The sequence below is a fragment of the Microplitis demolitor genome, chromosome 8 (genome assembly GCF_026212275.2).
Source record: "Microplitis demolitor isolate Queensland-Clemson2020A chromosome 8, iyMicDemo2.1a, whole genome shotgun sequence".
NCBI classification, from domain to species: Eukaryota; Metazoa; Arthropoda; class Insecta; order Hymenoptera; family Braconidae; genus Microplitis; species Microplitis demolitor.
The window spans coordinates 19042941-19306620 of record NC_068552.1 but is presented as its reverse complement, the minus strand read 5'-3'; the positions used below and the strand labels follow the sequence as shown (position 1 = coordinate 19306620).

The following is a 263680-nucleotide window of genomic DNA, read 5'->3' as shown; positions in this document are numbered from 1 at the left end:
TTCAAAATAATCACCGATCATTAATTATCAGAGTAATTTTATACTTAAACTGAAATATTCATACTCAATAAAAAGAAAAATAATGAAAAACTGATCTATTATAATCTTCTTTAATCAAAACCCTCAATAATAAACTGCACGTAAAATTTGAAAATAAAATTTTTTTAAGGTGTTGCGATCAGGCTTTCCTTAAAATAATAAAAATAAAAAAGTCCCAAAGAACAACAGTTACTCCGCAACTAAGATACGTAGGAACAGCTGTGGTCAACTTACCGTCAAGTTGAGTGTAACATTTGACTCGAACTATTGGCTACACGACGACAACTTTTCCAGAAAGTTGCCGACAATCTTTGCTCGCAATATGAAGGCAACTTGACAGAGAAAGTTTCCATCAAGTTGTTGGCAACTCCTAACTTGCCTAACTTATTGCATTCAACTGGATGACAAGTTGTCAACGAACTGCAGGAATTTGACGTCAAGTTTCAGCTGCAAGTTAACGTCAAGTTACGGACGAAATAGCAAGCTGGGGTGCTGTTGGAGCAAGTGGTCAAGCTTTTAACCTGAATCTTTACCTTTACCTACATCTACATTACCATAAAAAGACAACCTCTAAAAGGCATCGCAGGTAAACAGTATTTCTTAGGTAAGCTATGATACCGTCGTTCATTAGTTTATCGACTACCTTTTTCATTTGTCGATAAAGTGATAAGTAAAATAACTTTTTTTAACAATCAGTAATTTTTCCCATATGTCAAAAGTAGATATTCGTGTATATTCAGGCAAATTTAAATATATGTCGCATCTATAAATATATATATATAGTTACATGATTTAAAAATAAAAAATTAATTTTAGCGCAATTTACATTTAGTACACAATAAAAAATTTTCCGTAATTGTGTAAATTAAATCCAACGCCGGTATGTTGCAATAACAAAAATTTGCGCAAACCTTTTTCTGGCACCAGTTTTTTCATGATCGTGAATTTTTTTACTGTGTAATAACACAATAACACTGTCTATGCAATTTGAAAAACATAAAACATAACAAAAATTATTTTTTGTCCTTTTAAATTTACTAAAATTTTTATTCCGACCAGAAACCCAATACTTGGGCGATAAAAAACGACGATCTATAATAAATAATAGATCTAAACATTAGAAAAGTCTATATTAACTGATAATTAAAAATAATCTTTCAATCAAGAAAAAAAATATATAAATTAACAAGGACGAGGATCTAGCAATACCGATAGTATCATATGCACGTTGACATTTAATACTCATAATAACTAAACGCAGATGTAAGTATTCTTTTCCACCTGATCCTAAATATAAAAATACAAAAACTAAATTTCCACCTCGCCTAGCAAGAACAAAAAAAAAAGGACTGGTGGAAAATTCCGACATCAGCAGTCTAGATCTTTGATTTCGGTAACGATAAATACTATATTTTCTCCAGAGGGTTTTCGAGGTCGCGTGCCACCGCTCGGAGCTTCCGCTTGAACGCGCGCGCTCTTATACTCTCATACTTAATATTATTATTATTATTATTATTATTATTATTATTATTTTATATGTAGGAAGAGTTCCGTTGTACCGGCGTCTCGTCATTAAGACGAATGCACCAATATTATTACTGTATGCGGTGAGTTCTATTGTAAAAGCATCTGTCGTTATTTTACAGAGACAAGTAAAGAGACTAGACAGCCAGTGAAAGCCACGCAAAGCTTCGATAGGAATTTTATTTATATGCAAACCGGAAAATAAAAATTTTTTTAGCTATAGATCAACCCTCTTTTCTCCCACTTCCTTCTCCTCCTTCTCCTCTGTCTTATCAACTGTAAATAATTTTTCCAATCCACAATTTAGTTTAATTTTTTGTATTTTTTAAATAAAAACGAGTTGAAAAATTCAATCGAAAATTTCATCGAATTTCTGATTTGCTATAAAAAAAAAAAAAAAAAAACTCCAATGAAACGATATTTGATAACTTAAGATTCGCAAAAAGAAAATAAAAAGATAAAGAATTATGTGACTAGATTAATAACAAAAGAAATTGAAAATAAATCATCATATGGTTTAACCTGTACACGGACCTCAACGACTCTTCAATGAGGTGAGAATCCTCGGAGCATGTACTTGAGTTTCATCAGCTGGCACCCGGTCTACCTTTTCTTTCTTAAACTTTTTTTTTTTTATTTTTCGACTGTCTCATCAGCCCTTCGGAGTTAAGTCTCCCCCCACATTAAATATACCTCGGTCCTTGGACTCGGCTCGATTCCTCTCTTTTTTTCCCGAAAAAAAAAAAAACTTTTTCCGACTCACGGCTCCCCACGCGTCAGACACGTGTGCAGGTATGCGAGACCAATCAGCTAAGCAATGAAGTCTAATGTAATGTACAAGAGAGCGAGAGAGTGAGGGAGGCGAGGATCAAAGTGCCACTTGCGATTGACGAGAAGGGTAACGAGGGAAGGGATAGATAGGGGAGTAAGAGAATGTGCTTATATATGTATATATGTATATCTTTTTTTAAAAGTTAACTTTACGTATAGTCCTCTCCCTCATGGCTACTCCAGAAAACTCGAGCAGGAGCACCAGGTGCACGCGTTATCTAGGGATGAGCACGGAATGAGGTGGGACCATATGTTGATGCATTGGAGAACGCCCTGGCACGCGCCACACTCAAACTCGAACCTTCGCATCGTGAGGACGAGCTCTCAAGTTATTTCGATTTTATAACAAACTAAATTTTTATATTAAAAAATTTAAACCTCTCAGGTAAAATAAAAAAAGTTCGACTATTTCATTACAATAAAAGTAACGTTAAGTCCAAAGTCCACAGTGATGATAATACAATCGATAATTATAATTTTACAATATATTTTTTTACTTTGACAGTCGAAAAAATATTTAAAAAAGTTAAGTGATTGATGCCCATGTGATGTGCATTGTCTGAGTTTAAAACCCGCCGAAGGACATTTTCTTCGCGCGGGTAATCTGTTATTCTCGTCTGCTCAGTATTAAATAAAGTGTACAATTTATATGAATTTAATAAAGGAAACTATACTTTTAAAATTATATTTACAATGGCTTTGCTGTCAAACCAAGGAATGTACCATCAATCAACCGACATGATTAACAATTATCAAACACCAACGAGATCCTACGATCCACTCTATCCATCACCATACAACTCACCAGATTACGACAATTTGCCAGCCAACTACAGAGATCATTATACCGCGAATGTTAATAATCTTACGCCTAGAAGAGATTTAGAAAATATCGAGTTTCCAAGTGATCAATGCCATGAGTATGCTAAAACTCCCGAAGGATATGAAAGAGAACCTTACGGTGTGCTTACACCTTTAACTCCACAAAAGTAAGTCATAGGTTTATGATAAATAATTATTATTATTATTATTAATTTGATAATCTCATATAAGATGAATAAAAAAATTATATATTTATGTATATGTATATTTATTTATGGTTACAGATTTGTATCTCATGGCTCTCTTGAACACGTGACATCACCACGTTCAACATTATATGAAGACAACTCAATGGAGTGTCAGGTACCTGTTTATTGCTATGAGACACCACCGCAAGAACCCAGATACCTCATTGACAATGACACGTGTCAACAGAGCAGTGCAGACTCAAGGAAAAATTATTGGGAACCTGTTGCAATCCAAGTATGTATCGGTTTTTTTTTTGTCAGATAGAAAAGTAAAACTTAAACTGACGTTAATTGAACTTTGATTGGTTGCATTGCTGATTAAATTTATTTAAAATTTTTTAAAGAGCCAAGATTCGCCGACTTCAAGCCCAAGAAGAGGAAGAAGAAGATCTCGCAACGTCCCACCCTCACCTAGTGTCGTAAAGCGCCGAAGATTGGCAGCAAATGCACGAGAAAGACGTCGCATGAATGGCCTCAATGACGCATTTGATAAATTGCGCGAAGTGGTACCGAGTTTTGGCGCGGACCATAAATTGAGCAAATATGAAACTCTTCAGATGGCCCAGAGCTACATTGTCGCTCTCTGCGAATTATTAGAACAGCACGATGGTAAAGTTTGAAAGTTTCTTAGCGAAATTTATATTTTTATAAAGACAAATATGTTTAGTTTTATACTTGTATTATTAATTGAATTTATGGGGGACAAGTTTATTTTTATATAAAAAAAAATACACTAGTTAATTAATTGTAAATTAGCATGTTAATGACTCGTCGATTTTTAATTTAATTTAATTATTTATCTGTATATTTATTAGTTTTATTTATTTGTTAATTGCTGAAACAGCTAAAAATCCAAAGAGTGTGCAAAAATAATAATATTACTTGGCACTTGATAGATTTTATTAAATTTTTCCAAAGTGCCTACTGTATATTGTATTTTTAATTATAATTTATTTATTTAATTAGCTAATTTTAAATTATTTAGTTTCAATTATTAAATTTATTTTGGAAATATGTAATTAATTTAATTTATGTTCATTGTATGCACTATTTTTTTTTGCATGTGTCCACAAAAAAAAAAAATTTCTCGGCGCAAGAAATATTTCGTATTTTGAATTGATGAAAAAAATTTTATCAAGACTAGAAAAAATTTCTTGTGCCAAGAAATTTTTTTTCTGAGTATTTATTAATTTTGAATGTCAGTTGTATTTATTTTTAAATAGTTTGTGTTTTTAATTTATTTTCTAGTCAAATGCCATCATGTTTATTTCAATGACTTTATAATTTAAAAAAAAAATATTAATAATAATTAGTAATTAAGTATAATTATATTGTAATAAAGTAAGAATAATAAATATAATAATTATAATAAAATGTTAAATGTACGACAGAGTTAAAATTCTTTGTCGAAAGAAATTGTAAATTGACAGTTATGTATTTTATTAAAGACATTATTGTACTAATTTTAAATAAACTTTTCATTTTCCTAAAGAAATCTTTTGTACTAAAATTAAATACCAGCAACGCATGTAATTACACATAACAAGTAAACGAAATGATATTTTCTTATCCTCACATTATTGTTGCCGTTATTTTCCTCCCCCATTTGTAATGAAATAATAAATAAGTTACTTTCGTACTTCCTTTCATCCGCAACCTACTTCCTTTTTTTCTCCATCAGCCGTATGTAAAACTATCATCAGTAACAATAAACACTGCATATTCTAAGAGGAGACTAACCACAAAATCCGGAATAAATTTAGCTCGTTTTCATAAATAAAATTCATCGACTAATTTACAGCTTTAAAAAAAGTATCGAAAGTTGAATTGAATTCATTGAAAAGTTGTTATAGTGAGTGAAGTATATGAAGTTGTGTATTGAGTGGTATACATCAAAAACAACAGAAATGAAGACCGGTTGTCGAACAACGTCGACAGTGATCAGACAACATTCCGACCTGCCGGAACGTACAGGACAAAGATGTCGATGAGGTCCATGACACTGGCAAACGATCATGACAAAACGACAATTTTAAATCATCATCGATGATGATAATAATAATGATGATTATGATGATGAAAGATGTACAGGAATTCATGTACTCAAATTTTTTGCTACCACACATTTCAAATATAACAAAAGGCAGCAATAAAATTTTTATGAACCTACCGATCTTGGAAGATCAAGTTTTATATCCATAAACGGATTAATAACATATCTCTGACGTATCTCTTGGGAGCAATTCAAATAATTGAGCTTGAAAACTGTCGACTCTACGACACCAACACAATAGTGGTAACGATTCTATTGTGTTAGGGGAAATCATCCGACAACAAACTGATCGGTCTATTTAAATCGAGGATACAAGTTTAGTAACATGGATGGCGAGGATCAGAATGATCCAGGACGAATAAGTGTCTGGTACAGGGAAAAAAAATACTAGCGAAAGGATACAGAACACAAATAAGACAATGGGACGGAATTGGAGGCCGAAAATTATCAAAACTGACCTGGTCGCTGGGGATCGAGGGCCCATCATGGCTATGAATCTCGTAGTAATAAGTCAAAAACCTATACTGGCCTACTCGGAGATTCTGTTAAATCGATTCTGAAGATAATTGACGCTGACCACGACGTCCGCCCCCGAGCCAAGAAAACAAATTGGAAGTTTTTCTGTGGAAAACACAGAGCAGTTCGCTGGGATGGACCTTTGTCATATTTTTTTTTATTTTATATTTTAAAATATTTTATGTTTATAAAATGTTATTGTTTCGGTTTTTGAAAAGATCAAGAGACCTTAGTAAGCAGCAGGGTGACCAGATTAAATATTTGACCAAGATATTTATATCACGCTTATTTTTTAGGCAGAACGAGCAAAGTATTAAAATGTCTTCAGGTGATGCTTATAAAATTAGTTGAACCGTGATGCAGGTATACGGAAAAAGGAGTATCTTCGCTGTCCTTATGGTGTCAAAGGTGTTTTGGTACTCCTGTAACACGTGCAGCCACGGCAATGTGCGTTAGCGTTACCGATTTACTCACCATCTGACATTTTAAAAACACGTCATATATACCAGCTCGCATTATATATGTATGAATGATCTTTGCCGTTTGCCCAATACCCCATTCGATCTTTATTTTTTTTTTAAAAACTATCATCATCATCATCATTGCCATCGAAATCTAGGGATCCCGAGTCCATTAAAATGCTTTTTATAGAAAAAAATAACTCAGTTATTTGTAAATTCAAACAAAAGACTTGTTAATATTTTTCATAATTTGAAATTCGTCTCAAACACCCGGTCGTTATTATAAAATGAAAAAAAAAATACGGATGTAAGTTAAAAATTCACGGGTGTGAAAAAAAAAAGTATTAAAAAATACTAAAAAGTCACTTTCAATTTAACGCTTTTCATGTTCAAATAATCGTTGTGTTTTCTAAAAACCTGAACAAATTAAGACTATAGATACCTAGTATCTTTTATTGTGTGTACGTTTTCGATAAAATTTTAAGTATCTTTTTTAAAAAATAGTTACGGATTATGTTTTTTATTTAACGATTATTTTCTTACCTTTTTAATCTTCTCTCAAACGTGTCGGCCTTTCTCCATCCGGAAGCAAAGATCATCATTAGTCGGTATCTAACGACAAGTTTCAACCAGCTTTCGTCGGCTTTTGTTTAGACAACACGTCCTAATTATGGTACCTGGGTAAGTTGAGTTTGAAAGAATGAAAAACTGATAATTTCAGCTGAAAAAAAAAAAATTATAAATAAAAACGGTTACTTTTTTTTTTTTTCATACATAAATGGTTTTTGGATTTGGAATAATCGGTTATTCGTTCTCAATATCTCTTTATTATGTGACTGGGTGGATAAAAAAATAGAATAAATAAATGAATTAATAAAAATAAAAGATCCCGGACATCATGGAGACCGGTTCGATAAATCAAAGTCTGCTTTGACGGTAAACTCCCGGCCTCCCTTGATGTTATAATTTCCAATCCTTTTCTCTATACATTTATATATGGTTTTTTCAATCATTTCCGTTAAAACTTATCCTAAATTATCTTCAATACTGTCTAAATTAGTTTATTCAGATTTAATATATATTTTCATATATTGCTATTGATAGTTTATATAAATTATCCATAAGGTATAAAAAAATGAAAATTCATGAATACGAAGAGTTATAATTTTTTGAAAAAAAAAAAAAAAAAAAAGAAGTATTATGTGTGAAGGTGGCACGCGCCTCCAAAATATGGCGAACAGGTGAACGGAATAACCCCCATTGGAGTTTTGCGGTGTAAGATATATGTATATATATATACATATATGTCTTATACTGTATTACACCTTACGCCTAACTCGCTACTACTTATATATATATATATTATCTTATATTGTCCAAAAGAAGAATATCATGAACTGCAGGAAAAAGAAAAGTACATGTTACAGCGCGTGTTTCGTGAATCGCGAAACGTCCCAACACAGATGACGGTAAGCATAAGTTTTTGGCCCTTTCAATCCACCATTTATTTACAAAAATAAAAAATGTATAATGAAATAAAAATAACAAAAAAAAAATACTATCAAATAAGACTATATATATATAATTCATTGATGTAAAAAAAAATTTTTATGAAATAAATAACATTATTTCCTGCACAAGATTATTACGTTATAAAATATATAGCCAGTCGTGAAATTTTTTGAACAAGTCTTCAGCAAATATTAAAAGAAGAATAAAGTTAAGAAAAATTTATATACAAAATCTCAATAACAAGATTCTTATAAATTATTTTTTAATTGATTTCAAGTCCCTGCAAGTAAATTAAATGTTTAACAAAAAAAGTCCAGCCACATGGATAAAAAAAGTTTAATGCGTAATAAAATTAAAAAATATAAAAAATACGGAAGCGTATTCATCAGACAAATGCGCTGGTAATTATGATAATATGTGATGCAATTTCAGTACTTGCGAATTGCAGCATGGCGAGTTTAAAAAAGTTAAAAATGGATGGTGTAGCTTTTGTAATATTAAAATATACAATTGCAGTTCGTGTTTTTGAAATGACTACATCGTACCCGGCATTGAGCTCGCCACGCTCCACGGGGCTATATAACCGAAGCAACAGATGACACACCGCACAGTCAGTCCAGACTCAATATCTTTTTTCTCTGTCTGATGATCCCCACACACTCACAGTGGCACGAACAACCATCCCGATCCTTTATTAAGGGGCGTAGCGGCTCGTGCCATGTGGCATGATAGGATCCAAAAAGTCACCGCGATCCTACTCTATGGTTCTATACGTAGGGGAGACCGGGGCAAGACGGCCCACCTAAGCCAATTATTATTCTTCGTGGCTTTTAACCATCAAGTCGATTCACTCTCGTCCAGCTTTAACTCAATTTACCAAAATTTTGGTGAAGCTTCTGAAAAAAAATTTTCTTTTGGGGCAAGATGGACCCCTCCGAAAAAAATGAAAAAATTTTTTTTTTTTAAATTGTAAAAAAATTTCCCGAGTTATAAATGTTTATATTTTTCTCTTTAACAACTATATTTACTTGTATATTACCCGAAATAACCTTTTTTGATATAATACGAGTAATTTGTTCACATCTGTAAAAAAAAATTGTTTTAATTTTTTTCCAAACGATTGTTACTGTCTCTCCTGTCATGGACTGTATTGGAATCAAAAGAATCATGGATTCAATGTCAAAAATGTAAAGAATGAGCTCATGATTCCTGTGCAGGAGTTGACGAATATTTTTCCGATATGTACATTTGTGAATATTGTGAAGATTAATTTATAATACACTTAAATTAAATTCAATATCCAAAAAAGTATTTTTGTTACATTTTAATAGTTAATGTTGATAATTTTATAAATATATTATTCATAATGTTACATATAATAATTATAATTATTCTGTTGGATTCTATAACAAATTATATGAATAAATTAAAAGTTATTTAATAAAAAATAACTTAATTGATTAATAATTATTCTTCCATTGAATAAAAAATTGATTATTGGTATTTTTAACTTTTTCAAATGCTCTATTTTACTCCAAATCCATAGAATTAACCAAAAAATGATATTTATATTAAATTAATCATGACTAGGTTATAATAATATGAAATAAATTTTTTTTAGAATTTTTGAGTGGTTCATTTTGCCCCTAGTTTGACGTAAAGGGCTAAAAATGAGTAAATAATTTGAATTTGTAATAATTAGAAGAAAACAAAAAAAATAAAATTTAGTTAATTTTTGAGTGGGGCCCTCTTGCCCCGGTCTCCCCTACACACATATATACATATATATATACTAAACCTAAATCTATCCCATATCCATACCCACCTATCAGTCCACCCCCGTCCCCATATTGTTACTCTGTCACGTCATCTAGATACACTTAATTTACTATTGGACAGTAACTAAAAACTACTTGTCATTCGCGGGAAAACATCAAACATCTAAAAGCTTTTGTCTTTGAAAATAAATTAATTTAATTTAATTATACTTTAAAATTTATAATTACAAGTGAGTTGAAAAATTTTTAAATTTTAAATAAAAACTTTTTTTTTTTTAATTGAGCAATAAATAAAGTAAAAATAAATATATTAGATAATAGGTTTTTCCTTCAGACATAAATCGACAGGCATCGATAATGCCGAAGAATAAAATAAGGAGTGTCCTTTTTTTTAACAATCGAGATCTTTTTCAATTGCACCCAACAACAAAGATCCATTAGCTCGAGTTTTAAATTTATGGGCTAGAGTTTTTGTCGAATTTCGACATGTATTCTCTAATAGACTACATGTAATATATATCAGCGTATATTTTAGTTTGTTTATGTACAGAAAACCTCAGCGTAAATATAATATAACCTCTTACTTTTATCTAAATAATTTAAAAGATAAAAAAACAACTGACGCCACGGTAACTTTCTCAAATATCACCGCAAAGTTAAAGAGTTTGGTTGTTACGTATTTGAGTCAACATCATTATCGTACTTTATACTATACATGATCAGCGGGTAATTGTGCAATGATTTAAAAATTCTTTGCCACCCTATTTTGCGGCGTCTCGATCTCCTCGAGCGTCGAGTTTTAAAAACCGCAGGCTTACACTTGAATAAGCCATCAGTAAGTGAATTACTTAGTAAAGTATAAAGATGATGGTCGGGTTGGGAGGAAATGCAGAACTGATAAGTGAGATAAAAAAAAAATAAACAAAGGCTTGAGGATAAATTTTATTGAAATGACATTTGTAAAGTTATTTAAAGATGGTCATTGGGTTTAAATTGTTCGCGTGGCGGTCGCGTGGCCGGAGATACGGGAAGTGCCTGCCTGCCGGTTGGGTTCGTTTAATATCCTCGGGATTGAGAGAGACGGTAGCATCGCCAGAGAGTGAGTTTAAATGGGATAGAAATACGAAAGAACAGAGAAACGTGGGTAATGCTGTGTGGTGTATAGAGAGGTATTACAGCCGTGTCATGTGCAAGACAACGTTGGACCCAAGGGAGCGAAACGGCACGCGACACACAATTACCCTTCTCTCATCAGTACATATACTGCTTTTATACACTGCCACCCTTTATAAATAACCCCCCGTTTTACTCCCATGTCCTTGATACTTTATGCCAAATGACGATACAGTTTATTCAGACAATGAAATATTATTCTGTATTATATTTTATTGTTCTTTAACAACCTTTTCATATATATTTCCTTTGTACTATTTAACATAAATACTATATCATACATATATTTTATTCCACTCAAATATATTTAACAAACAAATTTTTTTTCTAGTTTTTAAATTTTACAACTTTTTTTTATTTTACACTTATTAATGTCACCAATAACTTAATCGTTTATTTGAGAAACCCCATAAGTCAAGAAAACAATATTTTTTAGGAAAAACAAAAAACAATTTTCTGGAAAAACTTGCCAGTGAAATAATAAATACATAATTAAAGAAAATAATGTTTGCGTTTCTGAAAAATATTCAAAAAAGAAAAATTCAATTTTTTAATTAAAACTACTTAAAAAAAATTATTTAAAGTTGATTGACTTATGGGGTTTCTCAACCAAACGGAAGAAAAAGTTATAAAATCATTGTTTTTTTAATTTTTCCACTCAAATAATTTATTAGATTGATAAAATGAAGTACATAATATGTATTTAAACTCTGAAACTCAGAAATTACAAAAAATAATAATTAATTTAAGTATTTTAATTATTCATATTATTGTTTTTTTTCAAAAAAAAAAGCGCGAAATTTAAATAAAAAAGAAAAAAATTATTTCTTTAAAACTAAAACTGCATATGTTTATTTGAAAAACCCCATAAGTCATTGATTTATGGGGTTTCTCAATGAAATAAAATTTCTGTCACCCCATTAATTGTTTTTTAAACACTGATTTGATGGATATTTTCATTAATTTCTATGGGGGGACATCCAAGAAACCCAAAAATGCAAAAAACCTAATTTCGAAAAAACATGACTTACGGGGTTTCTCAAATAAACGATTAAACTTTATTTAAAATGAAAATTAATATTCAATTAAAGTTGCATCTATACAGTCTCGTTCATCATTAAATCCTCTACAAAATTTTTTTTCTGTAGCTCTATAAAAATTACCTCTATATCTTTTTTACTGACGAGTGGAGCATCCATTGGTCCAAATATCGATAAAGACCCATTTAAAAATTTGTCTTTATAAAAAAAATGAAAAAATCGTTCATAATTATCTGTAGTAAATAATATAATTGAAAATAGAAGACAAAGAAATGATTAATTAATGGCATACTTCGGCAAGTGCCATTGAAAACTCGAAAGCGTCAATGATATATACAGTACTTGATAATAACGGTGAACAAATAGAAAGGTACATCGCGCAACGTGACTTGTCTGTTTTAATACCATTATATTTATGTATAATAGTATATATATTTATAAACAAACACATTTATCTGCATAATATGCATATTGTATTAAACATACTGGCAGAAAACAAGTCGAGTGCTACTTATCCTAATGACGAAGGATAATCGATTAACGGGCGGTCAATTGAACAAAAAAATAATTAAAGTATGATTATTAATTACAATTTCCTTGTAAATAATTAACTGTTTTCCATTCCGACTAACAAAGTACGTCGTTATGCCGGAATATTTATGGAACTTGGGGGGTCGATGAAGGTTTAATAAGTGGGTTCACCGAAAAATAAATAAAAAATAGGCATATCTATTCTCGTCCCGACAATTAGCTCTGTCATTATTGACTTTTTTTACATTAAAATTTTTCACGGTCGTAAAGTCTGAACAACGAAATACTGTAATCGTAATAAAAATTTATATTATTTTAAAAAACATAAATATGTACATATGTATTTACTTTTTTAACCTGGATATATATTTACATTATTCGGACGGTTGGCCGTTAAACCCAGCAGCCCTTACATTATTCCTGCATGTGTTTAAATAATAAGTGTTGTAGGTAAGTATTGTACTATCTTCAGTTTAAAATCTCCCGCGAAATTGGGACCCCAACTCCTTGGTCGAATTCCTTCCCCATTCTTGATATTATTTTAGCGGGAGTCCTTCCACGCGTAACGATCCCTGCTACTCTTCGCCGTTACTACCAATCACTTCTTAACGATTTTCAGCTGCGCTTACAAAACATAGAGTTTTGTTTTATCCACATTCTTCAAAGTCACAAATCTTTCGTTACAATATTTCATTTGTAATATTTACGCCCATCATTTAATCTTAATATATCCGAACAAAATTAATTTTAAATAATAATACCCGTAAAAACAACTCTCAATCAAATTTTTAACGTGATTTTTAAATTTTTATAGTTTCAAAAATAAATTCGCTAATCAACAATTTGATTTTATTTAAAAATTTTTTTTTAACAATCAATTATTTTTTCAAAATTTTAAATTTAGAAATTTATTCATTTTTTGTAATCATAAATTTGATAAAACGTAAATTTATCGTAATTAATTTAAAAATTTATTTTTCTTACAAAATTCTTATGATTTTTATTTGAACTTATTGTTGAGAATTGAAATAAAATGAAAAAAAAATTAAAAATGATATTTTTGGATTTTAAAAAAAAAATAATCAAATTAATATAAAAAGTCTTGAGTATTTCTTAAGAGTTGTATATAAAACAAAATGTTTTCTACGAATAAATAAAATTCCGGCTACAAAACAAAATTAGTTGCATTTATACTTAAATAAAATCCAATAAAAAGAAGCTGCGTGAGATATATATACATATATATATATAAATATATATGTAGTGAACTGAAGAACGCAGTGGCATTTCGAGAACGTGGAGTCGTTGGATTTAATGGTGTTTATGGGAGTATTTTCTGTGTCGGTATGGTATACTCATTTTATTTTTCACCATAGACACTTATTTAAAGTATCATAAAGTATAATCCTCAATCCAATGCCGCCGTAATTTTATTTCAATGTGAAACTAGCCGAGCATGCCTAATAACTCGTAAATTGATTTTAGCTCTCGATCTCGATCCCCTATGAAAAATAATTGAGTCACGGGGGGCGCCATACAATTTCCGTAATTCGATATACAAATCAATAAATATAATCCACTACGCTTCAGATATTCATCGATCAATCAATCACTAAAACCACGAAATATAAAATTACACAATTACAATTAATTATCACAGTAAATAATTAAATAAAAATATTATTTCCAACGTACGTTGTACTGATCGTTGCAGTACTCCCCTATAAATTTTTAATCAGGACAATTAATCGTCGGCTGTCTTCACACGTTGGTGGGTCCACCTTGCGATAAATAATTATAATGTTATGTACGTGTTACTTTGCCACGAGTCTTAATACTGTGTTCTACTGTATTAGAGCACGAGATAAACTCAATTATCTGGAATTTAAATTCCCCTTTGAATTAAATCAACTGATAATATACCACTGTCTCATCATCATCATCATCATCATCATCATAGATATTTTTTTTTGTCTGTCTTATATATCCATAATTTTATGTATTTATGTATATGTATTATTTTTATATATAAGTAGGGACAAAAGGGATTGCCACGTGCCCTCATATCTCGGATCGGAGGTGAACCAACTGAATATCACGAATTTAATGACCGTAACGAACTTGTCTTATTAATTCATTCAGACGACTTTAACTTTTTTTTTTTAATTTAAACTTTTAATTTTATGTATTTTTTCTACTAGCGACAGTCCTCATATTTTTAATAATAAATTTATCATTATCAATATCGAGATTTTTATAATAATCATTAATATTAAAAAATTAAATTATATGTAATTTTAAAAAAAAATTATTTTTAATATTTAATTATAAAAAATTTGTCATCAATTTGTTAATTTTTAAAAATGTAAGTAAAAAAAAATTTTGACATAATTTTGAAAAACGCCATATTTAGTTTATTGTGATGTAACGAAATAAAAAATTTTTATTGTGATGGTCGTTAAGCTACAGAGCCATTCGACTACTTATTTCATCCCTCGGCCGGTTTATCTCTGAAAGTTATAGAAGTGTATATATAGTATCCGCACGAGCTCTTTTCTTTTCCGTTCGACGCGAAGGATGACGAGGCAGGTGCACACAAATGCGGCGGCACTTCCTAGCCAGCAGAAGCACCAGCAGTAGAAATAACAACAACGTCAAGGAGAATAAGTCAATGAGTCGGTGTGAGAGCTTGTGTGTATGAGTGTACGTTGGGGAACATGTGGTAGCCCGTTATCTTACTAGTGTATATAGTAATGTTAAGTATATATAGATAACTTAAACGTTGCTTGTATTATTTAGCGATTACTGCTTTCTCTTGCGCGAAACTTACGGCTTTACATCATAAGGATCTGCATTTAAGTTGAAGGTCCATGATCTACGTCAACTTTTTATTCCGTTCAATAATTGCAACAGTCATACTCCATGTGTGTGTTGTAGTCTACAGTAGTATTTAATAGGCAAAAAATACTGAAAGTAGGCTTTAATTATATGACCTGATTAGACTAATATTGTAAGCTATACAAAATTAATTTTTTTTTTTTTTAAATAAAACTTTTATTGAAAAAATATTAGTTATTATGTCAAAAAGTTTTATTTGTAAGCTTTTAAAATTTTTATTGGCAATAAAATTTATTAGTAAAATAAATAATTTTAATAATTATCATAAATAAAATTTAATTAAAATCTAAGCTTAATGACAGACGAAATAAATCTCAATCCTGGATAAATACCCTATTAAACCAATTAAACAAATTATCTTGAAGGTAATTTTCAGCATATATCTGAAAAATGTATGTACTCAAGGCATAATGAGTTTCAGGATTATGATGCGGGCATCGAACGCGGAACGAGCACATATATATATATATATATACATATATAAATTTAATAATAAACCGAGAACGGTAGTTTGTATGACGATGGCCAGGGATAAAGTTTTAAATTAATCAACACGTTGTAAAGTAATTGGCCATATTGTGTTGGGCAGAAAATTCAAGCTAAGACTGAAGACTAAAGACTAGAGGCTTAAGACACTCGATAAGATTTAATACCAGTGGAATAATAAAAATATCGAGACTGAACGACCCGATAGAGACTACGTCTTACACAAATCAGTTGCCAACATTTTAACGGCCTAGTCAATAATAATCCTGATGTTTTATCAGTGAAAAAAAATTCAATTAAAGTAATAGATTGATAGTAATGATGTGCGAAGCTAGGGCCAGCAGAGGCAAATCTAGCGAGGAGGTTTCTCACGTTTATTATTAATCCAGAAGAATAATCACTTGTAGACTATGCGCATCAAGTGGTAAGTATACGTATAAATATAAATACATAATATAAGGTGGATATATGAGGTTGAATAAGATCGTTGGCGCGAACCCACTGGACCAAGATGTAATTCCTCATGGTATGGTGGAGTCGAGAATACTCAACTAACGATTTGCTAGCCTCTGAGCTTCGTCATGCTTGCAAACTATCCTCGACTTAAACTCTCATAGAATCCCAATGTATCCTATTTTATTTTTCATTCTTCTCTTTTCACCTTTTCATATATATATGCATAGATACATGTATATGTATATATTATTTTCTCATCTCTTGTATATTCTTAACGTAAAAGTTGCATTATAGTTGGTGAGTGACTTCAAAATAGCACGTTACCTACTGATGGAGGGTATAACCAGGCTTAGTTGTGTACTAACAGTGACGCTTTGATGTATACTCTTCAGAGGAAAAACACGTCATGACTTTGAACAGTATTGTATATCATTGGTCTTTAAATTTAATAGGCATCAGTACCGATGCTGCATGCTAATGATTATTCTTCGATCTTTGTTGAAGTTTAGAAAAAAAAAAATATATATATATATACAGGTATATACATATAAACGACTGATGGAGCTATTTTATGATAAAAAATTGTTGTGAATAAGAAATAGGCAGAAAATTTGATGGGACGTTATAAATAACGCGAGGAATTTTTTATTGAGATAAAAGATTGAGCTTGAAGTATAATAAGGCAGGACCGAGAATAGACGGATGGGAAATGACGTTCATGGCAAGGAAGCGACATAAATCATGATTGTTCATTATATTAATGAATTTATCATTATTATTGGGATCGAAGTTATTAATAAAAGATGTAAAAAAATTATAGTGAGGAAAAATTAGGAGTTTCTACTGAAAATTTCGGAATAGCTTCGGATGGCCAACTTTCCCTAGTTAGAAAATAAGTAAATATTTTTAGAACAAAGAAAGATTTTTTGAAAATGGAGTCCGAGTTAGGGCTGGCTTTTCTTAGATTTGATGTGGAATGTTATTTTTCGAGGTCAATTTTTCATTTTAAAAACAGATCAAAAATTTAAACAATCCTCAAATGAGCTGGTAACACGCCTACTTAACTGGTGTCTGCAAGGCGAGAAAAACAGGCCGAGAATATTAGCAATAACCACCTTTTCCAGTTGTTTTGAATAGCATTCGCGGCAAAACAAGGCCGGCTTAGATGTGTCTTCACAGGTATAACCTGTAATTAGAGCACCTTAGGTGTGATTCTAATGGCTCAAAGTTTCCTCGTAACCTTCATAAATCCTTGTTGAATTACCGGAGATTTATATCTGAAGCAAACTGAACCCCCTACAGATTTTTACAAATCTACTTTCCTCGACCAGTAAATAAATGTACGAATGTATTGTTTTCTTTTTTTTTTTTTTTTTTTTTTTTGTATGCATTTAAAAAAATTATTGTGTGTATGCACATGGAAAAAAGGGAGCGAAGAATAAGAGATTGAAATTACCCGATCGATAAAAAATAATTTTCAAGTAATTCAGATTTTATGGACCGTCAAAGCATCAGTCAAACTCGCGGCTATTATGCTGTAAATCATGAGTGATTGTCTGATGAAGTGTAATACTGTGCGCCGCTGGCGTAGGCAGGTAATAATCAATTTGCGCTCTTGTAGATAACACGCAATAAATTGATTATCACCTATCATCACATCACGGCAACAGCATCACCAGCCGCGTCGTTCCTCGTTGCAATCAACCGTAACCTATCGCTCTGTCTTACTCCCACCTACGTACACTTATAACATGTTATAGCTTTGAATTTATAAATAAACTCTCTATATATGTAATTATTATTCTTACGATATAATATGATGATAAAAGTACAGAGTCATTCTCATGTCGTTGACTCATATCCTATTTTACAACTTGCTAACTTGTCATCTAATACTTTAACTGGATTTTTAAATTATTTAATTTAAGTAATTATGGAAATTAAATTAATTAATTTTTTAAAATTAAAGAAATTACAATAAAAAAAAATATTGTTGCTTAAAAAAAGTTTTTTTTTTTTTACTAAAATTTTCAGTCGACCCATTTTACCCTATTGCTAATGTCAAAAATTAAAAAATTACTTAATTGAAATTTTTGATAAAAAAAATTAAAAAAATTTATTTTTTTAAAAATAAAATAAAATTTTTAATAAAAAAAAAAATTTTGTATTGTGGTTTTTATCAAAGACAAAAAAAAACAAGAGAAAAATTTATGTGGGCGTATTTAAAGTCATTTTTCTATTTCAGCGTCTCGTTTGTGAATTTAAAGAAAAAAAAGTGCCGCTGGTGAACGGCAAGCCGATGAGCCACGCGGTTCATTTGTTGCGTAAATTAGTGAAGGATAATGAGGTCTGGCGACTGACGCCCCTCGTGTCTCTGCCTGGCTCAGTCCCTCTGTCCCTCAGTATCCTCGGCGTCAGAACGTGCCAACAAATAAAACATTAACAGCCGAAAAATAATAAAAAAATACGGAGAAATGGACGAGGAGGAAATATTTCGGTTTCCCTTTTCATGGATTTTATATTTTTTATACGCCTGTAAGTTAATATTTGCAAGTGAAAAAAGGAGTCACACCCCCAGACATAATCGAAAAAACAAACGTCTGATGACTGGACGCATCATGCTGTCATCAAGAGCTTTTAAATTTTTCTATTCTAGATAAATAAATAAATATATATTTGTTTACTTTTTAAATTAGACAGTGACATCAATCCCTTATGCAGCCGGAGGGTTGAAATATTTTAAAAATCAAACAAATCGTCAAACTTTTTTTATACATCACACCTTTTGAAGTGGCATCATCCAAGTAGACAATAGAGAGGAATTTTTATTTTATTTTTTTTTAAAAAGGAAACATTAAAAATCGTCTTAACAAAACGAAAATTACAAGGTAAGATAAAAAAATTTAAAGCTCAAAATTAAGAGTTTTAAAAATATTCTTAATTGATAATAATAAAAATCTGAGGGAATAACAAAAAAAATAAATTGACAGTTAAAGAGTAAAGTGAATAAAGACGAAAACAAAAGGATGGTATCGTAAAATTCGAAGGACCTCGTAAACCAGTCAAATTTGTCGACGCTTTCCGGCCCCAGAGCGTTTAAAATGTCGTAAAGTACGCGTGGGGTACCACAGAGAAGAGGAAAGAAAGAGAAAACAAAACATGGAGGACTCTTGAGTCGAGTGTGTCAGAAATAAATAAAAGAAAAGACGAAAAGAGAAATAGCCGTGAAAGGAGTCTCCTCGTAACTCGAGTTCTCTGGTTTGCAGCTCGTAAACTAGCAGCGCGGGTCAAGCCGCCGTTTAAAAGGAGAAACCAAAATAAAGATAAAAAAAAAGTATCAAGAAGAAGGAAGATAAAAATTATAAATGATAAATAAAAATTATAGGAGCCAATTTGGACAAAGCTACCGGTGATTTAAGTTATAGAGATCGATATATCTAAAAAAATTACAATCGATTCTGTGACAAGTATCTGTCATCAGTTTAAACAATAATACATTGTTGAGCATCAAGTCCGGCCGATTATTAAGATCTGGATGACGGAGAGAATCCGTGGATCCTCACTTCTTGCTCGTTCCGATTCATCTTTAACATCTAGATAAATCACCATCAGTAAAAACCGAATCCTTAAATTTTTTAATCGACATAAAGTAGTCAGTAGTCAGATTAATTTAAAACGTGACAGCTCAATCTACAAGGAATAAAATAAAGATTATGAGAGACGCGTTTAAAAAATTGATGGCAAAAAGTCTGGATGAAAATTTTTAGCTTCCATAAATAATGTGGGAATCACAATATAATTAATCGTCTGCTTAAAATATCACAATAGTGCTCTAATTAAAATCCGTCTAGCTTTCGACAATTCCATATAATATTTCTTAAGCCCCCAGCAAATTGGCGCTAGAATAGACTAAGAATAGACTAAGATTTAAAAAGTAAGGAACAAACGATAATAATAAAAATAATAAAAGACATAAAGAAAAAATAAAATTAAAAAATATGAAACGAGACGATAGGCGTGTCTGCTGTGCGGCTCACACAAAGAGTTGCCCACTCGACACGCTGCCGAGTAGTGGGGAGTTGGGTCTGATGTTCTCTGCAGCGGACTCCAATACAACCCCCACCAGGACTCAGGCCCAATTCCCCCACTTATGCTCGGTAAGAAAACCCGGCAGCGTGGTCCAGCCACGAGATCTTCGCTCGACTCAAGACATCGTCAGTTTACGCAACGACTCGATCGACTTAAGAGATCGGGACGAGCTCACCCTCACAATCACTCAGTGTCATCATCAGTGGCCCGTAACAGAACGTTATTTTTTCCACGTGTTGTACACTGATTTCGTGTGTGAATTTTTTTTAACTAAAAGCTTTCAAGCCGTTATAAACTTTAATAAACAATCAATCAATTAATTAATTAATTTAAAAATTAATTACTTGTCTTAAAACATGACGAGCTACGCGTGTTTCCAACAGTATGATCTTCTCGACTCAGAAGGTTACGGATCAGCAAGTAGTCCAGAATCAAATCCAAGGTCATACCGCCAACCGCAAGCTGTACCAGAGTCTTATCCACAACCCCCTCGCTCACGTGGCAGCAGTTGTGACAGCATAAGCTCTATTGACAGCCACAATCACCAAGAGTACCGCGACCTAAATTCATCAATGAACGGCAGTGTATTCCCCGGTCTCGGTGGTAGTTTTAATTTCACCGAATTCTACGAGGGCTACAACCGCGAAGCCGCCAAGTGTGAACAAAATTACGATCCATTCAAAGCCATCAGCTCCAAAGACCACAAGTCAAACTACCGTACTGAATTTATAAACGACGATTCCTATGATTTGGGTTATTTAGAAACCGAAAAATCCTTCAAATCTCACACTCCACATCAACAAAAACCCCCAGTCAATATACAAAATGACTTTTTCATAAAAAACAACGTATACAACAATCAGGATAACCAAAATATTAAAACTGACGTGTTTACTCACAGAGCCGACGTACTCTACGCCGAAAATTACCAATTAGCCACGACGAAAAATGAATTTGAAGCCAACAGAAATAATAAGTGTCATCAAATTTCCACGAGGTTTCGTCGCGACAGTGAAGCGTCAATAAGTCCCTCGCCTTATCCAGCCCAAAAAATAAAGGAAACCCTCCAGAAAATAAAAAACACAACGCCGGGAATCGAAGTGATGAGAAAGAGACGTCTTGCTGCCAATGCAAGAGAACGAAGACGGATGAACAGTTTGAACGACGCTTTCGATAAACTCCGGGATGTCGTGCCCAGTTTGGGAAATGACAGAAAACTAAGCAAATTCGAAACACTACAAATGGCGCAGACTTACATTTCCGCACTCTACGAACTACTCCAGCGTGACTGATATCATCATCGCTTTCAACAACTGTTTCATTTTACATATTTGGAATACAGCATTTATTGTGATGTCTATTGTTAATTTAAACAGACTGAGGTATATCATTTTGTAAATATATAAATATAAGTATAAATGACATTCATAATTATTTGTAAATAGATCACTTCAATTAAACACTTACTATTAAATGCTTTAAGTTATTAATTAGGAACTCAAAAAATTTAGCTAATTTTGTAAATATATATATTATATTTAGTATTAAGTAGGTCGTAATGATAGTTTTTGTAAGCAAGTAATTTGTTATTTTTTATTAAAACTTGTATATGTAATGTATGAAAGTATGAATTTATTGGCATTGTGTATTTTATATATATATATATTGATGCAGTATATATTATAATATACAGTATGCTAAAATGGGTTTGACTTATTAAATGTTCTGCACGCGAGATGCGAGATACCTTCCCGTCACCTTCGTATCGCCGACGCCATTATCATAATCATCAGTGTACAAGTACTTAGCAGTCAATCACAATTAAATACAATTTTGTGGCTGGTGCAAAGGACCATAAGCCGATGAATATATGCGAGTCGATGGTGACGGGGAAGATGTAAAAAGAGAGCAAATTGAAATCTTCTAGCCTGTAGACTGTAAACCACTGACGGAATGATAGATGGTATACGTACGACCATCAACGGACAATGACCACCCTACATGACGACCTCCACGATTAAATATATATATATATATATATTTTTTTTTTTATATTCATCTTGTATACGCTTTTTAAAAAGACGTGACGATATTTATTTTATGATAATTAATGTGGAAATTTATTAATAAAAAAAAATTTTTTTTCTATTATTTGAATATTTTGAAAAATTTTATAAAGAAATCAATAAAAAAATTACATTTATACTAATTTTATCTTTTATTTATTTTTAAATACCTACTTTTTTAGTTTATAATTTAATTTAATTTAATTTATCAAGAGTTTAAGTAAATTAATTTTAAATACACAATTTAAATATTAATTTATATATATTTTTTTTTATAGTGATAATGATATATAATTTAAAAATTTCTCTATTTGATTAAGATAAATGATTGTGTATTTAAAAAAAAAAAAAATTAAAAACCATAATTGTGCTGCAATTTAAATGGAAAAGAGTAAAATAAGTAGACAGGGGAATTAAAAGGCATAAAAAATAAATGAATGAAAGGAGAGTGTATTAATGCACGAATACGAGTACGTGTATATGAGAGATATCGGGGTAAGTAATTTCGTAGCAAGAAGTAACAAATGGCAAGAGAGGGACTTCTTGTGTGGGCATATGTGTGTACGAATAAGAGAAAGAGGATGAGTGAGCCCAAGTCCAAGTGGTGCTACTCGCACTAATCATTCGTACACTGATGATGGTAACGTCTTCATTTGCGCGGTCTGCTCAGTTCCTCTGCTGCCAGGACAAACCGGACAGCCGGCAGCGTTTTGTCGTATCAACGCCATTCGTCTTCGCTCACACCTTGACGAAAGCGTAACGCGCGGCTTACGACTCTGCGCCGCGGGGATTCCTTCTTATTCCCATCCTGGACCAACTTCACTTCTCCGCGAATACGAACCTCCAGCTATTTTTGTTTTTTTCTTTCAACAATCCTCTTTGATGTTAATAAACAAAAAATTTTAAATTCTCAAGTCTTCATTACTCCATTGCAAATATTATTTTGCAAATATTTTTATAAATTTCTAATTTTTTTTTTTTTTTATTTAACTATATTTATTTTTATAAAATATTTTTAGAGCTCGGTACTTTTTAGAATGGTATTAAAAAAAAATAAAAAATTTGAATCAAATTTTTTGTTTTTTATTTTTTTATAATAAAATTCCCAGAGCATCACGAGATCGTTATTATATGCAGATATGACGTTGACGGATACTTAAAGTATCAGGATCAGAAATTATTGAAATCGCCCTCGATTTTACTCCTTCTTATTTAAATAAATTTTTGTTATGGGTTTTATATCTATGATAAACGCCGGATCTAAAAATTTGACTACGAAAATAATAGAGGGGGATGGAGAGTCGTTCCACTGACGGAGGAACTGTCTGGAGCAGAAAAAAGCCATACAGAATTATTATTGGCAAGAGTATTAAAAACCAACGGCAAAGGCATTGTCGAAGAATTTGACCCGAGGCTAATGCCAAATGACGCGACGAGTCCTTAACCCTTCGCGTCCAGGGCCCGCGGGTAACTTGAAACCTTCTTGGAAGCTAAACGTTTTATTCAAGACTAAAAATCTCAGCAATTTTCACTCAATATTTACTTCTCTCTAAAAAAATTATCTACCATTAGTTAAAAATTTTTCAATCGTCAAAATTTACTAGCATAATAATGTCATTAAATAATTATTTATTAATTGATGAACAACCATCTCCTCAAAGCCAAAAAAAATCCAACAAATCCATTCGGTGCTCAAAGTAAAAAAATTTATTTTCTTTTAATTTTTTTCCTCCAGCGAAAATAAATAAATAAAATTTCCGAACCAATAATTAAAGAAAATACTTTTTGAAAAATAAAAGCGCAATAACACGCGATAAACTGGCGGTATTCGGCGAGCAAATTCACATATCCAATTATGTGTCCTTAGAGGATCGTGTGAGCGCAGTAATTGGTATCTTACACTTGCAAAGGGTAAATCGATCGCGATGTGTTTTCTCGAGGACCATCATCTCATCTACATGCGTATTTATATGCATATATGCACACACATGCGCACATACTCAGTAACCAAGTAACCAAGTAAGTAAGTGAGTAAGTAAGTAAGTAAGTAAGTAAGTAAAGTAAGGGAAAAGAAGAGACATTGGAGTCCGGAGTACCTTATATACTCAGCGAGCTAAGTTGATAGAATGCCGGATAGCGGCTGGTACAAAGCGACCTTCGGCCGCGCATATAACCGACATATCCCGTGCTATGCGTCCTCCCGGCCCTGGACAAATTGATACCAGGCAACGCACTCGCTCCTTCTGTCTCTTTTACGTCGAAGCTCGCGGTACACAGGTTACATTACGTTACGTGAATACAACAACAACAACAACAGCAACTACTACATACTACTGTGTATGTTAACTTCTATTCAATTGCCTCTACTGGGGATATCCTCTTGCATTTGTGCTTAAGCAGTATATATGCGCGTAATTGTCTCTCCCAACTCCCTTTAGTCCTACCACCACACAATAACAACGATAACAATAACAATAATAATAATAATAATAATAATAAAATTCAGAGTCCCGGTAACTTGTCTTTTATCATTTTTAAAGGTCACTCACGGCAAATAACGATCTCTAAAAATTTAACAACACCCAGAGAATGTTTAATGACTGCTGGTATAGTTGCGGAAGTCATGTAGTCATAAAATTATATATATATATTTTAAAATATTAAATTACAATCGGCGTTACACATATTTAACTCGTCAAGCATTTTTAAAAATTTTTTATTTTATATTTTTTAGTGACTGGAAAAAATATTAAAATTAACCAAAACAAATGTTATTTTAATATTTAAATTTAAATTCACCCATGGTGTTCTAACGGACACGATTTGATTCGTTTAATTTTTCATTAAATTATTATATTTAATTATATATATATAGACATGTATTTGTTATTGTTATTGTTATTAATGTTTTTAATATGAAATAGAAATTTAGTCACAGTGAGAAAATAATTTCCGGAAATGCTACTGTGAGGTAAATAGCTCTACAACAACAACAAGTGTATGTTATGTGATTCACAGTAAAGTCTTTAAATATATTTTTAAAACGGACATAATCCTTAAAGATCCCCGGAGTTGCCGGGACGGCGCTCTTCTCCTCTACAAAGATTGTGTGACTTGAAATGAGGAAATTAAGGCGCTAGAGTATAAAAATAAAAGTTGCTGTTGCTGTTGCGACTGTATAGTATAAGGTAATTCGCACTCGCTACGGGCAATCGTAATAATTACGAGACGAATTACGGTAATTGCTATAATACAACAACTTTGCTATTGTAAGAACCGCGGATCACTTTGTCGTCGGCATCGATTATCACTCATGTAGATATATATATTACATTATTTATATATTTTACACTGTAGTTAAAATAAAATAAAGCGAAATGAAAAAAGGCATTGAATGAGCATGATGAGATATTGGATGTACCGGAGGATATTTATATATATTCATTCTCCGCGGATAGTTTATAATGATGATCATGTTTAATGATGTCAATATTACTACCGGCATATTTAATTATCTTATTATTTATATGACGTTTCATTTGCACTCTAACTTGTCCTGTTATATATAAATATATTTTTTTATAATTATAATTATTTGTTATTACGTTGCGAAGAGAAGTGTAAGTTGGATATTTTATAATTTTTGTGCTCTACTTTAAATATGAAAGAGTGGGTAGTATAATTTTATTTAAAGAGAAGAAATAAATGCACGGCGGCGAAAAATAAAAAAAACTGAGCTTCTTTTTTCATGATACCGGAAACACCAAATGAATGGGATGTCACAATATTTAATATCCGTGTCGTACGAGTAGAAAAATTTTCAATTTGTCAAGATGGGAAAAAAAAGTAAATAATACTTAAATATATATAACGTAGACTACTATGATTTCGGACGTCTGGAGAAAATAAAATTTTACTTTAAATGAGAAAAAATTAGAGGCGGTGAAAAATAAAGAATGATTTTTTTTATTTTTCGAAGAAGAGACGGAAGTCAAAACGGAACAGAATGTGTCATTAAAAATTTTTTCTCAGTATTTATGTTGTCAAAATATTGTCATTAACTTTTTTTCTTGTTAACTATTTGGGTCAAAATATTGTTTAGTAAATTTTATAAAGGAAATTATATTTTGAATTTTTTTAAGTCTTGTAAATGGTTTAGATAAAACTTATAAAATTATAAAACGAAGATTCATCGTAATTAGCAAAATAAGTTGGTTTTAAGACCTAAACCAATAGTTTTATAATAACGAACGTGAAGCGTCAAAAATAAAATCCTGCTTAGAAAATTGACGTTAATAACTTTGATTTTTTTCCCAGGTATCCTTATTAATATAGTGTGAAAAATTACTATACTTTACACCAAAAATAATAGTAAAAATAAAATAAATAACTACCGCTCGTAACGCCAATTATAAAACAAAACCCTTAAAAAATTCCAATTAAAAAATCCTTCAATTTTTTTTTAGACTCAACTCAGAAATTATGAAAAATTATTTCCATTAATATTTAAGTTAAAAAAAAAAAATTATATAACCGACTGCGGCTTGCATCTATTGTCTATTATAAACAAGATAGCTGAGATTCCTCGTAAATTGGACGAGATTTAACGGTGCAGTAAAGCACGTGAATAGTTTTATATGTAAGAACGTAACGACATTCATTTGACAGATTCACGTCACCTTATTTACACCGTCCACAGTCGTGTGTCGTGTCCGGCACGTGTACATAACTTGAGAGCACTCGCAGTCTATAACATACACCTGATTTATCGAACGTGACGAGTTCTGTTTGACAATTTTGCATTGTCACTGTACCCAAGGAGATTCGTCTCACAGCAATGTAATAATACGACTTGAGGATGAGATAAACCGTACACTGGAATTCCAGGACTAAATGCGGAAGTTGTATTAAGAATAAAAAAAATTTCATTTTTATTTTTTTAGAAAAATTAAAAAATTTTTTTTTATAAATTTATTCATCAAATATTAATTGATAATTTTTTATCAATTGATTAATTAATGATATAAATATTCAGATGAATTGAAAGTTTGAGAGAAAGTAATCTAGATCCAGATGCGTATTTTATGCCCGGGCTTCAATTATCCCCACGATGAAATCGATAGATATATTATTTATCTCGGATCGGAGAATCAATCGAATCAATCGGATTGTGTGTTAAAGACTAGCGGCTATTTCTATCCCTAATCTAAATATGTAATATCGGATTTAAATCCTGATAAGCCATGGTAATAACAGATATGTTTATTGCCAGGAGGTATTACTTAAATTATTATTAGAATAATCTAATCGGAGTTGTGGGAATTATTTACGCGAATGTATGAGATGTATGTTGTAATTAATAATAAACGAATTACTACATCTGTCAGAAGCCCAAGGCTTCATATTTAGTATTTAGACGATACTATAACTGCTGCTCCATATAAAACGAAATAATAAAAAAATATTACACTGGTAATTTTAACTTTTTGTCTCGAAAATTTATTTAAAATAAAATTATTTCCTAAAAAAATCAATATAATTTTGAATTGAATTTATATACAGAAATATTTTATAATTCTAACTTCCTGTTTTTTAAATTTTTTTTAGCCCCCAGAGGATAGAAAATTATTTGAAATAAAAAAACTCATTTCGACGTAAAAAAAAAAAATTTTCTGACGTATGAGAATTTTGCGTTGACAGAAAACTTATAAATAGTTTAAATTTCCATGGATAATTTAATTTATATAGAAGCGTATAAAGATGTTTTTATAAAAAAAAAAATAGAAAATAAATTTTTTTTTCTTTTACAACTGCGCAGAGCAAGATAAATGAGAAGCGGCATCAGATCCCTAATGCAACTGGGAGTAGACTACTCCCGAGGGGTTGCAACAACACCCGATTAGGCCAGTGAATTATGGCAAGTCGAAGACTGGACGCATATGAAGAGAAACGATAGATAAGAGCTAAGAGAGATGACTATGTACCGGTTAACGTTGTTTGCATCCCATCCGATCCAGGATGCAAGGAGCAGTGGCAGATCAACAATCCAAGATTCAAAGTTCCCCAGGCGTATCGACAACATCTTCAGTTAATTTTTTTCTCTAAATAATAATTTTTTTTTTGCTTCATTAAAAATAAATTTTGAAAATGCAACCGATTGTTGATATTTTTGTTGCACTTAAAAATATTCTGTAAAGAGTACAAGCAAAAATTTATCGCCTAAGGTGGATTACAGTCGCGTACTCATTTCACTAACGAACTCGGCGATTTATTACGTACGAAATGGTGTAAGTGGAACGATACTCCATCGAATTAAACCCGGCAGGCACCAGTTCATTTTTTTCTTACAATATATTTTTATTTATCTCATTAATCATTACTCATTGTTAACAAAAAATAGTTAATACATTTTTTTCGACCGAAAGATTTTTATAAAAAGTTCAATTGATAATTGAATTAAATAGACTTGCGATACGTTTGCTCTTGGACATGGTCGTGGGTCGTTGTCGTGCTCACGGGACCCTCGTGGCAAAACTGTACAGTATATTTATATTAAAGCCTGTTGGCTTTATATGTAGTTACACATACATATACATATACATGTACATATGTATGCGTATATATATTTACAGAATATGATATGCAAGTGTATAGAACAAGAGAAGGAGAGGTGGCGAGCTGGAAACTGTAAGTAGGTAGGGGTCGAGATCGCGGGGCGTAACCAAGGAATCGAACAAGTCAATAACTCGTCCTGATCTTCCCCCGCAATGATAAATCGCCTGATTGGACAATGAATGTGGGTGCATCGCTCTACACATGGACGTTAAATTCACCACATACTAAGTATGGATGTACATAAAATAAAGACAACTGCACAGTAATAATGTACGCGCGATTAACGACCAAGAAGCTAAACACACGTGGGCGCGTGGCAATGTCTTTATAAACTCTATTTAGGTACTTGTATTTGTTATTATTTAATACTTAACACAGCTTAAATAAATAAATAAACAGTAAAGTTAAAAGTGAAATAAAAAAAATTCATTTTTTTTAACAACCCCAATTTTAAAAATTTTTTTAATTTCGTACCGGTAGTTACAGGTTTTTCCTGTAATTTTCTCTAATAGGCACTCGAGCTCAGAGGCGGATAACTGGAAAGACGTACCGTGCCTAATCACGTTAAATTTGCACGGTAGCTAGTTCAAACTCTGCCGAAACTAAAATTATAAAAATATAATTATTGGGGATTAGTTAAACCGTATCCTTAATAAGGATTTAAAAATTTTTTCTCTAAATTTTTGTCTAAAATAATAACTTTTAATTTTATGTCAATACAGTAGTTAGCATTTGAGGATCGTATTTGTTTTAAAAAAAATTATTTGTAAGTGAAAATAATTATTTTTTTAGTATTTCGAAAATGAGGCGTGAAAAAAATTAGTTTAAATTATTTTATAGGTAAAATGTATGTAAATAAATAGAACGATATTTCGGAGGTTAAAAATAAAGGAATTGGTGAATATGAAGGAGTGCGAGGAATAAATAAAAATTTGAGATGAGTAAAAATTAAAAGGCAACGCCACCCCGTAGCGTCTGTTATTTAGTTCCCCCTGATAGCTACACACGACATACAGCAAACAACCGGTGATTCTTTTCCACCGTTTATACATATAGTGTATAGATATTATAGATATGGGAGATAGATATATATTACATATATTACATATGGATAGACGAGATAGGAGTGTGTGGATTACACAGAGAAGATGAGAATAAGAAGAGAATAGTCTGGACGCGTCCCGTTCGTCGGCCTCTGGCTTTCTCTTTATCTCTCGTGAGGCACGAGACAATAATCTCGGGTGGTAGTAGCCCTCAGGGGTTCCACCGGGTCTCTTTTCTGTATATTATGTGTGCGGGCGCGCGCTTCTAATCCACCAGCAATTTGCAACACCGCATCCATGACTGTGTATAGAAAATAGGATAAAAAAAAAAATAATAATACAAAAATTGAAAAAACTACGAGTTGTATTCAAATCTCTATGCAACTATAGTGTTTTTGAATCGCGTGGCAAGTCGGGGCTTTTTGGCCCAGAGCTCTAGTAGAAACTGAGACGAGGGCAGACGCCGGTGGACATGCAAATATATTTTTGTCTGTCTATGCTTATTTATTATTATTATAACAATAACTATTCAAATTGCTGTATATTTTTCGGGCGAAAATATTTAACGCTAATTTATAAGTTTAAAAAAAAATATACAAAAAATATAAACCCAAACAAACACAATAATTATTTTTAAATTTGAAAACAAGAGTATAGAAAAATATATAAAAATTTTATTTTTGTTTCTAATCATTCAATTCGCTCTTTATGATTCGATATCTAAAAAAATATGACATCAGACACAGATAAAGACACAAAAAAATAAGTGAATAATTTTTAAAATTTTCTTCAACAATTACTTGTATGATATTTAAAATAGCAAATACTTTTTGGATAATCATAATAATAGACAAATTTATGTCTGCATTTAACTGCAGAAATTTTTTAAAAAAAAGGTCAAAAACCGTGTTTTTAAAAAATCCCTAAGGCTAAAATAGTTTACCGGCACACCAACACTAAGAATTTGCGGAGCGATTTTCTAATGCTAGAGTGCGCTCGTCGCACGAAACCTTGTAGCACAAATTCGTTGACTTGGGGCGAGGACCAACACGACTACTGATTGTCTGTACTATGGTCATCGATAATGGAGAAAGGAGCGAGTTAAACGAGTTAAAAGTTTGCTACACGAGATGCATTTTCGAGGAACCGACTACACTAGCCCTCAAGGACAATAAGCCGTTTTTACATTGAGTATGTCATTCTCCATTCCTTCCTCAAACTACAAATATATATATACTTGCTATGGGGGTTTTGTAGTAGAAACAACGGTTTTAATCAACTACCGCGAAAGATTAGGCAGTTAAAAGAATATATAATCGTATAACGACTTAATAGATGCATTACCTCGACAGCAAAGCCTCAGGATACCTTACGAGTGTTAGATAATTTAATATTTCAAAAAGTATTGAAAGCGTTGATTTCAATCGTCGAAATATTTATTCGTAATTTCAATATCGACACCTGGTTTAAAAAGTTAAACACTGTGGCAAAATATAAATTTAATACAAAAGTACAAATATAATTTTCCCACGAGAAAATAAAAACCTGAAAAAATAAAATGGGAATAAAATATAAGCAGACGAACTCGAGACTTGTTGAGAGTCAAAAGAGATAACAATCGAGCGTTTAAACTCCGGTGGATCTACAGTCCGAGAGCGTGTGCACGTGGACTATCTAATCTCGCAATTAACCTAGCACAAGTCTTTCACATTATACACTATTTTTAATCTCTTTTTCCTCTATGACCCTCATATAACATCCAATCCCAGACAATAGTCTCCCAGTCGGCTTTCCTACAAACACAATCCTTAATATTTAATATTATTCATAAGATTTAAAATTTAAAAATCTTATTACTGTACACCTAAGATCCGCAGGACTCGTTAATCATTTTCATTGGAATGAAAAGCTCCGGCATGAAGGCGACAGCGATGATTTCACCTTGGCAATGATCCAGGAAACGCACTATGTAACCAGCATGCAAGTACCCAGAGTCACTGGACAAAGATCTTTAATGTGCACTCTGTTGGATCCACATCCACATATATATGCATACACATACATTTATATATAATCTCCAGACGTTTCTATTCTCCTTTGTGTGCATATACATGCATAAATATATATTTGATTCGTTTGTGCCAGTTCCGGAGGCCGTTATTGTGTGAAATGTGAAAGAGACAAACGTTATGGACTTCTTTTTACTATTAACGTTACTTACATCCACGTATATTTATAAACTTGTTCATGTGTGTATTGTCCTTACAATTATATACTGGACCAATCGCGATTCTTACGCACACATTTGTATGTAGAACTAGCAGGATAACATAAAGAATAGACGTGGATTTATTGCAGAGTCTTATGAAACAAGAATCGACGACAATTTGTCCGATAATTTTTATTGACGTCATTTTATTTTACATTTTATTTCCCAAGCAAACAAAGTGGAACTCGGAACTCCGGGGTTCCTTTTAACTTTTATTCCACAGACATGTAAATGAATAATGATGAGTTATAATTGGGGCGGTATTAAATTCACCGGAAGTAAATGTATTTTTTTTTTTTTTTTTACTTTATTTTTATGAAGAAAAGACAAATATTTAATAAGACTCTTTCACTTATTGTACAATTCATTGAAAAAATTATTTTTTCTTTGTATATATAGGGATATATGTAGATTCGGGTGCTTTGTAGAAGTTTTAATAATTTAAAAAATATAATATTAAAAAAAATGACAATTGCTATATTATTTTTTAAATTATTAAAACTCCTATAGCTCAGAAACTATGGACTTTAGCGACTTGACTCTCAGGACTTTTTTTGAAGGGAATAAAATTTCCTATAAAATTTCCGTTTACATTTTTGGTGTGCATTCATTGGTTTACGTTCTGCAAGCCAATAGAGGTCAATTTGATACGAAAAATGACATCCTCAGCGGACATCAGTGAAACAGCTGGAATTACAGCTAAGTTACTATGGGCACTTTTGAAGAACACCAAATGCCCTACAATTTGCGACCAAAACCTCGTCGATATCATAAAACGCAGCTGAGTATTATAAACTTAAACAAAAAGTAATTTAATTTACGTGTATTTTAAATGGGAAATCTTGGAAATCAAATGGAAAGTACTTAGGATTGTAATTAAGAGCTCAAACTTGGCAGGAGTTTTTGTTTTAGCATAACAAACAATATTTTGCTTGATGAACAACAAAAAAATACTTTCGCCGGAAACGAAGCACTCTAATGTAGATATATGTATGTATGTAAGATATGGATGCGGAGGTAATTTATGAAACTGGCCAATGAGAAACTTTGATGGTATAAAACCGGAAGGATATTACATAAGCGGATATACATACAGTGAAGATGTTATTGTTTATCCGTCGGCCATTCAAGTGTGCACCTGAAGACCGCATTGAGAAGTTTTTGCGATCGGATGTGTGCGGAGTCAATGTAGAATGGAAAGGATGTTGAAAATTACAAGGCTAGTTGTGCGTATACTGTATTTCATATATATCTATATATATATATATATATATGTATATTTTGTTTATATGTATGTCATAATATATTTTTTTCATTTTCTTTAGAAATGTATACTATGTATCTTACGGTATAATGAAATAAAAATTTAAAATGAGTTCAAAGTTACTGAAAGAATGTATAACGAGAATATTGTTCTTGACATTACAATGTACTACAAGGTAGGAGGGATTTTTCAATGTTGGTAGAAATTCGTGACAGGATTAATATACAGGGGGTGCTTGGCGGTGACTGACAGCTGGCATATTGTTAATTTCTTTCGGCAGAAACTTTTCTGAATGAGTTGGATTTTCGATTTTTTATATTATTTCATAAAAAATTGTACAATAATAAAATTTTAGGGTTGGAGGCAATCTACAATTCGTCCATTACATCTTGAGAAACTTTGAACTACATTTCAGCGAAGAGATATTTTGTTAACTTTCCCCAGATCGCCCTCGAAAATAATATGTTGTATGAAAATGTGTCACAATAAATAAATATATAAATCATACAAATATATATGTGGTATTTGCCAAAGATATCAGAAATGTGCTTATATTATATGTAATAAATATAAAATTAGTTTTTGAAAATACCGGAAGTCCTGATTTTCTATAGATTTTTTCTAGACCTTGTAAGGCTACGAGTCCTGTTTTTTCTATAGATTTATATGCATCTTCTTGTAAGAGGAACTACTGAAATTTACCTGCCTCGATTTTTTGCTACACTGTGAAAAATTTCCAACAAATTTTACTATGGGTGCATTGTAACCCCGGACCATAAGAAAACTGGCACATAATTTACAAGTGTCCCATAATAAACGTATGCGCATAGGTCCCAATCGTGTTTTCTGCGCATACGTTTACTATGGGACACTTGTAAATTTTTTTCCAGTTTTCTTATAGTCCGGTGTTACAATGCACCCATAGTAAAATTTGTTGGAAATTTTTCACAGTGTACGGGTCATTTTTTATACTCCTAAAGAACAGTCTAAATTTTGTCTATCTTCTTATTTATGTGATCTCAATCAGAAATCTGCAATCACCCTCTGACATACCTTGAAATTTGTTTAACGTCAACTTGTAAATTTCTAAACCACCAAAATTGGTACAACCAAAATTTCTAGCTGCAAATCTATTCATAAACCTACAAACCAACCTATGAAATTTAAGCTTAAATTCAACTTTTCTATACGGAGCTTGACCCTACAGTAAATACAGATTAAAATCAAGTATAGTATACTATAACACCAGTTATAAATTTAAAATTCAATTTGATAAACTGAAAATTGAGATTATTTGTAAGTTTAAAAAACTTTTAAATGAAGTACTTGTAAACAAAAATGTAATCGTCGTTTAAATTCCTTTTTTTATGTAAAATAATTGCTTAACTTAACTCCAGATGGCAACACAAAATTTCGTGATGACGTTAAAACACTTTTGATTTTTTATTCTCACTTTTTATAAAAGTAAATTAAAATTACAATAGCCCGGTTTTGGAAGATACAAAATGTATGCATGCTTACATCAGTAATTATAATACCGACACAAATTATTCACTCCACAAAATTACTAAACACGCGATCCATACGTAGATATTTATTTTCGCGTATTAAGTATGAACGCAAAAATATATGAAGTTCGTCGACCGCAAGTAATTTGTATAATTTATAATTTACCGTTTTTAAAGTAATATACTGAACATTTTTATTAATCTACATTTGCTTCTTCATTTTCATATCCGGTTTTAGTTTAAGCAATTATTAACACTTTTAAACTCAATATTTTTCGTACTTTGTAAGAATTTCCACCATTCGGAAGATAATTTCTTGTAATTCTCGCTTACCTTCCGCGTTTTTACAACTCCAACAAAAAATTTAAAAAAAAATATTAACCAGCTAATAAAGGACCAAAAGTACGAGCAACCCTTCATGTATTTTTTTAATTTGTGTGTGTCAAAAAATATATATAATCATTAGCATATGACAGAACCTACTTCATACCTCATGTTGTTAAGAAAAAAAATTTTAAAAACAGACAAGTACCGTTAAAATTAGACTAATTATTTCATTTAATCTCTTCCATTTACATCTAACACTTTACAAAAAATATTAAGTTTTTTTAATCATAATAAATAATACTCGGTACACACATTAAACGCAACAAAAAAAAATAATAATAATAAATAAAAAGCCTAAAATTCTCCAGTCTTAAAAACACGAGCAAGATTTTATTGAACATGGATCTCAAAATGATATATATGGACCACGCCTTCTCATTTTCATTTAACCACATATACATGGGACGTACATACTGAGTAATTAGCAATTGCCTTTAACAATTACGATTAGCCTTACACACTTAATTGCTCAAAAGATTTAGGAGTCATTGAGATATATAGATTAACCTGTACTGGTTATTCAACTAAAATAAATCTATACATTTTATTTTATTATCATATTTTTTCTCTCCACAAATACATGTCGCAATAAAAATTTTAATTTCTATTTAAATTCAATTTATAATAAAAAATGTATATTTTTATATTTAGAATAAAAAATCTATTAGTTTTTAAATTACAGTTAATATGTAATTTTTATACACAGAAAATCTTCTTAGGTGGTCTGAGTTATCGAGAAAAATCATTAGTTTTTTTTCGAATCAACTAATGAAAAATACTTGATAACTTAAACATATAAAATTTATGCGAACAAAAATTATTAAAATTTTAAGAATTATATTTTTCATAACTTTTAATTTTAATTACTATAATTTGATATATTATAGCACAATATATTAAATTATAATTCGTCAGTATAATTATTATTAAAAGCATAAAGTACAGAAATGGTTGTGTGCTCGTTTACTCCCATCATCAGCACGTCGGTATATATATATTATATATAAATATATGAGTGTGTGCATTTGTATGTGTGTATTTGAGCGTACGGTCATCAAGTTTCCAGTGCTCGTATAATCACGCATTGATTGGCTATAAGGAAATGACATATGTATCTATATGTCATAGATTTCGATACTGCCTTTTAAAATTTATTATTTATTCAAATTTTTTCAGTTAAAATTATTTTGTAAAACATTAAATTCTGCATTTTAGGACTTGCGTAGATCTAATTATTTGTATATTTAAATCTGGGCAGATTTACGAAAGAAAAAGCTAACAAAATAAAATTTTTAAACTAGTAATTCAAAATTTTGATTAAAAAAAAAATAAGATTCTGAAAAAATTTATTGATATCAATAAAAAAAAGTTTTATGTGCACATTGATAATTACTTTAATTAACATCATGTAGTATATAAAATTTTTACGGGTTTTAATCAGCAGTAAAAAAATTAAGCATGTTCATTTTACCCCGATCTCTTCTATACGCAGAAATACATCACTATTGGTTTTTATTTTACGAAAATTCTAATTTTGTAAAGTATAAAAAAAAATATGTATGAAAGGAAAATGATTTTATAAAATATAAAACAACTTTTAATTTTTTCGAATTAGGTGGTCTGGAGTGTAGAAATAAAATAATGAAGTTTATAAAATAAAGTATATTATAGAGAAAATAAAAAAATATTTGAAAGACATATGAACAATGGTAGCCACCACGGTAGCCACGGGAAACATGGAATTTATATAAAAGCGGCAAGTAAAAAACGATTGATCGCGCGCGGTGGGCCATCGAGAACTTTTCCTAGCAGTGGGAGGTGGCCCGATTTATTTTCTATCCTACACCCAATAACCTTTTCCTTTATTACCTTTCTCTCTACATTATCTTCCCTTTGCTCTATTAATTTTTATTCCTCAAAAAGAAAATTGAAAGTAATAACTCGATCCAAAGCTGTTATTGCTTACCTGACCCCTTAAAAAAAAAAAATCTACCCTCACTCTATTGGATGTCATTGTGAATTTTCATCCTTACGAATATCAGGGACCAAATTCAAAGTGTGACAAATCGGAATGACTTGAGGGATATTGTTTGAAAGAAATAAAATAAAAAAGCATATATATAATAATATACATTAAAAAAAAAATATTTGAGTATATTAAAAAAAATCTATAATATTTATCACCATAAGAAAAATGATATATCGACGAATTTCAAAAGATCACGCCTATATTTTTTTATTTCACCGGATTTCCGTGTGTATTATAAGAAAAAAAATTATATATATCTCTCAAGGCCGCAGGTTTTCAAATAATTTTCGTTACATCCCATAATTATCTACCTACATCAATAGTTTATTATTTTCTGTATCCAAAATTGTATAATAATAAAAAAAATTTTTATATAAATCACGTAAAATTTTACTTGAAGATATTCTATTTACCTAAACCTCTTAATTAAATTTTTTTTCTTAATTATATTTAAATTGCCATAAACAGATAAATTTGTAAAAACAAATAAAGAAGTCTACAGAAGAAAAATAATGAATTTTAAGTATTAGTGAGGTAGCTAAAGGTACAATAGATAAAATAATAATAATAATAATAAAATGAAAATAAATATTTAAAAAGTTTATGGGGAATGACATAAAAATAATGAAGATAGGGACAATATATCTTAGATGTGGATGCTAAGCAAGGATAAAAATAACTAAAAAGATATACGACGTTGTTACAAGGATTGGAACTAATTACCACCCAGAAGCGACTTAGGTATCCCTACTGTAGAGCTTCATGGCTGGGTAATAGTGAATCAACGGTAGGGTTGACCTCCTATAGCTGGTGCTCGTAGTAAAAGCCCCGACCTCACCTCATCGCCGACTCGTCTCGGCTCCCGCCGATTTATTCGCTTGTAACGAGCCACGGCGGAAAAAGATAAGGATTAAAAATAAAATAAATAAGAGATGCTGCGAGCATAGAGAGAATAAACACCGTATAGACCGTTGTGATGTGAAGAATCAACGTGCAGACTACAGTGGAGTGACGATATATAAGTGAAGTAAAGAGTTGGAAGTAAAAAAAGACAAGTAAGTTCGTAACTTGACTCAAGGCGATTATATTCCTGGTCGTCGTCCTCATCATCATCACCATCACCATCATCATCATCATTACTATCATTATCATCTTTCATCGACTCTCGCCACGATGCTAATTGTGAAAGATGTCATTTATAGTCCCAACTTTTATTTTATTTTCTAATACCAGGAATCTCGGGTCAATAAATATTATCCTGATATTTTTACTGTCATTTTACTAATTACTGATATTTATAGCCTAAAAAATTTTTAATTATTTAAAGAATAACGGTTATTTATGTTTATGTTATTATGAATAAAGTAAAATTGTTATAAATGTATACTGCAGTAGCGGAGAAAAGTTACCGTGAGCGATCAAATACATGAGGTCAATAATGTTAACCATGCCTCGCCCATTGTTAAACCAATGTAAAGATACCAGGTACAAATCGCGAGCTGGTCCCGCACTGATAATCAACCACGAAATTAATGACGTAATTATGTGGATTAAATGATTACAGTTTAAAGTTTAACTTAAAAGTTTTTTTAATTATAATAAGAATGTTTAGGCGAGACCGGAGCAAAACCCCCCTCTCTTGAGCCGTTTATTATTTGTTGTGACTCGAACATTGGGTAAAAGATATTTCGATTTATCGCGAATAAATTCAAATAACTTTGTCCGAATTTTAAATTTTACTAAAAAAAGCCGATTTAAAATATATATATGTATATTTATATTAAGTGAAGATTGAATTAAATAGAAATAGAATCACATAAAAGATGCATCTATAAGAAGAGATAGCAGCGATAAAGTAGTAGAGAAAGGGCGCAATGTTGGGTCGTATATGAAAACAGGCAGCGGTATGTTGGTTGTCCGCGAATACGTGCCAGGAGTAGTTTCCTTGATGTTTGGTTGTCGCTGTGTGTTGCGTATGGTAGTATATACAAACATATATGTTTAAATATATATATTATATACATACATATATATGTACATCTTTCTTTCTCGGCCAGGTTTTTCAAGGTACCGCGCAAGTCGACGGGGCGAGTCTGGTGGGGAAGGAGGGATGCCTGATTGCGCGGGATTCCCGCTTTGAAGTGGCACCGCCGATGTTTCTGAGCATCTCGACTCGTTACCACTCCACGGAAAGATCGAGACTTGGTTGCCGCCACCTATCAGTACAGCGGAGCTACCACAGTGCGTACATACTGAATACATACACCACACATTTATATATATTTGAACGTATATATATATATATATATATAGTTAGTGTGTGATGGTGTGTACATATATAACATGTCGCCGCGAGACTCACGGGAGCCTCCTCTGAAAGGATAATGCCAAAAGGCTGTTTGTCGCTGGATCGCAACGCACGTCAGTCTTTTTAAAAATATTTTTTGACTTCATGGAATATTTGCTTATGCACTTTGTCCTCGCAGACACGATTGAATTCTAATTGATCCTTTTATTTTATTATTTTTAAATCCAACCATAATTCCCATTAGTTAAATTTTATTTATGGATTATGTTTGTTCCTTTTTAATTCCATTGATGAGTAGAGTGTCAATGTTGTGACTGTTAGAGGTTTTATTCAACCTATTGGAATGAGTTTAATTAGGCAGGACGTTGGTTGACAGCCACTTTTCAATTTCTCACCCCGCGACTTGTCCACGCAATAAGTGCCGTGAGATCTGAAAGATGCTGCTCTGAATGTCTGAGCATCTTTCATCTGGCAAAAAACACTTTATCACCTGCGTACGTCGACTCTCGTCAATTTTTAACTCTATTATTTACTTGTCAATAAAAAAATAACAGGTGTCGCTAAAAAATACACAACCAAGTAAATAAATAAAAATAAAACATCGCATTGTTTGTTGTTGTAATTAAATTTGAGTTCAATTTTTTTTTAAACGCCCAAAAATTATAACATGTTAATGCACCCTATTCAATCACTTTGACAACGACATTCTCCAAAAAATAAATATTTTAAAATTATAATTACATGAAAAATATATGTATACTAAAATTATACAACAAAGACAATTGAATCACTTGCATATATAAATACAAATACCCTCCGAAAATATATGAGCCTCATAAAAAATATTTTTAAAGAATTCTAATACGGAACAGATATTTCAGATAAAACAAAAAAAAAAACACCTGAATCAATTACTTTTCTATTTTTCATCGCAAAAAAAAAAAAAAAAAAAAAAAATTATATTTATTTTTTATAGGAGTTTTATTATGATTGCGACGGTTTAAAAACCCATAACGACCAGGATGATTATTGTTTATTTGTGAATAAAGTATCATTAATACCAAAACAAACTTGTTATTTTCTCAAGTGTCTAAACCCCAAGAATGTAAGTCTGAAATAATTACAGTTGTGATCGGTGCACACAGCGTCTTCCATAAATGTATCGATCCTTAGTCGTGGTGGTTGTTGTTGTCATTGTCGCGGTCTTATTTTAACCTAAAGCCTACACACAACAGTGTTATTGCTCGCTCCTTGTTTCACACGGTGCTCGGTGAGACCAACTACGTCTTTGGTAGTGAACTCGATTACATCTCCCGCACTTCTTCTACTTCTTCTTCTTCCTCTTCTTCTTCTTTGTCTTCTTCACCTCCTATAGGTACTCGATGCTCTTTATATTATCACTCAGTCGCTCTCTTTAAGATTACTTTCTTATGCCGCAGCAACGGCACCTCTTTTGCAGCCGAGATAAACTACGTGATGCTTCGACAACAATTTAAAATCGAGTTTGCGCCAAAGGAAACTTTATTGACGCACGTCCGTCACCATAACTCTATACACATATTTTATTATATATATATATATGTATATATATGGCTAAAAATATTTAAACAAATCTATGGCTAAAAGTCACTCGAGGAAGAAAAACTTAAATATAATTAAATAAAAAAATGAAAAAATTTTTTCATTTAAATTCCAGCATTAACTTTGTGAAAAGAATGTCGTAGACAGAATAACGACAAAATTAATGGAGTGACTGAAAATAAGTTAAGTTAAAGTCACTGTTTTATGTTAAGAATTTTCGAGTGTTGACCGCGGCTACGAATTATCCAGGGTCGAATATCCCGCGCGCGCCAAGTAACGGCCGAAAGAGTTAAGAGAAGCATGGGCTAAAATTATAAGAGCGTATGTGAGAGAGAATGAAAGGACTCAGGTAAGTGAGAAAGAGCGAGAGAAAAGAGCAACGGGCAATTACATCGAAGAACAATTACAGGTTGGCACGTCCACCTCTCAGTCCAATCGTCGGCTTTTTCTGGCCCAAGATTCCTCAGGTTAAAGAAATAAAGAAACTTTTTAAGTATCGTTCGCTCTCTCTCACTCTCGGGTGTCGGTATTAAATAAATAACTACCGCCAATTGAACTTTAAACAACCTGGACTTGTCTCCCGTCAATATTCATTTCCAATAAACCTCTTTAAAAAAAAAGTATTTTTATTTTCATTACAATTAATTTTTTTTAAATCACTGGAGTAATGACATTTTTTTATAACAATCACTTTAAATTTTTATTTTCAAAAATTTAATTAAAAACCGTAATTTTTAATTCAAAATTAAATAACAAAATAATTACTAAAATGAAATACAATAAAGTAAAAAATTATGTAGCAAGATGATTATAGTTCTAGTAAAAAAAAAAAATAAATGACGAATATTCATTTCCTACTTGAAATTACGATATTTACTTTGCAGTTTCTCAATAGTCACGCCTAAGATATGATAATATTGAAACGAAAGATTAAATAAAGTGGCTTTACTCGTATAAATTTAAATTAACAAAATTATTGAAATGTACACAGAGAAATAAATCTCGTTTACAAAGCCGGACCATGTTGGCCACCTTACAAAAATTAAAATAAACCCGACAAAAATTGCTATGACTATAGTAAAATTTCCAATGCTCAGTAATTTGTGATATAATCAATGTCTATTTAACTATGGCCATAGTAAATTTTCTAAATTTCCATCAGGTGGCCAACATGATCCGGCTTTACTATGACACCATAGCATTTCAAATGAGAATAATTTCTCCGTGTAGAAAACTGTTGAAACAAAGGATTTTGATAAATTTATAGCAAGAATAAATAAAACAAGAATTAGTACCCGATCGCTCATGTATTTGTATATCTACACTATGGAAAATTCCCATTAAATTTACTACGGGTGCATTGTAACCCCGGACCATAAGAAAACTGATACAAAATTTACAAGTGTCCCATAGTAAACGTATGCGCATAGATCCCAATTGTGTCGTCTGCGCATACTATGGGATACTTGTAAATTTTGTACCAGTTTTCTTATGGTCCGGGGTTACAATACACCCATAGTAAAATTTGTTGGAAATTTTTCACAGAGTATATTTGCTAAATTTAACTAAACATATATGGAGTGATCGAGTGCTAGTTCGCTGATCGGGTACTGGGCCTTTTACCTTATATATATATATATATATATATACAGTAATAATAAGGTGAAAGTGTAAAGAAATTATATTGGTGTCGGTATTGTTTATTAAGGTAAGCAACAAATCAACCCAACACCTGTAAATACTTGTAATTTGGTAAATACTCGATAACAACTTAATTTTATGGTCCTGAGTGGGCCCGATCAAACAAAGTTTAACCATCATATTCGATTGAGTTAATAAGCGTGTGCTAAAAAACAAGTTGAAAAAAAGGGGTGTAGAACCGACAACACTTTTGGAGGTGCGAAATAACAACAAGAAAGGCCACGGCCCCGATCAAGAAACTGAGCAACCCACGAGCTCGCTGAGCCTCAACTCACATCAACTCTCTTCCTATCCGGTCTTTTTGCCAAACACGATAATAATATTGCAGTTTAAATTTTAAAACTCGACTTCTCAACTCCTCGAGTACTATACACATCCCACCATATGTGGTCTATATGCTTACACACAAATATCTACCCGACATGTACCAATTTGTAATTTATATATTTTTTAACGCCATTATACATTAGATATCAAAAGTTAATAAGTCTTAAAATACAAATAATAATTTTTCTTGATGATACACATTTGTATCAGAAAAATAAAAATACGTATTAAAAAATCCTATAAATCTCAAACTAAAAATTAACTGATAAAACTTTTATTATAGGTTGCAGTTGTGAAGTCTAGGGTTTGTCTAAATTAAAAAAGAAGATTTCTAAAACAAAATTATTTTCCTTTATAAAAATATACTCAGTTTACACAACACTATATGTTCTACTTCTACTTTTACTTTATTCTACTTTTCTATTATTTTAGATTGGAAGAGCCTCAAAATAAAGGAGGGATGATAATCAGGCAGAATAAAAAAATTAACTGATTGAAGAATGCAAGATGACTCGTTGTAATTAATATGAATAATTATTTACCGACAATTAAAATCTAAAATTTTCTACAACAAAAATGTGAAGTCGAGATTTAATTTCCAAGATGTGTATCTTTTGTCATAAAATAATAATATTTGTAAAAAATGGTTTTTAAACGAGTGATGGTTTTTAGTGAATAAATAAATAGACTAAAAAATATATCAAAGCGACGACAATAACTATTAACCCGCGGGCAAATACTTTTCTTTCATATATTCTCTCGAGACCTATCACGCTATTGCAATTTTTCGGCTTTACAATCCACACAATAATAGTGTTCGAAATCGTCACGTCAACAAGTCATTGTCTTCTTCAATAACGAATTTCTCCCGAAAAAAAAAAAAATGATGCTAAACATCAATTGAATTTTTAAAAAAATTGGCCATAAAAATTTCTAATTTCAAATAAACTCCACTGACAGATCGATACCAAATAATCCACTGATGACAAATAAAAAATTCTAATAAAAATTACTCAAATAAAAGTTGAAATATATTATTAATAGAACAACCAAAGATGAATAATCAATATTATTAAATAATAATTTGATTTTCATCTGAACCAGATGTTAAACTATATATTTAATCTAACAAATTCATGGTTAACCGTCTGCAGTTTAATATCTGAAAAAATAATAAAATGAAGACAGTCTTTTTCTAAAGTATCGAAGACAAGACACTATTTTTTTATTTTTTCATGTTACTATCCTTTCTCTAGACCTCACCAATCAAGCTCTTTCAAAAAATTATCATACACGATATTCATTGTGCTCCGTCATAAACGCAGAAGCAAGCCGACGAAAATTGGTCGATTGAAAGCTTAAAGAAAAAATAACAAACAAACGACTTAGGAGACGAAAAAAAAAAAAAATTATCACTATACAAGTACAACAAGATAGATACAATATAAAATTAGCAGGAACGGCGCCCAGTGCCTAATTTCTGAGGTTTTAACCTACTGGGCGCCGAGCTAATGTTATTTAGAGCCCAGATATCCAGCGAAGAAGTTAAGGGTGAGAAAAAAATAAATAGCAAACTTGAATAGCTTTCGCCATTCTATTCAATTTCTTAATACTTATGTTGATGCTTTCACAACAAATAAAACCTACCACCATTACCATTATATCATAGCACCATCATCATAGCCACCACAACCACGAGACCAACCGGCCGGGCCTTCTAAACAAACCCTGCACCCGTTCTTCTTCTTCTTCTTCTTCTTCTGGTGATTCTTTTCTAATTACTAAATCGTCGCGATCCCAATTCACTGGTTAGTCTGATACTCCAGACGGTCAATCGGCAAATAAAAAATTTAAAAAGCAATAGTAGACCTTTGGTATAAAACCGGCCGCCGCACGTGGTGTGTACGTATGTCGTGTGAGACACATAAATAAACCACTAGAAATATATATAACATACAACAACTCGTCTACTAAAAACTACAGCTCTTAGCAGAGTGCGTGTGTTGTTTGTTAGGATCATTAGATAAAAATAATTATTAACTCAATTCAATATTTCTTCACCTCGGGCTATCACCAGAACCATCAAATTGAAATAGGGCGCCATCGCGGCTGCTTTCAACGGACATTTTTTTTTATACTAATTCTTTTCAATAGAATATAGAGCAATGCCGGGAATTTAATGCCTGTATACTGTAGTATATTCCTCTCGCCGGTATAATCCTAAACTAAAATTAAACGAGAGTAAATAAAAAACATATGACTATACAAGGGATTGAATAAAGTGCGAGTTAAATTATAGGGTTTCCGTAATAATTGTGCGGTGTTCAATGATAATCACGTATCACGTATTTTATGCAGCACGAAAGGCTCTAGATTTATACAATAGCTATGTAATGATTTTACCATTTGGTTATTTAATTTTAAACCCTAGACTCGAGAGTAATAATAAATCTAATTAAAATAATTAATAATAAATAAATAAATAAATACATAAATAAATTGTTGGAAAACATCGTGAGTATACTTTAAATACAATCTCAATGACGAGATAAACGCGCAATGATCGAGTATATTAAATCGTCAGACGACGAGAATCGTATATTCGATTGCACACAAGAGACAAACCGATGAATTATTTAGACTGAGTGGAGTCGAGGCAAGAAGAAGAGGAACCGAGTTGCGGAACAACTTCAAGACGGAGATGGAGATACAAATAAATATATGATATAAAATAAAAAAAAGGGCAAAATGAGATATAAAACGCGACGGGTGTATTATAAAAGTTGTATCTGTATTAAGACCCGTCGGGTTTTCGACTTCATTTCTCTCTGGATAAGGAAATGGAGACGTCGTCGACGTCGTTCGGCGAGTCTCTTATTGAGAGACACGACAAAAACTCAAGAACATTATAATCAACTTGACTCATTGAATAAACTAAATGTCATATTCTGCAGAACAAGTACGAGTATACTATTAGTTTTCCGAGATCAAGTCGCCGCAAAGCCGCTTTGATAATTTAATAAGCTTAATAGTAATTAAGTTAACTAATTGAAGTTGGATGTTCCGAGTGAGGAAGCAGTAATTTCAATTAGTTGTTTAATTATAAGAATGTATTTATCATAGTTGTCAAACAGTAGGATGGAGAGAAAGAGAAAGAGAAAGAGAATGAGAGTAGAGTGATGATACGGTGGGAATCGTAATAAAGGAGTCGAGAGAGCAGTACAAGTTGATTCTTCGGTATATAACTTGATGTATGATCAAGGTAGAAATGCCTGTCCGCGTGCGAGTGCGTCCCGATAAATCTCTCGGGTTTTTTCGTGGCTGAGGCGCCCCGAGGCCAGGTTGCACTGAAGCATCAACCATGAAGCATCAGCAGAGCCACCGATATACAGCCACCAGGACGATGGGAAAGGACCAAGTAGATAAAGATGAAAATGGAGATCGAGATGCAATGCTGGATGCTCAAAGATTTAAAGAATGAGGTGAAGGTGGATCATACTGAGAAAAGGAAACCTACGGCAGGGGGCAGGAGTTGTTACGCTTATAAATATAACGTTTTCATAAATATTAATGGGTTCGAACCAATTGCGTGCTCATACAGTATCCAGCTCTCCGGCAGTCGCCGGTACAAAGGATCAGATAAAATATATATTTATAATGTAATAAGAAAGTTGCTGACTGTGAGGATGAGGAATTTTCATCCGGATTCAATGAAACTTGATAAAGACATATCCATTACTACCCAACTATATAAAATACATTTGACTTAATATTTTACTCACCCGTTCACCAGCATCACCAACATCGCCACTAGATAGTAGACTCGCTTGTAAAACTTTCAAACGGAGAATAAGTCACGGTTGTCTACCGTAAAGAAATTCTCGAGAAATCACGTCTGTCACAGGAACACCCAGGAGCTTGTAACCTGCAAGAAAATGTCCAGACATTGAGAAACATATAAATATATATATACCTCATCATCAAACTACTACTATTCCAGTACACTAGTATACCGTATAGTTATTTACTGTAACAATCGAGACTACCCACAAGTTGATCGTTAGCTAGGAATGATCATACTCAACTCACCATTTGCATTTAACGTTTTCTACATCCCTTTAATTTTAAACTCGTATCGGTTTTCTGCATGCAAAGCAATCCTCAGACTTGGAAATTCAAAAAATCTCCGTCCATGGACTTTACCCCAGCAGTGGTTGGAAGTAAAAATAAAAATGAATCTCCAAGCTGAAACAGACAATCGTAGTTTTGAATCAATATCATCAGTAGCGTTTGCTGTTATCATCTAGATCTTGATCAGTGCGATTATGCTCTCACTTACTCTCGTTTATTGAGTTAAGCTGAGGGACTCTTTCTTGTTCTTCCGCTACTCACTTACTCACTCGCAATATATCTCTCACCACTTTATTTATCCTTCGCGGGGAAATAAATAAAAGTCAATTTTTTTAGCCGAACCGGTTCGGATAAGCGACGGCGTTCCCTCAAACGTGACCGTAAGCGCCTGGACGCGCGCGCGATCAGAATTATTTAGCGGTTTATTAAACTAATTTAATAGCCAACGAAAAGGTTTCCAAGTGGGTAGAGAACGAGAACACGGCCGCGGACGAAGACGCGGATGAGGATGAGGATGAGGTGGTGGAATGGCAGAGATTGAGGTATTGATGAAAAAGTAAACTAAGGCAAATGTCTTGGCGACAGCGTGAGCCGAATGGCCCATCGTTGATTCGTATTAACTTGTTTACGTTGAGTGGAGTCCAGTGGTGGAGTGGAGATCCCCCGATATCATTGAGGACGATTACGATGCGAGCGATCGCTCCAAACGGGAATGTTTTCTTCTAAGGGGACTTCAGGATGCGGCCCTTTATTGGATTTAGTCCCCTAATGATTTCGTCAAGTCCACTGAGAACCTGCCAACATTCCACGACCCAGACTTTCTGCATTCGAATTTGGCGCTACCGCGGGACCATCCAAGACTATTCTTTTTACTCACATATATTTATTTATTTTTATTTTTTTTACTTTTACCATAATTTCAAAACCCTCACCCCTCACTAAAAATTGCCAACCCGAACTCACTTATTACTGATCCATATTTTATTGTAATTGTCACTTTAATACCGCATTTAAATATTTAAAGACACGTAACTTATAATTAACACTTATTTTCACGCTTAAAAAATAATTAATTATAATTCACTGATATAATCACAACTCTCCCGCTTACTCCCGTTAGACTGTTCCGCCATCTTTAAATTTTGAACTTAAACCTCGCAACTAATCGACTCGGCGATATTCCACTTGGTATCGATTTATAGTAAAGTCAAAATTCAAACAATTCGATACTTGATGCCTATCGATAAGATAACTTTCGATAATGCCTACAGCCAACATGGCCGCCACTCACGGAAATAATAAATTTTTTTTTTTTAAATAAAAATAATTAATTTATAACTACAATTCGATAAAAAAGTATTTGAATCAATAAAAATTAAAAAAAAAAAATTGTTTAAATAATATTAGAACAACATCACTATAGTACTAAGCGCGCGTAAATTTAAAATTCAAATAATAAAAACTCAATAAAATTGATATTTAAAATAAATCTAAGTATTAAACTATTAATTTAATAATTAAATAATTAAATTACACTGATGTAATGAGTAATTAATAATAATAAATAAATAATTAAAAACCGAACGCAGCCAACCTGGAGTTGCAACTGCCAGTAACTAAAAAACTACAAAAATCCGCCACCAGAGTTCTCTCTCGTCTCGCTCGAAGTCAGAACCAATCATCGGCTTTCCCCGTAGTCCTTTGATCGTCATTCGTTCTCCCCACTCTAAAAACTTTCTTTATCTATTATTCCACCAGCTCTCTCTAAACCCCAGGGCTCAGCAATCTCGTCGCTCTATCTACCAGTGCCCTCTCCTAAAAAAACTAAATTCGCTCCTCGTTACCTCCGTCTCACGTCAAGATTCGCGAGTGACCGAAGTAACTCTCGCTCTATTATACGCTCGGGTGTCGCGTGTGAATTTTTTTAACAAACTAATATAAACCAGAGCTCATATTTACTGTCACACAAGACATTACTCAATACCCAGCATCATTTATGTCAACCTGTCTCGCTATTTATCAAACATCTGACACATAACCAGTGCAACTGCAACCACAACTACACAATAACATTGAGAGATAAAATACAAGAAAAATAATACATATAAATATATATACATATATACTTAACATAAATATAACAATGTTACAAGTGTGTATGTTAAAAATAATCCATCATAAGGCAGTCGCCTGATTCCCAAGTTATTTTATTTCAGAGTTGCTTGGAATGGACGGACTCCGATTTAAATTAAACCTCAACAATACCTCGATAATTAAAAATCAACACTCACACAAAAATCTAAATCACCAACACAATAATTACACATTTATGTGTGCATGTGTCACTATTGTTGATGATGCACGCTTGAACTTTGGGCGGGCAACGACGTTGTTACCTTCATGGACAACTGAGAACGAGGTGAGTGTACGACCAACGATGCTTCAATATTTTTATTATTTTTTTCCTTATCTATTTCTATATATTTACATCCAACGTTAACACACCTACCCGATAATTTTTACACGATCCAATACACAATCTCTCCTCTTGACACCGACAAAACAGCTACAAATACACCCATAAAAAAAAACAACATGACGTACATGACATTTGTAAAAAATAGTTTGAATTCCAAGTTATTTTTTTCACGTCTGCATCTACGATAGTAAAGTTACCGGACATCTGACAATTTTTATAACTTTAAATAATAAATTTAAATATTTGAAAAAAAAGACAATTCAAAATTCAGTAGATAAATTTTTTAAAAATTTTATTATTTTAATTATTTAATTTTTTTATATGTAATTTAAAAATTGTATGCTGAAAACAAACCTTTTTTATTTACCATAAACTTTCTCGCTTAAATAATAAATCCATACATAAATTTAATATCTCATACTTCCGTGTTTTTTACATTAATTTATATAACTCAAATATTTAAAAATAATTATGGCTGAGTTTAGTCATAATTAAATAGTTTATAGAACACATAATAATTTCCTTTGTGTATCATGCCCCGGTGACTATTATATTATTTTCTCTTGCACTATGTTGTATAGTGCGTTATATTATGGTATATTACATATATATATATATGTACATCGACATGTATGTGAGATATAAACTGTCAATGTATGCATACATTACTTGTAATCTCAATGAATCATCAGTTTAAAAGATAGCCCTGGAGCTCCAGAGGTGATAACTATTTGTGATACGTAATACTCTTGTGCTAATATAATTTATACAGATATATATTATACATATTTTTATTTAAATAACTTCATTCATTAGTAGATAAGATCTGTTCATTACTCACTTGTAAAAATATAAATATAATTATTGCCAATAGTAATAAATAAATAATTATATAATTAGTCACTGATTACTTAAAATTTAAACATCAATTAATTTTACAATATAATTTTTACATTGACAAACTGTTGAATGGTAATGGTTATCAGCAGTGAACTGATACTGATAATTTTGACAGTTTTTATGTTTGGGTGTACATATGTGTGGATAAATTGTTTGTTTACTTTGAGCAGATTAATTGTATGCATCGATGCACAACTGCAATCGGGTAAATTAACTCGCCGAGAAGAGGGTGATGGCTAGTTTGACTGTCGCAACGTCAAGTAAAAATAATTCTCGCGGTAGTTCACCTAACAGAGGAAATTTACTAACTCATCATCGACAATCATCCGCTAACCTGGAGCACGTGCCAAAGATATGTAACACTGCAGTGTAAGCTTATTACTAAAAAAAAATAACAAATATTATTTTAAAGCTTTTTAGTCTAAGGTCAATTTAAAGTAAACAATAACATGTAATTTATTATTTATTAAAATGATAAATTCATAGGGGGAACAGTTAATTAAAATTTTGAATTTTATTTTTACAAAAAATTTGACATTTCGTATAAAACTGAATTTAGGCTCATAATAATTTTTTGATTATTTTTCAAGCGATAAATTATAAAAAAAAAAAAATACTTTAAGAAATTGCACTTATAGTTTTTTTTATTTTCTACATGCGCATTTTTTTTTTAATGATTTGTTAAAAAAAAAAAAAAAAACGAAAATTGTTAATTGTCTCTAAATTTCTGGATTATTATTTCCTCCCTTTATTGAGACCTTCAGCATTTTTTCAAATTAAATATTTGTTACAATCTCTCAGTGAACATAAATTAATAGGGAGAGTCCATCTTGCAATAAATTTATCATTTTATTAATTGATCTGAACATGATTATAAATTACATATATTATTATTTATTATATAAAAGATAAAAATTAATAATCCGATAATGATGACCCAGAGCTTTAAATACTTTGAACTAAATATTTATTCAAGTGAGCATGGGGGTATTTTACTGCCATATTTAAATTTATCTATTTATCATTTATTGTATTAAATATTATTATTATTATTAATTTTTTTTTAAAATTAAAATCAGTGGCCAAACTGGAGAAGGTAGTACCGGAAGCGCAGGAAGCAGTATTTGTGGAACGGCGGTTATGAAAAGTAGTTCAAGACAAAGATCCCCAGGTGCAATGGCACGTTCTGGTGATAATTTTGAGGAGTCAAGTCAATCGAATCCGTCCAACGTGGAGTCCGAGGATTTTGTGTCAAATGTCCACCCGCCAACAGATGACGAAGGAGTAAGTTCTGTTTATTTTATTAAATTAAATCATTGCGATCTACAGATATGGCGAGATAGACATAGATTAATAAATAATAGATTGAATACATTAACTAGTGCAAGTAATTACTATTTATCTGTGACGTTTAAAAACTCAAACGTAATGACGTTCGTGAGACCGTGAATTGCTGACCGGGATCGGCGTTGTCTGATGTGTGTAACTGCTTGTACATGCAGGGTCACAGGTCACAGCAATGGACAATTTAATTTGCATAGTTATTTATTAAGTATGACTGACAATAAAAGTCTACATGTGAACAAGTTTTTAATTCTTTAAGTTTTTTTTTTTTAATCACGTCAATTATTTATGAATATTTTTTTTTTTAAATAAATTTAATACTTTTTTCAGGAAACATTTCATACTACAACTCAATCATTCTTATCTAATGGATCGTCAGAATTAATATCCGAAGACGTCGACTCCAGTGGAGCTCGCGTCCGTCAGGCAATAGAACAAACTCAAAATAAAATAACGAAAACTCGCGAACTCATTCGTACGGAGCAAAAAACCCGCGATGGTGAGTTTTGTCATGTTTTTTTTTTTTATAATATAATAATAAATACTCATATATATATTTCTATAAATATTTGTGTGACGGTAACAGCGAAATAAAATATACAAACGTGAGAAAAAATTTCTGAGTAAATAATAACCGGTGTTTGTTGATAAAATAAATTTATGACTCGGTAATTTATTGCTCGCGTGTTTCAGAGAACGTCAACGAGTATCTTAAACTCGCGGCAAATGCGGATAAGCAGCAGTTAGCGAGAATAAAGACGGTGTTCGAGAAGAAGAATCAAAAGTCAGCACACAATATTGCACAGTTGCAAAAAAAGTTGGATAGTTATACGAAAAAACTGAGAAATTATGAGATGAATGGCGCCCCAACGAGTCATCGGCAACCGCGAGAAGTTCTTCGAGACATGGGTCAAGGATTAAAGTAATCGTTTGATTTTATTATTATTATTATTAATTTACTTTTACTTTTTTTTTTTCGAAATAATTAATTATAGACGTAGGAATCGCGGATTGCTGGTCTATTAATAGTTATCGTGGTATAGAATTGAATGAAATGAATTTAAATGGAATGTATAAATAACTTGCAATGTTAAGGCCGTAAATGTATACTATCTATAGCGCTAAAAATTTATCCGTCTAATTTAAGCTTGTCTTCCAGAAACGTAGGCGGTAACATTAGGGACGGAATAAGCGGATTTTCGGGGTGAGTTAAAATACAAAAATAGATCTATCTATCACTTTCACTTACGCGGTTTAAAATAAAATACAAATAAATCATCTTACTTTCCATTAGCATCCAAAATATTCCCCTGTATATATTTTTTTACTTATCCATTTATTTATTACTCAATAATAAAAAAATAAAATTACAGAAGTGTCATGTCCAAGCCCAGAGAATTTGCGCATCTTATAAAAAATAAATTTGGCAGTGCCGACAATATAAATACTCTATCACGTAAGTTAACTCAACGAAAATATAATTGCACAATTATTTTTCACTTGAATATCCACACATTTCATGACACCGCAATCTGTTTGATAAAATCCACGATCTGCATTTTTAACCATCTGAAAAAATAATTATTTGTTGTAAATAATTAAATTTAAATACTAATGATTAATTTATCTGTCAATAATTGTAAAATATTTTGTTTTGTTTGGCTGCCACGACAGTTGACAGTAGTAAGTAATAGACAATTAACATGCGTGTTACGCTTTGTTGAACAATGATAGAATACTTAAAAATATATTATTATTATTATTGTTGTTATATTAAACTAGCATCATTCTTGTTAATGTATTGCTCAAGTCGCTACTGCTGATTCTATATTTATCCTTCCATATTTTACATTCACTTTGAGCACATTGTATATACGTGTTATTATTTGGCCTCTTAACATTTCTCAGCCTTAAAGATCTGCTTCCTCAATTAATCCGAGCTTTACAAACATTAACTCAAATTCCGCTTATACACTAGATGTGCTTATGAAATTACCTATTTTATTATTTTTTATCTGTACCTTGTACTCATTCTACTGCTGCAGTATGCAATCTACAATCTGCAATTTACAAATCTCTTTTCACAATTAAGTGAGTCATGTCGCTTAATCATTGCTGGTACTTCTTGCGCCCACAACTAGTTATCCAATACTAACGAATTTACATTTTTTTTTTTTACCAAATAAAAATAATCGTGTCGTTTTAAATTTATTTTATTTGTGTATGTTCGTGTTATTAATTTATTTATTGCTGTCTTTAATTTTCGGGTGTGCGATTAATATTTGAGTTGAATCGAATCTGATTATTTTAAAGGCATTCTCAGACAGTGCCCGTACTGTTTAAAAATTTTTTTTGGGTAAAATTCTACCAAATTCATTTAGCTTCTAATTGATGACAACTGTTGATAATTTTTTTTAATTCCATACCTCGGAGAAATTGTCCTTTTTCCAATTAATGCTTTTATTTTTAGTTAATTGATAAAATTTTGACAGGAGTCATTGAAAATTTTTAAAAAATAGAAACTCTGTCCGATAATGGCCTTAATTATTTGAAATTTTAAATTACTTGCATTTTAGTTAGAATTTAAAATTTAAAATTTTTACATGTAAAATATTTTTATCAATAATTTGAATTAAATTTCAATAATCGTACTTACAAATTAGCACACCCTGAAAATTAAATTGAATGATTTAATTGTATGTTTAGTTAAAAAAATTTTATAGACTAGATATTTAGATATTTAGATATTTAAAAAAAATAATCATAACAGTTACAATTACAATTACAATAAAATCGAAACAAAACATCATAATTCAAAAAACAAACATAAAAACCCGAGTTTTATTGTTTGCGGCACGATAATATTTAAAAATATAAATTGGTATTGGATAACAGAGTCGTCTAATGCACAGCATTGTCTATTCTATCCAGATGGATCTACTTTTTATGTAAACGATCCACCACGTGCAGGTACCGGCGACAATGGCAGTGTCGAGGAGGAAAAAACTCATCACGGTTCAGCGACATTACCCGGTGGTTGTAGTTTAGGTTCAACCCACAGTGCCGCGCCCGTTAAATTTCCCTCGGAAGAGGGTTCCGAGTGCTCGAGCGTCACCAGCGAAAGTGGCCCCGGCAGCCGAGGTCAAACACACGCTTGTCACAGCAACAATGCCGCCTTCAGTTTGAAATCTATTTTCGCAGAGCTGCAGGAGCACCGGGAAAACTTTGAACGTATGAGAGAAAAACTGGACACGCTTAAGGTAATTTATTTACTTATTTATTTTTGATACCAGTCATGTATTATTTTACTATTTTAAATATCAGACACTTCAACAAGAAGTCACATTTTTATCAAACGCATTGCAAGAAGAACGTTTCCGGTGTGAACGGCTCGAAGAACAGATGAACGATTTGACAGAATTGCATCAAAACGAAGTTGAAAATTTAAAGCAAACGATAACAGACATGGAGGAAAAAGTACAGTATCAAAGTGAAGATCGGTTGAGAGACATTCACGAGATGCTGGAAAGCTGTCAGACTAAAATATGGAAAATGGAACACCAGCAGCAACAACATCAGCAATACGTAACACTTGAGGGTCTTGACAATAGTAACGCGCGAGCGTTGGTTGTTAAATTAATCAACGTTGTATTAACTGTTTTGCAAGTTATTTTATTACTTGTAGCCACAGGCGCGGGAATAATGATGCCTTTCTTGAGAACGAGGTACTTTTGTAGACATTATTGACGTCCTTATTAGCAAACTCCCTGACTTATTATTCTTTACTTGTGTCAGTGATAAATATTCTGGTATCGAAAACTCATAAACTTGACATGAAAAATTTTTTTTTTTTTTTTTCATTTTAATTCAATTTGATGATCTATAGGTTGTCGGTACCGCGACAATACGTATAAATTTTTTAACCTAAAAAATATATAAATATAGTAATAAAATTTTTTTCTTTCAGTATAAAAAATATCTGAGTTTGCAATGCGTTCATATAAAAATTTTAATTACAGAAATTAGCATTGGTACTAAAAATTAAGGGAGACTTTAAAAACGAACCAAATTTTTTTCCATAGTTAAAAAAATTTGATTCTAAACAAAAATACTTGAATATTTTACTAAATAAAAAAAGAATTAATTTAGAGTTAGAAAGTTTGCTACTGGACGTCGATGTATAATAAATTTATTTGTACTTTCTTTTGTAATATCGTAGCCGCTTTAATCTCCAGCCTCTCCTTCAAATTTACGTCACAAATATAAATAATCCTTTAGACTTTATACAAACATGTAGACTAACAATTAATTATGCACGCTTAGTTATACAATACAATTGTCTTTATCTTTTGTTAATTCATATCACCAATCATCGGGGACTGGAGACCAAAAAAAAAAGAAAATGAAAAGAATGCACATGGGGTTTCACAAGCTCATCCTTTTTGTTTTTTGTTTCACACGTTTGTTTCAGCTGTACTAAGCCTCATTGTTTCATGTGCAGGGTGCGCATATTGACGACGACGTTGGTCGTGCTGGGCATTGTTTTTGTCCTCAAGCAGTGGCCCGAAGTCCACGACGTAGGAAGTCATCTAATGCGACATCTCAAACAAACACTTGCTGTCAAGTAGCATTGTAAGTTTATTTATTTATAAATATATATTTATAAACTGCTATTGATTATTCACCCCTTGCATAAATTTACAAGTTTACTAACTTCCAGGAATTTAGTTTCTCAGTAAACCATATACATACAGGATCAATAAATTTATTTTCATGATACCAGCATTGAAACTTTAAGTTTCAGTGTTTCTACAGTCGGTCATAAGAAGATACTTTCAGTACAATGTTGCGAATGAATACTAACAAGCGCGTAAATTGGGAACGCCTTCAGTTAGCAGGCAGAAACAAACTTGTTTTGTCAGCCAAAGGCTTTTTTTTACCTGACCTGTACCTGAAAGTTTAAATTTTTACCTGTTTATAGTTTCTGCTCAAGTATAAATTGCAAATGACAATTTACGCTTACGTTAATAGTTAATCACACCATTGGTCGTAAATTAACTTGTATCTGACTAGCTGCTGACACTGAAACTTCAGGTTTCAATGCAGGTCATAAAAAATCTAGTGTGTAACTCAGGATGAAACACGATTTCAGACTGCGAGAGATGTTAGCCAACTTCACCCTGGTCTGAAACCGTTTTGTTTCATCATTTGTATATCTTCTACTTATAAGTCATTTTTTTTTTCATTAGGGTTTGGATAAATAGCCATTTAAATAATTGCCTCAAGTACCCGGATACAGCAATAAAATATCAAGAAAAAAAAAGTTAATAATTAAAATCGACGGTCGAGGAATCGGATTGAAAGACAAAAAAATAAAATTGATAATTCGCTTAAATATTTGTTAGTAGGTATATATATAAACAGTTAAGAGTTTATTATTATTTATATATTATATATTATTATAAATGTATTGGATGTAGATGAATTATTGTACTATATTATTTAGTCAGTAAGGTATGTGATAATGATTAACATGAAATTTTAAAAAATATCGAGAGACAACGGGAGAGTAACAGTAATAGGCAAGTTTATATATTTAATAATAATAATAATTATTAATATCAAGGGAATATTCTAGTCTGGATGAGTTTAATTTGAGGAATTTTTACAGTCAGTAAAAAACAAAATATATTTCTGCTATGAATTTTCTATTTTCTTTATTTATACTTATAAAAAAATTAGATAAAAATATACGAAACTGAATTCATTTTAAGGATCTTTAAGCGCTGATAAAAAAGGTGTGTTGACTCATATCTCGGGCTCTATCTTACCGATCAGTTAAAATTTGGTGTGTATTTTAAGTAGATATTTTATAATTACTCTTGGAAATTTGAAACGATTATGGAATTTTTTCCCACCTTTTTTTCAGTTTTATTTCTTTTAAATGATAATTTTTTAATTTCCAAGGACTACAAAGTAAAATTTTTTAAAAATACACACCATAATTTTTCAATTGGTAAAATAGAACTTGAGATATTACTCAATTACTATGGCCATCAAAAGATCCTTAAAACCCACAAAATTTTAATTTTTTATACGAAAACTTCTTTTTGTCTTATCAACATATATTTGAAAACTTTACAGTAAAAATACTTTTTTTTTCTACGTAACCTTAAAAAAAAATTTTAAGCTCACACCTTCAGACTAGACTACTCCTTAAAATAAACTTGAAGATTCGTGGTAATTTAATACTATCAAGATTTGTCATGTGGGATAAAATACTATAAAATAATAATAATAATTAAAAATTGATAAATTGCATGACAGTCGAAGTGAGACTAAGGCTGAATTTGACTGATCGAATCAGCAGTTTTGTTTTTTAATTTATTGACAGCATTATAGCTTCGAGACAATTAAGATTGATATAAAAAAAAATAATAACAATAATAGTAATACCTCAAAAAAAAATTAATAATAAAAAGAATAAAAATTTTTAGTATAACATTTTTCGTACTGCTAAATTAACATAATTTGATATTTTGATATAAATATTTCGCCATTTAATAATTATTTTAAAAAAATGGCATTAAATAAATAATTTATTAGAGCTATCGTTAAATAATGCACAAATTCAGTATTAAGTACACAGTTTTTTAACGTTCATTTTATTAAAATTATTATTTCTTAGTAATCTTGAGTTAATTTTAAATTCTCAATATTATTTTTTTAATAGTAATACGCTTAAATAATTATCACTACTTATAAATATATATATAACTATCAATACTTGATAAATATTTAATTTAAATTACACCAAAAATAATTTAAATAATTTGCTAATTAAAATGTTGCTCTCTCGTATTTTTAAACTAAAAACTGTGACTATAATAAGTTCAAATTAAATTGGTAATTATATAATTAATAATTTCTGGGATCAAACTAAAAAAATAATTATTATTATTATACATAACAATATAAAAAAAAATTTTTCTGACAACCGCCGGATATCTGCCAAAATATTTTTAATTAAAAAACCAAACTTTTTATCGCGCTTACAGACAAAAAAATTTTAAATGTCAGATGCATTAAAAAAAATAATTAAATTAATGATATTTTAAATTGTTTTATCTAAATTGACTTATTTATTTATTATTTATAACAAAAAAAAATATTTATATTTATGGTAATTGTCTGTATATGAAGATTTTATGTACATAAATTCTAAATTAGAAATTAAAATTAATTAATTATAAATAATTATTTTAAAATTTAATTAGACAGTAAAATAAATAAATTAATTAGTAAAAAAAAAAAAGAATAATAATAATAAAAATCATGTCCATCAATTTGCCATCGTCGTAGTTAAATAAAAGTGAATAGTATAAATAAAACTAAAACTACTATCTAGTATGCAATGAAAATAGAAAATGTAATTAGTAATTAGCATCGAGCATTCCTCGACAAGCTTTATAAAAATTGATCTAGATTTATTTTTAAGCACAAATTGTTAATATTAATTTATTATTTAACATATAGTTGTATTGTTTTAATTAATTAATTAATTTAGTTAATTAAGAGGACGTATTATAATTATAAATCATAAATTATATAAATCTATGACGTAGGTTTGGTGCTTTGTATTATATTTTAAATAATTGCATAAGTTTACAATAATTAAGTTATCGGAGTTCCCGTAATTTAATTTTTAAAATTATTTTAAATTTAATGACAAATTATTTAAGACAAAATTATATAAATAATTAATGGATTATTTAACTTTTTAATTTTGTACTTTGTCAATAACAATTTGTAAGGATAAATTAATAATAATTAGAAAAAAAAAAAAAGACAATTTTATAAGCATTTTATAACGAAAATTTTAATGACAAATATATATACGGGAACTCTAGTTGATTTATTGTACGCAAAACGAAAAAAAAAAAAAATATAAGTTATTAACAATATTGTCATTGATGCCTTGCTTAGATAATTATCGTTAAAAGTATAGAGTTGAAGGAAAGAAAATAAAAAAAAAAAATGAAGGAAAATAATAATTGTCAATTTAATGAGTATGAATGTAGCAGACATAAGACAAATATAAATTTATTAATAAATAGATTAAATAATTAATAAAATTAAATTTTAAAAAAATGTGCGCCTAGAAAATTTAAAAATTAAAAAGTGCATTTTTTATAAATGTCCTTTTTTAATTATTTACTCTAATTATTTATAATTTTAAATTTGTCTAACGTCTGCTACATTCACACTCATGTCAATTTAAAGAATGATACTGAAGTTAGCTGACGTCTAATAATTTTTGGATTTTTTTTAAAACGAATAAAAAAAAAAAATGCACTTGTAGTTTTTTAAATTTTCTACATGTGAATATTTTTAGTTTTTATTTTTTTGTAATTGAGGGCCAGTTTTTCAAACTTTTTATTTCTAATCCGGGTTTTAATTATTATTGATATATTTATATATTAACTAATGCATAGATATTAAAACAACATCAATTTCCAAGCGGATAAAAATAAACCCGATTTGAAAAACTGGCCCTGATTTTTGTAAAAAAATTCGAAAACTGTTAATTGTCTGTTAACTTCAGGATCAATAATGAATATAAGGAAATAGTTGAAACTGTGCAATTGGTTTTTAAAATATATGCACTCGCGTGTATACTTAATGCTCTCTCTCTATCTGATAAGTCTCTCTGTACCGCTGATAAAAAATATAAATGATTGTTTCCTTTTTTTTATTACTAATGGATGTTTAATTATGCAAGCTACGATTGTCAAATAATTTTTTTTTCTAAATAATAATTGTCAAGTTTTTAAGTCTATTCCATTAACAATTAAATGGATTGTACGTTTATTTTACTTATAGTTTTTAAATATCGGATTATTGTTTATTACCATAAATAAAGAGCATTTTTTAGTAAAATAAATTATGTAGCAAATGTTCCATACTGGATGTTCAAACCTTCGTCCGCTCCACCGTCCATCTTACGGCATTCGTAGCGTTGAGTAAAATCATAATTAGTTATTTAATTACGAGATCCGAACCATAAACAACATATTAGGGTGCTTCGTTTCCGGCGAAAGTATTTTTTTCGTTGCTCATCAAGCAAAATATTATTCTTTATGCTAAAACAAAAATTCCTGCCAAGTTTAAGCTCTTAACTTCAATCCTAAGTATTTTCCATTTGATTTCAAAAATTTTCCCATTTAAAATACACGTAAATTAAATTACTTCTTTTTAACTTTCTAATACTCAGCTGCATTTTATGATATCGAAGTCCGGTTTATCGCAAATATTAGGGAACAGTGTTTTTCAAAAGTGCCCATAGTAACTTGTTATTGAAGCTGTTTCGCTTGTGACCGTTGCAGAAGTCATTTTTCCTGTAAAATTGACCTTTATCGGCTTACGGAACGTAAACCAATAAAAATACACTAAAAATGTTAATAAGAATTTCATTGGAAATTTTATTCCCTTCAAAAAAAGTCCTATGAGTCAAGAAGCTAAAGTCCATAGTTTCCGAATTATAGTAATTTTAATAATTTGAACAATAAAATGTCAATTGTATTTTTTTTTGTATCTCAGAGCTTTTCCCCCTATAAAAAAAAAAATTAATTTTATTAAGAAATTCGTTTTATTGATACAAGAAATTAAAAATTAACTTGATTTACATATTGAATAAATATAATAACTAATAATAATAATTATAGATAGTTCGCGCGTACTAGAAGATTATAGCCGTTTTAAAAATATACAATCCACTTAATTACATTTAAACAAAAAATATTTTGTTTTAAAAATACCAATATAAAATCATATTTAGAGATCTAGATAAATATTTATTATAAACAGCTATTTTTTTCATATAAAAAAATAATTTCGCACTGTCAAAATCCGTAAAAAAATCGATCACACAATTGATTATAATCTTATAGTACATCTTACGCGAAATATTGTTTATTTAATTATTAAATCTTCATCAGCAACTATCACTCAAAACTTATTTACACCTAGAATATATACTTTTTTTTTTACATATTATCATGAGATTAATTTTTAATATTAGTGTTTAATTATAACAGTATTTATTTTTAATTGAAAAAAAATCTGGCAAATTCGTACTGGATCAAGTCACGTGACGTACAAACGAAACAATTACACGTGAGCAATTAAATGCAAATATTTATTAATTTTTTTTGTTTACTGCTATTATGATTATATCAAGTCTTTGTATATTTAAGACTAAAAAAAATTTACTCTGGCTCTTATTAATTTTTTTTTTACAATCAATAAAAATTTTTCATACAAATAATTTTCATATTTAATACCCGTAACTTAATTCATAGAACTTAGAAATAATTTTAATATACATTTTAAAAAATCAGATTCAATAAATAATTGTCAATTTTTTTTTTTTTATAATTTATCTGAAATTTAACTTTGAATTTTTTACTCATTACTTAAATCCTATAAATATTCAAATTTAATATTGGACGTAATATTTTAAAATATATTAAATTTATAACTGTTAAATTATTTATTTACCCTAGTCAGAACTTTTAATCGATTTTATTATCGATCTTTGAATAATACTCAACCATTTTAAAATATAAGTCGCCAAAATTTTTTAAAGTCTTAAATAACTCTAAACTTTAAGTTATTTTTTTCTCATCATCCGCATTGAAAATAAGTTTTAATGTCTGGAGCCAGTTAATTTAAAAGCAATAAAATTTAGCGGGTTTAAAATCATCAGTTTTTTTTCCAGTAAAAAAACTTTTAGTCCATGACCGCTAAATAAATTCCAGCTCTGGCTCGTCGCCACTGACTGCAGACATTTAAACTGAAATTAAAGTTCCAATGCAGGTAATTATGGTAAATATATCATGCGACATTTAAATTGCGACTTCAGACTCGATGTCGCGGCAGTAAACCGCAACCAGGTCTGAAATCGCGTTTTATCTCTCGCCGCAGAATATACAGTAAAAATAATAAATTAATAGCAATAATTAAATCAACATGACAAAGGGTATGTAAAAAATCAGTCTGCATGAATTTCAATTCCGTCAGGAGTCTCAATGACATTGACGTTAATGACGATATCATTTGCCGAGTCATCGTTACCACTGGCAATATCTTTTTCCGCGGTAGAGTCATTGTCGTTGGGTACGCGATGCTTCTTCCTGTGGCACATCATCGTTGACTTTGAAATAAAAGTTTTATTACAAATATCACACTGGTAAGGCCGTTCACCGGTATGTAACCGCTTATGAATAGCCATTGGACTAAACTGGGTGAAAGTTTTTCCGCAGACGTCACATTTGTAGGGTCGCTCGCCCGTGTGTGATCTTCTGTGGCACCTGAGAGCCGCGCGTCTGGCGAATACTTTATTACACATTTCACACTTGAAACTTTTTTCTCCTGTGTGCATCGTTGAGTGTATACGTAAATCAACGCGCGTCAGAAAACCTTTACCGCAAACTTCACAGAGATAAGGTTTCTCTCCTGTGTGGATACGAAGATGCGTGTTCAAGTAACTTTTACTTACGAACATTTTATTGCATACTTTGCATGGATACTGACGATTATCGGTACCCGAGTGTATCCTCTGGTGACTTTTGCAGAGACCTTTCGTTATAAAACCACGCCCGCAAATTTCACACATGTAGGGTTTGACACCTAGATGACGGTTCTGATGATCCAGCAGCGACTGCTTGGTCTTGAAATTCTGGCCACAAGTCTCGCAGGGATAGGGCTTTAAATCTGAGTGAACTCGCTGGTGAACGATCAAGTAACTCTTGCATTGGAACCCTTTGCCGCAGGTCGAACAGCTGTAGTCAAACTGTCCTGTGTGGGTCGCGGTGTGCTGGGCCAGACCAATTTTGCTGCGAAACGCTTTTTCGCACAGCTCACATTGGAACGGTTTTTCCCCTGTATGCTTGCGCATGTGTTCCTGGAGCTTATAATTTGTCCGATACTGTTTCCCACACTGGGAACAAATCTTGGGAATCCATTTTTGTCGCACGCCAGATTGTGATTTTTCATTTCCCTCGGCTTCGGTGTCAGCGTTACCGACACCAGCATCAATGTCAGCAAGATCTATTACATTGTTGCCGGTAGCTGGAACAGATTCACCAGCTGACAACTCATCCTCCCCATTTTCTATCGGAGACTTTGAATCATTTAAAAAAGAACACTGTTGCTCATGCTGGTTAAACTCCTCAATGCTGATGAAGTAGGTCCCGCATGAGCAGGAACAAAAGTGCTGGTCGTAGTGGTCAAGTAGACTAGCCGGTTCATTTGCGGCTTCATTACAAAATGGACAGATGTACCAGTTGGCACCAGTCGCGTCAATCGTCGGATTGTTGATGACGTTTTCAATTAAACTGTCTTTTGATTCTTTTGTATACTCTACCAAGTCAACCGGCTTTGGTTCCTGACTCGTGGACGGCATCGTGTTAACATGGATCTCCGCTTCCGGGATCTGCGAGCTCAGCGCACTGTCAACCCCATTTTCACTCTCAGCGGCAACGGCAGCAGCAACAGCCTCAGCAAAGCTCTCAACCGTAGCATTCGCCTGAATATTACCCGTCGCAGTACCATCACCAGTCAAGTGATCTTGCAGTCTTCGATACTCTTCCTTAACATCAACTCCCTCGTATTTAACATTCTCGCAGTAGTGAAGAATCTGCTCTCCATTCTGCGGCTCCGGAACTATTGCTGTCACGTAATTTATTCCCAGATGATTATCCACTGTCAAATTACCAACGACAGTCATCTCTCCGTCTAAATGTATCGCTATCTGATGATTGGACACCTGAAATGATAATACACAATTAGATACCCAAGTAGCACATACTGTAGCAAGATTTTGACGAATTCCTTGAGCATAACCCCAAGTTACTAGTGTCTTTTTCTACGTATAGGTCTTGCCCAAGATCATAAAGTAAGAAATCATCATCAAGCCACCAGTATCTGCAGCAAGACATAAGTAGTAAAGACACTATCGTCTATCAAACTCGAGATCAGACTTGCTCAAGCCTTGAACAAGATTTTCATATACACAAAACATCAAACAAAAAGACTATAATAAACAAAATAATTACTTCATGCATGTGTTCATCAAGACACTCCATTCCTGTGACCTCAAGAGTCTCTTGAGGGGTAATTTCTTCTTGACTCACAACCTGCTCACCTCCAGCGAGCTCCATGTCGTCCATAACTCTCATCGAGTGCATACTCCTCGCTTCAGTAGCACTCTCAGCATGTCTTGCAGTACAGTCTTGTGTCTGCAAATCATCAATACCATTTTGCATGCTACTTATATCATCAATATCATGGTGCTGGTGCTGGAGATGGTTATGATTGTGGTTATGACTGTGACTATGATTGTGCAGAGCATCGATGTCTGTTTGTATGACACTTGATATCTCATCGACACCTGCCAGGGAATTATCGACGATATTAATCGACTCGGTCTTTATTTCCTTCAGCATATCCATGAATAATCTCTCAGTATGCAAACATTTTTCACGAAAATCAAAAAGTTCGTCTAATTTATAGGCACATGGCTGGCAAATTATTTTAGGGAGATCATCGCACCTTGACACCTGATAATAAAATCCACAAATAATTTATTTATTTACTTATAATTAATATTAAATAATTATAAATATAAGAATAAAAGTTATCTTACTCGTACTGGCAAACAAGCGGCGATTTTTTCTTCAATATTTCGCAATCTTTCACCAGGTTCAAATATCGACAGTCCCATCATCATTATTCCTGTCTTGGCAGCACACAGACGACATAAATAATTAAATTCTTCTATCATCGCCATAGCAATTTAAATTTTAGTATTTTAAATCCACTTTAATTATTTTTAAAAAAATAAATAAATAATTAATTTAGTAAGCGGCTTTGATAAAAAGTATTAAGAGAAAACTTTTGTTACTTTTACTTGAATTAATTATTTAAAAATTTTTTAAATATTTTAAGGCAAATTTTATTAACTAGATGACATTTATTTTTTTAATGCATTTTTCTAGTGTTAGCTTTTTTCCATAATTATAATGTTTTAATTGTCAAAGGACAATTAATAATTATTTAACTTGCACCATTAAAAAAAAAGCCCGACAGTCACTGATGTACATTGACGAGTCGGACAAGTCCCAGCAGAGTCCTACCCTGGTATTTTTTTTTATTTTTTTTTTTTTTATTACTTTTATTGTTTTTATTTTACGTATGTAAACGTGAGCAAGTGTATGAGATGAACAGAGATGATGATCGATGAGAAAATGATGAGCGGGAGGAAGATAATATGAGACACTAGCTCTCTCACTGCAGTCGCTGGTATTGCACACTAGTTACAAACAGATTTACCACCGCATAAATACTCCGAGTGTTTTTAAAGAATTAAATCCCTAAGAAGTTAATTGGCGAAATAAAAAAAAAAAAAAAACGACTAGTTTAATTCTTTAGATGATAAAATCGGGTTAGGTTGAAGTCATTTTTTGACACACGAGATGGCGGAACCTGTTTAAAAAATTCCCGCGGGTAAATTTAAAAATCTCAAAAGTAGCAGAGAGACGACTTTAAGATGTCACTTTAAAAAGATTGTGAATAATAAAGTAATATACAGATAAAATTATTCGGAAAGTCGACAACGGAGATGAGTTACAGCAGCTCACAACACGAGAGTGGCCCTCTGAGGGGTCGATCTGTCACCAAATTTTTTTTTCGGGAATCGGTTAGCTCAAACGTTCCTACACCATTCATTGAATTTCAAAACTCTTTATTTTTGCACGACTTATGATGCGAAGCATCAGAGTGTGCTTTTTATTTGAACTACTGTCAGTAAATAATGAAGTCGGTCTTCTTCAAGGATACGAATACGAAGCCACTGCTGAGGATCCCACTCAATTTAAATCCTGATCCATCGATTTCCGGATTTTTCAAACTCATCGACACACCCAGGTTAGTGATTTCAATTATTTTTTCAAAGCTTGGAGGCCGCTGCTGAGGATCCTACTCAATTAAAATAACAATTATTTAAATAAAATGAATATTGTTTTAATTTATTAATTATATTAAGTACTGATCAAAGTTACAATTGATATTCAAAGATCAAGAATTTTATGGATTTTATTGTAGATTGTAAATTTTATTTTCAAATACGGGCTTACAGATTTTTATTTTTATATAAATCTCTTTTACCGTGATATTGGTACGGATAATAATACATTTGTGTCAATGCTGATTGGGTAAATATTTATTTACTCATTACAATCAGATGTTATGTTATGTAATTAAATTTTCTTTTTTTTTATGAAAGTATAATAGTGACATTGAGGTCTGGTAAAAGAGAAATGGAATGAATAGAATAAATATTTTTGAACAATACTACGAAACCTGCTGTATTCCGGTCAATAAATTCAATACACATCAGTTCATACAAGCTTCTAGTTACTTTTTTTTCACTGAATCGTATAGAAATTTCTAATACAAAAAAGCCAAAGCTTTGATATTTTGGCTTTGCACTGATTATTATATATATATATATTTTTTTGTCATCTCTCTTATTCATCATTACATCTTTTTTTAATTATTATCATAACGTACAAAATTCTTTAACATAAAACTTTTATTTCGAGGTAAATTTTAGTTATTGATATATGTTATATTGTCAGAGCGTATTTTATAAATAAGGACGGGCTATTTTACTGAATTATTTTAAATTCAAATTAATTTTTATCATCCCCCGCACTCTAGTATAAGTTTCAATTAGTGTTTAGCCAGTCGGTCAATTAGTTTCTCGTTTAATTTCAGCCCAGAATCGCATGTTTTTTTCTAACCCTCAGAAAAATCGTTTGGCATTCGAGCCACTCATTATGTGTAAAAAAAATCAAACCGTAAGAGATTCTATTAAGTATTCGCGATACAAAACTTTGCAATTCGATATGGAGAATTTAAGAAAATTGAAAAATTAAAATACAGTTTTCAAAAACCGATTCAAAGACATTTCGAATTTTACCGGAATTTTTCTTTTAATATCAATAGATTTTTTAGATTACTCACTCTTTCCGAACAATTTAAACAATTATTTTTTTTTTCAACAAATTTTGATATTTTTGCTATAGAGTAAAAATCATCAAATCCAAATTCGGTCATATAAAAATCGACATATCTTCAAATTAATTTCCAAATCATGTATTTTTATTTTCAAATTTTATAAACTTTCAAACTCAAATTTACAGACTTTGTATAACGAACTAGAATTTTTTCAAAAAATTTTTCCACACTTCCTATAGGACCCGATATTCTATTGGACTCAAATCGTTTCATTTCAACTCCAGACATTCAAACTCAAACTTTCAGTGCAGGTAATTATGGAAAATATTTTTTGGGCTACGAAATAAACCGAAATTTCATACTTAGCGTTACGTCACACCCTCACCCTCCTTTTGTTTAATTCCTCAGCAAATAATCCACTTCTAAATACATCATAAAATAAAGCTCTGACGAAAAAATAATAAATTACAAGACTCTGAGGTGCTTATTAGGCCATAATTTAAGTGTCTGCATTAAATTATAACATCAGTACAATGTGATAATGAATATTAATGATAATATATACAAATAAAATTTAAAACAGCAGGAATTGATAGCAATAAATTAATTATTTAAGTAAATTATTTGTCCCTGTCATCTTACTATCACTATAATAATTAATTATATCTTTATAACCATTTCCAACTAATAATAAAAATAATAATATTTACAAATATAATCTACAATTGAATGACTGTTACGTTGATTGCGCACTTTTGCCTTTGTCTCAACGTACCTTTTTATTTGTTACCAACCATACAATAGAAATTTAAATAACCGAGAGAAAATTACCGGCTCGAAGCCAATCAATTAACCTCGAAAATTTATTGCATTTATTAAAAAAAAAAAAAAGAAAAGAAAGAAAATACAATTGCATGAAAAATAAAAATATTAATTATAGTATTTTGCTCCAATTATTAAAATTCTAATTGTATAGTCGTAACCTCATTTCTTTTTTTTTTTTTTTTTTTTTTGAATACTGTGGAGCAACTATTCAGTAGTTTTCGCGATTACAGAAATAAATTTCAATCGCTTTACTAACGAATTCACAAATATATATATAAACTTTCTTTTATATATACAAATTAAATTTTATCTGCAACTAAAAACATAAAATTTACAAAATGAAAAATTAAATTATTTTTTTTTTATGTAAAATATATATATCTATATATATGTATACAAACTACATAAACAAGCATCAACGTTACGCATTGTGCGATCGATTTATGGAAATATTTGTCTGTCTCGCAACTCGCGTCGTTACTTTTTTTAAAGACGGTATACAAGATTTAGGTACTTCAGACTTTGATTCCTTTGTGAATTCGTCATCGATAATTTGATTCGTTACCGAGTCACGAGATTTTATTATTCTTCTCACTACTGAATTTTGTTGAGTTTGCGATTTATCTTTTTCTAACTCGGTAACTACGTTCGCATTTGAATTAACATTTCCATTAATGTTTCCATTACTGCTACCATTTGGTAAACGATTTGATGCTTGAATTTGTTCATGACGTGATTTAACTGTCCGCGGTCGATCAATCTTGCGATTATTTTTGACATTACCGCTGCTCGTACAATTACTGCTGATTTCTGCAAGCGATAGCGGTCGTTGTGATGATTTTTGATTCCACGTTTCACTCCAACTAAAAAGAACAAAATCATTACTTACTAATCGAGTTTAAAAATTAATTAGCAATTAATTTCCCAGGGTCTTGCACAAAAAAAATGTATTTTTTATTATCAACTCACCCCACACGGCTAAACGCAGCATGAAAAATTATTTAAATGTGAATTTATTACATCCTTTTTTTAAAAATATAATTACTCTAGCGATTTAATATCACACTCATGCTTGTATTCAATTTATTAAATAATTGCACAGGTACTTAATAAATATACATATCATACAAAAGTATAAACTTTGTTATTTAATTTGTTTTTTAAATAAATTATGAATTTACAAAATTAGTCTCAAGTTTTTTCAGCAGAACTTCTAAAGGTCACGTGTTTTTTTTTTCTGACGCATGCATTCTATAAATATAATTATAATGATATATTTTTATATGCATATAGAGGCACTAAAGATATGTGGAGGTAGGAAATAAACGCAAATTAACTAAGTAAGCATAAAACATGATATTGAATGCACACAAAAGAAAATATCCCAATAATAAATCACATGGACTGACGCACTCTACCTTCCCGATCCTGAAGCTGTTTACGAAGAATAGCGCAGGATCGACGATGAACCAGACCAGCAATAACAATTTTTTTACATACATTTAGAGACTATGATCAACATTTTTTATACATGGTATAATGTAATGGTTAGTGGTATGAAATTAATAATAATAATTTATTTTTATTACTGTAAGTAGACATTTAAGGCGATAATTACCTAACGAGAGGCCCCATGCCATTGTCTTGTGGAAATCCTTGCAGTAATGACGGTCCTGCTGATATTGGACGAATCTTTTGACATTCAAGTAATAGATTAATTAGTTAATTAATTGGTAGATTCATTTATTTATTCATGAGATCATCCCACAGTTTAAAATTTTAAATTAGTTAGTCTTAAAATTAAAATTTTTGGCTTTTTATAAAAACTAGATATTTTAGTTTTTAACGACAGCCATTTTGTATTAAAAAAAAAGAAATAATCAATAATTCCTACGCTTAATTGAAACTAAACTTCTAGTCTAAAAGTTTTTTTATTTTTTTTTTTTACTTCAGATCAGTGTAGCCAGATCACTTTTTAAAAATTTATGACACCTACCAGTCACCCGGAATTCATAAAATACGTGTTTAAAAAATATATATATATATATATATATTAGTGTGACATCAACTACCTGAAGAACCCCTCGACAAATAAAAAAAAATGATTAATAGTCTAGTAGTTTAGTTTTTATTGATTTTTTTCCCTACACCCTAAATTTCTAAACGCACTGAGGTGACCTCGTAATAAAATTATAAATATTAATTGATTGAGAAAAACCTTTTCAGTCTGAGTAGCAGCATTAGACATATCTTTAGACGAACTGGCATACGAGATACTACTCTGTGAATCAACGCTGTTTATTAAATCCTGTTGTTTGGCAACTTGCAATTGTAAATTTTGTATCGCTCTATCCTTGTCTTCTAATTGTCCTTGAAGAAATATAACTTGTCTACGTAAATCAGTCAATTCGTCAGCAATATTAAGTGCTCCGTTAGTTAGTAAACCATTCGAATCGGTACCGTCTTCATTCAGATTGTGGAAGAGACCATTCTGTACTCAAATAATTACCATTACCATTAATCATCAATAATTAATAATTAATAACAAATCATTAATAAAAAATCTAAACATACCAGCGAATTGTTGAATGGATTGAGAGTATCCGCCTGTAAAATAAAATTCACAATAAATCGAGTGTCCATTAAATTAAAAATTGACAAATAAAGCAAAAAATAAAATAAAAAAAAAGTAATAAATAAAACGTACCCTCGTCAAATCTTTCTCTTCAGACTTGAAATTGAAAACCGAGAAGACAAAACACAAAACAAATAAAAATAAATGTTAACAAAAAAAAAAGTAAAAGTGAATGCATGATATGAATTATTAATAAAAAAATAAATGAATAAATGAATGCAGTGCAACACATAATTAATTAAAAATACAAGTACCTCCTGAATGATGCGCATAAGTTTCAATAACCCGGTCTTTATGTAAACGATATCCTGCTGGTAGTTGCATCGCTCTAGCCTCGGGCTTCCTTCGTCGCCGGAGTCAAGACTCGGGGATTGACCCTGTTATTATTATAATAATTGTAATTAAGTATTTAATTAAAATTTTCCTTGGTCATCAATCATCAATCATTAAGTATCGAGTTAATTAATGACGAAATTAATGAACTAGGTGTTACGAATGACTTACGTTTCCTGTTAACACCGGCCTGAAAGGACTGGCAACCTGTCGGGTTCGCACGCTATCCAAAGAACGCGGTGAATCGGTGCCAGTTCTGCTGCGCAACAGTCGGGATGTTCTTGCACTGCCGATTCTGGATCAAACAAATGCACACTTTATATTATTGTTCTATTAATAATAATAATAATAATAACAGCAACATATTTCCACATAGAATTTATGTTGTACACAGGCTCAGGTTTAAATTAAAATAAAAGCATCAAATGTTTTAAACAAAGAGGATACCTTGGGTCAACTTTTCCCCGACTAGCGGCTGGAAAATTTGTTATTATTTTGGGTTGTCTAGGAGGCGGAGATCCACCAGTCGGTGTCGTGCTTTCGGATGACAATCCCGAGTCTTTTCCCTCAGTATGGTCATTTAGCCTTAAATTATTAAACTCGAGTGCATTCACTAAACTGTCAGAGCGAATTTTAGCTCGCGGAATCAAAGTGACACGTCTTTTGGCACCTTTGTCTTCGGGATTAGATGCCATCGCTTATTTTATTTTATTCTGTTTTGTTTATTTATAACAGTGGAGTAGAGTTTAGTCGTGAGCTGATCATGCTGAGAAATAACTGTACTGTGTGAGTTTAAGGAGAGTGAGATGATAGTTAACTGAAACAAGAGGCCGGTTTAAGGCTGGAGCTGACTCATCTCAATCCCACATAAAACTGTTCCTCTACTCGATACATTATTAAGCGATGGCTTAATTTAAACAGCTTATCCAATCATTAAGCATTTGAAACTTTAGAGGCCAACTAAACTCGAGATGAAAAGACCTGTCATACAACGGCTGTAATCTTAGACTCCGCGTCATATAAATTACGGTATAGTATTCAAAGTCAAGGTCTTTGTTTATATTGCTCTCAATTTATTAACGTTACTTAAATTAAATTTATTTAATTACTATTGCAATTAATTTTATTTTTACACTGTCCACTTTACGCAATGCGACAAACGCGGCAGGATCTGATAAACAATTGCGCGGTATTTTATTTTATTCTATTTGTTTATTTACTTGTGTGTTTTATTATTATTTCAGTCTACTGGATTTAAATAAAATGAAGCTTAAGAGACCGACGCGAGAAAACTGCGGAGCTGCACCTGGAAAGACGGAAAATCGCTCGCGTTAATTTTCGCGCAAGCGCCTCCTGGAGCTGGCTCGGGCGCTCAATATTGTACTCGGATTCTCTAGGGGAAAATAAATGAGAGCATTTTCAATATCCAATAAAATTCATTACATTAAAGTCTTATCAATAAAATAATATTATTTTTTGGTAAGACAACTTAATTATTTATTGTTTAATTTAAATTTACATAAAGAAATTAATTTTTAAAAAAATAATATTTAATAACGACCTTGACTTTGGAAGGAATGGCGCAGACTGCAGTATCCCATCCCCATAAAAAATCAGCAGACCGCAAGAGCCAAAAGAGCACTTTGCCACTTAAATAAAATAAAAAAAGTCAACCTCTGATGTGTAATTTTGGTATCCCAGCAACCAAATCGCTCGATTCTTGTGCCAAAAACTCAAGTCACGCTATATTATGCAAACTAATTTATTCTTATGTTTATTTATTGTTATTATCATCAGTATATATACCGCGGAGGATTTTATACGCGATAGTCTGCATTAAAAAAAAAGTCGCGGGTTAACCGCGAGCAGAAAAAAAATTAACGTCCAGCAATGATAGGATTGTTTTACAAACGCACGCGATATCACATCGTCCTTGTCCCAGAAAAAAAAATTACACGATGTAAGCCAGTAATTAAGGTCATCGACTGTTCTTATAGGCCGCAGCCTATATTAGATGCTCGTCAATAATTACTGGACTTAATCACTTATTCCTCAGGTCCATCGACCATTCGGGTGAATTATTAAAGTCAATTTTGGAGTTAATTGGGTCCTAAATAAATAAATAATTAAAATTATTATTAGCAAGTGAGCAAGTGAGCGAGTGAATAAGTGAGTGAGTTAGCGTGAGTACGGTAACTAAATAAATAAAAAGGAAGGATTGAGTAAAAGAAAGCAAAATGGCGCAACCGTACAAAAGAATAAGTTGATACACCGACTGGGCAACTAGTGACGCTCTAATTAACGAATAAATAACTCGGATTATTTTTCCCAATCATGTAACAAAAGCTTTTTCACGTTCTTCCTGCGCCGACTTGAGAATCTTTCAACATTCCTCATTATTTTATATAACAGCCGCTCTGTAAACAGACTGATCACTAAAACACCGTCAATGTCATCGACCTGCTGATTGTTGTCATAAAAAAAAACATTCGTTCTTGGAATAAACGACACTGCTCACAATATTTGACCTCAATGCCAGACTTAGCTCAACATCTAGACCAAAAAAAATAAAATGATTCATTTATACCTCGACGATTCTATTCCGTGTGATATTTAAACCAAGTAACGGCCTACCGCAGCACAGCAGGTGGTATAAAAAAAATAAAGCCTTGGTTTCATTAAGTTTTTATTTTTAAAACCAAATACTAGCTACTACATTGTTATTGTTAGTCATGCTTTAAATAATCAGTAAGCATGAATGAGTTATTAAATTATGCTTTTCATTCTACAGACATGCTAATCAAGTACAAAGAAAGCCGTGTCCGAAGCTACAAGCAATCAATTCTATTGTTCATTATCATTATTATTATTATTAATAATAAAAATTATCAAGTCAATTAATATGTCCGTGGATTTATCGGGAATGAAATCTTCGGACACGCGCCCACTTGTACGGACAAAATTTAATGATCCGAATTACAAATATTTATATGCATATTTTTAATTTCTCAGATGCATTGCATGTATATGTTTACTTATATATTTTATTTATAAATATAAAGGTAGGGGGGATGCAGATATTTTTCGATTATTTACCCATTGGCTGAAGCTACAGAAGTAACGAGTTTAGATCCGGAATACTGGACAGCTGGTTCCTTCATTGTTGTCTTGACTTTTTTGTCCTCAATAACTTTTTTCATAAGTAGTATTTACTTATTTACGTATGTTTATATATTTAAATATATCTACTTGAGAGCAGATTATTTTACAAGTCAAATATTTTTCACAATAATGGTAATAGTGAGCACTGGCTACAGTATCATCACTAGTCAAATAATTTTTTTACTCCACACTCGAGTGTTTCACTTTAAAGTCACCAAGTGAGTACGTATAATTTTCTCAGGCACGACTTATTGTTGTTGTTACTCTTTGTCATTGTTCGTGATATATAAATATATATATGTATAGCAATTTTCACTGGTTATTGTCCTTTTTTTATTTATTTTCATTATTTTCCGTCCAGCAGATTAAGAGATCAGTAATTAGCACTCTCACGCCCATTAATTATTATTATTCATGGAATATTAACGATCACGATCACAATCACGATCGAATAAATTGATAAATATTATCATTTACAAGCTGCTCGACAATATAATTAAAAAAATTTAATTACTCTTAATCAACGTCTCGGCTGAATATTTTATGGAAGATATTTTTAAAATTTAAAATTTTAATACTATTGGAATGGAAGTTAATTAATTGAATCCTCACTATGACCCGTAGAAAAACATCAATCAGCTAACAATAAATTTTTAAAAAAATTTCTCTATCACTATTATCTATTGCACTGAATAAATTCAATGACTCATTACTTAAGTGGTTCTTGATATGAAATTGGAAAAATATTAATTCTTATCGTATCTACTGATTAATTGGATTAGTATATAGTAATTTAAAAAATGAAAATATATTTTTCAAAATTTTGTGCGCCGAATGAAAATCTTTTTAAATTTGAATCGGATTTATTTGAAAGATTGATTAGTTAATTAGTAAATCTATTTCTAATGGAATGGCACTCTACTCGGGTGACAGAAATTTCCTGTCCTGAAAAACCCTCGCCCGAGACACGATCACTAGCACCTGGTGTTATTAGCGGAGTTAGTCATCAAGGGAGGGCTGGTGAGTGTTTGCTAGTTAGGATAAGTCAGTTGATAGTAGTCCCCACCCGTAGCCTCCTCATCGTCGGTTTTCAATTGCTTGACTCGCTTAATTAGTGCACTAGAACACAAAATAACTACCTCTCAATCGACGGTCATCCAATACTTTGATTGTTTTTTTAAAATATTTTTATTCAAATGCAAAGTCCGGGGTTTTAATTACTATTCGGTACAAAGCCAGTTCTAGCCCGAGGTACTCAAGGACGACGATTATATTGTATTTTGTGATTTAAATATTAATGCAGAACCCAAAGCTAGCTTTTATTTTTAAATTTTTTATGATTTAACTTTGATGAAATTCATGCTTGCGATTTTTAAAAATTACATTTGCAACATACATGCAGTTTAAAAATAAGCATCAGAGGATTTAGATTTATAGGAGCAGGAATAATAAATATATATATATACTTTTATATATTTAAATTGAAAGGGACAGAAAAAAATAGATAGGGTGTAATTTAATCAGACATTTGACTTTTAAAACTTGATACCAATTAACGTAATTGAATGCCGGTAATTCAATTTACGATACCGTAAAATAATTATTTTGCGCAGACGCGTCAGTTTAATTAATAAATTCAAGTGGGTGTAAAAAAAATTTTAAGGTTTAGTAAAAATATTAAGAGTTAACTAAAAGTGTCGAAAAAAATTGAATGAAGTGGAGAGCACTCTGGCAATTTGGTCTGTTGATTAAATAAGAGCACTTGGGGTTTTATTCTTTGGTATAAAAGGTAAATTTTTTTATTTTTCACAGTGAAAATGAGGGAGTCAATGAATAAACCATAGAATCGACTACAGGAAGCTGATACACTGGAGCGAGTGAACCGAGAGTCAAGAGCGAATGAACCACGACGACCCTAACAAACCCGACAGCCAGACTACTCGCGGTCGCGATATCTCCGACAGCGAGTTTAGCACTAAAGTCAGCGTGGTGTCTGAAAATATACCAAGCGGTGGGTTCGATCGTAGCGTAGTTATGCCGTTGCTGTACGCGTCAACCACCGGCTGCGCCGCCAGCTAACCGTTCAATAGCTTTTAGTAGTAGGGAGTATTATTATATAGATAGATGGATTTTACAACTATACAACTATGTGTATAAATATATAGTTATATCTATATATAATGGTAGTAAGTACTACCATACTACTACTATAATATTGCGGGCTATATAGAATATCAGTGATGCAGATTGTGGAGTAATATCGCTTCCTCGTGCTCTATAACACTTTCTATAGTTACACCGACTACATTATGCTCCAGAGCGATTGTTTTATTTGCCGTGGTATGGATTCGTGACTCATAACGTGAACACGTCAATGAGACACGAGCCATGAGACACCACTCTGATGATTCAGTTTGTTTATATGTTAAATAATTTAAAAGATGGAAACGTGAAAAACCGGTTGGATTTGAATTTTTCTTGAGAATTTAAATCTAGACAAATAACTCAAACTTGTTTTTAATAGTTTGTTTAAAAAAAAAAATTATGATAAAAATTTAAGTTTTTTAAATTTTAAATCGAATTATTTATTTGAAAAAATATAATTTTTTGATTCTAGGTATGCTGTCCTTTACTTTTCATTTATTTGTAATGAAAGAGGGTAATCTCTAAATTGTTGTGAAATTTTATTTTTATTTTTTGAAAATAATAGGCTTCGAAAAAATAAAAAATTTATTAAGTCCGTAGCATTATCGTGTATTTTACATAAATTTTTTATCAATAAATAAAAGTTTTTGTTGTAAAACTTTTAATTTAATTAAATATATAATTCAATTTTTTTACGATTACTTTGATAAGAAATTTAATACAGATTAGAGTACACGCTAGTTTAGATTAAATTACAAACCCATCAAGCTATCACAAGTTTTTACATAAAATATTAATTGCTAATAGCCCCAAGATAATTAAATTTTTCTGCATGTAAAATTTATGAAATAATCTTGAATTATTTAAAATTCAAATTTGTTAAGCCAGTATATTTTTTTAATATTTATTAAAATTGATTATAAGACGTTTTTATGAGCTGCATGATGAAGGATGAGTGTAAAGCTGCATATACTTCTCGGAAATTCAATAACTGTCTTAGAACATACAATAAATATGTAAAGTTTATAACATTAGTCGATGACCTGGATACAAAACCGTTTCCCTGCTATAGTCGACATAGAACACAAGCGTTTTTGACGAGAATGAAAAACAGGCATCATAAGTCGCTCTATAGAACTTCTTTGTCTGTCGTAAAACAAAACCATCCTTGAATTGATTACTCTATCAAAAAAGTCCACATGGGAATCCAGCCTAGATTCCTATGTGAGTTTCGATATGCCATTTTCGTATGGGTTCCCATATGACTTTCTATAGAGATATTAATCTGTTCTTTTATTCATATCTGCGTATCAATAGACTATAGACATAGAATCCCAGATATTTCGGATTCTATAGAAATTACGTAAATATAAACCCAGATTCCTATATGAATTTTTCACAAAGGAATCCATATATCCAAGTTCCTACATGGTAATCTAGATACTCATGGTTTCCTACATGAATTCTCATGTAAATTCATACACTCCTATGGTAATTTCTATAAATTCTTTCATAAATCCATACTTTTCTATATGGATTCCTATGGGTTCTCATGCAATACCACATGGATTTTTTCGATAGGTTACTTCAGAACATCTCTATCCCAAACCACTCTCGTCAAGCTCAAGCTATACTCCGAAACTTTTCTACCCAATTACAAGTCTATCCGAAATAAAATTTTTCACTACCGATTTAACTAGAAAATCATCAGTAACTGAAAAAACACATGAATTTCCATGTTTTCTCAATTACTGATGATTTTTTAGTGAAGAGGGGTCTGAACTTTATTCTCTATCCCACTCGTCGACGAACGATACTATCCTTGTTGCACTATCTGTTGTACTATCTAATATTTTTGGAAAATGAAATCGTAGATTGCTAGTTTATAGAGAAATGTATCGAGTCTCGTTCTTAATTTTGCGTTTAGAGGTTTTGTTTGAGAAAAATCTTGGACAAAAATTACTGTAGATCCCTTGAAGTCGATAATGGATAGTGTTATTTCGAATAGTCTTGTCGTTGGATAGAAAAGTTTCGGAGTAAAGTTTGAGCTTGACGAGAATTGTTCTGGATAGAGATGTTTTCAAAGATAGTTTTGTTTTACGATAGGCATATTTGAGGAAGAGAAATGTTATGGAGCCTGCGCATAGAGAAGTTCTAGAGCGACTTGTAATAATTCCAAAAACCAACCTTCGTCGTATCAAAAAAAAAAATGCTGCCGTATAATAACAATAAATATTATGATAAGTGTGCGGGATATTGACTAAAGGACAACATAAAGCTAACAATAAATAAGCTTATTTACAAATTTAAATAAAATTCTGTAAAGCGTAAAAATAATTCATATAAATATTTATGATCCATGGCTTGTCTGAATCATTGATAAATAAATTTTTTATAGATATAAATTTATATTCGCCGATTTGAAATACGATATTGAAAAGTCATGGACCACGATTTTTTATGATGGATAAATAAATACATACCCAGATTCGGAGATTTGTTGATTGTTTATGTTGTTGTTGTTGCTGGAGATCAAATTGTTGTTTGTCAAATTTGAGTTTGAAATTTGAGGATGAGTTCCTAGTAGTGATGACCACTCTCTCATTACTTCCTCGCCCTGGGCTTCTAGTTCCGAGAGGATTGTCGCGTCGTCCATTTCATGAATTGCTGGACTTGATTCAAATCTAAATAAATATTATATATTCATGATAATTATTTATTAACTGATTGATTGAATCGTTGGGTTAAAAATTACTGTCAAAAAATATTTACCTGCGATGAGGTTCATCATAAGAGCTGGTTTCACTGCGTTCATAATCCAGCATCATGTCATCTGATGTTATTGATTCACAGGGTGACAGCGTGTCAACGCTACCGGTTCTGCTGATTCTCCGGCAATTTAACGGACTGTTTTCAATATTTTTAGCTTGAATGGAATCTGAAAAAGATATTTAAAAATATAATAAATGAATACTACTCGATTGAGAGTAAAAGCTACGTTTGGAGTAAAAGTAAATAGACAACTTACGGGTCTTGGTAACAGGTTCCATCAGAGTGTTGCTGCTGTCGGTAACTTGTCGACTCATACGACCGGAGTGAGTTTCATGAGCGGTCCGCATTGTGTCGTCGAAGGTCAATCCAGGTTGGTCTGCGATTTCGTCATCGAAGTATTCTCTGCCTTCGGAGAGACTCAGGGAATTAGAAGCGTTTGTCGGAGTACCTGGGGAGTCATCGTCGGCAATGATGCCGGGGCTCTTGTCAGCGAGGATTTTTTCTTTCTTTGAAGCCTGGCCGTCAGACTGGGTGATACTGGCGGTCAGGCTGTCGACGAGACTGTCTACGGGTGAGGTCTCGTCGTCGATAAGAGTAGTCGAGGACGCGGCAGCAGCAGCGAACGCGGGATCCTCGATGGTGAGCATCACTGAGCGCAGAGTGTTCTTCGGGAGAGACAGAGGGGTGACAGAGCTCTTGGGCGCTGGGATGGAAATTGTCTTGAGATGCTGTTGAATGTTGTTAGCACGGCACTCGTCGCTGGAACTGAAAGAGTACTCATCGGCCATTGCCTCGCCGTGTCCGTACTCGGGGTCGTCTGAGCTGGGAGGACTGAAGTCAGACTTGATAGAGGGAACTTTTTCAGAGCGCGAGCGGTCCTTGAAGACCTTCTCCTCACCCAGACCCTCGTCGTAGCCTTCTGACGAGGTCGTTGACATCGAAGTTATGGACTCTGTTGTACAGTACCTGTTGTCCTTATTATTTGTTATTCTCTGGTGGTACTGGCTCGTCCGTTCGCGCACCAATCCCGTGTTGAGATTTACGCTGGCAAACGTCTTTGGCAAGGGTATCACTGAGATCTCAGTGACAGTGTTGTCATCATCAACGTCGCGCACATCAAAACTCTTGCCATTAACGACCATTCTCAAGTTCCGGGGCCTCACTTGTATTCGTCTGACTGCAGATGCGCCATCAAGATAATCCATGCCTCCGCTGTTGCCGTTCCCACCTCGAATTGATGTCTGTTCGTGCTCGATTAAATAACCCGGCTGACTCCCGATCCCAGAGTCCTCAGTTCCCGAACCGGATTGTGAGCCCGCGGAACTTTTCGATGCCGTGGATACTTTTCTATTTTGATTGGCAACTGTTTTGGCAATCTTTGGGTTCGTGTCTGCAACGCGGACCGCGTATTGTGGCAACGGAAGATGACTCGTGTGCAAAGTGTACTTACTAACCGGTTCGGGAATATTAGTCACCCTGCGGTTTATCTCAGTCGCGTTGTTCGAATGACTGTAGGCCGGTGGATTGTTGACTGGCGAGGGCCTCAGCTTGGCACTCGGTGGAGTAGCATACTGCTGATTCCTCGCAGATGATCGCGGGACGTGAGTTTGCTCTTGCTGATGCTGTTGATGATGTATTTTATCCTGATTAAAGTGACTTGCACTGTGACTGGAACAAATGTCCGCAACTTTGTCGGTATATTTAGCAGCTTGAGGCTGACGAAAGCCGAACCGATTCATTCGCACGTTACCAGCGACTACCTCTTTCTTGGGCGGTGCCAGTCGCGGTGTTGATCGTCCAGACGAGGCACTTTGGACACGCTGGTGTCGTTGGTCATCGTCATCTACAATGCGTCTTCTTACCTGCTCCGGACCGAGCGACTTTGACCGCTGGGGTATTTCGTCTTCGTAATTTTTTATCGCCTGACGATTGCCATCCTCGCGAGATCTTCTACGAAATCCAAAAGATATGGCGGTGCCTCGTGTTTGCGGCGCGCCTCTCTTCGGCGCACCTTTGCCGTCGTCCTGAAATAAAAAACCACATAATTAGTATCGATTTAATTATTTATAGGCAAACAATATTTATAATAAAATTATTTGTACGTCAAAATTAAAATAACAAATAAATTATCAGACAAAATGAACGCATACTGTACAGAGTTTTAGAGAACAGAGCAGTATATCTTTAACCCGAAAATTATAAACCAAGTGAAGCGATTTTTCTGAATAAACCCACACTGTCTAGAAGCGAAATCTATTTCGAGTGGCAAATCCCATGCCAGTTAAGAGTCCACATGACAGTATAGTCTGTCAGCACACTCTAAAAACATAACGACCAGCACGAGAAGAGACATGACTCACTATAATATTAACATCAACCTATTAAGTGTGCTAATAATTTCCTTGTTTATTTACTCGACAAATTTAAACACTTATACATTTATATTACTCGTAACAATAACAATAAATAAATGATAATTGCATAAACAAAAACAATTGTCACATCACTTTCTTACCGCCGTAAAACTGCTGGCGCAATCTTTCTCGTTGTCCATATCATTGTCCTCTTTATAACGCAATCCATATCGATAATCCATGTCTCTGGCAATAACAAACTGCCGTAGGTGATATGATGGATGACGACTTGGCAAACAGTCTTGCGTAGTTGCTAACGATTTAATCCATTTCTCTTACTCTCCTCATTTCCCTACCACTATTTATTTAAATATTTGTATACTCTTTTGACGTTTATATATTTTTTTTATATTTTCTAAGAACGTAATCACGCAAGATAATTATCACGTTACCAACCAAGGCCTAGTGGATCTTGCAATCTCAACAAAACTGAGTTTCTTATCGCGGGATTCGCAGTGGCGTAGAAATCACTGACGATGTGGGTGATTTAAATAAATTATAATTTAACTGGTGACAGTATGGCAAAGAGTGTGTTGATGATGTCACATCTTTGATGGCCACCAAGAAGACGAACCCGTGGATACAAGAGTACACAAGAATGCGCCTCTATTCCGAGGTTTCGTCGCGGTTACGCACACAAACGGATAACCCTGGCCAGTCGACGGATAAAAAGAGGATCGATTGGACGCAACGCGCCGGCGTCGCGACGCCACTGCGCGAACGCGGATCAAGAGGACTCTATAACTATCGTAGAGCAAATAAAATATCCCAGAATCCGCTTTTATTAAGAAAAAATATTTTAAAAACTACCAATCGATATCATTATTATTTTTTTTATCCTGGCATAAATGCTCCAGATGTTCTGGTCCCATTTTACAGCAGATGCAAACTGATTAGGAGTGAAATAAGTTTTATTTTATGATAATTTAATTTAAATGTCAAGTTTAATTATTTTTAGTATAATAATAAAAAGGTAATCTCGTAAAACGATCAATGAAAATGAGAATGTACGGCTTCGACGTAAAATAAGAGTCTTCACGAGTAGTATAAACTAGAGAGAAAGAGTTTCTTTAATGCTATACAAGCAAAAAAAAATCCTGACAGAGTCTTTACTCGTTTAAATTAGGGACAAGAGGAGATAAGAGTGTCAGGTTGAGAAGAGGGTTAGTTGGAGAAAGAATTAAAGGGGAGCAAAAGAAAATAAAGAAAGTAAAGGAGGGAAGGGGCCGCGGACGGCATTCGCGAGAAGATGACTCACGTGGTCCGGCCGGCGCCACCAGGAATCGATACCCGGAGAACTGCGCCATCGTGACGCCTAAAACACATTCACGTTATGGTTCTGCGCTCTCACCTGACTATCCAATCGATAGTGCAGGTTGTTATGCCCTCCGAATCCTCTTCGACCTTTACCTTTTCTCTTTATCCCTCCGCGTCTCCTCTCTCTTCACTTATCTATACCTTTTGTACTTAAATTAAATCTGCACACGATAAAGTTTATTGTCGCTCAATCTTCGTTTATGTGCAATAACAATTTATGTCAGCTTCTGCAGTATCCGCATTGCGAAATTCAGTAAATTGCCATCCAAATGCCAGCATTTGCGAGGGAAAAATAAGTTTTTCGTTTTGGAGTACAGGCTAAAAATAATTAACTCCGGAAGGAGTAGTGGGTATGAGTTAAAACAGGAAAACGCAAGAAAGCGAGTCTAATAAATTTTAACTCTCGTATAATTAACTCCTAATTAAGCTATTGCATATTATAATTTACTTTTTGACTAGTGAATTTAAAATATAAATATAAATATATTTTCATTTATTTAGATTGTCAAGCACTTTCTATTCTTAATATTTATTTTATTTCTTCCATCCTCTCACTCTGCTCGTATACTATTTTTAATTCCAATTATTGTGCTTCCGGTGAAAGAGCATCACACCCGCGATATATAAATAAAAAAAAAATAAATAAATAAAAATAATAAAACAAATATCTATATATACATATATATTAAAACTTCATTAAAAAAAAAGTGGGTATTTAAAAGACAGTTACTACTAAATTTACATATGGCCTCAATACCGTCAATCTAGAAAGTAATTTACGGATTGATACTCATCGTTTTGTTTTTTTTTTTTTTTCAGACAATAAAAAATTGTTTAATGAGGATGAGGACGAGCATGAATATGGGTACGAATGTATGAGAAAATATTACAATGACAGTATACAGAATAAAATAAAGGCCCTAAAGGACAATGAACCTCATAAATATGAACTTGAACCCAATGTAAGGCGCATGCGATCACCTGCGTCACCTTTTACTGACAGGAGTTATTGCCTCTACTCCCCGACGCGATCTAATGAAGAAAGACCAGAGTCTAAGCCAAAGTTTAATGTAATAGATTTAAGCAACATACAGTTGTGGCTGGTATTTCCCTTTCCTACTTACAACGAATGTTATTACAGGATAAGAAGGCATGCAATACCAAGCGGAACGTATTTAAAATATCCATACGCTTACGATCCTATCGCAAAGCCTCTCTCCTGTATTGTATATATTGTGTACCTTGTACATAACGGTTCACAGGAGTAAGACCTCTCGGGGAATCTCAAGGAGAAATTTAATTTTTCTCACTGAGACCCTCGGTACTGTTTTAATACGAGCTACGAATACGAATACGAATACAAGTACGGGTTCGAGTACTTAAATTGCCTTGAATATATACACACTTAATCGTCCCACGCTCTTTAGAGTTCACGAGCTCTACTCTTCCTCTTTCAAACTCAAATAGCTTTTACTGCTGTGTATAAATATATAAAGTGAGCATATACAGTAATAGTAAGACGCTAAAATTACCGTTTGAATATCGACCCTAGTCTCAACTCAAAATCCTCAATCACAACTATTAGGTCTAAATGCCAATTTATCGATTTTTAATTATAAGTAAGATCTCAAAATCCTCAACGAATGAAAGTTATATATATACTTCGGACTTTTAAAAATTTTTGATAGAAAAAGGAGGGAAAAGATTCAAATGTGGATAAAAGTATTCCTGTATGTTTTGAGTATTTTGAGGCTCTACTCCAGATTATGTTATTCCAATTTAGTCATCAAAGGGGTAAAATGGGTCATAACCACTACTTTGAGTGTTAAATTAGGATAACTTTCTATGCTGTTGTCAATCTTCAAATTCCAAATTGATCCTCAAAAACCTCATTAAGAACTTTGAGACTTAAATTCGAATTTGTTTTTCGACGCGGGAAAAAAATATTTTAACAGCTTATTTAAATAAAGTCGCACGAGCATGCGATAAATTCCTGTCCGGGTTAATCTCACAGCTGAATGATAAATAGTTTAATAGATGATAATGTAAATAAAGTAAAATTTTTAAAGATACAAGTGTTTCACACTTGTTTGTACCTCGGTCGAGAAAGCGACGATGATAAGTAAAATATAACTAATGGCTAATGTTATAATTATAGTGTGGGAGAGTATTTCATTTTCACATAAAAAAAATGTGTATATATAATAGTAGAGTGTGTTGAGTAGATATATTTGCTACGCAATTAACGGTTGAATTAACTCGGCTTGGATCTCGGGTATCGATACACATAACGCGCGTATGGATACCGTGACAAACGCTTGGCTGATCACGCGATAAGGAATTCATTATCCATCGTGGTTAGATTATGCAGATCATTAAGGCAGGCACTTTTAATTATTGTATAGTTATCGCTTCTTAATTAGCTTTTTATCTGCAAGCTTGTACGGGAGTTTATTATCAACAATAATTTTGAATAATATAATAATAAATAATAATGAAATACTAATGCGAGAAGTAAAGAGAATGAGATCGCGAATTAAATGAGAAATCGGCGACTGCTGATGCTCGGCTTGAAAGCAGGTCACTTATCTGTCCGTACGGAGCAATACTGTACCGATTTACTCGGTGATTGTTCCTGATCAGCAAAAAAAAATTTTACTTTTTTTATGTAGAAAAATATAAACTGCAGTCCCGTTGAAAGGTTGTATGTAATTGAGTACTTTCGATTACAGATTACAGATGTGATATCATTAATGTAAATGATAAATAATATAAATAATAATAAGTATGGGAATGTAGTTTATGGCTCTGACTCCCACAGATCGGCATTCCAGTATTTATATTGGCGTGGCTCGATGCCTTGAAATCCTGCCTGTATCACTTTCAATATCTTTGAGATGAGATAAATTCAATTGAAAGCATGACTGACAAGTTTTATGATATTACAAGAAATAAAATAACTAAATAGCTTTACTTTTGTTCTTGTTTTTACTCTTGTTATTAGTCTTGCTCCTGCTCTTGCTCTTGTTCTTAAAGTTTTATAAGACTGATATATAATACGCAACATCATCTTCAGTTTCATCCGTTTATGATCCAACAAAGAGTGGCATTAATTAAATTTCATTGAGCGTGAATCACGCGACGTGTTACGTCTTTAGATATTTTTTAACTTTAAATAAAATTCGAGGAAGTTAAATTATTTTTTAAAAAATATAGTAAAGCCCATGTGATTTAATGGCAATCATGCTGAACAGTAATTGGATTGTCGGGTGTCAACATCTGTAACCGATCCTACAAATAACTCAGTGGTTTTACGCTAATGTAAGTTTACTTAACTTAAGAGCTGTATATTGTGGGTTGCATTATGTTTATATATAAGAATAAATATAAGTCGTCAAGCGAGTAAAAGGTCGACGCACTCTCAGCATTTGTATGCCTATAGCTTCCTCGTTCCGGAATGAAGAACAAAAAACAAATCCCAAGACGCACAGGGTGAATTATCTTATTTCGTTGTTGCTGCTGTTGTAATAAATAATTTTACCTGATTCTTGGCGGGCTTGTCCATGATTCGGTACGACGATGCGGCGATAACAGCGCCCGCCTTACGAGACACGCATTGCCCCATATAGATAGATCAGCTTCTCTGCACCACCTGTTAAGTAATTTTTAATTATTAATAATGGTGATTATTATAATTAACTACAGCGACACTAACTACTCAATTACCATCACCAGTTTAATTACGCAAACACCTTTTGTAATGAGTCCAAGTTATTGCAATTTAAATATTTAATATCAATGCTAAATAGTTTACTCTATAGATAAAATCAATACGAAGCCAGTGGCGCCTGATTTGTTGTTTATTTATATTAAATTATGTCATACTATTTTTCCAAAGTGCTTAGTTTTATTAAATTATATTTTAGTCAAGTAAACATGCATGGAAAAAAATTTATCGAGTCAAGAAAATATTTTGGAAGACAAACGGTTTCGGGAACCAAATTAAGATTTTTTTTAGCCAAGAGAATTTATCTTCGTCTGAGGAGATTTCGATTCTATTCAAAAAAATTTAAGTTTTTAAACAAATTTTCTTAAATTAAGAATATTTTCTTTCAGTTGAGAATTTTTTTTTTGCGTGAATTTTAACGCACAGAAAAAAAATATTTTTTGACAAAATTTTTTCTTGCGCAAAAAAATATTTTTTTTATGTGCAGATACCGAAAGATAACTGATGGCAATCTTTAACAGCTACTTAACTTGTTTTCTCGTATCAACGCTTGTAATTAAAATTAATTTGCTAGCTTAGGAATGAATGAATGAATAAAAAAAATAAAAATATGAAATTAATAACAGAAGCTAGAAATATGAAGATTTAAAAATACATTTCAGAATCACTCAGTGTTAAATTGAAGGAACTTTGACCATATAAAATAACAATTGAGTACGGATAAGAGTAAATTATACGCTTTCTCAAGAATGTGCAATAGAAAAAACAAAAGTTTAAATAATGATGAATAAAAGTTAAGTGGTTTACACATTTACATGTAGATATATAATGACGGAGATGATAAATTGTCGTTAATTAAGCGTGTGAGTATGCATGACTGATGTGTGGATTAGGTGAGACAAGAGAAAGTTATAAGACATGTTGACAGTTTTGTTGATCATCTGACAATCGTATAATCGATTTATTATATTTCTGTTATTCGTTAATTTACCCAACCCTTGTTCCATATTTTTAAATTATCTTTTTTCCGGATTTACTCACAAAAATGATAATCGACGGTCTTGAGTGCCAAGTTTAATGTAACGATTTCTTAAAACCGCTGAAAAAAAATAAATTGTTCATTCCAACAGATTTTATATGAACTTTTATGACAAAAAGTAAATAAAAAAATATAAATAAGTAAATAAAGATATGATGAGTAGACAAAGTAGCTGATGGTGTCATTGAATTTGCGAGCGATGCACGCAGACGTCTATTGATTTCAAATGGAGTAATCGAGGATAAAGAGACGAGGCAAAGTTCAACCTGTTCGGGGCAGGTTGGTAGGAAAAAAAAATTAGAAGACGTACCTTTTCTTATGGAGCTAATTTTTTCGGGCAGCTCACGGGAATTCGGTGGATACATTATAAAACCGTGATTAAACAGTTAAATTTGACAGCGCACACAAAGTGTAAGCATCGCACACGATTTATATTTATTACTTTAAATACTAATATATATTATAAAGTGTCTCATTTATTGCCAGTCCTGCTGCACTTAACTAACACTTGTCTTTCTTGTTTCTCGTATCTTTTTATGTACACGAAATATCAGTACGAGTACTACCGAGCGCTGTGTACCACCTGTCATTCGAATATATTCGATAGGACAGAACATGCGTCGTGACGTCACCCCACTACACCGAGGCCGCGGAAACGCCCGAAGACGCCGGAAGTTTTACGGAAATTACCGATTTCAAAACGGGCGGAGATTAGAAATTTAAATTTCGCGCCATCTGTCAAAATTTTGAAAATTTATTTGACAGCTGACGTTCTTCATTGTCGGCAGATGATAAATTTCTTTTTATCATTAGGTGATAAAAAAACCCGCGTAATTCAAATATTTATTTATGGAAATTTAATTATTTGTTAATAATAATGAAATTTAATAATTGAGTTTTTTTAAAGAATCTGTGCAATTAAACTGGACATGAGTAATTGTTTTAAATACATGGTTTTATATTTTAAAATAATTACTGGAGCTGCCAAAGTCGCTGGAGTGTAATTCCAATCAAAGTCATGATGGTCATGGTACAGCTGGTTTACTTTAGTAAAAGTAGAATTTTTTAATGAGAAAAATGCTGGCGATGTAATTTGATACAAATACCAAATGTGGAAGTGTATAAAAAATAATTTAAAGGCTGTCATTTACGAAAGCTAACAATTAACCTAAAAGTGTAAATTTAATTGTATAAATAAACATTTGAATTCAAACAAGTTAACAGCAGACAAAATGGTAAGAATAAATTTTATCATTAAATTTAAAATTTAAGTATACAGTAATTAAATATATTTGTCTGGTAGCAAAATCCAAATGAAGATACCGAGTGGAATGACATCCTCAGGTCGAAGGGAATTATCCCAGAGAAACCAAAAGAGAAGGAAATTACTGAAGACCAGATTATTAATCTGCTAGAAAATACAATCGATCAAAGAACTGGTCGTGGTAATTTATGAGCATTTAAATAATTTAAATATTTACTTTTCGTGTAAGTTACTTTTAATTAATTAATTACTTATTTATTATTTATAGAAGTTACTAAGTTGGATGACAAGAGTCTTGATGAACTAGACGAGCTCGAAGACGAGGAAGATGAAAAAGTTATTGAGGAGTACCGACGAAAGAGGTTAGCTGAGATGAAAGCACTGGTGTCTGAATCAAAGTATGGAGAAGTTAAGGAAATATCTGCTCAGGATTATGTCGCAGAAGTTAATAATGCTGGTGAGGACGTCTGGGTCGTCCTTCATTTATACAAATCTGGGTAATACTTTTTACATTGACATAATAATTATTAATATTATAATGATGGGTTTTATGAAGTGTATTAATTATTTATTTTGTCTCTAGGATTCCACTGTGTACTTTGATAAATCAATACTTGACATCTTTAGCTAGAAAGTTTCCAGCAACTAAATTTTTAAAAAGTATCTCTACCACTTGTATTCCTAACTGGCCTGATAAAAATTTACCTACGATATTTATTTATCATAATGGAGACATGGTCAAACAAATAATCGGTCCGATTGAACTCAGAGGAATGAAACTGACAGAACCAGGTATAACCTCACATATTTAATTTATATCAATTATTTATATGATCTTGAAGTTAGCTGGCATCTTATTATTTTAAAAATTGCATCTAAAATTTTCTACATGTGCATGTTTGGTTTTTTTCTTGAAAAAGATTTTTTTAAAAAAAATTTTAAACTGTTCATTGTCTACTAACTTCAGGGTTATATTATTTCTAGATTTTCTAAAGTAATAGGTACTTGGATTTTTTTAAATTTTAAACTGAACGAATTCAATATTAATATATATAAATTATTAAAATTAATATGAAGGACTGTAAAAAATTTTCAAATGTCTGCTATTTTTTTATAAGTGTGAATATAGCAGGCATCAGACAAATTTAAAATTATTAATAAATAAAATAATTAATAAAATAAAATTTAAAAAATTTTTAAACTAATAAGTGTATTTTTTATAAATATTATTTTTTTACTTATTTATAATTTTAAATTTGTCTGATGTCCGCTACATTGACACTCGTGCTATTTTTCATGCCATTAATTCACTGATTACTTAATTTTAATAATTGATAAAAAATAATTAATTTATTTATTTATTAATTAAAAATGATTTTTGTTTAAGAATTGGAATGGATGTTAGGTGAAGCCGTCCCGAGTAAAATAAAAGAGGATCCAAAGCCGAAAGTCCGCGATGTACTTTTTTCAAATTTACGTATCAATGCCGATAATACCAATGATTGGTGATACATTAATTAATAAATAAATTAATTAACTTTAATTAAATTAAATAAATAAATAATTTATTTAAATAAACACTAACATTTATAAATTTATATTTACCTGAATTTTTAAAAAATAATTGATATTTTTTACTTGATGTATTAACGTTAAACATTTTATTTCATTAATTAATAAATTAAAAGTTTTAATTACTTAATATATTATTTTATTTTAATTAATGCGACGCCATCAGTTTATTAATTCAATTTATTTGGAGGGAAGACAAAAAAAATGTTCCGTGCGCCGCCATTTTGATTTTTTCGCAAACATTTAAAAAACGATTCGAGATATCGATTACTGATTGCGATAATCCGTTACAATTAAATTTTCCATTGTTAAAAAAGCTCAAGGAAGTAAATTTTTTAGTTCAGTGAGAAAAAAATGCCGTACGGTGATTTAAATTCGTTAATTAGTAGTTTAATTTCGTTTGATCAATTAAATTTATCGCCGGTAATCGAACGTAAGTTTAAAAAAAAACGTTTTGTGCCAAATATACTAAGAAGACAGAGACGGAGTGAAGTCATAAAGCAGGACAAAGTCTTTGATAAAATTTATCCAAAAGTAAATCGCAGAAAGCAGAATTTTTTTGAAAGAATCGACCAAGTGATCAGCCAGAAAATGAATGAAAATATGGAGGAAGGTTTGGACCAGTCTCCAATGTGGTATGTAGGTGATACTGATGATTATTTAGATGTTCAGCGTATTGAGATTGTTGATAAGTTTAATTTTAATTCGCCTGAAAAAATGACTGATGTTGCTTATGACGACTGTAACGACCGCGGGTTTTTTGAATTTAAAAATCTCACTTTCGTTGATGATGTTGTCGTCAGCGGACTCGAATTTCTGGATGATAACTCTAAAGTAAGCAATAATTTTTTTATGACTGAAAGTTCTGGTCATGAAGACAAAGACTTTTACATTGACGCGAGCGAATTCGAGTTTGATTTTATTGATAGCGTGGAAGAAAGCGTAAAAAATGAATTTATGGTTCTCGAATTTGATACTGAGATTCTGGAGAATCAAACTGATGAGTCCATTGATCCAAATCCTGGTAAGTTTGAGTACCAAGTGATTGATAATTTCGAAGAGTATAAAAATGTGTTGAAATCTTCAAACATTGGTGATTTTGAAGACGGAGTTTTATTGGATCCTTTAAAAGTCAGTGATAAAGTTGATCGTGAATTGAAAGAGTGTCTGTGCACACTCTGCAGAACTAAGTAATTATTTATTTATATTATAATGTTTCTTACAGTTTATGGTAATTAATTGTTTAAATAATTATTGATGTTTTTACTTTTAATTTTTTTAGGCCTTTGATGAAGTCACGTCACCTGAAGCAGAAAGAAAAAAAAATTAGTTCATTAGAAGATTCATCCTCAGTTTTAACATGTGCGTTTTGTAAAAAAATATTTAGTCGTAAGACTTCGTGCAATAGACATGCGGCTCATTGTAGAGCCAGAAAAAATTCCAGTGAGCAATAGTTGTTAAAATTTTTAAGGTATTAATTTTTATAATATTTTATTTATATTCTATGAATTTTAAATTTTTAAATATTTTATTTATATTTTTATCGAATTAAATTGTTATCATATATTATATTAGAATTGACTTTTGTATAAATAAATTGTAATGAATTTTAAATTTAAATGAAAGATTACAAGTTGGGAATTAATGAAAAACTAAAAATAAATGAAATAATTTATTTAACTTGGTATTAAAGTTCTTTAATATCTTCATAGTAAACGTTATGAGCAGCAGAGTCTATTTGCCTGCTGACCTAGCTGTTATTCAATAAGTAACCACTACAGTATTTTGAAACATATGTACACATGTTCGTGCTTAATATGCTTTTATCATGATTTCATGGGATGAGAAATTTTTTTTTTAACTTTTTTTTAGCGTGTAATCTCTTATCACAGTAACTTACCTAGTCCGATAGCGATAAGGACGGAAAGATATGACATAGATGCTAAAATGCACTGAAAGCAAAAGATAAAATTATCAATAAAATTATTTATTATATATTATTATTATTCCTGGGTCGAAAAATTTCATCTGTTTTAAATAAAACAAAAAATTTAAGTTATTTTTATTTAATTTTACTTTTAATTTGTATTTAATTAATTAACACATGAAATTCAATTGATTTTTGCTCAAACACTGAAAAAGAGATTTATTTGAACCAAAAATTTATATTTCGATATGACTAAATAAATATTTAATCATCAGAAAGATATAATTTAATTGCGCGAAATAAATGATGGGCCATGTGCTTCAGTATCGAAAAATTTTTCGTTATTCATAACAAATTTAATATCTTTACCACAAATATATCATTTACTATAAATAAATTGCATATAATTTTTGTAAAAATTTAAAGACATACCAATTACTCCAACTACAATCTTGTCAGACTAAAATCTAATGAAATTTTTCGCCCCGGGTTATTATTAATGTCATTATAAAAGTATTTAAACTTCCGAGTACCTCTTTGTAAAAAATTAAGTTCATCGTAAAAATTTTACCAGCAGTTATAGCAAATGGTTTCCTGCAACGAATTATTATCAACATCAAAGCGAGGGATTTCTTGCTTTTTTTAATACTCCAATCGATTTCACATACAGCTCTTGCAATATCTTCACTTCTCTTACTGAGTGTTTCACCTAGCCAGCAATAAATAATGAGACTAAATCCACCCCAGAATACATATAATGCGTGTTCTATTATTCCTGATATATTTTTAGTATGCGCAGACTAAAAAAAAATTATTATTACACTAATAATTAATGCTCGCAACATCAAAACCTCCTATAATAATTAATCATAAAATATTAAATGTCTGGTTTTAATTTTACAAGCATCAACTAATTAAAATGTTAAATTATTAATTAACCTGGACTACAAAGAATCCCATTGTGCAGAATTTAATAATCGTCACACTGATTTTTATGAATATAATTGTACTGAAAGAATTATTTATTTTTTCTACAAACATCTCGATGTCCACATGATGATCGACGATACACTTAAGGCAAGGACAAGATTTTTTGAAACCTCTTGAAAACTTTGGTGATGATTCAGTTGGATGTCTGATTAATCCTCGGTATTTACCGATTGTGTTTCGCAGTAACCGCAGCTGTCCAACGGAATGATAGACGAGCAGGATAAGAAAAGCGTCTATGGCCACTTCGATCAGCATAATCAGAAAAATAGCCGCCAATGTCACTGAAGAAGTCAGAAATATAACGTACAAATTTTCCAACGGAAACGGGTACCAGGCGACTCGAGCCGCTTGTCTTGGAAACTCTTTGCCCAAAATGAGTGCAATGATGTAGGGCATTATTGAATAAAATATCAGACAGAAGGTAACAAATGAAAATGCCAAGCGTACAGCAAACCGCGATTCCAATAAATTTTTGTAAATTATTTTTTTTTCCTTCTCAGGGATAAAAGTCATGCTCAGCCAATTGTCACTCATGTGCTCGACAATTGACGTTATTTTATTTTTGTTGCTTCGGAATATAAAGATCTCCAGTATCACGTACTTGACACTCATCAAATACCCAGTAGTCTCGACAACATTTTCTATGGTGTCGCTGAAGAAAAAGTACAAGTACGCAGCAAAAGGCATCCAGAGAACGAGGAAAAGGAATATTATCACCGAAAAATAACGTAAATAAGTTGTGCCAGGCCATAAACCACAGAAGAGTAAGAAACTACGTGTTAAATAAACTTCTTGATCTAAGTTTCCGTAATTCGCGGGCACTTGTTCATCCATGCTGCACAGTTACAGTAATTGTAAGTTTAGTTCTGCTAGAGGTAGAACGTCTGAGAAGCTCAAATAAGACTGGCTGACAAGTCATGAGGTAGGCAGTAATAGAAACAAAGTTTGTCTGAGTTAAAGTCTTGTGTGAATTAAATTATAAATATTTCATGATACGTCTATACGAAATTACTACTGTGCTTTGTAATCAGAGCGATGGTTATTAATAAGGAATACCACTAGCCGCAAAATGATCTTTGCAAAGAAATTAGCGGCTTAGTAGAAGGGGAAATTAATTATTTGGGTGCATAAGTAATGCCATGAAGAAGCACATCAGCATCTAAATCGACACGGGAACGATAGCTAAGCAGGTTGAGGGCATTGATTAGACCTGCTAGTAGCAGGCACGGCCAAATATTTACGCTTCTGTACGGTTACGAGTACACATGTCTGTGTGTACACAAGCCCTCTAACGCCGCCGTGCTCTCTGCCAACAAGTAAATTTAATTTTATACTGTTTAATATCTGTTGGGGATTGAGTGCAAACATTTTGGATGACAGTGCGAGGTATTTTATGCTTTAAACTCGGAGCTGATGCCTGCAGTCATTTGAGATCCGATGGTGATGGTATTGATGATTGATCATCGCAGCTTTTAGCTTAATTGACGGGCTGCGTAGTCAAAGAGCATAATGGGACTAATGAAACATCGGGTTGGTTATAAAAAAAATTGCCGAAGAATTTTCGTATATTTTTTTGTACATAAGTACATAAATATAAAATAATAACAAGAGTAGAGTTAAATTTTTTCAGCGTCTGAACGGGGTTGAGAATTCACCCTTCTGAGTAATCCCCTCGGTTCGGGAACCAACACACTCTTAGTTTCTTGCAGCCCTGGAGTTTGCTCTCAGTAGGGACGCACACACGTTCGGCATCGTCATCCCATCGGTCCAGAGTTAGTCTGTGTAGTGTACAGCAGTGTGTCGAGGGGTGTTTTTACGCCGAAGGAAGAAGAGCTGCTGGAGCCAGGGGTGCGGGCGGAACGAGGGGGCGAGATCGGGCGGGGGTTAAGGGGGAAAAATATATAAGATGAAAAGGGGATGAGAGTGTAGAATGGAGAGTACAGAGAAGAGTGGGTACATCATCAGTGGCGCTTCGTACGGACAAAATCGAAATCAGAGCTTGCGCCGGAACGCAGTGATCTCCAGTAGTAGCCCGGTCGCTGTAACGGGCGTAGCTGGATGCTGGATCATTCGTCAGGGTGGCTGCCACCTCGTTGCTCGTACGTAGTAATAAGCAGCAACGAAAGCGCCCGAGAAGGATTTCGCGGCGGGCTGGACCTAGAAGTAGAAGTAGGTGTAGGTGTAGGTGCAGGTGGAAAGCCTGATGATGAGTTTTAATAGTTTTAATAATACTAATTATTATTACAACTATTATTATTGCTGTAGTAATAATAATATTAATAATAATTATTGTTGTTGTTGTTATTGTTGGGTTGAAACAGACAGACATACACTACTTGTTTCTGGCCGGTGTTGATGCTCCAAGTTACTGAGCTCAGAGTGCCCGCTGTAATTTGCTGATAATCGATTATTGATAGCAGGATCTTGTGCCAAGTGTACTGTGATTATTTATTTTAAATTATTTTTATTTTAGTAATGGGTAATTATGGTATCAGTGGTATTTGAGGTGAGTGAGAGTGATTAATTGGGATGCAGTCGTGCCGAGAAGGAATGGAGCTTGCAATGTGTCGGGTAAGTTGCTATAATTTTTTAAAATTTATTTATCTAAGCGGCTCAGGCTCGCGAATTTTAGGTAAACTGCGGGAATAATTTGTGCGAGAGATGAGAAAGCTAGAGACGCCGGCTGGCACGGCGTGGGTGACGCCAATGCCGGTGGATTCAGTTCTGTTGGCTCGAGCCGGGTTCGGATGAACAAGCGTTCACTTACAGATAAATGGATATGTCAGGAATTTGCCAGATTATTTGTAAGATGTGAGATGTAAGATGTTAAGCCTCGGGTGAAGCGACAGTACGGTATATTGGGCGGGTGTTTCATGCTGATGTAAGATGAAAGCTCTCTAATTGTCAACAGAAATCTCAGTACTCCAAGTTTAACTAAAACTCATACTCAGCCGGGTTTGCAGTGTGAGCTTTAACGTGTTTTCCTAAATTTATGCTGAGAGAAAACGCTAATATTTGCTTATGCTGGCACGTTTAAGGTAAAATGTGGATATAGGATTTGCTATGCGGGACTCTGATTATTTTATCCGATATGTCGAGAGTCATTTAATTTTCTCAGTTATCGCGACACTCATCGCCGACGTGAGCTTCTCTTGAATTGAATCTTTTTTATATTTTTTTTTATCACAATATCAATGAGATCCAGCGAGAAGACTAGTCTATTGTCTGTAGAATGCTCACAAGAGAGGGCTCCATAAATACATGATCGTTATAATATTGGCTGGGGGACGTAACAAGACGCAGGAAAATGAGATGGAGAAATTGTCGTGGGTTCACGTGGCTGACTAATGGCTGTAGATATAGATATACTGCACAGATAATATAATTTAATGTGTCAGGAGTGGGGGAGCCAGCGGGGGTGAAAAATAATAAAGAAAATAAACGCGGCCTGTGTTCAATTAAATTTAACCGAGACGATATGATAGAGAGTATAGGAGGCAGATGGCGTTTGTGGAGCCGAGGAAAGTGGAGTGATAAAAAAAATAAAATAAAGTAAGGAAGGAAGTAGGGTGGAGAGGCATAGAAGAGAATCACCAGGGTGATGGATCCACGTGCTTCTCTTAAGTACGCAATAAATTTTTTTTATCTTTAAACTTGTAGTGTAGTCGTTGACGCGATATCAAATATGGGTCCTCAAGGAAAGCGTTAATTTTAAGAAATTTATAAATATTTAATACCTCCGCATATATTTATGTCTATATATATTTACCATGTTATGGAAAAACAACCGTTGGAAAATCCTCTGGGATTATTTATTTATATCCCGTATTTTATTTTTGTGTAAATTTTTTATGCCTGGATTTTGGGCAGAAGAGATAGGAATAGAAATATAAAAAACAATAGAAAAATAAAGCATTGAATGTGGTAGGGTAAAATTGGGCTGTAGAATTTCGCTGGTCCTCGCTCGGTTTATAGCTCTTTCGCAAGTGAGGGCAGAGGAGGAGATTTTGTGAACGCCATTCAATGTCCATGGTGCGATAGATATTCACTCTGTAGTGGACAGACATATGCACAGGGAGAGAACAGTTGATACGGTTCGCCGCGTGAAAATGCCGCTCGGCAAAACACTCAGCGTCTCTGATATGCCGTTGCTGGAAAATTGCGTTCGTGGAACGAGTTGATAGGTTAACATGAGCATTTGTTTAACGGACAGGACACAAAATTCTGTTACTCTGCGGCATGAACAGAAAAAATTATCGGGATAGTCGATACGTCAGATTGCTCTGATAATACTATTATATATTACATTTGCGATCCATAAATATTTCATTTTATTTTTAAACCGCTGCTCCACATTCTCTACAGATAATTTATATTATTCATTACTTTAATTCTATTATTTCAACTGTAACTTTTCATTTTTTTATCATTATTAATAACTCCACTCGAAATAAAATCCATTGATTAAATTGTTCGTAACTTGGGTCATTGGAATGGAAAATTTTTTTAAAAAATCAACTTTCAATTCACGTGTGCAAAAAAAGTTATAGACTCGAGTGAATTGAAAAAGTGAATATTTGTTTGATAAATATTTCAAATGTTATTTTTATTTTTAAAATTTAAAAAAAATAAGTTCATAAAAGCAACGATTCTAAAAATATTTTTTTTTTGTAGTGATGTCTGGCGGCGACCAGTGAAAACTTTCAAGTTTTTCACAAAGAAACTAATAATACAGAGGAAAGTTGGCAAATATTTATATTCGAACGGTGAATCGGTGTACATTCCGGTTGGATACGTGTGAAACATCAGCACGTCAATACTCAATCCTGGCAAGGAGTATCAGATAAATAAAAAGGTAGAAAAAGTGTTAAAAAAGCACCGAGTACTAGAATAGAATGAAATAAAACAGGACAAATCGATTGGAGGAGATCTGGTTGTGGGAATATAGACAGATACTCATTTTTATCGAGATAGTTTTACATGAGCTCAGCTCAGAATACACCAGAGTCACAGAGTCTATTCTCAGCTTCTCGGGGTGAATCCTCAGCTCATGACGATCGTCACGTTCTAATATTCCTTTAATGATTTCAAAAATTTTCTTCCTTCGAGCATTATCACTAGCTAGCTAAATATTTAAAACAGTTGTTTGTCTTTGAGGATTCGGAATCGCGTATGCAAGATGATATATCAGCAGTACACGCCTCTTGGAGACTCGCCCGATGTCTTCAGTCTCTCCCCTTTCCTTCTCGTCCGGCACCTTACACTGGATAATATTAATCGCAAGGAAAACTGGGTCGTCTTTAAGCTCTTGGGAGAGATCCTCTTCGGAATCCTTCTCACATTTTTCTCCTCACCTACTCCACTTTATTTTTATCATTCCTTAACTTTTTTTTTCATTACTTTTTAACAAGTAAATCCATTTAAATCAGCAGACGTAATTGCGTAACCAGAAAATAAAAATCCACTAAAATAAACTCTCGGTGAATTGTAATTACAAATCTCCGCAAAGTAGAACTAAGAGCATTCGGTCAGACACTGAGTGAAAACGGCATTTAAAGTTCACTTTCACATTTAAACTTTCTCCAAGTACTTTTATGTGATTCTTATGTCCTTGGAACTTAACTACCGGCGGATCAAAGCTTCCCCAGCATCCTTTACCCCCCGTTGTCTCGCTTAATGGATAAGAATCTCCAGCAGAACTGGCAGTACACGAATTGTGTAGCAGTACCATCACCAATAAGTACCATCACCAGTACAAGTACAAGTGGAAGTGAATGTCCGATAAAATAGATTTAGTGTATAACGGTGGCAAGTTTTGGCGAGGGTAAGGAGGAGCGAAACGATTCGGGTAGAGAGCACAGCGTCGAGAGCAAACGGGGCTCGAGTTTACACTCGGTAATGAAACTCAGCTTCTGGCTCTGCTCTCGATCGTGGGGCTGCGATCGGACAACCGACTATTACTATACCTACTCTATAGCATCTAGTGTCTGGTCCTCTACTCATCTCTTTCTCTCCTCACCCTCTTACCAGTTTCGCTCGTTATTTATTAAGTAAATATACCCCCTGATAATTTATATTTTTATATGATAAATTGAACATCGGCGTCGACGTTATTTTATAAAAATACTAACCATCATACGATGAATCAGGCAGTATATTAAATTTTGTTATTTATTATATTTTTACGAGTATTTTCGTTAGTGACGAGGGTTATCGGGATTCAATTGAGCGCGAGGCGGATAAAAATATTTATCTTGATTAGCCCTTGTCAAAAATCGTTATCCACTAAGCGATAGATACTCTGTTGAATTTTTTTTTATTTCATTATTTTTTTTTCCTACGTCTGGAGTGGATTCTCGAGTGTAGTTCGCTGAAGGACTAAGGCTGTTACTCCATTAGATGGATCCTGACGCTATTCAGAATACAAAAAACCAGTACCGCCCGACAGCATAAAAAGAGATCCGGACGCTTTTTTTATTTATGCTCCGTTCTTGACTGTCGTTATTATTATTATTATTTTTTTTTCTTGTTTTGTATACTTATATTCCGTTTCCCATCACAATCGCGAGCCAATACCACGAGGCGGTGCAGAGTTCCCGACGTGCCTCCAATTTAGATTGCAGTAATACATATATATGTATATTTAGTTTGGCTGATAGTCGTGAACTGTGTCTACTTTTTCCTAGGAATGGCTAAAGAAAACTTTTATAAAGACGAAGTGAGAATAAATTTACAAGTGTAAAGTTTAAAAAATTCATGACTTAATTACCATAATTTTTATTTTTATTTTTATTTATTATTATTCTATTTAATGTCTGCTCGACGAATGAGGATAGAGCGTTTGGATTACTTGCTACACGTATAAAATCTCGTAAAAATTATAGCTTTTCCAAGCGCCGCCATTACGCTGTAGCGAATTAATGAATACACATTTTAGCATACAGTTAAAGGCTCTATTTAAAATACCAATTAATAACTTTTTATATTTTTTCATCTGCTGCTTAGCTAATTCTGAGGTTAATTAATCAGTAAATAGGATTTAAGTAGACGTTAAAAAAAATTAGTTTGAGTGGGAAGGAAAAAACTCAAGGGCTTTACTGAGACTTAACTCAAGACAGCAAAGCGAAATATTGAGAAACAAATTTTAAAAATTATTTAATTTAAAAAATTTAAATATTAATATTAAATACCTAAATAATGTAATAATCTTTTAGCGAAGTTTGTTCGCTGAGTAACTCGGTTTATTAGTTTTAAAAAGTATTTAATACTCTATTTCATTTGTATATTAATTTTATTCTCGAGTTATTAAGTCAGAAAAAAAAGTACATTATTATTTCTAGTTATTTTTAATTACCATTTACGCGGTAATTAAACTAAACAAACATCTTCTGAGTTTTATATAATAATTTATATTCAAATATTTTTATTTCCCGGGATCACGGAAACCGTCGAGCAAGTATTAAAACTAATTTAAAAGCAAAAGACTGCTGGTAAAATGAAAAAGTTGAAAGGATGCCCTCTGGTTGTCCTGGAGAGACAATCGAAGACATGTAAAAATAATAAATAACTAAACATATGTATGGAGAAGAAGGATAAGAGGGAAAGGGGTGGTAAAGGAGAGGGATTGTCGTCTCTCTCACACGCCAGTCAATGGAGAGACAATATTGGATCTATATATAGTATATGTACGGTACACTATAACAATAGAGTCTATGTTTATTAAATCACTATTCGATGTCAATATCCGATGTCTTTGATGCTTCATCGTCGTCCTGCTGCTGCAGTTTCTGTTCCAATACAAACATACATACTCTCTTTTTCTCTCTCTCACTCTTTGTCTCTGTTTCTGTCTCTCCCTTTCTCTCTTTCACTCAGTGTCTATTGTTTTCGGCGTATTCCGAGAGACAATGATAATTTAGCATCTATTAGTTGGAATTAGTTTTGCGTTTGACGTTAAAAACATGCTGTGTGGGCTGGAGGGTATCCGAGGAATAAATATAGTGTATAAAATTCCCGAGAGTCAATCGGGTACGATTACAAAGTGTCCTCGGGGTATATATCCGGCGAAGCGACGGCGTCGATTTACATAATGTATACGAGATGCAAATTTAACTGCAACGCGACGTCTCGCGCTTTTATCTCTCTCTCTCCCTGTATCCCGTTCTGGCCATGCACTGTGAATCCCGTCAGGGTGTAGCGAGACGACGCTTACCCGACGCATCAATACCCGGGACAAAAGTTTAACTCAATTAATATAACAAGTAAAGATAAGTTTATAAATAAACTACCAAGTATTCTCATAAGTCGGAATGAAGATAAAGATTAAGAAAAAAAACTTATGATAGAACTCGATAAAAAATTTTATATCAATAGAGACAAAAAGCCATTGTAGCGGATTGCCGATAGATCTGAGACCAAACTCTTACATTCATTGATTGATGGGATTCGTTTGTCAGCGGTTTTTTATCTTCTTTGTTCCATTTATCACTCGCTCACTCGCTTGATCTTGAGCCATACTGCTCGAGACGATTGTCAAGTGATAGAATAAAAACCCGCAAAAGTACCTGATTACACTGGCGATGATGATGATGATGACGAAGATGACGAAAAGTTTTAGTTAAAAAGAATTAGTGAAGAATTTATATGCTAGCTCGGTTTGCGGTTGGAATTCTCTAGTGGTATTCAGTAATTAGTCTGCGAGTTGCCGATCGTTAAAACACTGGCGCTCGTATACAGAATACACACTCATACTAGACTTGCTCTAGCTTGCAATACCTTTGATATTATGTGTACACATACATATATACATATGCATATATTTGTGTTTATAATGGAATGTAGGGAGCTGGAAAAAGATCAGAATGCCAGCAAGTATGAGAAGTTGAAATGAGAAACACCCAGAGCAATCCTTCTTGGTCCTTAACTGCAGTTACAGCTCTGGTCTACTAATTTAGCCTCCTATTCTACAAGTCTGCAGTCTACTGTACAAGTCCACTAGAGTATTAGAGCTGGTGTAGCTGCAGCTCATTCTGAAACCCCCGTGAACAAACGTTACATGGATAGCAGAGCTGGCAAGTCACGGGGGAGCTAAACTTCGATAATCGGACTATGCAGCGTTTAATGTTCGCCAAGGATGTAGTTGTATAAATGGAAATCACTTTTCACTACATGCTTACCTCCGTTATCCATACCGTTACGAAATTCAACCACCCTTCCTTGTTTCGCGCTCAGAATTCGCCTTATGCATAATAGTATCACGTTGAGTAGATAAAGAAGCTAGATTACCATCTGGGCTCATATGATTATCAATATATATATTTTTAAAATATATAAACACGAGTTTGTTGTTCAATTTTCACCCCTATGGTCTCTGCTTAGTTTTCTGTTTAATAGACTAGTTATAAACGCACTTCTCTGCTCGGTCGCCGTTAACTGGAATAAACTTTCTCACCTCAATGTGTTTATACTTTTTATTATTACTATCATTATTGTTGCTGCTGGTACTTGCAGAACGAGTGCGAGCGTGGTTTTAATGCAAATTTATACATGGAAATATATATCATTCATCTAACGATTGAATAAATTAAAGCGAGTTGGGATGAAGTGAATAGAGCGCAGAATGTGTTGGATGTAAAAAAAAAATAATGTAAAGGAAATACAGAAGACGTGATAGACGTGAGATAACGATCAACGCGTGAAGATATTTTTGACGCACGCGCGTTCAAATGTGACGTCACGCAAACATACTTATGGGAGTACGAATGAAACACGAGTTAAGTTAAGTGTTATGTGGTGTAGGTATATGTTATATAGAGGGAACTATATAGACGTACGCGTTGTACATTTTATTTGAGTAGATAAGAATTGTAAGGTGTGAATAAAAAAAAAAAATGACTATTTGCCACAGACTGTGGACTATGGACTGAGGACTACGGACTACTTGTCGGTGTACGTGAGAGAAAAAATGTTGGAGGGTCACTCTTAACATCTTGTACCCACATAAATCATCGAGTGACTTAGCCTTTAAGTATATCTGTGTGGGTATGGTTAAACTCAGTGAAGTCGAGGAGAAAAAGGTCCTGGAGGCAAAAATCGAGTGGTATCGATCGAGGTTCGTACCCTTAGGGACTCTTGAAGGCTCTGATGCCGTGCGAGTTGTACAGTCAAAAGACGAGCCGAGAAAAGTCAAGGGAAAATATTGTCAGACTGCGATCGATCTGCTTGAGGAGAGTTTCAATGGGGAGCTGAGAATTAAATTAAACAGTGACATCTTCCGCGATGCTGAATGAAAAGGATAATAGAAGCGAGAGGGGGTGGAAAAGGGGCTCGCGAATTAGTCGATGTGGATTCGAGCGTTTAACGGAGTACAATTTTACGGCGATACAATGCAGTGACCTGTGCAGCGACAAGGTCGAGTCGACTGGAGAAATCGCTCTTGGCTCCTTGCACTCGTATTTATATATATTTATCTGTATATACTGAGAGCTTGTTGGTGTGCTACTGCAGCAGTTACTGCTTTGTAGGTTGCCGGCAGTTCTGGTGAAGCGGTAGCAGAAGTAGCAGCAAGCTACACGGTACTTAACTCCCGAATTGCGCTAATTATAATTATACCCCGGGCATTCTTCTTCTTAGAGACTCATGTAAGCGTGTAGAGATGCAAAGCCATTCTACGTTTGATGCAGAAAAATGACTATGTATATATGTATTTATGTCTACATATATATCTTTGATCTTACAGATGAGTGAGTCGTGAAATTGAGAATTCAATATATAGCGCTCCGCGCTGCGGCAAATATGAATATAAAATATAGATATATATATAGGAAAAAGATGGGAGAGAATTTTTTTTATTATTTTCGTTATTTAAAAAATAAGAAAAAATTTAAAATAAAATGGTCGGTTTCTGACAACGAAGCGGGTCAAGGAGAGAGGGGAGGAATACGGAAAAGTCTGAAGCGGATAGCGAAATAGGCAACCTTCGCCTGAAGCTAGTAAGCTGGCGGAAATGAGAAAAATATTAACATTAGATGACTCGAGTCGACAGGAGGGCGAAGATATAAGATTTCTGGGACCAGTCGCCAGAATCCCAAGCTATTTTTTCCTTCTACATATTTATGTTTATGCTTATGTATGCGTATGTGTATGTGTGGATATATATATATATATATACATAATTTGTTATCTGTGTATAGATATTTCAGCAAAGTGTAGGGAAGAAAACGTGAAAGAGCTGAGCGACGGATTACACTCGAGCGATTGCACTCGTTCCATCACCGACTTGAGATTCTATCTACGAGGCCTTGAAAAAACTGAGAAAAATTTAAAAACTGCTGCAAGAGCAACGCCTAAGGCCCGAGAAACCCAGAGCCTCGAGTGCAATCATGTCTGTCGTGTTAAAAAATAACCACGAAAAATAGTAATAAGGGAAAAAAGATGCCGTGGGAGGAAGATTAGTTAGTTACCACGAGATTTTCCTGAGGGCTTCGGAAGACGGTAACACGCGAAGCTTTTTTCGATTATTTTCTTTTGCTCCGAGATTCTCCGGCTCGATATTTTCCAATGTATCTGATTCCACGTCAATTAAGCTTAAGACCAGATTTTATATTCGACGGCAGAAAAACCGGAATAAAAATAAGCTGCTGAAAAAGCGGGTAATTTATGATGTTAAACAAATAATTTAGCGGGTTGTGTTCGGGGGTGGAAAAATAAATAAAAAAATGTAAGAGTTTACTGAGGGTATTTTTTAAATTCTCGCTCTAATTGACCTACATCGCGGTACTTTCTTTTGTCTCTCAATCCTTTTCTAGCAGTTTATTGCGGTTCACCGCGTTCAAGATTATCTCATTATTGGATTACTCGTCTTATCTACCGATATATATTCTTCTTCATCCTCGTCCTTTGGATACAGCTTGCCAGTTTATAATAAGAAAGACACATTTAGTACAAAGTTTAAATTAAGAAAATAAAAAAAAAAAAATCAATGATGTTGATGTTTTTTTTTATTCTCCAGACCTTTAGATGAAAACACTCATCAATAGTGAATTGATCAACACAACAATCTCTTGGTGAAGATAAAAGAGAGACTTTACAAAGTAGTTGAGTGTATAAAAGATAGCTATCGACAAGGACCGAGTCATTGAGGGCCATCGTCTGCGTCGACGTCGTCGTCGTCGTGGTGACTGTAGTTGTAGTCAGTAGGTGCAAGTACTTTACTTTGCCTCTCTTTAGCTCGTCGTCAATCGGGAGTTTTTCACATGAGTGGAGGCTGCTCCAAGGGCCTGGAAATATCACTTGTAATTTTTCACCCTCTACTCTCTCTAATGCTTGCGCATAAACATCTCTACTCTCTTTCTCTCCCACGTGAGCTTGCCGTAGAAAACCCCGTCCATAAAATGTCCGAGTGGGCTTTGCCTCGGTACTTACATCGGGTCCGTAAAAAAATAAACACACATTTTTCTTTATCTTTTACGAGTTGACGAGTTTTACGAGCGGGCGATCTATATCGCGAATGGAAAAGCATCCATGTCTATAAACTATACTTTACACACATTTTCATAATGCTTTTAGTCAGGGTTTTAAAAAAATAGCAATTACCCAGCCCGATAATGGGATAAAAATCCCAGGATTAAAATAAAAACTGAAAGTATATAGAAATAGTCTTGATAATTGACGTTAAATTTTCCTGCCTACGTGATGGCTTTTAAATTCAATTTTGTTCAGCTTTCGCGATATACCAGATAACACATTTTTGTCCTTTCATATTTATAGCAATAATAAAAAAAAATATCACGTAAAAATTATTTTTATCTTTTATATTCAGAGTTGAATTTACTCTACTATTTCTCTTGCATTATATGTTTATGTGCGTGTGTGTGGGTGTGACGTATGTTGTACATGGGAACGTAAATTTGCACTTAGCTCGGATAGGAGTTTGTTGGTGTAACAGTCTTTATTAAAAGTTAATATTAGAATTGACGGGTGTGTGAAAGTTGTGGATAAATATTTCGGATTAAAATGCTGTGGTGTGTAAGAGAGTTTGGTGTACAGAGTAAAGAGTAAAGAGTGGTAGTATAAGTAACTCGTGCGGTGAATGTATGTTTGTAAGGGTTATATAGTTATAGTTCTTTGAGTAGAGTGAGGGAACGCGTCTTGAATAGCTCGTGAGTTGTAACTTTGAGCCACTGACAGCCACTAAACCTTGTTCAAACTCTCATGGAACTTGCTCCAGACTCCAGACGGCTGTCTCTCTTGTTCAACTCGTTATCGCTTGTGTATAGAACTTGCCGGGCCACGTAGACCTCGTTGGGCAACAGAATGCATCCCGGTACATCTTTGTCTTCGTTTACACACAAATACTGTTTCACCTGGAATAAGCTACATATATATGGACAGACAGAAAGAGCGAGACGGCAACGAAAACTCCAGAGCGGCCACGAAACTACAGTAAATCCTGTCACGCGACGTTCCAACAGTGAAATTCCCTATCCCCTTGTCTCTGATCTCCTCAGAGACATGCCGAGATACTTGGGATCTTCATCAAACTGTAGTTTTTATTATTTTTTACTATAATACAACAAACTATTTTTTAATCAAAAAACATTCCGGATAAAAAAGCTTTTTTTTTTTTTACTGACTGATGCACTTTGAAGGTTTTTTTTTGTCAAAGAAGCAAAGTCCACTAGGCGATTTATCATTTATGTGCTCGCACAAGATGCTACAGAGCCGCACGCGAGCGCGAGGCTAATGCAAAAAGGGTAAAAAAAAAGTATTAAAGAAAAAAAAATAGAGAAAGCTTATACAAGAGTAAAAGAGCTCGCGGGAAAGCCGGTGGTTGGCTCTCTGTCCGCTTTTCTCTCCCCCCGGGTAGTTGATATCGACCGGAGCATAACCAGCCGATACGCAAAGCTACGGCCGCGGTTGCGACCCCATACGTCATTCTGCCTCCATATATACGTACAGGTGGCGCATTATTTTGAATTTTCTCCTTTTACGACCCCATCAAATACTAAATTTTATTATTATCATTACATTTTAAAATAAACATAACGGGTGACAAGCACTCGTTGCTTTACCAGCGCACTCTTTCCCAGCAATTAAATGATAAAAAAAACACACACATTTTTTTTTTAATTATTATCTGTTATTTTTATTATTGTTGTTATTTTTATACTTTAATCTACGGCAATATATTAAACATACGATAAACATTACACGGATATATTGATAACAGATTTTAAATTTATCTTCCATATTTTTCAAATATCCATGATTAATATTTTTTTTTTTTTTTTTTTTTTTTTTTTTAAATGTTACTTCCAATAAAGTACGATACCTGCGTCATTTTTATAAACCTTTATTTAACGTTAATATAAAAGCAAATACTGAGAGCTATTTTTTTCCAATAGATTATTTTCTCTATTCTCGTACTGACATTTACTCGGGCTCTATTCAAATATTTTTCATAAAAAGCTTCAATTTACAGTTAACTACTTGAGATATTATTAAACATGATTTAAAACAGGGGACTGCATTGTAAATTAAATTTGAATAAAAACCGGGCAGATAAAAAAGTAAATTTAATTCTTAGCCAGGAGAGAACGGAGCTGAGAGCTAAGAGAAAATACTGGAGACCAGAGACTGTGGAAAAAGTATAAAACTGGGAATATAAATTCCAGGTTGCGAGTCGTTAGTGAGCCAACTGATGAAACGCTTGCCAAGTTATAAGATCTAAGAGTAAGCAACTTTCTTCCTTATTCCCCTTCATTTCCTTTGTTTTCATTCTTTTTTTTCATATTTGCTTCTTTTTTTTCTTATTATCGTTATTTTTTTGGGAGTACGCCCAAAGTCGTTTGACGCGACAAGATCTGACATCCACTCTTGTCCGGACAACGACCAACGCGGCGGATACACCCGAGACTAAAAAAAAATTTATATATTACATATATATTTGTATGTATAAAGGAATATAAGAGTGGTTGACTCGGAAGGCTGACAAAGTGTAGTGTAGACTACTCGAGTGTAGTACATGCTATAGAAAGTAGTTGTGGCATAGAGAATATAAAAAGATGTGCCGCGAATCGACAAAGGGAACCGGCGCGCAGTTGCACTGCTTCTTTTCTAGATTCCATTGTTGAAATTTTATTCCTTTGACGAATATCCTAGACTTCAAGTCATGCTCTAGGCGTCAATGCCACTATCTTCAAACGAATTTTTCTTTATTATTACTATTTTTATTATTCATTTTAATTAACGTAATAAAAATTATTGAATATATTTCATGCACTGTAAAAAAATTTGCATTAAAAATGACCTCCGAGGACTTTACACTGTGAAAAAAATTCGGAGTTAATGCGAAGCTGATGACTGTTTGTTTATTTGATACCCTCGGAGTCAAATTTACTCTGGGGAGCTGATTTTAATATTAAAAGTCTGTATCGGAGTTAATGCGGACTTAAATAAAAGCCCGATTCTCCAAAATTACTTCGCTGAAAAGACAAGCTCCCTATTTACTCTTTATGCTGAGTGATTTTTTTGAAAATGGAACTCTGAGTCAACTCTTTACAGTCAACACGACTGTCATGGTGGAACTTAACATGGTGTAAATTATGTTTTTTACACCATTCCGTATTACTCCTTACAATTTTGAACATTTCAATATTTTTTGATTATTTTTCTTAACGCAAAATTATCATAAATTACATATTTATACATTTGACGGTTTGAAAATTTTTCACACCGAAATTTTTAGACCGGATCATTTACACTACGAGATTTCAAAAATTTTTTACAGTCGTCTTATTTTGAAAAACAAAAAAAAAATTAATAAATAGAAGAAAATTGGGAATTCGATTTTTAAATTTATTAGTAAAGTAAATGTAAATTATAAAAATTAAGATATTTATATTTTTATATAAAATAACTTAACTAAAAGTACATTCTTGTAAGATGTGTTTTTGAAATAAACCAACATAAGCTTGTACAAAATCACGTTCTTTTCTTAAACCGCTTATAATTTCTTGGAGGCATTCTCTTTATTTTTATTTCATGAATACGATTACCGTATAGCAAACAACGACCTCAAACTTGAACAATTTATTCAATTTATATTTATTTATATATATTTTAAAACTAAATAAGAACTGCAAAACTAAACAACTTTAAGAGAAACAAAGTTCACAGACTTGTGAATATTTAAATCCACAAACTTTTCCAGTAATCCCCAAAATTTTCTTTATCCAAGTTTCGAGGTTTCCAATTTAACATAAAGGAGGTATTTTATAAATGAATTCAGTCCACTGCACTGCTGAACTTAATCCAACCTTTCTTTCCATTATTATTTCCTATTATCGGTGCAGTAACTGCCGTTGTTATTATCATCTTGTTTAGTGTAATTTCAGTTTTCTTCGGAAATTACTTTTCAGAATAATACAGGAATTTTTATTGAGAGCTGCTTGGAACATTTGAGAAAAGTTTTAAACTTTGAAAAACAATTCAAAAAACTTTAGACCTGTCTCGCGCGTTTTTCAAAATTTTATAATATCCAAAAATATTTTCAAAAATTGTATTGTCGTTTTTGATTACCCTAAACAATTTTATAAATTGTTTAGAATATTCCGGAAAACTCGATATTATTTCGATAAATTTAAACATTTATACAAAAATTCCAAACTTTTTTAAATGCCTTACAAAGTTCAAAAATATTTGAAACCGATAAAATATTCAGTAAAGTTAAATTATTTTGTGAAAAATTTCAAAAATTTTAACAAGTGCAGAGTATTTTTGAAAAGTTTAAGCAACAGAATAAAAATAAAAAATAATTTTACACTGGATTAAAATATTCTTATTAATAACAATAATAATAATAATAATAATAATAATTACATAAAAAATATGAAAAAAATATTTTTCAAGTACAGAAGAATAAATATACACTAAAACCGACATTTGGTTACACAGTGCAAGTACAAGTGTCGAGAAACAACACGCCGAGAGTGTGAATTTTGAAAGAAGAAAAGAAAAAGGTTGCAGGTGTTGGTATTTACTTGAAGGCGTGAATATGTCACGGCACTTGTGGCACTAAAGAGATACATATATACATATATACATATATATGTATCTCTATGATGTGGGTTAGTGTTTATGTCTTTAGTATCCACTGCATCCACTGCAACTTCAGCCGCCTTCAATGATGGAGGTCACAAGGGTGAAAAAAGACGCGCGGAAGACACGAGGATGACTCACGGTACATTATATAGGGTAGTTGCTTTAAAAATAGCATGAGGACTCTCTACTTGTCGAGGGAAAAAAACAGAGGGAAGCGCGAGAAGAGCGAGATGGAAGAATAAAAAAGGAGAGACGCAAGGTCGAGGTGAGTGACGTGTGTGCAACGAGCTCTTCTACCTCGCCTGTGTGTGTTATGTACATGCTGAGATCTCTATACCAGGATTCTCTAGAGGAGAATTACAGGTAGAAATCAACAGAAAAAGTAACATTGAAATATATAGGTATATATATATATATATATTAAATAAAATATTAAGTCTAACAGTATTTCGTTGAGTGAAATAACTTTCTCTACAAAGTAGATTTAATAAAATTATTTACTCACTGAAAAGATAACAGAAGTGAAAAATGAAATTGTAATAATATTTTTTATTTTTTATTACAAATGCAATGATTCTGTTTATTTTTTTTTTTTTTTTATTATTGTTTCATTTAAAGCGTTTGAGTCGTAAACGTTTTTTTTTTGTGGGCTTTTATTTTTGTTAACGTCTTGGTATCACCCTCAGCATTCTATGGAACATAAATTTGGCGCCGTGCGGAACGCGGGACGTCCTTTTCAGCGTCCAGTGCAAATGGAATTCCCGGTGGTTGGTCGATAATTCGATATATATACTCGACACAGCGGTTAAACTGACGACAACAAGGAGAAGGTGGAGAAAGTGCTAGATATAGAGATGGAAGAGGTGAAGGAGATGGAAGAGGAGGACCTAAAGTGACGGACTCTTTAGCTGATGTGTGAGAAAGAGCAGCAACCCGTAAATGAAGAGCGCGAGAACACGACACTTGTTGTATATACGGTAATCCATCAAATATATAAACGATCTGACTTTTTTTTTTAAATAAGAAAAATTACAAAGACACGAATTGACGGTTAATGGAAATAAGAAAAAATTTTAAAAATACACAAAGATAAATGAAGACAGAGAGCTGTGTTTTGGTATTCTATAAGAGAAACCACTCAACAGTAATACCGGGTGAAGAAGAAAAAATAATGGAGATAGCTTGGAAAAAAAATAAATAAATGAGAGGAAAAAAATAAGAGTATATTAAGTGTGTATATTGAATGAGTATAGAAGAGAGCTCCGGACATGACGCTCAGGTTTTTCGAGTCATCGTTTCAAAAAACCGGGACTGGGGAGTGACTTGAGCTCTTGTTGGAAAAAAAAAAAAAAAAAAACAAATAGAATTAAGGGTATGAAGATGTTGGGAAGTAAATTGCGCGAAATAAATTCTCGGTTGAATATTTTTTTCAAGATGTAGAGCTACAGAGAGGAGAAGGAAGTGAGGGAGGTAGGTATGTATGAATATAAAAGAATAAAAAAGAAATAATACTTGAAACATACAGTTGCTAAGAAGTTGTAAGTTGAAGAGTTGGAAGAGCAAAAAATAGCGGAGAGTTTTGTACGCAATAAGGTCACGTCCATTAGTGTGTTGTGTTCGACTTAGAAGTAGTCTTAGAGTTTGGGTTTATGGTCACTGCGGAAGCCGTAAAACGGCGAAGAACTAGCGTCGGACTGTGAAATTTTCGAATTGAATTGAGTGCCATAGGATGGAATGGAAACAACATATCGGGTGAAACTCCGAAAGAATGAAATACGTTTAGTGGAGGTAAAATGACGCTCTCATGTTTTTTAGTGCCATCGAGCGTCTAACTTGGTGCAAGAGTAGTCCGCTTTACGGCCTTATAAATTCAGTCAGTTGTTAGCCGGCTCGACTGGAGCTTCATAACTGACATCGAGGTCAGCCACTCAATGCAAACAAATATCCGTTAAGTAAATTTGTTTGAAATCTCTTGGGCGAAGTTTTTAGCGTTTAAAAATTCAGTTCATGTGAGTGGAATGAGGATGTGGAAATGGGCAAGCTGCTGCAGCAGTAACTGTAGCGATAGCAGGGCAACGATCGAGCAATATCATCGATTCCAGAACCCAGAGACGCTGTTTCCAGTCTATGCAGCAGATAATGCTTGAGAGTATTCCCTCGTATAATATAACATGTATATAACATGTATATATGCATTTACAAATGGACTGAGATCTGAGAGCTTTGTTTAAAAATAAATATACCGATATGTTTGTAGAAAAACAATTCGGGATCCATTATATCTACGAGACAGTGACGGATGGTCAGACAAAATTACAGCATATTTTTGTCTTGTCATCTACTTTTATGGACGTGGAGTATAGTATAGAGTGGAAAAAAACGCTTCCGGAAAGTATAAAATAAAAATAAGACTTGTTCCTTCCGAGGGAATTTTTGAGCTCTCAGCTGATGATATCGCTTCCTGTCTCTCTCTCTCTCTTTTATTTATATTTTTTTAAAACTTGCAAGAGAATCGACAAAAGAGATGGTGATTGAAAAGAACAGGGTGAATGTTGCGAATAACAAAACAGGCGAGTCACCTTTTCGAGCCGAACATCTAGGACGTCCGATTGAGTTTCTTTTGGAAACGATCTAAAGTGTTGGAAAAAACGGCGCCGTGCGCTCTCTTGAGACTCGTCTATACAACAAAAAGCTGAGTTCAACTATTTCTTTTATTTTTTAATACTTTTTCACTTGTTCATACTTATTTTCTATTCCTTTATATTTTTCCAGAAAAACGGATCGACGTAATTTGTATTTTTCGTTAGCGGAAGCGAAGAGAATGAGAAGTGAGTCAGCACAATCGCTTTGATTCTTCTCCACTTATAATAAGTTTTAAATTATCCGGACATTGGTAATCTCTTGTTTAATCTTATCAAAAGAACAGCTATTTCCTAACGGCATTGATTTGTTGCGGGAATGGAATGGAATGGAGGATGGAGCAGAGGCTCGCCGAGTCTCCAGCGAACGCGTATACACCCGAGAATCGATAAAACTTTTATTCTTCAACGTAGTCCGCGTGCAATTTCGTTAATGGGCTTTCAAACGCCTGAAGCTGGCACAATAATTTCTTGTCTGCTGGAGAGCAAAGCTAAAAAATATTAAAAAATCCTACAAGAAAATACTAAAGACTGCGGATTGGGAGTTCACTCTGGGAAATAGAAACTCGAGCTTTTTGATTCTATATTGTATATGACATATATATTATTATATATAAAGGAACCTGAGCTTTTTTAATCGAACCGACGCCGTTAGTCATCCACAAGTCGGCCACGTGGAAGTCCAAGATAACTCACACGACGTGACTCAGTTCCCACGTACCACCAAAAATATAAGAACACATATATTTATATAATCTTTTATTGTTTTTTTTTCGCCCCAGTCATTAATAACTTTTCGGAAAAAGCGAAGAATAAAGCGATGGAGCTTTTGTGGGAATTGAATTTTATATTGAAATTAATTTAAAACTCGAACAGGACAAAAGTTCTCATTTAAAAAAAAAATATATATATATATATATAGGGTCGGGTGTCATTTCTATTCCCCAAGGAAAGGACTGAATGTACTGTAGAAGCTCGCCGAGGAAAGTCTAAACGACTTTTCTCGAGTAATCGTCAAGTTTCTTATAAAGTTGTTGAATTAACTCAAGCTGGCGTTAAAGTCGGCGCGACACCTCGGGTTTTCGTCCTGCCAGCACGTCGACCTCGTATCTCTGGCTCGCCTCAATCGATTCTAATCTCCAAGACGTACGGATACTCTCGAATATGAGAAACCCTGCGAGAATACCGAATACCAGACTCTGGAATAAAACAAAACCATGTCAGCTCCCATCACCAGCTCACACAAGAGCATCCAGCTATGCAGTAACTGAGTAAGAGATATTATTCATTTACTTTAAAGTAATATATTTATGTATATGATATATTTCTCGAGAATAAGTTGAGAGCCAATTTCTACTCCATGGCTACTGAATCAACTATTTCTCTTTGGTTCCGGCAGTTCCTTTGGCTTCTGACTTTGAACTCTCTCCGCTTATTAAATGATTCCGTCTCTCGTGTTTCGTTTCCGGTCTCCACTGATGATTAATTCTGCTCAGCTTTATCAAAATATACTTACGGAAGCTTGGGTGCTTTTTGGCGAAATTAATTACCGATGGTAGGGTCGAATTTGCCAGCTGTTTAAATATCGAACTCGATAGAGAAAAGTCTGCTTGGCTTATTAAAGTTATAATAATTATTATTATTATATTGGTGAAACAATAGCTTTTAGAATAATTTTTTTTTGGTGAATTGAATGAGCTTCATTATAAACTTTACAATAACCAGAAAAAAAATGAACAGCAAGATGGAGTGGAGCGGAGACAAAAAAATCAAGAGGTGGGATCTGAAAGCATCTGAACAGAAGCATTTTTCATGTGTGACGGTGATGGGGAAAAGACAAAAGACGAATAGGCTGGGCTGGGGACAAAAAAAAATAATCTTGACGTGTCCCTTTCACTTTTATCCGCGATCGATTCTGTCCCACGCTGCTCACGCGAAGATGCAAGAAAAGTGTAGGAGAAAAACAAAAGGTTAACTATGTGACCTTACAAAGTTCATAGTTCATCATCTCGCTTCAGATGTATAGATGAGTTTTAAATTTAACCGGTCATCCTGAATCAGCTAATTGAGACCCGACTCCCACTTTTTTAACCGAGCCTCGGACTGTGCGCTTGATACAATATTTAGACCGAGGCTTTGTCCGACTCGAAAATTCCTCTCTCGAATCCAAAATCCCAGTTCACTAATAATTTTATATACATAATCCCTTTTGAAAGATAATTTTATAGAGTTTATCTCTGGTTGTTTGCAACAAAGCCCGAGATAATATTTAAATACAGAGCTATGCTATTCAATATAAATATAATATTTCATTGTTTAACTTTGTGAATGACAAATAAAATAAAATATATTTCTTTATGGCCACAAACATTCCTCGATTTATTCAGTAATCACGACACTGATCACGATACTAGTAATCCATTTCACTCATATATATAAAATATACCGTAATATTATTTAACAGAGGGTCGGGCAAATGGGGACGCTAATAAAAAAAATATTTTTTTTTTCGTTTATACACTAAATCTTATACTTTTCACTGACATTCAAAGAAAATGAGAAAAATTTTTAAGTGTCATAAAAATATATTATTTTTTTTATTTTTGGCTGCCTTGAAAAAAATGAAAATACTTTTTGCAATAAATTATGGGCATATCAAACTACTTAGGAGTTATTGTGATAGCAGTAAATAATGATCTTAAAATATGAGTCAATTAATTTTCTACTGAAAAAGATAAAAAAATTTTACTCAATTTTATTTTTTGAATTTTTCATAAAAATTTATCCATCACTTGCTTCAGTTACGACTCTGTATCTGTCATTAATCATCGAAGCATCACCGCCGGTATCAATAAAAATTTCTTCAGCTCTTACACACTGAAAAGTTTATACTTCGCGTTAATCGAATCCCCAGGTCCCGGTGTCCTATCGTCCAGCACCGAGTCGAGTACCGGCGAGATTAAATGCGTGTCAGAGCTTGATATCGATGGAGTTGTATACTGGCGATGATGACGTCGACAAAATAGTGATTATCGAGTATCACTTGTCTCGCCATCATCTTTGTCGTTTTTCCATCAAGGTTTTTCCCTTCCGCATCATCTACATACTGTTATATCGATTCCCGTTCAACGAGTAATTGGATATTTTTTATGCTACACAACCCAAATGTTTGTTTTATTTTTCACCATTCATCCGGATATAATTATACCTTAATTACGTCGATAAATAAAATAACGAGCCAATCCGATGATTTAATTTATGTCCTAGTTATTTTTAGCCGTAGCTGTTTTACTTCGCCAATACGCGAATAGGAGAGAAGTAAATTGGAGGTTTTGATGAAAAAACGGTTGGAGTAAAATGAAAAAAAAAAAAAAAAAAAATATATATATATATATATATATATATATATATATATATATATATATATATATATATGTATATATATTGCGGGTAAAAAATAAAAGGGAATGCATTGTGTCCTGTCGCAGTACTTTGTGACGTAAATGCCACGTCAAAAAAAGTCTGATGAAAGCCGGAGCACCGGATCAAATGCGCAATTCGCGAGTGCGATTCGGATGGTTTCGGGTCGCTGCGACCACTTGCGCATTTCACGTTAGACACACCGACAAAATAACCGGCAACAGAAAAAGACATGAAACGAGTTGAGGGAAAATGTTTTTGGTATGTGCACAGTAATATATACAATTTTTAAAAAGAATTCCATTCGCTCACTCGCTCATGAAAACTTTATCTCCCTCCCAGTTTGTTTTTGTAATCCAGGCGTGTATTTTTTTACGCCAAATACATTTGGTATTCCCTTTGTCTGTTGTTTAATTTATTTAATAAACTAGTAATTTTTTTTTTTGTAAACTTTTGTTGATCCGCATTACCTATTAAAGAATAATTATCTCTTTGAAAAAAAAAAAATATATATATATATATCTATATATATAGCCCGCTAATAAAATACCTGCTGGTACAAAAATCAATTAAATATTTCATTACGTAGAAATTATCCCGTAGGTTTTAATTAAAAAATAATATTTTATTTAAATTATCAATTAATTATTTTTCTCAGCTTTTAGTTCTTCTGAATAAAAATAATTATTAAATATTTTTGCTCCTTTAATAAAATATTAATTCGTAAAAATATCCGGTAACATCCATTCCATTTGAAGCATTTTATTGGCGGAAGATGATTTAAACGAACTGGCTGTCAGTAATAGGATTCGATTTTTATTAATTATGCTAATTGGACTAATTAGAATAATCAAGAGAGAAAAAAATGTTTAATAAATATAAACACTGTAGCAAACAGTACAACAGAGTGCCGGGAAAATAATTTATTTAATAATAATAATAATGATGTGGAAAAAAAAATTGATCTGGGAATTATCCTTGAAGAGTGGCGGGTTATATTTAGCCGCAAACTTCTCTGGCGTATCTCATCTACACACATAACAGTGTGTGAATTATTTCTCTCTGGTCACGTATCGAGAGGGTTGTGCTCTGCGCTGGATATACATGTCTGATCACAGAGACAACCTGATCACTGATAACGGCAGCCAGAGTGAGAGGGAACTCGTACCGTGTATAGAAAAGAGAAGAGAAGAGAAGAGAAGAGTGTAGAGAGAAACAGTCCAAGGGGTTGTTGGATGCTGGACGTCCCGCGCAGCGCCAGAACGCCGACTCTGAACGAAACGTTGCCGACGTGGTGAGTCGGGTTCGAGATAGCTGGTGGTGGAAGGCGCCGCGACGCTGGTTGGCTCTTTTGCCAAAAGGCTGCGAGAGCGAGGGAGAGACCAGACGGCAGATAGTAGATAGTAGATGGCAACACGGGAAAAGGAGGATAGACGAGCAGAGGGTTAATGCGGTGGCAGTAGTGGGAGTGTAGTAGGGGAGACGGTTGAATTCTATTTATAGAAACGAGGACCTATACATAGCTTGTAAGAGAAGTATGCACAGACTCGGGACTCGGCAGCACTCGCATCTATCGCAGGGGTGGATGTCTCTCTCGCGCTCACTCTTCAGTGCGGCAGCAGCATCCCTTCCGCGCTGTACCAACGTCACTGGATGCTGGGACCGGGTGATGCCTGACGCGAGCGCACGAGAGAGAAAGACTTGTAACGACGACTGCAAGAAAGAGGAGGGTTCAATGAAACCAGGCCACCATCCCTCTGCATTCAACCGGCTCTCTTACTCTCTTATCAATCCAATCCTCCCATTATATTTACACATATTTAGATTTTTATATTGTTTATACACTACCCAGAATAATATAAACAATCCTTTAGTCTGATCATCCCCCAGCCATCTCCTCGCTCTAATTTTATTTCCAACCTGTTTTTAATTTATTTACACCAGTTTTTTTTTATTTTTTCTGCTTACACTTGATATTATTTCATACTCTGGCAAATATTTGTCTATCGGTTTTGCCGTTGCATTGAGTTACGTTTGCTCGTGAGTTATCACTGGATTAAAAAATTTTATTTCTTCATACAACGTTATTACTCATCGCTCGGTTCCTATTATTATTATTGTTAGTATCTTAAGTGGATTTGAGAACTGTTGAATATTGACAATTTGTAGAGAGTGAAACTGGGTCACGGACGCCGCCTCCCCCGAGAAAACTCACAACTTCATTCAAGCGACTTTTTTCCCTAGTTATATATATACATATATATATTATTCTGTACACACAAGACTTGTAGCAGTACCTGGATATTGCAATTGGTGTTGCTCCTTTGTCATCTATATAACTTTAAACTTGGTCCCTTAGCAGCCAAGTGTCAGGCGCACTGCCCATTGGGTTTAATTTATAGCTTATTAAATATAATATTGATAAATTAAATCAAGGGGACGTGTTATTTGTACATGTATCATGTGTACTTGTAATTATTGCCGGACTATAATGGACAGAGTTCGCTCGCTTGCTCTCCATACTGATATTACCTCATTAATGTTGTACACGAAACCTACATATAAATATACACATCACATATTTATTTATATATTTATTTATGTTCCAATATTTGATGATTAATCGTCGCGATCAATAATTATTTTGCAAAATTATTATCAGTGTTTGCGCACTAATGACGTAATTCAATATCGATGCGTAAAATGTTTGGAATTAACGATTTATTTGACAGCGCAATGAAGAATTAGTTAATGAAATAAAATGAAAAAAAGTGTCGGTGGGCTGAATATATCGGAAAACGATACGATGATAATAATTCAGGAAAGCGATTGGCTGAACGAGTAGACTGATGGATCAAAATACAGATGAGGAAATTTAATATCGAACGATCGCATTATCTCGGCGGATCATGACGACGTTGACATGCTTTTACACGCTCATCAGAACGAGCTGCCTGATGGGGAAAACCGTCAGGCAATTGCTCTACTGCTGGTACAGCTCTAAAGCTTCCAGCCAGCTTGTACATCTTGTTCTCAAACATTTTCCATGATTACTTGTTAAACGGAAAACTTTTTGTACGTATAATACCGTTTGTTAAAATTACTTGCTTATTTTTTTTATTTCTCCCCGTTAATTCTCTATCCGTACTCCTAATAATAGCCGTCAGAAAAGAGATAACAATTTTTTATTTTAATTTCAAAACTTTTTTATCAAAACGTAATTTTACGAGAGATAGCAACGGCAAGGGAAGAGAAAAAAAAAATATAAAAAGTTGTGTACAAAAATCGATAAAACTTTTCTCTTATTATGCATTCACTCTACAACTGCATCAGTGTCAAATAATTTTTTATAACTTTCTATTTTTAAATTCAACTCAACTCAATTCAATTCACTCCACTTCTATGATATTTTATTTTTTTATCCTCCCACGTGCTTTCATCAATTTACCCAGGAAAATTTTTCCAATTACTAATTCATAAAAATATTTAATAACTTCGAGAGAAATCGTTTAATAGATTTCCAATGGCATTGATTATTTTTATTACGATCATTAGTGCAGATCAACTCAATAAGTGTAATTTTATCGGCTGAAAATAACGACCACTTAACGATATAATTTGAAGCAGTGGTTGTAGTGTGGGATGAAGAATGCCAGGAAGCGCAGTGACAGAGAGGTTGAATCGGAGACCGGCAATTTTGTGTGAATATCAGACAAGCGATCGTACTATCCGAGGATCACGCGGTCCGGAACTCATGCCACTAATTCGTATCATCAAACATGCATACGTTATACCGACACCTCACACTTGTGTAATTAGTGATCTTGGTTATAATTAGTCTGAACGAACGGTGTATGGTTACACCGGCCAGGTCCTCGCTCATTAATATGAACCACAAATACACCAATTAGACTAACTCGGAGACATTGCAGTAAGAGAATTCCTGACGACTGGAGAATCGGATATCAATGCACTCTGTAGTTATATATGTATATATATTTGGGTATATATATAGCGGACAGTATATTATAGGAGGCAGTCAGTAGTCAGAGGATATCCTATTGAGGTGGATTTGATATACCAGCCAGTAGTGGAGTCCAGTAGAATGTTTACGGCAATGCCACTCGAGATTCAGCTCTTGCATGGTATCGTTCTATTGGTATCGGCAAACAAATGACTTTGAGTATTTGCGGCGTTTCTGCAGGACTAATCGTCGGCACCCACGCGCGATATTCTATGTCCGATTGGCCTCAATTTTCACATAATGCCAGTACGATTATGCTAATGAACGCCCGTAAATTTAATCGCGTGAGTTAACCCGATTGCGTATATATATATCTATATATCTATATATATATATAGTCTGCAGTGTACTGGTTTATAGGCTATATAGCATACCGACAATAGGAAATGAGTTCAATAACGTTCACTGAATCTCTATTATACCTAATTAAAAATCGTTTTCACCGGCTGCTAATTTATTTTACTTTCTCATTGTTATTTTAGTTTTATAAAAACATTATTTTTACTTTTAATGAGAAGGCTTTTTTATTTAAAATAATACGACTTTGTCCGGCTAAATTACTCTGTTTTAATTTAAATTTAAATTTAAATAAAATAACTTTATTTTTAGTTTTATCGTTGTCTATAAATACAACTTATTTGTTTCCGAGACGGTAAAATTAATCACGGTCGATTTAGATGAAAAATCGGGCATAGTAGCCTCCGAAAAAGTAAAAATAAATTTTTAAATACTTTTAGAGTGAAAACGTCAAAAAATTTAAATAAAAATTACCCAGTGGCCCATTTTTTTAGGTCCTTGCGATAATAGAATAAAATAAATATATTTTTGTCGCAGCATAGATATTTTTTACAGCTATGACGAATAAACGTGGCAAGAAATTTAAATAAACTTTACGACAAAGTCCTTAATGGCTAAATATAAAATTTTTTATCGTCCTGGTGTAATATTCTGACGGATGCATAAAAAAGTCCGTAGGGATTAGGGAAGGTGAGGGTGCGAGTGGGAGTGGGAGGGGGAGGTGGTTATTTTGTGCAATTAAATGTGTACCCCGGGTAAAGCCAAATGGGGGAGAAGAGCGAAGTAGGTGGCTACATCGATCGACGTCGCCACCGTAATACCTCGTCCAATTAACGCCGGCAACATCACAGGAACATGGAAAAGTTTGCTAATATATATGCAAGACTTGATATACAATACAACAACGGCCTATTATCCGTAATTATTAGTATCGTGTATACACCACGGCATCAATGGAAATAAAGGAGTATTATAAGTTACGCTAATAATAATAAACATTATTGTTATTATGCTAATCATAATAATAACAATAATGAGAATTGTATGAGATAAGTTTACCAGGATTAATCTCGTCAGGTTGTTGTATGAAGATTTAATAAGATTTGAGAGAAAAGAGCACTCGGGAGTGAAGAGTGCAGAGTATAGACAGAATATATATATATATATGTTAAGAGTTTGCTGAGAGGAAGACGGGTTATATGTCATATAAAGCTCTTTCAGCTGAGTTACGCGAAACACCGGAAACAATATCGAGGTGATTTCCTCAAAATGACATTCATTACCGGTGTATTTCAGGAGTCTGTCAGGAAACGACAAGGATTATCCGAGCAATGTAGATAGAGAGCCACTGAGAAAGGGAGAGACAGAGAGATAAGCAGTGAGTACTCGATGAAACTTGAGACGCGAGTGCACTCTCATCTCTCATGAGAGCCAAGAGGGTCAGTGCTACAAACTTCCATTGAGTATTAATGCTCGAAGATATTTATGGAAAATGAAGTAAGGAGGGACTCAGAGACGCAGCATTAATATTGAGAGGGTAAATTATTTTATTAATAAGTTATAGGGCTGCGCGATGGGCAATGAGGATTTATTTTTATTTTAATATATTATTTGTGATAATGATAATAAATATTTTTATGACTTTAATACTCTGAGAGTTTGAGATTTAAGTTTAAATTTTTATTTTATATCGGTAATAAGACGTGATAAAAATAGTAAAGTATGGTGGGAAAAAAAAAAAAATTAAGTAAAAGCTTGAATATTTAAAGAGTAAATTAATATTTTTTGTAAAATGACGGTGCTCATTTTTACAAGTCTGCAAGTGACGGAAACATATACGCGTTTTAGTAAAGTGATAAAAATCCGGCGAATCCCAAGATTGCCGGGTGAAAATAGCGTCACTATAACGCCAGAGTTAAATTTATCGTTGGTGTGTCTGGAGGTTGTGGAAATAAGTATAAGAGGTTCCTTATACTCACACTTAGATTTAGTGACAGAATCACAGACACTGGGAGTAAAAAGGAGCGTAGAGAAGGCGAATGAACGATAAAGCAAAGCCTCAGACGGCGGGTTATTCTTGAGGCTTTTCTCTCCATACTGTCCTGGCTCCAGACACACAAAGATCCTGGGTTTAGTTGTGTTACGGATGTCTGAAGTGGTGTGGTAGTACACAGAGCAGACGAACAGAGGCTGCTACACGGGGTCAAGTTTGTGCGGAAGCGTTGGGGATCGCGCGGTGTTTCGAGGCATGGGTGTACCGCATTGCGGGTACGTTATCGCGGCGACGGGTTACTATACGGTGTTACGGTATATTTTCCGTGGCGCGTATGTCCATAGGTGAGTTGGTTATCGGTGCAGTGGCCAGAAACCGCTGGCTCTTGCTCTCCTCGCCGTTAGTATACAGACACCCCCTCCCCCATCCACGACGTAATACCGCCGGTGTACGCAGAATATAATAGTTTTCGTATCCCCCAGGGGGTTCGTGATGATCCAGATCTCTCTCGATTTCCCGGGACAATCGATTACGCACGACCACCACCACTATCACCCAGTCGTTACACCTTATACTGCCTTTCCGTTTATTTCCTATACTCTGACTCTGACTCTAGCTCTAACTCTGGTTCTGGCTCTACTATACAGCAAACAATAATATTTGATTATTATTATACCACTGCTACTGCTACTAATCCTGCTACTGCTGATGTATAAAGACTCCTTTATGTACTTTATGCTGATTCACCCGATTAATCATCTGATACTGCTGTGAATAAATTTTTTTCGGCCCACAATGGCCTCGCGGTGTCTCTATTATTGCGGTGATTAATTATTTCGACCTGATTTAATGTTTTCAGTAAATCGGTGGGCTGACAAATTCAATGGTGTTGTCGTCAGCTATTGGGCGGGGAATCCCAGAGGCATTGTTACGACAATGGAAAAGGGATAGGAAAAATTTTAACTCAATCTGGAGGTAATAGAGGGAAGGGTATGTGGTGGTGGTGATGGTGGTGGTGGTTTGATGTGGGTGTCGATAAAACTGTCAGAGAAGGTAAAAGATTTCGACTTGTCGTACATGAGATATTCATGAGCCAAGAGAGTTACAGGCATAAAGGCTTTGGTCTTGTGTATATCAAGACGAATAGCAGTTGCTTGGGAAGGTTCAAGGTATAAAGTGAGGTATGAAAGCTCATGGTAGAAATATTTGTGTGTCTGTGTGTGTAATGGGAGGAAGAAAGTGTAAGAAAAACTCGATGAGAAGTCCGACTCTCGGTAGAGCTAAATTTATCATGCCCGAGACTTTGACTGTCTGGACAAAGTGCATCCGGTTATTCCGCAACCTGGCCATCTATCACTTAAATTATTTTATGTGTGTCTGTGGATGACAAGTGAGGTCAAAAGTTGTTTATAAAGAAAAATGTTATTTCAGTGGGGAAAATTTCTTGGCGTGTTTACGTCCTTGGAAAAAAAAGTTAAATAAAATTATAAGAGAATATCATTAACTATCGAAATTTAGTTGAAGATAAAAGCACGAGAATCCTGTCAGAGCTGGCGTACAAACTGCGGAACATGAGAAGAAGTAGAGACAGAAGCAGAAGCAGAAGCAGAGCCGTGGAGAGAAGGAAGAAGAGGGATAAAAGGAAAATGTCAGTACGGATCGGGATTATTGACAGCCTACGAGGAGAGTTTGTGTGACGCTGCCAGCCTCCTGTCCCTTTACTTTGTACATTTTAGCGTCTTCAGTTTCCTTCTTCTCTCTCACGCTCCCTCGCTCCTTCACTTCAGAGCTCCATTAAATTTTATCTCATTTATTGATTGTATTTTCAACCATATTTTAAAAACTTTATTTTCATATTCCCATTACTATCATTACTGCTGATAAAAATTTACTTGATCTTCTCTTCTCGCAATACCCTCAAGTATTCGCCAACAAAATAAACACAACTAGAGTGCGCTCGGAGGTTTTAAAGCAAGTGCACCGTAGCCGGGAGTTAATTACAATGTATACATATATATCTATATATACATATTATAAATGAAAGGATCAATTACACAAGTATAGTTTAGCCCGTTTGAATTACACAATACGAATAATAGCTTAGCGTATCTTGTGTTAATGCTCGACACGATTAAACTCATTCAACGGGGCTCCGCATACCTACTCCTCAATCTCGTTATACGTACCAGTTACCACGGATAGGAGGGACCCAAATCCCATCACTAAGTTACCCGTGAATCTGAGGTAAGCTACGCACCAGTCTTGCTAATCCCTTTGGTAACTATACGTGCCGCATTATCTTGCCGAGGCACAACTATTCCAATATTAAACTATCACTATTGCCAGTGTACGTAGAACTACTGATCCATTAATAATATAGCTATCCAACAAGACCGTAAACTTTAAAGTTATATTATGTCCTCTTCAATAGCTGCTACTCCAGCAAGACCAGAAACAGAAACAGACCTACAAGTTGATGTTGTAGTTCCAACACAAGCATGACGTCATTCCACTTGGACGCACGTCATTCAGCGGCTAGAGAGAGGATTCCTGTCGGAACCCATGTGGTTCGGTAGCTGCTTCTGTGGCTTTCTCACTCCTATCCATTCACATTCATGTCTCGCTCCCCGGAAATTCGATCACTCAAATGTACATATCTGTATACATATATATGTATTTAGATATCTATGTCTATGTGTATCAATTACCTCAGTGTAGATTCGGAATAAAGCTTGATAAAATGATATTTTGATATAAAGGCTTTTAATTTTTTGCATGAATGATGCGGGAGCACGAAATGCGGTTTTAGTATTGGGAAAAAAAAAGTAACAGCACAGAGAAGCGGGTATAAATATTTGAAAAGTCAGGATCAAGGAGTAGCTGAAGCTCGGGATAGATAATTTCAGAGACAAACATTGATTGGCTATTGCACACAAGGCAGAGAACTCACACGTGTAAACACCGGCTTAGACAGACAGTGAGTGTACGGGCGAGTGTGAGTGACAGGAGAGGTGTTGGGTGTAGTAGTGAAACTGTTGATTGTGCGGTGTGCGAACAAGTGAGAGGAGATCTATACCGACTAGTAGTGCAGACCAACCACGAGTCAGGCGCATTGGAATGGCGCGATTAATTCCAAGGATCATGCCGCTCCCAGAGGCCTCGTTAGCCGAAGATTGATCGATTTAGAGACTCGGTAAAGAGTAAAAAGAGAGTATAAAGAATGACTGAGCAAAAGCTCTTTTTGATAAAAAAAAATCTGTGGAATTTTTCAGTTTTTTTTTGCATTCCATTTATTGGAGAGCTTAGAAAAAGTTTAAAGAGAAACGCTGGGAGCCATTTAACCAGAGAACCGATTGAGTGATTTAATAAATCTTAAATATCATTGACAGGAATTGGAAATCGCTCGACCAAATTTACCAATCTCTCAGTGCACGTTTGAGTGACGAGCATTAGCCCGTTACCATGGTAACACAAGCACATTACAAGGAATAATTGAAGCGCATCATCAGTCATGCTGCAACTCGGTCGTTCATTCGATTGCTCCCTTGCTTACTGCTTCCACATCGCAATCCATCAGAAGAAAATGAAAAATCCATTACTCCTGTCTATTTGTCGTGTTTCAAATTGATGATGATACTTGACAATTTTCATTTAATTTTATTTTGTACCTCTTTTTTTAAAAAACAACTCCGCATTCCGGCTTACGATGTTGTCAGTAGTAATTGGTAGTCTCGGCGGTGGTAAGCTTTAACCACTCGGTCTCGTCTTTCAGCAGCGAACAAGTTGAAGAAAGTGCAAGCAGCAGCATCAAGACACAAGACTCTTCCGTTATCTTTCAGTATAAATTTTTTCAGAACCATGAGACAAGACGTTTTCCAATTCCAATTAGAAGACGTAGACGTACTCAACAGTTTTCTTCTCGTTTACACTGGAACTACAATATTACACCCTTACACTATTTAGTTTTTTTTCTTTTCTTATTCCCATTAGTTCTTGTTTCTCTTCCAGAGAAATCTACAGATCCCGTGATACCTTAATGATTGTAATACGAACATTATCATCATATTATTACTGTTATTATTACTATTATTATTCTTTCGATGTTTCATTGTGCGTTCTTTTAACGACGCTAGTCTACCAACGTCATAACGATCCTTAGTAGCCCCCATTATCTTTATGTCGGTCAAGGACGTCCTCTCCCTGTTATAACGACAAGCACATAACGATGAGTATCACCAGCTGTAAATCTCCCGCGTCGATACAAATTTATATACATATATATTTAACATCTTTTTATTCTTATTCACTTTTTACAACACATTGTAATACCGTAATTTATATATCTCTCTGTACTCCAGTCTCTTACAGATGCTCGCGATATATCCCGAGCTTTGGCGACCGCTCGCGATGACAGGGAAAAAAATCCAGTATAATAAAATAAAATATTTAAATGATAAATAGCAACTCATACAAATTGTTGGCGTATTGAGCTGGTATCGATTTTGTCCTAAGATAGATTATCACGATAAAAAAAAAATAAAAAAAAGTAGAGGAAAATTTGAGATTCTTGATCCATATAAATTTATAACCACTCGAAGGAACTGCAAGAGACCATAAAGTGAAGGCCGTTCTATAACGACAGAAATGCGACTACAACTGGAAGTGCGGCGGTGACGGTGACGGTAACGGCGACGGCAACGACTACCCTCCTATACCAGAAAGGTATAATTTAGCGAAAGAGCTTTATATAAACGGAAATAATCGAACCGCACACCGCCCAGGAACATCAAATTTTATTATCATTCTCCATGCACTTATTCTACTCCTTCTACACACTCTCTATCTACACGGCAAATATTTATTATTTTAAATTTAATGTAAGCATTCTCTTGGTCGTAATAAAAATTTTTTCCACCGCGATATTTATTTTAATTATTTATTTATTTATTTATTTATGAATAAATAAATGGAGATAAAATAATAAATAAATAAATAACATTAAATATATATATATATATAGTAATAAAACAAAACTCGACCGACAAGATTTATTTATTTAGACGCAATATTTACGCTCTACAGAGAACAATGCTGTCGAAACAAACAAGAAACAAAGGGATAAAAAATGTAAATGCGTGGAAGCGCTGAATTGTAGTAGCGATATTTCGTTGATGTGTGTACTGGTAGCTATTACCAGTTTACATGCGTGAACTAGCTATATATATATATATATATATAAATAGCTGAGTTAAAAAAAATAAACGGCGTGACAGCGGGGTCTAGGAGTCCGAACTCTTGGACAGCGGAAAATCGCCCGCGGCAACGGATCTCTCTATTCGGGCGCGCGCACTGTTTCCCACGGTGTTGACCAAGTTTTATCGTGGTCGCATGAAAAATGCATCAACGAGCACGCAGTATCTCTTGGCTCGTCACGAGCCCGGCACTGCGTCACGGTTTCGTTGTTGACGCTCCATGATATGCCTGGACGTCAACAAGCCGATCAGTTTGTCCACGTCCTTGTAAAAATGCGAGGCTCATCCCAGTAAATTTATCGATGATAAAATATTACGGCACTTTGATACTGAATTCAAATTTAGCATCTCATAAAAATTCAACCTGAATTTTAGATACTTTAACAGCGACGGTATTTTATTTTATTTTATAAATAAAATTTAAAGAAAATAAATGGCAAGTAAAATAAATAAAATTTCCGATTATTTAATGGAAATTTTAAAAAAATTTAATAAATCTCTGAAATAGCATTTCTATATCAGGTTCTTTATATACATTTGCTAGTGATATTGCTGTCGATAAATGTCAATTGATTTCCACAAGTAGCTATTGTCCAATGGCATGAAGAAAAACCTTTAAAATTCATGAACTTGAATTCAAAAGATGTTTTCACCTCTCTTTAGTCATATATATCCCTGCTGATACTTTATCTGGATCCAAAAAATTTTTTTACTAAAAATCTGGGCTCTTGACGTCACAAGTGAATAATTTCTGACGTCGGTATACAGAAAGTGGAAACAGGAAGCAGAGAGGATGTGGTTTTGTTATTGTATAATATTTTCTGGCATTGTAAGATCTGTCATTGTCAAAATAAACTAGCGATTGGTGAAGATAAAAATCCAGTGAGAATTGATACCAGAGAAAAATTGATTTACGTTGTCCGATTATTTTCTCTGATGCGCTTATGTTTCAGCAGAACTGAACAACCGAAAGACTGGGTGTCTATAGTTGTGTATATATTGTATATATATTGTATAGCAGACTGGCAAATGAATCGATATATATAACTTGTGTTACCGCTATTTTTCAACTCCGGCTTCTACACAACTCTGACTGGCATACTGGAAGTAGCATCTGCTGGTCTTACCTTTTTCCCACAAGACTTTGCGTCAATCTATAGCCTGCTATCTATCTACTTTATTTTTATTTTATTTTTTCTGTTTCAAAGTCCCGACATTAAAGTTAACTTTTTTTTTTTTTTTTTCTTATCCAACCACTCTGTAGATAATTATCTGGGCAGTTTTTGGGGTAAGGAACAAAATTAACCGACACCGTGCGGTAAAATAAAAATAATTCATTAAGTAATTTAAAAAGTTTTTATTTTTATATAACTTTATAAAGTCTGTAATTTCATGCGTGGCTAGCGAGTTAATCCGAGATAAGCGAAAGTACTCGCTCTGAAAATTTTAAGTGTCGACATTGGAAAGAAAAAAGTTTTTTTCTCGAAATAAAATTAAGAAAAACAGTTTAATTGGGTTGTTGGTGAAAGGGGAGCTGAGACTCGAGAGCTGAGTTGAAATGGATGGAAAATGTTGAGAAAAAGTTTGATAAGACAGTGACTGTAAGTAGCTCCGAATGTGGCCGTTAGTTCGATTCAGACTCGGCTAAAGAGATGAAGTACAAGTGGTTGAACTGCCAGGGGAAAACGCGAAAGAGATGACTCGAAAGGCTAAAAGACCTCTCTTGAGTATTAAAGAGAGAAGGAAATGTACGGTAGCAGTGCACCCGGGCGTATGATAACGTCTAGTGCACGTCAGAGAGAGCAATCAAGAAGAAAGGACCCCGGCTATTTGTGTAAGTGTGGGCGTGTGTGCGAAATTCTCTATGGTCTCACTGGATTTCCTGCCGACTAATGCTCCTACTGAAACCTATTAAATTTTCTGTATATAAATAAACGTCCATTTACGATGTTTATATTTATATTTTTTTTTGCGAACAGAAATGTATATAAAAAAATGTTAAAAGCTGAACGAACTGGAGAATAATTCATAGGGATTTACATTAACTTAAATGTTAAAATGGATGACTGATAAATCCCACAAGTAATTTATCAGTCCCAGGTTGAATTATTTCTTCAATTTATAGATAGGGTGGAAAAAAATATTTTATGCATTGAATCCTTGATTTTTTATTTTCATTACTTTATTTATTTACTGTTTACTCTCCGGAGAGTGGAAAAGTTGTATAGAGCAAGTGAGGCAATTAATTTTTTGTAAAGAAAGTGGGCAATAAATGGTAAAATTCGACAATTAATTAGAATGTGTATCGGAGAACTGTAAGAGGAAACGTTAAAATTTAGTTGATAGTCAGAGGTCATGCAAAGTAATTAACCGGATGTTGTAGCCAGTTACCAGTAGCATTGCACACACGCGGCCCGTCAGTTCCTGGACAATGAGTTTTGGACAGATTCCAAACAGCGACAACTGGGAGAGAGACGGACAGACGGGAATTAAGAGAGAATGAGTTGCAATAAAAAAAGGAAGACAATTTTATGGTGACCATACATGCAACACACACACACACACACACATGTTATTAAATAGACTTACTAATTCAGCTCACCTGGCTCGAATTTTGCGCGCATCCTCTGTATGCTCACTTTACCGGCGAGAGTGTACCCGCTGATGAGAAATACTACCGCCGGTGGCTGTTTTAAGGGCAAAAGGATTTCAGCAAATGAGATCCTCGTGACCTTTGAGTATATAATTGGAATAGTTTAATAAGTTGGCATATTCAAGTATTTTGAGATAGAGAAGAGGTTGAATCGAGAGCCCAGAAGCGACAGGAGAATGGCTTCTGAAAGAACTAGCCCAGGGGGATGAGATGGAAGACAATACCAACATGCAGATAATATAGAAGGGGAGAGCAACTGCATTGCAGAACCGTCGTTAGAATTTCCGATCCAGCACCCGCGATTACTAGCGACTGAAAATATTACTCGTTTACGACGCCGATAACTTTGTATATTTGCTGTTAATTTACATTTAGCTGTAAAAGAAAAAAAAATACTGGATTCAGAGTTACTGTTTGCAACAACTCCCGCGGGTTCAATTTATAAGCGAACGTAAATTTTATCACGGCAGTCATTATGTTAACTGTAAAATCTACAACCTCAAGTTGAACCTCTCATTTATACGTAAGCACATTTCTAAAAGCTTTAAATTCATAATGCCCAAGTTTATGCAAGTATATTCGTAAATATAGACAAATATATAGATATATATTTATAATGTAGATGGTACATAACAACATCAACCAGAGAAACTTTGTGAATCTGTTTAGCAACAGAGTAAATGATACCTGACGTACAAGCTTGTGAAGGCAACTCCAATTTCGCTTGACGATCTGCTCGGTGGATTTGAGTGTCCCTCGTAAAATCGGTCGAGATAGATTGGATTACTTTACTACCCAGTGTGCAAGTGTAGGTGCAAGTATATATATGTGTGTCATACAAATGGTCGCATGCACAAACAGCATCAACTTGGTCTTGGTTCCCAGCATCTATATCCCGAGGTCGTAAAAACCTCCGATTACAGGGCGTTTTCAATAAACTACCAAGATCCCCCTTGCTCATGGGCACATGTCCTGTCACATGTGCTGCTCAAACATTAAACAACTTATGCACATAAAAAAGTAACTATAAAAGTTGTGGGTAGGGAGGAAAAAAGTGGTAATAAAAGTAGAGTAAAGTAAACTAGAGTTCAGGTAGCGGTTTATTTTAGGAGAATAAGATCGAGTTGTGGTTGTGGTTGAGGGTGAGGATGCTTCTTAATGATATCAAGGCTGTGCATTATTATGGCTGATGGAGATGACTTGTGCTTACACGTTGCCCGGTTTTGGTGTGATATAAGGATGTGCAAACACCTGTGTACTGTGTATATATAAATATATATATATATATATATATATATATATGCTATACAGTACGGCACGACTAGACGCGGCGGGCTACGGATCATGAATGTATGCATGAGCTCCGAGCATACGGCGTCTTCCGGTTATACATCAACAAGAGTACTGAGTACTGACTATATACATGAGTAGATATATACATATATCTACTTGTATTATTATATGTACTTGAGATTCATATATGCATCTGTACATGCACGGTCCACTTTGACAGAGACTCCCGCGAGGTTCTTTCAATGGAGTGAGAGAACAAGAGCGGCTGACTAGATGAAGGATGAAGGAGAGTTAAGCAGTAGTTGTGCCTAAGGTTACTGAAAGCATAACATGGGGCTGTGCGCAAAACGAATGACATAACAAGAATATGCCCCGGGCTCTGTTGGCCCGCCCTACGCTCGTTCTCGCTCCAGTACGCTCTCGTCTTATTTCTTCGGCCAATTGTTTTGTCGAGATAAATAAAAAAGAAAAAAATAAATAAATAAATAAATAGTATAGCAGAAAAGTTGGATCGCTAACGATACTGCAGAGCACCTGACAAACTTACTTTACTACTTGTTCCGCAAAAGTATTTTTAAAATTTTTTATCGGCATTTTTATCTCAAGACGGTTTAGCAGTTCCGAGCGTCGAATCGCTCAGATTAAATGAAGCTGCCAGAAAGTTTACTTTTCAATAGTTTACTTTTTTTTTTTTTTGGCTTTTTACTGCCGCGTCGGCATCCATGTATATATTGACAAGTTTTCCTTTTTTTAGTGAGGGAAAAATTTTAGCTGGACAAACTCGTTTCTACTTTGTGCAAATATATAACGAGTGAGTGAATATAAAGAACGAATTTTTAGGCTAACTATAATTTTTTCGAGGTGAAATACTGTTTGCATAAAACTAAAAAGAAAGAAGCCAGTGGCTTTATATACATATATAATCAACGCTCGTTGATTAGAGTTTGAAACTCACTTAGTTAGCCTGCATATATACATTACCGTCAAATAAAATTCATAAACCTGACGGGACTCTTTCACTCGCGCAATTGTATAAGCAGTCACGTCAGCAAGTGCTGCTGGATATATATTACACTAGATCGTTTTATTATATACGGGTTTATTAAAATAAATTTGTCATCATTACCGTCATACCCAGTGTGTAGTATTAATTAATTTATATGAACAAGTTTTCCACGCGTTAACTAAATAATATATATATATATATACGTATATACAATAAAATAAATAAAAAAAGTTTATCGTCTAGTTTGAAGCTTGTTATCGATGAACAAGCATTGTCCATACATTCTTCGGCCCATGACGTATTCTCGATATTCATCAAGAACGACGTGTTCACAGAGATAATAGAGAGATGGAGAGCTTGCTATATATTTATATATAGATCTATAAATACATAGATATAGATATGTATATGTATAAATCGTTGCAGAAAAATTTTCATTTTCATCCTCGAGACCGAGGCAATCTATCACGTCCTCTCGTGCGGATCATTCCTCTGCAGTTCTGTCGCCTCCAATCGATACCTCCCTCGGTCTCTATTTCCACTGCCGTCGCCACCCTCGAGATCTCCTTCTCCGTCTCAATCTAGCCTCGATTCGCCGATTCATTCATCTCGGCGACACGACACCAAGTTTCTCCCCGTTTTTAAGTCTCCTTTTTATAAAACATAAAATCTCCAACGAATTATTATGAATCTTCGTATGCCTGAGAGCGGTGCCAGATGCTTTGGCACATCTCTGTTCTTCCACCCACCCGACCGCCCGCTATATATGTATGTACATATGTGAGTACCTCATATGTATAAATAATGTACATATATAGATCGATTATTCACCCTCGATGTCGAACCAACACACGAAAAGTTCTACACACATGTATGTACTGACACTGCACGACGATACAGTGCCGTAACAAGTGTTACACAAAGTTTGCCTCTTATATTATCCGTTTCCAAAAATAATTCAAATCATTACCATCAATTTTATTCGTCCAATTTAACTGAAAGATTAAACTCTCATCAATAGTATGACGGCAGAGTAAAAATAAATAGTTTGAGGACTCGACAGAAAATGGAATAATGGCAAAAGTTCAGACGGATAATAATGTTAGGATATGACATATGAAACCGCTTGCCCGAGATCATTGTCCTGCGAGCGTCCAATTGTAGTTTATTTTTATCTCAACACTGCTGGTCTATTCCCAGCAAACGGTGATATATATATATATATATATATATATTGACTGAGCTGGAATTCTATCCCATTGGGTGTGGAGGTCTCGGAGGTCTCCTCAGTGAGCCTACAGCCTGGAAGGCACTGCCGTGGTATAGTGATGAGCGCAGACGAAATATCCAGCATTCAATTCATCTGAAGAGAATCCCGGAAGTCTTGAGCTAAGGGCCGAAGGCCGGAAGCCGAGAGATAAATGTTCCGACGAGTCCTGAGGCCTCGGGCTCATAAAATAAAACGTAATGAATAGTCTGATGAGAATACATTAAATCTGCTATTCATGAGCTGCCCGCTTTACTGGAATTAACACCACAGTTTCTTTAATTTCTCTCCTTCTCCCTTATGCTCCTTCCTGACTTTTTTTTTCCAACCTCCTGTTACTTTTTTACTAAAACTTTTATTTCTCAATCTTAAAGTTTAATGGCTCGATTACTGTTATTTCCGGTAAATAAAACGAAAGGATGAGTAGAAAATACGCCCGAGGAATACAACCGTGTGCCGGTGCAATGGCTGAGAGAGCACTAGATGATATTATTGAATAAAGCAAGAGACAATACTCGAGTATTATTGAATCTACGACCTCATAGTAATGTCGGGGTACTATTCCCCGTGCACGAGAATTGTAAACCCGGTACTCTGTACTCAATGCCAATGTCTGTCGTCGCGCAAAAGACAATAGAGAAAACTGGTGCGATCTAAGTGAGTCTTACCCTCATTACCATCTTCCGACACTTCCGCTTTTCATCATCATTATTGTCGTCTTCCTCGACGACCAATCGACTTTTTTATTGCCCACTTACTATGATTATTATTTGATTTTATTATTTTGCAACATCCGTCCTTTTTATTTCCTCATTGCATCCAAATATTTTATCGTGACGCTCTCGCCCGAGTTTAGCCCGCGAAATTCAGACTGACGTACAGCATCCCCAATAAAATAACATGAAAAATAAAGGTATAACCCACGATCCCATCAACCAGACCATAGATAATTCAATTCCGCCGAAAAAAGTTTTAAATGTCTCGACTGAAGAAACTTCAAGTATTTTATTCCATTTATGTCCTAAGAATGGAAACCGGATTAGCTTAGCTTAACGCTTTGAATCACTTATTTTCTTATGGCAGAAAAAAAAATATTTCATCTGAGAAAAACGACTCGACCTCTTAGTTGACGTTGAACCCCTGGGCTTTATGTATTTCTTAATGTTTTTCTTGATAACTGACGCCGTCTGAGTTCCTTAAATATGAATAACTGAAAAAAACTGGAAAAATTTAACTTAGAAAATTTAATACGCGACTCATACAGGGCAAATACATTTACATTATAAATTTTTAAATTTACATTTTTGAGTCCTCACCTCTGAGTCTGCGACAGCTCTGTCTTCTATTTGGTTATTTTTCAGCCTCCGTGAAATCCACTTTAATCTCGGAACACCGCGATGGCTTACGCATTACGAATTCTCATCGCAGAGCTTGCGCCGAATAGAAATGAGTGACTGAATAGAATGAATGAGCAAAAGAGCCTGAAAAAAATCTAAATAAAAATAAAAGTTATATTTGATATATTTCGGTTAGAGCAGACGTGAGTCGCGAAATGAGAGCGCATGAAAAATTTTTCATCCCGAGCGAGTAGCCACTCTAGTCATAAATGAGCTCCACTGTCTCGTGTGGGGTTAGTGCATACCAATGATTACACTAAACCAAGTGCAAGAATGAGAATGATAATAAAAATGATAAAATTATAAAAAATATGCGCGAGATTATTATTTTTCACTCGTACTTATTTTTATTCTCTTTTCACCTGCAGTGTCGTTTTTTTAAAAATAGTAATGAAAAAATTGTGAAACCCTGGGTGTATAGTCACACGGACTTCTTTTCAAACTCTTTTTCCTCCCCCTCACACGCGCTCTAGCTCTACACTCCAGTACTCTGTACTCTATACCCACTCCTATTTATTTTCAAAGCAAAAACTCTGGTGTAAAAAATTTCACAGAGAGCAGGCTGTGAGGGAGAGTAAAAGGGGCATGAAAGCTCTCTCGATATCCGTATGCTTTTTCTCTACATGCCGTTGAAAAATGTGTAGATATCTTGGCATTGCAACACAACATATTACTGCTCTTACCTAGTGCATTTATACGTGTGAGCAAATGTATATAAATATATATCGAACGAAGCCTCTGAAATTTCAAAGGGTATGGAAAAATTTAAAATACTTAAAAAAATGCTTGTATCACTCGGACCATATGTCAAGAAATCTTTATCCGATATTTATTGCAGTTATAACTTTACACTGAATAGAATTTTTTTTTTCCATTTTCTCTTTATATGTTTTTATGTAGCAAGTATATAAATAGAAATAGCAATTTTTGTATTATGTATGTCGATGCTTGGATGTTATTTTCTTTATTCGAAGAAATGATGCCCGAGCGAGAGAAACTTCCGTTCAATTTGCCTGGATGAAATTGCTTTCGGGTCCGGCGAACGAAACACTCAAACATTCGCGCGATAGAATACATCATACGTCAGTGGAGTACACACTCCAGTATTAGTATACGATACTGTAGAGGACGGTGACACTTTCCGGCGCGATATGAGATGATCGAATGAAAGAGGAAGCGAATCGATCCATCGATTTAAAGCTCCTTCATCGTTTTAACTCTCTACCGTTAATAATTTACAACCGGGGAAATTAAAAACTCAGTGGGATTCAAACTTTTGCGTTTGATGTTTAAAAAAAAAAAAACAGGAATGAGTCGCGCGATAAATTCATTCGGGTCAGACAGTTGGTTAAGTAAATTTGGTATAAATTTTGTCAGACCGATAGATTATTTATTATCTTAAATAGTAATTTGTTTTGTTCTCTGATTTCAGCAGCGGGAATAAAGGCCGTGGCACACTAGTTTGAGGAATGGCGTCGACGTGGCGTTGGAAAGAGCGGAAGCACTGCCATATCATTTCGCTCGAGCCTTTGTTCTTTACAAAGGAAACCACAAAAAGGACTGCAGGTGAGAGTAGTTTGTATCCTAAATGACTCTACATTTTGTTTACAATTACCATTGTACGTCCAAAAGTTATTTATTTCCCAACGAACTGAGTTACTGCTTTGCCACGTCATTAACTGAACCCCTATACACTGGACGGCGCTTTTTTCGATAAAAGTCATTTGTTGAAACAAACTGTCAGTATATTATAAGAAGGCAATCAAAAATACCATTGATATGGTCCGGGGTAATTTATTTTTATCTTTAAGCTTTTTTTCCTCGTAATTTTTTTTTTTCGAGAGGTTAAAGGTAAACGTGAACGTAAAGTCGTTGTAGATCCGTTTATTTTCTAGCTCAACCCTCATTCTTGTCTTTTGGTCCCTCTCGTATCTTTTCCGACCAACGGAGTATACAGAGGACGAGTCTCCTTTGACTTTCTCCCGTCACTTTTATCAGACGATTGTATCAAAGCGAAATCGGCCTTCGCCTTCAACCGGCTTCTCTTTCATTCCTCTAGTCTCATTGACGTCATTCTTCCATCTTGTATTATAAAAAATAAAATAAAAAAGTATTCTTTAACTTTTAACTGAAATACAGTTTATTTTATTTCAGAGAAACTAAAGAAAATTGTCGTCAGAGGTGCATGGAACCCAAGTCTGAGGAAGCGGCCAAGCGAAACGGCCCTGTAGCGACTACGGTTCTAGAAATCAAGATACTGGACCAGTGAGAAAGGACACTGATAAAAGATAAACAAAAGCTCAAATTAAAGGTAAAAATATTTACTATACTCGCTAACAATCACAAATATTACTAGACCTTTACATCCTTGCCAGCTCGAGTAAAAAAAAAACAATAGACCAAGTCAGGCGACTTTTTAGACGAGCTCAAAGATTTACTGACTTGTTACCGGCTGAGTCATTTATTTATAAAATATTAAGTTCAGAGTCTTCTCTCTTATTGTAGAGTTCTCTCCCTTTATAATTAACCAACTATAAATAGAGAGCAATTACATGAGAAAATTTAGATTTGTCGGAGTCCCAGCGTTATATTACTCTGGTTTATTAATGATCAAGTCAAAGACGGTTGTGAAACGTCGTAAATTTATCCCCAGTAATTATTCAAAAGCTGAAATAACTTATCCGAGTAAAAATCACAATAGTTTTAATTAAAAAATTTTAACAACAATGGGTTGTAAAAATATATCGGACAGGTCTAAAAGTACTTGTGTATGTAATATTTTTAAAATCAGCGGCAACGAGTAAAACTCAGGAATTGAGTCTGTAAAAAAAAATAAAATTTAATATTTATTTAGCATATTATACAAATACTTAGTGCATACATAAATTTATATTTTTTATGTGTCATAAATATGAAAAATTTATTCAGCGTATAAACTTTTCCTCGCTAGAAAGTTATAATTGTAGATAAGGTTGAAAAATGTTAATGAATTATGAATTTATATGTCTCCAAATGTTTTGTATTTAAAATATATGTACGAGCTCAAGTTATCTTGGGTAATTTTATTCAAAGACAATGCTGACTTTTATTTTTCATATTTATTAGTGATTATTATTTTGTTGGGTCAAAGGTTATAATAAATTATGTGTGATTTTAATTACAGGTGATTTAAGTTGTCTTGAAAAAAATAAAAAGAAAAAGAAAAAGATTTACTGGCAAAGACAAAAGGGCTCACAATGGGCCCGTTACTTCACGGTGTAACCCACTGAGCGATGCAAGTAGTTAGGGCCGAGGCCCTGCTAGTGAGCATGTGGCTCACTAGAGAATGAAGAAGCAAAACGTCCGGACCCTATCGTTGATCGTCTGCACGTTCACCTATCTCCTTATCGGCGCTGCGGTATTTGACGTCCTCGAGTCCGAGACGGAAAACCGGCGCAAAGAAGCGTTAGACGGTAATTATTACTCTATTAAATTATCATCATTAATAATGACAAGAGCTTTTTAAAAATATATGAATATGTATATATTTTAGCCATCGAGAGAATGGTCAAACGCAAGTACAACATAAGCGAAGACGACTTCAAAATAATGGAAACTGTCGTGCTGAAGACGGAACCACACAAGGCTGGCCAGCAGTGGAAATTCGCCGGGGCATTCTATTATGCCATCACGGTCCTCACTACTATCGGTCGGTACACACGCTTATTTCCCCTAACGCACTCCTCTACCCGCTTATCCCGTCATAGCAAGCGAACTTTATCTGAACAAATCACGCGCTGCTTTATCGCGTAATTTCATAGCCGCTTAAGTGAATTAAAGTGTTTGAAAAGTTATTTTTTAGCTGTAAACTTTGTCCCTATTTTTTGGCCGCTCACTCAAGTTAACTCTCATTATCAGGTTACGGGCACTCGACTCCAAATACGATAAGCGGTAAGCTGTTCACGATGTGCTACGCGATAATCGGCATCCCCTTGGGCCTCGTCATGTTTCAAAGCATCGGAGAGCGTTTAAATAAATTTTCATCCGTCGTCATACGCAAAGTCAAACAAAAACTCAACTGCGAGGACGTTCAGGTATCAACTTGTGCATTCAGTAATTCATGCTATGCCCGAACTTTTGACTGATCTAATAATAGATCCTATATATAATTTTAATAAGAGAATATTAATTTGAGTATTTAATTTGTCGGATTACAGGCATCGGAAATAAACCTGATCTTTGTGGTGACATTTCTCTCAAGTCTGACGATAACGGGTGGCGCAGCTGCATTCTCAAAATACGAAGGCTGGTCTTATTTTGATTCTGTGTATTACTGCTTCATAACACTGACAACGATCGGCTTTGGCGACATGGTCGCGCTACAAAAAGATAACGCCCTCGACAATAAACCCGAGTACGTTATATTCGCACTTATATTTATTCTATTTGGACTGGCGATAGTTGCCGCCTCTCTCAACTTGCTCGTGCTGAGATTTGTCACGATGAACACTGAAGACGAGAGGCGAGACGAGGCTGAAGCGCTCCAGGTACTTATCAGCAACAACAATAATAATAATGATGATAATTTTATTATAAATTTATAAAATTGTGTATAATTTAAGGCTGCGCAAGGAGCAGTCAGACTGGAGGGCGATGTGATAACTGCCAACGGCTCGATACTCTCGGGGCAAATGGGGAATCAGGGAGACACGATATCGCTGGTAGACGATGCGTCTGTGTGCAGTTGCAGGTGTACTGGTTTTTACAGGAAGCAACGGCGACCGCGGTTCACAGTACGTCGTTCGCCCGGCAAGATCTCACATCTGCTGCCTATGCAGCAGTTTCCGGCCTCGAGTTTTAGGGATGATATTCGTCCGCCGCCTCTCACGCCGCTGCTCCAACTACCGCCAATTTACCCGCACAGAGCGAGCATCTGACGACCCCCATCGGTTAAAACTGTGCCCACACCCGCTCACGTAATACTGCAGTACCAAATGACGCGACGAGCGTCTTTTTGAACACATACTTTATCCATTCCCTCTGCTCCCCTCACTACTCTACTCATATATATTTAATATAACTACATCTACATCTATTATAACACTACTAATATTAATAATAATAATAATTGAATAACTAGTGCGAGAATTATATTAAATATTAACGAACAATTATAAATATATATATAAATATAAATATATAATTCAAATGTGATACGAAAATAAAGTATTGTTGGGAGAATGCGACATGTGTCGCTCCAGAGAAATATTTCTCAATCGCGTGCCATAAACTCTAGCCAAATTCCAAAGTCTCGATGATGATAATCATCATCATCGTGGAAACTAACTTGTAGTACCAATCGAACTAGTTTTGTCGAAACTAATAATCATCTATTACTATTATTATTAACTTATTGCCACAAAGAAAAAGAGTAAATCTTGTTTAATCTTACCACTATTTCCTCGCTCAAAATATCGAATAGACACAAACGTTAATGCGTTAATCCGATCCATGTACTTCCTGTTAGACTCAGACCGACTCCTCTCCTCAGTAGCCCCGTCTGTGTCCTAAATCACGACAGATTGCCGAGCCGGTGATTCGGAGTGTCATCCTCTATAAAATATGTACATCAGACTCCTGTTTAATTAGTCGCGGACACCGAGGCTCGGGATCTTGGTAATCTTGTACAAACAAAAACGAAATAAATTTATTATTATTTTATTAATTATTTATTATTATTATTTTATCATAGCGAGCAAGTGACCATGTGTTCCGTAGTGCGAGAAATAACAAATGCATAACAATATATATATAAATAAATATAATATTTATATATTTACGTTCAAACTTTAAAAAGAAGTAAAATTTTTCATTAAGAATTTTTCAATTTATATGTATATATAAAATATAAATAATAAATACAAAATAGTTTTAGGTGCTACGAGTTGAGGCGACTTTGTGCCTCGATGTAAATATAAATAATAATAATAATAATAATAATAATAATAATAATAATAATAATAAGGGATGAAAATACAATACAATAAAAAAAATAATAAAAAGACACAACGCAGATGCGGTGACGAATAAATTCCGAATTTTACACTTCTTTAGTTTTAAGGGCTAAATCAATAGACTTTGTTGGTAATATGTCTCGTTGGCAAAAGTGTATCTAATTTAATCAGATGATTTAAATGTCGATTTAAATCACGGGACAATGATCCTTTGCCGCGCCAAGACGTTGTAACAAATAAAATTTTTAAACGGGTCAATCAAGTATTTGAAATATTCCAAGATCTACATGTACAAATATATAAATAATTAAATTAATAATAATATTATTGATAATATATATATATATATATATATATATATATATATATATATATATATATATATATATATATATATATATTTAATCCTTGATATTATTTTCTAAGCCTTGTAAAAATCCATACAGTTAGCAGCTTATTTTAACTCTTTATCTCTTACATTTCAATCGATTTAAATTTTTAAAGACATTTAATTATTTAATTAACGCTTGTAACTCTTATCTATCATAAAAAAAAAAAAAAAATAAATAATTATCAATAAATTTTATCAATGAGACAAAAGACATTTCTAGATGTTGAAACTAGGGTTGTATTGATAGCGGAGTAAAGTGATTATACATTTTGCAATTAATTCGTAATTAATGTACCTCCTACACTTATATATACAATTATTTTGACATAGATGTATTATGTTTATTATTGTGATTATATATTATTGTACGCCATTACATTATACTATTTTAAGAATAATAATAATAATAATTATTATTATTATTATTATCATTGGAACACTAGATGTAAAACCGTCAACTTAAGACGACGGAGCTTAGTTAGAAATGGGACACAATTAGTGATATGAAGATAATGTGCTTTGCTGGTTACACGAGTACAAATGGCTATAATAATGAATGAGAGTGAAGGGATACATAAGCGGATTATTAATCTACTATAGAAATATGTGAGCGACATGTGAGCGAATATTTCTTATAACGCGAGTTCGAGGCTCGTGTTCACATTACGTAGAGTGTGATTGTTAATAAAATTGTAAATTTAAAAAAAAAATTGTAATATAATTATAATTAATTAATTAATTAATAATAGTAATAATAATAATAATAATAATAATAATAATAATAATAATAATAATAATAATAAAGCAAGAGATGAATCTTTTGCACCTTACGAATTATTAGATATGGCCTTCGTAAAATGTCATGTCGCTGATGATCAGCTGAATAAATCTATAATAATAATAATAGTATTTAATAATTGATAATTGATAATATATATCATGCATGATATATACGCATATTTTACCTCTTCTTCTTATTCTTCTTCTTAAACTTTAACTTATTAAAATAATTCGATTATTATCCAGCTCTATCTCGTTAACGATTTTTATAGATTTAAAATTGGATAATTAAATATTTCGCTTTGTTCTTCTCGCGATTTTATTATATCGCCAATTAATGTCTTATAATTTTAGCTGAACCAGTAAATTTATATATAATTATTGAAAATTTAATTATATATGTATATATAAATTACGTATCGAAGAAGAGTAAATAAATATTAAATAAAAAAAAATGTCTACGTTGCCAACGAATTTTAGACCAAATTTTCCAGCGTCGACTACTAGTGAGTTTAAGATTTTAAGTGTAAAAAATTAAATAAATTGGTTCGTTAATATTATTATTATTATTATTATTATTATTATTATTATTATTATTATTATTATTATTATTATTATTATTATTATTATTCTTATTATTTATTAATTTAATTCGATTTATAAATAATTATTCAAGGATTCAGTCTGGTATTGGCAGTCTCAGAACTGATTCCCAGTATTTTTTAAGTACCAATCCATTAAAATTATTATTACATATACATATATATATATATTTATATATTAAATGATGCTACGTTATAATAAAGCGGTTTATGATTTAATTGCTAATTTGAATATTTTCCATTAGCTTAATTTGATGGCTAGTCAAAGCGTATTGTGGTGTGTCTCCAACTGCACGCATTCGCAATAAATTTCAAAATTATCTCAGAAGGATTTTATGCCTGGGCATATATATTTATATTTATTTTATGTATTATGTTCATTGTCATTATACAACTTGCCGGTAAATTTATAAATTTATAAAAAATTAATTTCAAAAGACGGTAATATTCCGATAGATATATAAATTATATATATTCGTAATAGTTATTAAATAATAATTAAAAAAAAAAAAATGAGAATCAGCAGGGCAAAAATACGATAATTTTTTGCTATTGTTATAGCAGTAAGTGTATAGTTATGATAAAGTTAAATAATCTAATGATATATTTAAAAATAATGAAATTTGTGCATCGAAAGAACGCGAGTGTTGATTATTATGACAGATAATTGACGATTCAAAATAGATTCCGGGCTAAGGGAAGTGTTGAAAAAAAAATGCTAGATAGTAATGAATAGGAGTCTCAAATAAAATGGAACTGTATTGCGAAAATTTAATGGGATTGTAGAAATAAATATAAGAATTTAAAATAAAAGTGGCCAAAATGTCAACAAAGATAATTTAAGTACTTGAGCAAAGAAAGAGATAAATAACCAGCTGATAATTTTTAAAAGTTATGAGTGTGAATGTAGCAGACATCAGAGAATCAATAAATTTTAAATAAATTGAAATAATGAAATTTTAAAAAGTGCGCGAACGAATTTTTCATTGATCTAAACACGCATTTTTTAAATTTTATTTATTTACTCAAAAATTTTAAAATTGCCATGATCCTGAAGTCAGAAGACCACTAAAAATTTTTGGGTTTTTCTAACAAATAAATTACAAAAAAAAAAAAAAACTAAAAATATGCACATGTAGAAAATAAAAAAATCTAGAAGTGCATTTTTTTAAATACTTTTTTTTTTATAATTTATGATTTATAAAAAAGTCTAAAAATTATCAGACGTCAGCTGACTGAGTATCATAAAATTCCCACTTGTCAGTTGCATTCACACTTATAAAAAAATTTTGCTTTTAAATAATTAGTGAGTTGCAGTCATTTTGAATTCCTCTAGTTTTAAGATAATTTTAATTGCTACTTAATTGGAAAAAAAATAATGTCGAGCTAATTAACGATAGCAATTAAAAAAAGTTTATAACAAAACATCTTCCAGCGTTGACGTGAGTGCCTATTGAGGAAAATAGAGGATTGTTAATAAGCGTTTGGAGCGATTCGAGTGGAAATAAACGTTTAAGAAATAATGTTCCACATATCTCTTTTTTTCAATTTAAAATAAAAAAAATAAATAATAAAATGCCGACTCGCGAATCTAGCAGTCGCGCTGTACCAATTTGCGAGAAATAATTATATTCACTTTGTTTATCAATTTGAATTGTTCTCACTCGTGAATTAATAGTGATTCCGATAATAAAAAAAAAGAAAAAAAAACAAATAAATAAAAAAACACGTCGACGTGTATTAAAAATAAAATACCAACTTTCATGTACCAATTTCAAATCGCATAATAATTTGTAAATTACAATGGACTACCGATTATATGCTGATATATGATAATACATGTGTTCTGCCACAATAAAGCAGTTTTGTAAATTAATCAACTTGAATTATTATTCTCTCTCTCACTCTCAATATATCGATCTATCAATTCCTTTATTCGAACCTCCATCGCTCGCTTGCCGCCACCGAAATTCAAAACAGCTGGTGCCATCTCTGGGTCAGAAGTCAATTAACAGCAGACTGGCAACTGGTAAGTTGACGTGTAATCATAAATATTAATAATAAAATTAAAAACTACCTCATACCTGACCACTGATAAAAAAAAAACCAAAGTGTATTTATTCCATAAACTTTAACGCAGCAGTTTGAAAATTAACCCCCGTGTTAAGACAAAGGAAGTAGTTTTAAAAATCCGGATCGAAAGTTCTGATGGCGGCACCTAGTGCACAAAATAAATTATTTACAGCTAAAATAGGCCGATGGACTCTGATTGGCTGTCACGTCAGCTGCGTCTTCTCCCACTCCGGGTTTTCTGTACTCCTTTGTCCTCTGCGGCGTCTACCAACAGAACAAAGAGCGCCAGGTACCTAGTGCGGGACTGAATCAGTCGACAGTAAAGTGAGGGAGAGATCGAGTATCAGAAAAAGCGAGGGAGAGACAGAGACAAGTAAGTAAAGAGTGTGAGGTTTTATGTTGGGTCGTTGCGTTGCTCGGCCATCCGATCGATACCAGCGCTGCGGAGTGACCCGAACACTCACGGCAACACCCGAGGCCATTTTTGTGCACACGCTATAGCTGGCAGGAAGAACGACGACCATTATCGTAAACCACTACAGCCACTAGACTGCAAACTACAACAACCTGGTTGATGCTTCCTTCGTAAAACTGTACAGTCCGTCTACACTCCGCTGCAAGGTATAATACGATCCGGGTTTAAGTGAAGCCAGTGTCGGTGTCTGTGTATCTGGGTCTGGTGCTGGTGTGCTCGCTCGTGCGCTCTGGCTCGGACTCTGTCTCTTGGAACAGTACAATCTCTGTTTCGTTAGTGCCGCTCTCCATAAACGAACTTTTATTATACTTACGCGTCCAACGGGCGCGGCTTGGTGTCGCGAACTGGCGTTTTTAATATCAAAATCATGTCCTCTTTTGATTATTTGGATTTGTGCCGACTGTGTCTTGTGAAGGATCAAGTATCCGTCCCGATATTTGAAGGAGACGGCGATGCCAGACAAATATTCCACAAGATATCCTTCTGTCTGCCGGTCAAGGTAAGCCAACTACGCCATGCATCACTCGATCGCCATCTTGACGACTCGAGTCTTTATGTTTCTTTACAACATTATCTATTAAATGCTTCTCAATCACTGAATATATCATATTTTTCATGCGTACTCACTTAATTATTTATTTTATACATAACGTACTGTACATCTTGCCTCTGTATTTGTTTTTCATTACAACGGGGACATTTTAAAACCATTTTCTGATGATAAATTATTCATTTTATTTTTATTTTGTTTTATTTTATTACATTAGTTTTTTTTTATCAGCAGGACGCGTCTCAAAACTTTGCCGCGCTTTTGCCATGTAAATAAATTATCACCTGCCATTTAAGTTTAAATTTTGTTTTTATTTTTTAAATTATTTTTAATTTTAATTACCAGTCACCTGTAGCTCTGGAGAATTGAAAATTTATTCAAATTTCCTGGCAACTTTCAAATTTGAATTATCAAAGATTTCGAATTTTTAAAAATTTTAAATAAAAAAGTTTGTAAATTTAAATCAAATATTTATTCATTAGCACGTGACGGTAATAAATAAATTACGAGAAGTAGTACGCTATGTTTTTTTTACATACGGGTTAATGACGGCTTTGTCTTGAGATCGATCCGTTCGTTCCATTTGCTTACAAACTTCGGAGAACTGAACGCTATCTCCAATACTTTTAAAAGACGATAAAAATAGCGGGTGTTTTAAAAAAATAATAAAAAATCTTTAGAAAAGGTGTTGGTTATTGAGTAATAGGTATTAATAAATTAATAATTGTTGTTGTTACAGGTGGACAGAGAAGACAAATTGCCAAAAAAAATATGCGACGACTGTGCTTACAAAGTAGAACTCTGTTATCAGTTCTACAATACCACAGCCAATGCCGAAAAGCAACTGCTGCAATGGCTTGGAGAGGTTGGACTTGAAGACAAGCAGGATTATGAGCAAGAAGTCATGAACTCGGTAAATAAATTGTTTGATAAATCGCTAATTGGTCGAGTAATTAGTGGGCTGATGAATTAGTAAATTAATTGATGGGTTTCAGGATATGATGAAGCAGGAACCGGACAACAGAATAAATGTGACAGTTTTGTCATCGGAAGAACAATCAAACAACATGGAGATAAATATGATTGATGGGATGAGCCTGAGCTTGCCGATCATCATGACAAATCAACAGATGCCCGCGGTGTCGATGAGCTCGACGGATAACTTGCAAAATATCCAGTCGGTAGCTGGTACCAGTGTCCAGACGACCCGGCGCATGCAAAAAGACGGCGGGCATGAGGAGATTGAAGACACTGAAGAGGACGACAACTCCGAGGACGAGTGTGATGTTGACGAGGGTATAAATCATTGACGTTTTATTATAATTTAAAATTTAAATGATTTATTTTTTAATTGATTATAATAATAGCTGGACTATCAGACTAATTGTTGATTTTGAAACAGGAATGCAAGTCGTGAAAGAGGAGAGCGAAAATTCGACGAGCGGCAGCAGGTCAATGGAGCCGACGACTTTTGTTAACGTCGCGTTATCATGCAACGAAGCCGGACCCTCGGGTCTACAGCAGCAAAAACTCGGTGAAATTTCAGAGATGGGTATCCAGCAATCGTCTGAAGGCGATACGAAAACTGGGTAAGTTTCTTTAGTTCTGTTTGTAAAAGTGTGAACGGCCAAAGATGTATTAAATGTTGTGGCGATCACAAACAATTTTTTATCACAAACAACTCTTGCTTTTAAATATCAAAGTCCTTTATTTTATTCTGCTGGCATTTAATTAATACTGTAATTGCAATTTAACTGACAATTGTTTTTATTTTATTTATTTATTTTTTTTTATCTATTAATAGTTGAGTCTTTATTATAAAACGTAAATTCAATAGAGTTGTCATTGAGGTAAGTGCCTACACACCCCACAACCATCTTTGGCCCTCAGGTGTCCAGCAATTTGATCAATCGTACTTGGATAGTATTATTATAATAATATCTCTCCCTCATTTTTTCTTCACTTTAAATATCACCGGTCTTCTTACAATCGATAGTGAAATAAAATATGCAAATTGCTGGACATCTTTAAATATTGTATGTGTATTTGAATCAATAGCATGTGTCTGACGGCGTTCATATCAAAAGACCGACTGCAATTATAAATTTTAAATTTAATTATTTCCCGCCACTAAATTTATAAATCATTTAAAATAAATAAATATATATATATAATTTTATTTGCTGATACATTTTGATTTGAACGCTCGTCGGTCTATATATTTGTTCACTGCAAACAGATAAATTTTTTTAAATATACAAGAAAGATTTATACTAAAAAACTTTTGTTTTTAAATTATTACTTGCTGATAGTTATATAATTTATCTGGTTACATTGGACAATAATTTGTTTATGTTCATGTGTCGATAAAGTATACCACGCTTTACGTGATGGCACTATGCCGCACTCGGTCAGAGCTGACCGAAACAAATCACTGACAATCGATAGGTCGTGAATTTCGTAACTTGCCTATAACTTCGACTGGCCAAGGATTCACTGACCTCCATCCACTCTGACAAATTAAAAAGTACTCTTATTATTATTATATATATTTATATATATATACATAAATATATATATAACATGGTCCATTCAATAATGTACATATTTATTTATTTATTTATTTACTTATTTATTATTATTATTAATATTTTACTGTTATCACTATCGATATACTATTTATTATTACTATTATTATATTTTATTATTGTCAATATTTTTATAAAAACTTGCGAACGCGATGTGTTACTATGAAATATGAAAATCAAGGCATTTAATACTATATCAAAATACGGGAATTCGCGAGCGTGTTTTTATGTAAAAGTGAAATTTGAAGCTGGTAAATTTAAATTGAGAGGTAAAGCCGTTGATCTAGTGCTTGAAAAATTTTTTATAACTGAGTTGTAAGAAAATATAAATGAAAAAAGAAGAAGACCTCAATATTTACTGAGGATTCAAGAGGAGAGACGGATTAAAATTTATTCTAAGGCGAGTATTGATTTTTTCTCCACTAGGATTTTTTATTTTGATTAGTATTCTTTGGTTTTGTAAATTTATACAAAAAATTTCACGTAAAACGTGAGTTAGTTGATTCTCATTTTTAAATACTTTTTTATTTATTTATGAGTAAATAGATTTCTTTTTTTTTTTTTGTTTATTATTTTATTTTTGTTGCGTACAAAAGGACGTTATCTTGGTGCACTATCGAGTGTGTCCTTCGCGCGAACACGAAAGAATAAAATTGATGAAGGGTGCCTGGTATTTTAGTTTGGCGAACCGGTTTTCTGCGAGCACCAGCAGGCAGAAACATCGCTAGTGGGTTCTCTGGCCGTGACTTAACCGTGTGTTGGATGACCGCGGCCTTTGCGGTCTCCCTGATCACGTGCTGCCCGAGCTGTTTGCTGTCGCATCCGCGGTTCAGCCATTAAATTTTTCCAGAGCACCTTTTTCTCCGTTCGACACTGAGATGCGTCCATTTTTTTATTCTTGCATATTTTTTATAAATTATTTTTTCTAATGCAACTTTTTTAAATTATTTTTACTGCTGATTACTCGGCTGCATTTTGCGCCAGTGTCATGCTCTATACCTCATGACAACTTTTTTTTTTCTTGTAAATAAATTTAATTACTAAAATAAAAACTAATCAATACATCAAATTGATGTAAGTGCGAGTGAAACATAATGATCTTGAAGAAATCACTTGCACAGGCTGTCCAGAAGATTTATTATTTACGGAGTTGGATTATCGTTTTAAGGTGAGGTAAATTATTTTATTATTATTAAGCTTCAACGGTATCGAATTTTTATTTATATTTTTTTATAGAATAGTAACAAGACTTTTTTATTTTAAAAAACTACAAGCGGTTGTATTTTTTAAATACATATATTTATTTTAAAATTGACAATAATTAAATAAATAATTAAAATAAAATAATTCGCGTATAATGACAGTATCAGCAATGCTCAGCACCTTGCACAGCCATTTGGCAGAATCACTCGCAAAATATACATCTAATGATTTTTTATTACTACTATTATTTATACTATATGTCATCACCGCCTGCTAATCGTGTTAAAGTCTGCAACTGGATGCAAAAAAAAATAGATAAATAAAAAAAAAAAATATTACAAAAAAAAGTAAAGTCCACACTTTTGTAAACGGCACCATTCTCCGTAGGATTGTGTCGATGGGTGTTTGTGTCAATTACAGGGAAACTGAGAGCTTTGGTGGTTTGTCTGGAATGCTACGTCAAATACTGTCACCATCACCAGAGATCAACGATGGCGCATTTCTCAACTGTTGCAATCTACAGTCAGGCATCTTCACCAACTACACGAGCATGATGTCACCAGGGGTTCAGTACATTGCTCCGATGTCCTCGCCATACCTTCATCCCTCGCATCCGTCCTCAATGATACCGCTCGAGCAGATGGCTCCGTTGGAGCACCTCGAGGTCCACACGGAGTCTCATCAGTGTCTAAGCTGCGGCCTTGAGTTCCGTAGCGCTCTTAAGCTAAACTATCACATACGAATGAATCACCAGATCAATACCAACGACCTGCGTCGTCGTCTGGACAATAACGACAACAACGGCCAGATAAAATACTCTTGTTCAATATGCGGCCGACTGTTTCCTAACTTGGGTCACTTGCGTATGCACGAGACTTCGCATCAACAAATTATCCATCAGCAGCAGCAGCAGCAGCAACATCAGCAACAACAACAGCAACAACATCAGCAACAACAGCAAAATAATATCATAGTTACAAACACAACGCTGATGTCTCCACCACCAGAGCAGACAAACGACCAGACCTTCAACTGCGATCGATGTCAAGCGAGCTTTCGATACCGCACCCTCCTTGAGCGCCACAAGAAGATCCACCTCACTGGGCAAGACAAGCCCTATACCTGCCCACGCTGTCCCATGCGATTTGAGACCCGGACTCTTTACAATCATCACGCTAAGACCCACAAGTCCATAATCCAAAGCTCGCCGACGCCACCGATGCTGGTTAACAATCCATCTCCCACCAACAACATCAACCACATCACGATACCTACCTCGACAAGCAACGTAGCCATGGACAAGTCATCCTTTGACACTCCAGTATCTTACCCATGTGACTCCTGCACCAAGCAGTTTCACACAATCGAGTCACTGACCAGCCACAAAGCCGTCCACAGATCTCGTCCGCTAGTTTGCGATGTCTGCGGCAAGGGTTTCACTCATCGCAAGTACTACGTCGTGCATCAGCGTATTCACACGGGGGAGAGACCGTATTTGTGTGCGATGTGCGGCAAATCATTCACCCAAGCCTCGACACTCACTGTACACCGACGTTATCACACTGGCGAACGTCCGTACACTTGCACTCTGTGCGGCAAAGGCTTCGTTACGCGTACAATAATGCTCAATCACATGAAGAAACACTGAACATAATGAGGATTATTATTATTACCATTTCAATGGCTAAGGGTGGATTGGATCCTTTATTATCAATCAGTACTATTAAAATTCACGTTTTTCCTGTGATAATTGTTTCTTATGTTATTATTATTATTATAAATATATGTATACATATTGTTATTACTATAGATTAGACGGCGAGTTTGGGGATTTGACAACAATCTCGTCCATAGTATAGGGCCCGAAACAAAACTTGGATTTAGAAATTATTCATTCCATTAAGGTTAAAAACTCAGTATCCGATCAGGAAACTACTATCCGATCACTCCTTGTATTTTTTTTATCTATACTTGATAAATATAAATACATAAGTGATCCAGGTATTAGATCTCTGATCAGGACTTGTTCCTTGATCGAGTGCTAGTTCTCTGATTTGGTACTGAGTCTTTTGCCTTATAGTTTTTAAACGGCCGGCCAATATTAATATGTGCCTTTGATATATAAGTCGAGTTGCCTTTATTACTCGAAAACTCAAAACAACGCGATCTCGCGAAATTTTTTAATAGTAATAATAATAATAATAGACAAAGAAAAAAAAAGAATTTTTAATTAAAAAAATAACAAAAGAATTCAAAGTGCCTTGATTATTATAAGTGAAGAAAAAAGGAGTCACTTGTAGAATCTTTTGATAAGTCGACTCATAGTTTTTGCCAAGTTGATAAAACGTAACTTTAGACTTACCGAGGGTTGAAAGTATATCATAGGTATAAAAAAATTATAAGAAAATATTATAATCAAGTTGCCAAGTGCGGGAAAGCCGGCGGCAAGTATAAGTTGTAAACAGTGATATTATATTAGACTAATCGATTGTCCGTATAAACGTTTCATATTGATCATTATTACTACTTATATATTCTATGTTATTTGATGTAATACTTGACGGCAATTCGTGCCTTTATACTCTACAATTACATTACTCGGTTGTTTTTATTTTACTTTCTTTTTTTTTCTTTTTTTCATTCCGTCTATATATTAGTCAATACTCAATTCAATAAACAAATATTCAAAATGTTTATCAATCTCTTAAAATTCGTACATCATTACTTTTTTTTTTTTTTTTTTTTTTTTTTTTTTAATTTTATTTCAGTTCTGGATTCAAATTAAAGGTAAGAATAATTTTAATACCAGCGGCAGTAGTTTTCAACGGATCGAGTCCGAGTCGAGTTGATTCACCTGATGACCATCAGCTGAATGAAGAAATAAAACCGCGGTAGGATAATCTATCGTTTGTTGTTTTCAGATATTACCCACTAAAACGTATGAGTATAAAAAAAAAAAAATATGAATATGAATATAAATACTTGTAACAGACGGAGGGATTGTAAGTGTAATTGTTGAATTACCAGATCGATTACAATTTAGTAAACTGTACAACAGGCAGATGTTCCCGTTCGCTATCCACGCGCCTGCGTCCAACAACCGAAGAAGAATCGATACGATAGCGTTTTCGCGGGCTCTTTGTACGACGCAACGTTGGGTGACCAACTTAATGCACAAGCTATCGGTCAACGACTTTTTTTTATACTTTCTTTTATTATCACAAATGTACGCAGGGTTTACATATCCATTTATCTGTCTATTTCTATCTCTATATCTACATATCTATTATTCTATATGATTACAGTATGCAGTGTGTATTTTTTTTCTAGAACTCTTCAGCCAGTCAATTGATCCAGCTTTAAATAAATAAATAAATAAATAAAGTCTCAACAACTATTAACGTCGTTTAAAATTAATTTATTCTTCTAATTAAGTCAGCTAGCTTCATGCAATTAACGAAACAAAAAAATCATAATAATATTAATTAATAAATAGATAAATAATAAATTAGTAAGAAATAATGAAACTAAGGCGGTTTGATCAGAACTCTTTTTAAAAATAAATAGAACAAAGTATACTGAGGAAGCAGTAAGATATTATAAATAAATAATAATAATAAATAAAAAAAAATAAATGAATAGTGATAATAATAATGTGGTTGATTGATTTAGTATTGTCTCTTATTTACAGATTTTATGTATCAAAAATCACGACGCTGTCACCGGACCAGTGCCACGTCGGTGAAATGAAGGTACTGTGCGAAGGCACAACCCACGAGCTGGTGCTGACTGAGCAGACTCTACGAGTGGCTAAAGATGAAAATCTCGACGAAATAGTCGTACCTGTCCAGACTATCAGTCAGTGCGAATTGTGTGGGGACGGATTTATAAGTGAAAAAGATCTTGAGCTACATCTTAACACCCATGATCATCTGAGACCAAGACACGAGTACCAACTTATGGAGGACGTCGAGGAAGAAACTGCCGAGGAGATTGTCGAGTCCACGGAGATCGATGACGACAAAGTTGTCTACGTTTGTGAACACTGCGGACGGAGTTTCATGAATGCCGCTGTTATGAGTAAACATCAGCAGCAAATGCACAACAACAACAGCCCGCAAAAATTATACTCATGCGAACTGTGCACTTACACTTCGCCCCACCGGCAGAATCTCATCAGTCATGAGAGACGTCACAATCAAGAGTACAAGTATCACTGCGATATTTGTGGTACTGGATTTTACACCCGTAATAGTTACGAAGAGCATCAGTTGATGCACTCCCAGGAGAAGCCATTCCAGTGCGAAATTTGTAACGCGACCTTTAGATACCGACAGGGTCTCCGGCTCCACGCGAAACTCCACCAGCCCGATTACGTTCCGCCCCAGAAGAAGCATCTGTGCGAGCTCTGTAACAAACGATTCTCGCGGAAGCAAGTGCTCTTGGTCCACATGCGGACCCACGGAAACAGCGGACAGCAGAGCGAATATACATGTCCTATATGTGGCAAAGGTGTGTCGAGTAAAACCTACTTGACGGTCCACATGCGCAAGCATACTGGTGAGAAACCTCATGTTTGTGACCACTGCGGCAAGAGTTTTATATCTCAAAATTACTTGAGTGTACACAGACGCACTCACACAGGGGAGAGACCTCACAAGTGCACTCACTGCGAGAAGAGGTTCACGCAGCGCACCACTCTGGTGGTTCATTTACGAGGACACACAGGCGACAGACCTTACCCGTGCACTATTTGCCACAAGTCATTTGCCTCAAAGACTATGCTGAACAGTCATCTCAAGACTCACGCGAAGCAGACTGCCAGAGAACAGCAGCACGAGCTGCATTTGCAGCCAGAGCATCTAGAAGAAGAAAACTACCATGACCAATTGGAGATGCATGATTCAATGCAAGACTCGATGCAGGATTCGATGCAAGACTCGATGCAAGACTCGATGCACGACTCGATGCACGAGCCAGACCACATAACTGAACATATTACTGACCACCTACAAGTTGAAGATCTACATCCAGATGAGCTTCATCATGAGGAATTGCAGGATCAACCGCAAACACGTGTTATTGAGACAGTTTCTGTTTTACTGTCCGGTTAAATTATTAACTATTAGTTATTATTATTATTATTATTATTATTATTATTATTATTATCATTATTATTTTATCTTTTCGTGATATTTTGTCGGGATGATTAATTCTTGGTCTGTTTCGCAGCTTAGATAATTTAAACAACGCCTCGAACAATATACAGTTTTATAATTGTAAATATTATCATAAGTTTAATTAACTTTTCATTTTATTTTAACTTTTGTTCCGGCCAATTAAAACATTTGAGTTTTATGGACCAACTCCGAAGCACAAAAATAAATGCCTCAACGTTCGCTAAACATTTAAGTTTAAAGTAATGAAAATAAAAATAAAAATTATTATTATAAAAAAATAGATGTAATAGTAAAGGTTATTGAAAATATGAGATTATATTATTATATACTCTATATACAATGGTAAAATAATTGTACTGTTTTTACGCGAATGTTTATTTATTTCTACATGAATTCAAGTAAACAAACTATTATATATATTTATAAATAAACAATATGAGTTAGCTTTATTAGCTATTGAAAAATCTGTCCGTCATCAATGACTCGCGTTTGATACTTTGTCTGATCGTTATTATTTCTTTACGTGATGTAATTCTTTTTTTTTTTTCTTCTTATTAAAGTAAAACAAAACTACCGACATCAGGTAGACTTCAGTATTTTTCGTTTATCTAGGAATCGTAATGAAATAATTGGGGATTAACTTTTTAGACTCGATTGTTTGATGATAAATGTATATAAATCAGCAGTCAACGACTTGATTATTAAATATAAATAATGATAATGATGATTGTCCAGATATAATTTTGACTTCTTTGAAGGAAAACAAAGTTTCTGTGCCTTAGTAAAAGAAATTAACATGATAATATTATTAATTAATAAATATAAATATAATTGTTAAGGGCATTCTCAAAGTACCTCCCATTTTTTAAAAATATGCAGCGAATTTCAACTGTCATAACCGTATTTAATTTTTATTAATTAATTAAAAAATAAAAATTCAAATCTTAATTGAAAAAAGGACAATTTGCTCGTTATAGAATTTTTAAAAAATTACTTACAATTGTCATCAATTAGGAGTTTGAAAAAAATTTATTGAATAAATTTTACCCTACAAAATTTAAAAATTCTGTAAAGATTTTACTGAAATTTCTTTCACCAATTTCGTTTAACTCCTAATTGATGTCAACTGTAAGTAATTTTTTTTTTTTTTTAAATTTATATCTCGAATTATTATTATTATTTTTTTTTTTTTTTTTTTTTTCAATTAATACTTTAATTTTTATTTAACTCATTGATAAAATTTTGATACGCTTCTGATAGTTGTCATAGAAAATTTTTGAAAAAGCGGAGGAAGGGGGTACTGTCAGAATGGCCTTAATTCTTGGAGTTAACGATCACATTGATCTGTCCAAGCGGCATTTGTACAGAATTAATCAACTTTATTATTATTATTATTATTATTATTATTATTATTATTATTATTATTTTTAGAAGCATTTTAATAAACAAAAATTTTTTTTTTTCGATAGATAATTAAATAATTGGCAGTTTTATTTATTACATTCCACAGTAAGATAAGAGCACCAGTGCCCAGTCTCAAACCAGTGATCAGCCACTTTATGTTAAATTATATCTATATATATTTTGAGCAAATATTAAAGTATATGACCGACTGGCTGCTGGTTAGAAGCTGGGTACTGGTGCTCTTACCCTATTTGCTTAAAATTATAAAAGTGCAATTTAATTGACAGTACAGTTAAATTGTCTATTTACATGCCGCGGGGATCAATAACTAAATCTATCTATATAAATAATTTGAATATTTAATAAAAATGTTGGCTGGTGAAAACGGATAAATAACTAGAGTTTTATATGTAAATAATGTAATTCAAGTAGTATAAAAAATAATTATTTTATTTTTAAAATGAAAATGTTGCCTACAAATGAAGTAATTTTTGTATGTAATTATTTTGATAATTAAATTAGATAGAATTTATATTTATCATTATTATTATTATTATTAGATTACGACTTTTTTTTATTGTTTATTATCAATATAATAAATAATTACATTATCACCGTCAACGACTATTTTTAATATATTTTAAATGAAATTTATTTTCAACGGTGTCTATTTTTCTTCAATAAATTTTTTGATCATTATGTATAAATATCTAAATAAAAGTACATTATATACTTTTCAAATAAATTATGATTTTTTTTTTTATGCAAATTCCTACTTTGTTAATAAATATTTATAGTAATTAGAATTAGTAATAATAATTAGCATAAGTTTAAAAATATATTGCATGGCGTGATAAAAATTATTTAGATAGAAGGACAGAGTATTGATTAAATCCTGGCTGAGTGATAGCATGTCCAGTTGGAATCCCAGTAAGCGAGTCAGTGATTTTGTTGATCGTTGCCATTGAGATGTTTAATCGTCGGGCCAATGTATGTCAGCATGTAGTCAAGCCGCTGGTTGAAAGTTGGCATTTTTTTAATTGCAGAGACGGAAAAGACTTACTAGTGGACAGCGAGCGCTCTACTACCGGTGGCTCGAAAAAAAAACATAAAGGACGAGACCGTGTGAGAGGAAAAAAAAAAGCTCCTTATCGTTGTGAAACATGCGCGGAAAATTTTGAGACAGAGTTAGATTTACTGGCCCACCATACGACGATTGACGACATCAGCTGTTGTCACTCCGAGACACCTAGAGCTTCTAGACGCAGATCTCATCGTAGATCGAGGGGTCACAGTTCCAAGTCTGACACAAATGACAGCGATGGCAAACAGTCAAGGCCGTCGACTCCAGTCAAGAATCACCAGCTCAAGTGCTTCGACTGCCAGAAGACGTTTAAAAAAAAAAAGTATTTGAAAGTCCACATGGCTCTGCACGGTAGCCCTCACGTGTGTCATATATGCGGTGCTAAAAAAACCTCCGAGTACGATTTGAACATTCACGTGCGGCGACACAACAAAGAGTTCACTGAATTTTGTCCCGTTTGCAAAAAAGGTTTTTATCTTAAGGCCAATTTGAAAAATCACATGAGTAGACACACCAGTGTAAAACCTTTCGAGTGCGACGTGTGTAAAAAACCTTTTGGAAATCAGATTTATCTGAAAAGTCACATGAGGATCCACTCTCAGCCGGATACTAGGAAAAAATACACCTGCAGTATTTGCGAGTTTGAAACCTTCTACAGCTACTGCTTCAAAGAGCACATGTGGACCCATACAGGAGAGGGCCAGTTGCCTTGTCAGTACTGCGGGAAACTGATTCGCCGCGACTACATGAAAATTCATATTAGAATTCATACCGGGGAAAAACCGGAGGTGTGTGAATTCTGCGGGAGAACTTTCGCTTCCAGAAGATATCTTGTGAAACATCGTCGCATTCACACGGGGGAGAAACCTTACAAGTGTCATCGTTGCGACAGAGCTTTTACTCAACGCGGTACACTCACTAGTCATCTTCGCACTCATCGAACTCCTCCTCCTTTGCCATAATTATTATTATTATTAATTATAAATTTATTTTTAATTTTTATTATAAAACTTTCTAGTCCGAGTACCTTCTTGTCAACTAGCTCCGTAATCTCTTTTCAGTATTAATTAAAAATTTATCAGTATTTATTATTGATTTATAAAACAGTGGAATTTATTTTAATTAAATGTTTTTTATTACGAATTAAAAAAATATATTTAAAGTACTTTAAATGTGTATAATTATTGCCTTATAAATAATTAACAAAAAATAGATGGAATTGAAAATAAGTACCGTCGGATTTACACGTCAGGAAGATCCAACTTGACGAAGGATTAAGTTGGAATTATAAGTGTACGATATATTTTTTTACTTTATATGTATGTATAAATTTATTTTTAGCTACTCGAGAAAGATCTTTACCTAGTCCCCGGACTAACTCGGGTGATAAATTTTCTGTTAACGGTAAACAAAAAAAAAATAATTATAATTTAGAATTAATAACTCAAAATTGTCGAATAAAGTAATCAAAGGTCTGTTGCATTGACACAATTTGTCATTTTCAGGTGTCTCACGAAACTGCCGGCGTCATACGCATATGCAAAGTACCCGAGAGTAGAGCAAATACCGATAACGTCCATCAAAAGTGAATATGTAGGAGATGTGATAAAAGCAAAAAATGCCAACGGAGAGACTGTGATCTCATCAGACGATAAACAAAAAGTAAATGTTATTAAGATAAAGTTACTGAGAGTCAATTGCGCTACCAAGGAGCCGCCGCCAATGATACCACTGTCTCTGCCTCCAGTGACACAAAAAAAACCAGCGAATTCCAAAGCAGCTAAAAAATCAGACTCGAAAAAAACTGACGACAAATCTGCGCCCAAGACCGGCAAAAGGTACAAGTGCAAAATTTGCGGCAAGGAGTCGTGGAATTTCCATCAATGGGAGAGACATTATCGACTGGATCACGGGAAACCCAAGGCGGAAAAATGCTCCCAGTGTGACCGCATTTTCTACGACGACGAAAAGCTCGCGAGACATGTCGTTAAAATGCACCAGGAGGAGCGGCCTTTTCCCTGTCACATTTGCAACAAACCTTTCAAGACCGATAAGTTCCTGAGGATCCACTTGAAGCAACACAACAAACGGTACTCCTGTGAAATTTGCGGGATGTCTAAAGTGTCGCCGTACGACTTGCGTCTGCACATGATGAAACACAACAAAGAATATTACGCTCACTGCGAGTACTGTCAGCGGGGATTCTACACCAAGCAATCTCTGCAGCGACACATCCTCACGCACACCGGGGAGAGACCTTTTGTATGCAGGATTTGCAACGCCTCGTACGCCAGCGCGTCTTACTTGAGTTTACACGCGAAAAGCCACTCGGAGAGAGAAAAATTCAAGTGCAGTCTCTGCGACTACGAGACTTATTGGAAGACTTCTCTGAAGGGTCACGTCAAAAAACACACGGGGGAGAATCGGATTAAATGTGAAGTCTGTGGGAAATCTGTTTCCAGTCAGTCGTACTTGCAAGTACACATGAGGATACACACTGGAGAAAAACCAAATATTTGCGAGGTCTGCGGCAAGTGTTTCAGTGTCAGGAAGTATCTCATAGTCCACCTCAGGACTCACACGGGGGAGAGACCGTACGAGTGTAAAATATGTCACAAGAGATTTACCCAGCACGGGTCACTCAATTCGCACATGAAGGGCCACAAGGGAGACGTCGCGAAAGTCGAAGAAGTCGAGGAGATTGAACAGTTGGAAGAAGAGTATCAAGATTAATACTGTAAATTGCTGATACTTATTTTATAAATGTAAAAACAGTTACGTGTCTATCTTCTACCATATTTTAAATACAATTATTTTCTTCAATACGTTTGTTGTTTATTTTAATAAATTCCTCGTGATTTTTCATTACATTTAAATACTTATTTACTTAATTAGCTAGTGTAATTTTTTAGGTAACACAGAGGTACGTATGTGACAAGTGAGTAATATTTAAATTAAATCTTCGTGGTATCAGAAAAAATGTAAAAAAAAAAAAATTAAATACTCTTATTATTTTTCAGATTGATCATTTTGACGTCTACTTTAGAATTTATCCGAGCGTATAATTATATATTTATATATACATAAGTTAATATATTAAAGTAAGATGGAGTGTTGATAATAATTAAAAAATCTAAATATCACAATATATAAACAAGATTATTTACTTTCAGATTGTTGTCTTCCTCGCAAATAAAGACGGAACATACGGAGATTTTAAAACGTACCGATCAAAAATCAATTCCAGCCGAAGAATCGTCTGATACAAAAGACAAAGAGACGGAAGTCTCAGTTAAAGATAAAAATAGAAATAATAAAGAGTCATATGTCTGCAAAATATGTAACAAACACTTCCGGTTAAAGAATCTGTTCGAAGGCCACTTGGTGGCTCACAGCGACGCGCGTCCTTACCAGTGTGACATCTGCAACAAGTCATTCAAACGCACCAGCACCTTGGCCGTGCACCGGAGGATCCACACCCGCGAGCGCAATTTCATCTGCGACGTGTGCGGACGTGCGTTCATCCAAGCCTCGCAATTAGCGATGCACCAGCGCCGGCACTTTGAGAAGTATATCTGCTTCTGCGAGCTCTGTGGCAAGGGATTTTTCACCAACGCCGAATTGCACGGACACATGAACATCAAACACGGCGCGAAAGAACACGTGTGTCATCACTGCGGCAAGTCCTTCCCAAACAATCACACTCTCGCGAGACATGCAAACATGCATGACCCGAATTTCAAACCCATTAAACATCAGTGTGAATTCTGTGGTAAAATATTTGCCTACAAAAATTCCCTAATGGTTCATGTCAAGTCGCACACGGGGGAAAATAAATACGACTGTCATCTCTGTGGGAAATCAGTATCTTCCAGGGGCTCGCTCCAGGACCACTTGCGCCTCCATGGAGGTGAGAAATCTCTGGTCTGCGATGTTTGTGGTAAGGCTTTTCACAAAAGGACCACACTGGTGGTACACAAGCGCACGCATACAGGAGAGAAACCTTACAGCTGTGACACTTGTGGGAAATCATTTACTCAGCACTCGACCCTGGTGATACACAAACGTTATCATACAGGTCAGCGTCCGTATCAGTGCACAGTGTGTACCAAGTCGTTTGTATCAAGAGCGCTGCTTAATGTACACAACAAAGCCCACGTGGTGGTCGTTCAGCCCACGTAGCTGCTGTTCCATCAATCAGCCGTAAGCTCTAAGCCGTAGCCCGTAAACAAGTGATTTATTGATTACCCAAGTGCTTTATTTTAAAAATACCTTCGCAAGAATTTTATATATTTTTCATTAAACCGAACAATTTTAAGTATTAATCTTTATAAATATTTTAAAAGTATACTATAGCAGTGATCGTGATAAAAAAAACTTTAAAAAGTATTATGAGAGTCGAGACTTGTAACAAAATGTACGAAGAATAAAAAAAAATACAAATATAGATTATTAAATACTGAAAAAAAGAAAAAAAAGTTTAAGATTTATCAAGTTGAATATTAATATCACCTTAGACTTATAATTTTATTTAAAATGTACACTTTACAGGCAGTATGTTATTTTCTACTGTGCGGGTGTACGAAGACAGTTAAGCGAACAAAACATAAATAAGTATATAAAATAAAAGTTAAAAAAAAATTAATAATAATAATAATAATAATAATGAGCTAAAAAACAAACAAACAAAATGAGTACAGATAAAAATGACAACTGGAGAGATAAATAAATGACTTATGGATACGTTGAATTTTACTTTTCAGATTCACCCAGACTCGATGCAGCAAAATCTCAGCGTATTACTCGATAGCAACAAATGATGAAGATCTAAGACTGACAAATGGTGATCCGGTTGTTGTTCAGATGGATGATGACAAGATACCTGACATTAATCCAGTTTATCCGTCCATTGAGATGTCTCGTAAGTCAGACACTGATGTGTCCCATAAATCAGGCATTGATGTGTTGAAAGTTATAGATGAGGATCACGATAACCAAGAGGACATGCCGCTGGCTTATTACTGCAAGCTCTGTGCTAGATTTTTTGCCTCGCCGTTGCTGTTCGAGCAACACAAAGCTGATATGCACGAGAGCAAGCACAAAAGTACTTGCGACCAGTGCGGTCGGGTTTTTCGTACGATGGTTAACCTCCGCAAGCATATGAAGAAGCACAGCGGACAAAAAAGTAAAAAAGATTGCGCTGAGTCGTCAGCGGAGCACTCGGACGTCGATGCCAGTGATAGAGACATCGAGGTCAAGAAAGAAAATAGATCGAGGCGAGAGTTGGCGTGTAAAATATGTAACAAAGTCTTCCGACACAAGAGTAATTACCAGAAACACCTGGTGAGACACACGACCGGTGACCTGACCTGCAAGCACTGTCCCAAGAAGTTCCGTCTCTATCGCGACTTGACGAGACACGAAAAAACCCATTTCTTGCCGAGCTACATGTGCAAGGAATGCGACTACGAGACCACGGTACTGGCCGCTCTGACAGTTCACATGCTGAAGCATACAGACAACGCGGGTCTGCCATACAAGTGCAACGAGTGCGACAAACACTTTAGGAAAGCGACTGATTTACAGGAACACTACAATATTCATTCCGGCGACAAGCCCTTTGTGTGCGAGCAGTGCGGGAATTCGTTTTACTTAAGGAGGCAACTGTCGGCCCACTGCCGACGCCTTCATCCAGAAATTAAGGCCAATAAAGTAACCAGCACGACGTGTGATATTTGCGGACGAGTTCTCGCAACAAAGCGCTCACTCTTCCGGCACAAAGAGAGCCACAATCCGACGAAACTGTATCTGTGCGATTTTTGCGGGAAAAGTTTGAGCAGCGCCGAGCATCTGAAGAAACACAGGCGCATCCACACTGGGGAAAAGCCCTACGTATGTGATATATGCGGCAAGGGATTCACCGACTCGGAAAATTTACGGATGCACCGGCGCGTCCATACGGGCGAGAAACCCTACAAGTGCGATCAGTGTCCGAAGGCTTTTTCCCAGAGATCAACGCTGACTATTCATCGTCGCGGACACACTGGGGAGAGACCGTACGTGTGTCAAATCTGCCAGAGGGGATTTTCGTGTCAGGGTAATCTCACCGCCCATCAAAAAACCACATGTGTCTAGATCTAGATCTAGTGTCTAATGTATAACTCTAGGAATGAATAATAAAAGGAAATATCTTTTATTAATATTATTATTATTATAGCAAAGTATCAAAAAAAATTGTCTTAAGTTTCAACTCAATCTATATTTTTAATTGTCAATGGAGATTGTTTTTTTTTTATACCCAAGTAGCCCACGACTTTTTGACATCTATAAGATAACAATTTTGAGGCTATTTCTTGACCTATCAAGGCATCAAAGTGTTGATAAAATAGTAAAAAATTTGTCATCGAAAAACAATCTATTTAAAAGATTTGACACAAATAACGGCAAAAAATTAATTACAAATAGATGTCAAATTAATTATCTCAACAATTTTTCAAATGAAATAAATTTTTTAAGACGGAAAAAAAGGACAGATTTTCTATGACTCCTAGGACCAAAATGGATGTCTAATTTATTTTAAAAAACTTGATTGTTTGAATGACATCTTAAAGTTGTCTCGGCTACTTGGGTCCTTTAAAATGAAGCTGTTGCTATAGTGATTTAGTGTTTAATCATGAAAACGTTGATTTATAATAAGTATTGTTGAGGGAATGATGAAATTATAAAAATTGAATAATAGTATTGTTGAAAGGTCATGTATTAACTCATGTATTACTTTAATTATACATCAGAAATAGATTTTATATTTACTTGGTTAAAATAACTACTTTGTATTCTTATTAAACTCCTTGATCCAGCTCGTGAATTTAAATTTTCAGGTCTGTCTGCAGGTAAGCTCGTCTATTTTATTTAATAATTTATTATTTAATTAATTAATTCAATTTCTAATTGTTAATTTTTATTTTTCTAGATCCTTAATATAAATCAAGATCTCTGAAATATTTATTACTATAAAAGAACGAGTTACCAAAAGAAAAAGTTATCACTTGTGAATATAATTACGGATAATACGGGCTTCCTAGTCCTCATTATCTTTATTTAAATATTCATAGTCTCGAAGTGGAACCAAAAGTTTCATTAAAAAAAAAAATAATAAATATTCAAGCGCAAGTTATTAATATGCGAGTGTATTATTTTTATTATGGTTTTATATTGTCTGCATGTGCTCGTTAAATTTATATTTATATTTACAATAACATTAATAATAATTATCATTATAATTAATTGAGTTAATTGACATTTTGAAATTTTTTTTTTTAGGTATAACCGGGTATTGTCAGTAAAAAAAAATTTACTATTGACAAAGTCTCTAAGTGTATTAAGTAAAAAAAAATCACCGGTTATTTATGAAAATGAGATTATTAAATTTTGTGGAAAGGAAAAAATTTCAGTAACCATTAGTGAGATCAAAAAACCAAAGGGAATTAAAATTGGTAGTAAAAAACTTGCTCGTAGAAAAAAAATAAAGAAAAAACAGATCGTCTTGTCATCAGATGAAGAAGAAACTTCCGCTCTAATTAAATTAAATAAAAATAAAAGAGCTGAAGAATTTAAATGTGAAATTTGCGGTTCGTCATTTAATCTTAAAAGTAAATTAAAGAGTCACATGCTAAGGCACAGTAATTCGCGGCCCTACAAGTGCGCGATGTGTTTCAAAAATTTTAAAACAAATGTGTATTTGAACAAACACATGGAGACTCATCGCGAGCAGACGGAATTTTTTTCCTGCAGTGTGTGCGATTTTAAAGCAAAGTCTAAAGCCTATTTGAAAATACACTTTATCCGAAAGCACACCGATGAATACAATTACCAGTGCGAGGATTGTGGAAAAAAATTCAAAGTCCTGTCGGACTTCACCACCCACATGAAGGATCACAGCACGGAATCATGTGTGTGCGATATCTGCGGCAGCTCTTATCCCAACAAGAGTTCGCTCTACTTTCACAAATACTACAAGCACAAATTAAAAATAAAAGAGTACGAATGTGTGACTTGTAAAAAAAAATTCAAGAGCCAGAGGAACTTGAACAGTCACGCCGAGTTGCACAGCATTAAATATGTGTGCGAGCAGTGCGGAGTCGAGTTCAAATTCAAGCAGGGACTTACCAAGCATCTGAAGACACATTCAGGCGAAAAATCTTGTCTCTGTGCTATTTGTGGGAAAACTTTCAGCTCTCTGAGCTCACAGAAAGTCCATTTGCTTACACACGCCGGCGAGCGGCCTTACGTCTGCGATATCTGCGGGCAGAGTTTCACCCAGCGGTCGCCCATGATGTTGCACCGTAAAAAACACCCAGGAGTTCATCCCAAGCCCCCGCCGATCAGAATCACAGAGCTTCTGCACGGCGTCAAAGACAAAGTTGAAGATGACAAACAAAAAAATTAATTTATTAAAAGTATTTTGACGATAATTCAAAGACCCAAAGATCTGCAAGTTCAAATTTCCCGGTCAGAAGGTATTTAATATTTAATTATTTTACTTTAGTAAATAAAACTTTAGTTATCGAAAACTTTTAGAGATGCTTCTTTAAAACGGCAATTAATGTTTTAGGAGAGACGAGACTTGACAGCAAAGAAGTTGGATCGATATCATTGTTGTGCAAGCCGAGAAAACGGAGAATAAAAAATAAAACTGGGAAAAGCTTTCAGAACTTATAAATCCACAATAATTGGCTATAAATTAGCAGTCAGAACTCGAGTCTCCAGAAAGCTACAGAGAATTTTAAGCCGTTGAAATAATCGAAAAATTAAGCCAATAAATTAATTTACTCGAAAGTAAAGGACATTTCTGCGGAAGTTGTCTATTTAAACTCAATCGACGCAATTAATAATTTGAGGATAGGTTTATTTAAAACTCCAGGAGATATTGAACCTAAGTAGAGATTATTTGAATATCAGGACAGGTGCACATGTTCATAATGTATGAAACACATTAGCACTGATGGGGATAAAGTATAATATAAAGTTGAGCGATTTAAAATGCAATGGGATTTAACTTTACCATAAACTTTAATATCAAACTGGTGGCATGTGCGGTTGGTCTTAAGAGCAATTATTAACCGCATAACGCAACCATCGAAAAGTTTATCGTTTAAATGATTGCGAATTTGAATTACGTGTGCTGTCTCTTGAGGATTTTATATCTCGCCGGGAAAATTCATGTGGGATTTAAACTCTACCATGTAATTGCTGCGTAAAAGTTTCACGACTGCTGTAGACATCTGACGCATTAGTCATCTGCGCTTAAAAAATTATCATGATAAAAATATATATACTTTTTATGTAAATTATTTATAAGACAATAAATATATTTAAATTTTTTGATGATTTTTATTTATTGATAAAAAAATAATTAAAGTGATTAAAGTGTTGTGCAGATAATTACGTGTTTTAAAAAAATAAAAAAAAACTTAATAATATTTACTGGAGTAAGTAATATTTCGAGAAGACGGTAATTGAATTTAAGACAGTAATGACAGTAATTTTTTTTGTTCTAGAGGGAAACAGAGGAAAGATTTGCTGATACTGGAACCTTCGAAGATGATCACAAGGTCACAGACTAAAAAAATTAGCCCTCGGGTGACGGAAGTCAGAACAATAAATAGGTACTTTTGCGACAAGTGCAACATAAATTTCCCACTGGAGAGTATGTTGAATCGGCACAAAGTCTTTCACAATATCAGTCAGCGGTTGAACAAAATGGTGCTGAGGAAAATGGTCCCCAAGAAATTACTGAGTCAGAGAAGGGAATTCAATTGTCGGCTCTGTCAGTTTACGTGCGACAAACAGGAGGAGTTGATAGCGCACAGGGAACGGGAGCACAGCACCAAAGTGGACGAGGACGAGGACGAGATAAATGAGGATCTTGATATCAGCGGGGGTGAATTTAAAATAGTCACTCAAGAAGAATTGTTGGCCGAGCTTAAAGGTTTTGAGAATCCGCAAATACCCTCGGCTGCTGATGTCATTGCTTTTGAGTCTCTACAAGAGGAAGCGCTTCAAGACGGACAAGGACAAGAGTTTATTGATGAGCAAGCTTTGGCTTTAGATGAAAATTCAAGCGGAAGCGAAGATGAAACTATTGATGAAGAAGCCTTGGATGAGGAATTGCTGCAGGAAAAAGAATTTCAAGAATCACTTGGTCAGCTGCAATGCAATTCCTGTGAATTTCGATGCGCTAATAAGAACACAATGTACTCTCACAAACGTCGCCACAGGATATTAGAAAATGAAAATCTTATTTTGTCTTGCGACGAGTGCGGCTACAAGGCCATTAAAAAATCATCGCTGCACAATCACATCTTCAAGAAACACACCATGAAGTCAAACGCACCGGAAGTGTATAATTGCAGTCTCTGCGAGTACAAAAATAAAAACAAGTATGAGCTTAAAATTCATATAGCGCGAAAACACACTCAGGATTACAAGTTTACGTGCGAGTTCTGTGGAAAGAAATTTAAAGTAAAAGGCGACCTGACGAATCACGTGCGCTTTAGTCACAAGGAGCAGCCGGTAATTTGCGACGTCTGCGGCAAGACCTGTCTGAACAGCAACTCGCTGTACGTTCATCAGAAATTCGCCCACTACAAAGCGCAATTCGAGTGTCATATTTGCAAACGGCGAATGGTTACCCAGGAAAATCTTAACGAGCACATGATAAGACAGCATGAGAAGCGCGAGAAAGCCGTTTGCGACGAGTGTGGAAAGAGTTTCTCGCGCAACAGTCGGCTTAAAATTCACATGAGGATTCATACGGGCGACAGACCGTATGTTTGTCAGATTTGCAGTAAAACTTTTATCAGGCGAACGGCTTTGAAGCAGCATCTATTGATCCACACTGGCATCAAGCCTTACGTCTGCGATATCTGTGGAAAAGCCTTCACTCAGAAGCCCGGATTAATCAGTCATCGTAAATCACATCCTGGAAATCATCCTCCGCTGCCTCGAGTTCTCATTGATCATATTCTTGGCAATATTATGACTAGCAAATAAATATAAATTATTCACACATTTTTTTTCCAATATTTTGACATCAAATGTTTTCCTAGCATAAATTTATGAGCCGTTAATTATTGGTCTGTAAATTTTCGCTTAATTAAAAAATAATAATAATAATATTTAATTAATTAATTAATTTCCTTGATGTAAATGAAAAATAATTATAGTCAAATTGATCTGTAAGAATAAAAGCACATGTACATGTAAGTATTTTTTTTTTTTTTTTTTTTTTTTTATATTTTTTAAAAATTTATTTTAGGAAACACCAGTGATAAAATGTAAAGTTTCAAGTGTGACTTTAAGTTAAATAATATAAATGTTATAAAATTTAAGTGACTAATATTTGAAGACCAAAGAAATATTAAAAAGAAGATTAAGAAACACTTGAATAAATTTACAGTGCACTTAAAATTTTAAGAAGTTTGAAACTGATATAAGTTTAAAGAAGTAGTAAAAAAACTTTTTAGTAGCACGAGTTCATTGATATTTTATCTAAAGATCTAGATTATTAGGACGTAAAAAATGGAAATTATTTGTTAGTTTAATTAAGTGTTAATATTTAAGAAGAAATAAATAATTATTAGGGAAATAAAATGTTGCTATTGAAGTTTAATGTATTCTATTAGTAAATAAATGTTTGAAAAAAAATTTTTTTTATAATATTAAATTATTCATTGATGACTAATAATATTTTTATGTTGTAGCCAATCACTGCCAGTGAAACAAAGCAATGACTCCGATACACGTAACTTAATTACTATAAATTTAAAAATTCTAAAATGCTGTCAGTATGAAAATAAAGTGAATCTGTAAAAAAAAAAAAATAAAAATAAAGTATTATTAATAAATCTACGCACGAAATAATCGAATAATGACGTTGTAACCCTCGAAAAATAATGACTAACAAATTCATCCGCTGGTGTTTCAGATACGTCAATAAAACTGCTACTGCTACGACAAGAGCGAGGAATGAAGACGATTCTGGGGATCCACGGGGGTTTTTCATCTTTGAAAAAGAGTCGGTGGTGATGAGAAAGTGGCAAATATTGGAATTCGATGGGAAACCTTATTATGCATTTGTACCTGAAAACGAGGAGCCGATAAGTATGGAGAACATCCCGAGTAACGATGATGAGGCTGTCGATGACGATAATGATGGGAATAATAGTGACGAGATTGATTACATTATTCACCAGCAAGAGCAGGATCAGCTGGAGCAGGAGCGAAGGAATCAAATTTCAAAGTTGGCGGGCCAGTGCAAGACTGAAGGTCCGAGCGAGGAAGATGAGCACGAGTTGGTGTCTGTGGGAAACGATGCCAGCTTTTATGATTATCAGTATGATGTCGATGCAAATATTATAAATAATTCAGATGAAATTGATGAGACTGAAATGAAGCCAATTTTAATAAACGATATCTGTCGGACTGATAACGGCAAGGAGCCGACCCGAGGCGATTTGTATCAATTTAAAGTTGAGGGGAGCGTTGTAACGATTGAAAAACTTGCTGAGAACGTGATTTCCATAAAGAATGACGATCATGATAACTACAATGATAATGACAATGACAACGACAATGAAAATGATAATGATAATGACGAAAGTTGTGACGTAGATGAACATCATGAGGAGATTCAAGTTGAAGAGGAAGTTGTTGAACCGGAAGAAATTGAAATGGACCAGGAGCACATTTCGCAAAGTGAATTTATTGAAGCCGAGGAAGTGGGCGGAGAAGAGAGAATCGAGGACGAGGAAGAGATCGATGGAGAAGAAGAGGTAGAGGGAGATGGAGATGGTGATAGAGATGAAGATGGAGTTGGAGATGTTATGGGCCAAGTTGAAGAAGAGGAAGAGGATGAGGAAGAACAAGTCCAAGAAGTGCCGCAATATATTGATGCGGACAGTATAGATTCGCAAGTAATCGAGTACGCCAGTGAGAACGAAGAAGACGTAGACGATGTTGAGCCCGTTAGAGAGAAAACTTCCGAAGCGCCTGAGGGTCCGGTGCCCGTGGCGATCTCCACCAAGAGCCAAAGACAACCAAAGTATCGATCAATTCTCCCCAAAGGTACGCCAGCACTAAAGTGCAAAGCTTGCGCCGAGACCTTTACTTCAGCGATAGCCTTCCGGAAACACGTCGCCTGGACTCACAAAAAGAAAGTATGCATTCAAGAGGACGGCGCTTACATTTGCGCGGTCTGCGACTACCGGACACTCAAAAAGAGTCTCTTTGCTGCCCATTTAGAACGGAAGCACGAGACCTGGCCGAAAAAAGGCCCCAGCAATTTGGAGTTTCCCTGTGTCGTGTGTGGGTTCAAGTGTCGCTCCAAGCACTCGCTCCAGTCTCACTTTATCCGCAAGCACACCGACACCTACGAGCACCAATGCAAGTTCTGCCCGAAGCAGTTCAAAGTAAAAGGGGATCTAACGAACCACGTGCGTTTCCACCACAAAGAGAAGCCGATAAACTGCGACGTCTGCGGTAAGCTCTGTCAGAACACCGGGTCCCTCTACGTTCACCAAAAGTGGGCTCACTACAAGCCAAAATATGAGTGTACTATTTGCAAGCGCAGGATGGTAACGCAAGAAAATTTAGACCAGCACATGGTGACGCAACACGAAAAACGTGAGAAAATAGTGTGCGCAGAATGCGGTAAAACGTTCACTAAAAAAGATTCATTTAAACGACACATGGCTGTACATACGGGTAGCAAACCGCACAACTGTCCTATTTGCAACAAAGCCTTTGCTCGGCAGTCTCAATTACGCCAGCATGTACTTATCCATACGGGCAAACGTCCCTTTAAGTGTGATATATGCGGCAAGGCGTTCACACAAAAGCCCGGGCTTATTTGTCACCGCAAGACTCACCCCGGATCCCATCCTCCGCTTCCCGTCATGCCTATCGCCGACCTCGTTAAAGAATTCACCGCCGAGTATCTGATGGAAAACGGGAACGCGAATGACATCAACGACGAGGTTGAGGCTATCAGCGATTGATTATCTTATTTTGTAAATTATTTTTAATAAATAAATTTATTAATCAATCAACAAATTATCAATTGTCATTTTTTTTTCTGTCAATTTATTTTCGTAACGTGAGGTCGGTAGTTGTTGAGGCAATACCTCACTCTGTTAATGTTAATCAATTTTTAATAATAAAATTAGTAAGTTATTAAGATGTGTAATTCTAATAAATATTTTTCTAAGCTAAAATTTATTGATTAAGTATTAAAGTATACTATGTACAGTTTATGAGTTTAATAAATATTTCACACCACCAATATATCGTTTTATATATTTTTGCTTCCTTATTTATGTCGTCTGATGTGAGCTGATAAACGCTGAGCTGATAAATTTTCGGGCAAAGTAAGCAAGTAAGTGTCTATTAAAATGATGATAAACTTGATAAGATATAAGTTATTGATATAAATATGTTTTAGATATATATTTGAGTTGGGAAATTCACCCGAGCTTTAACTCTGAGTCACTGGAATCAATTGTCGGACAATAATTCAAGCTAAGTAATGGCTTTTAGATTTTCAAGTACTGAAGCATTCGTAGGCAACAATGCCGGCGTCGTAATAAATTTAATGGCATCCAGTCTGGAAAAGTAATAAAGTCTTTTATTCTGAAAAGAGTCTCCAAGTAACTGGAGCGTATAATTTTGTTGAATTTAATACGTCTTAAATTAATGTGTACTGCAAATAAAATTATTATTTATTTTATTTTCAATAATTATTACTACTATTATTATTATTTTTTTTATCACGTAAGTACTCGCAGAATATCAAGTCTCGATAAAATATAACAAATTTTTTTTATTTTCGTGTTTTAGATGCGTTAAAGTTGTGGATACTAGCAGAGTTGAGGTACTGAGCTCAACGAGAGTTAAAATACTCCAGCAGCCGAAGGATCAGACGGAGAATTCAAACGGACGTGAGTTAAAGATTCCCCCGGTGGTTAACAAAAATTCGGTTACAGCGAAGGAGCCAATACTGAAGTACTATTGCAAGAGTTGCGGAGTTGTTTACTCAGGGCGAGCAAGTGACCCGCAGACGGAAGTGTTCAAGCGAATGCATTCGAAGAAACACTTCACCAAGTGCCTGCAATGTTCAGAGACATTTGCGTTGGCAAAAGATTACCTGAAGCATGTGGACGAGGCCCACGAGCTCAAGTACTACAAGTGCGAGCACTGCTGGTACCGGACGACGAGTGTCCGGCAGTATGAGAGCCACAAGAGAACTAGACACAGGCAAGTTTTGATGCAGGTGAAGAAGTTCTCCTGCGGGAGGTGTTTGGAAAAGGACATGACCCATTCCCAGTACCAGATCCACCTGTGCGCGGAAGACGACATTGCAAGAAAACGAGAGAAAGACAAGGAGGGAGAGATTCTGCTGTGCGAGTTCTGCGGCTACACGTCGCGGAAGAAAAAGTCGATGAAGTTGCACATAAACCAGTACCACGCTGAGCGTAAGTTTGGGTGCAATATCTGCGAGAAGAAGTTCATCAGCGATCAGGGGCTGGTAAAGCACATGAACTACCACAAGAATCCGGTGACCAAAGTCCGCAAACTCTTCTGCGACCACTGCGGCAAAGGTTTCAAGGACAAACCGGCTCTGAGGATGCACATCATGAACACCCACATGGGCATGAAGCTGGCCAAATGTTCAATTTGCCACAAGTCCTTCGCCAAGAAGACGACGTTGAGGCAGCATTTGCTCACCCACAGCGGCAAGCGCCCGTACACTTGTGATATCTGCGGAAAAACTTTTGTCCAGAAACCCGCGCTCAGTAGCCACCGGAAACAACACCCTGGAAAGCTTCCACCTATGCCTGTAGTTTATATTGATTCCTACATACGCGAGCTTGATCCCTCGATGGTCACTTCCTCGATTGTCCCGGTTCCGAAGCTCAGGACAGAGTCTCAGACTTACGACGATTTTAGAAGTAATTTGAAGCCTTAATCTTTTTTTTTTGTCTTTAAAATAAGTTTTGTTTTTGTTCATTAGTATAAGTGCCATTAAAAGTTCAAAGTTGATTAAATATTTTAGTAATACAGTTAATTATTTATTATTATAATTATTTTTGTATTAAATGTTCCATATTTTTGTAACAAGACTGAAGTTCATGAATAAACTGCTGAGTTGATAAATGAATTGATATTTAATTAAATAATTTTTGAAAAAAATTTTCTAGAATTAAGTAAACGAAATAAAATGAAAATAAGGTCACTAATTTCTTTAGCTGTTTTAAATTAATTTCAGATGTCAAGGGTTTCAGCGGATAAATCCTAAAGGGAAAAAATCTAAAGATCCACACAAGTGTGTCAAGTGCGACGCGTATTTTTTCCACATGACTAAGCTAGTCGAGCATCTGAAGAATACTCACGGCATTGAGAACGCTTTCAACTGCGACGAGTGCGGGAAATCCTTCAAAAGTCCCATGAATATCGCGCGGCACAAATTGATCCACTCGGGGCTTAAAAAATTCTCTTGCGACGTCTGCGAGTACTCGTGCCACCAGAAGGCCAATTTAGAAACGCACAAACGGAGACACGCGCAAGATTATGCGTTCAAGTGCGGCGTTTGCAAAAAAGGTTTTGTCTCTAAAGCGGATTTTCTTGAGCACGAAATTTTGCACACGAACGTAAAGTTTCGATGCGAGATCTGCAATAAAAATTATTCTTACAAACGAAATCTGGATGCGCACTTGAGGCTCTGTCACTACGAGCTGAGGAAAATGAATAAGACGAGTCAGTATAATTGTACCGAGTGCAAAGTGGCCTTCGCGACCCTCAGAACGCTGAAGAATCACCAGCGAAATCGTCACCGCGTTAAGAAGCGGCAAGAATATCTCTGCGACCTCTGCGGCGCAAAAGTATCCTCGAAAAAAGCTCTCGATATTCACACGCGGACGCACACCGGTGAGAGAAACGTCAGTTGCGATTTATGCCCGAAAAAATTCACCACCAAAGAGAACCTTAAAATTCACAGACGAACTCACACGGGAGAGAAACCGTATGTGTGCAACGAATGCGGTAAAGAATTTGCTCAGAGGTCTCCGCTGGTAATTCATTTGCGTTATCACAACGGCGAGACTCCCTACTGGTGTCCAGAATGTGGCAGAGGTTTTGTCACCAATAATTTTCTACAGAAACATCGAAAAAATCACGATATCTCGAAAATTGTCGTCCCGCGCTTCAAATACGAGCAACCGCTTCATTCTTAATCTTTAAAATAAATTTCATGTTATGCAAAAAAAGAATAGTTTAATGTTGGGTGTTTTTTAATAAAAAATTTAAAAAAAAAAACAATAAAAAAAAAAAAAGTATTGAAAAATAATGGAACTTAAGAGAAAATTGTATTTTCACCATGAACTCAGATCAGGACTGAATGTTGCGATGACGAAGACGACGGAGGATTGATCTCTGGAAGGTAATAACCCAAGATGAATATAAAATTGACTCGGCAATAGGATCCATTCGGAAAAAGAAGTAAGATTCCCACAAAAAGACACTTTATATTCATGTAATATTTTTTTTTATCCCATTTGAAAAATAAAAATTCTCATTGCTTTCAGATGTAGAAGATAAAGCTCGGGAATTTTTTCGACGATTCCCATTTAAAACTCCTCTCGCTGTTATATGTGCAGGGGGCATTCAACCAACGTATCGCGAGATGCAGTAAGTACTTATCCGGCGAATCCGGCAATTCATACTCTGTACCAATGTTACTCCGCGTTAAGAAGACCCGTTCTGAGCTGGGAGCTGTGAGAATACTTCCATATGGAATGTAATTTAATGGGCGTGTCAACTACGTGCAGTGACATCGCAATAAGAATCATTCCGTACAATAGATACACCCAGAATACTTTCAGGTTCTCCACTTACGCGAGGGTGAATTTATTCGTTTTACTCCAACAGCTTCATGGTTGCCGGAAAACAGGTCCTCTGTGATCACACATCGTGTCTCTCTTTTCCACACATTGATTAAGTTTTAACTCTGTCTCTCTATCGCAACTCTCTGACAATTTACTGACTAATAACTTGCGGAAAGTAATGACCTCGCTTGGCTATTGTCGTGTAATTAATTGATTAACTTTGTTTGACAACTTGACAGGTATTCAGCTGACATAATAATATGATTCAGGTAAAGGTAAGGTTTAAAGAGGATTCAAAGGAATTACTGATGTCGATTTTAATGAGACTGGAGTTTAAACTGAAGGAATTATTTTTTTTGTTCATCATAACAAGATATTTAAGAAATCATTTATATAAATAAATAAATAAATATATATATATATATCAAGGGTGTGGGAAAAATTTTTTTATTTGAAAATTATTCGTAATTAATGCTTTAAAATTGGCTCGAAATTCAAATTTTAAAAAAGAAAAATTTCTGGACCAGTCGCTATTGCACAGAAATCGATTACATATCACACGGAATTTATCAATATATCATAGTAATTGTAAAAATTATTTAGTTGCTTAATTTGATTATTATTTTTCCAACGTAATTAGATATTGCGTGACATTGGATTCGTCCGGTCGGTTTCTGCGTGATAGAATCAGGTCGAAATTCTTCTAACCAATCTGATATTTTTGTCTGATGAATAAATTAGATATTAATTTACTAGATTAAGGGAAAAATTAAATGAGAAATTTCAACGAAATATTGAAATTTGAGAATCAGAAGTTTAATTCTTAGATCCAAGTTCCGGATTATTTGAAATTTTAAATTATCGACGATCACTATCCACACACCCGTAATGTATATGTATATATAGATGGATATAAAAATATATGAAACATAATTTTAGATGAATGACATTCATAAGGACTCGGAATGTCACTTACATTTATTGAACGAACTCAAGGAATTTGATATTCTCAGTACTTGTGCGATCAATGGAGTGGAGATTTACTCAATATTTTATACCTGTACGTAAAAAAAAAAAATACTTTATGTCAATTCCTAGTTCTCCTTCAAATAAAATAATGTCTCATAAAATGTATCTAAAAATAAATTTCTATATTTTTATTAAAAAAAATGTCATGTTATTAATTTTGAAAAGTAATTTACAAAATAATTAAATTAGTAAAAATTAAAAGCCGGGTCGTCAATGCGGAAGTCGACGCCTCTGTCCATCAATTTGTGGCCGTAGCGATAATTGATGTCGTCCAAAATGAGGCGATTCTTCAGGCTGAGGTTGCGTGGCTTAACGTGAATAGTTTGGAAGTAAGTTTTGTTGTCTACTTGCAAGCCGAAAATCTCCCTGAGGGTATCGACGTTCCGGATGATCCCGTCGTATTGAAGTTTCATCAGCCGCTTGCAGCGTTCCAGCATCGATACGAGCAAATCATCGAGAGCCTCACGGTTGTTTCTCAGTTGCAGAGTTACTTCAGCTATCAAACAAGTTTATACTTAACAGTTTATACCAAACTCTACTTAACTTTATAATTATCGTATATAATTTAATTATTTAAATAAATTATAATGTTTAATACTCAGTGCTCTTAGATAAAGTTATTATTTTGCTCCTTACTTAAGGTCTTGGTGTAATAAGTTATGAGAAGTCCGACCGTGCTCCGAAAGTTTCTGGATCGACTTTGATCCCAGACATGACCTCCGTACATGTGAAAACGTGCAAGGGGTATGCTCGGTAATAATAGATAAGCTATGTCTTCATAATGTGAAATGTTTACTAAAATTATTAATTTATTACTTTAATTAAAATTTTACTAAATTAATTCATTTTTGAGGGAATGGGCAAAAATACTACTCGTAAAATTACCCCTAGTGTAGTTTAAAAAAAAAATTTTTGAATTTTTTTTTAAAAACTACGCTAGCGGTAATATGAACACGTGGGATAATATGGCTTTCTAAAATTTTATTTTAATTTAATAAAATTTTTATTCAAGTATATCAAAATTTCGTTAAATTTTTGTTTATTAAAAAAATTTTTTTTTGTGGCTAAAGATATTTATGATAACGGATTTAATTTTTGACAATTTAATTATTTATTTAATGACTAAAAGTTGTAAATATTTTTTTGTAATTTTAAAATATATTAAATTTTTTATAAAACGCAATTTTAATTTATAGTATAAAAAATTACACAAAAAAAAATTTGAAATTTGAATTTTGTTCGGGACAAAAATAAAAAAAATAATTTTTAGGGGGTCCATTTTGCCCCGTGCATGTCCATTAAAACTCTTGTTATAAAAAAAATGAGATGAATTTCGTGTGAAATAATTTTTTTGTTAATTAAATAGCAACAAGAATTTAAATGAAATTTCTCTATCAAGTATTTACCTACCGATTGTGTAAGAAACTGTTAGTTGAGGACAAACAGTTACAAGATTGAGCCAAGCTTCGTCTTGAATAGTATGCTGACGTGAATCCGAATCACGAACAGAGATATGCAAGTCTCTAAGTACTTTAGGTGCCGCGGTGGCAAGTGAATTGAGAGCCAGATCAGACAGCGCCGGGTAGTCCAATTTAAATGTCGTCAGTGTGTGCAGCCTTCCAAGATACTCAAGGTATCTGTAATTTTAATTATAATTATAATTAGTTTCTTATCCACTGATTGGATTTATTCAAATACTTAATTAAATTGTCTGGTAAATAAACTACTGATAATAACCTGGAGTTACTGTGCGGCGCCTGCCAATCTTTGAAGGCTCCCCTGATGTCCAACTGCTCCAAAGTCCCGCCGCAGGACCAAGAGACAGCTCGGAATAACCTCAAGACATCGCTGACACCCAAGTTTGCATTCAGCAGACTCAGGAAGTTCAACTTCTGCTGACACCTGTAGATAATTTATTTTGCTCCGCGATAAATACTCCGAGAACTTTTACTCTTATTCTTATTCTTACTGTTACTCAACTTTCAGTGTTTATTTTTATCGTGTACCTCGCGTTGTAAATATGTAGCGCAGACGTAAATTGTCTTACTTACCTGAGAAAGTGTCCGACAGCATACAAAAGTTTGCTGCGATGGTTCCAGTTAGTACCAAAGAACCAGTTTGTAAGTACAAGCTGGTTCAGTTGGACTGTTTTGTCCTTGATAACCCCTATAAATTCAATACCCTCCTTGGCCCGAATATTCCAAGTGGCTCGAGTTTCGCGCGGCAAAATGTACGGCCGGGACCAAGCAAACTCTAACTTTCTGATATACTGTCCATACTTGGCCTACAATAATAGTAACAACCAAGATAGCAACGATAAAAAAAAACTCACAGAACTCTCGTCTAGCAAAATTAGCATCAACTAATGAGAAATTAACTGGGCGGCACTAACCACGAGCTGCTTTGTAGGAGATAAGTCGCCTCGTAAGTCTCTGTCTATGGTAATGGTGATTGATCGCCAAAGAACTGGGGCAGCCAGCGCTCGACTCCATGACTGACAGGTCCGGTCGACATTGAACCGGTCCCGGCACTCCAAGTGATCAAAAATTAACGTCAATATCAGCTCCGGCAGCTGGTCCCACATCTCATCACGTCTTTCCTCATCTCGTAAACAAGCCTCGTTTTTTTTTTAATCCAACTGTCAGACTGCTCACTTGTCTCTTTAATCCTTGACTTTTATTTGTTTTTAATAAAAAAAAAAAAATAAATAAATAAAATAAAATAAAGTTTTGCTTGATCGATATGTTGCCGCTTAATAAATGCCACGTGCGATAAATATTTAAAAGAAAGAAGAAGAAATAAATTAATATCTGGACGTATACAATTATTTATTTTTATAAGTGAAGGGAAAGGACATAAACAGCTTTGCTTAATTTAAAACTTAATACTTATAAATAATGATTTGTTACGTTTTATATCGAGTGCGTAAACAATACGTTTGTTGATGGGGTGTACACTCTGTATAATATGTTTCTTATATTTTTTTAATTATAATTTATATATATATTTATTATATCGCGACTAAATTCGTCCCGTTTAATATAATAATTTATTTACAGAACGTATTAATTAATTAATTAATTAATTAATTATATAATCAGATTCTATGATACAAAAAAAAATCCCGTAGAGGGAAATTTGAATGGTAATGCCGTAAAATCCAGAATTGTCTTCGGATTTAATACAACGGATAAATTTAAAGTTACTCGAGGAATGTTTCGACGACTTGAGATCCTTTCAGAGATTGCAAGTTTGTATTCCCTGTCGGGGAGATACTCGCGGTGATGATAGATCAGGAGACGGGGGACTTGATATAGATATTGGTCATCGTCATTTACATTTAATTTAAATTATTTAACAATTGTATTTAATGCAATTAATATTATTTTCTTTCTACTCTTTTATTGGTTTCGATGGGAACTTTTCGAGCTTCTGAGTGACTTTCGTTGGTTTTTCGACGGCGCTCGGTCTTGGCGAGGTGTTCTGAGTAGTGGACGTGGCCTGCGTAGGTGCGCTGCGTTTCTGAGGAACAAATAAATGAAGTTAAATAAAAAGTTATAGAGGAAAAGTTGGTTTAAATTTTTCTATTAAATCACCGGGTCAACGGAGCCGTTGAAACCGATCGCGAAAACTTTTATACAGTTTTCCTAGGGTTATCGGAAAAAGGGAAATAAAATTCCGCAGGTAAAGACCAAGTGAAAAGTGGAAGAAAGGCTCGCGATCTATTGAAGCATCGAGTCTCGAACGAAGATGAGGACAAGGGCAAGAGCGAGGACGAGGGTGACGGTTGTTCTCGTGCTACAACTTTTGCAATCGGAACTCGACAAGTTTCTTTAATAAATTTTTTTTGTTTACTTTTTTTGCTGAGAGCATTCTTTGGTATCATTGCCCGGCGCTTTTCCCGCAGGAGTTATCGAGCGCGAGTTGCCTGGAAGTAGATATTTTCACGCTCTCGGGTAACCGAAGCCTTGAAACTTTTCCTGATTCTTCACATGCTCACGTACTGCTAATACTTGCTCGTATTTTTCGTACTTTTTTTTTGGCAATTACGCCGGTGCACTCCGGACTCAAAGCACCAAAATAGAACATTAAAAAAATAATAATAAAAGAACATGATCGACCACCCGTTGCTCGGTAAAATTGCGGCTCGTACCTAATTGCGTTCGGAGTTTCAAACTCACAAAGTTTTTCGTTATTTGGACAAGCACCGGTCGTTCGTTGGTAAAATTACAATCCTATTTTTTGCTTTTGTTTTTTTTAACGATATTTTAAATTTTTTTATTTTACTTTTTTTACTTCCGCTAAAACTTTACGCGAGAGTTAAATCTGCACCGGACATCTTTTGCTATTGAACAAGGCATCAAAGTATCGTTTGTACACTTTCCTTAAAAGTAAAACTAAAACTAAAACTCTTATCTTATTCTTTTCGAGATAATGTATACGCCGGTATATTTAATTAACGATCTAGCTGTTTCGCAATCTGAAATAAAAGCGCAAAAAAAAGTTTTTGCCGTAATTTTTTTTTTTACTTTTGTATAACTCGCAACTCAACTCTTTACTTAACTTATATACTGAGACGAGTTTGGTGTATAAAAGTTTTATTTACAATAAGCAAAGACGAGTTTCGTATATTGTAACTCGGCGAGTCTCACCAGGGCGTTTGTTCTTTCGGAGAATAAAAAAATACCTCGAGTGAGTGAGTGAGTGACTGAGGAATGAGATAAATATAAAATAGAGTAGAGTAAAAAGAAGAAAGTAAACCGGAGCTATTCGTCGTTAACTTGCCCGTCCACTTTGGCAAGAAGCCGGTTCGCTTTCTTCGACTCTAGTTACCCCGGAGTTTTCGTTAAATTTGCCCCGAGTGTCTCTTCGCCGGAAGCAAAGCTCCATTCTCTGGGGACTTCTCATCGTAATTTCGTTCTGCTTTGTAAGAGAGACCGTAAGAGAGACACTAGTCACTTTACTTGTCTCGGTGTTAGTTGTTTTATTAGCTTCAGTTTATCAAATTATTCACCTCTATATTATTTTGTCGAAGTTCCTCGAGTTGATATTCCAGTGGGTCTGTTTGATTTCTCCTCTCGGGTTTGCCCACTTGTGTCTGCTGATGTTGCCAGTGGCTGTGAAGTAATTGACTGGTTGGGTCATCGCGATCAATAACGCCTGTCCTTATCGGATTATCCACGAAATTTTCCTCAATATCGTTTTTCCTCCACTCGTTGCCTGGATATTTTGAGGGCGACACTGCCGAGACGGCAATAAATGCGTTCCTGCTTCGCGGCCCGGGTTCCTCGGGAGTCGAACCAGACTTACTAATTGGCGCAGAATTAACCTTGTGGTAGGAAAATTGCTTCCACTTTGGTGGCCATGTAGCACTGGCACCACCAGCACTATCAGCACCCGAGTGACTCGGCTGCTTGGCAAATTCGACGTTCCAGTTTGTTAATTTACTCTGCCAATTGGCTTTGCTGGGTCTCTCTGACCATCTAGACGTTCCGGGATGCTGAAGTGACTGCTGCTGCTGTTGCTGCTGTTGATTGTAAGACGTCCAAGTGGCTTCGTCAGCTGGCATGACCCAGGCCCCCACGGACTGAATCTTCGGCGACATTTTCATTGGCCACATTTTCCTGTCACTGGTCCATGGATTCGAATTACTCGGTATTTTATCTTTGATATTATTACTTGTATTTTTAATTTGATCGCCTGTAGACTTTTTATCGTCGTCTTTATCTAGCAATTTCTCTTGCTTGTCTAGACCGAGTTTTCTCACAAGATCCGCGTTCGGATTATATGACTTTCCGTTTTTATCTTTCGGCCAGGGTTTGGCGTCGGAGAGTTTAAATGGCCAAGTTGCCGGATCGGACGTCAAACTATTCCAAGTTTTCATGGTTATCTTTGGTAAGGCGACATTCTCATCCGCGGTTTGCTTAGAAGACTTGAATGCTTCATTAAACTCTGAATGATTTTTGTTTTTATCTCCGACTGCTAGTTCCCGATTGTACCCTTTTGATCTTGGCGAGTCATCTATTGAACGCCACGGCGGAATTTGCATACTCTTATCGGGAGACCAAGACGCGGAAGAGGAAGACGAAGAAGAAGGAAACTTTCCAAAGAGCATCCTTCTTTTAGCCTCATCCTCATCTTCTATTTCAAATATCGGTCTCCAGAAAGTTTGCCAAGCACGATACCTCGTGGCCCAGTTACTCCTCTCATCTTCGTAGTAAGGGTCGACAGGCGGGCTCAAATTGTACTTTGAGTACTTCCAGGATTTGCCGTAGGGGCCTTGATGACGTGAAAATTCGTTACTCGGATAGCCCAGCGTGTCTTGATAATCCTCCAATGCTTGATTCCTCACACGTTCGCTGACAACATACGGCGGCCTGTATCGATCGAACCTGTCGCTAGCACGAGCTCTTGACGGCTGCTCATGGTATGCCCCTCGTCCCCCCATCTGGTAATCAAGAAGCCGCGGGCTGCTCGAACCCATCGTTGCTTCACTATCAGCCTGGTAAATCGACGGCTCTGAGTCATGTTGATTCAGCGGTGAGTCCTTCTCATGAGTGTTTATCTTACCAAAGTGGAATTTCCTTGACAGCGGATACTTGCCACTGGCACTCACACTCATGCCATGACTGGAATCCAATATCCCTGGTACTGCATCGTTCAGATATCCACCGGCAGTGTTATCGTCCCGATTATTAGAGGACAATGAAGGCTTCTGGTACTTTCCCGATACAGCGTAATGGATCTTGGCCAAATTAGAAGGCTCTTTGTGCAGGCCAGACTGTGAGCTACGAATCGGGGATCCAAATAAATCCGGAAAGATACGCCATCGTGTTGCTTCTGTCGATGTTGGGGTGGGTGTCAGTGCTGGTGTCGGTTTTTTAGTTGTTGTCGTTGTCGTAGAAGGGGTAACTGTTGTTGGAGTAGTAGAAGTTGATGGCATCTCTGTAGACAGTTGATGATATCGTGGCTTCTTCTTTTTCTTCTTTTTTTTCTTTGGCTTTTCCGTTTCTGGCTTGAGCTTTTCTATCAGCGGGGAGTCAGTCGACAGGCTGAGTGTTTGACGAAAGTCGTAGCCGCGTTTACTCGAATCCGAGGCCCTCCAGAGCTCCAGGTCGTTCTCCATGTCTCCTGATGAGAAAAATTGCATACATTATTAGGAAAATAAAAAAAAAAAAAAGAAGAAAAATAAATGAAATAGAGGGTAAAATGTTTTTTATTATAATATATTCAAGGTAATTTGAATTCAAGGGGACGGAAAATAAAAGAGTCGTCGGAAAAGTAGGGCAGCACTCTTATAGGATGTTATTATGTGTAATGACGACGGGTTGCAGTTCTACGAAAGATAATTAAGAGGCAAAATAGCCCCGTGCTCCCCGTGGATTCGGTTCTACACCGAAAGCGTGCTGCGGCGAAATTGCTGGAACAATTGTTGGACTAATAATCCGTCGGGTTTCCTCCGTTCGAATGGCGCCTTCAGCATTTCAATTGTCCTTCACTTTCTCTTGTGCCCTTTTATTACTGACATTATATGATCTAATAAATTCATTAAATATAAACACAACAGGATGACAAAATTCAATTATGCTGTTGTTTGATAGGCTATAATATAACAGGAATATCGGTTGTATGTATGCAGGTTGTATACTTACTCAGCAATTTGTGAGTCCGCTCCCATCGCTTAGGATTCTCGGCGAGCTTCACCAATAACTCCATTAAGTTTTCAGCCAGAATATACTCCTCCGCCTGGTCAACAAAGCAAGAAAGTACACTCAAGTTAAGAGGGTTAAAATCAACAGTTTGGAAAATAGAAATAATAAAAAAATACGGATACACGTATAAGCTATATAGTGAGACAGACTATATTTTTAAACTCATAATAATATATAATCCAGCAAGAGGTCAAGAGTCTATTTATTATTATTATTATTGCTGCGGAGGATCATATATATGAAGAAAAGGTTTTTAAAAGTTTTAATAGCCAGAGTTTAAATGAAAATTAATCATTGATCTATTTGGGGTAAGAATCGACGGAATTGATAGATGAGATTTCCTTCAGAATTTATCCCTAGTGGCACTCCTTCGACACATGAGGGATTGATAACCCAAGACTCTTTCCCCTGATTTCCCGCGGGGATTCCACCAAGAGAGTGACTTAATCCCGCACGTTTAAATTGCGCTTGAATGCTGCCCGGTGTGATTGAAACCGCCGCACGGGTACGTACACAAGGTTGAAAGGGAGCGCGAGCAGAGGGTGAGGCGAAGAGAATAGAGAGAGAGAGGGAAAGAAAAGAGACAAAAAAATGAGAAATAGATATGCAACCGGCATTTCGCCAGGAAATTGACTCGAGAATTGTACGAACAAGAAATGTAGCACTTTGTCATATGACCGAGGGCATTGTTCCTCTCTCCCTTCCACCCCTCCCTCCCGGTCCCGTTTCCACAGTCTCTTTTTCCATCATTTCCGTTTTCGCGTTGCTTTCCTCTTTTATCCAGTCCCTTAGGGATCAGCCTCCAGACAAAATTGGATCTCCCTTTCACACACTGAGATTCAGCGAGGCAGATATCTTGGAGTGAGTATGTCGCTAAAATTTAGAGCAAAAATTTGTATTCTATAGAAAACGTAAGAACGCTTCGGATCAAATTTAGGTCCTCTGTAGGTACATTTATAGATTTGTCGGAACTAGATAGTAGACACTCATAGTTTAAAAGTTTTTCAGTTTCACTGCGGCGTCTTATCGGGACGTGTGTTTAAAAATGAAATACACTCAACCCTTGACTCTCGCTAGCTCGGAATCTCTTAAGTTCGAGTGTAGTGGCAAATCCTTACTCGAAGTTCCTCAAGTTTTCTCAGCTTCTCTAACTCGGAGGTGTGCGTAGCCGGTTCAAGATAAGTCTCGAGATCCTTGAGATCGGATTGCTGTCTCTTGTCGAGTTTTCCAAGGATTTCCGTCGGCGCATCTAAATCCATATATTCCTCCTCGTCTACGGCCTCCCTTTCGCCATCCAGAGACCTCCTCTCGAGGTACGATTCCCCGGCATTAATCCCATCGTCATCCAACTGAAAGCACTTCCAACTATTATTACCACTCCTGACACCTGCTGGGCGATCCCCGCTGAAAATATACACCAGCTTTTTTGATAAATAAAAATATATTTCTAGCAATACATTTGGACCTCGTTATAAGACTACGCGTTTAATAGAGCAAAGTTTAACCGGACATAAATAAAACGTGAAACGGCTATAGTCTTATAGCGAGGCTTGGGCGCAATCACTGATAAGCACAATAGTGGGAGAATCTCAATTCTAAGAATTTTTTTCTTATAGCCTCGAATTAGTCTTATAAAGAGGTCCGACTGTATCTTAAAGTATAATAATCCATTGAAGAATGCATCGACATATTGATTTATCGGAAATATTAAATTCTTTACGTATTTCAACAAAATGAGACTGTCTAAATAATTTAAAATATCTCAAGTAATTTTACTATTAAATTTTCATAAGTTAAAGTTCCCTATAAATTTACGACATCCGAGAATCGCCCAAAGTTACGCTGAGTAGCTACATACCAAGTCGTTGTCAATTTTTTCACGACTCGCCGTTAGTTTTTTACCCAAAAGTTGACTCACAGACCCTTTGACCGCATCCTCATTAGTGTCGTTACTTTGGAGCCGTATCTGTGAACTCAATTCCTTTTTTACGGTCGGTACGCGTTTAATTTTTCCACTCGTCTGGCGTTTGAACTTCAAAAGCTCCTGTATCAGCCGACACAAAGATGAAACAAGAATAAAAAAATAAAAAAAATGATTATTAAATTTCACGTGAATAGTAAATAAAAAGTTAATAACTGAAGAGTAACTTTGTGAATAAATTAAAATGTATATTCACCTGGGCGATGGGTCCAGAAACTTCGCCGCTGATTGCCTCGTTGGAGGTCATACTCTCATCAGAACTCTCTTCAATGTTTTTCTCATACGAGTCGAAGTTTCTGGTGCCTAGTGTCTCGCTGGGAGACGACACACTCGTCTCGGAATTACTTAGACTGTCAGAGGAATTGCTCCGCTCGTCTCTGGACATGGCTTCATGTGACTCAGCTATGCTCCGTAATTCCTCCTCGTATTCGTCCACGTGATCTTTTTCTTTGCTCACTTTTTTTTCCGGTCCCTCCGGCTCCACATCCTCCGTGTCCTCATCTTCTCCATCTTCCTCCCCGTAATCTGCGCCAGATTCTCTCCCAACTCCTAAATTTCTTTCCGTTGTCGAGGACGACGCAGTCTAAAATTATTACCACATTTATTTTTATTTCAACTCGGGTATTTTCATTAACTGTTGAATAGATTTAATAAAATAAACTCACCCTTACAACTCCCAACAATTCTTCTCTCTGCTCGTTTTTATTCTCATCTGCAACTGATTAAAAAATAAATTTGTTAAAAAAAGCACCTGCGCATTCAACAAAAACTACGGGCAATCAGGTATACATAATTTTTATTTTCGACTCTTTTTACCCTTATTATTCTATGCTAATTTTTTTTGATACCACACCTTACTCATCCCACCGGTAAATTTAACTTTAAACTTTTACATGCTTGTACTTAATAATTTTTTTATTTTTAGATCCTTTATTTTTAAAAAATAATACACAAGAGCTGTTAGTTTTCTTTTTCAATTCAACATTGCGCATACTGGCAACAGATGCACCCGATGAATATTCTTGTTACCCTCATGTATATACATACACTTGCCGAGACTTTTAATTGACCGCCGTAATTTAACCCGCAATAAAGATACTAGGACATGGAGGAAGAAAAACCGCGAGAATTAAACAAGGGGTCTTGAATCGATGCCAGTCACTCGCTCGTAAGTTACACTCTAAATTTTATTAATACTTTCATTATATACTTTTTTCGCTCTGTTTAAACATTTTTTTCTGCTAAAGTTTTTCTAAAACTTTATTATTTTTTCCCTGAAGTAAAATTTTTCCAGCTAAATTACGACTCTCACCATCGCGCCCAACTAAAAAGAAAAAAACAATAAACCTGTGAAAAAATATTACATATACAAAATATAAAACACACACACGCACATATTTATACGACACGTGAAATAAAATTTACACTCGGTAGAATAAATGCCGTAAGCAAAAAAAAGTATTCAAAAAAAAGTGTAAAGAGACAGTAAGGGAGTTTTTTTTTTATGCAGCATTTGAATTGTCCTATATTTTTTCTTTTCGCTCGTGCGAAATGACCGGGCTGGAAGAGAACGTTTACACTGTACGTGATCGGTATATATATACATATATGTATTCCAATATAGCCAGAGGTAAACACGTCGCGGGTGTATGGTACTGTAAAAGTGGAATATAGAAAGGACACAAGTTATGGTATACAAAATATATGAAAACAGGGAACTTATATCGAGCCAAACGTGTAACGCAATGGATCGACGGTCCAGTTTTCCGATATTACATTGGCCAACGGTCCAACAGATTTCTATCTTTCTCTATCCCTTTATATTCCACTTCGGTCGAGTACCGGAGTACTTTATTTTTGTAAATCCCATCGACGCATTATTCACTACACATCATGTTTCGAAAGCACAGCACACAGATTCGCCCGAGGCAGTTTCCAGTGGCAGCAGCATCATCGCGGCGGACCAAGCTTCGGCTAATAAACCGGAAAGCGGTTTTAAGCATTCTCGTCATCGGCGCAAATATTACGTGAGCTGCCAGTTTAAATAAATTCCATCACTTATTTTATATCCACGTATTTACTGCATTGAATAAATAAAAAAAACTCGATATTTCCGTAGCATTATTTTTATACCCGCCTCTGATAACTGAAGAGTATCGAAATTCGAATAATTGATCCGCTTAATTTAATAATGGAAATAACCAATTTGGGTATTTTATTTTTTGTTTTATCGAAAATTGAATTAATTTAAAACAATCCGGGGGTTTTACAATTAGTTTATTGAAAAATTTTATATTTTACATCAAGTCCGCTGGCAGACAAGCTGATTGGAAACTAATTTTTGAACGAGGGTTCACAACCTCTTTATACTCCAGTCGTGTGATTGGTTCGGTGGCTTCCCTTCCCAATAGATTTCAATGTAACCATTTAATTCAAACGGATTTAAAGTAAATGGTTTTATAAAGTACAGTTTAAACTTGAAAGTAATGGTTGTAGTAAAAGTTTATTTAATTCTAAGAACTCAAAGTTATTTTATGAAACCTTTTTGTTCTACAGACAAATCAAGGACAATGGCAGTATTTTTTTTTTTTTTTAGTTATTGCACTTGGGAAATTATTTAAAGTTATTGAATTACAATAAAATTTCATTATCATTTATTTTCATACACTAGATTTCTAACTCTTGCAGTTTTTATGCACTTGCGGTATTTTGCAAGATTTTTGCTTTGGCTAGTCGATCAAAGTTCGCTGAGGAATTTCCCAATTCGAAGTAGTTCTTTGCGTCGTAACTAATGAATATGAAAATAAATATTCGGATACACTTTCTAATATAGATCTGAACTCAGAAAATATATTTGTCAGGATCAACAGATTCAACAGGAACAAAGTTACGGGATATTCTTCATAGAAAACCATGGAAAGTGTCATCCTCATGCATCTTCATTTATTTAATTTATTCTAATATGGGTCTCAACTCAAAAAATAAATTTTTCCCAGGACTTTCTATGGTCTTTCCTACTAGAGGACATCGTAATGAACAAAAAACGTTAATGTTGTGATGGGTTATTCCCAACGGGAGCAAAGTTATGGGCTACTCTTTATAAAGAATCATCTTCACCCATGTCCACCCATATCCACCAACACTCATATGGTTCTGAAGTCAAAAAATAAATTATTCCCAGGACTTTTTATGGTCTTTCCTACTAGAGGACATCATAATAAACAAAAAATGTTAATGTTGTGATGGGTTATTCCTAACAGGAGCTATGTCAAGATATGGCGAGAAGAAATAAAATTTTTCAGAAAAAAAATGAATTTTTTTATTTTGACTACACTAAAATCTTCTACTTCCGTTTCATTTTTAAAAGAACCAGACAAATTTCAAATTTGAATTAAAAAAAATTTCTTCATTTTTAAAAAAATTTACGTATAGATTTAGTCAACATGATTTTGAAAATGATTAACAACTCCAGCAAAAGAATTCTGCACAAATAAAATTCCAATTTTTTGAAATTTACAAGAAAAAAAAGTTCGCAGCAATTTTCGCGTAACCTACTAAGCCCCGCTTCACTCTCATAAATTTTTGTAACATAATCAATATAATTATATGAATTTCAATATTTTGCTGATAAATATAACTTCCGGTAGACGGAAAAAATGAATGGAATAAAAAGAATTTATTTAATCTGACAGAGAAACCGAAATAGAGAACATGAATTGAGTATTATTTACAAGTGACGTGTGAGAGTGTGAGTCAATTGGCCCAAATGGAGTCTAAAAATTTTCCCCGTGGAAACAGAACCCATATTTCGTAGCATTAGTAGAAATAAGAAGAGTCTACGAGACAGAAAACTAGATTCATTGAGGGCTCAGCAATTGCACCAGCCGAATCGATTTGCCATAATCGATACCTTACCCACTGTATATTAGTAAAAATAGAATATATACAAAGATATAGGCATAGATCCATAGATACACTCAGAAACTCCACCGTAAATATTATTCGGTTCTAAACTATATATAAACACTTTTAAATAATTCCCTGGCGTTTCTCGATCTAGATCCGCGGTGATAAAAACCGATAGGAAGTAACTAATAAAAGAATAATACATCCGGGTCTTTCATACATTTAATGTTTCTGCACTGCACGTCAAGTTGCTTTAGTTGGCAATTTGGGAATCTTCAGTAAAGTTTCGTCTGTCGTTTCCGGTTTCGAATTGGCATTCACTGGGTATCCACGGCGCCAACGACCAATATCTAAGTATATATTCGATCTATATCTATAGAGCACGAGCCCAGAAAAGACCGACATATGTGCGATCTGTTGTACGGTTCTCCAAATGCATTTACCCATGGAATGAAAGAGAAAGACTAGAGAAATGTTATAATAGATGGAGTCTATTGGTCAGGAGTTTAGTGATGTGAAGGCATCGGACTCTGGATATGTCGAGTACAGAGTTAGAGTAGAGTACTATAGGAAACAACCGATATACAGAGTAGTACAACAGCAATGCTCGCGCTTATCGTTCTGCAAACTGGAACCTATTATATTCGGAGGGGTTGAAACTCCCAATGCATTTCCGTTTATTCCCCGTGCGAGCATGCATCAGACCACTCTCTGTGCTCTTCTCTGCACAATTCAATGCTCCTGTATATGAACATTCTCTACTCTGATGTGATGCTGGAAATGTGTGTCGTACTGTGAACACTGGACATTGTCCAGCAATTTGACAGACTCTTGTTTCCTCGACTGTGTACCAACTACTATTCCAATGGTTATTACTGTATTTTCATTACGCTATTTAATTGAGATACTCATGTGAAGAAATGCCTTTGGTCCATTGTTACCATAATAGCACGAGCTAACTTTATTCACGTACATGACATACATTAATTTATTGTTAATTAATGTTTGTAATGTGTAATATCAATTTGTATATTCATCAATATACAATAACAATATTCTGTATAATGTTAAATGTTATTTATTATTTATTAACAACTAGCTGAGTGAATAAATCCAACGACTGGAAATTTATTATTCTAATGGATTTTAAATTCAATTAAATTAATTTTTACTTTTATCAAAATTATTGAAAAAATATTAAGCGAAAAAAAAAATAGTGACGTCCAAATTATTGAATAAATATCTTAAATTAATAATAATAATAATTTAAGATGTTACTTTAACATTTTGAATAAATTATTGGTGGTAAAAATGTTTGAATTATAAAATAAGACTCGAATATAAAATTAATAAAATTTCTTCGAATAAGTTTTAAATCCGCGCCTGTTCATTACTAATATGACTTAAAAATTAAGAAGCAAGTGAAAAATAATTTATAACTTGACTTAGTCTCTGTATCTCTACATCAGAGCTAATAAAATAATTGCAGCCGAGTCGCGTTATAATCCTCTTATAGTGTCTCTAGTGTCTCTAGACAAATCCTAGAGAAAACTATAGTGTCTCTCTCATATTAACGCGAATCTGGTTAAAAGAAAAAGAAACAAGCCGGACTTATAACGCGACTCGACTGTATTTTTATTGTAAAATAAATAATAAATGACAGTAAGGCTTTAAATAAATTTTATTTTTTTATAAATAGTAATAAAGTCAGATTGATGGTTATTTGTAGAACAAGGTATTCAAATAGCACCCATTGGTCATTTAAACGTCGCTTTGTTTGAATTTCTCTTGCAATATAACACGTTTTCGATGCCTACCTACAGTGTAGTAAATACGCAAATACTTTTTTTTAAAACGGACGAGGTTCACTTGCGGGTGTGTAAATTCAACCGTCAACGTTTTACTGTCACTTTATATATTGTATACGCACATTTATATACCAAGAACCGAAGTATGTGAAAATTACCTGGCAACTGTAAATACCAAGCTGGAAATGCTTTGAATGTACAACCGGCTATCGGTGGTTGGAAAAAATTAAAATAAAATAAAATCCCTTTTTGTTCATCGAGTGAGTAATTACAATGTCAGCGGTAATTTACTTTTGTTCAAATGAAACAATAGTCGAAGTGAGCAACAAAAAAGTGTTTGCATTTTGGTTACGGAAAACGGTGCGTTGGTGTTTTAGTAGAGATATAAAAATCTGCGTGAAATTTTATATAAAAAGTTTATTATGAGCAGGTAGGATGCGAATAACAATCGAGAAGACGAAGAAGATTGGAGGCTTTGAGCGGCTTTGTCTTTTCACTTATCGGTTGCTTAACGTTATACGTGGAGATAAAAGTCTTGTCTGCCAGATGAACCGGCAAGGGTTATGACTCAGCACACAAAAAACTCCGATGGATAAGGATAGAAAATTATATCGCATACTTTATAGATTTTTTTACTTTAGACGAAGGCTGAAAAGTATCTGGGGTGAAAATATTTTAGGAAACACGTAGTGTAGGTAAATAAAATGGAATAAGAGCAAACAAACTTTAAAAAAATATCATTGAACACGTCGCCGTAGTTTTTGGATAAATTCGAGGCACAATATTGGTTTTGTTTCTCTTGCATTTTATATAAAATTTTTTTTTCTTTTTGTTTCAAAGGGAAACTGGAGACACAACAAAAGTGTAGCAAATAAACGGGTGTAAAAAAATAAAACTGGCAGTAGCGGCGTCTCCGACAAAGGACAGGCGAGAAAATCAAAAGAGAGCACGTACTGCTACGAAATCTTCATCCCGCCTTGTGATTTTTTTTTCCTCATCCTTATTATTTTTATTATCATTGTCGCTGAGGGTATCAGACACTTTAACCTTTTTTTTTTTTACTCCGACTTCTTTTATGTCTTTTCGCCAGCGGCCTTCGAATTAGACGTCATGAGCTCAGGGGGTTAGAGAGATTTCCCGATCAAAGGGGCCGGCCATAAAAAAAGTATCGAGTGTAAAGTCCGTTTATTGCTCTCGCAATATATTTTTTTATAAATCGATCACGTAGAGATGGGTTTTGCTCAAGCTCTTTCTCTTTATCGAGCTGTCCATAAAAAAGCTTAACTCCAATAAAAAAACAGCAATTTTTAAATTTGCCGCTCGTTCTCGAGCTTACAATCAACTGCGTCAGACTGCGTCCAGAGGATTTTATATTTTTCTAAAATCCTACATTTCATTCTGCACTGTGTTTTATTCACACAAAGGGTCACTATGTAAGAATACGGGGCGAGAATAGGGGGGAGAAAAAATGGAACTACTGTACTAGGACAGTTGTGAAAAATGAAGGGAAAGAATAACTGTTGGATTATTTTAATCTATTCTTTTAGTGATGTGCAGACTAGCGACTTGTGTAGCTGAAGTGCAACTAGACTTGCGCACCTATATATCTTAAGATATATATGTATACTATCTAAAAGACGGAATTTAATCTACGGTCTCCTCGAGTCACACGTTTTCACGTCAGACAGCCGAGAACTTTAAAAGACAGAGACAATGAAAACTCTGTATAGCATAGATACATATATAAGTATATAAGTATGGAGTAGTTTTAGTGAATTGCCGCTGCTACAGATATTTCGCTGTCTTTAAGAGTGATAAGCTTTTCACAATTTTAGGTCATTCTCACAGTGCCCCTCCCCCACTTTGTCAAAATTTTCAATGGCATTCAATTTTCAAAAGCGTATCAAAATTTAATCAATTGATTTGAAAAAAATTAAAAATTTAATTGAAAAAAGGACAATGTAGTAATTCCGCCGAGGTATAGATTTTTTAAAAATTACTTACAATTGTCATCAATTGGAAGCTAAAGTAATCAATTGATAAAATTTTTACGCGCTTTTGAAATTTTAAAGTTATGGAAAATTAAAAAAAAGTTAGGGTTAGCAGGAGTAGAGTTAGAGATGTGTGTCGGTTGATTATGAGCGGTAGAATTAATTCAAAAATAAATTGAGAATTTAACAAAGAGTAAGATGGCAGGCTGAAATAGGCGAAGCACGTAAAACAAACGCATTTGCCTTATAGTTACAAATTCGTCGTGTAAGAGTTTTCAGTCCATTAATTTCGAGATAAATCTACCAGAGTTTGTGTACCTACTACACTACGATCCATAGGAACCGGCCGGAGAAGGAAAGTTATTCGAGTGTAAAAGCCAGGCCGCGCTCTGCTGGGCATCTTATCGCTGTTAGTGAGCAAATTGAGAAATGAACAAGTTGTGAAAAACTTCAGCTTACACTATACATATTTATTATATACATTTGAATGTGTATATATAAATACACGTATATATATATATAAATATATATATATATATATGATGTGTGTGTGGTTGGATAAATATTTAATATGTGTATACATTATAATGAATGGTAGAGAGAAGGGGGAATAACAACAAGTGTAGTGAGTTCATTGGGGAATAAAGAAAATATGATAAGAATCCTTGAACTTACATACACACGACTTATTGTCTGTGTAAACCCTGCGGGTACCTTTTCTTTCTATAAGTCAAGAAAACAAAATAGTCAATTATGCAGGAGACATAAATAAGTGGATACGCTCAGTATACGGTCAGGCGAAAAAAATACGTCGATAAATATAATAAATTTAGTAGCTTGTGAATTATGTTAACCGATGATGAATGTGTGCTAGTGACTATAGAAAATTTACAGTAATTGAACATCAAATAATGATGTGATGCAAAATGTAATAAAATAAACATTTTTAAAGTTTATATTTGATTACTTTATAATTGTAGTTATTATGCGGCTGAACATTTTTCCGATTAGCGAATGGTTAAATGAGTTTAAGTCGATTAATAATTATGGCTTGTTAAGAGTTTGGTTAATTAATGGGAATAAATGAGATGGAGATTGGTTTTCAATAATTAAATAAAGACCTGCTGCGGAGATGAGTTCTTGAAGCGGGTGTTCTTTTTTTATTCGATATTTATTTTTTATTATCATTATCATTATTATTACTTTTATTCAGAATAATCTCAACTTCATGGCATTTCTTGAGGAATTTGTAGTGGCCTGTGGGTAAAGCGTTAATGAGTTAATTTCGCAAGTGAACCATTCGATCCCTCAAACATAAAGGATTCTTTTCTTCTCCGAAATTAGATTGCGGAAGAAAATTACGTCACGACTGAATTGAATGACTCTGGCAATAGAAAACGGGTTTGACAAAAAATAAAATCTTATCAATGTCGTACACCTGTTCGACAAATTTTCTCTCGGTTTTTTATTATTATTATTTTCCCGGTATTTTCATTTTGTGATTCTTTAATTTCAGAAAGTAATTACTATAAATTAAAAGAGCATCCCTTGTGTCGGGGCAAAAAGTCAAATGACGCTAATGACAGTAAAAGAAAAAACACGGAGTAAAAGTGAAATAGAGGTAAAAAAAAAGTAAGCAAAGCCGGAGGATCCACAGGGGTTTGTTACCGCTGAGCGTCATTTCCATTAGCGTCGCGCGTCGCCGGCGGACGCTCTTGGGCTTCCGTGTAATTAAACCGCGCGTTGGGAAACCGCATCCGGTGCACGTTTTCCGTAAGCCACAGATTCCCAATTAACCCCCGTTACGAATGTATAATCATCGTTGTTATTACGTCATTCGTCTTTGACTGAAAATACAAGACAAAAAAAGAGATGACAGAAATACAAGACATTTTTTTTTTATAGCCAATAAAAATTTACGATGACATTCCACACAATGCTGGTAAAAATACTGCGACTGCACAACGAGCTACACATCAATACACATACAATATACATATAGATATATCTGATATATATATGGTGACACAACAACTGCAGAGTGTGTTCGGAATACAGACTAACAATTAAAGGAAATACTATCTCCCTGCTCGCGTCTCTTTCCCCGTCACCCGTGGCTCTGTTTACGAGACAAATCTGATTTACGTGGAACCGAGTGAAAGTTTAATGTATACTACTAGTGCAGAACGCAGCGTAGCTACTATTCGTCAGCATTGGAAGCTGCGGTGCGAATCCTCTGCTATTCAAATTTTTATTTTATCTCTCTTCTCTCCTTAATGTAATTACTTAACCCATTATTATTTTTTATTCGCCTTTAAACAAAAGTTTACTCGCGATGTATACAACGGCAATTATCGTTAATTTTAGGCAGCAGACTTACTGCTCTGAATAATTAAATTAATTTATAATTACGCGTTGCACGGGAATCCGGGCGAGAGATTCTGCTAGACAGGTCTGGGAAGATCTGGTCTGAGTTATAGTTTGAATCTCAATTCCACTTGTGTCTATTCTCTGGATAAGACACTTTGTGCGGAGATCAAAGTTGTCATTGCAGAAGCCAACAGTGTCTCAATTTAGCGAGTCTATTGTCGTCCAGTACAATTATATGCCGGCCATCATCTAAATTATCTAATGTTTCTTGGTGAGGAAACTTTAAAAAATTTATTTATCTCTCAGCTCGATTTAAATTGAGTTATTTGGCTATAATGTGATTTAATTTTATTATTGTCTACTCTGCAGGCACTTTATTGATTTTTATTAGTTTTTTTTATTAGCAATTTCCCATCACCGCATTATTTTTCCCTGTTTCAGTCCCGTCAGCTATTTTCCGCACCTTCTCTTCTATTTCTACTCTCGATCACTCTTTTCCGTTATTTTACTTTTTTTATCCAGCTCGGAAACTTTTTTACGCTGCTCGTAAAATTCGATTCTTTGTCAGCCACCGCGAATTCGAGGCCACTGCCTATACCGTATGAATAAAATACTGAACGAACTAGTAGCTCAATGCAACTCGTAACAATGCCTTCAAACGATACTTGTATTTTTAAATAAAAAATTTTCATTTAAAAAAGATTTTATTAATTTAGAGAATTAAATATTTTATCTTCATAATATATTAATAAATTTTTCTCCATTGTCCGATCGAGTATAAAGATACTAGAAAGCAATTGAACGATTATCTCAACCATCTAGCAACTAGAGAGACTAAAGCATCTCACAACGTTTGCTCTGCGTTAACAACATGGCTGTCTGCCAATATCTTGCTTCCTATCCACGCTACTGGCGTACACACACACCCACACCTTCACCCTCACCCACGCACACCCGCAAACTCATCCATGGACTCAACCCCGGAATATTATACAGGACAAAGAGAGCAAGCAAGCGACAGAGAACTACTGACTCTGCGAAAAACCACCGAGCCGAGATGATGACCGGGCAAACGGCTCTTGGACCAAAAAAAAAATAAAAAAAAAAAAATAAAATAAAGAATAGAAAAAAAAATAACAAAGACTACATTTGTAATATAAAACTTACAGTAGGCAGTTTTACATTCGACAGTCGAGAAAAAACTCCGCTCCCATTAATACAAATGTCTTTTCAGAGAGTCGACAAAAAAGAATGATAAAGCAAATGAGTATCCCCCTTTTTATCCCCTAGCAGATTGACCTGGAAATTTAGTCACTGCTAAAATAAATATAAAAAAAAAAAAAAAAAAAAAAATAGGGTTATGGGATCTTGGAGTCCGGGAAACGAGAACGGAAATTGTCGTTTATGAATTATGCATGTCAGGAATCGTTCGGGCACGCAACACTGCAGATCAATCGATCAGATCCTCATATGTGTCGCGAGTTTTATTATTCGGACCGTTCCGCGTTCACAATATGTATCTACGTGTTTATATATATTTATAGAGATTTATATGTAGATATGGGTGTGGATAGAGAGTTTCAGGGGATGAAATAAATTAAAAGCTGTCATAGTTAATTCACAACACTAAAGCTCGCATTGACAAACTATTAATTAGTAGTCACATGCACACGGCAATCAAAAAGTTTACGCGAGAGTTGTTTAGCGAATTAGCAATTAAGATGAAAAACAAATAATTGTATGTAGTTTAGGATGGAGTTGTGCGGTGGGTGAGTTAGTGATGAATAGGGCACCGTGCTGTATATTATTATTATGTGTTGCGGGAGTGAGGGTACTCGGCACCCCGACGTAACTCGTGAAGGTCCTCAACGAATGGTCAGACGGTCTCTCGTGGTCGAAGATCGATCTGCGTCATTAGAAACGACCGACCAGCCACTTGGTCACCGCCTCGACCCATTTCCTTGACAGTCTTGTGTGTGCATGCTCGTCAGTTTAATAATAAATGGGTTCATTTAACGTAAAATTAATCAGCCGCCACGCGACGTTGAACCATCGCCAATCGATAATTATTAATTAGCACGTGTACCTGCTTTCAGTATTATATTATTTCATATAATATAATTCAGTAGATATACATAACGCTCAGTGTATAAACTCAATCAACTCGAAACTTCCAAACGAGTTAAATATACTAATAGGTATATAGATATATATTTCAAACTTGTTCACTCAAGGGTGCTCCGAAAGTCATTTACAATGTTCGAGGTATTAATAATTCTGGCTACGCTCGTTGTATTAATATTGAGGTTAAATAATCATCGATTTAAAATTAATTAAACTTTTAACTTGAGCTTTTTATTGTTTTCTTTTTAAACTCAAGCACTGAAAACCCATTTCACCGTGAATCATATTTTTTTTTTATATTTTAAATAACGTATCATTGGGGATTATATTTTCATTTTTATTTTCCGAAATATATATATATATATATATATATATATATATACATCTATGTATAAATCTATATTGAATGGACTATAAAACTTTGGCCAGTCCAACATATTATATTTTATAAATATATAGACGTGTACTGTGGAAAGAGAGAAAGAGATTGGCCAGCATGGACTAACAGGTATATATATAGATTTTCATAGAACGTAACGTACTTGAACTGGCAGCCGGTCATATATAAGAATTATTTAAACTTTTAAAATATATCATTGTGACAGAGTCGCGCCCCTTTACCTACAACACACATATATGTATGTGTATATATATATATATGTGTGTGTGCAGCTAGATTAACATTTATCACACGGCATAAATCAAGAAGGCATTGCCGTGCGTAGTGGCCATAAGAGGGAAACATAGATTGGGTGGTCTAAGAATTTGTTAATTAGAGCAAGTTAACAAGTGTGTTGTTGCCATCGGGGAGTACGTTTCTGTGATTATAAAATGAGATAATCACCGGGACAATCGTGGTCGCGTGCAAAATGGAATAATGGAATTTGTGGTATGCTTTCGGCTACACCGCACATATCATCCGATTATGACACGATTTGCGGAAGGACGAGCCCCCAAACCACCAGCTGTATAATCGGATAAATCGCCGGACGTCGTACGTCGGATTGCCGGACCGAGAGAACCAACAATTTATCACGCGTTCATGTATACATCCATCTATGCATCTACATATATATGCTGGCTAACTGGCTGCTGGCTGCTGGCTACTGTGCATACACATACGTCTATCTGTCTACTGAACACGCTAGGGTAGGTGTTAAATAAAATAAAGAGCTGTACAATATTGCCGGCAGACAAGTCTTCGGCTTCGGCTTCAGCTTTATTTAAATCCAATTGGTGGCCGGGATTTCAGAGCCAAAATCCGTTGACGAGGCCCGATAGGTTTCCGGTCAATCGACACCAAATCTATACCCATATAAATAGATATAGTGGACAGCAGCCCTCGTATCCACAGCGAGCTTATCCCAACGCCCAGGTATTAGCCGGATCAAAGCAATTATACACTGATTGCTTTGGGTCTCGTTTTGTATACTGATCGCCAGGGCGCGATACACACTGCTGGGAATCAAACACCTCGCGTATCGCTTTGCTGGAATTTTCCTCATCGTTCTGCATGCGCTGCTATAAATAATCCGGCCGAGCAACGAGCCAGCTTTTATTGCCACTAAAAATTTTATTTACATTGTAATTGATCATTATCTTTCGCCGGGTATTTATTGAGCCCCCTCGTCTTGCAGGGTGGGTGTATTTCATTGGAGCGTATAATGTAAGCGGACGTCGGAATGGGTTAGTTTCGGATCTGTGTTGCACTGTTGTATGCAGTTTGAGCTTCAGAGGGCTGGTATCTGTCTCTAGTGCACTGGCTGTCTCGCTTACTCTGGGTAGTAACCTAATCAGGTGCCGCTACCTCGTTAGTCCCGAGCCTGAAGCTCCGAGTCACGTAATTTCGAGGACGTGTCTCAGATCCGGCGAATAGTCAAGAGGGTGTCACTCCATGGTCCCTTGAAAATTCAACAGACTTTACTTGCTCTCTCTCTCTACTCTTTCTTACCCTCTTGTCCTCTGTGTGCATGCCCTCGCGTAAATTTTACTCGACGCTGATAAATAAGCCAGCTTCTCTTTGACTTACAAAACTCATCACTTAATTACTGAATTAACTGCTTTATTTGTTTTGACATTTATGATAATAATAATAATATTCTTTATTTATTCAGTCCGTAAAATTTTCAGTGCATAATAAATGTCATTAACACTTGCACGAGTAATAGATCCGTGGTTATTTATAATGAATAAAGTGAAATGAATCAATAAACATGAGGAGATTATGTTACGTGACCGTCTAATATTATAAGGAGATTGTGTGCACCCAGGTGTGCGCCACGCAACGGGAGTAAACCCCTTTGAATATGATCAAGTAACGCGACTCTCATTATATTCAAAACATATTCCGTTATTATTTTTTACCACGGCTACCGTCTACCGCATCATCAAAGTGCATGTGCAACTTTAAAATAAGTAAAAATTGAAATAATATCAAAAGTATGGAGTAAAAGTAAGTTTTAAAATAGTAAAAGAGGTACAAGTATCTGAAATGATCCAATAGAATGAAAAGAATGTTCCCTCTGAAGTTGATAACAATTTTACATTGGGTAGAAAGAGTTAGTTTAAAGCATTGGGATTTTCTGCGGTTGTTCTGAAGAATATATGTATATATATATACATCCACATTGAACATACATATATACAAAATCTCTTTGAATCATTCATGCGCACTGGGCTCGTGCACCGTCGATAAAATTTCTTAGATTTAATCTATGATGGAGTTAAAGTAAAATCTGATGGTTTAATGAATTGGGAGAGACAAAGTGAGATCCTGGAATTATTTGGAGCCAAACGTTTGATACTACGGAGCTTTAAATTAATAAGTTTCGCTTGTAGCTCGTGCTTGATAGATAATTTTGTTAATTTTATTTATGTCGAGTAGAGTAAGGGAAATGATGAACGATAGATGAGAGTAGACGGACGACAGAGGACAGAGAAACGATAGATGGCAAGGCTGAAGTATTGAGTGAAAATAAAAGCGGGTGATTGAAACTAGAGAATGTTGTATGAAGAGGATAAGTAAAGAAGAAGAGCTAAAGGAGATTGGATGAAACGAACCGAGTGATCCGGTAATCCTGGGTCGCGAATTACGATCACGGATTACAACACGACTCTTAATTCCTCGAGCTTTAGATTTCATTGAGTCTATTGAGAATTTAACAACCGAGAAAGAATTATAATGGAGAGTTTTAATGGTTGAAAATAAATAAATTGTATAGTTTATAGAAAGATTGAAAAAGAGGTGATTGATTGTTACATTAAATTATGAAAGTAATATATGTCTTGAGGAATATTATTTGTGCCAAAGTGTAACTAAACATGAGCCTTACATATATCACTATTTGGCAGTGCTAAATAACTCTAGTTATATTATATACTGAGGAAGAAAATGATTTTCTCTGGACCGGTCATGAATCAGGGTATTATTGACGGCTAGACCGGAAGCCTGTGACTAGACATAGAACGTTTTCATAAGCGCTCACTGGCTTCGTAGTTTATTACTGCCGTGTGCTGGCTAAGACAATCGATTTTGTTTGCATGTCAGAAAAAATTACTCGATCAATTGAAAAACCTCATTTATTATGAATTTCATTTACCCTCATGCTATCTCACTATTATCAATAATAATAATAATAATATTAAGTCCGATAATGATAAAATACTTTCATAAAAAATAAACTGACTAATTTTTTTTTTTTTTATCATGAAACTTTTACGTCCTCTATTTAACTTCGCAGGCCGATATGGAAAAATACTGCTGACAAATTACTGAAAATATTTTCAGTGCTCTATTTAATGGAAAAATAAAAATAATAACAATAGTAATAATGACGAGGTGCGAAACGCACACAACGGAAAAACCGTGAATGCGAGAAACCACCAAAGTATTTTTTTTTTTTTGCATGACGATACACTGCACCCGGGACGATTAATAACGCCTGTACCCGGATGTATCTCGTTGTTTTTTTTTTTTGCTACGCTTTTTTAATTCTCATCCTACTTTATTCCCGTAACTTTAACACGACAATTTTTCAAGCAACTGCGTCATTGATACACTGAATTTTTCCATCACTGAATTGTCAATTCAGCAGATTACTCTCAACTGAGATAAATTTCTTGACTTATTTACCGATAAATAAAAAATAAAGTTTTACAATTTCAGAATATTTGCTGTCGGAAAATTTTCAATAACAAACACCAGATTTAAGTCTGTAAATTCAAACACCGCTGACAATTTAATTTAAACACTCTGCCTTCATTTACCGATAACAACAACAATAACAATAATAATGATAACAACACAATACAAATATCTTGCATCGCGTGACAGACCGAAAGTTTACTCACTGTTCTCTCGACTAGCACCGCTACCAGGAATTACATCATGATTAATACAACAACTTGAAGATACTACCAGAAATCACTAACTCACTTGATTATTGTTTCGGCAAGTTAACCCCGAACAACCTTACCCACGGCTCATCAACATCAAAATATCAAATCATCAAAAACGCTCAAATAAATATACATTATATTTATCTTCATTAAAATGAGATAAAAAAAATTCTCATTTATTTAAGCGCTTTCCTGTCGATAAAAAGCGGGAAAACTAAAAAAATAAATATAAGCGGTTTTAATAAGTATAAGGAAACGGCTCGTTAGTAAAGCTGATGAGAATGATCGATCTTTAATTGCAATTATATAGCTTGCGTACAACTATTCTTCCTCACGATTTGATCCGTTGGTGTGTAATCACCCGAACTATCGTACGAGCACCTCATCCATTTCAAGTTGCTGCCGCTGTTCGTTCGTACAATCGGGTTCGTACATCCTATCGTACATCTACAACAATACCCGCACCTACTGCATCAACTATATACAACTTTTCTGCCACCCGCCCTCGTTGTATACCACTCGAATCTATATATATATATATAAACCTATACTATGACTGCGACAGTGAAACGTCGTGTTGAATTCCTCGTTGACGAGAAATAGTTACGTTGGCTTGAAAAAAAACCACAGTCATAACCAGCTTAAAATCCTGTCGATAATCCCCTTAAAAACTTTAATTTCTACTGGATACACTTCAGTTTGGTTATTTTAGCTGATAATAATTCAGCGTTCAAGCGTATGTATGAATAATGCAACCAACTATTTACGAATCATTTTCATCATAAAATAATAATAATTATATTTGTATGTAAACATTTCAGTAGCGATGGTTTACAACTGAAAATAACAACAGCAACAACTTCGATGATAATAATAATAATAATAATTTGTATTTTATATAAAGTTAAAATTTAGTGCAGGGAATATAAATTCGCGGATCGAACGTGCCAGAAATAGTCATGGATTAAGCACTGAATAGGCAATTATATTTTCCAGCTTACGTTTTTTTATTTTTTTATTTACTTGTTTATTTGTTATTATTATTGACACGGCATTGTAAAGTCTACTCCATTCTCTATTATATTTTATTGATTGTTTGGGCATACGGCAGAGGGCTGCTGTTTGTAAAATAAAGAGGGCAAATCGGAGGGCGCGGTGTTGAAGTATCAGAAGAGGAAAAGCGAGCAATTTTGTGGGCGAAAGTGTATTTATCACGAGTTACGAGTTACCGAGAATAGGAATAAGAAGCTGGATGTGAATTCTATCGGAAGGAAAAGTGAAACGGAAGCTGAAGTTTCAGGGAAGTCGGTAGGATAAGAGGGCTGATGGATCGGGGAAGGATAGAGGATGGAAGCGAGAGAAATTCAACAGAGTAAAATCACTGAAGAGATTCCTGCGGCCTAGCTTACTCTTCCCACTATATACTCCCGGGGTTGCTATACATGCCAGAGGCAAAGAGCCTGAATATACTGTGCCACCATAGTTGGCATACTTCGGCATTAGCACTTTGATCTTTCCTTAAACAATTTGAATTCGACCCTCAGAAAGTTATTATTTATTGTCCGTATTCACACCTCAACTTTAAGGGATGGGGGAAAACGGGTTACCCCCAAAATTTTTTTAAAAAAAAGCTTTTCTTTTCTAATTTTTTTTCAAACATTCCAAAATCACTTGTAAAAAAAAATATAATTGAGCACAATTTTGAATATTTTTTTATATTTTTTTGAAAATCGAGTGTCAGTCGAAAAATGTTAGACTTTTGTTTTATCATAAAAACTATTAAATTTTTTTATTTTAACGGAGACTGAAAATTTTTTTTGCTTGCTTTGAATATAAAAAAAAATGATTTTGCATATTTGAGTTCTTGAAAACTTAAAATTTCCTTAAGTACCCCATTTTGTCTCCCCTAATAATAAATTTATTTAAAATATTTATTATTTTAACGAGTTAATAAAGAGTTTTCTGTGAACTCTTAATGGTAAAGTTTCGGTGATATTAAATTGAGAGGGGAAAAAGTAACGAAATTGCAACCCGACACATATTGTATGTTATGTGTTAAAGTGTATTTGCAGAAGTACACTGCAGATGTATATTGTGTATATCTGTGTGTCTGTATATATATATATATATATATATATATATGTTTGTAGCACTCCCCTGCCGGCCACTGGTTGAATGTTATTCTCGCACTGGCGATATTCCCGAGACCGCTGCCTCTGGAGTGTGTAGTGTTCCAGGGTAGGAAAAGTGGTCAGGAAGAAACGGAGCGAAGATAACGCTAGGAAATGAAACAAGACGGAGTAAAAAAAAAGCTAACAAAATAAAAATAAATGTCAGCTGGTAATTCTTAGTTACGTTGCTTTACTCAATGGAAAATAAATAACTTTATTGTGTAGTTTTTATCATATTTTCGAGTTGGAGCCATTTCGCTGGGCAATATTACGTGCACTTGTATCCGTACTTAGTTTTACTGTAACTATTCGCCTCTGGAAGTTAAAGATAACGATGTAATTCAAGAATTATTGTACCTGGAGATCGGGTTATATGGGAGATGATGATAAATGACGAACGTTGCTCTTTACAGAGTATCGTGTTATCGCAAAACTATCAGTCGTATTGTATAATATTAGTGCTTTTGCAAGCCAGGATATTGGATGCTACCCACGACCGGTACTGAGAGTATTACGCGATAGGAACTCTACAAATGGATCCCGAGGGAATTATATAGGTACCGATGTTCTAGCGCTATATGCTCACTCGTAATTGCAAACACGATCCATTTTCCTCAGTTAAGTTATATATATGTATATGTATTCAGTTAATTACATCAGGATACTTTGTATAATTTTGTGAATAATGATTTACGTAACTGATAGGTATTCTGTGATGGACATTGACCGGATGCTTCAGACAAACTGAGTTGCTTGGACGTTTCAATTTACAGAATATCATTTTTTTCCCCGTTTGATTTACATTCACATTCAAATTTAAAATTTCCAGCAATCAACGGATATCCAAAGACATTCTCAGACAGTGTCTATCTCCACTTTTTTAAAATATTCGCCGTATTAAAATTTCATTAATTAATTAAAAAATGATTGAAGCATTGATTAAAAAAGGACAATTTCACTGAGATGTAGATTTAAAAAAAAAATTATTTACAGATGTCAATTTGTAAAATAAATTTTAGTAAAATCTTCATGTCAATTTTATATATAAGTAGAATTTTCAAATGTTTTTGGCTGAAATTCATTCAACGAATTTCGTTTGACTCCAAATTGATATAAACTGTAAGAAATGTTTTTTAAAAAACTAGATCTAATTAATACAATTTTCAAGTCATTGAATATTTTTAAAAAGTGGGGGAGGTGGGCACTGTCTGGGAATTACTTTAATTATAAAAACAAAATATTTCATTTTAAATATTGTAATTATTATAAAACTTTGACAATTTTTTGTTTCATTTTTAGGGATTTTTAATAAAATTTTTTACAGCCACCTAATGGACTTTAATAACAAAGAAAAAGTAGAGGCTATTTAATAAAAATGTTATCTTTTATAAACTAATGACATTCCCGGACTAATTAATCCCCAACATCCCCATTTCTCTGTATTTCCCTAGATTAGCACTCTATTTAAATAATCTAAATTTATAATTATAATTTATTTAAATAGTGAATAATGTGACGTCGTATTTAAAACATTTTGTAAAATGCGCTTTAGTTGTTTAACGAACTGAGTAGTATCGTAACTGTGCCGAGTAAAGTAGAAACAGAGACCTAGGGATTTTCCTCAGTATAATAATTACAGCTCCATCCAGTTTCGTCGCTCCAACGGGCCTCTGCTCTGAAATATGACTCAAGCACCGTCTCGAATGTACAACCAGAAACTGGAAGAAAAACAAAAGAGTGTACACCACTGGCAGTGCATTTATGCATACACATAACGGACGGCAGTGCAATTAACCGTGCAACTATGCCACAATTTAACCACATTTTCTTGCTTATCTTTTTCTCCCAACTCCCAAGTGTCATTACGAGTTAAAAAAAAAATGTTATCCAACTTTAACAATGGGTAAAAAAGTATCTCGATGACGTTAATAACCCAGGGCTGGCCTACGTGACATAAAAAATTTCATTTCCTCATTCGATATCTTTTTTTTTTGTTTACTATTATACAGAATTAATTTTAAATAAAACGCTACTCGCTCATCTCTCGTTATATTCTCACAGTTGATGCGTATCCAACGATGTTACACTGTTGTATATATATATATATATATATATATATAACCCGGGGTTGCCTTCATCACTTTTTCTATTGCTCGCCTAGAATTTCACTTAAAAAGACTACTCGTCTACGGCAGTCGCGAATAATTCTAAAATATTTCAGCAAAGAAGAGCCGCGTCGTAGAGTTGAAGAGCAAAAGGCTCCACTGAATAGATTATTATTTTTTTTTTTTTGTATTTTATTTTTATTTCATCCCGTGCCCTTTTCAATACTTTTTTAACTTTTTTTTTGTAGACATCACATACCGCAGAAGACGTAAAAAATTTACCTGGTACAAGTTCAGACTAAAATACACCGTGAATTTATGAAGACAAAGTGGGATTGCCAGAGATAAAGAAGCGTAGGAAGATAACAAGAAACTGAGGGGAGTAAAAAGAGGACGAGGAAATGAGTGAGTGAGCCAGCGAGTGACAGAGATGAATAGAGAAACAGCCGGTGCACTGGATAATTAACGTTGACTCGTCAAACAATGCAAATCTAATTGTCGAATGATTAGGCTCGGGTCAAAGCGTAGGTGCTTTGGAAGACATATCTATACATCTATATATGATATATATATATAGACGAGATAGCGTACAAGGGTGGAGAGAATGTCGGAGAAATTCCCGAAGGCAATAGGGAGAATATAGAGGACACACGGGAACCGGGATCCGACTGCTAGGAGGATTACGGGGGCATTGCCAGAGGCAACGTCAGCGCTAAAAGCTAATGGACGATACTCGTGCCTGCTTTGCTTTCAGCTCTTTCTCTTTTACTTTATAAGGTGTCTTGCTTTACGTATATAACGCAGCTACCGTAAGCTACAGTTGAAAAGCATCAGTTCATCTTGAAGCTTCATTGTCACCGTCGGCCCGCTGAATTACCGAGATCCCTTGAGCTTAAAGCCCAACTGGAAGACGCGAGCAAAGAGTTGAATTAAGCTCCGACGTCAAAGGATACTCTTAATAGATACAATAGATGACGAAATGAAATGCAGAAAGATTAATTTAATTTTCCATTTACGCAGGGTTCAAATTGCCGTAAAGATATTAAAGAGAAAAATTAATTACTTAAGTAGAATGTACTATGTAGTGTTACATTTTAACATAATTATTATAAATCCCCATCGCCGGCTTAATTAACTGCCGGCATAACGCGAAATTTGAATTATTTGAGAATTAAAAGCGTTGCGTAAGAACTCGCGCAACTTACAAAGGATGATATGCAAATTAGGGCTTAGGAGATATGATCATATACCAGCGCTCCAGATGCTGAGAGGCAAAGAAAGCTCGCTGTTCACATCACTTCTTGTTAAACTACATTAGTATATATGATCGAGGTACCGGTAAATACACCCACGACTTTGTTATATTACAATGTGCATGCTATAGAGGCTTGGCATAAAAGCCACTTTAATCAGATGCTAAGATCGATTTGAATTTACCGAGCGACTTGAGTTGTCTTATTTTATTTTATTTTTTCCCTGCTTTATTCTTATCTTTACTTTGTGTTTTTAATAATTATTAAGATTGTATTGTATTGGAAACTTTATTCGCCTTTACTATCATTATTATTTCAGAGAAATGTAAAGAGAAAAAATATTTTCTTTTACTGTTTAACTTTAAGATTCATACACTGGGTACATATTTTTGCAGTGAAACTGGCCAAGTAAAATATGTGAGGGAACAAACCAAATACTTTTGTCAACTGACGTTGTTTAGCAAAAGTATTTTCCTTACATAGCTGAAAATATACATATGTATATATATATGTATATGTATATACATAAAATAAGCAAGGGAAAATAAAATAATGCTAAAGCAGGTAACGAATAAAGGAAAATATAATAGTAATAATAAAAATAGAGAGAAGAAAAATCCCTTTAGGATTTCGTTGCTAATTTGTTGCCCTGAGATGCATATTGATAAAAAAGGTAAAATAAAAAAATAATAAACAAGGATATTTGTTTGAAATTATGCTGTCTAACAGTGGAAGCAAGTGATGTTATTTCCGAGGATCACAAATATCCGGCTGCTGCTGGCAGCTTGGGGTTCATGTCTCTGTACATCAGAGAGCAGCTAATAAAAGAGAGTATGACATTTCGTGGGAAAATTGCCTCGGGGAAGTTGACGATTATCTCGGGTATTCTGTCTTGTAAATTTTTCTTTGCGTTTTCCTTTGATGTGCATACCGATACACATGTACATATTTAAAGCAGAATGTAAACTCGGGCTTCGAATACGTGGAAATTGTTTTTGTAAAATATTTTTACGTCAACGGAGCCTTTGAAAAGCTATTTTTGTTTCGATGCCATACAAGGATAATTATTTTTTTTTTATTAATATGAATTTATATAGTGTTTTGATGATCAGCCGCACGTTAACGTACACTTTATTCGTCATTTTTGTTTGATATGACGTCAATGTAGTCGGTGCGTGGGTTGACAGAACCCAGAGCTCGGGGAAAATTAATTAAACCCGGTTGTGTTATTGGTCTCTGAAATAGTAATAAGAGGAAAAGCCTTTTTTTTTTCATTACGTTTTTTTTTTCACTTTTTGTAGAAGGATTATTTTTATCCCTAATATGTTCCTACAAAATAAAATCTGATATTAATGTATGAATAACTTAAATTCGTCGCCCAGCCGTCAATTATAATTCCATAAATTATAATTCAAATAGTATTTTAATTGAATCGAATCAATTTTCCTGTCGACATTATTCTATGATAATTAATAAATTTTTGATAAAATTAAATGCATACTGAGTAAATTTTATGAATTTAATTTATTCAAAATATCTACATGATATTATTATATACATTTAATAACATATATTTGCGTAGGTTTGCAATTTAATATTATTGGCTCGGGTTTCATTTCAATGTATAATCATACGCAAAAATAGATTATTTACCTACTGTTAATATTTATTATTCACTAATCGATCAGATCTCATTGAAAAAAAAAAAATAAAAATAAATAAATTAAAAAAAAGCAATTTGTATAATGAGGACACTGCATTAATTTATCATGGATGCCATTAATGAAGAGCAAAAAATCTAAATAAAAAAGTGTGATCTGGGAATGTTCAGTGTTGCGTGTGATCACATCCCGACTAAATATATCATCCCTTGAACGTCACGCCAAGCTTGCAATTCAACAATTCCTCATTCCATTTTTTTTTCTTTACCACTTTATTTTTACTCGAGACGAGCTGGCTTTTAACATGCAAGAAGAATCTTCATAAAGCATTAATTTTCGTGCATCTACTGCGGAAAGTCGCGCCACGAATCAGCATACATATATATATATATATATATATATATATATATATATAGACTTATACATTTGAACCTGAATAAATAATCCCCTCGAGTTTACCGAGAAAGATATCAGCGCGGAGATTGGAATTAAGTGCAACCAGGTTGCTAGAATAGTAATTCGCTGAAAGACTTTGATTGAACATACGATAGTTAAACTTACCATCAGCAAGACTAGAGTCGGTTGTTAAACTGATGACAATAAACCCAGCGATCATCCAAATGAACAAGCTCCCACGCAAATTCATTTTTTAGGTAAATCTGCGGAAGCCCTCGGATGGACCGTGACGATGATTTAAAATTTATTTACTTCATTAGATTCAAATTATCCCCCGACTCGTAAAAAAAAAAATAATAAACTTTTTCGAGCGACAAACTTTGTTTACTTATTATTTGAATCTCGTGTCCGTACTTTCGAAGGATGTGACAACGTGGTGACGTGCTGTAGGCCCGTTGTGGATCGCACCAAGGTGGCAGTCCAACGCTTACTGACAGAAACACGACGTGAACGCGTGTAACCGCGCAGGCATATCTCGCTTGTAGGTTTCACCCCCGCGCGGGCTTTTTCCCACCACGGCAGCACCACCACTGGGTTTATGAACAAAACTACCACCGAGAAGACCCGAGCACGTATTCCGAATTGTTATTACTTTGTTTTGAAGCTCATGTGTCCATTAATATTGTTGTTCTCTCTCCAGTTCTATTCTGCTAGCTGTTACTGATGATGAATTGAATTATTAATAAGACTTAATATTATTCTAACAGAGTTTAATGTCATGATTATTATTTAAATAATAAATACTAATAATAACGGGAAGGATTTATTATTATTTAATGTCAGGACTATTGTTCAATAATTATAACGATCGTTATTGTACTGGTGTGACAAGAGTAATGAGCTTCGAGCGTGTATCTGACAGTGGTAACGGAAACTGTATATATATATAGAGGGATTGTGGGATGTGAGAGAGAGTGTATACGAATAAGGGATGAGAAATAACACGCGGTCCTCTGTATTTGCTTGAATTTATCGTCGAGCCGTCCTCGACCGATGAGCATTATCCACCAGCACCAACCTTGTCACCACTGTTTCCATTATCGTTGACATCATGGGTCTTCTCCGGGGATAGTATCGGTGACACCTCACAACCCGGGCTTCGGCTCCCTGTGTTCACGTACAAGATCCATTCCCGAGGCTGCGACCAGTCTATTCCAATTGAGTCAGGGCGACTTTCGAAAGGGAGACCATTGTCCGATGCTGGTGACAGCAGGATTATGGACGTCCTGATTACGAGGAGAGACCGAGAGGAGACAACAAAGAGAGGATCTTGGTAATGCCTGGTCAGTCGGACCGCAGTCCCGAGCTGAGCCAGAAGCCCTGAAGAGGATTCCCGAAAGCTCGAATGTTGAATTTAGTCTTGTCTGCTCCAGAACCAACAAATCCCGGTGCCAGTTTACTTTTTCATTTCTTTAAAGTTTTTCTTTTGCTGTCCGCTAAACATGACAGTATTGTGTTGCTTCTGTGTGTTTATAAATGAAGACTTCTCTATTCGCTTTGGAAACTCGGGGATTTTAAAACTGTCCAGTGGAAACCAACTTCTATGCATCCTTGTCGAGTCTTGAATAAATTCTGAGTCTTTTGGAAATTTATACTCATCCTACTGGTAAAACTACTGCTAGTATTAGATTCGAACTAGTATTGGAACTCGTGCCGCTGGAACTGAACAGTCACCAACGATTGAGTAGGACAGAGACGTGGGTTAAAGTTTTCATAAAGAATAGCGTTAGGGTATATGTATATAGATTTAGGTAAAAGAAGAAGAAGAGTAGGAAGAAGAAGAAGAAAAAGAACAGCAAAGGAAAAATTGAGAAAGTAGAAGTAGAAATAAAATAAAATAAAAAAAGCAGTGAGACTGGCAGCGAGCAGTTAATTCAACTCCGGGTCACGAAATCGTGAAACGTTGAGTCATTGTTCAAAGACGAAAAGTCGTCGTAAAAAACCAATGAACAAGACGGAGAACGAATAGGTGTTGTTTTGTTCTCCAGGCGTCCAGTGAAACCCCCGTCTGGCACTGCGGGCTCTGCACATCACGTGTAGTGCCGGAATCCAATTTTCTCAGCAGTTAGTAGTTACCCGTAATTAGTGTGTCCTGTACAATTGACGCGTCTGCTATACACAACTACAAATTGTTCATTCTACCCCGGGTTAATGGAGCTTCATTAAATTGTTATTACAGTCTAACGAGAATCGTCTCTCGACAATTGAAACTCTCTTTGTTTGGCTGGGCTTAACGGTGCCACCAGGGCGTGGAGTTCCTAATTGCTCACCAGCTCACATCGTGCTTTCGATACCTTGTTACAGTTGATTAATTTTGTTTAGCTTTTATTCCCTTCTTGTTTCTTTCTTTATTTATTTATATTCTTTATCGCTTCGAAAAGTCGAAAGTTTTGTCGCCTGGTCTTGCTACGAAGGCAGGAAACAGAGCACGTGGTATAGGTACACAACACACTAAACACAACACACGTTACATCGATCGGTGATATATATCTACGCCTATGTACATGTACTCTATACCCATCGGAATATGTTGAAAATTCATATATAAATAAATATATGTATTGATCGTTGTCTCGCGGCGTATGCATGTGCAGCAACTAGAGCCTCGTCCGTCCAATGCACTTTCAATTATCTACATGACGACCCTTCAAAATCATCACGTGCAATCGACGGCTGATTGAAACCCTTTTAAATTTACAAACAGCTGTACCGTAATACTAAATGCGTTTGGAGAAATTAGCGAAAATTTTATGGCCGATTAATGAAGCTTACGCGGAAACGTTGCGAGGGATTTTAAATAAATTGTGTAGAATGCTGTTATTTATGTCGATCGGGTTTTAATCAAAGCGACGTTACACGTCAAGCAAATTTAGGTCGAGATTAATTAATTGACAAATGAATTAATTTATCCCAGCCCGACGTTCATGTCCGTAAGCTTCCTTCTCTCTGATAAAAAATTTAAATATGTGTCTATATATAAAATATAAACCTATACATATAAAATATTTTTATATCGTGGTCGTAAGTACGGATTATTCAGTATTTCTACAGCCAAAGCCTTACTTGGTTGCTTGGGTTTGAACTCGCCAGAGAATCAAGAGAATAAAGAAACGCGGCTCTGAATCGGAGGCAATTCAGATATTATAGAATCAACGAGGCGAATAGAAAAAGGAACTAAAGATTATTGGAAAGTATTCAGGTTCATGAAACGAGTGAATTTTTTTTGTCACTCAGCTGTACTGTAAAATTTATTCATTTTTTTAAAATTTTTATCTCTGTTTGAATTTATAATTTAAATAAAAATGTAACATTTAACATTTAAATCGATGACGAATTCACCTAATTGATAAATCAAGAGCCTCAATTATTTGTTCAACTCCGCAGTTCATTGCACTCGGAAAATATTTAAGATTTGGACGCAAGAGCTTTTGAATAATTTATAAATTTGTTTTTAGATGAGACGTTAATTATTAAAGCTCCTTAAAAAAGTATAAAGTCGAAGGAAACCCGAGTTGTCGGATTGTCTTGAACTGACTGTTGGCTCCCGGTAGTGAAGAAATCCAATTTATCATTGACGGAAAATAAATATTTAAATAAAATAAAATTTATTTATTTATTTATTACGTTTCTTTACATTCGTTTTGTTTTGTTTAACAGGAACTTTCTCTAGCAATGTCTTGTACTTCTCTTCAAGGCTGAGGACGATGTCCGGCACCCGTTTTATCAACTCGTCTTTGGAAGTCTTGCAGCCGTCTAATAACCAGGATTCTTTGAGAGCGTTTATCGTGTGCGCCATCAGCTTTTGATGGGGCACATGTGGCTTTAAATCATTCCCGTTGACTGGAAACTTTGGTGGGTTCCATTCTTCAAAGGATTTCAGCAGCTCGAACGCGCCTCTATACTTCATAACTTCGTTAATATATTCCCGCGTGACAATACCCTTTGGTGAGCTCAACAGTAAACACTGGAATGGATACAATGGATAAGGAGTGAGTTCTTTATCCCGGTGTGTCGTTATGAAAAGAGCCATGTCTCGGTTGTAAGCAGAGAGCTTTAGTCTCTCGTGGAGTTTCATAGCTTGATCGGTGTCTTTCAGCATCGCGGATACCATAGTGATGGGGTGGAGCTTATGTCCGTTAGATCGAGCACGCTCGCTGATAGTTTTGAAGTTTTCCAGGTCAGGATTTTCCGGCAGCCCGATATATTTGGCCATATTACATTCCATCATTTTGGTAGTGAGTTCTACGCCAAAATTACCCTCGAGGATTTTGCTCCACTCGCTCCAGATCCGCTCACCGGAAATTCTTGAGAGACCTTCGACATTGTCCATGATAGCTTTGATGGTCGCCTCGTCGTGGCTGTCCGGCAACACTGCTATTCTGCCGTAGAACCTGAAGTACCGGAGAATCCTCAGGAAGTCTTCTTGGATCCTGGTGGCGGGGTCCCCGACGAAAGCGATCCTTCTGTTCTTCAGGTCTTCGTAGCCGAAGAAAAAATCAAACACGCGGCCGTCCAAGTCGAGGTACATGGAATTTATGGTGAGGTCTCTTCGACTGGCGTCCAGCTTCCAGTCTGTCGTGAACTCGATGTCCGCATGACGACCATCGGTCACCACATCAATTCTTAGAGTTGTTATTTCGAAATTTTCCGCGTCGTTTATTCTGGCTGTTATGGTGCCATGCTTTTCACCTTTGGTGTTCAGCATTCTGATCCCCTCGTCGGTGAAGAGCTGTTTCATCTGATCTGGAGTCGCGGTGCTGGCAAAGTCCAAGTCCTTGGGAGTTATTCCCATCAGTATGTCTCTAACAGCACCTCCACAGATTCGTATTTCATAATTGTGTTTTTTGAATAACGACACTAGAGTGTCCAGCTCTGGTGTGAATATTGAACGGAATTCTGGAGTGTCTAGTTTAGTTATGACAGGATCTGCTCGAGTTCGCGGCATTGCTGAGTCTGTATAATTTTTCACTCGTTTCCACTTTGCTGGGTCTGATAAATTTTTTGCTATACTCTGTAATTATCATTATTTATTAGTAATGACTAAAAATACTAACCTAAAATGTAAATAATGTAGAGAGAGTAATATTAATTTTTTTAGCACTTACTGAATATTGAACATAACTTTGTATTATTTTAAATCGTTTCAAATGCAGTGAAAATATTGTCATGATATTATTTATATTTACAATGACATATTTGTAGTAAATAAATAACCATGCGTTATTTACGTTCTGTTCAACTTTTGTTTAGTTTCTATATTGAATATGACTAAATAAATTTCTTTATTAGCCACGAATGATCAGCGCGCGGAAGCTACTTACAACGGTGCCGTAGGTAACGAAACTGTCAGTAACACGAGATAATTTCAAACGGACAAAAAATTATATATACTTGATAGCAATTTTGTTGACAACTTGACGTCAACTTGCTGCTGAAAATCGTTGAGCTGAGCACAGTTGACAGCAATTTATTTTCAAATTTAATGCAATGAATTGGGCGAGGAAAAAGTTGCCAAAAATTTGACATAAATTTGCTGCTGAAATTGCAACTCGTTGGCACAGTTGACAGCAACTTGTTGTCAATTTTAATACAATAAATATAAATTGGGCGTAAAAAAAGTAGCCAACAATTTGACGGCAACTTTTTCAGTGAAGTTGACTTCATTAGTTATTCTCACTATTTGTAAGTTAAATTTAAATATTCGAAAAATAAATTATTAGAAATGAGAGAAAAATTTTAAATCATAAGTCAAAATAAAATGGCGGCAGTATATGATAGAAAAATATTTAAAAATTAAAAAAAAAACACGTAAGTGTTTGAACAAACCTTGGTGGAGGAATAATATGCAGAAGGGTGTCCTAATACACCTGGAGATTTGAAATAAATTGCTCCAAGTGTATTGCAGCTAAAAAACGTCACTTAACTGCTATTTCCCACCAGACAATGTCAGATGATTTTGGTCAGGAACGAGGAAGCCAGCATCAGCCATCAGCAACACTTTTTACTAGCACTGAACACTCAATAATTACCGACACCACAGACACTGCACAATTTAAATTTTACAAACACTGCACAATTTAATTAAACAATAACTACGAGCAACAAATTTTATTGATAATTACACGACGCCACTTTAATACTGTCTACTAATTCAAACGCAAAGAAAGATCTGGACTACTGCTGCCATTACCAATGATACTGACTGCCGCTATCGAATCGTCAGTTGATACTAGCAATCGATTTTGCGACTCATTCGACCGCGTCCCACTCTAGCAAAAATTTGAACGTCGATTACAGCGACGCGCAGTAGCGCCAACAGCGCGAAATTTCAAAATTTAAATTTAATAATTTTATTAAAAATTATTAATGTCAATAATTATATTAATTAAGGTGCATTTAGATATTATTTAGCTATATGGCAACGCTTGACTAGAACTAGAGCTAGAGCATTTTTAAATGCACCCATAGAAAATGCTGTAGGTAACACTTTATTTCTACCGTACTCCAATAGATGGCATCTGGTACCCCACATTCAAAAATTCGAGTTACTAACTAAATCTTATAATTTTATTTTTAAAAAAACGAATTAATGGGTAAGAAAAATTCTAATATTTATAATAAAAATTATTTTTTATAATTTAAAAAAATGGTTACCGAAAAAATGAACAGAAAGCAGCAATGAAATGAATTATTTTTCAATAATTCAGTAAGCAAATAATTTATAAATAAATATGTTAATTATTGACAAATTATCCGTGAATTAAAAGCAAACAAACATTATTTGAACAATAAATAAAACGATTAATTAATTTTTTTAATAACCACCCAAAAAGTATTACCGGGTACCTAGTAGATGACAGACGACATTTGGTATTTAAATAAAAAAATATCACTGATAGAATAAATAATAAAATAAATAAACAAAATAAAATAATAAAGCTAAATAAATATTATAATAATAATAATAATAATAATAATAATAATAATAATAATAATAATAATAATAATAATAATAATGTTAATAGCCGGGTATTGTTTTTCCAGGCGATATTTAAAAAATATAATATTTACTCTCGGGAATGATGATAAATTAATTTAAAAAACAATTTGTACATCCCAAGAGCGATGCTTAAAAACATGACAGAATATTTTGTCGAAATTATCCTCGCGGTATGTGTAAATTTACCACGTGGTAAAAACGGGGATAGATTGAGTAAACATTATTTATAAAACTGGAGTCGTGCTGAAAATCCTCGGTGTTTGTTTCTCCCAATGAGAGACAGAGAGGAGCCTTGCCCCGTATGCAAATTGATCTGCTGTGTATGTACGAGCTAATAATGTGCGAAATTCCGTTCAAATATAGCTTACATACATAATTAACCGATACGCCGTTCTTTACATAAACGTTTTTTTTTTTCCTTTATATATATATATTATTTTTATTACCTTACATTTAATTTATTTTTTCCAGCGCTTACCAGTTTGTTTCTGGAGGAATGAAAATACCAGGGATGGGAGTCATCTGTAAGTAAATAATTAAATAAAATTATTCCTTGTTACTATCATACCTTTTACTTATATTACATTAAAAAAAAAACACAGTAAGGCAAAGAAATATAAGAAGAAGAAGAAGATAAAGAAATAACGGATGAATGTCAATCATAAACAAGTAAATTTATTGGACAGCGGTCTCGGGAAATGATCGATCGGAGCTTTGGTACTCATAGAAATCGGGATAGCAAATTTAGTAAAGTAGATATGGGTAAGAATGAGGGGAACAAGACAAGTTTAGATGAAAGAGTAACGGGGAAGGATATAGGGTCCGACCTTATCTGCGGAAAGCAGGCAACATGTTTCCACCCCTCTGGCGTCGTCCTGCGCCCAACGGTCGTGTCCGTCGACGTAGACGGCTACGATGACGACACGCCATGATGAATCGGCCATATTGCCTTGCTGCCCTCCGCAAGGAATTATGAGGACTCACCTGTTATCTATTTCGTACAAAATCTATTTACATATTATGCAAATAAACCGACGGTAAAAACCACACGATTAATAAAATAGTTTTTGGAATGAGATGTTAATTACGATGAGATGTTGGCTAGTATGCGTGTCATGAATAACTTTTTCGATGAATGTAATAAAAAAAAAAAAAAAAAAAAAAAAAAAAAAAAAAAAAAAAAATAAAATAAAAAAAAAATAAAATGAATCTTCAGAGAGCGAATAAATGGGAGGCTGGAGCTGGAGGTCAGACACCGCTGGGTGAGATCGGAGTAGTCACTCTCAGCTTTTTCTTTTCTCCAAGTCACAGAGAACTTATATAATGCATGCGTAAGAAGAAAGGACCACCCATGCAGATGAGAAGAAGGTCCTCTTGACTCTCTGCTCGGTCTCGAGGACTCTTGAGGGTTGGGCGCGCGAACCAACCACTCTATCATATACGAGGAATATATATATACATATAGATATTTATAGATTCTGATGTACAAAACTTTGCCGAGCTAAGTTTTAGTTTAAAACTTGCAAGATCGGCTATAAGCCAGCCGAGTACCCAAGGACTTGTGCGCTTTTTCGTACCTTCAATATGAAAATAAAAAAAAATATATAGTGATTTACGGTAATTTTTATCCCATTTATGCGGCTGGTACTTGAGAAATGTCTCGTGCACGAGGAATTCTCGAAACAACACTTGTACACGTCGTAGCCATTTTCTTGCGCCAGATAGCCAGAATCCGAGGAGATTCCAGGCCAGCAAGTCTCGAGTCTCGAGTGCGTAATGGCATCGACTCATAATTCAGAAGACGGCAAAAGAGTTGTGTAAACTTTCTTCGGGTTCTAAAAACTCGGATCCCTTTTCCTCAACTCGTCGCGCCCTTTTCGCCTCTTTCATGTCAATTCCCAGAACATCCTACACTAAAAAACAGCTTTTGTGTAGCGCAATATACACATTGGCTCTATTAATACGATGCTATGCTGGCAACATATGGAGAGTACAGTTTTTCTTGGTAAATATATCGAATAGACGTAGAGAGTGGATACGCAGAACGAGGATCAAACGCTGCGTGTGGTCCTGGTCTCGAGGTGTTAATCATGAGTCCAGCTACCGTACATCGCCGACGGTCCCTTCAATTAGTATATACATCTACCCACGTTTCACCTTTTGACTCTTCCTCGGCCTCTTACTACACACTCGTGTCGTCAAGTCCATATGTTCTGTGTGCCATACACCATTCTTTCATCACTTTCGAATATTTATCCTTGACTACACTCATATATATTCATAAATTTATATGAATATATCTATATGAATGATGTTCTTGGCACTCTGGACCGGGTCTACAGAGCACGCGTCTACATCGCCACAGTGGTACATTGTTTTTTAAGGTACCGTTGTTGATGATAAAAAAATGTTAACATCAACATCCACATCCACGGCCACCAGTTTGGTTCCTCTCGAAACAAAACCTGTTTTTAAATTATCAACGCTGCAACTCAAATTATAAAATCAAAACCGAAACGTATCTGAGAACTAGTGATGATCTCATGCGGACTTTCGACAAAATATTATCAGTACTTGTATGTAATTTTATAAAAGTAATGCTGGGTAGAAGTAAAGAAAGCAATTTAATCCAAGTCACTGGAGACGCGGTTCGGGCTCGGACTTCTCGGGCACCTGTCGCGTATGAAGGGGCTGCGGATTGCGCGAAGGCGAAAAAAGTGAGGATGTTCTTGAATAAAGACGGGAGGGGCTGGAGGCACGGACGGACGAGAGAATAAGAGCGATGGTCAGGGTGCCAGGAACACGTGGTTCTATTTGCAAAAACAAAGTTTGCACGGGACAAACACAGCCGCGCACACAGACCAAGAGACATCGACCTAGTGTAGAGTGTACAGGTCCCGGGGTCAAAAGCGCAACAAAGACACGGATTACGATTCGTTTTCATGTGTACCGATGTCTCTGTTCTCTGTCTATTAATTTAAATCCAATTTTTTATACTTTATTTTTTTAATATTTTTTGTTTTCACATACGCGTCAACGTCATCCGTGGCTCAAACACTTGATCAAACCGACGGTTGCTACAATTTTCATTTACTTATGATAACAACGTAATGTACATTAGTAGGTTGAGGTTACGGATTATCACTTAAAAATTCGGGAAATAGTTGAGGTTCCCCCTCTCCTCCCTCACACTTGTGTAGGTTATAATGGTGATAATTGAATTCGGAGGTCGTGTGACTGACGGCTTTTTATATTGTTATTGTGGAAGAAACCGAAACTCGTGTTTTTAATATCAAATATTTTGGATTACGATGATGATGATGATTATGACGAAATAATAAACTCAACAGCCCAAGAGAAATAGTCTTAGAAAAAAAATGATTAACAAGACACTGAAGATGCCGACAAGTGTTTGCGTTACCTCGCTCTTATACTTCTGACCCAATAATATTATCGTTCGCAATAAAACTCGTATGTTTGATAAACGGATTGGAGAGTAAGAGTCGTAACAAAGTGCTCCGCACTAAATATACAGTGTATATATTTTAGATAAAAATAAAGGGTCCAGAGTGTCGGTTTTAAAGCGTAGGGCATGGGGATGGAGGGCGGGCAGAAATTAAACCTGAGATGTCTATAGATACGAGAAAAACTAATGCAAGGGTTCCAGGGGATGAGAAGAGAGTCGTCTGACATTGGTGGTAGTGTATGCCGCAGCAAATATTTGCGTGTCAACACAGAAGCTTGGGTTGCTGGTGCCTCCCCTGTTCCGTCATCGCGAGGCAAGAGTACCATAGTTGCGGTTACTTTAGCCTTTTTGTAACCCTGCTGTGCTGGTTACGTGCCGCTGTCACCAATTTGCGCTCCCAAATCCGCGACAATGCATTTACTGATTTGACATCGACAGTCGACAAAGTGCCAGTAATTATTTACTCTTTTTTTTTTCGACTCGCTAATCATTTTGACAATTATTAAATGTTTATTCTTAGAGACTTGGCTGTGTAAACAGTTGTATCAATTCACTGTGATAAAATTCATATTGTACAATGACAATATTGATAATAGTAAACACTAAAATATTGATATAACAGCAGCACCAGCAGAGTATAAAGAGGGAGAGAGAAAGAGAGGGAGCTGGAGTAAAGAAAAGAAGTTAAAACGACTACACACTAAACGGTGGTTGAGTTACACAAGCGTTATAAATATTTGCCAGAATAGTTTGCCGTGATTATTTGTCATAAATTAGACGCAAAAAGACTCCGACAAATAAATAAATAAATAAATAAATAAACATGGAGGAAAATGAAATAAAAATGTATAGAGATGATGTATATCTTGGACAAAGTATATGTATATCGGGTGTTCACCTGATTCAGAGAGACCAGAACCGGTGAATTTGGCCTTCATGCTCTTGTGTTCTCTCACTTATTCTATTCTCTATCTTCTCTGTGTGCTTTTAATTTACCAGGCGGCAGGCAAATGTTTGCACCACTCCCTTTCGATCGTACAATCTCCCTCATCCACCTACTACTCATCCTCCTCTCGAGCTCCTCGTGGTTCTCTGGCTCTCCATTGACCTCCAACGTATTCAACCCCTTTCGGGTCTCCGGTCTCTCTTCTGGCTCTTTCCCTCGGTACATTCTATACCAACTAGCCTGTAGACTAGATCACCGTACTGGTGTGCTGAATATATTGGCCAACTTTGACCACAGTACCGAGTCGCCCGAGTAATCTATGTAAATACACCTAAAGTCGTTCATCGGAAATCAATTTGCAGGCTTATAATAACTCACTTTTATTCACCGCTACACGTTACCTTGTACTCGTTTGATTGTCTTGCTCACACATTATCGTCAGATGTCACCTGAAAAAAATATTTAAAAAAAGGCGGTAACTTTGAAGCTGTAAAATAGACCAATTAAATTTATGATAGATTCTAACCTTTTAAATTCCCATCGTAAAAGTCTCGGACCTCGAGACGTACTGACGTAGTAATGTTAATAATTGAGCCATGTCTCGAATGGTCTATACCAGGTTGAATTGATGGCATTGGGCTGTGGATGTCCATCTATCCGTCCAGTAAACAACAATTATCGGGGCTTCAGCACGCGCCTTCGCCTTGATAAACGACCCATAATTAAGGTTTACTCATTTAACCCCGAGCTGTGTAGACCAGTGGACTCTCGGTTCTCTCACCGACGGTGTCCACGCGACCGGAAACACGTCCGGTCGTCCAGTGTGTCACTCTTGCTGATGATTGCGTGTGAACTCGATGCAATGTTTGTGTACTTACTTGTACTCATCTATACATCTGAAAGTAAACATGAGTCCGAGTTATTAATAAGTAAGAAAATTAAATTAATAAATAATGTGTGACTGTTTGCGCCCGGTTATTATCGGTGATATATTGCGGTGATGTTGATGTTGATGACGAAGGCACCTATTCGTTGGTTGGTTGGCGGTTCTTGTGAAATCTAAAGTGATACAACGCGTTTTATCTCACTTACCATAACTCTTGGAGCAAAGCAGGCGACTTGATGGTTATTGCCTCTAGAATAGTGGCAAACATGCTCGGCGCCTTTGTAAGAGTCCTTTGCTCGCTTGGTAGTGCAAACACACGGACTAACCGATAAACTAAATCCTAACTGTGATTTACTCCGTCGGCAATCGCCGAGTCTGAGATACTTGTTTTTTAGGTCGTCGTTGGAAAATTAAATAAAACAGAATAGAAAAAAAAAATAAATAGATAAACAAGTTCAGATGTAGATGTAGAGCAGGAAAGAGTAAACGGAGAAGTAATTGTGGGAAGGAAAAGTGTCTTTGAGTTACTTTAGGGCGAAAAAGGATGCGATGAGCGAAAGAAGCTGAAAATCCCCGGTGTCCCTCAGCTTTGAGAGGATAAACTCCGCTGAATAAAAGGAGATGCGATGTTTACAGATCCCCGACTAGATGGCTAAAGTTTATTAATTAGCTGGGAATTAAAGGACGCTTCCAGTACTTAAGTCGGGGGAGATAAAAATTCTGGAATTAATGAATATTCGGCCGGAGCCGCACTCCCGCTTCCTCTCTCCCGGAGTAAATTCGAGGTGAATATAAACATGAAATCAATCTTTGAATAAATAACTACTTCTTTGTACGGCTGTATAAGCCAGTAAATCATAATGCTATTAACTTGAATAAGGAAATATATATAATATACATTAGGATAACAATGCAGAGCACTCGAATTAATAAAACGTATATACTGCAGTGGGTTTATTATAATGTGGGTAGTGCATGCTCTCCGCTAGAGGGTCAGGTTGTATATAATGATGACCGATAATTTGACTAAACGACGAATGAATAAGAAAAAAAGACCCTCTTTTGGTTACGCTTCGTTAAACGCCACAAAATTTTTATTACCTGATTAAATGCCATGAGAATAAAAAATAAATACACACAATGCACAACAAATATATACTTTTTAAAGAGGTTAATATATATGTATATATATATAAAAATTTTTTTTTTTTTTGTTAAACTGTATTCTTTATAAAAAATTTATCAATGTAAGGTTTCCTCAGACATGAGCAGCATCGCAGACGGAATATAAGCGGCCGCGGACTGGCATGGGAGGAAGTAAAAGCCTTTTGGGCTTGTTTGACTTTACTTGAAGCTATGTAATTGAATATTATACCAGCTCTGCAGCGTTGCTGTAGGAAGGAAGGATGGAAGGGTTGAAAACTCCTCGGGTAGCCGAGGAACGAGGAAATTCCTCCATCATCTAGAATCTACAGCCGCCAAAGAGTTGAGATTTTCATGGTAAAATTTACCGGAAGTGTGTTTACCCATTATTGTAGCAGGTTTCCCGGCAAGAGGTGCAGGAACCCGAGTTGAATCCGCCGGAAAATAACTGGTAGTCCAACGCGCAAACCCTCAGGCAACTCCATCATTTTCAACGAGATACACATGTTTTTTTTTTTTCTTTTTCGTTTGCTTTCCTCATAAGATACTCCCAAGTTAAGTCTATTTGACTTAGCCAACATCTCTGTATCAACCCTTTCCGCGATGCGAATAATAAATTCCGCTTTCGCATCGTCTCTGAGGAAAAATATCTCGATTTAAATTACACGAGGGGTTTATAATTAATTGCAATTTTCAAAAGTAGTGTCGATTATATGCTAATTAATAAATCAATTAATTAGACATTTAATTTGCGAGGTAAAAGAGGAGGGCTGGGATACTGGTAGTTTTTAAACCCCTGGGTGGTGGTTGCTGGTGACGGAGAGCATTCGTGTGGGCATGTTTAATGCCATGAATTCGTCCCCTTTGTGAATGTGCAGTAGCATATCCCCCATGATCCCCGCTGACAAATTCCCCCGGTTGAATAAACCCCCCGTCGACAGATACAAACCAAAAGCAACTCACAAAGCGCACTGCTGCCATCAAAAGTCATTTTTAACGTGTTTTTTTTTGGACATACATAGATATATATGCTGTCAATACTCGATACTAAATACGCTGTGTGATGTTTTTGGTCGTTGAATTACAGCCAATAATTAGTGTGACTGATCGGGTTCGAGTTACGATTGAAGTTTGAGTAAACTAAATTCCATTGTCGTGGTTTCCAGCAAAATTGTGCGTAGCTACTCACAAACGAGTTTTATTTATTTTAACAAATTGGATTCTACTCTTTCCATCGGTAGCAAAATCGTAATGTGAAAGAACCCAAAAATTGCACTGCAAATAATCAAATTCTCATTTTAGTTCCATTAGCATCAAATACAATCTCAATATAAATATATATCTTTATAATTCATAATAACAATATTAATATTAATATTAATAGTAATAAATTTACTAAAGACTGAGGACGACCATGACAACGATGAGGTTCATTACTATTCATGTCTTACAAGCACGTCGATCAATTGCGGGCAAGAGAAGCATGACATTGTAATGTGCGATGCTTACCGACGTATTTAGGGTCGACTGTCGGGGGTTGGCGTAGTCAAGCGAACACTGAAGGACCTGGCTCTTGGACTCGATCACCGTGGGCACATACTGAGGCTATATATGTATATATGTATATGTGTATATGTATATTAGGAAAGGGACGAGGACGAAGAGGGTGGACCGACGACACACGAGGCGGGGAGGCACTAGTAACGAGTATTTGCCGGTCGGCTCGATGCATAGTTAATGATTTGTCAACTCTGAATCCCCTGTAATGCTAGAGCATGCCAAACCTGACTAGGACATACATTATGGCTGGCCATATACCGGGTGTTCGGATAACTGCCCTCAGCCACCATCAATACGTCCATTTGTCATCAGAGCTTTACTCGTACTCTTTTCATGTCTCTCGATTTTCGCTTTTGAATATACGATCAAAGTATTCCCTTTACTCATATGTTTGCCAACATGCGAATCATGCATTGGACCGTCCACTCTTTGACGTACGACAGACAAGAATCCAAAAGTTATCTGTGCTATTAATTTTTTTTTATTTTTATTTATTTTTTTTTTTTTTTTTTTTGTATAACCTGACCCTCTTTCACGGTTCACCGGCTGTGGTTTTTTGGACACGAGTTACCAGGACTAACGACACGAAACGATAAAAAAATGATTGTAATTTAAATAAATTGGTTATCAATAATTCAGTGGCACTTGGTAAAATAGTTGTTCCATGATTATGATACTCAGGTATATTTATATATATATTTATGTATTTACGTATGCAGATATATATTTGTGGTGATATTAGTCACTTTGTCGTCAGTGCGAGTGTATTATTAATTAATGGCAGCTATGATGAGCAGACTCGATTGATTGAGGAGATATGGAGAGCAGCATGCCGGGGTTGCGGGGAGACCGAGTGTAGATATAGGAAGCCACGAGAGCGGGGAACCGGGACGATGTAGACAATCTCCAAATATTTGCGAGGCCAAATATCTTACATAAACAGCAAAGTGTCACGCAGTCTCCGTCATTCGTCAACGAGTCAAGTTATCTGAATTTCCCTCTCCGTCAGACTTAAATTATACTTCTCAATTAACTGCCGTCAATTAACTAATAAACCCCTTTTAAAAAATAAAACCAAGCCAATAAAAAACACGTGTCTCAAATATGAAACATCCCAAATCCCAAATTCTACATCGACGTTCTACTTTATTTACTATAGCGACAATAAAAAATTATTTCGAAACATTTGATATTACGTGTGCCCAATAGACTCGACTTTTGTCTCCATTGTCCCCTTGGTGTCGGTTTCCTGCTGCGTTACGTTTGTCCATAATTGTTCGTACCCCAGTACGGTTTTTACCCCACCTGGTACTGCATTCAGGACCATCCCATTCATCCGCCGTCGCCTGGATACCTCATGCCCAAACCCAAAAACTACCGATCCATCTTTCTCTCTCTCTTTCTCCGCTTATTCCTACCGGTATTGCAGCAAACCATATAACATACGTTAACACCGCTACTATTTGTCACGATTACCCGAAGATTACCGGCATCGCTGACAGTTATTCGTGGCAATATCCTCCCGCTTCTCCACCCACACTGTCCCATTGTATGTTGCGCACACACACGTGGACAAAAAAAAATAATAATAAAAAAGTTACAAAAGAAAACGATAAATTAGCTTTTTAAATTATCACCACGCGTTATTTACATTTATATACATATATATTTACAAATTTATTATTTAATAATATAAATTATTTAATCGTGTGCTGCTCGTTCTCTGCTTCGTTCGCATTAATATAAATATACATACCTGTGTTCATCAGCACATATGTTTATACATACATGTGTAGATGTAACACATACGTGGCGCGTTACTCGATCTCAACTACGGCGGTGTACGCGATGTCAATATTAAACGACAAACACACTTAAATAGGCTTAAAATACTAACATATCCACCTCGTTTACCACCGTACTCAATCGTGTGTACACTCAGACTTTATATAAGTGTGTTGATAATCACATTTGCTATGTATTTACAACTAAACAGAGATTCATTATTATATTTCCTACCCCTATTAAATACATATACATATATATAAATACATTAACCGGAAGGTGTACCTACGGCACACAGAATCCTCTCCTGCTTCGAATTATCTCTTCGACTGGAGACTTTGCGGCTGGACCTTATTCACAATAGCAGTATGTGGATATATATAATATTTGCTTGGACGGCTTAATTTATGACATTGTAACAAGAATAATCAAGTAAATATAAATTAAAAAGCAATTAGACTTGTTGCGTATATTATTTATAAGGTAAATTATTATTTATAGTGTTTTTTAGTCGGCATATTAATATATCAAATATATGAATAGCGTGTGTACAAACATTAGCAAAGACGAAGAGCAAATTTCCATTAAGAGTTTATAAATAATTGATGATTTGACTGGACGCAATGGCAATCAGTGCTGAGATATGTGCTGGTATTATTAATGTTAATAATATTGTAAGGTAATAAAAGGTGGCCGGGAAATTATTTTTGATGAATGGGTGTGCGGGTGTGCGTGTAACGCAACGGTGAACTTGTATGCTGGCTAACGAGATCAGTGCTACGGATGTGGATGTAGATATAGAAAGCTACACTGTATATAAGAGCAGAGCCACCGGTGACTGGATATTTACTGATTGGCTTAAATCAACGCTAAGCCGATCCAATCCAATTGGTGGCCTCAGGCACGGCGGCCCCTTTCTGCCGTTTACAACAATAAATACACACACACGAGCACAATCCGTAGCAAACTCGATCTATTAAATGATCCACGACATGGTTTTCGGTCGATCTCGATGTCGATGTGGAGATTGGTGATCCCGTAGAAAGCGAGGTCCAGTGATACATTGAGGCGGCCTAAAATTTTTTAAAATGAATAAAAAACCCGCGGTAGTCTGTAGTATAGTAGATGTTCTGGGGATTTATGAATCGAGATTGTTGACTATTGTTGAGCGATTAATCGACCAAGCTGACATCCTATGGGTTTGTAAGCCTTGTAAATTTGGTAGCGACTCTTTTTAGTCATTAATTTTTTGGTGGAAGCTGGCGACAAATATGTTTGTTTGTAAAACATGGAGATGTGAGAGAAGTTAAGTCGAGCCGAAATTTGTCTTAGTAGACTCCAGGTGTCTGCTGCTGGTCCTGCCGTCGGATTACAACCCCCCGTGGCTGATGCTGCTGCTTTAACTGCTAGACCAGTCCTTGGCTCCTGCTGGGAGTCTTGGGGCGCGATCTAATCGGTTAACCGCAAGATCTTGGGTCCTTGTGTGATCTTGTGTGTCTTGTAAAGTGGATTATCAGCTTTTGGCTGGTGACAATTTAATCCTTCTGATGAAAGTACTTTGTAGTTTTGATATTTATATATATATATATTTTTTTTACTGAAAGTTTATGATGGGAAATTTAAATTTTTAAGGAAAAAGAAGCGACGGAAATTCTGTAATGGTCTGTAAAATGGACAAAAGTCACGATGTCCGGATGTGAAGACTCATTGTTGTGATGGTGAATTCAATTGCCGTGAAATCTGTGTTGTGCCTCTTTTTAAAACTTCTTTTGAGATTCAGTAGCTCGGTATAGAGACCTGTTCTTATGCTCAGTCACTGATATATTTTTTTCTTCTATTTATATTTTTGTTATTGAGGATCTGTAGCGAAAATTGTTTTTTAACAAGGGTGAAAAAGAGGCCAGACCGATGACGGGGCGTTTATGGGCGCGGAATCAAGATGATCGATTGTGAGAAAGTTATCTCGTAGGCGTAATTCACAATTCAATATCTAAAAAGACCTGTTTGAAAATTTTAAATAAAGAACTTATGGAACTTGTCGACTCTTCACTTCCTTGAGGAAGTTCACACGGATTTCAATGATACGCAGGTAGTTTTTTATCGGACACGCCTTCTATCTTCGACTTTTCACATACGCAATCTATTATTTCCTATTACTACGTATGTCCGATGGTCCATGAAATTCACGACAAAGGAAAAAAATTTTTTCTCTTTTTTTTTCAATTTTAAAAAATCTATTTAATTTAAAAATATTTTCCATCCGCGCGAAATGAAAAATAAAAAGTGAATAAGACTTGGCAGTAATTTGTCGATACTGTTGTTGTTGTGACCCTCAAAAATAAAATAATTATCAACGAATCCCGCCTATATAGACGCCCTTACTAAAAATATCTGACATACAAGAGCTCGTAACGCCTCAACCATCCCCTTAGATCAGCTAAACGGGGTCGTTTGACCTTCCTCTTCATTCATCATCCTCACACACACTAATTTCCAATATGTATATATATATATATATTTTATTCATAACAATATAATAATTGAATAGAATAATTTGGTGACTAAAAAATTTTAATGTAAATGAATTTACTATCTACAGATCCAAGTCGCTGGGTCTTGGTGACACATATCTTGAGAACGCAGCTCAGTTTTATGAATGAAATGTATCCGAGTGTCCGTGATCGGTGTAAAATAATAAAAAGACGCGCGTGTCACGCAGCGAGTGAGGCCCGATCGTTGGAACAACATTTTAAACGGACAAACATGCATAGAAAATGGTAACAATAGGGCGTGACTGGGGCGGAACACATGTCCAAACATCAGACACAATGATCCTGCTGGTCCAGAGAATAGCTGTCCATTCACCCCTCGCTCTCTCTCATTCTTACTCTCGTCATATGACGCTTGTTCACTTGTATTTCATTTCATATATTATCTGTCACTCCTTTTGACTATTATATGTACATGTATATGTATGTATATATATATATATATATATATATACTACAAACTATAATGGGTGAAATGTTTGCAATGCGTTACACGGTAATTCGGACAATAACGCGATGCTGCAACACTAAAAGATCGTATTAATAGTAAATGTCCTTCTAAACACCAAAGAAATATGTGTCCAGCTCAATTGAACCGACTATATATATATATATAGAGCAGAAGCAAATGCTCGGTTCGGGCTCAGTTGTATAACAAAATTTCATAAGATTTAAATGGGATCGCAAACGTTTGTACAGCAAGCATCAGCCAGTATTCCCATGGAGAAAATTTAATGAGGGGAACCACATGGGACCTATACATATTATAATATAGCTATCTCTTTGCTCATAATTTTCGGCGTATCTGTGCTCGGAGGTCTGAGACGTTTTACGTGAGGACCGGCAAATCACCAAGTCATTATAGACGCGGTTATTTTCAACGCGAGATAGAATTCCCGGAAGCTCATGCTCGTCCTCTTGTTTCTCTCCGCGGGATCGTTGGGTATTGTTTTAACGTGTTTGACTCAAATATTGACGCAAGACGAGCTGTGAGGGACCACCAAACGGATAGGAATACCACACGGAGATGGAACCTTGCTAAACGACCCACATATAACGTCATCCTTCGTTCCTGGCTTATTCCTCGTACCTCGCTGGTCGTTTTTCGCAGTAACGAACCTCCAAGAAACTATATACATATATATATATATACACTATATACTCTGACAGACTTAAATACCCGATGTATATATATATAGAGATATAAATGGAGAGACTGAGAGCGAAGTCGACGGATATGACGAAAAAATATATATTAACTGAGAGAAATGTACTCGGTGTTGCGCTTTAGCGGCAACCTTTGTTCTCTGGAATTTCCAGGAATTCGTGTAAGATAAAGTAAATTTCTTAAAGACGTTTTTAAAAATTAATCCGTCATGATGAATATGAGTTTTTAACAATTGTCATATTTTTTTTTACCGGTTGTACGATTCAGCCAGTACATTTGGTATTTAAAACCAAAGGGTCGTTGGGGAGTTTGGTTTTGGCTCTCGAGGGTAGTAAGGAGTAAAAGCAGAAGCAGGAGTAGCGTTTAAACCGCTTTGACTCTCATAAAATCTCATAACCCGAAGGCATTAATTCAGGGGACTAGAGTTTGGATGGCTGTACCCCCGCGTCTCTTTCTCTTGACAAAACTCGTCTACTCTTCTCTGTTCTCTCTTCTCTCGTCCTCTCATCGCTGTCTGCAGTATTCCCCAGCGGTGAAAATTTCAATGGGGTTTGTTTGTTCTTCGGATCGCAGAGCCGGGCCTTATGAGCGACGATACAGCATATACCTGCGCCAGAAAAGCATAATGCATATAGCAGCATCCATGTATACCACGAGATGATATAACATCTATAGCGTGTGCCGCGTTTAGTTTCTTTACACAAAGACACGTATATACCTGGATGACGTGCATCAGTTTATCTCCCGCGGAATTACACGAGAAAGGACATAATAAAAATCGGTGGATTTTGTGTTAAAAACTCGTTCGTCATTCATCTTTTATGTATATATATATATATATATACCAAAAAAACTAAATTCCATAAAATATTGTCCTGAAATGTAAACATCGGACGCATTTTATGTTCCACTTTGTAGAGTCTCATCACATATGTGACAAGAGTGGGTTTGTTTGCCCGCATCAGCAGGCAAATGTGTTTCCTTAGGCTCTCTCGACTAATATAATGTTTGGACTCGAGTCGTCGTCGGCTCACGAGTGTTATTCCTCGTACCAGCACCATCCGATTTATCTGTACACTCAAAGCTCGCACCTAAGCTTTCTTTTATCTCCTGAATTATGTACTACAAGACAAACTTTAAAGTGAAGAATAAAATCTCAACATCTCCATTGAGACTTTAAATTGCCGCGTAAATTTATTTAGATCCCATTCTCTCGGTGCTCGGTCTTATTCTGGTCTGGCAGCATCTAGGTGGCTCTATATCTGGGTACTCTAGTTGGTCGGTATTTCGATCAAAGCGCCTTGGGCTCGGGCTTGGAGCCGTCTGCCAACACACTGGAGAGCAGAGGGAGCTGAGTAACGACAAGGAGGACGGCGATGCATCATTGCAAGGCAGAATGTCCCGACATGATAACAGAGGACATCGGGCTGGAGAGCGTGTTAGCTGTTGGGTTCGCAAACATGTCTGCAGCGTTGTCAGCCGGGCAGGAAATTACGTCTGCCTTTAGCCAGTCTCTATATTACTCGCCTTGCCTCCAGGTCCCTGAAATAAAAGCGCTGCGTCGCCACTATACGCTGTTGCGAATTCGGTATGTGGATGTTGATGTTGCTATGCTACAACTGCTCCATTATAAACATCAGCATCCACCGAATCAATAATTTAAACCAAATTGCTAAGGGTTCCAGAGTAGGTTAAGGTTGTTCCTCAAATGTCACCGCCAATATATACATATTCTGGCATTGCCTCTGGGGCTGGTTGGTTGGATAAATACTCTATGAGTCACTTTGAGTAAACATGAGCATATTCTATCACCGAATAATCACGTGGGCGTTCAAAATTTAGTTTGATCTTGGAAATTATTTTATTGGCTGTATCCATCTCTCGACAAGAAAACAAACAACGTTTGTCAATTTTTTATTTATCATTATTTTTATTTGTCTCTCCTCAGTTTTTATTGGGTTCAAATATGAAATAAAAAATTTATTTGACGGCGTTGATGTGTGTGAGGAAATAAAATACAAAGCGACAAGATGTTTAAACGAAACAGAGGGTGATATAGTCTTTACTCGGCGGCAAGGGGATATGAGAGTTATAAATGCCGGCTTTTAATAACACCAGGACCCAGGCCATGCAAAATAGTTACGCTCGAGGGTTACATCTCACTTAGCTATCGACTGTTTTCGTTCTTTTAACTGGTGGATGTTTTCCTTACCCATAAAATGCCAAGAAAATATTTATGCCTCTAATACGATTGATCCGAGCCAGTGCAGCAGGAAACTATCGCTGAAGTTTCTACACTGGTAGTATGAGTTCTGTGTATTTTTCATTTTTATTTGATACCAAAAACACCTGCAATTTTTATATATATTTTTTTTTTTTTGTTTTTGTTAGCGAGGAGAATGTAAATGGAAGCAATATCGCTATGTTGGCGCCAATGGCCCACGGTTGAGTGACTGGTGCTGATTGATGTTGCAATGTTTGAGTAGAGGGTTGTTTCTGCGCTCAGCCAGCATCCCCCAACGGACCCAATAAGCACCTCGCTCATGCTGGACGTTTATACATATACATATATATGTATACAAACTCGTGTACGGCACATATATGTATGTAATGTATTCCTGTATATATGGAAGATATATCGAACCACCCACATGCGTGATGCCCGCACGAGTACGATTGTTTGTCCTCGGTTGTGAGCCGTCTGTCATGGAAAAGCTCGACTCAACTCTACTCCCTTATACGCTACACAAACTCCCCGACATTATTCTTCTCCTTGTAGCCGACAAATTTTAGTCGGAAATTTCGGAGCTTTGTAGTTTTCCCTCCCTCTCGCTCATTATTATCTTTATTACTCTCTCACGTAATCAGAGAGGGAACAGAAAAAAAAATTCCGCACGTTTTATATCCAGGAAAATTTACTGGAAAGACAAACAAAAAATATCATCACGTAATCATATTATTTTATGTATTTATTTGTTGATAAATAAATAAAACACACGAGCTATTTAATGTTTTATTTTTCCAGACATTTTTAATGTAATTATTTGTGTAATTATTATTAATTTTACCTATAATTTGTCATCAATTAAAATTTAAAATATTATAAAAATATATGAAAAAGACATACTGTGGGAAATATTTACCCAGAGCAAATGGGATTGATGAATAAATTCGGGCTGTAAAGCGAAATGAATTTCGGCGACGATTTGTTGCGATAAGCGGCCGGGGAGGAAGAGGGAGGGCCAAAAATCTAGTTAAAATTGAACATGATGTTCTGTGTTCCATTGGGAAATTGAATGATGGGCAGCCATGCGCGACAGCCGTCAACTCTTGATGCTTGGAAAATTCGCAGCACTGGCTGGCTGGCTCTGTTTCCGCACCAAAAACACATTAATTATCTGTACAACGTGTAGCGTGGACAGAATGACGATGACGATCCAACAAAACAGTTATATGTACATACATATATATCGTATGGAGAGACGAGGAGCGAGGCAGAAGAGCAGGTCGGGTAAATGTATGTGCGCTGTAATGCTGGGCGTGTGTGAGCGTGAGTTTAACGCTGGCGAATATTTTAATCTACTTAAAAAGCCATCCGTTTCAAAGTAATTAACAGAATAAAATTAAAACGTTGAACAAGTGCGCTCGTTTTCTGTTTATATTTCGCGGTTACGCCATATACAAATCTAACTAATCTAAATGGTAATGCAGCTCCACTCTCCGGCGGCGCAATTGCGACACATATAAAACAACCCAAAACATCACTGTCATCATTTAATACTTAAACTCTCTTTTACTCTCTCTTTCGCTCGGTCATCGCTGATTATTTTATTTGTTCAATTAAAACTCATTAAAATTTTATTCGCTATTTTATTACTTTATTATCTGACAATGTGTACATCGATTGTGTACTTTTTAATATCAATTACCGTAGGTGTTGTATGCTTTTATCATTATAACTGCTTTTTCTTTTTTATTTTTCTTCTGTTAGTTTTTTTTTTTTTTTTTTTTTTTTTTTTTTTTTTCAGGCTGGTAAAAAATAAAAACGAGAAGGAGGTCATGTGACGTAGTGTAGGTTTCCAAGAAAACTTGCATTGACATCTCAATATTTGTCCAAACGACTCTCGAGTCTCTCTACACCACTTTAAATGTATGATGTCCTCATAGCAACATTTAAAAATTCTCTCTCAGGATGTGTGGTGACATATCTTCGGACTTGTGAAGCGTCAAATGCCGTTAAACATGTTAAGCATGAATTATTGTTACCACGAATTCATTTTGACTCTGACAAATATATATATCTATATATATTTATGCATACATCGCATTACAGTCGCAGACTCTAATCGCGTTAGTCACGAAATGGCGAAAAGCGGCGTATTGCCCGGCAGAATCGAGTAGTCCGCAGCAATATATTCACCACTAGGAATAGTAGCTTGCAGTTATAGTAGTAGCATATTGATAACAACGACGACAGCAGTAACAGTAGCAGCATAAATGTACGTTTGTTGGTGGCACGTAAATCCCCAGTCGATATGCCTCGAGCACACGGTTGCATTATCGGTCCAGGGAACTATACTACATTGGCTAGCCTGGACATCGTCAACATGTTCCAAGAGTTACTGAGCGTGGACTCATGCATGCACATACTCTGTGATGACAGCATGTGGGTGTAAGTGGGAGTGGATGTGGACATGTGTGCATGGATGTGTGTGTATGTGTGTAGACACAGAGAGCTGGGATTGGTGCGGTATGTACGAGGTGAACGTCCACCCCTAGGGTCTACCGGTTCAATAGATGCAACGAGAGCATGTATAGCTGTGTGTGACGTGATTAAATCTCGAGCTGGACAACATGGCCGCCGCTAATTAGCGACTAATTATTATTTATTACGACGTGTACACTCGGCAGAGGGAAATATGCTGGGGATGTATGACGATAATACTACGAAAGAAAATAAATTTCGTAAAAGTTTGAGAGTTTGCTTTGTTGTAAAATGATAATGCGGTAGTACACCAGCGAGAAATAAGAGATGGGTTTTATCCGTTAAAAAAAGTATATGATGATTCTTTGCTGCTGAGTGGATGCTCTCTATTTTGAGAGCTAGACTAATTGACAATCTGCATTTTGATCTGTGCGGAAATCCATGGCATGAAATTGAGGAAGGGGTGAAGGGTTATCGCGAGAGGACGGGGCTTGCGGCTGGATCGGTCGAGTCGACTCTGGGACTCGAGTAGAGCAGAGATACCAACAGGGCGCTCGCAAATATTGGTGTTTGGCAAAGACTATCCTTGATCCATGTCTCTCTTTCTCTCGCCCTATCTCGCGATCTCGCTTATTCACCTCACACTCTTATTCTGTCAGAGCGACGAGCTTACTCACAGAGCAGACTTTATCTGCTTTTTCTTTGTCATTTGGATCGCATGACATGACGCCTGCAACCAGAGTACCATTTTCCACTTTTCTGAAAATGGGATAACTCACCGCTAATATATATTTTCTTTATCTTCTCTTCTCTTCTCTCACTCTTTTTATTTTAATTTACCTTTTTCATCTAGTCGTCGACGACGACTAAGTGCCGAGGTTACAGGTCTGAATACACTTTAGATCCAGTGTATGTATGTATGTCCTAATACCTCGGCACTCGAGGACGCACTGATACCAACATCAAATAATTGTCTAGTGTGTCTAGTGTGTGTGCAAGTACACACTGAAAATACTACACGAGGAACCTGCTGCTGCTGCCACTGACACACTTGAGATATCTCATAATTCTTCATCGTTTATTCTATTCTTTTTCTTCATTTTTATTATTATTATTATTGTATATATTCTCTGTGCAGTGTTCAGTCTACTCTATACATTTATGGTTATTATGATAGTTTTTAAATAATAAAAACACTAAAATCCAGCTCAGAGACCAGGCACAACCACCAAGGTGGCAATGTTGAGGGCTCACACATTATACTCGGTACGAAATAAAAAATGCCACGCAGTCAGTTGTGGAGAGTCGAGTGACCTGAAGTGCACCAGACCCTTCTTCTCTTTTTATATCGAGTGGCGGTTTCACGCTAGATTGCGTCAGAATGCCTGAGGCCCCGCGGGGGTGCCCTCAGTATCCAAGAGCTTTTCCAAAACCACCAGCCAAATGTTATCGGCTTTGTTCCATCGACGCCAAAAAACATCTCAACAAAATCAGCAAAATATTTAAAATGTACACAGAAAATATATATATCCAAATAACCTAATCTTGATTTTAAAATTTAAAAAATGTAAATAGATTTTCTTAAAACCATAAAAGTGATTTTAAAATTTTAAAATTATAAATTTAAAAATGAATATATATTTAGTGTATCTTTAAACCGTAGGTTTTAGAAATAACTAATATAAGTCTTTGGGACCGATAGGCTGTGAATACACACAGCGGAAGGTTGGTGTGCTACGACTTGAACAAACCCAGTCCCAGGGACTATAATCTCCAGAGCGATAACGTTAAGATAACGTGCGCGGCATTGTTTGCACTTCCATATCCAGCAGGCACCAACAATTCCACCATTGTCAGCCAACCAAACGCTCTGCATGTTGAAGAATTATTCAGTTAGTTCTGCTCATAATAATAGTCCGTTAATTGTCGAAAAATCTTGGTGATATTATAATATGAATGCTTGTTCTGTATATAAAGTCTCGAACAAAACTGGAAAGCTATAAATTTTTAGTTTATGTGGGCGTACATATATGTTTATATGTGAATAATATAATACAACATAAAAGCAAGACTGAGTAAACTGGTCCAGGCAATATATTAAGTTGACGTCGACACATCAGATCGCCCCAGGACAACAATAAAACTCCTAATTGGCCCGGGGCATTGTCCTTCTTTTATATCCTGCGACCCTCGGTCTGTATATCTCGATATCTTTTATACCTTTTAAGTCCTCGATTGACCCGTAGCGACACGAATCGCGATAATTATGTCGATCCTGATGCTCTCGTTTGATAATTTGTCATGAAGGTGACGCCGAGCGGGTATATATATATATATATATATATATATATATATATATATATATATATATTTATACGCAATTACAGTTTAACGTAACGTGCGATCACTTGACACAAATATCGTAAGGTCTTATTGCGTGTGAAAACCTGGGAATTGATAATAGATTTTCATAAATAATACTTTGGGCAATGATAAGATAAACAAATAGTTGTGCCGGAAGTGTGATGCTCGTTCGTGACTTGACACGCGTATGTGTGATACTTGAGAATTAGGAGAAGCGAGGGGACGGAAAAAAATAATAGAATGAGGACATAGATGACGTAGGTGGAAAACACCTGCCACATATGTTTCTCATGTTTTTCAATTCTTTTCAATTTCTAGCCTTTTTATTACATCTTCTGCTCGAGATACTCAAAATATATATCATTTTATTTATATACCTATAATAGATGATATTAATAATAATAATAATAATAGTATTAATTGTTACAAAATGAATAAGAGAAGTTAATGATTGCTGATGAAGGCACAATGAAACTTTTGAGCGACACAAATTGGAAAGACCGTTCAACGAGTTTACAATAATACACCAAGTGGTAATTTTAGATTTTATTCCCTTTTTCCCCGAGGCATAGATCCAACAAAACTCTTTAGTTATTCATTTATTCATCAATTCCCGGTTATACTTCTGACAATATTTGTGCTGCCGTCAAACAACGTTAAGCTATAAACTACCACTTTCAATTTAAAAGTTGTAACTTTTATTTTTTAATTTTTTTATAACCACAATGAAGTGCGTATGCACACGCAACGCATTCCGCAGTGACTATTGTCACCTTATTTGTTTAGAGGCATAATAGTAATTATTATTGTCTGTGTGCGTGCCAGAATAATTTGTAGGTGTGTTTAGAAGAGGACTATATTAGGCGTAAAATACACGAGGATCAATTTCTGGCACTTTAGCGGCTGGTAATTACACGGTGTAATATTGTCGTTGGTTTTGATGTAAATGTAAAAGAACATATGGTGGTCACCCGTGATTTTACAACCGCTACTTAGGGTTTAATCTCTTTTTTCTAGAAGGGGTGCGGGAGTAAAAAGGACGAGGAAGCCATTAAGTTTTGCTGGGGGAAAACTCAAAAGCTATACCTGGGTCTTAATACAAAGCCTATTAGTTGATGATGCGGAGGTGTCTGAGGTGCAATTTGTTGCACAATAACCTTTTAAAAGTTATGAATACACAGCCTGCCGAAAAAGAGCTTGACAGATTGTCTGGGTATTACCGTTATTAAGGAAACACAATGCCTAGTCCTTTACGAGGTAATTTTGTCCTGAAATATTTATTCATGGCGCCGAACCTGACGGTGTTTTTCATTAACCAGAGTTGTATTGATTTTGTTTACGGCTATGTTGGTTGTATAAATTTGTTATGGAGATTTACCAACAATTAACAGGTAATAAGGACCGAAATATTTTGTTTTAAATTAAAAATAAAATTAAAATTAAGAAAAAAAAATTTTAATAAACATAGAAATAAAAATAAAAACAGGTGCCAGGATGTCTGGAATTCTAACAAAGCGCAATTGACCACAGTAATTATTTATACATTTCACGGGTCTACAAATAAGTTTAAGACTCGAGTTGGGCTGTGGTCATTTTTTAGAGTTGGCTATTCTAGGGATCTTAAATTTTCACCGTGAAATTTTGCTTTCAGTCTCAATAGAGAAAGCCCTAGTACCTCGGTTACCCCGGCTCGAAACTTGTTCTTCCTTTTTCCTTAGATACCCATTTTCATTCATCTCGACAAAAGGATCTGCAGTCTCGTAAATTTGACAATCAATGAGCCAAACTCATATATAAAATATAAAACGCTCCCGTTTAAAAAACGGGATTAGGATCAGACTAATCGAGATGAGTTAGTTTCGGTAAACGCGATATAAATTTTCGACGGAAGAAGAAATTTTATGGGAAAAAAAATCAACTACCGGCTTTAATTTTTTTTTATTTCATTTTTGTATTGTAGTAAATTGTGATAAAATATTTTTCACAAATATATATATATATATATATTTTTTATATAGGACGAGGAGAGTTGGGAGGGTGTCTAATATATTTAGGCATTGGTTCTTCACGTAAATTTCTCTTTTTCTGAGTCCAATTTGGCGGTGGATGTGGAATTCGGGGTCTCGGAATTATTCTGTCATCTTGAGGTTGTTTTCGAGCTGGCGGCGATCGTTTGCCACGCGGTTTAGCGCTCGGTGCTCGCGGTTTTTTAACAGGGCGTTTTTTTTTTCTTTTCTTGGCAGCTTCTTGGATATTTTGGGAATTACTCGAAAATCCTAAATCGAATCTACCGAAAGAAATTATACAACTTAAATATTCATATCGTCATGATATTTTTTTATTTTTTTTTTTTTTTTATACCTGTATTTGTTGTTTTCTCTTTTCAAAATACCGAAATCCATGCCCCGACGAAGGGCAACGAAAATCTGTTTTTTTAAACCTTTGCCCGGTACAATATTGTGATCTTGACTCACACGTTCAATAATTTCTTTCGGAGAAAATCCATCCTCCCGGCGTTCACTTCTCAGTAAATCGTAAACTAGCGTCGATCTTCGTACCATCGCTTACTTTTTATGTAAATTTATATCGCAAAAAAAATAAATAAACAAATATATAAAAATATATTTAAAAAAAAAAACAACTTGGCTTCTTGACATAAAAATAAAGAAATGTCTAACATGAAGTTGACTTTTGTAAAAATAAAACGCTAGATTTTTGTTTTCATCAAAACTTCAAGTTCTATAATATGAATAACGAGTACATATATATCTATAAATATATAATAATAATAATAATAATAGATGGATGTATTGAAAGAATCGGAGAAAGCTGGCCAGGGATCGCGTTGCCGTGAGCTAGAGAGCAGAGAGCTGGAGCCGGGTTTGTTTGCCAAGAGGGATGCGAATGTTGGAGGGTTTAGAAGCTTCAGAGATCTCCACCGTTGGGACGAGGACGAGTACAGCGTGAGCAAGGGGATGCCAAACGATGAGAGTTCCACTAGCAGAGATGGCGGATGGATGGCAACTTGGTGGTAGCTACGGTGCTTTGAGGCGGCTCCTGCTTCTATATCTCCTCTCCTCTCTATCTGTGTTACGTAAGAGAGACAGGAGTTACTTTCAGGAGCTGAATCGAGTGTTGGCGAAATACATCCTTGTATATACATGTAGCAAAAGCATACAAGCAAAGGAGGAAATATATATGGGTTTCTACCCAAAAGCGGGGACTCTTGATGATTTCCGTGGTGAATTCCGTCGGGAGTTTCGCACGAGCAACTTCAGAGTTGCCTTTAATCATTTGATTGCCAGCACTTTGATTCAATACGTTTCCCAAAACTCTAAATGTTGTCTGATCGATCAGACTTTGATGAGTTACCAAAATATCTGCACGACCAATTAATTTATTTGTAGCCGATCGGCAGTTTGTCAAAAAATTATTAAACTTATAATTTTAATCTGAATAAATTATGGGTATATATTTTTTTTTGTTTATCAAGTAGTCAGTGCACGGCATCCTGAATGGAATGAAGCCCTCGGAAGGCCTGAGTGGATTATTGATGGGGGCAAAACAATGGCACACTTTTTTATTCATGTAGACTAGGACTGGTGAGCGAGGATGAAGCAAAAGGATGAAGGACTAGAGTCCAGAGTGTAATATGTTTGATACGCGAAAGGAAAGAAGAGAGCTGGCTGTCAGTGGTACAGCAGTTTAGTGCATCAAGTGGACTTGTATAAGCCGGAAGAGTGGCTTCAAGCGACAAGTCAAGTGCGCGAGCTACATCTGGCTGTCTGATCGCTGTTTATGGAAAATCATATACACAAAATTCTAATTGTTTAGCGAACCACTCCCAGCTTCCTCTGAAGCTTTGTTCTGGAGCTTCAATAAAATTTTTTATATCACAACTCATCGTTGAGAATAAGTCTAAGTAGTACATTATTATATAAGATTCTTTTTTTTTGAGTGTGTGCATTATGTCGTGCTCGGACGGCTTCTGAGCTTTTGATCGATAGCCAGCGGCGGAGTTTCTAAACGAGGAAGGAAATTTTTTTCTATTGACAAGATTTTTATTTTATTTTTAAAAAAATCTTTATAAATATTTTTGATTGATATTAAAATTGATAATCGACTCTTTTTATTTAAAATTACCATCATCGCTTAAGGCCACGATTTAATATCTAGTTTATTGGCCGCCGAAAAAATGCCCCGGGGCAAATTAATAATTCGAAGGAAGACTTATATCGGTTGGATCAAAAACTGTAAATGAGTGGATGAAAGGAGGGAAGAAAAAGAATGAAAAAAAGATTAATTTGACACCCCTTATTGAACGGTTACATTCTGGTAGCAAACATAATCTCCAATAGCACTCGCACTCGCTCGCTGAGAGCTGAAAACTAAAATAAAAATACTCCGGCAAGTGTCTTTGGTTTAAATAAAAATGACGTCAAATAAGTGCTCCTTTAGCGGTCGAAAGGTATATACATTTTGGTAAAGACCGAGCAGATAATCTTTTGACAACACAAACGTTACTCTGTGGATTGTAAATAGGACAAGGGAGACGGGGGTGAAGGAGCTAAAGAACGCTGCCGAAGACAAGTAAAGAAGGACGAGTGCCAGATTGAGTGCTCCAGAGACTAACAGAGAAGCGCGACGGTGAATTTAGAACGCGAGCAAAAATGTTTGAGTACGCCATGTCCCGCTGAGGTTCAAGTTAAAAGAGGACTTTACTCAACAGACTTCTCTCCATCCCTCTCTTTCTCCTCATCCTGTGTCACAGTTCTGCTCCATCCGCCGCCGCCGAGAGATCCAATATAATCGTGCAATAAAATTCACTCACCAAGACTCATCTCCTTTTCCTTCATTCCTTTTCTGAGCTGTTTTTTTCCTCCTTCTCGCTCCCAATCTCCGTTCCCACCACCAGATTCTCTCTATCCCGCTTCGGGCGAACTATCGTATTGCCAAAAAGTATTAACGTCCTTCCGAACTCTTGTTTTATTTTTATTTCCGTTTAAAAGTCAATTTTTTTCGTATCATCTGATTTTTTTTTCTTTTTTTTTTTTTTCAATTAATCATTTTATTCAAATTACTAAAAAAATACTTGACAGTGGACACTGTGTATATATTTATATATTTATGTTTAAGTTCACACTTTATTTTATTTATTAAACAGAACTTGTGGACCAATACGATTTATCGAGTCCTCCAGCCGTTTGGCGTCCATTAAACCACGAGCATGCATTATTTTTTCTCTTACACGACAGCAGCGTACATATATATGATTGTATATATATGTCGGGCAATGAATGCTCGGTGTGTTTGCATAGGTCCCCGAGGTGCAATAGACTCACTTAAAGGGAGAGACACGGAGAGAAAGATAGAACCGACGTACACAAAGAGGATAACAGAGATGGGGTAGAAACACGCTCTAAAAGTTTACTGTAGTTGTACAGATATACCGTATATATGTGGATGTATATGTACAGATAGGTATAGAGGCACCCGTCGAGGATAAGAGAAAAAAAAAGAGAGAATTGTAGCCGGGGAAAAAAGGAGAGGTTCCTATGTACACTCAGCTGTCGGGCTGTTTTTGCGTTCAACTTATATATATATTTTTGGGCAAAGGTAAAAGCCTCCTCGATCATCATCATCATCATGGTTACAACACCATTACGTTGTATCGACAGTTCTCGGCGCCGTAAATTTACTTTTAAATTGCCTGAATTTATTTAAAATATTTTTTTTTCTTACTCACTTTTGAAAATAAATCTTTAAGAGACGAATTTTTTTTTTTTTTTTTTTTTTTCGGTGACAGTTTAAATATTTTTTTACGCAGACGCTTGATGAAGTTTTTAACAGAATTATATAAAATAATGAAATTAAAGGGAAAGTTTTATTGTTGACTATTTTATTGACTTTCGGTGTGGGCAAGTAAAAAGCGCATGTTTGAATGTTGGGATATCAATAAAAAATTTTCATAGGAAATTTAACTATTTTGAAGATAAAAAATAAATAAAGTTTAAGAGTACAAAGTTTTCGACACGAGGATAGGAGTGTATTTATGCCTTGGGACTTTTGCAAGAAGGGTGATGACACAGTAGACGGGAAGAAGAAGAGGAAGCAGAATAAGAGAAGGACCGCGATAATATACAGAGCGATGGGAAAATCGAGGATGCTGGTTGGCTGCTGTAGACTCCGCCTCTAAACTGATGCCGCGGATATACACCGTAACCTCTAGTGGAGTAGAGTATGGTATGGTATACCTAACTTACGCGTTCTCTTTTCCCCCTGGTCCCCCCTTTATCCCAACATCATCCAAAGTCTGTCAGCCGTGCTATGCTCTACTCCGGCACTGTGCGGACTGGGTGCATGTATGATGATGTGCTATTCCATCTCAGCCTCATGAATTTCACCCTAGAGATACCTGGAGTGCGAATGAGCGTGTAATTCGAGCTACGTGTACAGTAGTTGGCTCCAGAGGAAGATAATTCGCTTACACGTGACTCTAGTTTAAATCAACGCAGAACGAATCGCGAATCCTTCTTCCACCGACGGTCTCATGCATAATATAATCTCTTAAGTTTCTCTGCTCTGTAGATTTAGTTTTTCAACTCCACGGAGTGTATGAGTGGCTGTACAAAAATAGAGGATGAAAAATAAAAAAAAAATAATGATAATAGAAGGCATAAATTGGGCAGGAGATGAATGCTCGCTGTGTGGACTCAAAGTTGCACAATCAAGTGCGATAGTCACCATTGTGCATGTTGACTGCGGGTATATTTGTCTAGCAATGGAGTAGAGAGAGAGACGAGTGTACTCGACGTAAATTCGTGTATCTATTGGACCCGACTCGCTATCCTAGTCCTAGATACATTAATTACTAATAAAGTGGCAATGACCTGTTTAAAGTTTACTAATGACTTAAACTCTGTTGTGTAACTTGGGCATCTGGATCTTAGTATTAAAACTTTTTAAATTAATGAAACTCGCAAGTTGGCCAGTAGAAATTCTTAAAGAAATAGGCTCGAGATAACAGGCGAAGCTTTTAAAGTTAAAAGTTATGAAAAAATATTTTTAATTTCCCGGTCTCTGAATAGAGAATACGAGGCGGTGACAAAAGTGTTGCTATTATTTCCCAAAGGACATTGTAATCTATTGAGTATATTACGGTGTATTGAGTAGAGAAAAAAAGTGACATCGAGTACTCTTAACCGGTCATGTGGGAGTTTGTTCAGGCATAATGCATCATCAGATTCGCGTGAGAGACTCTGATATAATTGCAACACTGGAAAACTGTGGTCTTGGTGTCAAACCCCAGAGATCGGTGACAATGAACTTACTCAAGAGTACTTTAAGTCCATCACATCCCTCGAATTTGTCAATAGCATCGGCAATAACAATAATAATAATAATAATGAAAAAAAAATAAATCCACAAGTTTCCAGAATCGTGGAGGAGACAAATGCGAGTTGAATAAACCTTTGGCAGAGTAACAGACAACGGAATTATTTAGACACGTTGCACCCTTTATGCGCCGATGAAATCTTCGGGTGTATTGAAATAATGCTCCGAATAAATTTCGCGTACCGAGCAGCAATATGTAGCGTTTAGCCGCATATTATTCGCCCGATACTCGTCTACAGACGGATATAAACACATAACATTGTATGGGGCATGTATTTATACATAAGAAGGGGCAAGTTAAACGGGGGTGGTTTCAGTGGCGTGTATAGCGCACGAGGGGACAAACAATTGCCGGATCGCGAGAAGGGCCGTGCGTGTATATATATATGAATACATCCCCCGTGATTCGAGCAGCTATTTAACGCTACCGAGCAATGCGCCCCCGGTTTCTCAACGCCTGAGGGGGTGCTAAGCCTGCACCCTGTCGCTCAAGCTTACCCACGATTTGCTCACATTATTCTTGCGTTCAACTTCGAAACTAGTATAAGCTAGCCATTGAACTGGCTGAGATCCCAGCAGAGCTGGCGCCTACGGCAATATCTTTGCTTCATCCCTTGTTCTATCCCTCTCTCTCTCTCTCTCTTTTTCCGTGACGCTGCCGCCCGAATCATCAACTGCTAATCCTAGATACAGATAGAGGGTTAAGGGCAATCTGTACGATTGTTTCCGGACATGGCATTTGTGAATTGAGCAATTGTCTTTGGGTCACAGGTCGACTACAACTGCCCTATTCAGTAAATGATCACTGAATTAAATAAATTGTTTGTCTATGAGGATCATGATGATGGCTGACATTAATAATCAATGGGTTTATTATAATAAATGAATAATTAATTTGCGGGAGTTTTTGCCTGAAGGCTGCGGAGCTCAGACACTAAAGAGTAAGACTTAATTAACTATCCAGCGGTTGGTTGATTAGTCAGTCTTATGAAGACGCAGAAACTATTAAATATTTAACACGCATGCTGACGTTTGCGCTTGAGAAAATTTCATCTCGAGTGGATACTTTAAAACTTTAAACGGAGTAATTAAAACCGGTGCGGTCATCGTTAATTATAATAAATAAATTGTTTAAATAAAGTCAGAGTAAACGGCTCAATCGATGGCTGCGAGTAAAAAAATACATGGGTTAATTTTAAAAAATTTATTTTAAAAACACACATGTTTTTAAATATTTAATTTATATATAATAAAAATATTTGTTTATATTTTGTCAAGTTCAATAAGTAATAAATGCTTAAATTTTATTTAATTCGATAACGCAAAGTATAATATTTGATATATGTATATAAAATAAGTGTGATACAATAAACAAATTTATTTTAGTCAATAGTGGGAGATATAAAAAGTAAAGTTGTTACTGTTTCTAATATAAGTCAAACATACTCGAAACACCAAAGCATCATCTCGACGATTGACGCCCGGTAAATATTTGTGGTAATTTATACGGTTGTGTATGTGTATGTATGTGGCGACGGAGCTCAGTAGTAGCTGATAGAGGAGTAGTACCATCAGTACAGGTTCGTCAACGTATTCTATACTCTGTATTTCTCACTCTCTGTCACACTTTATCGTAACTCTCTCCCTCTCTCTCTATATATATATATGACCATATATATGTATATAAGTATTAGTGAATCGATAATGCAAACGAGTAGTGACAACAAATTTGTATCTCACACCAATACATTCAAAGTGCGAAAGAGATAACGTTTAGAAAATAGACATTGCGATAGAGCTCTCTCAATATATATATGTATATATGTATTTGTATATAGATATTCGATTTTATGATAATCGTGAGGATAATCTTTGATACTAGTAGTGTATAAAGCAGAGTGTGTACTGTAGAATTGACATTTTAACGCGTGCACACGCTAATAATTAAATTTGATTTCAGCAAACGTCCCGCGAAACGCTTTGTATTAGCCGTACTCATATAGACACGTTCATTCCAACCCGGCAGAAGTTTGACGACAAAATATTTGTTGCTCAAACAGCTATGCGATCCTGAGAGTCCCTTGCGCCTCGCTTATGAATAACTCACACTCGTTCACTCCACTCATACTCACCATCGCACATATCATACATAGGTACACATTTTACGTGTGTGGATGTGTACGACAGACATAAATATACAGACGTCGTGTGCACACATACACAAAACGGAATCGCTTTCGCTCAAAATTAATAGACGTGTGTATGTATACATACATGCAAGCAAGCAACCATCATCTCTCATTCACTCTAAAGTCTATACTCGACAAATAAATTAAATAAACAAATGAAAGCCGAGTTAATGTCGAGCAAGCACCAATTTTATGTTTACGTTATATATATACTCTCGCGGCACTTATTCATATGTGTATTGATAATAATAATATTATTATTTACCGCGAGTTTTTAAAAATAAATATGCAGATCAATTTTATTTATTTGCATTAACATGTTTTTTTATATTTTTATTCACCGCGAATTTCTTTAACAATAAGCTTGGTATATTTATATATATATATTACATAAGTGATTGTGGTATTTCAGTAGGTCAAACACATGCCGAGTATCTTAAACCCGTGACAAAAGGTATGTGGATGTGTGCTGAGATGAACAAGGCGGTAGTGTTTATGCACACACTCGATATATATATATGTATATATATAGGATACAAAGTTACCTTGGAGCAAGTTACGTGTTAACTAGACTAACCAAGATAATCGCTCATTACAAGCATTTAGCGCAATACAGAACCGTGAAAAAGAATGTAACAAGCGAGGTGATTGGCGGTGGGTTATTTATACTGCAAATACACCAATCACTTCTCGTCTCTGATAATTAGCTTCTGGAAAAAAAAATAATCTCCCAAAACTAGACGAGTATTTTCGTTATCTTCTTACGTATTGAGAGGAGCGTAAATAAAAAAGTAAAACGTGTTCCTGAATGCATATTAAAGAGCACGTCTTTTATCCCGTCGGACCTCGAGTATGCGCGCGCGCGATTCGCATATGGCCGCGGAAGGTCGAGTGACGTAGTAGGTATATACCCGAGTCCCCGGCTGCGCAAATATTGATCGAAGTGTTGGCGTGTCGAAAAATTCCACCGAATAGAAATAAAGTGTCGGAGAGAGCAAGAGTTAGTGCGGGTAGCGGGGGTGTATGCACGGTTTTTGTCTCTCGTCGTCTATATAAAAAAAAAATTCATATGTATATATAGGTATTAAATGTATGTGTGTATATTACCAAACGGAATAATTAATACGATCGAAAACAGAAGCTGCACACAATGTGTGCTGTATATAAGGTCGTAGCGGTTGATGCTTTTTTTTAAGTACTTAGAGTGTATTCACGTCCAAGTACACAGTAAGTAGGGGCCCCGACGCCCAGCTGCGAGCGATGAAGAGGTCCCCAGTAGCACACACACCACGGGGGTGGATGACGGCGGTTTGACGCGTGCTTATTTAAACCCTCTGTGTTCGTTAGCCACCTGTTTATATCCACGGGAAAAATTGCCGGCAACTCGGCTCCGAACCCACGAGTGTTTTCTTTAATCGTTCAATTACCTAATGCACTGGAGACCGCGGTGGCTAGACCACAAAATTCTACATGTATGTCTGTACTATGTATATAGATGCAGACCGAATTAAGCTTTAATTAATGAGACAATTGTAGAATTGAGAGCACAGTAAATGGAAATCGTCCCAGACATAAGTTGTTGGCAAACATAATTTTACGATTTGAATAGATAGAGTGATCGATGTATGTACTGTAGTGTGTATGGAGATTCTTTATTGCATGTAGGAGGAACATATCATCCCGGACTACTAGAGTCGGCAGGGTATCCCACGGTTACCCTCGTACTCGGTTGCAAGCTCGATTTAAAAGGCAATCGCCTCAACGATATACAAAGAAGGGTGAAAGTAATCACGGCAACCCACTTGCTAGATGTAAACCACCTTTCGATGGTCCTCAGACCGAGCGGAGACCGATTCCCTGAGGCGATCACCCACCAGCAAAGTCTATCCCACGTTTCCCGCTCCTTAAATTTTTTTTCCCATACTTTGCAAATAAATCACATCGTCCTTTATTTTTATATTAAAAAAAAAAAAAAAAAAAAAAAAACAGTAAAGTAGAACGACTGTAAAATAATTTTTCAGTATGTAGATATATATAGTATGGAATAATAAACTTACGCAAAGTAAATAGATGATCTAATACAATGAATTAGACGTTTATTAATGCTCATTAATTAAATTGAATGGCCCGAGGCGTCTCCCATGGCTAGTGGATGTAGGCAATGAATTCGTTGAAATTTCCCATGCGCTTATCGTGTGTCTTTACAGATAGACTAGAATATTTTAAATATATATATATATAGACCACTTACATTATATTAGCGAATAAGGAGTTGGATGTAGTAATACTAAAGTTCCCCCGAGGGGTGTGAGGTCGGCACGCGGCTCTCCCTCTTTTAGTTGCTCATAGCGAGTGATCATTGAGTCGGTGGTACCCGGAATGTTTTGACAGGGCGGCGGGTCCACGTGGCGCTTAGCTGTTTGTAAAACATCCACGGCTCCTTTGTCACGGCGATATTAACCGGGCTCTCGACGACCGAGACAAGGTGGCCAAGTTGAGGGCGTAAGAGAGAGAGAGAAAGAAAGGGAGAAAAACGATGACGATAAACGCGTGGCCGTGCCAATCGTTTTATTTGGCATTGTTGCGGCTCAAGGGCCGTCGAACGATAGCTCATTGTAGCCACCGCTCTGAAGTTCGATGATCAACCTCCGGATTTATTTATTTTTTTTATGTTTTTATTCACTCGCTCACTGCTACTCCCCAGACTAATTTTTACTCGGTCTCGCTCGACCGATCGTTCACTGAATATAATAACACGTATCACATTCAACCGGCCCGCAATATCCGATTTAAATTAATTCTCAATCGCTCTCTACTGTACTCGTCAATTATTTTGTATACACGGGACTCTTTAAACATCGCTCGCTATCTCGCTCCTTCATCAGCCTGGATTAAAACAATAAAGTTATTATTTATCAATATTTTATTATGCAAATGTGAACGATCGAGTCAAAATATCATCTTGATCGGTTATTTTGATAATTATAATTTGAATATTTAATTTATCCAACTAACAATAAGCGCTGCGTGATACAGTTTTTTATTATTTTGTAACTTTTATGTAAACAACACACACCCTGGGGACAAGGGCACAGGTGCGCTGAGAAAGGGTCACAGTTAAATGTATAAAAAAATTTGTTTAACTAGTGTTACATCACGGCCATACTTGTCACGCGATTCGATTGTGCCGAAAGTAATACGAGGGTTTAATTTAGTCGCGGATAGTAGGAGTCGAAAAAGAAGCAGGAGAGAGAGAGAGAGAGAGAGGAAATAGAAAAGAAAGAGTGATGATGCATCAGTGGTATGGAGTGATCCACGCGAGAAAAACGAGCGGATCGTGACGGGTACAATGTCCGCGATTGTTTGCACAGCGAAAGTAGTAATGTAACTCACGACTGTTTACGCCGGGTAAATAGGCAAACAAGGAATTGCGAGCGGTGTACATCGACTTTACCTGGAAAACTCTCGGGAGAAAATGATTACAGCTGTGAAGTGATAAGAATGAGTTTTATACAGAATACGGATAAAAAAAAAAAAATAATAATAATAATAAAATAAGTGACAAAGACCCCGAGAACCGAGAACTAGTGAATGGATATATTTATATATGTATGTATATATTGGATACTCTCCCCTTTTATATATATAAAGGGCTCGGACCGACCCTTGAGACTCTTACTGTATCAGCAGTTCCTAATTAAATCCAGAAGGGTCAGCAGTGGGTTGCCGCATGGGTTAAAGATTCTCGACTTGTTTGAACTCAGATTGTGGTTCTGATTTTCTCAAATCTAACATCTCACGTTCATAATACTCTATATACCTAAAGTTATCTTCTGTTTAAACTTTATCCTTTCGGTCCCTCGGTGGGTCGTAATACGCGTCCTGACTCATCCGAAAGTTTAACCCGAAAATATTCATAGTTGTGTCACGAAAAAATTTATAACTTTAACCTTATCGCAGTCGGTCTCTTGTTTGACTTGGTAACTACCATAAAAATATAATAACCAAAACTTTTAGCAGTAGTCATTGTGACGTATTTTATTATTTTTAATTACTCCCACCCACGTGATTTAAGGAGAGGGTTAACGCGATAACGCGATCCCGTTTGTTATTGAGGGTTCGCGAGCATGAACACGCTGGGACATATGTCTAGGTTTGTACCAGGGTCAAACAATCCGACGTGACACGGATAGCTAGAGGTATAGGAGCTGACAAACTTTGACTTACCGGGTGTCTAGCGCCACGCAACATACTTCAGTAGACTAAATAATTCTGACTTTGCTCTGAGCATATGAGCGAGTGCAAACTTGCGCCATATGCCTCCTGGTGTCACGTCAATCCAGGCTTATAAATGTTTACTCCACATCAAGAGAACATTTGCACAACTTCCGGTCATGACAATCACAAACAAATCATGCATCAAAAATCTGAAATTTTGAATAATTAATTTATTAGTAATTAATTAATTAATTAATGTCATTAAATTGAAGGATAAGAAAAAAAAGCTGATGATATGACGACCTCATATATTGAAGGGTCAGTTCTTTGAATTGATGGCGCGCTCGAGCCAATCGGACACGGCCGGGCTGTATAGAGAGAGAGCTCGGGAGCATCAGAGACCACGGGGATCGTAAAAAATTCATTACTCGCCCGAGGAATCGATCGACAATCCGTGTAATTACGTAACCCCTCGACATCCCCGCCGCGGTTTATTCTCTCCGGCGGTTGAGCTGAGCGCGGTGCACTCGCTGATGATGATGATGATGATGATGAAGAGGATCGGATGGAACTGAATTCTCGAAACGTTTCGAATCAACTTGGCTTGTTAAATGTCCATTGAACATGCCGTACATTATTGCCGTGCGTTATCATCGTTATTGCAACTGCTATTCTCATTATCTCGTAAAATTTTTCGACGCGCTTCGCAGCTCTTGTAATCGCCCCGTGATTTTTAAACGCGAAATATTTTTTTTTTTTTTTCACTTAATGCACTCGGGGTTTTTTTCCTCTTTATTTTTTTTTTTTTTATGTTCGAACGGAAAAATATCTCACTCGATTTCAGGGCGAGATAAGTGTTATCAAGTGTGAGAGCTGTTTTGTTTTTGAATTTTATGTTTTTTTCAGAGAAATAGTCATCGCAGCAAGTAATTCATCATCCGGTTAAGGTTTTAAATAGATTGTCTACGTGACTCATGTCGTCAGATACAAAAATATATATTTTTTAATACGATATTTTTTAATTGCGCAAAAGAAATAGAATAAGGTGATGTGGATTTAGGTAGCGTGAGTTTTTAAAAACGAATAATATACATGTATATATAGATATATATACATAATATTGTAAGTAGAAGGAGAAATTGTGAAGAAAGGAAACTCAAGTCTGTTATTTCGAAGAGGTATAAAACGTCACCCGATAACGATATTTACTTTTCTACCACACTCTAGTGCGGTGATGAAACATCTCTGTGTAGTAATATATATATATATATATATATATACAACACACCGACGAGTTATTTTCAACGGTATTAAATTGTCAGGGAATTTAGTAAGGCCATTAAATGTGTGTTACACTTAAAAATTTAATAATATATATTACAGTTGATGATTATGATAATAATAATTAAAAAGACCTTAATAAATTACACGGAGTTAAAACAAATGGTATTTAAGAGATTTAATTATAATTTTGTAATTAACGATGATTGTCCGGAAAAAAGTGGATCCTGATTAGAGGAAGACTGGAGAAATGAAACAAGAAAGCTCGTCTCGTCGCTCGTCTTGTTCTTTCTTTCGCGATTTGGTTAATTCGATAGAGTTTGTGATGGTGCTGCTGGTAGCTGTACGAAAACTCCAAGAGTTAAGGCGGTAATTAATTATACCAACGTAGCGTCTCGACGACTGGCAGAACGACGAGCCAACCAGCTGTACATGATTCATCTAACGAAGCAAATTCTTAAATTAACGAGGTGTACAGTCTCTTCTTTATTCTTTTTTCTCACGATTAACTCTCTTGCTTATTCTCCTTGCACCTTTATACTCTACCTTGCTCGTATTGATGCTGATAAATCAGCCGGAATGAGCGTGACGCGAAATCAAATGAGAGGGCTCTGAAGTGACGATTTATTCTGCTAATTACGTCAAACAAAAAATATACTTTTCACCAGATTATTATTTTAAATCGATTTTTTTTTTTTCAGCCTTGTATGTTTTATTTTATTAAAGTCTACTGTTAAGTTGCCGAACAGCACTTGGAATAATTGAGTAAAAGGCTAATGGATCCAGTTACTCCTATTTGCACAGTTTTAAAACACCACCGAGTTTTAAGAGATATCCGAATTATTTTACAAACAAAAGTTACATCAATATTCTGACATTAGTTTAAAAAAAAAAAAATTAACTGTGATTTTCTAATAAAAATTACGAAATTTAAAAATTAAAATTTTTTTCAATAATTTAAATTTGCCGCCACTAATTCAAAAATTTTTCGCGAAAATTTAAATGCTATGACGCTGAATTTAATTTTGCATCCTTTACTACTCATAAAATATTTTTTCAAAATTTTTTTTCACCAAAATTTCAAACCGAATATCGAAGTTTTGATATCGAAAGAGTAAAAAAAAATTATCAAGTTAAAAATAAAAAATTTTTAAAATTTATTTAAAGAATAATTCTTTTATTTATTCTCTAGTAATAAAAATTACGAGACCTTGTTATATATTTGGTTTGAAGAAAAAAAAAAGCAGTAAAAAATAATTGTAGGTGAGAGATACAGTCTCACGGAAATTTCTAAGGATATATCTTATCATCGTTGGGACGGCGTCGACACATGCACTGTTATCAGCCAAATGTATTTATGGGGTGGGATATAAATATATATAAATATATATGAACTGAGACTTACGAGGACAAAGAGATAGAGCCGTTAAATTAACTCTGAAAAATTATTCACTCGGCAATTATAATAATTATTATTACAGCAATATTTTAAATTATATGTTAAATTACATACATTAAATAAAAAGAAGTTGGCAAAAATTAAAACATTTACAATACGTATTTTTTAGTAATATTTGTCTGATATTTATCACAAATCCAGATATATAAATAATCTTATCATAATGAAAAGTATAAAAGACGCAAAGGAGACAAGCCGGGCCTGGTTATATTAATGAATTACATAAATTATTATATCAAAGCAAAAAATAAATTCGCGCAATTGTTGCGTAACTTGTCTTTTATTCTCAGCTTTTTTCATCTTTAGTCTCCTCTGCAACCAGCTCGTATCCCACATTTGAGGCTGCTTCTACATATAGCTGGCAATATATACATATATATAAGTATATATGTACACAAGTTCGAACTGAACCGTGGAAAACAGTTAGCGTCGCGACGCCTCTTGAAACACTCTTGCAGCTCAGCACTCTATAGCTTTCATAATAACCAGGCTTGCCTTAGGGTCACGTATAACAGGTATTCCAAATCGCAAACTGCTCTCTCGTATAATGTTTGCACAAGTGTATATCGCTTGGTTAATTACTCCATACTCATCTAATTCGTCCTCATAAATCATTATTAATAATTTATTCAACCTGATTGCATAATATCTATCAAAAAACATAAATCTATAAAACGGTTCACCCGGAAATTATTAAAATCATTTCAAAAATTAAGAAGAATTTTCATAAAAATAATTACACGGTAAAAAATCGGGAGTGATTACGGATTCTATTTCAACCCAAATTCACTCCGTCACTGCAAGTTTTCAAATTTTTAAAAAGTCACTCCGCATATCGAGCAATCATGGAGTTCGTCTTCCCCGTTCCAGAGTAAATAAACAGTGACCCACTCCGCAATCACTCCGGATTTAATCCCTGTATACTCCGAAAATTTTTTACAGTCAAAATTAGTATGAAGATCAAAAAAATATTTTATTTTAAAGTAAAATGTATAAATTTTTTGAAAATCAACAGAAAAACCAAATTTGTTACTTTTGTAGAGCTTTTGGTTCAAAATTTGGGAATTCCCTGGTAAAAATCACTCGAAAAATTACATCCCATTAAAAGTTAGGCTCAGAATCAATAACAAAAGATAAAAGAATCAAATTTTGAAATGCAATTCTAAAGTTTTCAGAAAAAATTCCTGAAAAAATGATAAATTCGTGATTTTTATGTATTCTGACGCCTTTAAACAAAAATTCTGGTCTTTTTGAAGACGAAATTACTAAAGGGGTTATCCTATAAAAAATATAACTTGATTTCAGTAAATAATTCCCCTATTTTCGATTTAAATTAACATTTTTATAGCGGGAAGCCAAAAACATTTGAAATGAAATTTTTCAACTCTTTCCATTTAATTAAAAGTAAATGAACTATTTAGCTGGGAATGAAGTGAAAGTATTTCCTGATTATTTAAAGATCAAGTCAAAAATATTTGACCGACGATTAAGCTCGTTCACTGTATATATACAGAGTGATTCAGGAATCAAATAGCAAGAGTCAACCGCGGGGTAGAACTAGGTACATATTGTACTGACTCAATATATATACTTTGTATTTTGTATAAGTAGAAGTAGTATAGACTTAAACATTAGTGTGTATGTGTACATTTATGCACACAGATAAAGCGAGGGGCTGAAGAATATATAAAGAGAAAAAAAATAAACCCAGAGGTTATAAGTAGAAAAGAGAGCCGGGAGAGTAAAAAATAAAAAAAAGTTTGTTATAAAAAAGAGAACGAAAAGCGTTACTCCGACATTACTTGAATATATTTGACGTACTCTCACCATCTCTCTCTTTCGCTGGGAGGCTCTTGTGGCCAAATATTTATTTATTTACCCGATTATCTACATTTATGTTTCGCTGCTCCTGATTATGTTATGAGCACTCAATATTATAGACACTTCGCTACAAATGTTAAGTGTACAGAGCATTTAAATCGTAGGTATTAATGCTACGGACAATAACCCCATTAATTTATAACACAACTTGGAGTTATTGACCCTTTATCGTTCAATTTTCTGTTACCTATCACACGAACTCCGGCTTAATTTATCTTGACCCCTCTTTTATCTGATGGAAAAAAATTATTTATTTTTATATTTTTATTTTTCACAATTAACATGTGCAAAAAATATATTTCACTATGAAATGAAAACAGAAATTTTCTGAGGACTACAAAAAATTTCTTACCACAAAAAATTTTATGATTCTAAAGTTAGCAGACAATTAAAAAGTTTTGAATTTTTTTTTCAACAATTTAATTTAGAAAAAAAAAAAACTAAAAAAATGCACATGTAGAAAATTAAAAAAACTATAGGTGCAATTTTTAAAAATATATATTTTTTTAAAATTTAACGGTTTTAAAAAAATCAAAAAATTATTGTAATGCAAAAAATTTCTTGGGGCAAGGAATCCTTTTTTTCTGCGTGACTTTGATTGGATTACGATGTACATTGATGTAAAATGAATTATAATATTGAGCTAGGTCATGAAAAGTGTCTCATGTGTTGAGGAAGGTCGTGAGTAAACGAGTAGGAATCTAGTGTAACAATATTGGCAACAAAATCCGGTAAACCAGTGGGTCGAGCGTTACTCCAAATATTACCAACTCAAACAACGATCCGAGTGCGACTACTTCCCACTCCTGAATCAAAGGTAAAGATTTGTTCGGCCAAATAATAGCTCGAGCTTGTGCGAGTGAGAGAAACAGAGTAAAAGGAAATAAAAATGTTGGGGTTGGAATAAAATTGAGAGAGCAAGACTGTGTATATTCAGAGGATAGAAATGAGAATAAATATAGGATAGAAAAGGAGTAGTGATTGTAGAGCAAAAGAAGAGGAGGAGGAAAATAGAGTTGTATGGTTGTAATAAAAGTTTACTCGGATAAAAGCTGGATAATCTGTGAAATTAAAATTCTTGAAAAAATATCGAGGAATTTTTTTAATAAAAAAAAAAAAAAAAAAAAAAAATGAGTGAGTAATAAAGGAAGAAAAAAATAACGTTTCATCATGTGTGTCGTAAAAAAATGAAATTGTTTCGAGGGAGCAGAGCAGATAAAGGGTCCTCGACCTCACGAGAGGACAGAGATAATGAGAATAAGAAAAAACGCATACATGACGCTTTAATACACTTTTATATGCTTCTTCTATTATTCTTTAATCGCGAGTACGCGTAGAGCGACGACAACTAACGACGAGGACGGATTTGTTCTTGAGTTTTACACTTGGAAAAGACCACACACAGCTATCGAGATAGCTCGCGGATAATTTTATCGATAATAATTAAACGATAAATATCACATCGTTTTGTTTGCACCCGACCTACATTACTTTGCGATAATATCGTACGGCGCCCCCGCGGCAACAACACACTACTCACTTGATCGTGTGTCGAGTGTAAACATTATTGTCAATTGTGATGCATCTTATTCAAGCACTACCGAGATATACATATACACATACATATATATGTTGCAACTTTTCTTTATTAGAAAAAAAGACTGACTTTCTTTTATGCTGCATTATTTCCGCTCTCTTCTGACGGAAGTTAAAAAAAAAGTCTGCATACGTGTTAATTTTAACCGGTGGAAAATTCGAGGCCACGATGCACCGAGAAAATAATTGTTTTTTCGTCGCGTGCAAACATGACTAGACTAAAGTTTATGTGAGCAGAAAGCCGAGAAATATATACATTTGCACTGCAAGTTGATCGCTCGGATCCATGCCAGGAAGAATAGCAGCCATAAAATATTTTTTAAGACCCACATCGCAATCGTCTGTATAAATTGAAGGAAAAAACGTTAGATAAACTGCTTTCGAGTATAAAACCAACGGACATAGACTTTCGAAACTGCAGGATTTTTTTTCCCATGGTTTGTTGGAAACGATAAATTTGGTAAATGTTAATCATGAGTTAGCACAGCTCGTTAGCGTCCCGTGAAAGCCCAAGGTATCCGTTACACGTGTACACTCATCAGCATCATCAGTCTTAGTAAATTCAAATATGTAAATATATAATATAATAATCGATACGACATATATTCTACATGTGTATGAACACATATACGCAACATGGTAGTAAAGGTGTTTAGAAAAAGCTGACCGGTATATATTATCGTGATATTTAATTAACAAAACAATAAATATAATAAATGTAATAATTATTAAAGGTGTGAAACCTTTTTTGAGAACAAAGTCGTGGCCGACAGACTCGTAGCTGATGTTTGTCTACCGGTGCGAAGTGGAAAACCCGAAAAGAAAAGTTATTATTAAAAATAGAGATAGAAATATATATTATGTAGTATATTAAAGTTGATGCTGGATGTAAGAGTTAGCAGCTAAGTCGGCTAGGCTTTCATTCCATACGAGAGATAGACAGGAGAAAAAAGTAGTTGTAATGTAAGCAAAAGACACTGACCGGGGGTGTCTATTTGCGTAGAATCCGAGATCGGACAAGTGCCCAGGAGGCTTTTGTCGGAGTCCGCCGCCGCTCTACGTGGGTGGCTCCTTTGCACCCTCAGCTTTTCTGTCTCTTTAGACGTTTTTCACGTACTATGCTTTTCACTACTCTCTTTGACATCGTCTGAAATATTTGTACAGTGTAGTGAAATTTTTTTTTAACGTCAAAAAAAATAGCTCGAGTATTTTAATAAATTTTTTCTGTTGAGAAACCGAAGACTTTGATAATGATAGTAATGATTATTACTGTCAAGGGCGGGAGGTAATTTTTTATATTTTCATTAACAGAATATAATAAACGGCACAGGGTAATTTTACGCGTGCGTAATACGTCGAGTTAAGAGATTGGTATTGATTGGTCTGTTTGCGAAGAACACACAAGCAATGTACGAGAGACAGGGTGGCGGAGGTGGATCACGGGAGGACTTGGAGCGTAGAACGAACTGCTACATATATATATATATATATTTATATATATAGAAAGACTGAGTGAACTCTACGGCTAATATTGGCGCTGAAATTATACGTAAAACAAAGGAAGTGTATCGTCAATCATCTCTGTAAATCATTTAATCAGTCATTAAATTTAAAAAATAAAAAGCCCATTTTAAAAATAAATATTAAATATTAAATATCAGTTATAAAATATAAAATATCAGTTTCGTTAAAAATACATAAATATTTTCAAATATTAGATGCGGTTATAAAATGTCGAATGACGGTGCAACCTTTTGGAAGTATATATATTTATATATTTTAAAGTCAAAGCGCATCACGTCGGTACTCGAACAGCAAAGTCTTATTTTTTTATTTGTTATTTTCCATCTCGAGGCAGGCTGAATTTTGAAAGCAGAGAGCCGAGTCAAGACTTTTTCAGAATAAATGCCAGTGTGTTCTGTAGCTATATGCGCACATACAAAGATGTATATGGGTCCATAAAGCTTTAGTTAAGAAAGGAAAGTAGTGTGTGTGTGTGTATAATATCGAGTGGGCCCTTTCGAAAAATTCAGAAAGTACCGCTGTTTAACTAGCCAAGAGCAAACATTGGATCGTGTCCATTTTAGCCTGAGCGGCCCTCCCGGGAAAGCTAAAGCTTACAGTTTTAAATAGAAAATTTGAACCAGTACCACAAAAGCTTACGCCGCTCTTGATGTTTCGAATCCCAGAAGAGGAATCAACCGATTTTACGTCCCAATAGGTTTCTCGTATATGTTTGCATTCGCCAGTCAATAATATTTTTTTTTGTAAGTGGATTTTTTTTTTAATCACATTTTTCCTCAGAATAAATTATTGCAAGGCGTGTCCTCATATGGAGACAAGTTCGCGTGACATTAGTGTTTATTTAACCAGCGATAACTCAGCTTGGCGCCCATCCTTACACAGAATACTAAAAAAACCCAAAAAATATTAAAATACTTTTTATGAAGACTCCAGACTCCATAAAAAATATTTACGATACGATAATTTGAGTAGGGGGCATACATTTACGAGCGTGTCAGATTCAATAATATTAATGCGTATTAATATAAATAATTGAAATAAACAAGTGTTTGAGAATTTGTGATGACAAATCGACAGCAAAGGGCAAAGAACTGCAGAGAGTAGAAACAACCCCCTGCGATGTGAGTCGTATGTGCGATTATGATGCCAAGGGGTCACAATCACTTTGAAATCCGGCTTAAGACCTAAACGTTTAGTATAGAGACTAAACTACTGTGCAGGGTGTTGGTCATGACCCCCGATCTATATAAGACCAAATTGTAACACCCTCAAATAAAGAACCATGAAACGGCAACTATACGTGTTGCGGGTGCAGCTCCCTACTCTTGTATACACAAATCCGTATTGTGCTAATGTTCATATACTACTTTCGCATCTACACTCACCCTTTTACGTTTTTTCCTCTTCAGCGAACTCGGCTTCAGAACGGCGGGATCCGGAGGATGAAAATTGTCCGCGTGGGCGCATCCAGCACACTGGATACCGTACGTGCTAACTAGCATCAGAATCACACACATTCAATACTGGAATTGTTTGGCAAACATACACCGAGTTTTCCACGCTGCTGGTCTACTATATATATATATATATATATATATATATATATATTTCCGGCTTCACTTGCTCATCTGCAACAAAAAGAAAAAAAAATTTGTTGCTGGAAACAAAAAAGCTGAGATATATATGAGTGTTCTTTATTGATAAACTTTGTGCGCTCTAGGTGCTCCCAGAAGTTGACTAACCGCCGGATCCATTATTCCGTCAGGTTGACCGGGTGTCAAAGCTCGGTGATAGATGACGGTGATTAATTATACTGTCCTCAGTCTTTGCTGGTGTAAAAACCTCACATTAAAACCCTGCGTATGTGTCCACATGTGTGCGGGCTCTGTGTGTGGGTGCTCCACCTTCATGGCGACTTGAGTTCTCTTACCATCCCCATACATATAACACACCCTCGAGCAGCTATATTCTCCGATACGACGTTGCTGGACGCTGATATATTCATTTCATTGAGTGGGCGGACGAAGATGGCGAATACACACGCACAAAAGCTACCAACGCCTGCGCACATTTTTATTTAATACTTACATGAGATGTTTGTACAGATACTCATGTATTTTTTATTAAGAAAAATTTTTTCATTTATCGGATGGACGTGAAGGCAACTTGGAATTTAGGACAATTTAATTTATGTCGTGTAATTCGACTTTCTTGATCTACTAGATGTGACATATATATTTAGTGTCATTATATATTTAGTAATTGAAGCTTTGATTATAAATAAATAAATATAAAGATATAGGTTTAGTTCATGTGTTTGTCTATGGCATAAAGTTCTTTATCCTCAGCTCCGCGACGTGCCGCAGTGAACGGCGGGTGG

The 263680-nt window shown here is 34.8% G+C and overlaps 16 protein-coding genes across 25 annotated transcripts; 10 read left to right on the top strand and 6 right to left on the bottom strand.

Annotated features, from left to right (window-relative positions):
- The first annotated feature begins 3087 nt into the window (after positions 1 to 3087).
- LOC103572462 (basic helix-loop-helix transcription factor amos-like) lies at positions 3088 to 4084 on the top strand. The gene is made up of 3 exons (XM_008551091.1): positions 3088 to 3383; positions 3501 to 3699; positions 3809 to 4084. Exons 1-3 carry the CDS (start codon positions 3088 to 3090, stop codon positions 4082 to 4084), a joined length of 771 nt encoding a protein of 256 aa, XP_008549313.1.
- Positions 4085 to 20813: 16729 nt separating this feature from the next.
- On the top strand, positions 20814 to 21749 carry LOC103572461 (pancreas transcription factor 1 subunit alpha-like). Its single transcript, XM_008551090.1, has one exon. It carries the CDS (start codon positions 20814 to 20816, stop codon positions 21747 to 21749), a length of 936 nt encoding a protein of 311 aa, XP_008549312.1.
- A 27713-nt stretch (positions 21750 to 49462) lies between these two features.
- On the top strand, positions 49463 to 61344 carry LOC103572437 (transmembrane and coiled-coil domains protein 2). 6 transcript variants are annotated; one of them, XR_008404152.1, is made up of 12 exons: positions 49463 to 50105; positions 51236 to 51434; positions 52145 to 52349; positions 52740 to 52908; positions 53103 to 53331; positions 53569 to 53613; positions 53783 to 53865; positions 55341 to 55669; positions 55734 to 56134; positions 56881 to 57041; positions 57130 to 57515; positions 57659 to 61344. XR_008404152.1 is itself a non-coding variant. In XM_008551062.2 (12 exons), exons 3-11 carry the CDS (start codon positions 51298 to 51300, stop codon positions 57035 to 57037), a joined length of 1755 nt encoding a protein of 584 aa, XP_008549284.1. In that variant the 5' UTR covers positions 49463 to 49838; positions 49903 to 50105; positions 51236 to 51297; the 3' UTR covers positions 57038 to 57041; positions 57659 to 61344. The 6 variants fall into 6 exon arrangements, 5 of the variants coding, with proteins under 5 accessions (XP_008549284.1, XP_008549287.1, XP_008549285.1 ...); XM_008551062.2 differs by lacking the exon at positions 57130 to 57515 and having other exon boundaries at positions 49463 to 49838; positions 49903 to 50105; XM_008551065.2 differs by lacking the exon at positions 57130 to 57515 and having other exon boundaries at positions 55380 to 55669.
- Positions 61345 to 62126: 782 nt separating this feature from the next.
- LOC103572436 (zinc finger protein 436) lies at positions 62127 to 66798 on the bottom strand. The gene is made up of 3 exons (XM_008551060.2): positions 66118 to 66798; positions 65528 to 66031; positions 62127 to 65238 (listed from the first exon to the last, which is right to left on the bottom strand). Exons 1-3 carry the CDS (start codon positions 66259 to 66261, stop codon positions 63463 to 63465), a joined length of 2424 nt encoding a protein of 807 aa, XP_008549282.1. The 5' UTR covers positions 66262 to 66798; the 3' UTR covers positions 62127 to 63462.
- A 729-nt stretch (positions 66799 to 67527) lies between these two features.
- On the bottom strand, positions 67528 to 89448 carry LOC103572434 (putative mediator of RNA polymerase II transcription subunit 26). 5 transcript variants are annotated; one of them, XM_008551059.2, is made up of 14 exons: positions 89172 to 89448; positions 88864 to 88921; positions 87637 to 87747; positions 80621 to 82388; positions 80365 to 80530; positions 80076 to 80276; positions 72457 to 72580; positions 72207 to 72329; positions 72025 to 72048; positions 71892 to 71924; positions 71536 to 71808; positions 70936 to 71009; positions 70736 to 70751; positions 70087 to 70180 (listed from the first exon to the last, which is right to left on the bottom strand). In XM_008551059.2, the coding sequence occupies exons 3-14, from the start codon at positions 87718 to 87720 to the stop codon at positions 70172 to 70174; spliced, it is 2895 nt and encodes a 964-aa protein (XP_008549281.1). In that variant the 5' UTR covers positions 87721 to 87747; positions 88864 to 88921; positions 89172 to 89448; the 3' UTR covers positions 70087 to 70171. The 5 variants fall into 5 exon arrangements, with proteins under 5 accessions (XP_053597579.1, XP_008549279.1, XP_008549277.1 ...); XM_053741604.1 differs by lacking the exon at positions 70736 to 70751 and having other exon boundaries at positions 67528 to 70180; XM_008551057.2 differs by lacking the exons at positions 70736 to 70751; positions 72025 to 72048 and having other exon boundaries at positions 67528 to 70180.
- Positions 89449 to 89872: 424 nt separating this feature from the next.
- On the top strand, positions 89873 to 91827 carry LOC103572433 (viral IAP-associated factor homolog). The gene is made up of 5 exons (XM_008551052.3): positions 89873 to 90096; positions 90165 to 90306; positions 90394 to 90622; positions 90709 to 90917; positions 91513 to 91827. The coding sequence occupies exons 1-5, from the start codon at positions 90094 to 90096 to the stop codon at positions 91632 to 91634; spliced, it is 705 nt and encodes a 234-aa protein (XP_008549274.1). The 5' UTR covers positions 89873 to 90093; the 3' UTR covers positions 91635 to 91827.
- A 171-nt stretch (positions 91828 to 91998) lies between these two features.
- Positions 91999 to 93151, top strand: LOC103572460 (uncharacterized). The gene is made up of 2 exons (XM_008551089.1): positions 91999 to 92887; positions 92980 to 93151. The coding sequence occupies exons 1-2, from the start codon at positions 92052 to 92054 to the stop codon at positions 93149 to 93151; spliced, it is 1008 nt and encodes a 335-aa protein (XP_008549311.1). The 5' UTR covers positions 91999 to 92051.
- A 173-nt stretch (positions 93152 to 93324) lies between these two features.
- On the bottom strand, positions 93325 to 95448 carry LOC106693810 (uncharacterized). Its single transcript, XM_053741590.1, has 5 exons — positions 94636 to 95448; positions 94564 to 94568; positions 94196 to 94356; positions 93598 to 93649; positions 93325 to 93349 (listed from the first exon to the last, which is right to left on the bottom strand). Exons 1-5 carry the CDS (start codon positions 95446 to 95448, stop codon positions 93325 to 93327), a joined length of 1056 nt encoding a protein of 351 aa, XP_053597565.1.
- Positions 95449 to 96862: 1414 nt separating this feature from the next.
- LOC103572432 (two pore potassium channel protein sup-9) lies at positions 96863 to 143214 on the top strand. Its single transcript, XM_008551051.2, has 8 exons — positions 96863 to 97185; positions 138391 to 138524; positions 139113 to 139269; positions 140122 to 140410; positions 140491 to 140646; positions 140856 to 141031; positions 141155 to 141484; positions 141560 to 143214. Exons 4-8 carry the CDS (start codon positions 140284 to 140286, stop codon positions 141872 to 141874), a joined length of 1104 nt encoding a protein of 367 aa, XP_008549273.1. The 5' UTR covers positions 96863 to 97185; positions 138391 to 138524; positions 139113 to 139269; positions 140122 to 140283; the 3' UTR covers positions 141875 to 143214.
- Positions 143215 to 147110: 3896 nt separating this feature from the next.
- On the top strand, positions 147111 to 174143 carry LOC103572459 (zinc finger protein 711-like). The gene is made up of 5 exons (XM_053741317.1): positions 147111 to 147771; positions 148562 to 148735; positions 148818 to 149118; positions 149225 to 149411; positions 171268 to 174143. Exons 1-5 carry the CDS (start codon positions 147640 to 147642, stop codon positions 173336 to 173338), a joined length of 2865 nt encoding a protein of 954 aa, XP_053597292.1. The 5' UTR covers positions 147111 to 147639; the 3' UTR covers positions 173339 to 174143.
- Positions 159078 to 160471, top strand: LOC103572429 (gastrula zinc finger protein XlCGF8.2DB). Its single transcript, XM_008551049.3, has one exon. The coding sequence runs from the start codon at positions 159167 to 159169 to the stop codon at positions 160241 to 160243; it is 1077 nt and encodes a 358-aa protein (XP_008549271.1). The 5' UTR covers positions 159078 to 159166; the 3' UTR covers positions 160244 to 160471.
- LOC128668484 (zinc finger protein OZF-like) lies at positions 173866 to 175305 on the top strand. The gene is made up of 2 exons (XM_053741589.1): positions 173866 to 173951; positions 174177 to 175305. Exons 1-2 carry the CDS (start codon positions 173866 to 173868, stop codon positions 175303 to 175305), a joined length of 1215 nt encoding a protein of 404 aa, XP_053597564.1.
- A 388-nt stretch (positions 175306 to 175693) lies between these two features.
- On the top strand, positions 175694 to 176569 carry LOC128668483 (oocyte zinc finger protein XlCOF26-like). Its single transcript, XM_053741588.1, has one exon. It carries the CDS (start codon positions 175694 to 175696, stop codon positions 176567 to 176569), a length of 876 nt encoding a protein of 291 aa, XP_053597563.1.
- Positions 176570 to 176921: 352 nt separating this feature from the next.
- LOC103572458 (F-box only protein 39-like) lies at positions 176922 to 180833 on the bottom strand. Its single transcript, XM_053741318.1, has 6 exons — positions 180642 to 180833; positions 180301 to 180533; positions 179987 to 180151; positions 179660 to 179886; positions 178886 to 179044; positions 176922 to 178745 (listed from the first exon to the last, which is right to left on the bottom strand). Exons 1-6 carry the CDS (start codon positions 180831 to 180833, stop codon positions 178435 to 178437), a joined length of 1287 nt encoding a protein of 428 aa, XP_053597293.1. The 3' UTR covers positions 176922 to 178434.
- Positions 180834 to 181319: 486 nt separating this feature from the next.
- LOC103572426 (uncharacterized) lies at positions 181320 to 212671 on the bottom strand. The gene is made up of 8 exons (XM_008551046.2): positions 212291 to 212671; positions 188608 to 188660; positions 188139 to 188525; positions 187820 to 188005; positions 187080 to 187310; positions 185902 to 185995; positions 183264 to 185380; positions 181320 to 181771 (listed from the first exon to the last, which is right to left on the bottom strand). Exons 1-8 carry the CDS (start codon positions 212373 to 212375, stop codon positions 181643 to 181645), a joined length of 3282 nt encoding a protein of 1093 aa, XP_008549268.1. The 5' UTR covers positions 212376 to 212671; the 3' UTR covers positions 181320 to 181642.
- Positions 212672 to 215784: 3113 nt separating this feature from the next.
- On the bottom strand, positions 215785 to 217511 carry LOC103572427 (CCA tRNA nucleotidyltransferase 1, mitochondrial). The gene is made up of 2 exons (XM_008551047.3): positions 217291 to 217511; positions 215785 to 217196 (listed from the first exon to the last, which is right to left on the bottom strand). Exons 1-2 carry the CDS (start codon positions 217351 to 217353, stop codon positions 215799 to 215801), a joined length of 1461 nt encoding a protein of 486 aa, XP_008549269.3. The 5' UTR covers positions 217354 to 217511; the 3' UTR covers positions 215785 to 215798.
- Between the last annotated feature and the right edge of the window lie 46169 nt (positions 217512 to 263680).

Bases quoted from the DNA above. Each gene is read 5' to 3' on its own strand.
- LOC103572427 (XM_008551047.3), bottom strand. From the start codon at position 217,353: ATGACAATATTTTCACTGCATTTGAAACGATTTAAAATAATACAAAGT. The intron at 217,197-217,290 runs GTAAGTGCTAAA...TGATAATTACAG, and splicing joins AAAGTTATGTTCAATATTCA to AGTATAGCAAAAAATTTATC.
- LOC103572459 (XM_053741317.1), top strand. From the start codon at position 147,640: ATGTCCTCTTTTGATTATTTGGATTTGTGCCGACTGTGTCTTGTGAAG. The intron at 148,736-148,817 runs GTAAATAAATTG...GATGGGTTTCAG, and splicing joins AGCAAGAAGTCATGAACTCG to GATATGATGAAGCAGGAACC. The intron at 149,412-171,267 runs GTAAGTTTCTTT...CTGGTGTTTCAG, and splicing joins GAAGGCGATACGAAAACTGG to ATACGTCAATAAAACTGCTA.
- LOC103572432 (XM_008551051.2), top strand. From the start codon at position 140,284: ATGAAGAAGCAAAACGTCCGGACCCTATCGTTGATCGTCTGCACGTTC. The intron at 140,411-140,490 runs GTAATTATTACT...TATATATTTTAG, and splicing joins GCGCAAAGAAGCGTTAGACG to CCATCGAGAGAATGGTCAAA. The intron at 141,485-141,559 runs GTACTTATCAGC...GTATAATTTAAG, and splicing joins ACGAGGCTGAAGCGCTCCAG to GCTGCGCAAGGAGCAGTCAG.
- LOC103572458 (XM_053741318.1), bottom strand. From the start codon at position 180,833: ATGTGGGACCAGCTGCCGGAGCTGATATTGACGTTAATTTTTGATCAC. The intron at 179,887-179,986 runs GTTATTATCAGT...TTAAAATTACAG, and splicing joins GCGCCGCACAGTAACTCCAG to ATACCTTGAGTATCTTGGAA. The intron at 179,045-179,659 runs GTAGGTAAATAC...TAATAATTTTAG, and splicing joins AACAGTTTCTTACACAATCG to TAAACATTTCACATTATGAA.
- LOC128668483 (XM_053741588.1), top strand. From the start codon at position 175,694: ATGACTAAGCTAGTCGAGCATCTGAAGAATACTCACGGCATTGAGAAC.
- LOC103572461 (XM_008551090.1), top strand. From the start codon at position 20,814: ATGACGAGCTACGCGTGTTTCCAACAGTATGATCTTCTCGACTCAGAA.
- LOC103572426 (XM_008551046.2), bottom strand. From the start codon at position 212,375: ATGAATTTGCGTGGGAGCTTGTTCATTTGGATGATCGCTGGGTTTATT. The intron at 188,526-188,607 runs GTGAGTTTATTT...TAATAATTTTAG, and splicing joins AATTGTTGGGAGTTGTAAGG to ACTGCGTCGTCCTCGACAAC. The intron at 187,311-187,819 runs GTATGTAGCTAC...AAGTGCTTTCAG, and splicing joins AAAAAATTGACAACGACTTG to TTGGATGACGATGGGATTAA.
- LOC103572433 (XM_008551052.3), top strand. The intron at 90,623-90,708 runs GTAATACTTTTT...TTTTGTCTCTAG, and splicing joins CTTCATTTATACAAATCTGG to GATTCCACTGTGTACTTTGA. The intron at 90,918-91,512 runs GTATAACCTCAC...TTTTTGTTTAAG, and splicing joins AATGAAACTGACAGAACCAG to AATTGGAATGGATGTTAGGT.
- LOC128668484 (XM_053741589.1), top strand. From the start codon at position 173,866: ATGGCTTTTAGATTTTCAAGTACTGAAGCATTCGTAGGCAACAATGCC. The intron at 173,952-174,176 runs GTAATAAAGTCT...TTCGTGTTTTAG, and splicing joins ATGGCATCCAGTCTGGAAAA to ATGCGTTAAAGTTGTGGATA.
- LOC103572434 (XM_053741604.1), bottom strand. From the start codon at position 87,720: ATGGGGCAATGCGTGTCTCGTAAGGCGGGCGCTGTTATCGCCGCATCG. The intron at 80,277-80,364 runs GTAAATATTTTT...ATATTTATTTAG, and splicing joins TATGATGAACCTCATCGCAG to ATTTGAATCAAGTCCAGCAA. The intron at 71,010-71,535 runs GTTTTTCTCAAT...GAATGTCAAAAG, and splicing joins CTGCTACTCAGACTGAAAAG to ATTCGTCCAATATCAGCAGG.
- LOC103572460 (XM_008551089.1), top strand. From the start codon at position 92,052: ATGCCGTACGGTGATTTAAATTCGTTAATTAGTAGTTTAATTTCGTTT. The intron at 92,888-92,979 runs GTAATTATTTAT...TAATTTTTTTAG, and splicing joins TGCACACTCTGCAGAACTAA to GCCTTTGATGAAGTCACGTC.
- LOC106693810 (XM_053741590.1), bottom strand. From the start codon at position 95,448: ATGGATGAACAAGTGCCCGCGAATTACGGAAACTTAGATCAAGAAGTT. The intron at 93,650-94,195 runs GTAAAATTTTTA...TTTTGCTTTCAG, and splicing joins ACCATTTGCTATAACTGCTG to TGCATTTTAGCATCTATGTC. The intron at 93,350-93,597 runs GTAAGTTACTGT...ATTTATTTTTAG, and splicing joins CCTTATCGCTATCGGACTAG to TTTTTCATTAATTCCCAACT.
- LOC103572437 (XM_008551062.2), top strand. From the start codon at position 51,298: ATGGCTAGTTTGACTGTCGCAACGTCAAGTAAAAATAATTCTCGCGGT. The intron at 52,350-52,739 runs GTAAGTTCTGTT...TACTTTTTTCAG, and splicing joins CGCCAACAGATGACGAAGGA to GAAACATTTCATACTACAAC. The intron at 52,909-53,102 runs GTGAGTTTTGTC...CGCGTGTTTCAG, and splicing joins GGAGCAAAAAACCCGCGATG to AGAACGTCAACGAGTATCTT.
- LOC103572429 (XM_008551049.3), top strand. From the start codon at position 159,167: ATGTTTAATCGTCGGGCCAATGTATGTCAGCATGTAGTCAAGCCGCTG.
- LOC103572462 (XM_008551091.1), top strand. From the start codon at position 3,088: ATGGCTTTGCTGTCAAACCAAGGAATGTACCATCAATCAACCGACATG. The intron at 3,384-3,500 runs GTAAGTCATAGG...TTATGGTTACAG, and splicing joins ACACCTTTAACTCCACAAAA to ATTTGTATCTCATGGCTCTC. The intron at 3,700-3,808 runs GTATGTATCGGT...AATTTTTTAAAG, and splicing joins GGGAACCTGTTGCAATCCAA to AGCCAAGATTCGCCGACTTC.
- LOC103572436 (XM_008551060.2), bottom strand. From the start codon at position 66,261: ATGGCGATGATAGAAGAATTTAATTATTTATGTCGTCTGTGTGCTGCC. The intron at 66,032-66,117 runs GTAAGATAACTT...TTTTATTATCAG, and splicing joins CCGCTTGTTTGCCAGTACGA to GTGTCAAGGTGCGATGATCT. The intron at 65,239-65,527 runs GTAATTATTTTG...TTATCATTTCAG, and splicing joins TTGATGAACACATGCATGAA to GTGTCCAATCATCAGATAGC.